General features: G+C 42.7%; 6 protein-coding genes, 1 non-coding gene and 1 pseudogene across 18 annotated transcripts; 5 read left to right on the top strand and 3 right to left on the bottom strand.

Annotated features, from left to right (window-relative positions):
* Positions 1–18,147: 18,147 nt before the first annotated feature.
* Positions 18,148–19,722, bottom strand: LOC120873498 (annotated as a pseudogene).
* Positions 19,723–23,295: 3,573 nt separating this feature from the next.
* HPS6 (HPS6 biogenesis of lysosomal organelles complex 2 subunit 3) lies at positions 23,296–26,506 on the bottom strand. The gene has a single exon (XM_040254249.1). It carries the CDS (start codon positions 26,313–26,315, stop codon positions 23,910–23,912), a length of 2,406 nt encoding a protein of 801 aa, XP_040110183.1. The 5' UTR covers positions 26,316–26,506; the 3' UTR covers positions 23,296–23,909.
* A 3,306-nt stretch (positions 26,507–29,812) lies between these two features.
* Positions 29,813–206,552, top strand: ARMH3 (armadillo like helical domain containing 3). Of its 3 annotated transcripts, none has more exons than XM_040254240.1 (27): positions 29,843–29,941; positions 42,544–42,608; positions 43,072–43,184; positions 44,333–44,389; positions 44,498–44,644; positions 46,534–46,641; positions 49,825–49,917; positions 50,668–50,742; positions 50,832–50,918; positions 56,199–56,255; positions 57,417–57,460; positions 58,524–58,584; positions 60,410–60,456; positions 61,955–62,030; positions 63,584–63,677; positions 68,722–68,823; positions 72,322–72,380; positions 73,883–73,948; positions 75,187–75,256; positions 76,326–76,386; positions 83,433–83,521; positions 110,522–110,604; positions 111,136–111,262; positions 117,787–117,862; positions 172,251–172,329; positions 202,678–202,794; positions 204,970–206,552. In XM_040254240.1, the coding sequence occupies exons 3-27, from the start codon at positions 43,083–43,085 to the stop codon at positions 205,060–205,062; spliced, it is 2,070 nt and encodes a 689-aa protein (XP_040110174.1). In that variant the 5' UTR covers positions 29,843–29,941; positions 42,544–42,608; positions 43,072–43,082; the 3' UTR covers positions 205,063–206,552. The 3 variants fall into 3 exon arrangements, with proteins under 3 accessions (XP_040110173.1, XP_040110174.1, XP_040110175.1); XM_040254241.1 differs by having other exon boundaries at positions 42,544–42,680; XM_040254239.1 differs by lacking the exon at positions 42,544–42,608 and having other exon boundaries at positions 29,813–29,941.
* TRNAS-GGA lies at positions 78,034–78,105 on the bottom strand. Its single transcript has one exon. It is a non-coding gene; the product is annotated as a tRNA-Ser (tRNA).
* A 99-nt stretch (positions 206,553–206,651) lies between the features above and the next one.
* KCNIP2 (potassium voltage-gated channel interacting protein 2) lies at positions 206,652–227,067 on the top strand. Of its 7 annotated transcripts, XM_040254246.1 has the most exons (10): positions 208,294–208,602; positions 222,210–222,305; positions 223,124–223,222; positions 223,880–224,004; positions 224,371–224,440; positions 224,586–224,656; positions 224,777–224,884; positions 225,076–225,180; positions 225,315–225,377; positions 225,673–227,067. In XM_040254246.1, the coding sequence occupies exons 1-10, from the start codon at positions 208,530–208,532 to the stop codon at positions 225,718–225,720; spliced, it is 858 nt and encodes a 285-aa protein (XP_040110180.1). In that variant the 5' UTR covers positions 208,294–208,529; the 3' UTR covers positions 225,721–227,067. The 7 variants fall into 7 exon arrangements, 6 of the variants coding, with proteins under 6 accessions (XP_040110178.1, XP_040110177.1, XP_040110180.1 ...); XM_040254244.1 differs by lacking the exons at positions 222,210–222,305; positions 223,124–223,222 and adding an exon at positions 209,576–212,502 and having other exon boundaries at positions 206,652–209,536; XR_005723492.1 differs by lacking the exons at positions 222,210–222,305; positions 223,124–223,222 and adding an exon at positions 209,576–212,502 and having other exon boundaries at positions 206,652–209,536; positions 225,076–225,377.
* Positions 227,068–231,389: 4,322 nt separating this feature from the next.
* On the top strand, positions 231,390–257,026 carry OGA (O-GlcNAcase). The gene is made up of 16 exons (XM_040254238.1): positions 231,390–232,025; positions 235,365–235,416; positions 235,846–235,943; positions 237,500–237,630; positions 240,313–240,484; positions 241,635–241,733; positions 242,599–242,883; positions 244,164–244,322; positions 244,767–245,380; positions 245,772–245,946; positions 249,310–249,395; positions 250,371–250,475; positions 251,283–251,368; positions 251,653–251,845; positions 253,449–253,608; positions 254,929–257,026. Exons 1-16 carry the CDS (start codon positions 231,827–231,829, stop codon positions 255,063–255,065), a joined length of 2,751 nt encoding a protein of 916 aa, XP_040110172.1. The 5' UTR covers positions 231,390–231,826; the 3' UTR covers positions 255,066–257,026.
* A 1,102-nt stretch (positions 257,027–258,128) lies between these two features.
* On the top strand, positions 258,129–260,377 carry NPM3 (nucleophosmin/nucleoplasmin 3). Its single transcript, XM_040254237.1, has 6 exons — positions 258,129–258,291; positions 258,600–258,685; positions 258,925–259,044; positions 259,162–259,255; positions 259,828–259,949; positions 260,028–260,377. Exons 1-5 carry the CDS (start codon positions 258,174–258,176, stop codon positions 259,938–259,940), a joined length of 531 nt encoding a protein of 176 aa, XP_040110171.1. The 5' UTR covers positions 258,129–258,173; the 3' UTR covers positions 259,941–259,949; positions 260,028–260,377.
* A 5,270-nt stretch (positions 260,378–265,647) lies between these two features.
* FGF8 (fibroblast growth factor 8) lies at positions 265,648–271,251 on the top strand. 4 transcript variants are annotated; one of them, XM_040254234.1, is made up of 6 exons: positions 265,648–265,679; positions 265,778–265,814; positions 266,345–266,431; positions 266,689–266,836; positions 270,028–270,134; positions 270,961–271,251. In XM_040254234.1, exons 1-6 carry the CDS (start codon positions 265,648–265,650, stop codon positions 271,249–271,251), a joined length of 702 nt encoding a protein of 233 aa, XP_040110168.1. The 4 variants fall into 4 exon arrangements, with proteins under 4 accessions (XP_040110168.1, XP_040110166.1, XP_040110170.1 ...); XM_040254232.1 differs by having other exon boundaries at positions 266,656–266,836; XM_040254236.1 differs by lacking the exon at positions 266,345–266,431.
* The last annotated feature ends 258 nt before the right edge of the window (positions 271,252–271,509 follow it).

Here is a 271,509-nt window from a genome sequence, read left to right as displayed (position 1 = left end):
AGGCAGGGTTCCTGGGATAGACGGCCTTGAGTTAGGGAGCTAGGGGTAGGGTGAGGGAAGGGGTCCTCACCTGGTAGGCAGCTTGGATTGGAGGAGCTTTGGACTGTTAGATTCGCTCTAATGGTCTAATGCTCAGGAGACTCAGGCCTGTTTTTGTCTGTAAGCTTTGTACCCCTACCTGGCCTCTAGCTTACCAGCCCAGCTGAGCTCTGCACTAGTCTTCCAGGATTGAGGACCCTGGGTGGGAAAGGAGGAGAGAGTAGAAGGATTGTCTCCTTGCCAACTTTGAGTGGAGGCACAGAGGGAGGAGGATGCCTCAGTGCTATTGCTCTGAATGGCCTGAAGCTCCACAGAGAGGAAGGAGGAGGAATAGTCTCAGACTCATTTCCAGGTGGTGATGATTCTCCCTATTCACTTCCTCCCCCACTGTTCCAGAAGATTGGCAAGATGGGCTGTTAGCACCTGCAAAGTCTACCCATTCTCCCTCATTTTTTGGGGGGTGGGGGGGCTGTGCCACTTAGTGTTCAAGATCAGCTTTTGGGATCTTAAGTTTCCTGACCAGGGATTGAACCCAGGGCATGACAGTGAAAGTGCCAGGGAATTCCCAGTTTTCCTCCTTTTCATCCAGACAGGGGAATCTGAGGCCTCACTGTTCCTCTGTTGTCTCTGGATCTGAAGTAAGGCCTCAATAGATGTGCACTTCTGCCCCCACCTCCAAGCTGGCAAGAAGAAACCAGAGCAAAGTACTGTCTGGCCCAGCCCCACCCTCCAGTCTGTGCAGTTAGCTTGGCCCTGCCCTGCGCCAGCCCAGCTCCGTGTTGCCCCGACACCTCAGAACTTCAAGGCCTGCATTTGTATATACACACATGTCCCACCCCTCTGCAGGACCGATCTGACTGAAGGACATTTACCAGCCATCTGTGACCGCCAATTCACCCTGGAAGTCCTAGGTGACACCTGTCTGCAGTGTATTTGTGTCAGGCACTAGGTAACATCCGGCTTTTTTGTGAGCTAGTGTATGTAGTAACTTCTGAAAGAGGGCTTGGATATGTGTATGTGAGGGAGTCTATGAATAGGTGTGTGGGCTTGTATATGTGTTTGTTTATGATGTATGTCTTAGTGGATTCATTGATTCAGCTATTACGCATTGAGCCCTCTCTGGGAGCCAGCCTCAACTCCAGGTGCTAGGGATGTGGTGCTGAACAAGGCAGAGAGGGCACGACCATTAGGTGTGATTGGCAGCTTCAAGTACATGAATGAGGATGTACTGTTGAATGCATGGCTTGGCAGTATGATCATGTTGGGTTGTGGGCCTGCCAGGGTGGGCCTATGACTGGGTTTCAGCACGTGCAGTTTCCCATTCTGTGTGTGTGTGTTTCTAAAAGGGAGGTGGGGGTCATGGGGAGAAGTAAATGGCTAGGCCTAGACTCTGCCCTGCTTGGGGGAAGGGAGTGGACCAGAAAGACAGGAGAACCCACTTTTTGAACTCGGGAAACAGTGACCAGCGACTTCCTCTGGACCCCCAGGTCTGGCTCCTCCCTGTTTGCCCCAGCGGCCCCTCTGGGGAAGGCCCTTGTTCAGGAGACGTTGCTGGGGAGTGGGGAAGTAAGAAGCCCTTCAAAGCCATCATGTCCTCTGTTCTCAGGTGCAGTTGAGGGCCTAGTCCCAGGCCCAGCATGATGCTGGAAAATTTGTTTCAGCCCAGCTGGGTATCCCAGCCTGGCCCTACTGCGGAAGCCCAGGCCCTTAACCCCAGACCCCAGCTCAGCCTGAACCCAGCTCCTTCCCCATGTTTCCTAACCCAGTCCCATCCAGCCTGATCTCCAGCCCCGATCTCAGGACTGCTAAGTTTAGTCCAGTACAATCTCCAGCCCCTTTTGTACCTTTTGCCCAGTCTAGCCTGACCTTTGACCCCTTTCCTAAAGGTAAGACTCAGGCCCAGTTCATTCTGACCTCCAGCTCCTTCCCCTAAGGTGAAAAGTTTGAAGCTGCCCTCCCAGGGTCTCCCTCGCATCCCTTTTTTCACAAAGTAGGGCCTCATTTTGGGGCTTGGTAAAAGTAGAGGTAAGAGAACAAGATTAGGAAATACAGCTGGGATGGAAAAAGCAAAGGGCAGGTAAGACGGTTGAGGGGCAGGGGGTACCAAAGATGGCACAGGCTGAAAAGAATGTAAAATGTGAGTCAGCAGCCCTGGAATTCCAAACTGAATTTTGAAGATGGTGGTTTTGGCCTCCACTGGACCCAGCTCCCCAGTATCCAGAATGCTACAACTCTACCATGTGGCCAAAGTCCCAGTCTCTTAGGACCACCTCTGAAGCTCCTTCTCACCCCATCCTGAGGTCTTCAGTGAAGCAAAACAGGAAATGAGTGGCAGACCACACACCCTGCAGTTCCTAGCCTAGAGAATGGGGGCAACAGAAGCTGACCCAGGTTCCTACTCCACCAATTCCAGGACCCTTTTTCTGAAGTAGCTAAAACCTGAATTACTCCCATTCCTGCTTCCCCACCTCTGTACCACCAGCTCACCTCTCCAGGAGAAAAACTTAGAGGCAGTCCCTTGAGGAAAGCCCCAGAGAGGCCTGGAAAGGAAGAATCTTTCCCCCACGACCCCCAAACCAGTGAGGCTACCTGGGGAAAGTAGGTGTAATTTGCTTGCCTCTAATGCATGTCAGGTGCACAGAATTAGATTAATCATACCCTTGTTTCATGATACACTCTTTTCATTGCCCTATGCACAGAACACATTTATTACAGTACTGTCGTTAAGAACTTATCACATGAAAGCTAAGATCTTGGTGATAACTCCATCCTTCTCCCAAAGTATCTGCCGTTCTTTTTTCCTTTTTATTTTTTCCAAACTTTAACCTTTCAGGTGAACAGCAAAGGACTCAGCCATACATATATATACATGTATCCATTCTCCAAATCCCTCTCCCATCCAGGCTGGCACATAACATGGAGCAGAGTCCCATGTGCTATACAATAGGTCCTTTTGGTTATCTAAAATAAAGCTGTGTATACATGACCTTCCCAAAGTCCCTAACTATCCCTTCCCCTTGGCAATGTAAGTTTGTTTTCTAAGTCTGTGAGCCTCTTCCTGTGTTGTAAGTTCGTTTGTATCATTTCTTTTTAGATTTCACATATAAGGGATGTTGTTCAATATTTCTCCCTCTTTGTCTGACTTTACTCAGTATGACACACTCTAGGTCCATCCATGTTGCTGCAAATGGTATTATTTCATTCTATTTAATGGCCAAGTAAGATTCAATTGTTTATATGTCCCACATCTTCTTTATCCATTCCTCTGCCAATGGACATCTAGGTTGCTTCCATGGCTTGGCTATTGTAAACAGTGCTGCAGTGAACATTGGGGTGCATGTATCCTTTCGGATCATGTTTTTCTCTGGATTCATGCCCAGGAGTGGGATTGCAGGGTCATATGGTGGCTCTGTTTTTAGTTTTTTAAGGAATCTCCACACTGTTCTTCATAGTGGCTGTACCAATTTACATTCCCGCCAACAGTGTAGGAGGGTTCCCTTCTCTCCACACTCTCTCCAGGATTTGTTGTTTGTGGATTTTTTTGATGATAGCCATTCTGACGAGTGTGAGGTGATATCCCATTGTAGTTTTGATTTGCATTTCTCCAATAACTAGCGATGTTGAACATCTTTTCATGTGCCTATTGGCCAACTGTATGTCCTTTTTGAAGAAATGTCTATTCAGGTCTTCTTCCCACATTCATTGAATAGGTTGTTTGTTTTGATGCTCTTCAGCCTCATAAGCTGATTGTAAATTTTGGAGACTAATCCATTATAAGTCACATCATTTGCAAATTTTTCTCCCAATCTGTGGGCTGTCTTTTCATTTTGTTTATTGTTTTCTTTGCTGTGAAAAAGCTTTTGAGTTTATGTAGGTCCCATTTTTCTTTTATTAGTTTATCTCAGCTTTATGTATTCCCAACTTTTTTCAGGCTTTTTAAAAAAAAGCTTTATTATAGAGTAATACTGAGTATATAGTTTTCAGCTTCTTATTATTTTTACTTAATATACTAAGATTCATATTGTTACATATTCCTGAGTTAATGCATTTTGATGGCTGTGTAGTATTCCATGTGTGACTAAACCACAATCTTTCATTCTCCTGTCTCTGGACATTCTATCATGATTTCTGCTATCATGAAGAGCTCTCCTAGGAAAATTTTTATTCCTTTCTCTTGTTGTACATGTTCAGAGTTTTTCTTGGTTATATATTTAGGTGTGATCTCTGCAAATTCATGTTCCCACCTCTGAAGCTCAAAACTGAGTGCTTTCACTATGACAGAGGATCTGGGGTTAACTTGAAATAAAGTTCAACATTTATTGAGCACCTGCTATGTAAGTTATTCTCACTATATTCATTCATTCAGCCAGTCATGCTACATTTAGTTAGCATATGCTAAGGACTAGAGATAGAACAAAAGACAAGAAAACAAGACTTACAGAGTTGGGTGGGGAAATAGATATTACACAAATGGTTGCATACATATGCAATTACAATTTATATATAACTGAATTGTGCAGGTTAGATGTATAATAGAGACCTAATTCATTATTTTTAATAAATGTTAAAATATTTGTTTTTCGGTGCGCTGGGCCTTCATTGCTACACAAAGGGCCTTCTCTAGTTGCGGAGAGTAGGGGCTTCTCATTGTAGTGTGCAGACTTACTGCGGCGGCTTCTCTTGTTGTGGAGTACGTGCCCTAGAGCACACAAGCTTCAGTACTTGCAGCTGGAAGGCTGAGTTGTTGTGGCTCTCAGGTTCTAGAGTGCTGACTCAGTAGTTGTGGTGCATGTCCCTAGTCAGCCCAAAGCATGTGGAATCTTCTGGAATCAGGAATCAAACCCACGTTCCCTTCATTGCCAGACGGATTCTTAACCCCTGGACCATCGTGGTAGTCCCTAGAGACACCTAGTTTAAACTCATGTGTTAAAGAAGGCCTCTCTAAGGAAGTGATCTATCACTATCAGCTAAGACTTGAGGAGGACTTGGCCAGGTGAAGAGCATGGGGAAGAGGATTTCAGGTGGAGGAAACGCCCTGATGCTGGGAAGTGTTAGGTGGTTTGGGAGAATAGAACACAAGTGGGTTCTGAGCCTGGTGAGTGAGGAGATGTGGTGGCAGGAGAGAGAGGCTGTGGCCAGATGGGACAATGCCATGGTGTCAATGACGATGATGATGATAGCAGTTAACACTTATTCTGCACACGTATTGTGAGAAATCCTTTGAAAGCTGAAAGAAAGAAATCTCTTTGAAAGCTGACCACTACTTGTGTTGTAGGGACTGTTGTTATCTCCCATTAACAGGAGGAAACTAAGGGCCAGAGAAGCCAAGCAATTTGCCTAAGCTGACAAAGATAGCAAGGATTTTGAATTTCATCCAGATGTAACAGACTGTCACTGCAGGGTCTAAGGCAGGTTACAGTTAAGACCTGGTCCCTGCCCTCCTGAAACTCCCTGAACAGGGGAAAATCAGACCTGACTGCGATCTGAGTAAAAGCACACCTCAGGGAGCAGGATTAGAAACCTGTGACATCCTTCAGACTAATAGGGAGAGAAATCTCTTTATATTGACCAAAGAGATCTGGGAAGACCTCTTGCTGAAGGTGAAATTGGTTGTAATTGTGAGAGGGAAGTAGACAGGTGACAGGTGATTTTGTCAAGAATCGACAGACATTCTAAGGGATGGCTTTAGGGAAGGTACTGAAATAGCATGGTCAAGGGAAGGAATGGTGGGTACTTTGCTGGATAGGAGAGAAGGAATCAGCAAAACTGCTCTTCATGGTCTTTCTAAATTGTACAGTTTCCAATGACAAGTTGAGAAATTTATTTTTTCTTATTGTATTTTCTTTTGGGGGGCAGTGTCCTAACTGCTAGGCCATCCGGGAATCCCCAACTTGAAAAGTTTATACTTAATTTTATAGGAGTGGGAAGCCACCAACAGGGCTGAACAGAGAAGTGACTTAGGTATTTTTTTTTAAAGTATAAGGTTGGTTTGGCCTGATATATAGAACTAGAAAAGGAGGACCAAGTAGGGGGCCATGAAGTCCCTACTCTAGCAACTTAAAAAACCCAAACAAAAAGATCCTAACATCATAAAATAAATTGAACAAGATTAAAGAATTAAATAGAAGCAAATAAAATTAGCAGGGAATACAATGAAATAGTATTCACCAACTTTCTAGAAGTATTTGTGCAAAGTATAAACTTGTAAGATTTTAAATACCATAGAAGAAATCAGAAAGGAAAAGAATGAATTAAAAAAGGAAAAGTGATCATTTTGACTGCAAATTTATAACTTTGGTATATGTGTGTATAAATAAAAAAATAGATCCTCACTCCCTACCCTCTATCACAGCCAAAAAAACAAATGGGTGTGCTGGGAAATATATTTGTAGCAAATATGATGATTTACAATCTTTTTATACAACTATTAATGCAAAATAGTTTTTAAAAAGAGGCTCCTCAATAGATAAAAGGGTAAAGGACAATTTCAGAGGAGGAAATATCAATACTAAGACTAAAACACATAGAACTATAGCAATTTAATTCTATTTAAATAGTATGGCCCTTTTTGTCTATTAAAGTAACAAAGTTTTTTTTTAGTAAATTAAAAAAATAATATAACAGCTTTATTGAGATATAATTTGCACAGCATACAATTCACTCAGTTAAAGTGTACACAATTCAATGGCTTTTAGTATATTCTTAAGTTGTGCAAACATCACCAAAACCTATTTTAAAACATTTTCATCATTCCCAAAAGAAAACCTATAGCCAATAACAATCACTCAGTATTTTCCCCCACTATCCCAGCCCCAGGAAACTATTAATTCACTTTGTGTCTTTTTAAGTTTACCTATTCTAGACATGTCATATAAATGGATTCATACAATATATGGTCTTTTGTGCCTCGCTTCTACCACTTACTAGAATATTTTCAAGGTTCATCCATGTTGTCTCATGTATCACTGTTTCATTTCTTTTTATTGCCAAATATAATTTTTCATTGTATGAATATACTACATCTTATTTATCCATTCGTCAGTTGAGGGAAATTTGGATATTTTTCTTCTTTTTGTCTGCTACGAGTAATGCTCTATGAACATTGGCATACACGTATTTGATTAGATACATATTTTGATTTCTCTAGGATATATACCTAGGAGTGGAATTGCTGGGTCAAATGGCAACTCTATGTTTAACCTTTTGAGCAACTGCCAGACTTGTTTCTAAAGTGACTGCCCCACTCTACAGTTCCACTAGTAATATATGAAGATTCTGATTTCTTTATATCCTCCCCAAAACTTGTTATTGTCTTTTTTTTTAACCATAACCATCCTGGAGTGTGCAAAGTAGCATCTCATGATGGTTTTGATTTACATTTCCCTGATAACTAATGACACTGAGCATCTTTTATTAGCCATTTGTGTATTTTCTTTGGAAAAATGTCTATTCAGGTCTTTTGCCCTTTTAAAATTCCTTGAGTTTTTTTTTTTTTTTTGAGTTATAGTTAATGTACAATGTTGTATTAATTTAAACTGTACAGCCAAATGTTTCAATTATATATATTCTTTTTCAGATTATTTTATTTAGTTGTAAGAATTATTTATATATTATAGACATAAGTCTTTTATCAGATATATGATTTGCAAATGTTGTCTCCCATTCTGTGGGTTGTCTTTTTGCTTTTTTGAGGTTGTTTTTAAAAAAATATTTATTTACTTGGCTGCACCGGGTCTTTGTTTCAGCATGCAGGATCTTTGATCTTTATTTGGCATGCAGGATTTTTAGTTGCACCAGGTGAGATCTATTTCCCTGACTAGGGATCAAACCTGGGACCCCACATTGGGAAGTCCCTGACGGTGTCTTTTGAAGCAGAAAAGTTTTAAACTTTGATGAAGTCCAAATTATTTATTTTTTATTTTGTTGCTTGTGCTTTTGTTGTACTTGGTAAACTTTGCATTGAAGTATAACATACAGAAAAGTACATCTATCATAAAAATACAACTTTATAAATTTCTCCATCTGAACACACAAACTGAACCAGCTGAACTGAGATCAAGAAGTAGAACATTACTAGCCACCTAAAGTCTTCCTCATGACCCTTCCCCATCATTTTCCCTCTCCAAGCATAACCACTGTCTTATTTTTTAATGCCATGATTGGTTTTATCTGTTTTTTGAAGTATATAAATGGAACCATACTAAAGAGGCAAAGATTTTCAATGATCCTACCCAATACTGGGCAGGATGTGAAGAGACTTAGAATCTCATATACTTTGAGTAAACTAATCTCTCAGAAAAGCAACTTGTATCATTGTCCACAACCTTTGACCCACTAATTTCGTTTCTGGGATTCACAGCATTAGCTATAGAAAGTTTGCAAACTCCAGAAATTGATGGATAGGAGAATGGCTTAGTTAATTGTGGGATATCCTAACAATGGAATGCTGTATAGCCATCAAAATGATGCTTACGAAGAGGTTAAAAGAATGAAAAATACATTTATGATCAGTGCTAACTGAAAAAGTCGGATGATAAATTATCATTCTATAAATGATAGTACAAAATGGCTGCAATTCTATAAAAGGTCTGTGCCTGGGGAAAAAAATACATGGGGAGAAGGCACAATGGTGACAATTAGATGATTGCATTCTATGTGGACTTTTCTTCTCTTTGCCATTTTTCGGAGTTTCTTTAACCTGCTCATGCTACCTTTATAACAACAAATACTAACCATAAAAGAGATGGAATCCTGGTGGGAAGTAGCAAAGACCTGAATTAAGGAGTATGTATGGGACTGGGAGACAAGCAAGAGAACAGATACAATCTGGCTGCCTACTGAATATGGGGAGGAAGTAGAGGGGAAGAATGGAAGGCAACATTAAGGTTTGGAGGAACTGAGAGGACACGTGTCATGAACAAAAATAGGGATCCCTGAAGTAATCACAGCACAGTGGTTCAGAGCACAGGCTCCTGCCAGAGACACCTCCTTTTTTGAATCCTGGGCCAACCACTGATGAGTAGATAATCCTGAACAAGTTATTTAATCTCTTTGAGATATTTCCTCATCTCTAAAATGGGGATAATGTTAGTACCTGTCTTAGAGGATTGTTAGGAGGAGTAAATGATACAGAGAGTTTGGAAAATGCCTGGCACAGAGTAAACTTTCAGTAAAGGTTACCTCTTGTGATATGCCCAGAGGCCCTGGGAGATGGGTGGGGGTAGGTGGAGTGGGGCTAAGACTTCTCAGTCCCCAGCCACCAGTCAGACCAGAAATGGTCCCTCCACCTCCCCTCTTTCAGCCTGCTCAGTGCCTGGAGGTCACCCTAGGAGATGCTCCAAAGCCCACAGGAGTGAGAATGGCTGGGATCCTGAGGTGGGAGGTGAGGAAGGATTGGTTTGAAGGAATGGGAGCATTAAGAGCTCAGGTCAGTTCAGTCACCCAGTTGTGTCTGACTCTTTGCTTCCCCAGGCACTGCCGCACGCCAGGCTTCCCTGTCCATCACCAACTCCCAGAGCTTGCTCAAACTCATGTCCATTGAGTCAGTGGTGTCATCCAACCATCTCATCCTCTGTTGTCCCCTTCTCCTCCTGCCCTCAATCTTTCCCAGCATCAGGGTCTTTTCTAATGAGTCAGTTCTTCACATCAGTGGCCAAAGTATTGGAGCTTCAGCTTCAGCATCAGTCCTTCCAATGAATATTCAGGACTGATTTCCTTTAGGGTTGACTGATTTGATCTCCTTGCTGTCCAAGGGACTCTCAAGAGTCTTCTCCAGCACCACACTTCAAAAGCATCAATTCTTCGGCACTCAGCTTTCTTCATGAGAAGGCAATGGCACCCCACTCCAGTACTCTTGCCTGAAAAATCCCATGGACGGAGGAGCCTGATGGGCTGCAGTCCATGGGTTCGCTAAGAGTCGGACACAACTGAGCGACTTCACTCTCACTTTTCACTTTCATGCATTGGAGAAGGCAATGGCACCCCACTCCAGTACTCTTGCCTGGAGAATCCCAGGGACAGCAGAGCGTGGTGGGCTGCCATCTATAGGGTCACACAGAGTCGGACACGACTGAAGTGACTTAGCAGCAGCAGCAGCAGTAGCAGCAGCAGCTTTCTTCATGGTCCAACTCTCATGTCCATACATGACTACTGGAAAAACCACAGCTTTGACTATCTGGACCTTTGTTGGAAAAGTATTGTCTCTGCTTTTTAATATGCTGTCTAGGTTTGTCATAGTTTTTCTTCCAAGGAAGAAAGCTTTTAATTTTATGGCTGCAGTCACCTAAGAAACTGTAAATAAATTGAGTAGGCCAGCCTAGCGGCAAAGCAGAGAGGCTCTGAAGCACCCTATCAGAGCCTTCCTGTCCCATGTTGGTACATCAGGATGCTTTCTGGTTGATCTAAGGAGGGCACGGGCTTCCCTTGTGGCTCAGCTGGTAAAGAATTTGCCTTCAATGCAGGAGACCTGGGTTCAATCCCTGGGTTGAGAAGATCCTCGGAGAAGGGAAAGGCTACCCACTCCAGTATTCTGGCCTGGAGAATTCTATGGATTGTATAGTCCATGGGGTTGCAAAGAGTCGGACACGACTGAGAGACTTTCACGTCACAAGGAGGGCACAGCAGAGGCTGTCTCCCATTGTCCAGGAGGTTCTGGCTAATTGGGTCCATTCTGTCTCACCACTCTGCCTCCTCTACCACTTAGACCCAGACTTGTGAGAGCTTAAAAAACAAGGACAGCCAGTGGGACATGATAGGAAGATAAGGGGAGCTCCATTTGCAAGTTTGGCCTCCAGAGGCCGCCCTGCCACCACCCCTCCCCTCCCCCCACAGGAAGTAGGATATGTGTATGGAGAGCCACCTGGATATCTGGCTGAAGCCGAAGACCACATTTCTTCCGGTCCCCCTCTCAGGTTTTGAGATATGAGGCTGGCTTCATAACTGTACCTGGTGCTTGCCTTCATCTTCGATCTTGTAACCTTCCTGTCCTGACTTCACCAGCTGCTTAGGTGACTTCTGCAGGTGCTGTTTGTTTCAACAGTCCAGTTTCCAGCACCACATATCTGCCTGCTTCCTGCTGGGCATGAGCACACTCCTCTTGTTTGTTACCCTTTCCCTACCCAGTACCCACTCCTCTCGTCTGAACGCTAGTCCCTCAGGAAGTTCCCATCATAGCCTGTAACCCCCTCCCTGCCTTGTGCAACTTGCTCCGCACTTTTGTTGCAGGAAGGGGGACCCCTTCCAGGGCCCGAAACTGGGCTCTTGTCTAAACTCGGAAATGAATTGTCCTAGGAGACACATGTGCTGACAAAGCAAAAGATTTTATTGGTAAAGGGCGGAGAGCTATATAGGGTAAGGGAACCCAGGAGAACTGCTCTGCCATGTGGCTTGCAGTCTCGGGTTTTACAGAGATGGGATTAGTTTCCCGATTGTCTTTGCCCAATCATTCTGACTCAGAGTCCTTCCTGGTGGCGCACGCATTGCTCAGCCAAGAAGGATGCTAGCAAGAGGGATCCTTCGAGGTGGACGGACACGTGGTGCCTCCTTTTGACCTTTTCTGAACTCTTCCAGTTGGTGGAGACTTATTAGTTCCATGTTCCTCACCTGGACCTCTTGTTGTAAAACAACTCACGCAAATGGTTACTAGGGAGCCTGGCCAGGATGGGCGGTTTCAGTCAGTGTGCTTCCCCGAACACTTTCACCTTCTGGGCCGCATCTCTCCAAGAAACATCCCCTTTCATTACATAGAACTCCCCAAACCCAGCCCCTGCCTGTACCCTGGTTCCTCTCATCTGCCTCTGATCCTTTTCCCATTTTTCTCTTTTATCCCGGACCCCTCACCTCCAGCCATCTTTTCCTAACTTCCACACCCCCAACTGCCCTCCACTGACCTTCTTGACCTTTCGGCACATTCTGACCTGCATTTGAGTTCTTGTCCCCTCTCCCTTCTGCCTGGTCTCCCCAGAGGCTGGAACATCCGCAGCTTATAAACAGTAAGCAGCTGCAGGAGACCATTTGCTACAGCAGCCATGCCCTCGGAAACAACATATACAAACTCCTCTCCTTCCTCAAGTCCATTCTTCAGGCCCAGAGGGGACTTAACCCTCCCTCCACCCCTGGGAATTTCTCTCTGAGTCCTGGACTCTGATCCCACCCCCCACTCCAGAATCCCAGCCTCCCAGAGAGCCTGAGTCATACATGGGAGTGTCAGATTCCAGGCATCACAGTCACAGATGTGAGACATCAGCCCACCCAGTCGCATCTCTCTGTCCCTTCTCCTGATTTTTCTGGACAGGAACACCCCCTTCCCCCCAAATTTTCCCTTACTCCTGGTATCCTGACCCTGCCCCCTTCAACTCCCAGGATACGGATATAAACACTGTCTCCTGGAAAGGAGACCATTAGAAAAATCCAATCCAACCTGCTGGGCAAGATGGAAGCAGCCTGCATGGAACCAGGAGGGGCTGGGAGAACTTGTGGCCAATTATCATCCTGTCTCCCCTGGATTTCAGGCCCTTGCTAGGGATCAGCATGTGGATCATCCTCCATGGGTATCTCCATTATGATTTTTTAACATCACCAAGCAATTCTTCCACACCAGCAGGGTGTCCTACACTATCTACCTGGAGATGGCATCTGATCCCACAAGTTAAGAGCTCAGTCCACTTTGGATGCCAATCATAAGTCCAGGTTGTGACCTGTGCTTCTGACTGACTGGTTATTGATTGGATGTTCCCATACCCCCCTCCTTGGTTTGATTAATTTGCTAGAGTGGCTCAGAGAACTTAGGGAATCAGTTTACTTACTAGATTACCAGTTTATTACAAAGGATATTAAAGGATATGAATGAACAGAAGGTGAAGAGATATATATAAAGTTCTGGGAGGGTCCTGAACTCAAGAGCTTCTCTTCCAGTGGAGTTTGGAGTACACCAGCTTTTTGTCCTGTGGATTCATTCTGGTTCACCAAGCTGGGAGCTCTCTGAATCCAGTCCCTTTGGAAGGTTTTTTGGAAACCTTATTACATGGACTTCAGTGGCTCAGATGGTAAAGAATCCACCTGCATTGCAGGAGACCTGGGTTTAATCCTTATGTTGGAGAGATTCCCTGGAGGAAAGTATGGCAACCCACTCCAGTATTCTTGCCTGGAGAATCCCTGTGGACAGAGGTACCTGGCATGCTACAGTCCACAGGGTCACAAAGAATCAGGCTGAGTGAATAAGTTTTTTTTTTTTAATTATTATTATATAGACATGACTGATTAAATCATTGGCTATTGGCAATGGATTCAACCTCCAGTCCCTCTCCCTTCCCTGGAGGTCAGGGGTAGAACTGGAAGTTCCAATCCTCTAATCACTAGGTTGGTTCCCCTGGCAACCAGCCCCAACCTTAAGGTACTTTCTGAAAGTCACTTCATTAACATAAACTCTGGAGTAGTTGAAAGGGGGTTTGTTATGAATATCAAAACACATTTCTTAGACAGATTTATCAATTAAGAAGCTCCAAGGATTTTAGGAGTTCTGTGCCAGAAATGGAGATGAAGACCAACTAAACATTTCTTATTATAAATCACAATATCTCAGCATCAAAAGCCCATGCTGGAATCCTTTTCTGAGCAGATTGAGAGTAAGAAAGATAGGTTTTGGGGGGTGACTATGGGCAGGTAGCCCAATCCAGGCTCAGCAAGAAGCAAGCCCACAGTGACAGCAGCTGGGCCCCCCTAGCTGGATGAACAAATGCTTGGGAGGCAACCATAAGGCTTGCCTCTTGCTTCCACTCTATGGAGCTAGATCGTAGACATATTTTAACTGAGGACCAGTATAGGCATCTACACTCAGCAAAGAACGATTCCATTTCGAACAACTGGCAGGTTGAGAAGAGAGATGGCATCTCAGTTATATTAAGTGTGCGTTCAATGATTCAAGCATTTTTCACACAACATGGACCTTATAAGCAAGCCAACTTCTAAACCTGGTGCTCAACCATTGAAACAGCAATCGGTTCCAAACTGGCTGAGTGGGACTTACTGAGAGGCCAGCTCTGCCTTATTTTCCAGATGATTGAAAGAATTTTCATGTTTTGACTATATGATTTAATTTTTGACCCATATGTTTATTTTTAAAAGTAATTTTATTTATTTATTTATTTTTGGCTGCACTGGGTCTTCATTGTTTTGTGTGGGCTTTCTTTTGAGTTGTGGTGAGCTCTTCATTACAGTGTGTGGACTGATTGCAGTGGCTTCTCTAGTTGTGGAGCACAGACTCCAGTTGTGAGGGCTTCAGAAGTTGCAGCATCTGGGCTCAGTTGTGATGTGCGGGCCCTGGAGCTCAGGCTCAGTAGTTGTGGCCAATGGGCTTAACTACTCCTCAGCATGTAGAATCTTCCTGGAGCAGTACTCAAACTGGTGTGCCCTGTATTGACAGGTGAATTCTTATCCATTGTGCCACCAGGGAAGTCGGCTATGTGTTTACTTTAAAATCGCATCCCCTGGTATAGTATAATTCTGTTGTAGTTACTTTGTGACCCTTTTCCCGTCATTTATCCTCTGAGCCTCCATTTTGTCCAGTGTAAAACAGAGGAACTGACCTTAGAGATTCCTAAGGTTCCTAACTATTAGGGCCCTCCAAATGACATGTATAGAATTTGCATCTCACAAGTAAGTTCTTCCACATTCATTCTCTCTTTTAATCCTCAAAATTGTTCTATAATGTAGATACTATTCCTTTTCCTCTTTTATGACTGAGTACATTGAGGCTCAGAGAGCTTGAGAAAGTTATTCAAGGTTGCACAGACAATAGGTGGTAAAGGCAGAATTAAATCCTTGTGAGTTCATTTCCAGTGTGTCTCCAGGTAACCTTCTAACAGTTGGGAGGAATGCCCCAACTGTTAGCAGGGCAGGCCGGCTCTCTTGAAGGGTTGGGGCTAGTTAAAATGGAAGGATGTTATATTTTCATATGTACCTCCTTTGCTTTGTAAGTTTCAGTGCTCTTCAGCCTTTGTTCACATGCCTGTGTTTCCTAAGTACTCAGTTAAATTCCTGCTGCTAAGGCAATCCACTCATGGCTGGGGGACCTATCCTGGAGCTGAGAGGGGTTTCCCAGGTCCACATGGGAGGGGAAGAGGTGCTAACCTAAGGCCTGTAGGCCTGTCTCTTTTCTAGTTCCAGGTCTTTCACCTGCTAGCCAAGGATCTAGCTTTCCTGTTTGCTGCTTAGTTTTCTCTGTAATATGGGCATCGTAACTGCTGCTCTGTGGGCTTCAGACGGTCAGAGGAAGTAACTGACAGAAAGGTGACAGGGAGGTACTTTGAGGTGTAAAGTGCTCTTTCAATGTGTGTGTGTGTATGTGTGTGTGTGTCTGTGTCTATTGAGGAGAGGTAGAAGTTATCCACAGTATCCAGGACTGTAGCCCCAGCTAGGCCTGGCAGAGCTGTTCCTCCCCAGACTGAGGTCAAAGCCAGGTCCTCTTCCCACTATCAATACCAGAGCTTGGGTCCTGTTTATTGTTCCCGGCTCCTCTCCTAGCAACCAAACTGTTGAAGGTTTTGCAAGCAATGGGGACCTTGCCTCTCAGCTCACTAGGAAGAGGAGCCAGAGCTTCAGTGCACGGAGCTCTGCCAGCAAGTGCAAGTTCATTGCCTGAGTCTTGACCTCAGCCTTAACCTGGTAAGGGGGCCTCCCATAACCTTTAGCCTTTTACTGCTACCCTGGGTTTGACCCAGAAAAGATAGCCTCCACCCAAGATATACATCCTGTCCTTAGGGAGACCTGATGAGGAAGACCCAACCTCATACTTTCCCTGTGTATTAGCATTCCAGGGCTGCAGTAACAAATTACCAGAAACTTGTCTTTAAACAACAGAAATGTGTTCTCTCACAGTTCTGGAGGTCAGAAGTTCAAAACCAGGATGTTCACAAGGCTGGTTTGTTCCAGAGGGCTCTGAGGAGAATCCATCCCATGCCTCTTTACTAGCTTCTGGTCGCAGGCAGCTATACTTGGTGCTCGTCCTGCTTCTGTCTTCACACAACATTCTCCTCCTGTGTCTTTGTGTTGTCTACTTTTCTGCCTTATGAGAATACTCATTCTTGGATTTAGGACCCACTCTAGTCTAGGACGATCTCCTTTTGAAATCCTTACCTTAATTAAATCTGCAAGGACCCTTCTTACAAATAAGGTCACATTCTGCTGGGAGAGATTGAGGGCAGGAGGAGAAGGGGACGACAGAGGATGAGATGGCTGGATGGCATCACTGACTTGATGGACGTGAGTCTGAGTGAACTCCGGGAGATGGTGATGGACAGGGAGGCCTGGCGTGCTGCGATTCATGGGGTCGCAAAGTCGGACACGACTGAATGACTGAACTGAACTGAACTGAACTGAACTGAACTGAGATTCTGGGTAGATGTAACTTTTGGGGGCCATGATTCAACCTCTTACATGTGCCTCCAGTTTGATGAGGGAAATCTAAGCCCATTCTTGGAGAGTCATTGACTCTGAAAGGAGAAATCTCTTCCTACTTAAAGAAGCCCCTCTTTTCTTGTTTCCTTTTGGCTGCACCCCGTGCAGTGGGATCTTAGTTTCCTGAACAGGGATTGAACCGACAGCCTCAACAGTGATGGAGTCCTAACCACTGGACCACCAGGGAATTCTTAAAGAAGCCTCTTTGTGATGGGGAATTTGATTCAAGCGTGATCACCAGAGCCTTTAAACTGAGAAAAGCACACAGATGCTGGTGGCAGGAAAGGGTCAGTCAGGTTATTGTTCTTTGTAGAATGAGGTGACGGTGTTGTGTCCATCGTGCAAGGATTTGGAGAAGGAGTAAGGGGGAGTTTCTGCCTTCACCAGGCAAGTGAGGCAAGGAAGGCCCAAGGTCTTAGCCTTTGCCCACCCGGTTTTTCTTCCTCTTGCTTCCAGATGTTAATTAACTGATGTCAGTGTTAAAAACTTTTTTGAAAATGAACTCCTATATGATCATTAACAAAGTAGGACTGTTCCTGACAACGGTAGGTGTCTTAATATACTGGGGGAACCATCAGGGTTAAAAAGATCCAGAAGGGTTTGTTTTGCCAAACCAGGCTAGCTCCCTGAACCCTGTTTCTTCCTTACTTCCTTATTTACAAGGCCCTAGCCATTCAGCTGGGTCTGTTTCTTTCCAGCTCTGGGGATTTGCTTCCTGAAGTGGGAGCCATATAAGCCTTGTAGTTGGTACTACCATGCCTCCTTTCTTCTTTTCCACAAATAGAAGAGCCTCAGGTTGCTTGCTACCCATTTAATCTCTGGGGATCCTCACATCTCTAGGCTGGATGCTGAAGGGGGCCACCAGCTCTCCTCACATCTCTTAGCCTCCCCTTAGTTACGATCTCCCTAAAGACAATTGCATGCCACCTTTTCCTTTCAAAGTTTTTACAGTTGATCACTGTATGGAAAGAGGGCCAAAGCCTGAGGAAGGTTTGAAAATTTCAGAAACTTGGAAAACTTCTGCCAACTCTGGTCCATGGAATGAAAGGTCTGATAGCCTCTCTTCTTGGGTCTGGCCTGAAGACACCAACTAGGGCAATCATTCATCTTCCCTTTAACTCTGTATGGCTGGCTGTATTTTGAGCATTTCCCAGTTAGTTTTTCTCACCTCTGTATTTCCTTGGCTGCATGCAGAAAAAGCCCCTTTATGGAGTGATTTTTTAGAAGAGTCATCAAAAAGGTCCCAGTAGGGTCAACTCCTAATCCCCCCCTTTCCTAAAATTGGTTGCATAGATTTTGAGTTAGTGAAACTTAGAACACCAGTAAGGGACCCACAGTCTCTTCATGGCATCCCAGAAAGAGGGGATAAGAAGGCACAGACATTGTGGCACATGTAGGGTGGGTACCCCCCCAAGCTCAGACCCTTCTTTTGTACTACCACTCCATTTCCACCACCCCACCCAGATGTGAACACCCAGGTGGAGAAGATTGAGTTGTCAACAGAGTTTATAATACAGAAGATTTGTTTCAGTGTACTGATAGACTCAGTGGATTTGATCATCAATATGCATAAGCTCAGAATCCATTACTTTGAGAGATGGGGTGTGAGAGATGTGAAGAATGAAAAGAGATGCCCAGGGCTTGACAGGATGGTAGTTGGGAACTGAAGCTGGGCACAGAGGTGGGAGAGGCAGGGCAGACTTGGGACAAAATGACAACTGTTTCGTCTTTTTTTTTTTTTTTGCCAAGTTTTAGGGTTTTATTAATACAAACAAAATGTGTGCACGAGGTGTCTACACAAGTCATTTTCTTGGCTATGCAGCCTGGCATTAGGCTTGGGGACTCTGATGGCCAGCTGGGCTGCTCTTTTCTCAGTGGTTCTCCGGTTCTTGGAGGAGATGTTGTGAGCAGTCTTGGCACAGGAAGATTTGTTGAACGTTAGCAGCACCTCAAGTTGCTTGAGGTTATAGACCAGGAACTTCTGGAAGCCACTGGGCAGCATATGCTTTGTTTTCTTGTTGGCCCGTAACCAATGTTAGGCATCAAGATGTGGCCCCTGAATCTCCTGTGCAGCCTACTATCAATGCCCCTGGATTTCCCCCAGTTTGCTTAATTTTGACATATCTATCTGACTGGTGCCAGATGAACTTCTTGGTCCTCTTTTTGATGATCTTGGGCTTCATGAGGGGTCTGAGGGTGGCCAGGATGCCAAGTAGGAGATGGCTGCCACCTTCATAGGCAGTACCCAGGAAGAAGAGCTCCCTCTTGCTTTCCTGATGGCTCCTCAGCTGTTCCCAAAATGTGAAATGAAGGTGAATCTTCCCAAGTATAAAACTTTTTGAGAAGCACAACTTCAAAACTGAGGCTCTAGGCTGCTCCTAGTGCCAGCCTCGTGTGGTTAAGGGTGGGACAATGCCCACTTTTCCTGGGTACAAAACAAAAATAATAGCGACTTGAGAAGACTGTGTATCACCTTGGAATCTGAGTGGTTGCTAAAGCCCGAGGACCTGAAACCTCTGAAAGACCTGGACAGTCTGCTTCCCCAGAACCTTTAGTTCAGGGAGGCCCAGATGAGGTGGACTGACCTCATTCTTGGTGAAGGCCACCCCCTGCTCACCCTTCCTCAGCTCTTCACAATTCCTTCCCTTTTCCTTTATTTCCCAGATAATGGAAACCTCTGGGAGACCAAATCTAGACTAGCTGTCCCACTGGCTCTGGCTATGATTCTGGTGAGAGGCCCTAAGGGACCCCTCTCTGCTCTGTCCTCCATCCTACAGCAGTCACTCTTGAGAGCATCTAGCATCTTCTGCCTTCCAGAGTGAGAGCCTTTCCCTGCCTCCGCCAGGTCCGTCTCCCCCTTCCTGTCTGTGTCTCCTCTCTCTCTTCTCCTGGTCCAAACTCATCCTCTTACTCATCGCTCTGCCTCTGTCCTTCTTCACCTTTGTTCTTGCTCCTGTGTAGCAACCTTTGGAGCAGGCCCAGGCTCCCCCTCTGGGAACTAGAGGAGAAAACACCCCAAGGCTTCCACCCACAACTGGTGAGGGACCCCAGTCACTCAGCCCTGACCTCACAGCCTGATTCAGCTTCCCTCTCCACCTGAATTTTTGTTTAACATCAGAAACGGGGATCCATGCAGTAATAGTATGGCAGTTTACAGTTCACACACATGGTCCATTAGCTTTGAAATTGTGAGTCTCAAAAAGTTTTATATTTGGGAAAATTTACCTTCATTTCACATTTTGAGCATAAAGTGGGACTTTATTGATTTTGAATAAAATCTGGCATCTTTTTCCTATATTTCAAATTCATATAAAATACAAACACCCTATGCCTTCCGAGAAAACTCTGCTGTGCCCTCAACTTCCTCTTTGGTTGGATCAAATTATCCAGGTCAGTCTGGTAGCTGGGGCAGTTTCCACCCTGGACAAGAAGCATCCTGGCAGCTCAGGTTCCTCCCTCTCCTGGAATAGTATCTACTAGGACACTGTCGTAATACAAGACCAGGATCCCTTCCCCTCTCCCCTATGATTTTGCTCCCTGAATTCTATCCTGACCCCCTCCTTTTCCCTTGCCCTCAAAAAAACCTTAGTTTACCACCTTCAGAGGCTTCCTCAGTCGTTAGTGCAGAAATGGGCAAGTGTGTGCATATTTGAGGCTTCCCAGGGGGCAAAGGTAATGGGTGGAGCTGGCAATGATGAGAATAACCACCAGGGGGAGCCTGTACCTAAGAAGAGACTGAGTGGGGCCCTGGGGAGCCACAGTGAGGATTTGTCTTCCCCTTTTTTCAGGGTAGTGCGGGTGCCAGCCATTCCAGCCTTAGGTGGCTCCCTCTGGAGCTGGGAGTCTACAGCTGCCTCCTCCCCACTGTCTGACTCCTTCTTTTTCCCTGACCATGCAGGGAAAGTGTGGCTGGGTCAGGATATGGGAGGAAAACTGAGTGGTTTGGATACTGCCTACTTTGGCCACCAATTTCTTACAGGCCACATGCAAAGAAAGCGGTGGGCTTTGGTCTCTGAACTTGACAGGTTGGAGAAGACTTGGGTTGCGGTAGTCCTGTGTTCCAGACACTGGGTGGCACAGAAGCTGTGGTCTGTGTCTAAACAGTGAACCCCCTGGTGAGGCAATGGAAAAGTGGGTGGGCAGTAGGGAGATGACAGAGGGCTCCGTGGGAGTATGTGCAGGTGGAGGAGCCTCAGGATTTGCTTCCTCTCCTTTGCCCAGACTGCATTCTGGTCTTGCCTAGCTTAGTTTCACCTTCAAGTTTTCCAGAGACTACAGCCAAGTGACCTTGAGATAGCTCCAGAGATGAGGCACACCTGTGGAAACATGACTACTCACTGGCCTGGGAGCCTCCTCTTCACCTCCCCAGGGGCCTCAGGCCTTCCTGCCACCTCCTGCCCGGGGGACCTTGTTGTTGTTGTTGTTTAGTCACTTAGTCAAGTCTGACTCTACTCTTTTGTGACCCCATGGATTTAGTCCGCCAGGCTCCTCTGTCCATGGGATTCTCCAGGCAAGAATACTGGACTGGGTTGCCATTTCCTTCTCTAGGGCATCTTCTTGACCCAGGGATTGAACCCATGTCTCTTGCTTGGCAGGGGGATTCTTAACTACTGAGCCACCTGTTTAAAACCTTCAGCCCCAGAATTTCCCCCTTTACCCAGGCACCCAAGATGAAGGACCTCAGCTCCTAAATCCTCTATTTCCCCAGTCCCAATATCCCTATCTAAGGACTCTACTTTTTTTTAAATTTGACTGCGCTGGGTCTTAGTTACAGCATATGGGATCTTCGATCTTGCTTGTGGCATGTGAGATCTTTAGTTGTGGCACGTGAAGTGTTGTAGCTTGTGAGATCCAGTTCCCTGACCAGGGATTGAATCCCGGCCCCCTGTATTGGGAGTGTGGAGTCCCAGTCACTGGTCTGCCAGGGAACTCCCCTCTCTCCACTCACCTACCTGTAGCCCTCTGACTCAGGGGCCAACTTTCTGATGGTCTTCTTGCACACTCCACCAGAACCCAGTCACACAATATTTGCATCCCTGAACTGTTCTCCAAAGTCCTGAGACAAGGTTGAGGGTTGCTTCACCCCACTCATTGGAGCTAGGGCATGAGCAAGGACAAGAGCAGTCAAGCAGCAAGTCTTTAAGAGCAGGTGGAAGTTCCCATCTAAGCCCAACTGCTCCCCTCAGAGCTGCCAGGCTGGGTGGCTCCCCTACTTGTGTGTGTACTAAATGCTAATTCGCTTCAGTCGTGTCTGACTCTTTACGCTCCTATGGGCTGTAGCCTGCCAGGTTCCTCTGTCCATCGGGATTCTCCTGGCAAGAATACTGGAGTGGGTTGCCATTTCCTCCTCTAGAGGATCTTCCTGACCCAAGGATTGAACTTGCATCTCCTGCACTGGCAGGAGGATTCTTTAACACTGAGCCACTGCAGGTACTAGCTGAGAACAAAGCCAAGTGGCAGTCCTTACCTTGGGCCCAAGCCATGGACAAGGGATACCTGGGGAGTCTGGGATGATGCTGAGTAGCAGCACCCAGAGTCCCACCCTAAGCCCAGAACCCAGCTGAGTCCCTTGGGTAGCAGCGGGTAGAGGGCCAAGGCCTCTTCAAAGGGGGTCCTGCTAACTAAATCCAGAGGCTCAGAAATCTGTGCTGGAGATGCTGTTTAGACAGTCAGCCTCCAAGCAACCCTGCTCCAGTGACTTTTGTTACTAAGCCAGAAGTCTCTGCAGATAGCTCTTCTGTTTGTGGTCAACCTTCCCCTTAACCAGGAATCCTAGGGAGGACTAGCATGGCCCCAGGGCCTAGCACAATTCCTACTTAGGAACAGAAGGGTCTTGGGGAAAGGAAGCTTGAACCTTGGCAAATCCCCCTCCTCACAACAGGCTAGAGGAAGAATGAGCCAGGAATGAGAAGTGCATTCAAGCCCAAGCCAGCATCAGCTGTAGGGCTATACAGTGAGAAAATGAGTGAGTGAGTGAGTGAGTGAAGTTGCTCCATCATGTCCGACTCTTTGTGTCCGACTGTAGGGCTATACAGTAAGGTGGTTCAAATCTTAGAGCTCCTACTTTCTAGTTGACTGACCCTGGTCAAATAGTCTTTCTAAATCTGTTTCCTCATCTGTAAAATGGGGATTAGTACTTTCCTGATGGGGTTATTAGAAACATTATAAAAGACAGACTATTTAAAGACTAGCAGAGTACTCATAAATGTTAATTATTAATATTTTCATTATTGGAAGTGGCCACTTTAGCCAAAAGTTCAGATTCAACCACTCCCTCTATGACCAACTCTATGAGGCCCTTAGCTGTTCAAAAACACACCAACTGTGTATGCATTTCTGGAGTGTTTTCTAACACCAACCATCAGTTCTCTGTGGACATCAACTGGGTGTCCTGCAAGTCAACTCAGTTCTGATACTAACTACATGGAGTTAGCATAGGCCCCACAGGTTAAGGGCTCAATTACACAAGACCACCTTCACTTCCAATGCCAGTCACAAGCCACTGATACTTCTGACTGGCTGGCTATAAATTGGGAGTTCCCATACTATAAATCAGGCTTCCCTGGTGGCTCAGCTGGTAAAGAATCCATCTGCAATGTGGGAGACCTGGGTTTGATCCCTGGGTTGGGAAGATCTGCTGGAGAAGGGAATGGCTACCTACTCCAGTGTTCTGACCTGGAGAATTGCGTGACTATTCCATGGGGTCGCAGAGTCAGACACAACTGAGCAACTTTTACTTTCAGTTTCATGCTATAAATTGGTTTGACAATTTGCTAGAATAGCTAACAAAACCCAGGAAAATACTTATGTTTACAGGTTTATTAAAGGATACAACTGCCGGATGGAAGAGATGCACAGGGCAAAGAATTGTGTGTGGGGTGTGCATGGGGCTTCCATACCCTCTCTGGGTGCATCACTGTTCCAGCACCTTAGTGTGTTCACCAAGCCAGTTCATCAAATGTCCCTGTTCAGGAGTTTTTATAGAGCTTAATCTCTAGTCCCATTCCCCTCCCAGGAGGCTGAGGATGGGCTGAAGCTTTCAACCCTTTCACCACTTAGTCTTTCTGCTGACCAGCCCTTATCCTGATGCTAGGGGTCCCCACTTTTAGTAGCAGTATAAATTTATCTTATTAGTATAAATGCAGGTTTGATATAAAGGAGTTTGCTATAACAAAGACACTTCTTTCACGCATACCACTCAGGAAATTCTACGAGTTTTAGAAGCTCTGTGCCAAGACGGAAACCTAAGGACAAAAACCAAACATGTTTATTATACCATTATATATATATATACACACACACATATACATATATATATAAACTGCTCGGAAGAGAGGTGTATTGCACACACAAGTCCCACTCTGGCTCCTCCAACTCCTAGGCACCTTTCCCTGATCACTGCGTCCTAGAGACAATTTTCAGCCTGTGTTAGTCACATAGAGACCCTGTCCAGATGGTGCCCAGGCCTCCAGGCCTGGGTGGTCTGATGCCTGGAGGGCTGACACCCGAGGTGGGGTCGGGGGTGGAGTGTCTGGGTCCCATAGAACGTCCTCATATAAGCTTAGAACTGGGCCAGAGGCTCGTCCTTGAGTCCCAGTCTGCTTCAGCAGGGCTCTGAGCAAGCCCACAGTGAGAGGGGGCTCTGCCCCAGGCTCAGGGAATGGGGCAGGGGGTTCCAACTCATCTGGGAGGTATGTCCGCAGTAGAAGCAGGAGTTCAGCTGGAGCTAGGTCTGGTGGGCACAGGCGGCAAAGGAGGGGGAGATGAGCGTCAAGCCGGCGATGCCGGGCAAATTCGGCCAACAGCAGTTTGAAGATCTCACTTCGAAGCAGGGGGCTAGAGGGGCTGAGGGCCAGGCCAGCCTCTAAAGCCCGTTCCCACTGTTCCTTTTGCACCAGCTGCCCCACAGCTTGGAGCACAGCTTTGGGCCGCCCACTGCCCAAGAGTAGGTCTAGCTCCAGTGCTTCAGGCCTAGTCCCCTCCTCACCTAGTACTGCCAGGGCTCGGCGATAGAGGGGCAGCCCTGGGCCTCCTGCCCCCCAGCCAGGGCCCCCCTGTTGCTGGGCCAGCTCCACAAAGGGCGGCAGCCATTGTGGCTCCAGCTGGCAGAGGCACTGGCACAGGAGTTCAAAGGGGGGCAGTATGCCATTGGGTGGTTCTTTTCCAGCTGCTGTAACCCCCAGTACCTTCTTCCACACATCCGGGGGAGCTTGGGACCTCAGATGGCCATTGCCATCTGGCTGGAGCTGCAGGGCCCTGAGGATGGCACCCCAGGCTGCTGTAGGGAGGGCTTGGAAAATGGTGTTGAGCTGGGCCAGCTGGTCTCCCATCAACTCAGTCCTCAGCAGCCGTGCCACTTCATGCTCTGCCAACTCAGTCCAGCCAGCCTCCTCCTCATCCCCAGCCACAAGCTGGGCTTTGAGCTGTTCTAAGCCCCGGTAATCCCGAAGCTCGGCCCTCAGTGTGGTCAACAGTGCTGATGGGGACACATGGCCCTGGAGGACGGATGCCAGGGCCTGAGGTGCTCGGAATGTGCTGTTGTGTCGCAGTTCCTCTGGGGTGAGCTGGGCACCCCGCAGGCTCCGTCGCTGGTAGTACTTGCAGGCTTCCTCAAACACCATATCTTCAGCTGAAGGCAGCTCAAGGCTTTGTGGGGTTTTCCAGCCTACTTGAAACAGACCCACAGCTGAAAGTAAACGAAGACCCCCTCGAGCTTCCAGCTCTTCCTGATCTTCCATGCCAGGGGTGGGGGTTTCCAGCAGATGTACTCGGTCTGTACTCAGGATCTTCCTCTCCAGCAGCTGCCCACTGCCCATGTCCAGCAGTTCCAATGTGGAGCCCAGCACACAGGCCAGAGTGCCATGAAATGTGCCCAGTGCTGCAGACCCTGCCAGGCTGGCAGGTGCCTCCTGCAGGGTGCCAACAGTCCGGGAGCCACCGTGGGGCTGTACCAGGCTCACAGTGCCCCTGAAGTCAAGCCACATCAGGCCCTGGGGAGTTGGGGCCCAGGTATGTACAGTCAATGGCTGCCTGGGGGCCAGCAGTCCAGGAAGGCCTCGGAGCAGGGTCCTGAAGTCCCAGGTGTCCCCTCTTCCAGAATTCAGGCTTTTACTGTGGGAGAGGCCAAGACCTGGGGCAGCCACCACTACCTTGCCCTTGCTTGGGCTCCAGATGAGTAGAATATGACCCAAGCCAGGCCAGGTGTTGGCAGTGGGCACAAGGAAGAGGTCCTTGCGGGAGGTCAGCAGCCCGAAAGCGGGGCAGTGGTGCAGCAGTATGTGTGTACTGCCCAGGTTGGTGCCGGCCTCACCGCTGGGCTCGAGGGTCCTAACGCACACACAGTGGCTGAAAGCCACAGCAGGAGGCCCTAACTGGCCCTCAGCGCCGGCCTGCCGCTCCTCGCACCACACCAGGCGGCCTCGGGGCGCCGCCACGGCCACCACACGGGCTCCATCTCCAGGACACAGCTCGGTGCTCTGCAGCAGCCGCCAGCCGGGCCCCACCCCCGAGCCCCACACCTCGACTAGGCCACTCTCCCACACTAGGACTAGCGCCGATCGCGCCGGCCACGGCAGGAGGAAGGCGTCTAGCGGTGAGGGCTGGCCAGGCGGCCAGGCACTTTCCAGCTCCGCACCGGGTCCACGCACCGCGACCAGCAGTTGCGGGGCTGGTGACCCCGGAGGTCGCAGCAACAATAGGTGGCGGCCGTCTGGGCTGCAGCGAACTCGGACGTCTGGGTCCCCGGCTAGCAACTCCCGGAGCCGGGCCGCGCCGCTGAAGTTGCTCAGATCTGAGAGCAGGCGCAGAGTCCCCGCACGCTTCATGGTGTTCTCCGCGCCGGAGCACGCCTAGGTCCGCCGCACTGTAGGGCAAAGCCCGTCTCTCAGTCCCGGGTTCCCGCGGGAAGTCGAGGATGGGGTTGAGACTTCCGTCCCGGGTCGACTAGGCGAGCCAAGGCTGGGCTAAGACTCAGCCCCGCCCAGCCCCGCCCCTCACGGCTAGCTCGAGACCTGCGCCTGTTTTACGCCCAGCCGGCAAAACACCGCCCATCAAGGGGCGGGAGTGCTACAGGGGCATAGGAGGAGCTAGGTCTGGTGGCCGACTGCCTCAGGCCCCAGGAAGCCGGGAAGTGGCCCAAAGAATCCAGATTCCAGCCCTTTCAGCATCCAACTCCCAACGCTTCCCTTCCCTCCAAGCCACGCTTTCTCATTCCAATTTATTCAGGAAATTTTTATTGAGCACCTACTAAGTGCCTGGCTCTGGGGAGACAACCCCGAACAAAAGAGAAAACCTCAGCTTCACGGAATGACAATCTAGTGGAAAAAACAATAGCTAGTACTTTCTTAGAACGTACTGTGACCCCCACCCCCTTTTAAAGATGAGGGAAATGAAACATAGAGAAGTACATTGACTAAGATCACACAGCTATTAAGCAGCAGAGATAGAGGTAGGATTTCAACCACACACAATCTGGGTTTAGGGTCATTGCACCAAACCATTTTATCAACAACCCATCCAAACTAACATTTTGCTAGAAAACAAAATTAAAACATACTTTAATGGTACTGAGTCTGTGTGTAATCTCTTCAGTTCAGTTCAGTTCAGTCGCTCAGTCATGTCCGACTCTTTGCGACCCCATGAATCGCAGCATGGCCAGGCCTCCCTGTCCATCACCAACTCCCAGAGTTTACCCAGACTCACATCCATCGAGTCAGTGATGCCATCCAGCCATCTCATCCTCCGTCGTCCCCTTCTCCTCCTGCCCCCAATCCCTCCCAGCATCAGAGTCTTTTCCAATGAGTCAACTTTTTGCATGAGGTGGCCAAAGTACTGGAGTTTGAGCTTTAACATCAGTCCTTCCAAAGAAATCCCAGGACTGATCTCCTTTAGAATGGACTGGTTGGATCTCCTTGCAGTCCAAGGGACTCTCAAGAGTCTTCTCCAACACCACAGTTCAAAAGCATCAATTCTTCACTTCAGTACCTACAAATTGACATGCAAGAGTTCTCTCCACCCCAGATTGCCTTCTCAGGTGTTGTAGGATTCTTCTGTCCTCCAAGTCCAGTCCCTCTTTCATGAGCCTTGCCCCTCCTTCCCTTTCTACACAACTTCCCTGAGAATTGCATCCATATATGTTTCATCAGCCTCATTTTGTCCTCTTGCTCTCAGCATGGAGAAGGAAATGGCAACCCACTCCAGTATTCTTGCCTAGAGAATCCTGTGGACAGAGGAGCCTGGTGGGCTGCTACCTATGGGGTCGCACAGAGTCGGAAATGACTGAAGCAACTTAGCAGCAGCAGCAGCTCTCAGCATAGAAACACTCCCCAGTTTGTCCTGTTTTGGAAGTCACTCTTTCATTCTTATCTCCTGAAACCATCACCTCGATTACTCCCTCTCCCTTCACAGTCAAGTTTCTTGCAGATTTAGCATTTGTTGTCTCTAATTTCTCCCCTTCATTTCTCAAACCACTACTTATCAGAAGCAGATTTTCCTGAGGTCTCCAAGGTATTTTAATTTCCTTTTCTCTTTGAGACATTTGACAACTTTCTTACTGACAGTCTCTCCTGTAGTTTCCACAGCAATTTTTTCCCACTCTAATTCCCCTCCTTTTTAGATAGTACTATCTTCAGAACTTTGTCATTGGTTCCTCTTTCTCCACCATCCTTTAATTGCTGGTTTAAAGTTCTGTTTGGGGTCCTTTTCTCTCTGCCTCATCCCCTCATTATTACTTTTTTAAAACCTTCTTCCTAGACCATTTCTTTCCTTCTTGTGGCTTGAACTGAAGAAGGAATTCACAGGGCCTGGACTCCATCTTAGGCCTGTTCATGCTGATCATGCTCAGCCACCTTTCCAATGGACTCTGAACTCTGTGCTTAGTGCCTATGAAAACAATAACAGAAGGATAAGACCCCCCTCCAGACCCGGGAACCTTGAAGATCATATCTAGGTTACTCATTGCCTAAGAGAAAACATACACTAATTACCTCTTCCTCCAGACAGGCCATTAATTTTTCTGTATCTATTGGAGTGTGACCTCAGGTTTATTGATTATTGGCTAACTGTTTGACTGTTTGAGCACATGAGCATATAGCACGTGAATCATGGGGTTATTGGGATTGTATTTTCCTTGGTTTATGTAAGTCTCAAGGAATTTGGAATGGTGGGTTCAGACACATACACATGGGATATAAAAGATTTTCACAAATGCTGGTCAGGGTCCTTGGCTAAGAGGAGACTCTACCTTGGGCCCGCTGGTGTAATAAACTGTACTCCACTATCTGCATTGTCCTTCTGAGTGAGTTTGTTTCCCAGAACGTGTGGCTACAACAGAACTGTTACCACTAGGACAATGGCTCCAAAATATTTATCTACAGCCAAGATATCTCTGCAGAGCACCAACAGAAGGTATCCAAATGTCTATTAAATACTTTTGCCTGGATATTTAGTAGACATTTCCTAAAACAGTGGAAACAGTGTCAGACTTTATTTTGGGGGGCTCCAAAATCACTGCAGATAGTGATTGCAGCCATGAAATTAAAAGACGCTTACTCTTTGGAAGGAAAGTTATGACCAACCTAGATTGCATATTCAAAAGCAGAGACATTACTTTGCCAACAAATGTCCTTCTAGTCAAGGCTATGGTTTTTCCAGGAGTCAAGTATGGATGTGAGAGTTGGACTATGAAGAAAGCTGAGCGCCGAAGAATTGATGCTTTTGAACTGTGGTGTTGGAGAAGACTCTTGAGAGTCCCTTGGACTGCAAGGAGATCCAACCAGTCCATTCTAAAGGAGATTAGCCCTGGGTGTTCTTTGGAAGGAATGATGCTAAAGCTGAAACTCCAGTACTTTGGCCACCTCACGCGAAGAGTTGACTCATTGGAAAAGACTCTGATGCTGGGAGGGATTGGGGGCAGGAGGAGAAGGGGACGACAGAGGATGAGATGGCTGGATGGCATCACCGACTCAATGGACATGAGTCTGGGTAAACTCTGGGAGTTGGTGATGGACAGGGAGGCCTGGCGTGCTGCGATTCATGGGGTCGCAAAGAGTCGGACACGACTGAGCGATTGAACTGAACTGAAACATCATCTTCCTCCCCAAATTTGCCGATTTCAGAATTTGCCATATTTAAAGAAACTGCTAATTCAACTTGTATCCAGTAGACTCCTGATACAGGTTCCTTTCGCTAATTTCTTTCTCGCGGTGCATTTCGGGAAACGTAGTCTGTGATGCTTGCTGGGAATCGTGGTCCGAGCCAGCCTCAGGCAGCGGACGCAGGCGAACCTCTTAGCAGCAGGCTTTAGGACCCAGGGGGACACGGCGGGCTGGGGGGAAGGGTCGGGGAAGGTCGGGAGCGCGTCCGTGAGCCCGGAGCGGCGGCGGTGTCGGTGGCGTCGGGAGCGAGCGGACCCGGGAGCGGCGCGGGTGGTGGAGGAGGAGCCAAGGGCTCGGTAAGCGTTGCCGGCCAGGGCAGGTTTCCGAACCTGGCCAACCTCTGCGGGTCTTGCCATACTAGGCCTTGGCCCTGAGGCGGCCCTGGGGGCGGGGCCAGCGCTCGCCGGGGGGACGACGCGGGGAGAGGGAGGGAGGCAGGGCAGCTGCTGAGGCGGGCGGAGGCTGCGTGCGGCGGGGAGGGTGGGCCCGGAACGGCGGAGCGGAGCGAGAAGCCGAGCGCTCCTCCAGCAGCCGGTCCCTCTAACTCTCCAGTGCCGCTTCGGGTCCCTGGTGGGCTCTCCTGGCAGCCGAGGTGCTGACCCCTGACCCCGGCACGAGGCTGACCCGGACTCCTCAGGCTATCTTGAGAGCTTTTCTCCCAGGTTGTTCTCACCGGAGTGGCGTTCAACCCATCCTAGCCCTGAGGTGAGGGCGCGGAGTAAGACCCCGGAGAAGGGCTAGAGGAAGCCCTTGTGTGCCGGAGTTCAGGTGTCCCGGAAGGGCTCCATCCTGTCCTTCTTTACAGCCTCTGACCGTCGAGCTTCAGCGCACCCCTCACAGAAAGCTCCCATGTTTTCTCTCGCTAATTAGGTGTGAACCTGGGAAACGAACCTGTTCCCAGTAAGGTGTAGGGAAGAAACAGGAAATAAAAGCTGGTTCCTTAGGGAAGGAGAACTATGGGAGGCTGAGAAGTGCTGCCTCTCGACGTGGAGAAGTAGAGGCTTGGGCAGGGCCCAGTAAGTGTGGATCATCTGACCCACCCCAATTCCTCCTCTCCAGGAAAAGTTTTGCGTGTAGTGAGAGCTGTTTCTTTGCTATTCTGTACTCTCACTGACTTTGTAAAGGAGGGCAAATAGGGTTTGTGTCTGCAGTTAATTTAGCTCAAGTTAATTGGAATTATTTTCGGTGTGCCTTCCGTTGGTCCTGTATGTACAATACCTCCTGTGTGAGGGCTTTTCCAGATACAGGATCAGCCTAGAAGAAAGGATGATTCTTCTTGTTAGGATTGTGAACGAGTTCTCTCATTCTTTCCTTAGCGAACAGGGGAGACTTTAAGGTATTTTCATAGGATGTTTAGGCATATATACTCGTTAGACATTTGAATAGTAATAATAAAACCTCTTGAAAACTCAAAGCAGTGTTAGGAAAGTTAGACTTTCATATAGAGTCAAGTTCAGAAATCCATAGAATTTGGGGAAACTAACCAAATACCAAATTGATCCAGGATATATGAAGGTGAACTCTATTCAACACACATTCATGGAGCACTTATGTAACTGGCTCTGGGGTTAGATATATGAGTATCAGGCCTCTTGCCTTCGGAGATGGCCCATATTGTCTGAGGAGTGTGTTTCTCAAGATAAATCCACTTCTTACTTTTTAAAAAAAGATGACTATCTTTCTTCAAGAACATCAGAGAGACATATTCACATGAAAGTTGTAGTGCTGCGTGTTACATATCCATTTAAAGGAATTTATTTGGTGTGAAGGAAATATTACCATTGCCTGGAGAGTCAGGGCAATCTGCCGGGAGGAAGTATTTGAGTTTCGTGTTGGAAAATGAGTAGAACTTGTGCAGGTAAGGAGAGGCATTCCAGCATGAGCAAAGACATGGTGACAGGAAAGAAAATAACATGATTTTAAGTGTCAGAAATTTGTCTGAAACGGGATGTGTGGTAGGGAAATTGCCTGGAGGTGAGACTGCAAAGAGAGCCTGGAGCCTTTGGAACTTTTTAATGTTAGGGAGTGACAGAAGTGCAGATTAAAGTAATGGAGAAATGAGGCAGTGAGACTAATTAGAGTTGTTGCAATTGACTGAGAGTCTCAATCACGTGTGGCAGTGGGAATGAAGAGGAGGGGGAACGGATTTTAGAAGTATTTCTGAGATAGCTGCAGTAGGACTTAGTGGCTGTTTTAGGGAGAGACAGTGGGCTAAGCTTTCTAATTTGAGAAATTGGGTAAATGGGAATTTCATTGACCAGGATATGGATTAGAAAAAGTAGAGCAGATTTTTTAAAGGGTTGGGTGACTTTGGGAAAGGTATAGTGGAGATAGTCTGGTATGTTGAGATCAAGTTGATTGTGGAATATACCCAAGGACATGTTAGTAGGCAGCTGGAAATAAGGAGGCCTGGTGAGCTTGATATTTTGGCAGTAGCTTGGAAGAAGGACATACATGAAAAAACTCCTGGGAAAATAATGTATTTCTTCATAAGGAATTATTTGAATAGGCACTTCTTTCACTTAATAGTAAGCATCTCAAGGCAGGGACCATACCTCTAATTTTGTGTCCTTTTCTGCTTAGACCATGCTCATGTTGTTATAAGGTCCTGGTAAGTGTTAGTTGTTGAGCTAACAGGAAATCAATTTACTTTGCTAGGTTGCTGTTACCTTTTGTGCTTTCCTTTAAGAAGATTATGGGAGTCTGTCTTATAATTTTCATTTTATGCTTAGGTGGTATTCATGAGGCTTGTATTGTTCAACAGGAAAGGAGATGAAGAAGGTGTGAGTGACGATGTACTGCTTGAGGAAGTTCAGGGCTTGAGCGGGAGATAGACAGTATTAATTTACAAGAGCTCCTGCTCTTGAGAAGAGGATCTTACAATGAATTCTCATTCTGGGAGCTGTCAGAAAAAGGTGATTTTCAATCACAGTTTCCTGAAGTCCTGTCAGTTTGAAGTTGGTTCCTCCTTCTAAAGGTACAAGTGCATTCCTTCTTATGTAAAATCATTTGAAAGGGAACCTGAGATAGTTGTTTGTTTAAACCTCTTCATCTCTATTATTAATTTGTGAAAATAGGAAGATTTAGCAGATTCTGATGGGACCAGATTGAATTCTCTTCTGTGGAGCTAGTTCACTTCTAGTAGGTACAGACTACGACCGATAACCCAGAGTAGAGATTGGGGAAATCGTGGTTTCGCCACTTGCTGCTTAGTCTTGGGCAAGTCCCTGAGTTAATTCCACTTTCAAGTGTAGGCTAGACACCCACTCTGAAGTAAACACTGTACAGAGCATAGGAACACACACAAGATAACGGATGCTGCCCCATAGTGGCTCATGTGCTTATTACTGAATCAGGCTGGTTCTGTCCTAGCGTCTAGAAAATAGGGGTGATGATTGTCAGATGTAACGTGGAAATGTGATATGAATATCATTTTGGAGTTTCCACAGAATTTTAACTGAATCTAGATTTTTGAATGTTCTACTAGTAAGCACTTGTTTGTTTTTTGTTTTTTGCACTAGCACAATATTCTCATAGAGCTACCAGAAAGATTTAGTGGCTTTACTACTTATTACTTGGGCAAAGTAAAGTCCTCACTGTAAAATTATGGTATTAGTACCTACTTCATGTCTTGTTGTAAGGATTAATACAGTATATTTAAATCATTTAGAACAGTGCCAAGTATATAGTGAGTACTCAGTAGTAGTATTTATTATTATATACCACCTTGAGTGGGAGGCTGTGCTCTGAAAGATATGGAGGAATGAATGATGGATTCCATCCCCAGTAATTAAAATAAAACAAATGATAGAACAAAAAGGTTGTGGCCTGTCGGGGAGCTCTCTATGAAGAGAATTTAGGGGGACTTCCCTGGAGATCCAGTGGTTAAGACTTTGCGCTCCCATTTCACGGTGGAAGGGTTGGATCCCTGGTTGGGGAACTAAGATCCCACATGCTGTGCGGTGTGGCAAAAAAAAAAAAAAAGACCACGTGAAGGGGATTTAGAGAGGCAGCTTCAAGAATGCAGGTCTCACTCTATTTTCATTTTGGGGGTATAAAAGACTTAGAGTGACTAGTAGTAAAAATCCATTAAAACAGAAAGGAGTTACATGCTGGTTTCAGACCCAGTCTAGGGGTAGAATTAGGGGAACCCGTGTCCCATGCTACTGAGAGAAGGTATGACAGGGAGTCATGTGGAACATGAGTATGTGAATCCAATTAGTGAGCTAAATCTTTGGGGCCTTCAGAAAGGAAGAGGTGATATAGGAGCTAGTTTGAGAAATTAAGGGTTGGGATTTGAAGGTAAAAACGCCTTGCATTATAGTTTTAGTGTTTACCTTGGGAGTGTGGGATGCCTTGCAGAAGGACATAGGGAGCAGAAACTTTTGCCTAAAAATTAAAAACACAAACCCTCACATCTAGAGGAACTAGGGAAATTTTTTAGGAGAGTCAGAAGACTGTTTCTGACTTGGTAAACCTAGTGTGTATTGGGTGAATGGCTCATGATCAGAGTGGAGTGGTGTTATCTGACATAGCCACAATTTCTGGGCAGACAGGATTTTCATCTCCTTCAGGAGGCACTGTGGACTACTATAGTCAGTGTGTTCCATAGTGATCTTTCACAGATGTGCAAACAGAGGCTAAGATCCTGAGAAAAGGGGATGGTGTTGGTGAGTAATATGGGGAGAATGAAGTGGAAGTAGGTGAGGATTGCTCCAGTGCCTTTCCTGGAGATGGCAGAAGTTTTATTCATCCTCTCAAAAATCTGTCCAGATGCTACTTTCTTTTGAAGGCTTGTTTTCAGGCTTAGATGAGTACTTCTCACACTTTAGTGACCATCAGAGTTATTTGGGGCAGGGTCTTTTAACCTCGACATTATTGATTTATTGGCCCAGATAATTCTGTGTGGTAACTGTCCTGTACACTTTAGGGTGTTTAGCATCATCCCTGGCCTCTACCCAGTAGATGCCAGTGGTACCTCCCCTCCCAGTTGTGATAACCCAAAATACCTCCAGGCATCAACAGATGTCCCTTGGGAGCCAGAATTACCCCAATTCAGAACCACTGACTAGGGTCATTATTAGAATGTAGACCTCTAATCCTTATCTTGAAAAGTCTGTTTCAGTAGTGGGGAGAGGGATTTAGAAGTCTACATTTCCAGGAGGCATGCCAGGAGATTCTGAAACATGTGATCACAGCTCTGCAGGGGTAAAGCATCTTCATCTTTCTGTCTTGTTTTATAGTATCTTCCATTCATAATCAAGTTTTGGTGGAGAATTACCCTCAGAGCACTGACTTAGCTCAGTTAAGTTGTGTTAGTCGCTCAGTTGTGTCCAACTCTTTGCAACCCCATGGACTGTAGCCTGCCAGGCTCCTCTGTCCATGGGATTCTCCAGGCAAGAATAGTGGAATGGGTTGCCATTCCTTTCTCCAGATCTTCCCACCCCAGGGATCGAACCTGGGTCTCCTGCATTGTAGGCAGATTCTTTACCATCAGAGCCACCAGGGAAGCCCTAAGTCAATTAAAATACAGTATCAATTAGATCCTGTAGTGGATATCAATGTATTTCAGCCTTTTCATTTATTATACTGAATACATCTATCAACTTGAGTAGACACTCAGGGTCTTCAATTTTTCCTTCTAAGTTTTCTACTATTTCATTGATTTGTCTATCTCTTTTTCACTTCACCATTATCCATATTTATATACATATGCATGCAGCAGATAGTTCTCTTTTACTTCTTAGGATGGCACAACTACCTACAGGCAAATAAGTGATGAAACTCAAGATATCTGGATACTCTACAGTTTGTTCATTAGGTGAGCAAGCCTGTACTCTTCCTCCTCACTCACCTGGAACCTCTTCAGTTTCTCTGCAGAGGCAGCTTTGTTTGTGTAGGTTACTCTACTTCTGTTCATCTCTGCTTAGTATAGTATAGGGGTTAAGGGCTGAACTCAAACATCAGGCTCTCTGGGTTTGAGTCTCTACTTTCACTTATCCTGGCAAGTTTTTTTTATTTTTGTTTTTTAACCACTTCATTCTTTAGTTTCCTTATTGTCAAGTTTCCTGGATCATAGGTTGTGAGGATAAAACAATGTGTATAAAGTGCTTAGGACAGTACTTGGTCTATAATAAGTGCCAAATAAGTGTCAACTCTTCAGTGGTTATTTTAGATCAGTGTCCTGTGTGTGCAAGTTGGAGTCCCTACTAGGCTTTGTTCTAATGTTCTGCATGGGTAGTATTAAATTTTCATATATATACACACACACACATATATGTATGGAGAAGGCAATGGCACCCCACTACAGTATTCTTGCCTGGAGAATCCCATGGATGGAGAAGCCTGGTAGGCTGCAGTCCATGGGGTCGCTGAGGGTCGGACACGACTGAGTGACTTCACTTTGACTTTTCACTTTTGTGCATTGGAGAAGGAAATGGCAACCCACTCCAGTGTTCTTGCCTGGAGAATCCCAGGGACGGGGGAGCCTGGTGGGCTGCCGTCTATGGGGTCTCACAGAGTCAGACATGACTGAAGTGACTTAGCAGCAGCAGCAGCACACACATATATGTATATATATGTGAACACATACATAGTTTTGGATTGAGACACAGTATACATAATGTGAAGTGTATGACTTGATAATTCTTTTACACATGTACATATTTATATGGCTTCCACTCAGGTCAAGATAGAGCACATTTCTGGTACCTCAGAAGGCTTCCTTATACTCCATCCCATTCATCTCCCTGCCCAGGGTAACAACGATTCTAATCTCTGTCCCCACAGACTAATTTTACCTTTTTGAGTTTCTTATAAATGAAATCATTAGTTTGTACTTGTTTCTTTCAGACATTTTTTATTCAGTATCTGTTAGTTTATCAACATTATTTCAATAGTTCTTTAAAATTTCTGTATAGTATTCTACTGTATATATTACAATATATATAATATAATTTTCCCATTCTACTGCTAATGGACATTTGAATTCTCTTCATATATTTTAAAAAACTCACACTCAGAAAGCTTTACAAAAACCTTTCAAAAAAGGAATATTTATACTCTGGGCACTCTGGCATTTCTTTCTTTATTGGCCGTGATGTGTGGCATCAGGTTCTTAGTTCCCCAACCAGGGATTGAACCTGGGCCCCCTGCAGTGGGGAGTGCGCAACACTAACCGCTGGACTGCCAAGGAATTCCCTGGCATTTCTGTTTCTTTAACATGCCAAGTGTGTTCAAGTCTTGGGGCCTTTCAGTTTGCTGTTGCCTCTATCTGGAACACTTTTCTCAAGATTTCCACATGGCTGTTTTCTTCCTGTTAGTCTGATCTTAGTCCTCCTATCACTTTTCTTAGAGTCCTTCTTTAATTTGCTATCTGTAGTCCCCCTAGACAATCTGTCTTCAAGATACTTATCATTGTCTCAAGTTGTTTGCTGCCTTTCTTCCTCTACTAGAATGAAAGCTCTGAAAGCAGGGATCTTGTTTGTCTTGTTCACTGCTGCACCTGAAAGGTGATCAGTATTAGTATTGTTGAATGAATGAATGCACGCCTGATCTGTGCATATTTTTTTCTTCCTGGATGGTAGGCACATTTATTTTTATTATTTTTCCTTATTTCCCTTTGTTCTTTTCTTTTACTTTTTGTTTTCTTCCACACTGGTTGGAATGTTTTGAGATGTATTTCTGAGCATCTACCTACACTAGTGTTTTGGAGCCTCATCAAGCAGTGAAGTGAGGGTGATACTTGCTACCAGTCCATCACAAGTATGAACCTAAAACTCCAGACCATTACCCTAAAAGCCTGTAGAGAGCCGTTCCATACCCTCTTCCTATTTTGTTGAGATATGATTTTCAGCTCAGACGGTAAAGAATCTGCTTACAGTGCGGGAAGCCTGTGTTCAATTCCCGGGTTGGGAAGATCCCCTGGCGAAGGGAATGGCAACCCACTCCAGTATTCTTGCCTTGAGGATCCCATGGACAGAGGAGCCTGGCAGGCTACAGTGAAAGGGGTCCTACACAGTCGGACACGACTGAGTGACTAACACACACACACACACACACACAGACAATTTATATTTAACATTGTATAACTTTAAGGTATACAATGTGATGATTTGATATACATATATATTATAAAATCATTACCAATGATAAAGTTAGTTAACACATCCATTACCTCACATGGTCACTGTTTTTCTTTTTTTGTGTGTGTGTGGTGAGAACATTTAAGATTTAATGTAGCAACTTTTAGATATATAATACAGTATTGTTAACTGTAGTCACCAGGTTTTATGTTAGATTCCCACAACTTACTTGTCTTATAATTAGAAGTTTGTACCCTTTGACCAGCATCTCTCCATTTGCCCCATTCCCCATCCCTTGTGCAACCACCAGTCTAATCTACTCAATTTCTATTTGTTTTGCTTTTTTAGATTCCACATGCAACAAACAATATTTGTCTTTATCTGACATTTTATTTAGCATACTGCCCTCAAGATTCATCTGTGTTGTTGCAAATGGCAAGATTTCCTTCTTTTTTATGGCTGAATGATATTCCACTGTATGTATATACCACCTTTTCTTTATCCATTTGTCCAGTAATGGACATTTAGGTTATTTCCATGTTTTTTTTAATTGTGAATAATGCTGCAGTGAACATGAGAGTGGATCTCTTCAAGATAGTGACTTTATTTTCTTCAGATATATATGGAAGTGGGAGTGCTGGGTCATATGGTAGTTTTATTTTTAGTATTTGAGGAACATCCATACTGTTTTCTGTAGTGGCTGTACCAATTTTCATCCCCACCAGCAGTGCACAAGGGTTCCCTTTTCTGCACATTCTTGCCATGGCTTCTTGCCATGGCTTTTGCTGTTTGTTGTTTAGTCACTAAGTCATGTCCAACTCTTTGCAACCACATGGACTGCAGCATGCCAGTCTTCCCTGTCTTTCACTGTCTCCCAGAGTTTGCTCAAATTCATGTCCATTGAGTCAGTGATGCTGGGCTTCCCAGGTGGTGCTAGTGGTGAAGAACCCACCTGCCAATGCAGGTAGACTTAAGAGATGCAGGTTCTATCCCTGGGTCTAGAAGATCTCCTAGATAAGGGCATGGGAACCCACTCCAGTATTCTTGCCTGGAGAATTCCATGGATAGAGGAGCCTGGCATGCTGTAGTCCATAGGGTTGTGCAGAGTCGAACATGACTGAAGTGACTGAGCATGCAGGCACATGCGAGTCGGTGATGCTATCTAAGCATCTCTTCTGCCACCCTCTTCTTCTTCCTTCAGTCTTTTCTAGCATCAGGGTCTTTTCCAGTGAGTTGGCTCTTTGCATCAGGTAGCCAAAATAGTGGATGGAGCTTCACCTTCAGCATTAGTCCTTCCAGTGAATATTCAGAGTTGATTAAGATTGACTGGTTTGATCTCCTTGTAGTTCAAGAGACTTTTCAAGAGTCTTCTCTAGCACCACAATTCGAAGGCATCAATTCTTTGGCTCTCAGCCTTCTTGCGGTCCAACACATATTGGCAAGTTGAAGCCAGGAAGAGAAAGGAAACTTATAGAATGAATGTATAATAGTTGGGACCAGGACCAAAGACTTTTTAAGATATTTTTCCCAGTTTTCTTGAGAAACAATTGACATACATCACTGTGTAAGTTTAAGGTGTACAGCATGATGGTTTGATTTATGTATATTGTGAAATGATTACCTCAATAGATATAGTTTTTTAATCTTCATCATCTCATATAGATACAATATCAAGACTTTAATAGATTAACTGATCACTCTGGAAATCAGAGTGAATTTCTATTAAGTTAATTTTCTGATACTAGAGTTGGCATATATTGTGCTTAAGAAGACAATAAAATAAATGAGTAACTTGTTAAGTGTAACTAACATTCCTTGCCTGTGATACACTGGAAGTATTTGACTTTAGGTTTTAAAATCTTGATATTTAATTATTTTATGCTGTAGGGATGTGAAGTGACATGCATTTAAGAAGTCTGTAGCTGGATTGCTTTAAGATATAGTTCTTATTGTATGACTTGGGTCTTTCAGAGAGAAGTTGTACGCAGGTCATGGGACCAGCAGTTCCTGAGGTTTAGGAATGAAAGACTTCATTGATTTACCATTGAGTTTGGGGGATTTGAAGCCATTCCTAAGTTTGGTGGTAGGTGAAATTAGCGTTGAAAAGTTGCCTGATTATTTTTTATTACTTTGTCTACTATATCTTGTTTCTCAGAAACTGGTTCATGCCTAAGATGACATTTCTGTGGGATTGCTGTGGCTTTGCTGTATTTGCTTCTTCATTAGAAGGATTTAAAAGCCCAGACCAACAGAGGTCATAGTGTAGTCATAGAATGCTTCTTTCTCTTCCTTGTAGTCCACAGCATTTTCTTTGTACTTTAACTCTGTTTCTCACGATTTGCCTTGTGCTATGGGTTCTGGTGGCTCAGATGGTAAAGAATCTGCCTGCAATATGAGACCCGGGTTGGGTCCCTGGGTCAGGAAGTTCCCCTGGAGAAGAGCATGGCAACCCACTCTGGTATTCGTGTCTGAAAATTCCATGGGCAGAGGAGCCTGGTGGGCCACAATCCATGGGTCACAAAGAGTCGGATGGGACTGAGTGACTTAACACTTCATGGGTTGTTCTGTGCCTGTCTCTGCTAATAGATTTGAGCTCCTAGAGGATCCAGTTTGGAGTTTCCTTTTTGTAACTCCTTAGTGCCTCAGTTGGAGAAGGCAATGGCACCCCATTCCAGTACTCTTGCCTGGAAAATCCCATGGATGGAGGAGCCTGGTGGGCTGCAGTCCGTGGGGTCTCGAAGAGTCGGACACAACTGAGCGACTTCACTTTCACTTTTCACTTTCATGCATTGGAGAAGGAAATGGCAACCCACTCCAGTGTTCTTGCCTCGAGAATCCCAGGGACAGGGGAGCCTGATGGGCTGCCATCTATGGGGTCGCACAGAGTTGGACACGACTGAAGCAATTTAGCAGCAGCAGCAGTGCCTCAGTTAGAGCTTTACAGTATTTAGGTGTTCCTTTTGTGCTGGTGGTATTTCAGGGATGCTGAGAGAATCATTAGATAATATGTCTAGTCCAATCCTCTAGCTTTACTTCTAAGGAAACTGAGAAGCACAATGATTTACTCAGTGTCATCTAGTTGGTTGGGAGAGCTGTGTTCTAGTCTCAGTTCTGCTGGTTATTCGTTCTGTTATGTCTGGCTGCTGCTCAGCTGCTACTGGTTCTCTCTACAATAGGGGAGGATTGTGAAAGAGGAAAGAAACACTGGGAGGATATAAACAGATTACACTTATATTACTGATGTACTGCAATTTACTGTTCTACCAGTCAGATATTTTACTTTCAAATTTGGGAGCACAGGCTTCATTTTCTGAGATCCCAGAAAGACTTTTTTTAAGAGTTCTACACTTCTTCTAGTTTGCATTCTAGATACCCTTCTTTGTTGTGCTCACTGGGTGGAGGTACTGGCAAAAGGAGGGGACTTTTATGTTGTCAGTTTCTAGTCACACTTCAGACAGCTTGGGTGGTAAATTCCAGGTGCCTGTGATGATGACAGAGAATAATGAGTTGAGGCCCTTCGTTGAATTTCCCCCTGCTCCAGATGGAAGGAGAGTGATGAAAAGAATTTAATCTCTTAGGAAATTTGGTACTTTCGGTTGAAATTGTTTTTCCTTCCTTTCCTATTCCCTTTTGCTTATTAGAAAGTATTGATTCTGAAATAGAGAAAGAGAGTTTATTAGACATTGATTAGCTGTAACCCAATTATAAATCCTCAGAAGGAGGTGTTTGTAAACATGTGCTTTTCACATCCAGGCACTTTGGTTCCCACTATTCTGTTAATCAACTGGTTGAAGCTGAGCACATGAAAGATCTATATCCACTAAGCTTAGAATTGCATTGCTTTTGATTTATTTTAATAGGATCCTCTTGATTTCCAATTTATTTTCTCCCGATAAGGACATCTTCCTCTTGACAACCTATTTAAAAGACACAGGAATATTTTGAATGGAGCCTCTATTTCATGCTTTGAGGCAAAGCGATGATCAATATAGTGTAAATTGCCTGAAAGAATCTTCTCTTTTTTTGTTGTTATGTTTTTCCCTCAGTTTTCTCTGGATCATAAAGGAATAAGAGGTCTTAGTGAGGCTTTGATAGAGATAGGTCTAATTAAAATTTTAGGTTAGACATAGGATTTCTCAGTGACAAGCATATACTGAGCATTTACTGCGAACCAAGTGCTTATGAAAAAGATACAAGAAACAGTCCCTGTTCTAAGAATGCATAACATCTAGTGAGGAAATTTTCTGTGCTTTTAGAGCTCAAAAATGCATCTCCTTTGGGGCTATATGTATTAGAGAAAGATGATATCTGAGACAGAGTCTTTTATGCTGTTGGATTCATCTCTTCCTTAAAGTTTTGATTTTGATTTGAAGCATAGTGTATATTTTCCAAATGTCATTGAGCAGGATTAATTTTCTGCTGCTTTGGATTTGTCTGAAAGTGTAATCAGTCTTCTCACTACCATCCATACTAGCCATTGGATAAAATTGTTTCATAACTAAAGCCTAATATGTAAGGGAAAGAGACGAATTTTGTCAACAGAAGAAAAAATTTGGAAAGTAAGAGAATGTGTGTAAATCCATGTGGAGACCTGTGGCATTTCAAGTTCTCACTTGGAAAAAATTGAGGAGTCCTTGAAGGAACGTGGGAAAATTTGGGCATGATTTGTGGAACTGCTTTTATAGAGAATTAAAAATACAGTGAAGTTATATATATATATAATTAAATTTGAAGGGAGTTATATTTGGTTATTTTGAAATTAATTTAATTTTTGGTCTTTTAACTACTGTTTTCTGCCTTGGGTTTCTTTGCAGAGGAATTTCTGAAGACAGTCAAGTCCAGTGTGATTTATGTGACAGTGAAGGCCAAGTACTTTGCAGTGATGAGGACCTACTTACTTTGGGGAAATCAATGGAGCACATCAGTCTGCAGCACACTTCCTGCCTTAATGGTCCTAAGCTCGATCAATACTTGAAATTTAACTTCACCATTAGTCTGTGGGCAGTGTGTGCTTTGCAGCCTTTCCTCCATCAACCTCAAATATATGACCAGACCTATTACAGATGGAGCTAGTTACACTTTCCTGCTTGGTTTTGGATCTTCTTTAAGTCTTGTCCACTGGCATGTTTTAAGGATGTAAAATGTGTTTTGCTGTAGACCAAGTTATGATTTAAACCTTGAAATTACCTGGTCAGAGGAGGGGATGTTGGACAAATGCACAAAATCTATAGCATGGTTATTTATCATTTCTTCTTCCTAAAAAATTTCCCATCAAGAGGTATTTCAATAGATTCTTCAACATCTTAGCATTTCTAGCACTAACTGTGGCTTTCTTTTCACAGATTCTCTCACCATGGCACAGGTAGAGAAACGAGGGGGTTTGCTCCGGAAATCTTCAGCCTCCAAAAAACCGTTGAAGGAAAAAGTGGTGCTGATGTATGATGAGATCTTCATGGTAAGGCCTGGAGCTCTGACATTTTTTACAGCTTGACTCCTTAGTTTCTTGTTCCAAAATGAGAATTAACCTCACCTCTGCCTGCTACTTTCTAGTTCTTCAGAGGGAAAAAGAGAACAAGGATGAGAGTAAGCTCTCTCATAGTAGAAATTATGATCATGTGTTAATTAGCGTAGATTGTTATTATGTTGTTCTTATAGATTGTTGCCTCTAGCTGGGTAAAACAATTGAAAGAGGATGGCTCTTTCTGAATATATTTAAGAGTTGTCTTCCTTATGATTTGACTTAAGGACCTTTCTATCCTAGATGTCCTTTGAAGTTCCCTTTGGCCCTAGAATTCTATGGTCCAGATATTTGAAAAAGATGCACTGTTACATTCTGTTTCAAGTTGTTAGATATTGGAGATTTCTTTGGGTCTTCAGAACTGTGTATTGACCGTGGTCTAGGCCTGTGTTTTAAAATATGGGGTTCAGGTTTGGGAATGCATGTACACCCGTGGTGGATTCATGCCAATGTATGGCAAAACCAATACAGAATTGTAAAGTAAAATAAAAAATAAATAAATTAAAAAAAATAAAAATAAAAAAATAAAATAAAATATAACCTATCATGGAAGTTTAGACACTGCTGCTACAGCTCTGAAATCTTGGTCATAAGTAGTACATGTAAACGTGTAAAACATGTTATTCTTGTAAAAGGAGTTGCATATCTTGTGTAATTCTGTGGACTCTCTTTCCTAAAAGGAGAACAGTGATAATATTTACCCTACCTGGCTCACTGGGCTGTTGTATTTCATGTATGTGAGTGGGCTTGAAAACTGAGCACCCATAAAAGTACAATGGGGATGTATCAGAATATGACTAACTGGTTCTTCACTTCTCGTTAAGAACAGGAAGATTTGAGGGAGATTCTTTGAGTTATTTAACTTCTGGTGCAGGGAATATGTATCCATGTACAATGTCTTCCATTTGGGGAACCCCCCAAAAATTGTTCCCCATTACAGCTGTTTGGAATGACCAAGCATTTTCAGAGTTAATTGTGAGAGGTAAGATTGACCCTATGAAAGACATGTAGTGACTCTTTCAAATGTGTTCTTAATGCTTTGGTGTTAGCTGGGTATACTGAATCTACTTATCTTCTGGTTTCAGACAGAGGACCCTAGTAAATGCAGTCCTCGGTTTTGGGAGGAGCTCTTCCTCATGAAGGTAAGATTTGGTGGCATCTGTGGATTTTCCTGGTAACTGAGATTGCGTCACATATGTTCTAGGCGCTACACTAAAAATGTACTCAGGCCCTTGTTGTTTCCGTGTTAGGTGAATTTAGAGTACCTGGAAGGCAAGTTGGAATCTCTTGATGGTGAGGAGTTAATGAAAATCAAGGACAATATTAATTGCTTATTTCAACACTGCATCCAGGCTCTGGGAGAGGAACATCCAATTCGAGTGGTTAATGCATTGCAGGTACATGGCTGGGAGACTGGGGAAGTCTTGTTTAAACTGTAATACATCTATTGGAACTTGAGGAACCTAAAATTACCCTTAGGCTTGAGGCTTTTTTCCCCTTTATTTCTTTAAGTAACCAAACATCTGTGCTTTGTTTGATTTAGCTATATTTCTGGTTAAACAAATGGACACCTATAGTAGTAATCTTGTCCATTTGTATAATTTGATTTAATGCAAAGGTGGATTGTTTGACAGAATTTTTATTATTACTTGAAGGAAAGTAAAAGATAGAGAAGAAACTCCAGAAAGGATGCTTAGTCTACAGCAAAAGTCATAAGACTTTCTTAATTAAATAAATAGTGTTTTCGTATATAAACAGTATTTTCTCACGAGATCAAGAGTTCTTATTCTGAGGTTTCAGAAGGTCCTTGACTCCTTGTAGTTTTATGTAATATTTTATGTGTATATGTACATTTTTTTGGAGAGAGGGCTTTCATCAGATTCTCAAAAGGGTCGGTAACTCTAAAAACATTAAGAATCATTGTTCTTAATGCTAAGTGGCATTATCATGCGGAAGATTCATGAATAATTATTTCTTGAATTACTGTTACGCCTAACATTGAGCTGGTGGAATACATTATAGTCTTCTTGAGGGTAAAGATGGTTTTATTCAATACTTTGTTCCTGGTGTGTAGATCAGTGCTTGGCAGGTAGCGTTCTAGAAGTAAATTTTTTTGAAAGAATGAGGGGCAAAATTTCTAAAGTTTATAGTTTAGTAGCTCCAGTGTAGCCTAGATTGAGCTGAGTACCTAGGGTAGTGATTGACAAGCTTAAAATATGAAGAAGTCATGACAGTGTAAAGAATTTTATTGGAACTTTTGATAGATCAGGTTTAAGTTTCTACTTACAAGTTGGGCAGATCAGTTTGTGAGCTCCAGTTTTCTCATTTGTAGAATGTAGAAATTACCTTTTGAGCTGATGCCCCAGAAAGAAGGACGATGTTTATCCTGTATCTTAACTTTTGGACAGTAAATTCTACATTTGGAGCATCACAGTTGGCAGGACCTCTTCATTGCAAATTGAAATGAAAGTTGGAAATTGTACTTCCTGTAATTACAGTGACTTGCTGTGCGGGCATGAATTGTAAACTTTTTGGTTCAGTGGAAATATATTGACATTAGTCATTTGGTGAACCATGGAATTATAGTACATTGTTGTAATAATTGATATTTATTGAGCTTTAACAAAGTTAAGTTCCAGGCTATTCCAGGAATTTTAACAAAGTTCCAAGGACTATTCTAAGTGCCTTACAGTATTAATTCACATAGTCTTCACATCATCCTTATGAGATTAATGCTATTATTATCCCATTGTATAGATGAGAAAAATGAGGCACTGAAAAGTTAACTGATTTGTCCAGGCTCACACAGTTAGTAAGTAGTGGATGGGGATTGTAATAAATTTTTAAGATTTAAATTGATAGTTGTTATCATACAGGGTCTTGTATAGTTATTAAAAATAATTACTAAAGATGATAAGCTATTATGTAAATTCTAAAATTAATTTTAAATAAGGGAAGGCTCTATCAACCCTATGATTCAAGCTCAAAAATGGTTTCTTAGTTTTGAAAATCACCTTCCAATCTTTGTCTGCAATGTTACTTTTTAAAAGAGGATGGCCAGAAAAGAATAAAAAAGATGACAGTTTTAGATGCTGTTCATCTTTTAATTTCTAGATTTTGCACATATTAAGACCCCGACTGCATTCTGGAGCTCAGAGCATAGAGCAGTTGATTGTCAGCTATATGAGGAGAAAGTTCTGAGGTTGTAGTGTGAGGCTACTGATCCAATGCCCCTCGCATTTTGAGACTTTCTTTCTAGAAAGAATTCTTTCTCTCATCTCTGCAGACCTTGTGTGCACTCATTCGAGGAGTCCATCAAAAGAATAAGTCTACCTCTGGGTTTGACATTATCAACATGCTGATGGGCTTTGACAAGGCGGAGCTGTGCATGAAGGTGAGGCATAAGCTGCAGATGTGCCTGTGGGTGTCTGCTTCTGACAGCTGTTGAGGAATACCATCTGCAGACAGTTAGATGTTCTAGACAATTAACTCAGATAGACATAGATGATTGAATTGGCCTTGAATTTGGATATTTTTACAGATTTGGTTTATCTTTTAATAAAGGAAAATTTGAAATTCAGATTTGTATTGAGGCATCCTTTCCCTGTAGGATAAAGACTGAGCAGCTTGTGATTTACATCATGATCATACATTCTTAAAAGCATGTAAGAATTTAAATAGAAGGTAACAGATTAATACACAAGGATACTTGAGTTCTAAAATTTTAAGTTTTCTTATTTAACACAGTGACTTTATCAGAATTTTCATTTCTACTGTTTGATGCTTTTTGAGAAATAGCATTATCAGTATGTAATTCACATATCATACAGTTCACCCTTTTATGGTGTATAACCAGTAGTTTTTAGTATATTCATGGAGTTGCATAACCATCACCACTGTTAATTCAGAACATTTTCATCACCCGAAAAAGAAAGCATGTGCCCATTATCAGTCATTCCCTAGTTTTTCTTCTCTCCAGCCTCTGGCAACCATTAATATGTTTTATATCTCGATAGGTTCACCTCTACTGTACATTTCATATAAATGGAATCATATCATATGTAGTCTTTTGTGTCTGGCTTCTTTCACTCAGCATAATGTTTTCAAGGTTCATCCATGTTGTAGCATGTACTTCATTCCCTTTTTTGGCTGCTTAGTATTCTACTGTATGAATGTATCATATTATGTTACTTATCCATTCATCAGTTGATAGACATTTGAGATATTTCAGCATTTTGGCTGCTATGAATAATGCTGCTATGAAGTGCATGTAAATGTGGACATATGTTTTTAATCCTCTTAGATATATACCTAGGAGTAGAATTGCTGGATCATATGGTAATTCTATGCTTAACATTTTGAGGAGATTCCAAACTGTTTACCTAAGTGGCTATACCATTTTACATTTTCCCCAGCAGTATGTATGTGTGTTTGTGTGTGTGTGTGAAATATCTATTCAGATTCTTTGTGCCTATTTGTAGGTTGAATTATTTGTCTTTTTATTGTTGAGTTGTAAGAGCTCTTTACATATTTTGGGTACAAATCCCTTATCAGATATCTAATTTGTAATACTGTCACTATCTTGAATGAATGTTGTTCACTTGAACTTTGAAGAACTCGTATTCTCTCATTCACTAAATTTAAAATAAAGAAATCTCTATGCCAAAGAATGGTCTTCCCTAGTGGCTCAGATGGTAAAGAATCCACCTGAAGCCTGGAAGACCTGGGTTTGATCCCTGGAGGATCAAACCTGGGAAAATCCCCTGGAGGAGGGCTTGGGAACCCACTCCAGTGTTTTTGCCTGGAGAATCCCCATGGATGGAGGAGCCTGGTGGACTACAGTCCCTGGGGTCACAAAGAGTCAGACACGTCTGAGCGACTAAGCACAGCACAGCACATGCAAAAGAATCCTTATAGTGAATAGGTTATTTTAAAAGAGTTATGAATATGCAATTAGTGCACAAAGATTTAGTACCTGGAGTAATTTTTTTTTTTTGGCCATACTGCATGGCATATGGGATCTTAGTGCCTTGTCTAGGGATTGAACCTTTTTGTCTCCTGCATTGGAAGTATGGAGTCTTAACCACTGGACTGCCAGGAAATTCCCTGCCTTCATTCTTTTGACAAACATTTATTAGGCTCTTGTGTGCCAGGCACTGGGGATACAGAGGCAAATTCGACATGGCAACCATCCTCAGAAAACTGTTAGATTAGTCTTCATTTTTCTCCCTTCCTCCAGATCTAACATCTTTAAATCTGTCATCCACACTGACACCAGAGTGATGTATCTTAACACTCAAATCTTGGTTAAAACCCTTTATTAGTTTCCTATCACTGAAAGGGTAAAGACCAAACTTCTCATTAGCCTTATTTAACTTTTGTGATCTTCTATTTATTTCTCAAATTGTATCTCTCATCACTGTGCCTCACCCTTCCATAATAACAAACTGCTTGTATTCCAGCTGCACACCCAGGACCGTTTTCATTCCTTGTGTGTCTTTGATCATGCTGATGTCTGTCTAGAATTCCTTTCCTCCTGAAGTTTTAATTAATTCCTACTAATTTTTCAAAGTACAACCTGTCCCTTAAGAGTCCTGGAATAGGTAACATCACAGCTAATTCCTTTCCTCCATATGTATATCTGTCATAGTAATCATTAAGTTAAAACTGTTTACTTATTTTTCTGTCCTATTAGACTAAAAATGCCTTGAGAGCAAAGGTCATTGTCTTATTTTTAAATTTTCTTTGAAAACACAAAATTTGGCACATAGAATCTACATATTTGTTGAATTGAAGTGGCTTATTTTGAATATTCACTCAACCTTCCAGCATGCTAAATCTGTATTCTCCATTAATTTTCCTATGTAAAAAATTTCTTTTTTTCTTCTATCTGTTGTAGTATCTAAGGGTTTTATCTTTTGACTATATTTTGTATGACAGCTGGTTGTTAGTACAAGTGATAAGCTCTAATCACTTTGTTAGTAGACTTGACCAGGATGAATATGCGCCAACTTTGTTGGATAGTGCACGTGGCCAGTGAATAGCTAGTAGTGATATTATCTCTTTGTTATTTGTTCAGTGTGCCTGCATCAAGTGATATGCTTTCTTTATCAAATAATGAAACATGCTTAGTTATTTAACTATTTTTATTAACCTTTAACTTAACTATTTGTTTAGTTTTTAAAATTTATTTAATAGAATTTCATTTTATTTAGGTTATATTTATTGTTTTTAATTTGTAAATATATTATTTAATCATTATTAATCTTTGAAAAATCTACTTCATTCTTATCTAAAGGTTTATATGAGGATGATAGGCTGCAAACATTCATTTGGTAGAATAGTGAATTCTTTATTATTATGTACAGTTGTACTAAAGCATTTTCCTCAAAATAGCTAGACTTAGAAGTCTTCCTTTTCTTCATCTAATCATGCAAGGCCTAGGCCTCAGGCAATGATATGGTTGCTTCATTTAACGTTACTCACTTTACCCTGTGTAACATAACCCAGAGTATGGCAAAGACACAGTGGAAATGTTATTTGTTATAGCTTAATACTTAATGGGTCTCTTTCTCAGAATCTCATGGAGAGTTTGGATTCATTGCTTTGTGCAGAAGGTTCTGAAAGTCTGAAGAGCTTATGTCTGAAACTTCTCCTCTGCTTAGTGACAGTAAGTGACCCATCCATATGTTTCTTTGTCAAGGGTATGAATCGACAGCAGGGACAAATTTGAACTCTTGAGCCCAAAGTTAGAAAGGAAAAGAGAAAAATCGTTACTGGGCCTTTACATCACTCGGCTGTGTTTGTGTAGAAGGAAGTTAGTTGTATGGACTTCTGCTTTCTAAAAGTTGCTTGTTGGAGAAACTGATGACATTTTTAACCTGTACCAGTCCTGGAGAAGTACTCTCTTCTGTATTGTCAGATTTTGCCCTTCTCATCAGGTCTCATTTGGAAATAATTTTTGTGATTCTGAATATTTTTATTTGTTCTGACCTTGATTTTATACCTGGAAGCTGTACTGTACCTTCTAGTGGGAAGCTGGACTGTACCTTCTAGGATGTTATTCATTAATTTCAAGTGGTTTCCTTTCCCTTCAATCTCTTGAAGACTTGTGGATCATAAAATACTTCTGTGCATTTGGGGAATGAAACCCGAGAAACTTAGGCAAATGCTTGTGTGAGGGTATAAGAGAAACAATGAGAAGGTCAAAAATTTAGGAAGTTTTAATTTGCTAATTTGTTACGCTTCTAGTGTCTTGTCTCTTTAGGCGCTGGTGGCTTTGGGGATGCTTATGAAAGATCTACTAAATATTTAGTAGAATGTTTTAACATTTCTGTTTGTCTTAGATACTAGGTGAGCAGATATACTTGAGATATCAGTGTCTTAGTATAGACTTTAAATAGCCTTTTATTGTATTCAGGTGACAGATAACATCAGCCAGAACACTATCTTGGAATATGTAATGATAAACAGCATATTTGAAGCAATTTTACAGGTAGGTCAGTTCCCTTGTTCTGTTACCTTTTTCTTTTTTGGATAAATTGCCTCACCAAGCACTCTCACTGTTGGTGGTTCTGGTTACAGATACTCTCCCACCCGCCAAGTCGTAGGGAACATGGGTATGATGCTGTCGTCCTCTTGGCTTTGCTAGTGAACTATAGAAAATACGAGGTGAGTCTCTTAATGGACAGCTGCTTCTATAATCTTCCTAAATGTGACCACTCCTAGTAATTTTGTTTAATGTAGAAGACATTTTCTTGGCAAATGGTATATAGATTAATTTTGATAAATTAAATTCTGAAAGTCCTATGTCAGACTCCTGAGGTAGAGGTTATAGCTGTTTAAAGGAATCCTGTGGTGTAACTTCCAATAAAGTGAGTAAATCTTTCTTAATGTAGTGATTCCCAAACCCAGCTTATCAGAATTACCAGGAATTTTTTTAAAAAAGATGTTTTGGGGTCATACTTTTTATTTATTTATTTGTCTAGCCATACTGTATGGCACACAGGCTGTTAGTTCCCTGACCAGGGATCAAACCCATGCCCCCACCCAGTGGAAGTGCAGAGTCTTAACCACTGGTCAGCCAGGGGAGTTCTGGGGCTTTACTCTTTGCATACCAAATCAGAATCTCTTAGGGGATGGGACCTGGGTATCTTTTTTTGAAGATCTCCTATTGAATGTGATGCTCAGGGGATTGCGAACCATTGACCTAATGCATCTATTTTGAAACATTCAACTTATATATTAGTTTTCCATAATGCACTCATGCCACTTGTATAAATATCACTGTTGGTTTGGGGACTGTTTGATTTTGATGGAAGTTGAAGACAGAGCCTTATCCATATTAATTCTGGAGTTCTTTTTGCCATTGAATTAGGGACAGATTTATAGGTTTTGAGATGAAGAGCTGAACTCAAAGATTTATGCTTGGGTTGGTCATTTACTTGATTCCCCTCAAAAGGCAGAATACACTGAAAAGAAAGGGGACCACTTAGGAAAGGCCAGAACCTCATTGGGGGTTGCTTTGCAGAAGCAGGGAGTACTTGGTACTGGGTCCTGGATACTAGGACTACTTTACTGAGGCCAGAAATCAAAAGCTATATTGAGGCAACTTGACTTTCTTTATTTAATAAGTAGCAATACTATGACTGCAGCCATGAAATTAAAAGACGCTTACTCCTTGGAAGAAAAGTTATGACCAACCTACTGCTGCTGCTAAGTCACTTCAGTCGTGTCTGACTCTGTGCGACCCCATAGACGGTGCCCACCAGGCTCCCCCATCCCTGGGATTCTCCAGGCAAGAACACTGAAGTGGGTTGCCATTTCCTTCTCCAATGTATGAAAGTGAAAAGTGAAAGGGAAGTCGCTCAGTCGTGTCTGACTCTTCGCAACCCCATGGACTGCAGCCTACCAGGCTCCTCCGTCCATGGTATTTTCCAGGCAAGAGTACTGGAGTGGGGTGCCGTCGCCTTCTCCGTGACCAACCTAGATAGCATATTCAAAAGCAGAGACATTACTTTGCCGACTAAGGTCCGTCTAGTCAAGGCTATGGTTTTTCCAGTAGTCATGTATGGATGTGAGAGTTGGGCTGTGAAGAAGGCTGAGCACTGAAGAATTGATGCTTTTGAACTGTGGTGTTGGAGAAGACTCTTGAGAGTCCCTTGGACTGCAAGGAGATCCAACCAGTCCATTCTAAAGGAGATCAGTCCTGAGTGTTCATTGGAGGGACTGATGTTGAAGCTGAAACTCCAATACTTTGGCTACCTGATGCGGAGAGTTTACTCATTCGAAAAGACCCTGATGCTGGGAAAGATTGAGGGCAGGAGGAGAAGGGGACGACAGAGGATCAGATGGCTGGATGGCATCACTGACTCAATGGACATGAATCTGAGTGAACTCTGGGTTGGTGATGGACAGGGAGGCCTGGCGTGCTGCGATTCATGGTGTCGCAGAGTCGGACACGACTGAGTGACTGAACTGAACTGAATACTATGACATTCTCATTCCCTGGTGGTTCAAAGGGTAACATGTCTGCCTTCAATGTGGGAGACCTGGGTTTGATCCCTGGGTGGGGAAGATCCCCTGGAGAAGGAAATGGCAACCCACTCCAGTATTCTTGCCTGGAAAATCCCATGGATGGAGAACGCTGGTGGGCTACAGTCCATGGAGTCACAAAGAGTCAGGCACGACTGAGCAACTTCACTTTCACTTTCTTTGAATACTATGACAAATGGGCCAACTGGAGGGAATATTTTCATTTTTGAGCTTCTGGATCTTCACTTAGTCATTTTTGATATGATTACTCGCTATGTTAAAAGTGATGGGTAACATAAAATATGGAGCTTATTCTTACAAAGAGGGATATGAAAGAAGGGATTCCATGAGAAAGGAATACTTAAAGAGGGACTGGAACATGGAGCAATGTTAATGTTTTATAAACTCCAGGAGCTGATTGTTTTCTTTGTCTCAGAGGAACTGATGAATGGTGTACGGAGCTACTAATAAATAAGTAATTTATCACCAACACCTGTTTTGCTGGTGATCTGGAAGGGCCAGCATGGTAGCCATTTTGATCTCTGTCATGTGTAATTGCCTCTGGGGCCTTATTACAACAGTAAGAAAAATAGCTTAGGAAAAATGCTGAAGGTAGTTAAAGAGAGAGTTGAGTTATGTGTGACATTAAAGCACCATCATCAGTAATGAATATTTTCAGAACATTCTGCTGGATGCAGGCCACTCTGAGACAGTGGTTTGGCTTCTCTGAATGTGAACAGAACCCTGGTTCAGCGCAGTAAGACTTTCTGAAATGTCAGCTTGAAAAATTGGACATGGCCATGGAGCTGGAGAAAATCATATTTCTAGAGTGAGGTATGCATCTCTGGTCTGTCAGAAACCCCAGAAGAATTAATACAGTAGGTGAGGGCAAGCTAGTAGGCATAATTTATCTGGGCTTTGCAGCTTTTGATGTAAGTCACTCACCAGAAACCATTAAGGAAACCCGGTGACCATGGAGCAGGAGTGTCTTTGACAGGAGTGTGAGGAATTTCCAGATGAGCACAGCAAAACCAAAAGCTGGAGAAGCTTTATACAAAATACAAGAGGGCATGCTTGGGAGAACAGCCACTTTAGTTACCAGCACATTTGGTCCCATGACTAATGGGGTAAGTTGTAACCTTTCCAGAAAGGTGCTGAGGGTGCCAGAGAGGCTCCGTGTCCAGCTAAACACAGAGAAGGCAAATTAGGTGTTGAACTTAAGGAATGAAAGTAGTTCTTCCTCACTTCATTTTAGTCATTTAATCTCAAGAGATTAGAAGATGCCGGGGTGGGGGGTGGAGGGGAAAGATCTAGGGAAGAGCAATGAAATTTGTTAAGTATGGTTTAGATCAAATAAATAAATGCTGGACTCTATTATAATAGAGTGATTCTGTGAAGTTTGTAATTCTGACTTGCTGATGAAAAGTAGATTGTCTTGAGTTTTAAAACATGACCAGCAGAACAGGTATATAGTGTTAAGGAAAATCAGTGTCTGCTGGGATAGAAATTTTCACAGCTTTAAGATCTTGGCCTTCTGGGTTGGCTAAGTCTTCTGAAATGAAGTGACTCAGCCCCCAACTGCTGCCCTGAACATGATGTTTCCTAGATATTACAAAATTGTTTATTATGTCTGGTTTTAAGTTGTTCTTTCTCTTTTTTCCTTACAGAGCTTGTTTTGAATGTGATAAAAATGTCAGGAGAAAAAATATAGCTACCAATAATTGAGCCCTTATTATATGCCAGATACTGTGCTGAGGATTTAACTAATTTAAATTTCATAGCAGCCCCAAGGAAGGAAATATTATTCTCCACTTTATAGATGAAAAAAATTGAGCTTAGGTTTATTAACATCACAATTAATAACTGGAGGAGCTGGAAGTTAAACCCTTGATTTTAGCCACCTTGCCTCTTTTCCTCAACAGTTGCTAATAGAATGGTTGTTTGGTAATATTTTGGTAATCTTGTCTTGGTAATCAGGTGGTCCTTATTAGTACCTGAGACAGTCTACTTTTGGGAAGGTGAATAAGTAGGAGTTTCAAAAATTGTGCCAAAAGTCAGTGGCCTGCTTCTTCTACTGTTGATCTCATCATGATGGCATCTCCAGGTCAGCCCACTGCTGATTTTCATTTCCAAGGATCTGCTTGCTTTTGATCTTATCTGAAGTCTGTCGCATCAGCATTGTTATTAGAGGAAGAAGCATTGAGAGCCTTATCTGTTAGATCAAGTAATGAATGGAGTGGGTTTTACCTCCTTGAATTGGGTTGTAGAAAACCTTATAAACATTTGGCTGTTAAAAAAAGCAAAGCTTCTCTTTCTCTATTCCCAACTGACATTAGAAAGATGACCTCAGGAACCTGATTAATAAAGTCTGAGAAGATGGGGGTTAGCCTTTTAGTTGGATTTCCAAGTTTCTCAGTAATGGGTTTTCTTGGTTGCTGTAAAAGCTGTTAATCTAAGAACTATTGTTCAAGCTTCTCTTGGGTTAGAATTTGTGCCTGAGCTGTAGAGGGTCTTTCCTCACATACCACGTGGGGGATGTTTTCAAGGTGAGCAGGTCATTGGTTCTCATCCCACCGGTAGGAGATGGCCCAGTTGCTTAATGAGTTTAAATATATGTCCATTTCCATATGCTACCCAGCTGAGATTGAATCTGGAAAAACTCAAGAAATCTTCCAGTGCTTTAAGTGATGGGACAATCATTAAATCCCAGTGTCCTGACCAGATTGTAGTTTGGGTAATTACATCTTTCTTTTCAGTTCCCCTGCAGTGTTATTTGGGTATTGGATCCATAAATGGCCTCTCTGGCTGTTAAGCAGCTGCCACTTTCCACCCCCAAGGTGGCTTTGTTTTACGGGTGGGTGAATCAGTCCTTGAATATAGTTTGTGGAATGGTTAGGGAGCCTTTGGAATGAGAGAATAAGTTAGCAACTTATAAATTTGTGCCTTATGTCAGGGGAGCTTTTATGTCCCCCAAATGACAGCTGTTCCTATGGACTCAGTAAATTATTGTCAGGATAGGACAAAGTGAGTGTTGTGGAGTGTTCACTTACTTCTAGAAAGAAGAGGGAAAAATGAGAGAAGAGGCAGACATAGGCCTGAGCTGATTCAGCCTAGAGGAAAATGCAGGTAGAATAGAATTGTGTGTGTGTGTGCGTGTGTGCATGTAAACATACACATGCTTGGGGTGTGTGTGTGTCTGTCTGTCTGTCTCTTTCTGTGTGCTTGGCGAATGCCCATGCACACTGAGAGATTTACTGGGAATGGAGGAAGTGAGCTGGCAAGATACTTGGGCATACGTATTAGGAACATCACTCTAGAGAGAGCGTCTTGGAAGGATTTTTGTTAAAACTTTGTTAAATAACTAATGGGTTCTTAACTAGGTCACACTCACCTGGAGTCTCTTCTTTTGTTTAATAGTCTGTGAATCCTTATATTGTGAAGCTGTCTATTGTGGATGATGAAGCCACTCTCAATGTGAGTATCTGGATTCTTGTGTTTTAAATACTTGCCTTTGTTGGCCTTACTTTAAGTGAATACTTAGAACCGAGAGTAGAAAACTATTGTGTTAATTTCATCTGGCTATAAAGAGGGAATAGGTATTTCTTTTTAGAACATTGTGCTGCTATCTGCTGTTTTCTATTTTCTCATCATGGAAGGAAGGTTTGAGAGGATATTTGCTTGCTAATTATGATGAAATGGTCAGTTATACTTCATGTTCTAGTATGCTGAGTTTGATTACCCTACAGAGTCAAGAAGTGACATTTCTAAGAGTAAGATTTAGATGGTATGTCAAATCACTTTAAATATCTTACAGTTATACCTCAATAAAACTAAAATTAAAAAAAAAAGGCTTAGATGACTAAATGTTGGGAGATGTCTTGTAGAACTAGTCAGATTATATTTACAGCCTGACTTGGTGAAGCTGAACTGTGGAGGATGATGTAATATCTGGTACATATATCCTTGGAGGTTTGGAAAATAAAACTTGATCTCTCAATATAGGGAGGAAGAAGATGACCAGGTGTCTGGTTTTATTCTCTTTCCGTCTGCCCTCTTTGTTCTTCTGATTTCTCTTATGAAGAAAAAAAAAAGCACACATGATTCATTCTTGTGGCCTTAATTGATCTTTGTGACATGCTTAGCAGGTTCTAGGGGGAAGGTTGATAAGTTACTTTAATATTTATTGGCTGCTTCTTTCTGTTACACTACTGTTCTCCTGTGTTCTGAAAGAGAGTAACTTGTTTGTATGTACCTTCATTTAAGGTGGAACTCATTGTCACTTTTATTGTGGGTTGTTTTTAGAGACATCTGAGAGCTTTTTGTTTAAAGATTCTAACTTAGTCTTCTCTTTTGAGGTAAAAATGACCCCAGTGAAATAATTGTCAGTGGTCTGAGCTGGTCTGTTTCATCTCTTGCTATTCTAACTAGAAACATTAAAAAATGTAATTAGATCAGAAAAATCTTTCCAGAGAAGTTCCTTTTCATCCTTTGACAAGTCTCTCAGAATTTCTGTCCTTGTTGCCTACTTTCAGGTAAAACTTGCTGGGTTTGGACCGTCATTAGTGTTTTCCGTGGTCTAGTCATAGCATCACCACCAGGCCCTTGTTTCACCTGTGCTGTCTTTTTTCTCTCTAGGGAATGGGGCTTGTGATTGCTCAAGCTTTATCTGAGTACAACAGGTAAGTCCATCTGCATTCAGTTTCATTTGAACTGGTTGGGTCAGGAACAGGTTTGTTAAGAGTTCTTGGGTGAATATCCCAGACCTATCCTAGAAGAGTATTCAGAGGTATAGCTGCTGGCAGATGCATTTGCTCTAGCTTGACTTGTTGGCTTTAGCAGGGGTGGGTTCTAACACTAGGAGAAAAGTAGCCACCACATTAGTGTCCATCTTTTGTTTAAGCAGCTCTTAACATTAAACATTCTTTTGCAACCTTTGACATTTTGTTGCAGACCATTTTAACAAATTTTCCAGCCACGGGCAGGCTATTCCATTTAGCTCGATCTATCATTTAAATACGTTTCTATGTAAAAAAAAGGTTGTGAAGTGCTGCTTTTTTGTATGCTTATAAAAAGGAAGAAAAGAGATAGTGCTGAATTCTTTTGACAGATATTTCTTTTTTATCAGTAATCAACTGCAGTTTCTCAGAGTCTGGTCTATTCTGGGGGCTCTTTTCTTTGATGCTTGCTTTCCCCCAACCCTTGCTGCAGATGGGGAGGATTTGGTATTCATTGAATGGAAACCAGAATTGTATCTAATCCTGGCAAGGGCCAGGCAGGATCTTTCTTATTCCTTTCCAGACTTTCCTCACATACAATTGGGTGTTGGAATTTCAAATCTGTCCCCATCTCCACAAATAGTTGAGCTCACAGATTCCCCTCCTTTTCCTTCAAAAACAAACAAAATTTTCACTGTTACAGCCTTAATTTTACTGTCACACTTTTCAAGTAATAGTCTGTTTGGGAAATAACTGGATCAGCCATATGTTAGAGCATTTCACACTTTTGCAGCTTGCTTTCTAAGTCTCTCCTGAAGTAGCTGGGCGTTTTGGTGTACGCTACCTCAAGAGCAGATGGGTGCCTCTTAGCTTGCAAGGCAAACTGCAGAGGCTCGGTTGTTAGAACGTTTTTGTTTTCTGGAGTCAGTGAATTCTGCCAGTGAGCTGCCCTGATTACCTAGTATGCCAAGGACAAAGACATATGTGATAAATAACACTAAAGTTGAATTTAGTTATTTTTGTTCAGGCAGTATAAAGACAAGGAAGAAGAACACCAGAGCGGTTTTTTCTCTGCTTTAACAAATATGGTAAGTCCTGCTTGTCTTTTTTTTTTCTCTCTCTCCCCTGCTCAGAAATATATGAGATCTATAGGGGTAGACAAGTCTGGACTCAGAAGTTTAGATATTTGAGATAATGGCGTGATGAGGGGAGAGAGGCTGCTCATAGCAGATTTTTTGGAGAGCTGTATCTCTTCTAGTGATTTCCAAACCCAAGTTAGGCAGGGCAAAGAAGAGCTCTGATTTCTCATGGGCTGTTTTTTTTTTTTTAAATTCAATTTTTTTAAGGCTACAAAAGAAGAGAAAGGTTCATATTAAGCCAGACTCTGCTTCCTGAAGACTGGCTCAGAAAAAAAAGAAAGACAGTTGGCTCTGTTTGAGGACAGGTATGGAACACAGCATAGAGGGTTTAGATCTGAGTCCAACCATAAGCAATCCTTGGCTGTTTGCTGTGATTCCTTCATCATTTGTCCTGGAGTTGAGGGATTGGTGCAGTCATCCGAGCCACTCATCTAAAGGTTTGGGATCTGGGCTGAAGGGTCCATGGTTTGGGAAGATTACTGGTTCAGTTTGCAAGACTCTTGAGCAAGGTATCTCAGCCTTAGCATGGTAGGCGTTTTAGGCCAGATAATCTGGGACTAATTTTTAAGAGGTAAATCTAAGGTCTCAGAATTTAGACAGATTCAGAAAGTCTGTGTTCTTGGGTATTAGTATTCAAGTAATCAGCCCTAGGGCAAGACAGATTTTGAGTTCATTGTAAGGAACAACAGGCCCTGCCCCATCCCCACCCCGCAAAAGGCAACTTTTCCCCTCTGCCTTTTTCATTCTCAGAACCAACTTTCAAGGAAAGGCCCGATAAGCTCTTTAATTCTGAAGCACAAATGGGTAGTCCCTCAGATGTCAAACAGTGTAAAGGCTGTATCAGCATTTGATTAGATGCATTAGATATAATCCTATTGCTTCCAGGGACCTTTGCCTTTTAGCCAACAAGAAAAAGTTTTGTACCAAATAAATGGAGTTCCGGCTGCATGGATTTGGGCATCAATAAATAGGTGGAAAAGGCAGTGTTAGAAGGATGGGCATCTATCTCTGCCTCTGATATCCCATATATCAGGGCAACCTATTCCATTTGCTCATTCAACTGCCCTGCCTAGGACACAAACAAAAGATTTCATGATGTGAAAGATGTGTAGTAGGTTTCATTTAGACCAGGGGTCCCCAGCTTCTGGGATCTAATGCCTAATGATCTGAGGTGGAGCTGATACAATAACAGAAATGTGCACAATAAATGTAATGCACTTGAATCATCCTGAAATCATCCCCCCATCCCCAGGTCTATGCAAAAATTGTCTTCCACGAAACTAGTCCCTGATGCTAAAAAGGTTGCTGACCGCTGATTTAATAGTTCTGGTGTGAAACCCAAATATTCCCCCAAAACGACTCTGTGCTGGATCAACAGCCTGCTTTCTGTAATGTTCTTTGTGAGTTAGTTTGTTTCAGTTAAGCAGCTTCCAGGACAGAGGCAAAGTGATGAGGATATTTAAGTTATCATTTACTTGCTGTCAGTGGTTACTGAACTAACACATAGGAGACCTGGACAGAAGTACTGGGATGGTTTCTTTTAAGTCCCTTTAAGCAAAGATAGTTTAGGAGAGTTTCATTACTTATTACTTATTGTTTCATTACTTATTCTTTTAAGATCTTCAAAGTGAGCTGGTTTTGTTGTGTGTGACTGGTGGGCCAGGGTTCCCTCATGCTGCAGCTTTTTTTTTTCACTGATTAAAGGCATTGTAGGGCCCAGAGCTCCTCTCACATTTCCCTGCTATAACTCTGCAATTCCCCTTTTCTTCCACAGGTGGGCAGCATGTTCATAGCAGATGCCCATGAGAAAATCTCAGTACAGTAAGTGCCTGACATTCTTGTGCGGTGACTTGAACTTCGGTGTGGACTCTCCTACTGGATATGAAAGTGTGAAACTTTATCTCTGCAGATTCAAACTTTTTTGATGATCTGTCAAATGTTTCTTGAGTTTTAAATAATAATGTAACTTGCATGTATTGAGCTCTAAGAAGTTGTAAAACTGTTCCCAGCTATCTCTGAAAGGAAATAAAGAGGACTTGGTGTCTGAGGCAGTTAAGGATTTAACTGGATTGGGGTGAAAAAGTGAAAAGGGGAAATAGTGAAGTAGGTAATACCAGACCACCTGACCTGCCTCTTGAGAATCCTATATGCAGGTCAGGAAGCAACAGTTAGAACTGGACATGGAACAACAGACTGGTTCCAAATAGGAAAAGGAGTATGTCAAGGCTGTATACTGTCACCCTGCTTATTTAACTTATATGCAGAGTACATCATGAGAAACGCTGGGCTGGAAGAAGCAGAAGCTGGAATCAAGATTTCCAGGAGAAATATCAATAACCTCAGATATGCAGATGATAGCACCCTCATGGCAGAAAGTGAAGAGGAACTAAAAAGCCTCCTGATGAAAGTAAAAGAGGAGAGTGAAAAAGTTGGCTTAATGCTCAACATTCAGAAAACGAAGATCATGGCATCTGGTCCCATCACTTCATGGGAAATAGATGGAGAAACAGTGGAAACAGTGTCAGACTTTATTTTTTTGGGCTCCAAAATCACTGCAGATGGTGACTGCAGCCATGAAATTAAAAGACGCTTACTCCTTGGAAGGAAAGTTATGACCAACCTAGATAGCATATTCAAAAGCAGAGACGTTACTTTGCCAACTAAGGTCCGTCTAGTCAAGGCTATGGTTTTTCCAGTGGTCATGTATGGATGTGAGACTTGGACTGTGAAGAAAGCTGAGTGCCAAAAAATTGATGCCTTTGAACTGTGGTATTGGAGAAGGCTCTTGAGAGTCCCTTGGACTGCAGGGAGATCCAACCAGTCCATTCTGAAGGAGATCAGTCCTGGGTGTTCTTTGGAAGGAATGATGCTAAAGCTGAAACTCCAATACTTTGGCCACCTCGTGTGAAGAGTTGACTCATTGGAAAAGACTCTGATGCTGGGAGGGATTGGGGGCAGGAGGAGAAGGGGATGACAGAGGATGAGATGGCTGGATGGCATCACTGACTCGATGGACGTGAGTCTGAGTGAACTCCGGGAGATGGTGATGGACAGGGAGGCTTGGCGTGCTGTGATTCATGGGGTCGCAAAGAGTCGGAAACGACTGAGCGACTGAACTGACTGACTGACTGAAGAACACATCTAAGGAATTAAAGTGCTGACTGTATTTCCTTCATATAAGCCCAGAAAGGAAATAATGGAGCATTAGAAACTCAAAGGGATTTATAATGAGGAGCTGGGGTGAAATCTTATTTTGATGATTATACTCTTTTACCTTCTTCATTATAAGAACTCTCCAATTTGTTCTCTTTTTCTTTAGAACCAATGAGGCCATCCTTCTGGCACTTTACGAAGCTGTTCATTTAAATCGCAACTTTATCACAGTGTTAGCCCAGGTTGGTTATATTAAAAATTTCAGTTCTTTTTCTCTCTGACTTTTATACAGATTCACTCCTTTGAAAATCCTATCTGGCGGTGCTCATGTAAACCCTCCTTTGCATTGGTGAGCCATAGTTAGTAACTAGAGAGTTGCATCAGTTGCCTTTGCTTCATGCTCTCCTCAAATATATATGTTTCCATCTGGTGCTAAAATGGAACTGGTAACATGCCAAGTCTTGACCCGTTGACTGGTTCTGCTAACCCAAATGAGTTGAGATTATTTCATTTTCCTCACTGGAAATCCCTTAGTATTATCTGCCCATACGGATTTTTTTTAACAGGCTTTCTGCTTCCTAAACCTCTGTAATTACAACCAGAGAAGAAATAGGCCACGTCACTTATGTTATTATCTCATCCATTTCCAGAGAAGAAAAGTACAAAATATCCTGTGTAGCATAAGGTTAGCTGTTAACCAAGAAAAAAAAAAGGTCAACAATATTGAAAGCAGAAAGTCATAGAATCCTGAGTACTGGGTCACTTGCCTAAGGGATGTCCTAAGTTGTTGGTACAGAAGGAACTTAAATCGGCTGAGAACTCATGTGCTGCCCATGAAAGCTGTCTTTAAAAATTGATGAGGTGTTTTTAAAGTCAGACTGTTTAAATTATGTATGAAGTTTTCTTTTAAGGGAAAGTGTGCTTATGCTTTTTTCTCAAAGGATAGTTATGTATGGGAGCCATTGAGTTTCAACAACAAAAAAAATAAAGTCAAAAAGCTGTGCTGGTTTTGGGGTCTGGTTTGCTGGTTTGCTGGTTCTCATTTTTCACTACTGATCACATGAGGCTTTATCCATGATTCTCATGATGTTCCTTGTTAGCTCTCCAAATTCTGTAATTGATTTTAAAGGAAAAAGTGAGGAGGGTAAAATCTGGTAAAACTATTGGGGAAGAGAAGGGAATAGCCATCACTAAGCCTGATTCTCAAGAGCTGATGTGGCAAGGATGGCTAAGGAAGGTAAGGGAAAGAGGAGTCATCTCTTTTGGTTCCTAGTGGATGTCTCCACCCATGTCTCTGCCTCCCCACCCCACACACTCTTGTTTGTGGTGGAACAAGGAGGGCTGCCCTCGGCATAGCCCTTCTTATAGTATCTGTTATCCCATTGGCTCACCTGCACTTACTAGTTGACTTAATGTGGTCATCAGAATAGTCTGTAGATATGTTTTAGGTTGATCAGATAAATGGTCTCTTCTCAGATTCAGATAGGACTGCAAGTGCCCTTTTTTTGTGTGTGGAATATTTCTGTGTATTTGTTTACCCCAGTTTTTTATTCATATGGTTCTGTAGGTAGACTTACATAATGGGAACTTAGTTACTTAAAGAAAACTAGCCTGCAGAGCTTATTAGAGTTTAGCAAGCATCAACAGTAATCAGGTACTAGTAGGAACTAAATGTAGAAGCAGTCTCTCTTCAGTGAGCTTTCTGTGTGTTTATGAGGCCAGGAATACCAGAAAGGTTAAGCAGAGGACACCCACAATCTTCTCTTTTCTTATCCTTGTCTGTGTTCTCTTTCAGAGTCATCCAGAAATGGGCTTGGTGACAACCCCTGTCAGTCCTGCTCCAACAACCCCAGCCACACCACTTGGGACCACCCCACCCTCCTCTGATGGTAAGTCCATCACCTCCTTTGTTTTCTTGATTAATACAATCTTGAATCTTTAGGGGTGAGTGTAGTTTTTTTTTTCCTGACGAAAAGCGTAATTGCTAGTTCTTTTGCTTAAGAAATTATCTTTAGGGTTCGTGAAACTCTAAAGAAAAGATAGTCAAGAAGCTACGAAACTCCAGCTTGTCCTCCTTAGGGAATGGTTGTAGAATCATGGAGATGCTAGATTTAAAAGGGACCTCAGAGATCAGTGATGCCTGTCTTGCCAAACTCAGGGTACTTGTGAGGCTCAGATGAGATATTTTATGAATATCTCACTGAAATAAATGTAAAATGGTAAAATCATCTAATGTTATCATTTGACAAATGAGGGAATTGAGGCCAGAGGAGTATGAGGTTTGCCTAAGATTAGTGAGAGTTGACACTAAGAACCTTGCATGGATCAGGGTTGGGACCATGCCTGTTTTGTGCACCACTAAATGTCCAGCATAGTGCCTGACATGGTTACTGCTTAGTAAATATTTGTTGACTAAATGAATGAGAAAGTGAACTTGGAATTTGCTCACTGTTATGTGTCTGCCAGGCACACCCAGTTAGAAAATGACAAGTGTGTAATAATTGGGAATTTGCTGGGTATTTAAGATTTCTCTCCTTTAAAAGATAACAACAACAACAGAATTCTACTGTATAAATCTTATCACTGGAGGAAAGGGTAATAGAAAAGGAGTTAAGAATTTTGCCCAACAAACTTTGTATCAACCTGAATTGGTTCTAATGTCAGCTGAGTGTGCTTGAGGGAATAATTTAACCTAAAAATAATCTTTATTAATACTTGATGTTTTGCCTCAAATGTTGAACTTATTTTGGGTAAAAAAAGTGTGCCCCTCTACTGTCTGTATTTGACATGACCATCTTTGCTCTGCTGTTTCTCCTTTAAACTTTGATATAACACCTGTGGCATTAGCACTTCAAGGTAGTACAAGCAATATTAGTACAAAAGTATTACTGGGAGGTGTCACTGATTTTCAAGTCTGTGGTAGCAAATTGGATCTGTTTTCAATTAATAGTCAAATTCCAAAATACAGATTTCCCCTGTTCTCTGAAAGCAGAGCTTTCCTACACAACCTTCTGTAAGCAGAAATTGCGTAAAGCAAAGGAGCAAATATCTTAGGTTGTATCTTGCTAATGGATGCACAGACTAAATTTAGATGAAGCACAGACGCTCACAGACACAGTTCAGAACTGGGTGGCTTGATTCTTACATGCTGTGTGTAGTTTGTGGGGAAGGAATTGAGTGGTATCACTCTCACTGCTGGGGATGCCAATGCCTCTGTTACAACTTGCTGCAAAACAAACGCTGAACACTGTTTTCATTTTTTGCCTTTTGTCTTTCTTTTGTCTCACCCCATCACTCTTGTTTCTTGTTACTTTCATTTCTAATTGTTGATAGGTGGTAGGATTTTTTTTTCTACTTTTCTTTGCCTGAATTTGAGAAAGTAAAGTTGAATGTGTATACTTAAAAAATTTTTTTTCAGCTTTATTGAGGTGAGTTGATACGCATATACATTGAGAAAATTCCCCCTATCTATTAACACATCCGTTACCTCATGTATTTTTCTTTTTCTTTTTTGTAGGGGATGAGAACATTTAAGTTCCACTCTCTTAGCAAATTCAGCTATACAACATAGTATTATCAACATGGTTACCTTTTTAATATATTACATTAGATCTTCAGATTTTGCTAATCTGAAAGTTTGTGTCCTTTTACCAACCTCTCCTTATTTCCTCCATCCCCTAACCCCTGACAACCACTTTTCTACTCTGTCTTTCTATGAGCTTGACTTGTTCTTTTAAGATTCCACATGTAAGTGATGCCATATAGTGTTTGTAGTATCTTGGCTACTGTGAGTAATGCTGTAATGAACATGGGAGTGAAAATATCTCTTTGATATCCTATTTTCATTTCCTTTGTATATATACCTACAAGTAGGATTGCTGGATCATATGGTAGTTCTGTTTTTAATTTTTTGAGGAACCTTTATACAGTTTTCTTCAGTGGTTACACTGATTTACAGTCTCATTAGCAGTATATAGGAGTTCCCTTTTCTCCACATCTGTACTAATACTTGTTATCACTTGTCTTTTTCTTTTTTGGCCACATGGCTTGTGAGATCTTAGTTCCCAATCAGGGATTGAACCTGGGCCCTCTGCTATGAAAGCCCAGAGTCCTAACCACTGGACCTTCAGGGAATTCCCTCGTCTTTTTAAAAAAATTTAATTAAAAAACTATGGTATAGTTGATTTACAATATTATATGTTTCAAGTATACAGCATAGTGGTTCACAAATTTTAAAGATTATACTCCATTTATATTGGAGAAGAAAATGGCAACCCACTCCAGTAATCTTGCCTAGAGAATCGCATGGGCAGAGGAGCCTGGATAGGCAACAGTCCATGGGGTCACAAAGAGTCAGACACAATTGAGTAACTAAACAACAAGTAGTTACTATAAAATATAGGCTATATTCTCTGTGATATGTGATATATTTTTGTAGCTTATTTAGTATATATAATGGTATGTATCTGTTAATTCCCTACGCCTATTCTGCCCTTCTCCATTTTGCCTTTTTTCTTTTTTTTTTTTTTAACATTTATTTATTTTGGCTGCACCAGGTCTTTGTTGCATCGTTTGAACTCTTATTTGGTGCATATGGGATCTAGTTCCCTGACCAGTAATTGAACCTGGGCCCTCTGCATTGAGAGCACAGTCTTACCCCCTGGACCACCAGGGAAGTCCCTGCCTTTTTTCTGAAAAGTGAAGCCCGTCTTTAGACTTGGCATTAGTGAAAACAAGTACTAAGATAGTTTTTTTTTGTGGAGGTGAAGTGGCTTTTGTAAAATGAGCTTTCGAAAAGCAGGGCCCACCTGTATCTTAATGAGAAGGAACATGTAGTAGGGTTGCCTGCTTGTTCTCTGCTTATTCTGGTCACCAAATAATATTCCAGCAGAAATAGTTTGTTTTTTTTTTTTTTTTTAATGATGAATCCTTCTTGGTTACCATGGATATCAAAAGGCGTGTGTGTGTGCGCGTGCATGTGCACACGTTTGGGTTCGCATAGGTATATCTACACACACACATATATCTTTGTCTGTATCTGTATGTCTGATTTCATGTGATGTTGGGGTTTGGCTGCTTCAGAGAACCGCCTTTCAAACTGTTCATTGTGAACACTTCCACCCACACACTTGATTATGCAACTTGATTTGTGCTTACTTACTTACAACCAGTGAGGTTTTACTTTTTCTAGTGGGAAGATTGGAGTCAGCCCACTTTCAAATGACTATCTTCCTTGACAAAGGCTGTTGGGAAGAATTACGAAGCCAGCGATCAAGGAATAACTCTTAGGAAGCAGATTTTGATTTGTGAGGGATTTTATTTTATTGATATTGCTTCTATTTTTTTTTTTTTCTTTTTCTTCTCTCCTAACTTATTTCCTTTTTGTAGGGGTCCTAAGTCTTATAACCCTATCCTCAAGTTTTGGTTTTTTAATTGGTTTTTAATATAACTGGTGCTCAGTGGCCTAGTTATATTTAAAGGTATGTCACTGTTGCCATTATTTTTAAAAAGTCAGCAGTTTAGCTATAACAACGTTTGTTCTCAGTTCAGACTTGACATTTGACAACTCAGCCTTGGCATGGGAGGATTTTCTTGTAAACTAAAAATACATATACTTCTATATTTCTAAGTATTATGTAAGACAGTTTTCTAGTTATCTCTGTGTTTGAGTCGGGGGAAAAAAGTCCCACTTACCAGACCAATGCCTCTTTGTATTGGACAAAGGAAAGATTATGGGCTCTGAGCTTCAGAATAGGCTGTAGTTTGAAATGACAGTCTCAAATCATTAATCCATAACATGAATTTTAAGATATATTAGTATTTCAACATAAAAATATATTTGTCTTTTATTAGTTCTTGGGGTCTGAACTGTGGGAAAATAGCCAAGGGTTGGGCATGTTAATTTCTTCTCATAAGGCTTTTTGCTGTGCTTGCTATGTATCATGGATCCATAATATGCAAATGATTCCCATTGTTAATAAATGTTCTCAGCATACATAGTAATAACTTCAAAGGGATTCATTATAGTTAAGAATACATATTCTGAATAATATCCCAAACTCAGCTGAGTTTTCATAGGTGAAAATATGACAGAAAACTATAGCTCCTCTAGTTTTTCTAGGCAATCATGAGTTTCCTTTTTTTGTATATTATGTCTTAGACAGTGTAAAAGTACTTAAGATGTCTAAATCCCATTTAAAATATTAGAAACTTGGGAATCTGTATTAAGACTATCCTGTGTGGGTCAGCCCTAGTCTGGTCCCTTGTTTATTGTTACTGTGGCACAGAGAATGTGAGCAGGGGTAGTTTCTCCAGCAAGCAACTAGGTGTATAAAACTCTATTCTTAGTCAGTAATGTCCACCTGTTTTCAGCCTGGTATTCCTTTAAGTTCCCTTCTGTGGGGAAGGGATTAAGAAGTAGAATTTGAATGTATTTCTGTCTTAACTTTTTTTCCTTCCATCTTGCGTATTTCCAGCCTAAAGGCTTATTCTCTGAGCAAGATTTTTCCATATTAGGAATGAATTGTCATTTATTTTAAGCAGTAGACTCATCAAAGCAAGGCTCATTTGTATTCAATACAGCTTTTTCACTTAGGTACAAATTAAAGTGCTTTTTAGAACGGCCTTGAACCTTTTTGGTTTGCTTGGAACTAGAAAGTGGAATCAAAATACCCTTCTTAGAACATTGGGAGAAAAGCACTCTTCTTTTAGACAGGCATTTTTAGATAGGAGAGAAGGACTTTGGGCTTAATCTTGAGGGTAGGAAGAGCTCTAGAGGCCTAGGAAGACTAGATGATAAGCACTCAGTCTCTCCTCTGTTTTGGAGAAAGATTCTTTTGTGATTTTCTTGCCCGCTGGCAAGTTGTCTGTATAGGTAGAAGTGTTAAATGGAATATGTTACAGGCTGAATGCATTTTATCTGTTCTATTCCAGTTATAAGTTCTGTGGAACTCCCACTGGATGCAGATGTACAGACCAGTAATCTACTGATAACCTTCTTAAAGTACAGCTCGATTGTCATGCAAGACACCAAAGGTAAGGCATTCTCTTTTGAGAGCTCAGGAAGCAGGAGGTGGTAGGTAGCTGCTTAGCATGATCAAGGAGCAGCATTAATACTTGCAAGCTTTGACGAGATGACCCATTGGGACCTCCTTGCAAAGTGATGGTCCTGATTACTGGAAAATTTCTCACTGCCAGATGGTGATTAGATGGTGTTGGGAAAACCTGGAGCTGGAGCGGGAGTGCTCCAAAATAGAATAGAGAAAATAAATTTATCTCTACAAAAACTAGCAAGTCTTCCTAATAGATTTTGGTAAGTAGATGCAAACTCTGTGTGTGGGAAGTGAGGGGATTAGCATGTTTCAGGAATTCCCTTTTGAGGACAAGAACTGAAAACATCATCTCATTGTGAGAATTAGAACTGTTGTACAGAGTACGGTAGGAAGAGGTGAGATTCAGAGGGACTGTGTTTTTTTAACACTTAAAATAGAAGTGTTAGTCCTCATCCGTGAAATGCAGAATGGAAGTGGGAGAGAAATAGGTATTAGAAAAGCTTGATGTTATTCTGTCGTTTTCCTCTTCTTCCTCTGTTGATGATTTTTCTATGATCTTTTAACTGGTGGGTAGGGTAGTGGAATAGTTGGGCTAGAAGAAGAAATTGGGAAGAAACCCAACGAATTTTGTTCAGTATGTATCTAAAGGTTTTTGTTTTTTTAAGCCTAGTTTTTTCTTTAAACTGGATCTATATGAATGTTTACAATTTTATTTATTTCTAGTATATATATCTATTGTAAAATACATACAACGTAAAATTTACCATTTTAACTATTTTTAAGTGGCACTAAGTGCAATCCCATTGTTATACATGCATCAGTGTTTCCTGAGGCCATTGCTTCTCCTTTTTGGAAATCAGTAACCTCTCCCTTTTTCTGGAAATACTGCAGCAACCACAGAAAGCAAAAAACTGCATAGATGTGACCCTGAAAATAGATTTCTAGCTTTGCTTGATATAACACAGTGAATTGAGGCCCTTGAAACTCACTTTTAGCTTTAATGGTTATATAATCCTCATTGTACTGGTCACTGTGCCATCCATAAAATAAATAGAAGGCAAAATTGAGGGTAGATTAATTGCAGCATGAGTGGTCTCAGGCGGTTTCTGTAAATTCTAGCTGGGTTAGATCTTTGCTAAAAGGAAGCCTTAATATGGTAGGATAAGGCAGCCTAAATATGGTTAAGTATGATGAAGAGTTAATTTCAAAACGATACCTGTGTGGCTTCATTGGCCCAGCTCCCTTCCTGATGATTAAGACCCTGACCTGGCTAACAGGATCTCATTATGTTTTTAGTGGCAGTAGAAGCAACTTTTTCTTGGCTCTGCTCCTCCTTCCTCTCTCCCCAGTACTATTTTGTCTTCTTTATTATATATCATTTGCTGCCTATAAAAATACTTTAAATATTTATTACTATTAGATTATAAAGTTTATAATAAGCATAATAAATAGCATAGGATAAAAAGTATAATAATAAAATGAATATATGTGAACTTATCAGTCAACTTAAGAAACTATGAATGCTGTTGAAGCTACCTGTGTGTCCCTTCCCCAGCTATTCCTCTCCTCTCCATGGTTCAGAATTTTGTGTTTTATTATCACCTTGATTTTGGCTGTGCTTTCAAAGTCTTTTTTTTTTTCCCTGAAGTTATTCTGTCTTGGGTATTGTCACCCTGAGGGAATATCTGCTCATGCTTTAAGATAGGCAAGAGATAAAAATACTAAAACTATATATCTATGCATACGTAGCCTAAAGTTGATAGAGCAATGTTTATGATGTTTGGTGTGATTAAACTTATTTTTTATTGTTCTTGCTTTTTGGGGCTTTTATGAATTTTAAAAATGAATAATAATGAAATATGCCTTAGTTTTGTAATCAGGAACAGTTTTTTTAAAGTGGAGAGATAGCTGCAGGCTTTTCTGCAAGAGTTGCTTATCAGCTTTTTGGGGAAAGGGAAGGATAGTGCCAGAGAACTCTGTGACCAGGAGAGGTAGAAGAGTCTTACAAATTTGGGGAAAGGGAAGGTTAGTACCAGAGAAGCTCTGCGGCCAGGGGTAGGTAGAAAAGTCTCACAAGTCTGGTTTTGCGTCAGCAAGGCATTTCTTTTCTGGCTGCTTAGGCGCTCTGCTGTAAGCTACCGGAATGTCAGATAGGATCATCGTCATTACTCTTTTGTACCGCCTATCGCTAAGGAGAGGTAAATGTATTTCTTTGACCACAACCCTCCTTATGCCTTCTAACTGTCAGGTTTTGGTTTATAGATTTCATCTTTGAGGAAGTAACAGGTTAATGTCAGGATGAGTACTGTTAGCTAACTTTCATAGCATGGTAATCTGTTAATAGATCTCTCCAGAATGGACTTTAGTCTGGGTCCTGTCAAAGCTAATTTGAAACAACATAAGCCATTTTTCTGTTTTGGGTATGCTGGTATAACCCTCTTTTTACCTCCACTTCACCACCTCACTCACAAACATCCTAGAAAGCAAAAAAGTTATAATGGTTCTGGTAATTGGCAGTGATGGGTTAGCTCTTTCTGGGTCCTTTGTGTGGGCTTAGAGCCCTGTTATTGAGGTTGCTTTCTTTTTTAATAACTAGAATGTGAGTTCTGGGAGGCCACAGACCTTTCTTTAGTCCAGTACTATATCTCTACTGCCTAGCATAGTGCCTGCCACATGTGTGTATGCTCAGTCATGTCCGACTCTTTGTTACCCTCATGGACTGTAGCCCTCCAAGCTCCTCTGTCTATGAAAATTTCCAGCCAAGAATACTGGAGCGGGTTGCCATTTCCTCCTCCGGGGAATCTTCCGAGCCAGGGATGGAACCCATGTCCCCTGCATTGACAGGCGGATTCTTTACCACTGAGCCACCAGGGAAGCCCTACCTACCACATAGTCATTAATAAATATTTGTAGAGTGAGTAGCTTTGGCAGGAAGAAAAATGATCAAGAGTTCCCAACTTTCCTGGTTGTAAGTAATGTTCACATTGTAAGGAGAGTGTGAGCTGGACCCTAGTTTCCAGTTAATTTTTTTCTGGTTCTGCTGCCAGTTTGCTATGAACAGTTATAAAAATGTTCTAGGTTTTGTGTTAGATGAGTAAAGATGGTGGTGCTTTAACTAGTGGATGAGGTGGACTTGAAAAGGAATGGATCTGATTGTCCGGAAGCAAACAGCTGATATGGAAACAAAGGGCATGGCCCTGATTTGGGCCACAGTTTTAAGGACTGTTACAGTAATTGAATGGTTCCCAGGAAGATGTTTAGCTGTCTGTCATACTACCAGAACACTTAAGAAAAAAAATTTTATGGGAGAATTCTTTTGCCTAGAAGAAAAGCAAGAATTACTTTAGTAAAACCTTGATTTTCATTCATGAATTTTGTAGGGAAAGAAAGTGTGAATGTTCTTTTTGATGATACACATCTTTATTCTCTATAGAAACATGGTCTGGATGATTTAGAGAAAACGATTTATTTTTCTTTTCAGATGAGCACCGGCTTCACAGTGGCAAACTCTGTCTGATTATCCTTACATGTATTGCAGAGGTAGGTCTCACCAGCCTTCTGCTATGAGCTAATCTCTTACAAAATGCTCTGTTTTCTACCCTTCTCTCCAGTTCCTGTCTAGTTTGGGAGAGAAAATCTTCCCCCTTTATATTATCTCCTCCACTGGAATGGAAGCACCAGTAGGTCCTTTGTCTTCTTCGCCAATGTTTTCTCAGTGTCTGGCACGTAGTAGAGGGTCAATTACTGTTTGCTGCATGACTTCATAATGAATTCATATGATAACTGCTATAATTGAGAACTGGAAGATTCTAGTTCTTGAGTTTGGAACTCTAAAGAGACTTACACCTCTTCAGAAAAAAAAAGTCCTGTCCCTTTAAAACTATTTATATTGAATCTTTTGCATTTAGCAAAATGAAAAAAGGAGCTCAGGTTTCTGTGGGGAGAGGTGAAGAGAAAAGCTAAGGGATGGGCATTGGAAACTGAGTAAAGTTGGATTGATTGTAGTTTGATGAAGAACAAGAACCAGAGGGTAAATAAAGAAGAGAAGATGCAACTTGGGCTTTGGAGAGTCACTTTTCGTTGAATTAATTAGCCTGAACTCACCTTATATCTTGTTGGCAACAGAGGTCTGGCAGAAATTGAGTCAATTTAGAGCTGAATTCGTAGTTTCAATCTCCTCCTTCACTTACTCCTTATTCGGATCTTTTCTCTCCCAAGAAAAATAGTTAAGGTGTGGTCCATGTGGAGCAGAGATCTCCCTCAGTCTTTCCATTTTTATGTTTGCTGTGGAAAGTTGACCTGCTTTTCACCAGGTTAGGAGTAGCTGTAGAAGAGCTGCTTATTAGCAGTGGGCCTTGTGTAATTGCTTTTCAAAAATCTTTCTAAGAAGATAATTAAAGGAGTTGTTTTTCAAATTGTAGCAGTTCCTAGGAATTGGAGTTTGTAGGCATGTCAGATCTTCAGAAAAGTTGTTGGGAAAGAGCCAAGGGATGTTTATTACTGATTCATGGTGAGAGTCTTTTGATTTTCCATCAGTCTTCAGCAAAGCCAGGAATATACGGGGTCTTGCCTATTGCCATGCTGCCTGAGTAAGCAGTTTTCTCTTGCTGTGCCAAGCCTGTTCACGGCAGAGTGCAGACCTTTCTTCTTAATCTCAGATCCTCATGTGTAGCCTGCACGTGTAATCGGCAGTCCTATGCTCCTTGGGCAGATGGGAAGGAAGAGAGAATAGGAAAACAGATTCCTCTCAGCATTTGTCTCAAGTGCCTGTGCCTTAATTTTTATTGTTTGTAATTTGCTTTGAGATTTTTGGCCAGTTAGAGACCCACTGGGAAATTACACTTAAGTGAAACCTCATGGCTTAAGTAGGGCTTGACATAAAGGCTGTAGTTTTCTCCCTTTAGCTCTCTAACTGGTCCTTGAAAGGAGTTCTTTTAAGACCTGTAAATCCTTGGACTATAATAAGAGTATAAATTATAGATAGATTATAAAAGGAGTTTATAGCTCCATTCCCTCCTTATCTGTGTTTTTATTTTTATTAGGATCAATATGCCAATGCATTTTTGCATGATGACAACATGAATTTTCGAGTAAACTTACATAGAATGGTAGGTATGACTTTTACTTCTTTTTTCTTCTTAGAGGAATTTTTTTATGTTGGCAGGATTGGAGACGATGACATTGATCCTACTAGAACAGATGTGGGTGGAAATTTATCCTAAAGGGCTCTTGCTTAACTGCTGTTCAGAAGACACATGCCTGTTGTTGGAATTTTTTGTGTGTGTCTTGGAGGTGTTACATACTCAATAGAGGGTGGAAAGATCCACAGTTGCATACCCATGGCAGTAATATTATTGTAGAATGTATCAGGGGACTTCTCTAGTGGTCCATTTGTTAAGATTCTGTACTTCCACTGCAGGAGGCATGAGTTTGATTTCTGGTCAGGGAACTAAGATCCCTCATGCCACCCAGCATGGCCAAAAACAAACAAACTAAAAATAAGCAAACAAACAAAAAACCCCAAAAAGGTATATCTTGACATTGAATGTATCAGTAATGTAGATTTCAACAAGGAGACGGGCCTAAGCCTTTTGTTTTCAGAATATACTGTTATCTTTGATTGGGTGATGCTAGATCCTGCTTATTAGATTTATTCGTCTGAGAGGTGGGGGAAATAGAGTATGAAGGATCAAGGAGTTTCCTAAAACTTGGAGGTATGTTCAGAAATATCACCTTGAGGTTTATATTTAAAACTTCCTTTAAAAAAAGCTTTTCCTTTTTTTTTGAACTGCTAACTATTGCTGCCTCTACACAGCCACATTCTCCCTTTTTCTTTTTTCCCTTTTTCTTACTTACTATTTTATCAAAGAAAACTACTAGTGTATCTCCTTTGTTGTCAGTAATGTCACTTGTATAGATAAAATCAAAGCAAAAAGAATAGCTTTCCCCTTGTAGTATGCTTCAGTGCCCTGTGGGGCTATGGTCTTGCTGTGAACTGTGTTTTTGTCTCAGGCCTGCATCCATAAGTGAGAAGCACTTATATGTCCTCCCTGCCTCACCCAACACCCACCACTTGAAGGAGAAAGGAAAGGTAGCTTCTCTGTAGTAGTGGTTTTATTTTATTATTATTGTTTCTTCTTTTGGCCAGGCCATGCATTTTATGGGATCCTAGTTCCCTGACCAGGGATTGAACCTGGGCCCCCAGCATTGGAAGCGCAGAATCCTAATCACCGGATCACCAGGGAATTCCCAGTAGTAGTGATGTTATTTGCATGAAAAAAAATGATGGTGAACCATTGGATGTTAGTTCAGATGTCTTATAATCTCATTTCTTATTTGTGTAAAGCCTATGAGACACAGGAAGAAGGCAGCAGACAAGAACCTTCCCTGCCGTCCTTTAGTATGTGCAGTACTGGGTGAGTATCATCAAAATGGGCATGTTTCTGAGCCAGTGATAGGTTTTCATGTTTAAGATAAGGGATAGATCCTGTTTGATGTGCTTCCTCCTCAGAGAAGAAGTTACTAGTTGTATTTCTTTCCTGGACTAAGAAACCATGTTTCTTGTTGAGTTTGATAAAGCAATCCCAATGAAATTAATGTTCAATTAAAGGGTGCCCTTGTTCAAAGAAAAAGTTCTTTCTAGGGAGACAAATATCTAAGCTTGATACATAAATTTGTAAACTTTCTTACACCTGATAAAGATCTCAAATTCTTCCCTCCATTTCTTGGTCCAAATTGATGTGTCAGTGGGCCAGGAGGCGAAAGTTCAAGGTTTAGACATACAAAACTTCCTCTGAGTAAGTTAAGCTGAGAGGAGGCTGACAGAGCTGACAGATAGGGGGCTGTATGGCAAGTAATTTTATCTGCCCAGAATTCTGCATTTTCCTCAGGGGAATGATCTGAACTCTTAATCCCATTTCACTATAATATTCAGCCCTACTTCCTAAATCTACTTGATTTTAAAAACAATGATTAAGACTATATAGTAAGCCTTTATTGACCTAAACCTCCCCAGACCATTTTGGTCAATATCTGTCAAGCTGAGTGTGATAGGAAGACAAGAAAGACTGACATAGCTTTAGAGTTTGAGTCTCTGGTTACACAGATGTGATCCATACTTTTTTCTCTGCTTGCCTCATCACTTGGTTCTCAGAATATGATTTCCCTCTGGGATTTTGCATTAGTGCCATGGTATGAAATATCTGTATAGTGAAATCTCCCTTGTATCTGAGTTTATTGGCAGGTCAAAGTATCCTTCTGAAGTGGGAGGGTAAACTAATTTTCTTGTTACTTTACAAGTGGCAGGTGGTGAAAGTGTTGCAAAAAGTGCCTTATAAATAGATTTAAATGCATGTTAATAAAGATGTGGTTAGTTGATGCCATTCAGCATGGGTGTAAGGTGTACTGATAAAGTTTTTCTCCCAACTCCAAAGGCAAGCAATGAATTTCATTCTGATTGATATGATTTTTCTTTTTCCCATTCAGACCTGATGGTGGAGTTTATTGTAACACACATGATGAAGGAGTTTCCTATGGATCTTTATGTGTAAGTACCATGGTTCATTTAATGTGTACAAATCTATTTTATAGAATTGAGTATAAGGAGTTTAATAGTCAAAAAATTTTTATGTATACTTCACTTCAGGAAAAGCACATATATATGCAGAGAAGTGTCAGGGAGTGTTTTATGGCCTGGGTTTATACATTTTTCCAGAAAGAGGAGAAAGCACAAACCACATATCTTCGTTAGCACTTTTAGGCACACTGCATGAAGAATAGGGCTGATATGTTGAAGCAGAGATCATGGGTGACTCTTGTATCCAAACATACGGAATACCAGCAACCCACTTAGTCATCCCTAGACCTTGGCATCAAAGGAGTCAGCAGCATTTAGAAGGTAGGGAAAGGCCAGAGAGAGAGATCTTTTGGTTCATTCTTACCTACATTGTACTAGCAACCTAGTCAGGATTCTGCTAGCTAGTTAGATTGTGTATATATAGCGGCCTGGCTGGGAGTCTCCTGCCTCCCGAGGAGATCTGATTGTCTGTCACAATTCTTTACAACCAGTATAACTAGAAACAACTGAAAGTCTTCATATTTTAATAAAGTTTAAGCCTTTAGGCTTTCTCGCTTCTTTGCTATTTTAGCATTCTTCTTTTCATTAATGCCTAGGAACAGCTGTGCCATATTAGTGTGATCTCAAGTATATGTATTTTCTTTATTCCTTAAAACACATCTGGATTCAGTCTGACAACAGAATTAGTACCTCCACTTTTTCAAGTAAGAGAGAAGTTTGGTGCACAGCAAGCTTAATGTACCTCATTCCAATGCTGAGCCTGGGATTTGGGGAGATATGAAGGATTTTACTCTGAACGGAAGATCTCTAGTTTTTAGACTGTTTGTAGGCTACGTATTCTTAATTTCCTAGGTATGAAATAAGATACAAATTTTACTTTTAGATAAGTAGTTTCTGGTTTGTATTTTTCTGTATCTTTTGGTTGTTTAAAATTAGTTTGATCCTTTATTTAATGCATTGCGGGCAGATTCCTTACCAACTGAGCTATCAGAGAAGCCCCTTACTGCAATTTAAAGACCATGAAAAGCTGCTTTTTTTTTAATAACACTTATCAGATGAATTTTCTGCTTATTTTAGATGGGATTGCTGAACATCAGTACCTCAAGGATTATATTTGTTTTGCTACAGGCTTTATTTTTACTTATTTATCTTATGTTCTAGTTCTAGTATATAGTTTTTTTTCTTTTTGTAATATATTATTATAGTCTTGGTTTACTCATTTTCCAAGGAAGGAAACTGAGGCTCTGATGGTTGGATTATTGTATTAGTAAGCACCAGTGTCTGGACTTGAACCCAAGTTTTCTTACAGTAAGTCCTAAGTTGTTCCCACCCCTTGTCAGGTGTATTATCTATTGCTGTATAACAAGCTACTTCAAAACATAGGGGTTTAAAGCAGGCATTTATCACTTAACAGTTTCTGTGGCTCAGCGATCCAGTAGCAGTTTTCAGTATAGGGTTTGATTAGGCCTCAGTCAGTATGTTAGCTGTGAGGTGAAGTTGCTCAGTCATGTCCGTCTCTTTGCGACCTCATGGACTGTAGCCTACCAGGCTCCTTCCTCCATGGGATTCTCCAGGCAAGAGTACTAGAGTGGGTTGCCATTTCCTTCTCCAGGGGATCTTCCTGACCAGGGATCGAACCCAGGTCTCCTGCATTCCAGGCAGACACTTTAACCTCTAAGCCACCAGGGAAGCCCATGTTAGCTTTACTGGGGCTCTACCGGGGCTGGAGAATTGTTTCAAAGCTCACTTACATGATTGTTGGTTCTCAGTTCCTAGCCATGTGGGTTGTTTGACATGACAGCTGACTTTCTCCAAAGCAAGTAATTCAAGAGAGAAAGTAAAGGAGAGTGAGAGCCCAAGATGGAAGCCTTACGGACTTTTATCACCTAATCTCAAACGACATACCATTTCTGTTGGTCTTACAGACCAAGCCTAAAGCAGTGTTGGAAGTGACTCCATAAGGATGTGAATCCCAGGAGGTGGGGTCCACTGGGGGCCATCTTGTGGGCTACCATAGTTGCATATATACATTGCATCACCAAGATTCAAGCTCAGGTCTGTCTTAGAGACTGTACTCTTTCTTAAGTATTACTATGATAAATGACAAAGAAAAGATTTGTACAGGGTGACTAATACTCACTGGGGCATCAGAGAAGGCTGTGCTTGACCTGAGTCATGGAAGAAATCGTAGGCAGGTTTTGTATGCAGAGGAGTGGGGAGCAACACCCCAAGCAGAGGATCGGCATGTTCAAAAGCCTGGGGACTTGATAGTGTGGCCTACTTTGGAGAATAGAAAGAAATTCAAGAGGATTAGAGTGTAGGGTACATGGGCGAAGGACAAGAGAGTAGAAAAAGTGTTACCTGAAATAAGTGGATGATGGGTAACAGTTGAAGGTGGGGATGACATAAGACTGTGTTCAGCACTTAGAGTTATGGATGCCTGTCTGTCTACCCAAACCCTCACATCCCAGCCAGTGAACCTGATCTTCCCTCTTCCCCCTGGTTCCTGCCTTTTTTTTTTTTTTTTTGGCTTTGCTTTGCTTTCTCAGTTCCTTTTCCACCTGCTTCCTAATTGAATGTCCTGAGGTTAGGGAAGATGGAGAAGATAATGAGGCATCAAGCTGACAGAGGCTAGGCAGAAGGTCCCACCCTCAGGCTGAATTCACTTTCTCCATTACTACCCCTGGGCATATTTCCATATCTGCCTCCCCCACTTCCAGCCCTCTTTCCAGTTTCTGGCATTTGGAGCGTCAAGTCCTTTTTAGGTGAACTTATCTGCTCCCAGCTGGGCACCAGGCCAAGGTGCTGCTCTCACTTCTCATTATATACTGCTTTTCAGCAACATACAGCACAATGAGAAATTGAAAGTAAAATGAATTTCTATCATTTCAGATAAGTTTGTAATCCTCCTGGTGAAATATGAAGCAATACGGAATATGGAAAGACTTAATACTCAAGCCAGAATCTGGGTCAGAAACAAAATAGTTTCATATCTGTGTGTGAATGCTGTAGGTAAAGTAATAATGGAGAAAGGTGCTTATACAGGAAAAAAAAAAAGAAAGTTTTGCCTGGAGCAGTAAGAGATAGGAAAACCCAACCAATTAATTTCCTTTTCTGGCTGCTACTCTTTGGTTCTTGCTGCCAACCCCTACTGCTGGCACAGGATTGGGAGTTAGGGGAAATGGTCTCTGAGGAGAGAAAACTCTCCTTTAAATTACTCCTATGTGGAAAACTTGGACTCTTTCTAAATCAGGAATTCTCAGACCTGTGGGTAGAGACTTCAGTAGACCCCACAAGAAGAGTTTCAAGTTGAAGTGGAACTGTCTTGTGTTGAAATAGGAAACTGCTATGTGCATAAAAGAAATGCCCTAAGCTGTCAGTTTGGAGTCATTCAGCCAGCATATCTTTAAGATCATAGCAGTTCTTAAAATTTGCATTCTGTTTGGTAAGTAATATAAGTTACTGAGACCACAAGGCAAATAATGTCCCTTGTTGGGTGGCTGCAGGAAAAGGAACGGAGCCTGGAGTGGATATAAAAAGCCTTTGAACCAGAGGGGGCTGGCACCAGAGTGTGGTAACATAGGTAGTGTCTCACTGCCGCTCCACAGTGGCTCAGTGCTGGGAGGATGTTGTCAACAGAGACAGGGTACAGCTGTCCAGATCTAGGACATGTGAAAAGTGCTGGTGTCCAGGAATGTTCTGTGTGTGGGTGGTCATGCATGGACAGTGGCCAGCCACCCTTGCTGGCTGCAGCACCAGTTTCAGCCCCAGGGAGGGACCTAATGACTATCAGTTTAATGGCAAATTGGTAGAATAGTTTGTATTTTCCTGAGTTAAATCATGGCTCAAACGAGGGCATCCTGTAGCTACTGACAGCTGTATCACATGGACGATCACACCACAATTTCTAAAAATCAGCAAACGTTTTGGAAAGTGTTAGGAAGATTTACACTACAATTTATATCACTTTATAAGTGGTTTTGATAACATTTATTTAGAGAATGTGTTAATTGCTCAGTCATGTCCGACTCTTTGTGACCCCATGGACTGTAGCCCATTGGGCTCCTCTATCCATGAAATTCTCCAGGCAAGAATACTGGAGGGGGTTGCCATTCATTTCCTTCTCTGGGGAATCTTCCCAACCCAGGGATCGAACCTGGGTCTCCTGCATTGTAGGCAGATTCTTTTCTGTCTGAGCCACCATTCTGTATTCTCTATACTCTGTTTAGAGAATAAAAGGGAATTATTTAAAAGTTTTGTTATATATATTTATATATTTATATTTGTCTGGTTTGTAAAATATTTTTAATATATACTGAAGTCTTTTAAGAGAGATCTCTGTCACTTAGTCCTCTTATAAAATTCTGTCTGAAAGTCTCCTGTAAGACCACTTAGAACTATGAGGAATGGAAAGAACAGAGAGATGTGAATAATGAGGCAAGTAGAATAGGCTAGTGAGGTAGCAGTGCGGGCCCATTCCATTATTGGAATTATTTTGAAAACTTGCTGGACTTTAACTTACAAATTTATTTCTCTTCATTTGTGTCTTTGATATGTTGTCAGGCACTTTAATGTCCTTGTGTCTCACTCCATAAAGGGAAGTTTGTCGTGCTTTTGTTGTTGCTGTTGGTGGTGGTGGTGGGGTTGTTTTTTTTTTTTTTTAACCCATTTTTCTTTTGCCCTCTGCTAAGAGGCTCAAAAAATTAGCTGTCACCATTTTTGCTTGATTTCATAAGCTGTCAGATTGACATTCTACATATTGATATGATGTCTGCTGAAGTTAGTAGGATCTCAGGATACTCTGTCTCATATTAAAACCCCAGAACCCAAGAGAGTCTTATTCTCACCTCTAAAAGTATTGTCTTTCAGCTGAATTTCAACTGTGGCATATTAGATGTGGAGAAGCCACTTTTTGCTGCACCCTTTTGCCTGGCTTATTTCTGTTTTCTTTGCTTAATTCTTCGGTGTCAGAAGAGTTTTGGGAGAAAGAGCCTCTTTATTTGCCTGAAACTAGCAGACTATCTAGATCTAATTTCCAGAACTTGACAGTTTAGTTTTGGTAAGGCTTAAGTGCTAGATCTTCATTTGGTTTGCAGTCAGTATTTATGCAATGAATGAAGATAGGTCTGACAATTTCCTGTGAATCTTTTGGTTTGTGTGATGAGCTTGGAGCTTCAGAGCAATATGTTGTAAGACTTGGGCCTATTTCCTCCCTCCCCCAGTCTACTTTTCTGTCTCTATATCTGCCTATTTTGGACATTTTTTGTAAATGAAATTATATATTATGTGATCTTTCATGACTGACCTTTTACTTAGCATATTTCCAGAATTTTATCCATGTTACAGTGTTCCTTTTTATGGCTGAGTAATATTCCATTGTTTGGGTGTACAACATCATTTCATTTATCCATTAATTAGTTGATAGACATTTGGGTTGTTCATACCTTTAGCTGTTAGCATTAAAATCTATATTAATTTGGTTTGCAAAAACAGAATCTTGTTGGAGAGTTCCCTGCCAGTCAGTGGTTAAGATTCTACACTTCCACTGCAGGGGGAACGGGCTCTAGCCCTGGTTGGGGAACTAAGAGCCTGCAGCCACAGGTGGCCCCCCCCCCCCAAAAAAAAAAAAACCACCACAAAATCTTGTTTTAATGTACCTTTTTTAGGTGAAATTTAACATTATAGGAAAATGTTAACTTTCCATATTTTTCTTCTTGTTGGGGATGGAGGGATTTGTTGTCCATTTCCTTTGCCCATCTTTCTTATTAGATGTATTGTTATTTTTTCTTATCAATTTATATAAAATCATATGTTTTAAGCATAATAACCATTTCTGTCATTTGTTACAAATAATTTCCCATAATTTGGCTTTTAATTTTAATCATTACAACTTTTTTAATTAAACAAGGTTTTTATTTTTTCAAACTTATTTTAAAGGCTTTTAAAAATATATATTTATTTTGGCTGCAGTTGGGTCTTAGTTGTGGTGCGTGGGATCTTTGTTGCATCATGCGAAACATTTCTGCAGGACCTTTTGTTGTGTTCCTGTCTAGTTGTGGTGTGTGGGCTCAGTAGTTGTGGCCCGTGGGCTTAGTTGTGCCACAGCATGTGGGATCTTAGTTCCCCAACCAGGGATCGAACCTACATCCCCTGCATTGGCAGGTGGATTCTTAACCACTGGACCACCAGGGAAGTCCCAAGATTTTTATTTTTAGGAAGTAAATTTTATCAATATTTTCCTTTATACATTCACTCATAGCTTTTTAAGCTTTCAGAATTCTTCCCCAGTAAGAGATGAAAAAACATTTTTTTTGTTGGGTTTACAATGTTTAAAAATGTCTTTCATTTTTCAGTTTATTTGGAAATATTCTCAAAAGCATTTTTGTTGTTGGGATGTGAATAATGTTTAATAGTCCAGTGATCTAGAATAGCACTGCCAGTATAATTTTTGTCAGTATAAAAATGTTCTGTTTTTCTGTGTTGTCCAATATGGTAGCCACTAGGCACACGTGACTTCTGAGTTCTTGATATGTGTGGTTAGTGCAACCGAAGAACTGAATTGTTAACCTTTAATGTAAATCAAATTTTAAATTTGATTTACATTAAAAACATATTTAAATAGATCTAAAGTCTTAAGTTCTTTAATTTTACATCTTTGCATCCCATGTTTGCAGTCTCGAATGTAGTCTCATTTTGGTTCATGGTGCATTCTTCCTCTGAGGAAAGATACTCAAGGGAATGGTAAAAGTAGTGCCTAATTGAATACTGAGTTAGATGTGGTTATAACTCCCTTTTTCTAGAGATAGGGGAATTAGCACAAGTAGCGTTGTGTGTGTTTGGGGGTGGGGCTTTTATCCACGAGAAAGTTGCAGAAGTTCCTTTCTTTCCCATGTGTACAGATTCATATCCAGTGTTGTTTGTGGTCTTAGCAAAAGTTGCCTTGTTAAAGAAAGGGTATCTGTGTTGAGTTGCACTGTAACTTTAGACTTATTCCGGTTTTTCTTTTTCTGTTCCAGGCGCTGCATTCAGGTAGTACATAAACTACTTTGCTATCAGAAGAAGTGTAGAGTACGCCTGCATTATACCTGGCGGGAGCTCTGGTCAGGTAACTTTCTCTTTTGAATTCATCATCTTTACCTATATCTTTTATGAGCCCCTATGCCTGGGCATAGATGAATTTAAAACAAACAAACAAACTGTTTAGGATGCTTGTATTTTCAACTCTTCTTTTTGTCATTTCAGCCTTGTTATAATCCAAACATGGGCATGTCACATATATATATTTTATACTTTCTCTCTTGTTCCTTCTCCCTGTATTTTTTTGTCAGCTGGCAGAAACAATTAAATATTTCTTGCGTTCCATTGATTCTTCCATTGAGGAGTCAGTACAAACTTGGATTCTCGGTTCCATTTGGTAACAGCATATGGACTATAGGGAGGCTTCTGTGTGTTTCCTGGGAATGAGTAATCTCAGGAGGAATGTCTTAGGGAGAGGGGGTGGGGAGGGCGTGGAGAGATGGGGGAAACCCTGTTCTTTGTGTTACATCTGGCATCATTACTGTTTACAGACAGTGTCAGTTTTACCACTCCCCCTGTGCCAGAGACAAAAACAGCAAATTACAGTGTTTACTTTTGTCTTTGTATCCATTTGGTAGCCCAGTAAAGTTACTGCCACCCCTGTAGGGGGAAAGAGTGGCTCTCTCTAAAGGTACAATTAATACTGGCTTGCCACCCCTTTCTTTTGTGCATCTAAATTGGAGGTTTCAGAAAAGCAGAGGAGACATGTTTCCTGAGGCATTTGCTTGCTGATAGGTCCTGTGGCTTTTGTGACCTGATAGTACAATAAAATCTTCTCCAGATGATTATAGTGGTAAATTGTTGCCCCACCCTTGGGAGAGCTTCTCTGTATTCTGAGCAGAGAAGTGTGTGTGAGTGTCAGAGGCTTTGTGAGAAAAGGGCCAGTAACCCCACCCCTGCCCATGGAATTCATCTCACTTGTTGTGACACATGGTTTCCTCCCAACCCAATTTGGCTTTCTAAATTTAGTCCTTCATAATGGGAAGTAGAGATCTTTAATTAATGGATTAGCAAATTTGCAGTTACTGCCTATGGTGGTGAAGGGGGAGTAGGATAATAACACTAAGTGGCAATAGTGGCATTTTGATATTTTAGAAGAGTATGATTATGTGAGAGTTCAAAATTGAGAGAATGTCAGAAAAGCTAAAGAGAGATCAAAAGATTGAAATGACTAAAGTTTGAATTTCTTAGGTTGGAACAATTCTTTTTAATATAAAGGACTATTTGGTTGCCTGTGCATTAGTTGTATGATTAATTAGTTGTATGGTTAATTTAAAAATTTAGAATTAAAGAGAAAACACAAAAATGATGCAAATCTCTGGACATTAGTGTAACAAGCACAAATGGTTTATGTCTATAACTGGGATGAAGTTACACATTGTAGTACTAAAGAGTTGATGGTAGTAGTTATTCCACCTGCCTTTGATCCTCTTCTGGTTTTGCTTTCTCTTTTATTCTATTGCCTCTACTTTCTCTCCTAGCTCTCCTTCCTCTTGCCCCGGGAGCTCTCTGGCTTTTCTCCTATCCTTGTCATCAGCTGTCCTCTTCCTCATTCTCTCCTCTTCTGCTGTCTTTTCCATTGCCTTCTCCTGTTCACCCTCATCTGTCTCCCTCTGTCCTAGGGTTCCATAACCTCTTACTCCCTTGCATTCTGTCCTTTGCACTGTTGTTGTCATACGTTTAACTTCTATGTATTTTATAAACCCCAAAATGCATTTCCATCATTTTGATTTAAAGAGGCAATTATCTTTTAAAGAGATTTTAAAAGTCTTTTATATTAATCTTTTCTGGATCTTAGCTTTCCCTATTCTGGTGTGTTATGCCCAGAGTCCAAGTCCCCAAAACTGAGAGAATAAGACGTCCACAGCAATGCAAAAACATAAAGGGGTTTATTGCTAACTCGAGTTAGGGCCCAGGTCTCGTCCAGCACAGTGGAATCCAAGAGCCCCCAGCTCTGAATCACATCTACTTTTATACAGACAGTTCTTTGTTTCTGTAGCAGCATAGCTGATTGGTTAAACCATACGCACGCGCATGGGGGACTTTTAAACCTCGCATCTCTATCTGGATTGGCTCAGGTCTGGCGAGGGCGTGGGGGCTATGGGGATTTTTCTGATTGGTCTAGCTACACTGCCTGCGGGAGTTCCCAGTGCCTCAGCTTTCCTAGAGACTAAACCTCAGGCCTAGCCTGCCCCTTAGAGCCTCTCCTGGCTCCAGTTTGGTCCTAACAGGTGAGAAACTGTGAAGCAAGAGACTATTTTTTATCCTGTATTGACTTTATTTCTTTGAGTACTTTATGTCATGTTTAGCTCTGTGTATAATTATTTGCTATCTCAGGACTGATTGGCATGCTAAGGCCCTTGATAGGTTGAGAGGACGTGTATATGAGTGTCATTCATGAGGCTTGGATGGCTGCTTGTTCCAGGCATAGGCATTTGTACTGGAGTTCTCTGCCAGGTGAGGTTAGCTCCTTTTCTAGGGAGACTGGGTGAGCCCTCCTGGAACCTGACTCCCTGTGTTCATACATGAGTATGTATAGTGAGATGCAGAGCAGCAGGTATTAAGGAAAGCTGCAAAATACTAGACTACATCTGATGCATCAGAGCCCGTAATAATGTATAATGCTGGAGTCCAGCCCCGGTGGATCCAGGGTGATTTGAGGGGAGACGGATAGGCGAGGAAAACTTATGTATTTAGAAATACAAGATTAGATTAGGAAGAAATATTATAGTAGGAAATTTAGGTGGAGAAAAAGAGGCTGAAAAACTTGGTTTACCGGGAAAACCAATAAAACCTCGAGACAAGAGGTTTGCACCATCTATGTTAGGCCACCGGCGCCCACTTGAATATCGAAGGGTGCCCCGCCTTAGGCTCCCTTTTGCGTGGGTCTTAGAAGCCAGGGCAAGTAAGTAGACGTGGTGAGCCTCCCCGCTCCAGATGGGAATTCAGCCAAAAAAAGGGGAGAAAAGAACGACATGGGGAAGCCCAGCATCGGTGCAAGACTCCAAAAATTTTATTTTTCAAAATCAGCTTATATACCCCAAGTTGTACATAAAGAAATAATGGAATATGCAGAGTTATGCAGGGGCAGCAGTCCTGACCCTCATTGAGACCAGGCTTTCTTTTTGCATACCCTCCCATATACAAAAGGTCTCAGGTGGTTTACATTATCTTCTGGCCAAGAGGCCTGTTAACATTTTTATGGCTCTCTTCCTGGATAATTGTCTATCAACCAGAATACTCCTCTTCCCTAGAAGTGTTTTTTCTTTAATCTGCATCACCCTCAGAGTACTAAATAAAGTTACATTCCTGTAGAACAAAGGTGCAGTGGGTTATAACAAAGAAAGCACTTAACTCAAAGATCTAATGTTGCTAATACCAGGTCTACTACCTGTTTTTCTATATATCAACTATATCTACAAAGAAAAGATATGAAAATTTGGCAGCAAGTATTGGCTCAACAAATGAAACCTTTAATCAGTCCTATTCTAATGATTTTGACTCCTCGGAAGCCCCTACATTCCTAGGATGTTTTAAGCTTCCTGTGCTTCCCGCAGTCGGGAGGCCTCAAACAATCACATGCAGGCAGGCTAGAAAGCCATCAGAGGGGTTTTTGGATTGAAACACCCTTTCAAATGCAGAAGACTAAAGCCTTGAGATGACTTTTTCCAGAGTGCATCAGAAGAGTGGAAAAGCAGAGTACAAAGGCTGGCAGACTTTGGTTTTTTGGGGTACATGCTCAGGAAATACCAGAGGGGGGAGGCCCTGAGATTTGACTCACCTTGCCCACACGGGTGGGATTCCTCTCGCTGGCTCCCGGCAGTATAATATTGTAATCAGTGAATATAAATGTGTCTATGGTGGATCCACCCACTCCTTGGCTGGTAATACCCCTCATATGTCAGTTTGCCCCTGTTTTCATTCTTTCTTTGCCTTCTAGATGTATAGATTTGAGGGAGGAATGTGAAACTCATCATGGCAAATACGCTTGTATATACAGAAGCTTGCCCATACATGTGCCGCAAACTTTAGTTGAATTTTACTTACACATAAAACTGGTAAGGCATGTGTTGTTAGGTCAGACACATGAGAGACCTCAGGTGCCCAGGAAGCATGGATGGCAAGTGCCTTTTATTATTTGGAATGAGAGTGTTTAGTCTCACTGCACTTTGAGTGGTTATTTTCATTCTTATACTGTTTGACTACCTCTTTCTTATTGGGGAAGTAGCCAGGGATCCCCCTCCAAATTCCTATATGGAGTTTTCAGGTTTGGTTTTATGATAAGGAAGAGCCAGCTATGTTATTTGGGGCTTTAATCCTGCCTGATATGTTGGTTTTACAGATGTAATCCCTGACCTACTCCCTGCTGCCATGATCTATTTATATGATGCCTGTCACCATGGTATCTGAGTATATGCGGAAATATATTTAGGCTAACCTCAACTTGAATATAGAAAGGAAAAAGTCTTTCTCATTACCCTATTTTCAGCAGTCACTGTTTTCGACCAAGTTATGGGAAGTTAAAAAGCTCTTCTCTGACCTCTAGGCTACGCAGACGTCCTATTTTGAGTAAAAGATTAGGTCTTAAAATGCTCAGATAGAAAACTGAGTTTTAAGGTGAGATCCTAGTGAAATAGTTCTTTGCTTTTGAGAACATAATGAAAGATATCTTTGCATCCAGAAAAATGTCCATTTGCACATAGATTTTGCATATAATTTCAGAGAGTTCATGGACCTTCTTCTGAAGCCCATCCATGATCCAATGTTAAGCATCTCAGTCTTTCTGTGACAGATTCATGTTGATATATGGCAGAAACCAGCACAACATTGTAAAAGAAATTATCCTCCAATTAAAAATAAATGTAAAAAATTAAAAAAAAATAATACAATACAAGCCAAAAAAAGTCTCAAGTTGGAATCCAGAGAGGGTGGGGGGAAGAATCGCTGTCTTAATTTTCGCAACTGGCCTCCCAATTCTGTCTTCAGAAACATCTTCATATTTGGTTAGATAGTTTTTCTTTATTTACTGATTGTATTGCATTTCTCCTGGGAACTTTAGTTTTATCTCTGAACTTGAAACTAAAGACCAGTGTTGGTCACTATGATTGGTTTCCTGTTATTCTCACAGAACTTTGGGCTTCTGTTTTAGCATATCACATTGTTATGCTGTGTTTGCACATGACTGTACAATGATTTGCTTAAATTATCTGTTTTTCCTCTTAAAAAAATTCCTGGAGGTCAGGGCCTGAGTTTTAATCATTGATTTATTCCCAGAGCACTGCTGCTGCTGCTAAGTCACTTCAGTCATGTCCGACTCTGTGTGACCCCATAGATGGCAGCCCACCAGGCTCCCCCGTCCCTGGGATTCTCCAGGCAAGAACACTGGAGTGGGTTGCCATTTCCTTCTCCAGTGCATGAAAGTGAAAAGTGAAAGTGAAGTCACTCAGTCGTGTCCAACTCTTCGCAACCCAATGGACTGCAGCCTACCAGGCTCCTCTGTCCATGGGGATTTTCCAGGCAAGAGTACTGGAGTGAGGTGCCATTGCCTTCTTGTAACAGGGGCTCAGAAAACATTTGAGTGAATAAATAAATGGATGAATGGGTATGTTGAATTTCCATTGATGATGAGTCAGCATTCTCTTAAGGCAGCACAATGTTGTGTTTGAACTTCAAAAAAAATAGTATTAGAATATTTGTTTTCATGTGTCCTTTGAGCTGACTTCATCACCTTTTTATTTGAATTGTTGGTATGAAAGGGAGTGGTGGATGATTTCTCTTTCCTTTGTCACTTTCTTCCTTACCTCCAGACACATGGATTGCTTTTAACCAAGTGAAAATGGAAACTTAGTTTCTAAGCCATTAAGCAAGGAATGGTCAGAATGTTTAGAGAGAAGCATATAGTTATTGGAGAGGGAAATACTTGAACAGAGAACTTCATGGAGTCAGCTTATTTTACTTCCACTGCAGGCAGAAGGGGCATTGGGGAGCCAGCCTGAGTTTAAATAGTGTAGCTTTCCACAGTCTAAAAACAGGTTGATTTAAAGACAGGTTTATGTTGGCATTTTATATTTGGCATATATCTGTGGATCACAGTCCTTCTTACCCTTTCACTCTGCCACATAACTGGGTGATAAATCATTATTTTTATCACCATTTGTTGGGGAGTGTATAGAAGGATAAGTGACTTGCTAAGGATCATGGAAACCAGACACTAAATAGTCATGATCAGAACTTAGAGTTCCTGACTCCTATGCTCAGAAGCAGATCACTAGGCAACATTTGCCTCTCTGCAGGAAGAGAGGCCCCCAAAGCCCCCAAAACAATCTGTTCAGCTTCACTGTGCTAAATAGCATCCAAAGCATTCACAGCTTTGTGAAAAAGAGAGAAATTGTACTTGGCCTGACCTTTCAGATACCTACTGGGAAAAATAGAAAACTCAGAGAGTGTCACAGCTTTCTGGATCCAGCTGGCACACTCATCACTGACAGAGGTTTGTGGCTTCATGGTTAGGTACACCTTGAGACTGGGAATTGAGAGCTTTCATTGCATGCTTATTATACTGTAGGTGTTATACAGGACTGGAAGTTTTCAGGAGAAAGACTGACCTGAGCTGTAGATACAGTTGGCAGTTCTTGTATGGGTATAGCTTTGACAGTTTGCTAGCCCCTCTTGATTTGGGGAAACTATCCTTTGAGTTTTTAATTGTCTGCTTCATTTAGTTTGGTTACTTTTTTAAACTTTGTATTTTGATATAATTATAGACTCACAGGAAGTTGCAAAAATAGTACAGAGAGTTTTTGTACCCTTCACCCAGATTCCTCCAATGGTGACATCTTACATAACTACGATATTGCTGCTTTAAGTTTGGAAGAGAGTATGCAGGTGGGGAAGAACATAGCAGTAAACAGCTAGAGTATATGGCAAGAGGAATTTTGGCAGCTGCTATTGCTATTTTGTTCTTAAAATTGCTTTTTAAATTGTTCTTCTTTTTTTCCCCAAATTTTCTCTGATTTAGGGGAATCTGTTACAAGATGTATTCTAGGCTTGATGTGCCTAATTAAGACTGCTCTAACTTCCATGTGCAAAAATATGGAGGCTTCTTTCTTCTGTGGATAATCAATTCTTCTTAAACTTAGAATGTTCTAATGTGGGAGCATTCGAAGGTGTTTCTCTCTTTTCATAATTTTGTTATGGAAGATCCTGTATAGTAGTGTCTTGAAGCCTCAGGGCAGACAAAGAATGCCAGGAAACCTTTTTTCCCTTCAAATCACCACATTTGGCTAAATCTAAAATTTATACTATTTTGAATCTTTCTCTTAGAATCTTGGCAGAAGCAAAAGATAAGAATTTCTAACAAGTTTAGCCTGTTAGAAGGAGAAAAAGATTCCCACCTAAAAGAGTGAGAAATCTCTGTTCTTTTCTCTGCACAAAAAGGCACTTCCCATCCAGAGAAATGTCAACTCTCGTAGGCCCATTAGCATCTTGTCAACTAAAAAAGGCAGAGGAAAGAGTAGTTGTGCTTTTGTTGTGCTGCCTGTACTGGTTGTGTAGGAAAGTGTCATTTGATTTCATAAGGTATCATCATTCCCTGGATCTTGAGTGACCAGGACAAGTCTCTTAGTGGTTTTTCCCTCATTTGAGCAGAAAGTAAAGTTCTTGGTTATACATCAGATGGCTCCACTGAGACATGGTCTCATTAACTGAGATTTCTTCAAGGGTGATTTTGACTCTTTTTCATTTGGGCAGTGCTGGAAAAAATCAGTAGGTGTCTAGGGCCCTAGAAGAAGATGGTGGCCTCTAAGCATGCTTAGTTAGAAGCAGCTACACAGAATGTGTATAGGATCTTGCATTGCTCCATATGGGAGCAATGGGAACTTTCACATAATAACTTGCTTTCATAGTAACGAGGGTGGGTGGTAACTGTGAGGACTGCAGTGTCCCCAAGTAAATGAGGAATTGGAGATAGTTGAGAATTTTATTTTCTTTTTTAGCAGATACACTTCAGTTGCAAGGAAAATGGTAAGACAGAATCTAACTTCCATTTAAAGAAAGGATTTGTTCTTTTCTCCAGTTCACCTAGGACATAGAGCCTTTAGACAGCACAGGTTGTTGACATACCAACTTTTTATGTGCTAAAATACAGATAACATAAAATCTACTATCTTAACCATTTTTAAGTGTATGTTCAGTGGTACTAAACGCATTCACACTGTAAATGTAGGCATCACCACTATCGTGCCCCATAACCTGTCATCTTCTAAAACTGAACCTCTTCCCTTTTCTCCTCAGTTCACTTCAGTTCAGTTCAGTTCAGTCGCTCAGTCGTGTCCGACTCTTTGCGACCCCATGAATCGCAGAGCGCCAGGCCTCCCTGTCCATCACCATCTCCCGGAGTTCACTCAGACTCATGTCCATCGAGTCCGTGATGCATCCAGCCATCTCATCCTCTGTTGTCCCCTTCTCCTCCTGCCCCCAATCCCTCCCAGCATCAGAGTCTTTTCCAATGAGTCAGCTCTTCGCATGAGGTGGCCAAAGTACTGGAGTTTCAGCTTTAGCATCATTCCTCCATGATGCCCAAAGAAGTCCCAGGGGTGATCTCCTTCAGAATGGACTGGTTGGATCTCCTTGCAGTCCAAGGGACTCTCAAGAGTCTTCTCCAACACCACAGTTCAAATGCATCAATTCTTTGGCGCTCAGCCTTCTTCACAGTCCAACTCTCACATCGATACATGACTACTGGAAAAATCATAGCCTAAGACGGACCTTAGTCGGCAAAGTAATGTCTCTGCTTTTGAATATGCTATCTAGGTTGGTCATAACTTTTCTTCCAAGGAGTAAGCGTCTTTTAATTTCATGGCTGCAGTCACCATCTGCAGTGATTTTGGAGCCCCCCCAAATAAAGTCTGACACGGTTTCCACTGTTTCCCCGTCTATTTCCCATGAAGTGATGGGACCAGATGCCATGATCCTTGTTTTCTGAATGTTGAGCATTAAGCCAACTTTTTCACTCTCCAAGAGGCTTTCATCAAGAGGCTTTTTAGTTCTTCTTCACTTTCTGCCATAAGGGTAGTGTCATCTGCATATCTGGGGTTATTGATATTTCTCCCGGCAGTCTTGATTCCAGCTGGTGTTTCTTCCAGTCCAGCATTTCTCATGATGTACTCTGCATAGAAGTTAAATAAGCAGGGTGACAGTATACAGTCTTGATGTACTCCTTTTCCTATTTAGAACCAATGTGTTGTTTCATGTCCAGTTCTAACTGTTGCTTCCTGACCTGCATACAGATTTCTCAAGAGGCAGGTCAGGTGGTCTGGTGTTCCCATCTTTCAGAATCTTCCACAGTTGATTGTGATCCACACAGTCAAAGGCTTTGGCATAGTCAATAAAGCAGAAATAGATGTTGTTCTGGGACTCTCTTGCTTTTTCCATGATCCGGCGGATGTTCGCAATTTGATCTCTGGTTCCTCTGCCTTTTCTAAAACCAGCTTAAACATCAGGAAGTTCACAGTTCATGTATTGCTAAAGCCTGGATTGGAGAATTTTGAGCATTACTTTACTAGCATGTGAGATGAGTGCAATTGTGCGGTAGTTTGAGCATTCTTTGGCATTGCCTTTCTTTGGGATTGGAATGAAAACTGACCTTTTCCAGTCCTGTGGCCCCTGCTGAGTTTTCCAAATTTGCTGGCATATTGAGTGCAGCTCTTTCACAGCATCATCCTTCAGGATTTGAAATAGCTCAAGTGGAATTCCATCACCTCCACTAGCTTTGTTCATAGTGATGCTTTCTAAGGCCCACTTGACTTCACATTCCAGGATGTCTCGCTCTAGAGGAGTGATCACACCATCGTGATTATCCGGGTCGTGAAGATCTTTTTTGTACAGTTCTTCTGTGTATTCTTGCCACCTCTTCTTAATATCTTCTGCTTCTGTTAGGTCCATACCATTTCTGTCCTTTCTCGAGCCCATCTTTGCATGAAATGTTCCCTTGGTATCTCTAATTTTCTTGAAGAGATCTCTAGTCTTTCCTATTCTATTGTTTTCCTCTATTTCTTTGCACTGATTGCTGAAGAAAGCTTTCCTATCTCTTCTTGCTATTCTTTGAAACTCTGCATTCAGATGCTTATATCTTTCCTTTTCTCCTTTGTTTTTCGCTTCTCTTCTTTTCACAGGTATTTGTAAGGCCTCCTCAGACAGCCATTTTGCTTTATTGCATTTCCTTTCCATGGGGATGGTCTTGATCCCTGTCTCCTGTACAATGTCATGAATCTCATTCCATAGTTCATCAGGCACTCTATCTATCAGATCTAGCCCCTTAAATCTATTTCTCACTTCCACTGTATAATTATAAGGGATTTGATTTAGGTCATACCTGAATGGTCTAGTGGTTTTCCCTACTTTCTTCAACTTAAGTCTGAATTTGGTAATAAGGAGCTCATGATCTGAGCCACAGTCACCTCCTGGTCTTGTTTTTGTTGACTGTATAGAGCTTCTCCATCTTTGGCTGCAAAGAATATAATCAGTCTGATTTCGGTGTTGACCATCTGGTGATGTCCATGTGTAGAGTCTTCTCTTGTGTTGTTGGAAGAGGGTGTTTGCTATGACCAGTGCATTTTCTTGGCAAAACTCTATTAGTCTTTGCCCTGCTTCTTTCCGTATTCCAAGGCCAAATTTGCCTGTTACTCCAAGTGTTTCTTGACTTCCTACTTTTGCATTCCAGTCCCCTATAATGAAAAGGACATCTTTTTTGGGTGTTAGTTCTAAAAGGTCTTGTAGGTCTTCATAGAACCGTTCAATTTCAGCTTCTTCAGCGTTACTGGTTGGGGCGTAGGCTTGGATTAGTGTGATATTGAATGGGTTGCCTTGGAAACAAACAGAGATCATTCTGTCGTTTTTGAGATTGCATACAAGTACTGCATTTCGGACTCTTTTGTTGACCATGATGGCTACTCCTTTTCTTCTGAGGGATTCCTGCCCGCAGTAGTAGATATAATGGTCATCTGAGTTAAATTCACCCATTCCAGTCCGTTTTAGTTCACTGATTCCTAGAATGTCAACGTTCACTCTTGGCATCTCTTGTTTGACCACTTCCAATTTGCCTTGATTCATGGACCTGACATTCCAGGTTCCTATGCAATATTGTCTTACAGCATTGGACCTTGCTTCTATCACCAGTCACGTCCACAGCTGGGTATTGTTTTTGCTTTGGCTCCCTCCCTTCATTCTTTCTGGAGTTATTTCTCCACTGATTTCCAGTAGCATATTGGGCACCTACTGACCTGGGGAGTTCCTCTTTCAGTATCCTATCTTTTTGCCTTTTCATATTGTTCATGGGGTTCTCAAGGCAAGAATACTGAAGTGGTTTGCCATTCCCTTCTCCAGTGGACCACATTCTGTCAGACCTCTCCACCATGATCCGCCCTTCCTGAGTTGCCCCACAGGCATGGCTTAGTTTCATTGAGTTAGACAAGGCTGTGGTCCTAGTGTGATTAGATTGACTAGTTTTCTGTGAGTATGGTTTCAGTGTATCTGCCCTCTGATGCCCCCTTGCAACACCTATTATCTTATTTGGGTTTCTCTTACCTTCAGTTCAGTTCAGTTCAGTCGCTTAGTTGTGTCCGACTCTTTGCAACCCCATGAATCGCAGCACGCCAGGCCTCCCTTTCCATCACCAACTCCCGGAGTTCACTCAGACTCATGTCCATCGAGTCCGTGATGCTATCCAGCCATCTCTTCCTCGGTCGTCCCTTTCTCCTCCTGTCCCCAATCCCTCCCAGCATCAGAGTCTTTTCCAATGAGTCAACTCTTCGCATGAGGTGGCCCAAGTACTGGAGTTTCAGCTTCAGCATCATTCCTTCCAAAGAAATCCCAGGGTTGATCTCCTTCAGAATGGACTGGTTGGATCTCCTTGCAGTCCAAGGGACTCTCAAGAGTCTTCTCCAACACCACAGTTCAAAAGCATCAATTCTTCGGCACTCAGCCTTCTTCACAGTCCAAGTCTCACATCCATACATGACCACAGGAAAAACCATAGCCTTGACTAGACGGACCTTAGTCGGCAAAGTAATGTCTCTGCTTTTGAATATGCTATCTAGGTTGGTCATAACTTTTCTTCCAAGGAGTAAGCGTCTTTTAATTTCATGGCTGCAGTCACCATCTGCAGTGATTTTGGAGCCCCCCCAAATAAAGTCTGACACGGTTTCCACTGTTTCCCCATCTATTTCCCATGAAGTGATGGGACCAGATGCCATGATCTTCGTTTTCTGAATGTTGAGCTTTAAGCCAACTTTTTCACTCTCCTCTTTCACTTTCATCAAGAGACTTTTTAGCTCCTCTTCACTTTCTGCCATAAGGGTGGTGTCATCTGCATATCTGAGGTTATTGATATTTCTCCCGGCAGTCTTGATTCCAGCTGGTGTTTCTTCCAGTCCAGCATTTCTCATGATGTACTCTGCATAGAAGTTAAATAAGCAGGGTGACAGTATACAGCCTTGACGTACTCCTCTTCCTATTTGGAACCAGTCTGTTGTTCCATGTACAGTTCTAACTGTTGCTTCCTGACCTGCATACAGATTTCTCAGGAGGCAGTTCAGGTGGTCTGGTATTCCCATCTCTTTGAGAATTTTCCACAGTTCGTGGTGATCCACAGTCAAAAGGCTTTGGCATAGTCAATAAAGCAGAAATAGATGTTTTTCTGGGACTCTCTTGCTTTTTCCATGATCCAGCGGATGTTGGCAATTTGATCTCTGGTTCCTCTGCCTTTTCTAAAACCAGCTTGAACATCAGGGAGTTCACGCTTCACGTATTGCTGAAGCCTGGCTTGGAGAATTTTGAGCATTACTTTACTAGCGTGTGAGATGAGTGCAATTGTGCGGTAGTTTGAGCATTCTTTGGCATTGCCTTTCTTTGCGATTGGAATGAAAACTGACCTTTTCCAGTCCTGTGGCCACTGCTGAGTTTTCCAAATTTGCTAGCATATTGAGTGCAACAGTTTCACAGCATCATCTTTCAGAATTTGAAATAGCTCAACTGGAATTCTATCACCTCCACTAGCTTTGTTCATAGTGATGCTTTCTAAGGCCCACTTGACTTCACATTCCAGAATGTCTGGCTCTAGGTGAGTGATCACACCATCATGATTATCTTGGTCGTGAAGATCTTTTTTGTACAGTTCTTCTGTGTATTCTTGCCACCTCTTCTTAATATCTTCTGCTTCTGTTAGGTCCATACCATTTCTGTCCTTTCTCGAGCCCATCTTTGCATGAAATGTTCCCTTGGTATCTCTAATTTTCTTGAAGAGATCTCTAGTCTTTCCCATTCTGTTGTTTTCTCTTACCTTGGGCATGGGGTATCTCTTCATGGATGCTTCAGCAAAGCGCAGCGCTGCTCCTTACCTTGGATGAGGGGTATCTCCTCACCGTTGCCCTTCCTAACCTTCGATGTGGGATAGCTCCTCTAGGCCCTCCTGCGCCCGTGCAGCCACTGCTCCTTGGACGTGGGGTGGCTCCTCCCGGCCGCGCCCCTGGCCTCGGAGGTGGGGTGGCTCCTTCCAGCCGCTGCCCCTGACCTCTGATATGGAGTAGCTCCTCTTGGCCGCCGCCATTCGGGCTTGTGCCCTCCCAGCTTCTGCCCCTGACCTCGGACGTGGGATAGCTCCTCTCGGTCGTGGTTCATGCACCAGTCGCAGCCGCCTGTGCTTAGTGCCTTTTTCCTGGCAACCACCAGTCTATCTTCTCTATGATTTTGGTTACTCTAAGTATTCCATGTAAGTGGAATGATTCAGTATTTGTCTTTTTGTGACTTGACTTATTTTACTTACAGTAACCTGAAGGTTCAGTAAATCAGATTCCCCCCTTCTTGCAGAGTTATCTATTTTTTGTTATTATTTTTGTTTATTTTTATTTATATATTTATTCTGGCTGCATTGCATGGCTGTGGGATGTTAGTTCCCTAACCAAGGTATGAGTCAGGACCCTCAACAGTGAAAGCCCAGAGTGCTAACTACTGGACCACCAGGGAATTCACTGTTATTTTTGTTTTTGACTGTAGGCTGTGTCTATGTTGAGGATCAGCCTGAGGTGTGAACTTAATCTTTTCTTAGATCTTTTCTGAGCTTTTTTCTTGGGCATGTCCGGTCACTCTCTAATTTTCCTTGAATATGAAGTCGTTTCTGAATGTCCTAGTTTTTTTTTGTTGTTGTTTGTTTGTGAATGCTCTTCTTGATTTATGTTTTTATTGTCCTAGTATTTACCTTTTCTCTTTAAATTGAAGCATAGTTGATTTACAGTGTTGTGTTAGATTCCGCTATACAGCAAAGTGACTCAATTATACATATGTATTTATTTTTTTCCATTATGGTTTATCTCAGTATATTGAATATAGTTTCCTGTGCTATACATTGGGATCTTCTTGTTTATCCATTCTGTATGAAATAGTTGGCACATGCTAACCCCAAACTCCCAATCTATCCCTCCCTCTCTCACCCTCCCTTAGCAACCACAACTCTGTTCTCTCAGTCTGTGAGTCTGTTTCTTAAATAATGTTCATTTGTGTTGAATGTCCTAGTTTTTACTGTCTGGCTCCTGGAAGAGGAAAAGCAAAAAATGAAGGTGGGGAAAAAGGGGGCACTGGTCCCTTAAGCCTAGATGTCACTTATCTGTGGGGGGGACTGACTTGTAACAATGAGGGGAAGTGCAACAAAAATGGCTGCCCACCTCTTTGTCTGCATCTCTGTGATCAGAAGCAGCAATCAGTGATCATAGCACAGATCCCCAATATTTGGAAAATACAGCCCTTATTGCCATATCTGGGAGCTGGTCCACCCCAGCTCCTGCAAGCTGTGTGCAAGCTGTTCTAGAAACAGGTGCACAGTTGCTTACCACAGGCCTGGGATTGGGGATAGGTAGCTACTAATGTATTGAGTTGAAATTGACCAAAGTGAACCAAATTTACCATCCAAATTTTCCTGTAGAAGTTTAAAACCTTCATCAGAGTCCAGAGTTCTAAACAGTTACGTCAGACAGATTCTGCCCGGGCAATTATTGTCCTGGCAGAGGATTCTGGGAGAGAGATTCCTGATGTTTCATGCCCTGCCATCTTCCCAGAATCCTCCCACTGGGTATACCGACTTTTGTGCTCTGTTCACCTGGAGAGGCTTGTAGCATATAACCAAAGCCATTTCATTTTCTTGTTGGATTCATTGGTCTCTGTTTCAGTAAGGCACTCGGGTTTAACAGCTAGCCAGATGCCTTTATTCTAAGAACCCATCTAGTGTATTTTTGAATTATTCTGCTGGTCAGTGTTGGTTTCTAAGTCCTTCCTGTGCCACTTTGCTGACTGACAGTGAGCCTGCTGATTGCTGGCAGTGTCCCTGAGTAGTTGGTGATTTTGTCCAGAGATGCTCAAATTGCTAGAGTTTATAGTGCCTCTGGGGTTTCAGAGGCATTGACTTGTCCAGTTCAGTTTAGTTGCTCAGTCTTGTCTGACTCTTTGCGACCCCATGGACTTCAGCATGCTAGGCTTCCTTGTCCATCACCAACTCCCAGAGCCTACTCAAACTCAACGTCCATTGCGTTGGTGATGCCATTCAACCATCTCATCCTCTGTTGTCCCCTTCTTCTCACGCCTTCAATCTTTCCCAGAATCAGGGTCTGTTCCAGTCAGTCAGTTCTTCACATCAGGTGGCCAAATTATTGGAGTTTCAGCTTTAGCATCAGTCCTTCCAGTGAATATTCAGAACTGATTTCCTTTAGGATGGACTGGTTGGATCTCCTTGCAGTCCAAGGGACTCTCGAGAGTCTTCTCCAACCACAGATCAAAAGTATCAATTCTTTGGCACTCACCTTTCTTTATAGTCCAACTCTCACATCCATACATGACTACTGGAAAACCATACCTTTGACTAGACAGATCTTTGTTGGTAAAGTAATGTCTCTGCTTTTTAATATGCTGTCTAGGTTGGTCATAACTTTCCTTCCAAGGAGCAAGCATCTTTTAGTTTCATGGCTGCAGTCACCATCTGCAGTGATTTTGGAGCCCCCCAAAATAGTCTGTTACTGTTTCCATTGTTTCCCCATCTATTTGCCATGAAGTGATGGGATTGGATGCCATGATCTTAGTTTTCTGAATGTTGAGTTTTAAGTCAACTTTTTGACTCTCCTCTTTCAGTTTCATCAAGAGGCTCTTTAGTTCTTCTTGATACTAGTGCTATGTGTAGCCTGTCCTTTGAGTTCTTCTACCTCTCTCCTAAGCTAGTGACGTTCTAAGTATTTCTCTTCTGTCAGTCACTGTGAAGTTACCCATTTTCGCTAATGATCAGGTTTTGACTTGGGATCTGTGGCCTCTCATCCTAACTCCATGCCAGGCCACAAAATAGGGCCTGGCTTAGTCTTGTCTTTGCTTTCTGTCTCTTTGTCTTCATAGCAGGTAAAAGCTGTTCAAAGAGACTGCTCTCTCTGACCTGATTCTTCAGAGAAATTAATTTGTGCTCTGCTCTCTGCCTCCTTCCTGTCTTTAATCTTATTTAAATGTCATTCACTTGGTTTTGTAATTAAACCTCCCCTCTGCTTGTCTGAGGCAGGCGCTGGGCTACCACTTATTTGTGTCTTCCCGTGGTTGGCTTGCTCCTCTCTGCACCTGGTTTACCTCAATGTGGGGAGAGGTTTTAGCTCTGGAGAAGTTCCCATATCCATTATTCACTCCACGCTCCTACACGACAACATGGTTTGCTGCTTACTACCTTTTTTTCCTCCACTTAAATTCAAACCAGAATAGAAAAAGTCTGGGAAAGTCCTCATTATGTCGGGTATATTAATTAATACTAGGAACAGCTCTGTGAACAAGGTTCCTTGTACAGTGAGGTGGCCTTGTGTCAGACAGCAGGATTCTCAGGTGGGTGGTATTGAACTCTTCACATTTAAAAAACAGATTGGCTGCTTTTGCCTCTGTGAATTCACTTGGGATGCAGGGAACTGTCAGGGTACCCATTTGTGGCTCAACTTTCCAGAACTTGTGCACTATCCTTTGTTCTACTTGTGTCTGCATACAGAAAAGTCAGAACTTCTGCATCCTGCTGCCATATTTGATGCACAAGACTCTCCAAGGAAAGAAACTTGGAGAGCTAAGTAGGAGACTGACACTTGCCTGTAGTACAAAGAGGCAACATCAAGGCCGGAATAATGGAGTGTGTAGCCTTTCCCTTCTCCAGAGGAATCTTCCCAAATCAGGGATCGAACCCAGGTCTCCCACATTGCAGGCGGATTCTTTACTAGCTAAGCTGCAAGGGAAGCCCAGGGATACTGGAGTGGGTAGCCTATCCCTTCTCCAGCTGATCTTCCTGGCCCAGGAGTCAAACTGGGTTCTCCTGCATTAGAGGCAGATTCTTTACCAACTGAGCCATCAGGGAAGTAAAGAGGCAGCAGTTACAGCTAGTTTGTAGTTCCTGAAAGTGAATCCAGAAACTTAAGTTTTCAAAGTGCCTGGTGGAAAAGACTTTCCAGTGAAGAAACAAGTGTGTATGGAGCACCCAGTTCCCTACAACTTAAACCTGTTGAATGTGTAATTGAATACCTCAGATGTTTCACTGACATATTTTTCACTCAGTGCATGTTAAGAGTATTTGAAGCCAGGGATCTGGATCCTCGTTTAGCAGGAATAAAAAAGATTTAGGAGTCAAACCCAGCATCCTCAAGGATTTCCTAGAATATTGTTGGAATAGTTGACCCTTAAAGAAGTTGAGGTTTTGGGGTGATTATACCCAACCCCCGACTCCAACCTTGTCAAAAATTCACCTATAACTTTACAGTCTGCACTTCCTGCCAACAGTCTTACATCTGGATTTGACAACCACAGATGATACAGTGACATATTATACATTTATTTTTAAAAATCTACGTATAAGTGGACTCACACAGTTCAAACCCACACTGTTCAAGGATCAACTGTACTTCAGTGTGTTGTTAGCTTTGACTATCAACTTTGATGATTATTCTGAAAACTGCCATGCTGCTAAGTCACTTCAGTCGTGTCCGACTCTGTGCGACCCCTAGACGGCAGCCCACCAGGCTCCCCCGTCCCTGGGATTCTCCAGGCAGGAACACTGGAGAGGGTTGCCATTTCCTTCTCCAGTTCATGAAAGTGTAAAGTGAAAGTGAAGTCGCTCAGTCCTGTCTGACTCTTAGCGACTCCATGGACCGTAGCCCACCAGGCTCTTCTGTCCATGGGATTTTTCAGGCAAGAGTACTGGAGTGGGTTGCCATTGCCTTCTCCAGAAAACTGCCATAGTATTGTCTTAACTGCTGTGCAGTGCTCATTTTGAATTTGTATTCTTGCTCAAGTGTTCATGACTCTCTGTTGATTGAGTATATTGGGTGCCTTTTATTTTCCCCATCAAAACACCTTTGAATGCTTGGCCCTGTACTTAGTACTGTGTACCATGATGTAAATTTCAGCCCATCAGTTATGCTGGGGTTACGGAAAGTTGGGATGGAGTATTTGGAGGGCTCGTGCTAATGTCTGTAGAAAGGAAAAATATTGACCTCTTATTTTTCAATTGGTAAAACATACATAAAATTTTATCATTTTAAGTGTAAGCTCAGTGGCATTAAGTACATTCACGTTGTTGGACAACCATTTCTTCCTTCCATCTCCAGAATTTTAAAAGTTTTTTTAGACTGAAATTGTATCCATTAAACAATAAGCCTGTATTCCTCCCTGTCTACACCTCTAGCAACCACCAATGTGCTTCCTGTCTCTATGAATTTGATTTCTCTACGTCCTGCATGTAAATTGAGTCATGTGGTATTTGTCCTTCTGTGACTGACTTTTCACTTAGAATATAGTGTCTTCATGTTTCACCTAGGTTTTAGCATGTGTCAGAATTTCCTTTTTGAGGCTGAGTAATGTTCTACTGTATACCACATATAAAAAAATATATTTTTAAATTGGAAAGTAATTGGGTTATAATATTGTATTGGTTTCTGCATACATCAACATGAATCAGCCATAGGTATACCTCCACCCTCTTGAACTCCGTCCCTCCTCTCACCCCATCCTGCCCCTCTAGGTTGTCATAGAGAACCAGGTTCAGCTTCCTGTGTCATACAGCAAATTCCCACTGGCTATCTGTTTTACATGTGGTAATGTTTATGTTTCAGTGCTACTCTCTCAGTTCACCCCAGCCTCTCCTTACTCACCTGTGTCCACAATTCTTTCTCTATGTCTGCATCTCTGTTGTTGCCCTACAGGTAGGTTCATTAGTATATTTTTTAAAATTCCATATATATGTGCTTGGTTGCTTAGTCATGTCCAACTCTTTGAGACCCCATGGACTGTAGCCCATCAGGCTTCTCTGTCCATGGGGATTCTCCAGGCTAGGGTACTAGAGTGTGTTGTCATGCCATCCTCCAGGGGATCTTCCCAACCCAGGGATGGAACTCAGGTCTCCTGCATTGCAGGCGAATTCTTTACCATCTGAGCCACCAGGGAAGCCCAAGAATACTGGAGTGGGTAGCCTATCCCTTCTCCAGGGTAACTTCCCAACCCAGAAATCAAACCAGGATCTCCTGCATTGCAGGTGGATTCTTCACCAGCTGAGTTACCTGGGGAGCCTTAGATTCCATATATGTGCATTAATATATGATATTTGTTTTTCTCTTTCTGACTTACTTCACTCTGTATAACAGGCCCAAGTTCATCCACCTCACTAGAACTGACTCAAATTCATTCCTTTTTATGGTTGAGTAATATTCCATTGTATATATGTACTACAACGTATTTATCTATTCATCTGTTAATGGACATCTAGGTTGTGTCCATGTCTTGGTTATTGTAAGTAGTGCTGCAGTGAATTAGGGTACATTTATCTTCAGGGTATATGCCTGGTAGTGGGATTGCTGGGTCATATGACCTTTTTCCCACATCCTCTCCAGCATTTATTGTTTGTAGATTTTTTGATGATAGCCAGTCTGACTGGTTTGAGGTGATACCTCATTGTAGTTTTGATTGCATTTCTCTAATAGTAAGTGATGTTGAGCACTTTTTCATGTGTTTATTAGCCATCTGTATGTCTTTTTGGAGAAATGTCTATTTAGGTCTGTTTAGGCCCATTTTGTTGATTGGGTTGTTTGCTTTTTTGATATTGAGCTGCTTATATATTTTGGAGATTACTCCTTTGTCAGCTGCTTCATTTGGAATTATTTTCTCTTATTCTGAGGGTTGTCTTTTCATCTTGTTTATAGTTTCCTTTGCTCTGCAAAAGCTTTTAAGTTTAATTAGATCCCATTTATTTTTGTTTTTGTTTCTGTTATGCTGTTAGGTGGGTCATAGAGGATCTTGCTGTGATTTATGTCAAAGAGTGTTCTGCCTATGTTTTCCTCTAAGAATTTTAGTTTTTGGTCTTACATTTAGGTCTTTAACCCATTTTGAGTTTATATTTGTGTATGGTGTTAGAAAGTGTTCAAATTTCATTCTTTTAGATGAAACTGTGTAATTTTCCAGCACCACTTATTGAAGAGACTGTGTTTTATCCTTTGTATATTCTTGCCTCCTTTGTCAAAGATAAGGCACCCATAGGTGCATGGATTTATCTCTGGGCTTTCTGTCTTGTTCCATTGGTCTATATTCTGTTTTTGTGCCATACTGTCTTGATGACTATAGCTTTGTAGTATAGTCTGAAGTCAAGAGGTTGATTCCTCCAGCTCCATTCTTTTTTCTCAAGAATGCTTTGGCTATTTGGGGTCTTTTGTATTTCCGTATGAATTGTGAAATTTTTGTTCTAGTTCTGTGAAAAATGCCATTGGTAATATGATAGAGATTGCATTGAATCTGTAGTTTGCTCTGGGTAGTATAGTCATTTCCACAATATTAATTCTTCCAATCTAGGAACATGGTACATCTCTCCATCTGTTATGTCATCTTTGATTTCTTTCATCAGAGTCTTATAGTTTTCTGTATACAGCTCTTCTGTCTCCTTAGGTAGATTTATTCCTAGGTATTTTAATTTTTTTTATTGCAATGGTGAAGGGAATTGGTTCCTTAATTTCTCTTTCTGATTTGTCACTGTTAGTGTATAGGAGTGCAAGGGATTTCTGTGTATTGATTTGGTATCCTGTAACTTTACTAAATTCACTGATTAGCTCAAGCAATTTTCTGACTGTATCTTTCACATTTTGTTTATCTGTTCATGTGTCAATGGATTCTTGTATTGCTTCCCCCTTTTTGGTATTGTAAATAATGCTGTTATAAACATGGGTGCAAAAATACTTGAGTCCTTGCTTTTCACTTCTTGTTTTTGAGAGTGTGCAGGTTAAAGTGTCTTTAGGTCAGTGGAGTAAAATTCTGAGATGCTTAAAAGAGAGATGAACTTGAACTCACAAGATTTTTCTTTTGATCATTTGGATGTGTGAGGTGCTGGTTAGTGGAACTCTGATTAAAGTTACAGTTTTGGGTGGCAAATACAGGTATTGGTCCTAGATAGCCTGTTGCTCAACCTGCAACAAATGTTTTAAGTAGTTTAGGAGGAACCAGTACAGTTTCATAGATCTTAGCAGGGGGAGTTCATCATCCTGGTATGTTGCTCTTAATGTAATTTATCTTCAATTAGCTATGTGATTTTGGATAACTTATTAAATCTTTCTGAATTTTAATTTGGTCATCTGTTAATTGGGACTGTTATTAGCTCCTTCATGGGATACTCAATAGGTTTCAGTGAGAGTGATATACTTTAAGTGCTTTACATAATGCCTAGCATCTAGCATATACCTAATAGATGTTACCTCCCTTGCCATTTATGACTTTTGTGTTTCTCCCTTTGAAAAGAGATGAATGCAGTTTGGGGGAGATGATTTCTGTAGTTAGGTATCTTTTTTTAAGCTGTCAAGTGGAGTGCAGTAGAGAAGAGGAAGATTTGAGATACAGTTTTCCCTCTATATCCATGGCTTCTGCATCCACGGATTCAGCCAACCACAGATCAAAAATATTTGGAAAGAAATTCCAGAAATTTCCAAAGAGCAGAACTTGAATTTGCTCTATGCCAGCAACTGTTTAATGGCTTTTACATTGTATTAGGTATTGTAAGCAACCTAGAGTTGGTTTAAACTATATGGGAAGATGTGTGTAGGTAACTATACCATTTTATTTAAAGGACTTGAGACTCTATGGAGTTGGGTATTTGGGGGGGAAGTCCTGGAACCAATCCTACCCCCCACCCCCACTGTGGATACTGAGGAACAACTGTACTTGATGTGAACTTCTGGCATAGTTAGTGACTTGTAGTAGGTGTCATTCAGCAGAAAGATATAATCCATTTCTTTCTACGATATATCTGTCTGGCATTGGTGTTTTGGGACAGCCTGTTCCTGGGGCTGTGAAGGATTGGGACCAGTGAGAATTGTCTGTTAAGTCCCAGAGGGTCTCAGCCACCAAACTTGTCCTCATCTGAAAAGATACTCTGCAGTAAACTGTGCGATTCTGTTTTGTGGGATGAGTAGACATTGCTCACCTAATGGGCAAAACTGTCTACACAGTATTCAGTTTCTATAACATAGGCCCTTTTTCTTTGGAAATCCCTCAGACTAAGGGTCATATTTTTATTGAGGAAGATATTGTGTTAGTCTTTTCTCCCCTGCTTCCTTTTAAAACTATTATCTAAAAATTAGAAACATGGTAACCAAAGTGTTAAATTAAAAAGGAAAAAAGTATACCCTTCTCCACCACTTATCTTCACAATGACTACAACATGTATCATGCTTGATACCAAACTCTTAACAGAGATATGACTAATTAACAATCTTATGTTTATACAACCAATACCTTATCTTTTTCAGTTATCTTAACTCTTCTCTCTATGTACTGTTACCTCTGTGACTGTCCTTGGAACAGTTTGGCTGGTCATGTGCCCAGATGGCACCAAGTAAACAAGTGGATCAAGGGCAGTTTTCTAAAAATGTGAGTGTGGAGAGTGGTGAGACAGGAATCGGCCAGCATGAGCTCTGTGCTACTTGTGTGTTGGCACCGAGATCCTGAGTACCATTTCTGTTCTGTCCTTAACCTGCCCCTGGCCCACGGCTATTCTCTGCCCTGCAGTTAAACCCTGTTCCTAGCACTGTATCATAATAGCTTATGAATAAACCTGAATATTAATTGTTTATACTCAGGTTTTTTTGTTTGTTTCAGTTCTGATTTTGTATAAAGAAAGGGAATCTTAGCTTCATTTGAGGAGAAGGAAATGGCAACCCATTCCAGTACTCTTGCCTGGAGAATCCCAGGGACAGAGGAGCCTGGTGGGCTGCCATCTATGGGGTCGCACAGAGTCGGACACGACTGAAGTGACTTAGCAGCAGCAGCAGCTCCATTTGAAGTTCAGATCTGATCATGGTCTATGTTCAGTACATAATTTTGAAGGACACACCCAGAGTGAGGGGAATAGAACAGTTTTAGTTGACATTTATTATTAGTAGCATTATTTTTTAAAGATCCTAGAAAGGAAACAGAGAAAGGGAGATAGAGGTGTGGGAAAGATGAGATTTAAAGAAGAGAGGTGAGGGGCTTCAGTGGCGGTCCAGTGGCTAAGACACTGAGCTCCCAGTGCAGGGGGCCCAGGTTCCATCCCTCGTCAGGGAACTAGATCCCACATACCGGAACTAAGAGTTTGCAGGCCATAACTAGGAAATCCCACATGCTGCAACTAAGAACTGGCATAGGCAAATAAATGTTTTTTTAAAAAACAATTAAAAATAAAAATAAAGAGGGGAGATGAAAGCTGATATAGAGGGCCTGCCGAGTTGGTTTTTGCTGAGAAAAGCTACTAGGAGTTTTTTAGTGTTGAGAATGAGTTTAGTGTTGAGAAGAAAGGTAATAATGAGGTGTTAAGCAGCTGTGCTATAATAAGTAGCTGAGGACCAAGAAAAGGAGAGCACCAAGTAGATGGAAATAACCTTGGAGCAGCCAATAGATGGAGAAAGTTATAAACCAGAGTCTTCTAGGAAAGTGTTGATAATAGTATAGTTAGCAAATCGTAAGCACACCATTTATACATAAGCTTCCTTCTGTTTTAATATTTGACTGCATCTAGCTCAGATGGTAAAGAGTCTGCCTGCAGTGTGGGAGACCCGGGTTTGTTTCCTGGGTCGGAAATATCCCCTGGAGAAGGAAATGGCAAACCACTCCAGTATTCTTGCCTGGAAAATCCCACGGATGGAGGAGACTGGTAGTCTATAGCCCATGGGGTACCAAAGGGTCGGACATAACTGAGAGACTTCACTTTCACTTTCAGCACCTTTGTCTGTTGTTGTTCAGTTGCTAAGCAGTGACTCCATGGACTCTTGCAACCCCGTGGACTGCAGGCTTTTATCTTAATGAAATGGAAGAAGGAACACTAAACAGGAGACCAGGTTCTAGTCCCTGCTTGGTCACTAACTAGTTGGGGTGGTGGTAGGGTGTTGTTTTTGAATCCAAAAATGTGGGAGTAGAATTAAATAACCTCTAAGGTTCTTTCTAGCTTTAAAAATTTTAAATCAACTATGTTGAAGCCTCACAGACTTTGGACTCCCATCACATCGGGTCAGAGGATAGAAGACCGTGTATTGTGTATAAGGACACTGAACAGTTGATAGAATGCTAAGTCAGAGAGATGTTGAAGGAAAAAAGTGTTATATTATGGGATATTTGGGGCATTCCTTCTTGAAGAATCGTGGTTCCTGATGTCAGAGGCTCGTGGGAGCCAATTTTAAGGTTACTTTGTTCATTTTAGCTGCCTTTTAAATTCCCTCTAGAGAATGATGACTTCCAGGTAAGAAAACCCTGCCTTTTTCAGAAGGTAGGGGGTCTGACCTGAATTGTCAGGGATAGAATGCAGGTTTCCCCAACACAGACTCTCAGAGTATTGCAGTGCTGGACTCTCCTTCTCAACACTATTTGACTCTGCTGACATCGGTGACAATTGAAACGCAGGCCACCTCTTGGCCTGTGCTAGAATTGCTCTCTTCCTCCCCTCATATTTATCACTTTGTCATCCCTGACTCTGAATCCCAGAGATCAAGGCTAGCTGTAGTACAGCAGAGGAGCAATAAATCATTGTGCTCACTTCCTTTTCTCCAGGTTTTCTACCCCTTAATTACCACATAACCACTGCTGAGGCTGCATCTTTGTGCTGCATGTGCCTGGGACAAAAGCCTTCTTTATTGGTTATGTACAAAAGCAACTTTGTCTCTAGCTAGCCATTATGTTTTGCAGAATGCCACATGTGTTACCCATCCTTTTTTCTTGTCTCTTGTAAATTTATAGAGTCGTACTGTCAGAAGATTTCTCTATTAACAGGGCTTGTCTAAGCTCTGGGGTTAGTGAGGGTGGCGTGGGAAGCCCCTACACATTAAGAAGAAAGATTTGGGCTGGGTTAGTCTTTTTCTTGGCCTTGCTGCAGCTTGCAGGATCTTAGTTACCCAATTGGAGATTGAACCCGGGCCACGGCAGTGAAAGTGCCGAGTTCTAACCACTGGACTGCCAGGGAATCCCCATGGGTTAGTCATTTTTATGTGGATTTTAGCTAGTCCCCTTCATTCTCTGAGCTCCTGGTAGGAGCTTAGTAGATTGTATGATCCAGAGTGGTCTCCCGTGGAGCTTTTTTGGGTCCAGTCCAATAGATCACTTGTTAACAGACAACATCAAAAAAGCCAGCTGCCTATCATTTGCCTTTCCATTAGGAAACCTCAGAGAACTTGAGTCAGGGTGAAGAGTTCATAAATGAGGATGCCTGCCTCCTTCAACCCTAGCGAGGCTTTTTTTTTTTTCCTATTTGAAGGGAAGAGTCAGGCTTTAGAAACAGAATGTAGACAAGCTCTTGTACTTTTCCTTGCCTGCTGTTTCTTTACTGTACCTGTGCTTTTAGAGGGTTGAGAGTGAGGGGTCTTGTATGGCAGGCAGCAAGTGTCTAGAGAGACTTACTCCTACTCAGCAATCCCTGCTATTTCAAATCTAAGCTCACATCTCTTTTCTAAGAGTAGTAAACTTCACACAAAGCTCAGACAAGAGAATGGACTTCTCTGCTGACAAAAAAGCAGGTATGGTCTTAGGAAAGGAGCGGTCAAGCCTTTTTTGTGTGTGTATATGTAGAAGTAGGACAGGTTGACGGGGAGAAGACAAAAGGAACATCAAATACTTGTAGCTGCTGAACCCCTCCTTTATATTCCCCATCACACAGGGGAGATAGGTACAGTGGCAGTGGCTATGGTGGGCACAGAAGCAGGACTGAGTTTATAGCCTTGGGTGAAAGAGTATAAGGCAGTGGTTAAATTATTTTATGCTTAATATTTATTGGCAAAAATGTCTTTAAAGCTGTACTGTTTAACTAGGGACTTAGCGGTCAGTCTCATGATTGAGATTGCTTGGGTTTTGTCACTCTCTCCACTCATTAAAGATTACAAGGCAAAAAGGGGACCTTTTCAGTAAATGTTTTCACAGTTAAGAGAGGACAGAGCATGTTGCACTCTTATTTGAATATTTAGAACAGTTAAGGGCTTTTTTTTTCTTCATGAGTTTTTTTTTTAAATCCAGAACTAAGCAGTAGGTTCTACAGTATGTCTGTTGATCATTTAGATTCGAAAGATGTCCTTCTTAGCAGTAATGTTTGAAACAGATATGTAGCTAAAACTTGGTGACTTGAAACACTAGCAACCTGGGGTGAGAAGGGATGCTCAATAAACTGAGGAAATTTGATGGGGAAATCAGCATACATGTGTAAATTTGGAACACTGAAATGTCCATTTTATAGTCAAATTTCTGAGCTTAATTGCTAAATAAGAAGTAAGAAGTAGATTTTTTAAAACTTTGTATGGACAGATAAGCAGACATGTGCTTGAGAAGGTCAGTGCTTTCTTCAACTACACCTTCTCTGCCTGCTTTTAAAAATTTCCTAGTAGCTGTGATATACTCGTTCTAGCCCTGTTTGGATTTCTTTAGATCTAGTCTACTTTCATTTAACTTTATTGATTATGCTTTGATTATCTTATCAATGCTTTTTTTTTTTCTTTTTTTAAAGCCTTGATAAATTTGTTGAAGTTCCTTATGTCAAATGAGACTGTACTTTTGGCAAAGCACAACATTTTTACGTTAGCTCTTATGGTGAGTAGTAAAAAAACACATTAATTTTTCTGAAGCTATACTCTAGGGCAGAAATGGGCTGGTTTGAGACAGGAGCTGGTGTTCTAAGGATTAAACTATAGGGGGATACCAGGCCTTTATTTTCCCTTTAGATCAGAATCTCTCTACTAGTGCTTCCACTTTCACCTGTGTCTTTGAAGAACCTTTGGTTCTTTCATGAAATGGTAACACACACTGTTATATAATATTCCCACCACACAGATATAAAAGGTGTAAATTAATTTCAAGGGGATTGATAATATGGAAAGGTAGAAAATAATTAGAAAGTGATGCGTTTTCAGTAATTATTACTTTATGTAATTTATTGAATGGTAAGTTTTATAGAAGTTAATTTTTAACAATGATTTTGTTTAAGAACCAACTAACAAAATTGCTGAAAATTTAACTGCCCTTGAAAGACAATAAGAACTGGCTATATAGCACACTACTGATAATACCCTTCTGAGTCTTCATAGTATGATGTCTATATATAGGCTTTTGCTTCTTTTTTAGATTGTGAACCTATTTAATATGTTTATCACATATGGAGATACATTCCTGCCCACCCCCAGCAGTTATGATGAACTCTACTATGAGATTATCCGCATGCACCAGAGCTTTGACAACCTCTACTCTATGGGTAAGCTGTCTTCTTTTTATTTTTCTCTTCCCATCAGCTGTGCTTTTTGGTCTATGAAAGGAAAAGACTGCAAAAGATTCTCCTCTAGTTGCTTGGTGCCCTTACTTGGCACAGAACTATAGTAGTCTCCTTTTCTCAGGCAATAAGAAAGTATGTGTGGACTTCCTTGCCTTCAGGAACTCAGAATTCATCTCAGTAGAAAGCTGGTTAGCGTCCCTGTAGCCCTTTCTTGATGTTTGTGAAAGAGAGAAAATAGGGAGGCTTGTAGATTTAGTGAATGCCAGTGAGATGGGTGTGAGAGTGGGTGTGAGTTGACAGCAGCAAATAGAAGAGCTTGGATCCCAAAGGAACATTGTGTGATTTGAAAAGGTACGAGGTTTTAAGGATTTTTAATGTACCTATGTATTTTTAGCATAACTTAGAAGAGGAAGTGGGCATTAGATAAAAATCTTTTTTGCAAAAACCTTTTGGCGATTGGCTCACCTAAAATTTACTCTGCAACCACATGAGTATTCCTTATTTCTGTAAGAGGTCATGTATCCCTATAAATTTGAGTGTAGAGTCTAATCAAACCTACCTAAGTTTAAAGGTCAAGAAAGATTTCTTTAGATTTCCTGGAAATAGTAAGCCACTCAATAAAGCTGTCTATTAAAAAGCTCCAGCTTATTAGCTTTATTTGGATGTAATTGATATATAATAAACTGCATTCTTTTTTTTTTTGGCCATGCTGAGGCATGTGGGATCTTCGTTCCCTGACCAGGGATGGAACCCATACCCTCTGCAGTGGAAGCATGCAGTCTTAACCACTGGACCCCCAGGGAAGTCCCAAACTGCACTTTTTTAAAGGATACAATTTTTGATAAGTTTTGGCATGTGTATATGTACATGAAGCTGTCATTAAATCAAGATAATGTACATATCTACCCCCGCTCCCCAAATTTCCTTGTGTCCCTTTATGTCACTTTTACCACCTCTGTCCCTTATTCCTAGGCAAACCCTGATCTGCTTTCTGTCACTGTTGATTAGTTTACTTTATCCTTATTGTTGGAACTATTTATGAAAAGTTCATCTTCTGCTTGGGACTCCTGTATGTATCATGAGTAAAGTAGAGGGGATTTGGAATACATGGAGAAGAGTAGAAGCAAAGAGTGGAAAGAAGGATTGCCTAGGAGGAAATTTTTTTTTTTTAATTTCCCTGCTCTCTCATTCTCAATATAATAGCTTTAGGATCAGGTCAGCTCCCCTCAGAATAAGAGGTTCCCATTGTCATATCAAGTCACATGTCTTTTTTTTTTTTTTTTTTTTTTTTTTAGCTAGGAAGTCTTCCATGAGAACCCTCTAGCAAATTTCCCATTGGCAGAATGTTCTCAGTGTATCCTGGTGTGGTTTGCATCTACCTGGCTTTTACCAGTGTCCTTGTTTTCAATAATACAGAATTTTCCAAGGGTGAAGAGCTGCCCCAGAGGCTTTAATACCCATTAATGGATGAATAAAAAGGTCTTTCAGTGAGGAAAGGAAGGAGAGTTGGAGTCGGGGAGGTATTTTACAGATGTCTGACTTACCTGCACAGTTAAGCCATGTACACAGTCAAATGAGATCAATGTTTACAGCTGTAGCAACAAAAGAAAGGATATGTGGGAATGCTCAGATGTACTAAGAAAGTACAAAGAGGTGGCATGTTTTAGTACTCTCCATTTTGTATAAAGTATGATGAAACTTCAGGTGGAAAAATGTATTTTTTAGTCAGGTTTTTTGAAGTATAATTTACATATATGATATAATTCACCATTTTTAATGTACTGTTCTGAATTTCAGCAAATGCATATAGAAGTATAATTATCACAGAAAATCAAGATTTAGAAGAGTTTTACCATCTCAAAAACTTCCCTCTTCTCTGTACCTCCGATAAGATCAACTCCTTCACCCACTCCTGTGAGATCAGCTCCTAGCCACTTTCTAGCAACCACTGATCTATTCCTTGTCCCCATGATTTTGCCTTTCCTTTTCTAAAAAAGTATATAGATGACATCATACCGTTTTTTGAGTCTGGCTTCTTATATATATTAATTTGTTTGAAGTTATCCATGTTGATGCAGGTATCAGTAGTTTGTTCCTTTTTATTACGGGGTAATATTCCATTATGGGAATACGCTAGTTTAACTTATCCATTTATCAGTGGAAGAACATTTAGAAAGTTTCCAGTTTTTAGGGATTGTAAATAAAACCTCTGTAAACATTTTTGTACACAGATTTATGTGAACACAAGTTTTCTTTTCACTTGGTACCTTCCTGAGCATGTGGAGCATATTTACAATAGCTGTTTTAATGTCCTTTCCCACTAACTTCATCATCTCTCTTCATGTCTAGGCCTGTTTTATTGACTGATTTTTCCCCTGTTTATGGGTTATGTTTTTCTGGCTTCTTTGGGTTTTTTAAATTAATTAATTAGGCTGCATTGGGTCTTAGTTGTGGCACGCAGGATCTTCGTTGCATCACGTGGGATCTTTGGTTGCAGCACATGGACTCTAGTGGGATCTGAGTTCTCTGACCTGGGATTGAACCTGTGTCCCCTGCACTGCAAGGTGGATTCTTTTTTTTTTTTTTGAAAAATTTTCATTGAAACAGTTGATTTACAATGTTGTATCAGTTTCAGGTATACAGCAAAGTGATGTGTGTGTGTGTGTGTGTGGGTGTGTATATATACATATGTGTATTCTTTTTTAGATTCTTTTCCACTATAGGTTATTACAAAATATTGAGTATAGTTCTGCAAGGTGTTTTCTTAACCACTGGACCACCAGGGAAGTCTCTTTTCTACTTCTTGAATGCTGGTAATTTTTAAATTGGATTTTGAACATTGTGATGTTAATGTTGTAAAGTTTGATTTTATTATGTTCCTTTATATAATGTTAGACTTTGTTCTGGAATGCAGTTATGTTGTGTGGAATCAGTTTCATCCTTTTAGGATTTGCTTTTAAAGGTTATTAAATTGGGTTAAGAGCAACTTTTATTATAGGCTAATTTGGCCAGATTACTAATGCAGTACCCATCTAAAGATTCTTCTTGATAATTCATATATTAGTAGGTTTTTCTACTCTTGCTGGTGGAAGTGCAAATTATTTTGCTTGTAGAGCCTTCCATGAGCTCCACAATTTCTTCTCTTTTCCAGTGGTTCTTTACCCCCAGCCTTGAGTAGTTTTCTCTTTCTTATGTGCAGATCAGTGCTCAGCAAAAGATGTAAGAGGACCCCTCTGCAAACTTATAGAATACCCTGTTTAACTCCCTCCTCTACAGTACTCTACGCCACAAATTCTAGGTGCCTTGGCCTGTCCAGTTGCTAAATCTCTGTGTCTTTGATTTGGCAAGCTTCTGGATTCTGTTTAAATTCCTCCTCTCTCTCCTGTAGGTTGGAAACTTTTTCACACAGTAAGCCGGGATAATTCTAGGGCTCACCTTGTTTGTTTTCCATCTTCAAGGATCACAGTTCTGTATACCCATTGTCCAATGTCTGAAAGCTATTGTTTCTTATATTTTGTTCAGTTTTTTATTGTTTAAGGTAGAAGGGTTAATTATGTCTTTTTACTTCATCATGGCTAGAAGAGAGAGACTCTTGATAAAGACACACATTTAATATTCTTATGGCATTTAAGTTACTGCAGTGATATCTACTGATGAGGAAGGACCTCGACACAAGCTACCCTGAACCATAAATGATACCATATTTTGAACTGTTTTTTTCCTTTTAGAAAAAGATAATTACCAGTACTAAAGAAAAAACAAGGTACAAATTTAATTTAATACAATCTCTCCTTTCTAGTATGACCACTAATTTTCATATGGGCTTCCCAGGTGGCGCTAGTGGTAAAGAATCCACCTGTTAATGCAGGAGGTGTAAGGGATGTGGGTTCGATCCCTGGGTTGAGAAAATCCCCTGGAGGAGGGCACGGCAACCTATTCAAGTATTCTTGCTTGGAGAATCCCATGGACAGAGAAGCTTGGTGGACTACGGTCCACAGGGGTCGCAAAGAGTCAGACACGACTGAAGCGACTCATCATGCATGCACGTATTAGTCTACTTTATGCATAGTTTTACATAATTGTGATCATGTTATCCTGTTTCTTTTTTTAAAAAAACTATTATAGAACTTTCTTCTTTTTTTGGTAGTTTTCTTAAGTTTCTTTCTCTTTCCCCCCTCTCTTTTTTTGCATAGTACGGATACTGTTTATTTAACCATTCTTTCCTTTCATGAAAATTATGGTTGTTTCCAGTTTTTGCTATTACTTAAGTAAATGGCTGCATGGTTTGCTGTTTTTATGTATCATACTTTGTACTACCTAAATGATAACCTTAGCTTTGAGGCGTTTGGGCATTTTGAGATAATTTTGTGTTTAAATTTGGGAACTTAGAAAAGAATGTAAAAGCCAATGTCTTGGAAAGCTTGTTTCCCTTGGAAATGCAGTGATAAGGTCATCTGGGTGCCTATTCACTAAGGAACAAAAGTGACAGGATGTTAACAGAGAAATAATCCATGAACAGAGTTGAATACCTCTCTTAGGTAAGGGGGGTAAAATTCGCTTAATTCCACAAATACTAGGTCCTCACCATCAGAGAATTTATGATTTAATGGAGGGTCTAGTAGAAAACATATATATCTAAACAGTTTTTGCAACTGAGTGGAAAAAAATATGTCTGACCTGCTTAAAACAGTTTTGTTCATTCATGAATAAATCTGTGCATACACTTAATGAAACCCTGAGTTGAGACTGAAAAGCTCTAACTTGAAACTGAGTTCCCCTGCACTACATCTTGTAAATTAGGAAAGCAGCACTCTGATAATGTTTTATTAAGGCTTCCATCTTCTCTTTCATAAAATTGCATGAATTTATAAAAATGAAATACTGCTGAAATAGATGCAGAGTAGCCAGATGAGTTTTCTTTCCCTATTACAGCTATATGCCCTCCCTCTAGTACAGCTGCTGCTACTGCTACTCTTGCTAGAGGAATACTGGTCAGGAGTTGGTAGTGATGGTACCTATGCAGATTGGTTATGTGTTTTTTAATGTTAGGCTCTGATTAACTAACTAAATAACTTTCTCCTCTGAGAAAGTCTTAAGTATATTCTTGCATTTGTTTGGAAGACAGTCTATTTAATGAATAATAGCTAATATTAATACTTATGTAACAATTACTATGTGCCAGGTACTGATCTAAGGCTATATATATATAAAACTTACTTGATTTTCATAATAATCCTTTCATGTAAGTATTGCTGTTTTTCTCTAGTAAGTGGCCAAGGCTAGACTTGGACACCAACAGTTGGCTTCAGAGTTCACACCCTTAACTACTCAGTGTATCAAGTACAGGCTGTAGGACCATTCCCTCCAGGTTTAAATTCTAGCCCCATTACTTACAGTTCTGTGGATAAGCTGGATTGATTAATTGTTTGTCCCCTCTGAGTCTCATATATGTGCTGTATTGTATATATTCTTTGTCCAGTTTCTGGCACATAGTAGACTCTCTGCATGTTTAGTTCATATTTGTTATTCACTCATTAAAAACATACACTTGGAGTGCCCACTGGTATGCTTGTTCTTTCAAGGAATGCTTGTGCTGGTTTGTCTCTTTTCTGAAGGAGTATAGGTACTATAATGTGTGGCCCTGAAGCTCATAGCTGATAGAGAATATGCATGTGTGTGTGCTAAATTGCTTCAGTCATGTCTGACTCTGTGACCCTGTGGGCCATAGCCCGCCTGGCTCCTCTGTTCTGGGATTCTCCAGGCAAGAATATTGGAGTGGGTTCCAGAGTATCTTCCTGACCCAGGGATCAAACCGAAGTCTCTTACGTCTCCTGCATTGGCAGGCGGCTTCTATACAACTAGCACCACCTGGGAGCTCTATTTCCATCATCCCTTCTGTGAGTAAGGGTGTAAGAGACTTTGGTCAGAGAAGGGAAGAATATTCCAGTTGATTCATGTTGCAGGTTACACAGTTAAGTCAAGGGAGCTAAAGCAGGTTACTCTTTGATTGAAACATGACCATCCTCTGTCTGACAAGATTATTTATCCTATTTGACCCAGTTCAGACCTTTAGGAGAAAGATATACTGTATGTGTAACAGGAAGGGACACTTACTCAGCTGGCCAATTCCACTAAATCGGCCCCAGCTATTAGGGAAATGATTAATGTGGCAATCAGGTTACCTTCACATCACCACCCCAGTGTAGATTTTAACTGGATGCAAAAACTAAGTATGGAAACATTTTAGAGGGGAGTGGAGAGAGGGAAACCCAAGGCAGAGGAGTAGAATATTTTGATAGAAAGTGAAAGAAAGGGGAAAAAAATTGCAGGAAAGATAGTTGAGAATAAGCCCTTATTTTTTTTTTCTCTAGATTAGGATGTCTTAAATAGAAGATTGGCACAGACTGCATTTGGTTTTTCCAATAGTGATATTCTGCATTGTGTCTTCACTCATATTTATTTAATACCAGTGGTCTGACACATCTTTGTTCTTTCCTTTTTTACAGTCCTGAGGCTTTCTACCAATGCAGGCCAGTGGAAAGAAGCAGCTAGCAAGGTGACTCACGCGTTGGTTAATATCAGGTAAGAAGTGAGGATTTATCTCTTTCAGAGTTCTGTGGTTAATCCTGAGGTTTATTGTACCTTTCTAAGTGAAATGTGTTGAACATCACTACTATTTTAAGCCCTTATGTCTGTAGGAGTGGAAGAAATTTTTGTATTTGATCAAGAAAAGCAGGAATGCATGTGACTTTCATTTTGTCATATTGAAATAGCTCACAGAATTTGCTCGTTTATGAATTTTCTTACCAGGAGATAGTTGCAAACCTTTTTCAGGCCTCTTTGTTGCCAAAGTGGTTTCTGTGTATAAGCCATCTGAAAGCACTTCTCTGGAAATTTTTTTCTGCCTTTCTCCATGAGTTGAATGAATGACTCATGGGATCTGGAACTTTTGACGTTTTGCTTTACATGGCTATTTCTATTTGTGGTAAACAGAGCCAAATGGAGCTCATGGGGCTAAGTCATTTTAGGTTCCTTATGAAACAGCATGGCAATTACAGAGTGCTATATGTATTGGATAAAATTGAGTCAGACATGGAGTTGGTTTAGGGTCTTGAGAAAACAGCACACACTCACAGGAGAAAGCTGTTTGTAAATGGAGAGAATGTGCTTTCAGTGTCTTGAAACCTAAAGCTGACTTTTGTTACATTTCTGGCTCGCTTTGTGCCTATCATTTTTTATTTTCTCAGCAGTTATTATATTGCTCTTGCAAACAACTGAAAAATTAACACTGAGTAGAAGAGGCAAACCCAGCAGATGGGGAAACTTGATTTAGCTCCAGATGTAAGTTTTGCCAGACATTCCCAGTAATAGTAATGCACATTTACAATTTGGTATAGATTCTGATTTGTGACAGAGCTGAGATTCAATATTTATTTCTATATCGTTCTTTTCTTCCCACCCCTTTCTTTTAAGGTAAAATGTCCTGTCCCTGCAGTGACTTACTAGTATTTGACAAGTCTGGGAACAAAAGAAAAAGTGTGAGATGTGTGTTTTGGGAGGGCAGGGGTGAGGGAGCAGGCAGGTGAGATGTGCTAACAAGATTGCATTGAGGGTATTGAAGGTGGATCTGCCTTACCTAACCCCCAGAGACATTTTGCAGCAAACATAGTTTTATAAATCTCACAACCTCATGTATATTTGCATCTAGCACATAAGCCAGATACTGTAGTAAATCCTTATGATAAATGTGACTCTCTATAGGAATCAGGAATTACAAACTGCCTTCTCCTAAAGAGCCCTTTGTGACTGAATGACAGTATGACAAATGTGGGTGTTTGAAAGAAACACCAGATTCTGGACTATAGAATGAAATGCAGTGGGTATAATTTATGTTGTATTTATTTATTCATGTATTTACTTAGGGTTTTCAGGCAGTGCCTTTTCATCTGGGGCTTGTTTCCTTGATCACAGTCTTTTATGCTTGCTTTATCTCCTGCATTGTTACTTTTCCATTTGGTGGCTTTTGGTTTGGCTGCTGTCCTTATTCTTCCCAGGGGCCATCAAACAGCTGATTTAAACTATTGATCTGTCCTTTTTCTGAATACCCCAGAAAGGACTGGCTTGGGCTTAGAGCAGATGCCTATAACCGTGACATGGTTCTCTTTGTAAGTCAGGCCTATACCTTCATTTTCATTCCTCAAACTTCTTGATGAACTTGCTGCAGACAGTAATTATATCATCTTCACTGTTGCTAATGAATTAGACTTGGAATATACATAGAAAATATCAAAGATCTAGTCAGTTTTTTCAAGAGATTACTGGAGAGATGTTTTAGAATATCACACTAACACCAGATCAGGGGAATATATTGGTGATGCTAAGCCTGCAGAAGTTTACTTTTTTCTTTTTTAAAATTTATTTTCATTTAGTAAGGGCTAAACTAAGTACTGTTCTTTCAAAAATTGCTGTCTTTTTCAGTTGTCAAACTCTAAGAGTATACTTTTTAACCAATGAGGAAACTAAATCTTGAAGATATTTGAATTGCAAAATGTCCCACAATTCTTGTGTGTCAATTCTGAGAATTAATCATAGTTCTTCTAATTCCAAATCTAGGGCTCTTTCTTTTATATTTTAATGCCTCCTTCTTTAGTGTTACTATGGAGGTAAACAGAAAACTCAGTATGATGTATTGAAAGGAGCTTGAGCATGGAAATTTGAGTTAGAGAAACTGGGTTTTTAATTTTTGTCTCTACTACTTAATGTGTGACCTTGAGCAACTTATTTAGCTTCTCTGGACCTTTCCTACTATCTATAAAATGGAGGTCATGAGGATATCAATTGTTTTATAGAGAAGCGGTTATGAGAATTATGTATGTTATAGTACTTAGAAAACTATAAAATCCTGGTCATTTCATTTAGCATAATATCTTTACAGTTCATTGCCAATGTAGCATTTGTCAGAATTTCCTTCCTTTTTAGGCTGAGGCTGAGTAATATTCCAAGTATATAGGTGCCACATTTTGTTTATCCATCATCGCACTGATGAAATCCCAAGTGAATTGCTTCCACCTTTTGGTTGTTGTGTTTTTGGCTATTTGTACATGGGTGTACAAATAGCTCTTCAGTTCCTGCTTTTGCAGATATACTCAGAAATATAATTGGTGGATTGCATGGTAAGCCTATGTTTAATGGATAGATGCGAAGAGCTGACTCACTGAAAAAGACCCTGATGCTGGGAAAGATTGAGGGCAGGAGGAGAAGGGGGCAACAGAGGACGAGATGGTTGAATGGCATCATCAACTCAATGAACATGAGTTTGAGCAAACTCTGGGAGTTGATGATGGACAAGGAAGGCTGGCATGCTGCAGTCCATGGGGTCATGAAGAGTTGGAAACGACTGAGCATCTGAACAATAAGCATATTTAATGGGGCTTCCCAGGTTGGGCTAGTGGTAAAGAATCCAAATGCCAGTGCAGGAGACACAAGAGATGCTGGTTGAATCCTTGCGTCTGGAAAGTCCCCTAGGGTAGGAAGTGGCAAGGACTACAGTATTCTTGCCTGGAAAATTCCATGGACGGAAGAGCCTGGTGGGCTAGAGTCCATGTGGCACCCAGAGTCAGATATGATTGAGCAACTGAGCACACCTCAGTTCAGTTGCTCAGTCATGTCTGAATCTTTGTGACCCCTTGGACTGCAGCACGCAGTCCAAGCACAGGTTTTCCTGTCCATCAGCAACACCTGGAGCTTATTCAAACTCATGTCCATCGAGTCAGTGATGGCATCCAACCATCTCATCCTCTGTCGTCCCCTTCTCCTCCTGCCTTCAGTCTTTCTCAGCATCGGTCTTTTCCAGTCAGTCAGTTCTTTGCATCAGGTAGACAAAGTATTGGAGCTTCAGCTTCAGCATCAGTCTTTCCAGTGAATATTCAGGACTGATTTCCTTTAGGATTGACTGGTTTGATCTTGTTGCAGTCCAAGGGACTCTTCAGGAGTCTTCTCCAACACCACGGTGCAAAAGCATCAATTCTTCAGCACTCAACTTTCTTTATGGTCCATCTTTCATATCTATACGTGACTGCTGGAAAAACCATAGCTTTGAGTCAACGGACCTATGTTGGCAAAGTAATGTCTCTGCTTTTTAATATGCTGTCTAGGTTGATCATAGCTTTTCTTCCAAGGAGCAAGCATCTTTTAATTTCATGGCTGCAGTCACCATCTGGAGTGATTTTGGAGCCCAAGTCTGTCACTGTTTCCACTGTTTCCCCATCTATTTGCCATGAAATGATGGGACTGGATGCCATGATCTCAGTTTTCTGAATGTTGAGTTTTAAGCCAGCTCCTTCTCTCTCCTCTTTAACTTTCATGAAGAGGCTCTTCAGTTACTCTCCACTTTCTGCCATAAGGGTGGTGTCACCTGCGTATCTGAGGTTATTAGTATTGCTCCCGACAATCTTGATTCCAGCTTGTGCTTCATCCAGCCTGGCATTTCACTTGATGTACTCTGCATATCAGTTTAATAAGCAGGGGGACAATATACATCCTTGTCATACTCCTTTCCCAGTTTGGACATTGTTCCATGTCCAGTTCTGACTGTTTTCTTCGTGACATGCATACAGATTTCTCAGGAGGCAGGTAAAGTGAAAGTGAAAGTCATACCCGACTCTTTGCCACCCCATGAACTATACTGTCCAGGATTCAAATTCTCCAGGCCATAATACTGGAGTGGGTAGCCTTTCCCTTCTCCAGGGGATCTTCCCAACCCAGGGATCGAACCCAGGTCTCCCACATTGCAGGTGGATTCTTTACGAGCTGAGCCACAAGGGAAGCCCAAGAACACTGGAGTGGGTAGCCTGTCCCTTCTCCAGTGGGTCTTCCCAACCCAGGAATCGAACCAAGGTCTCCTGCCTTGTGGGCAGATTCTGTACCAACTGAGCTATCAGGGAAGTCCTAGGTAAAGTAGACTGATATTCCCATCTCTTTAAGAATTTTTCACAGTTTGTTGTGATCCACACAGTCCAAGTCTTTGGCATAGTCAATAAAGCAGAAGTAGATGTTTTTCTGGAACTCTCTTGCTTTTCTTATGATCCAGCGGATGTTGGCAGTTTGATCTCTGGTTCCTCTGCCTTTTCTAAATCCAGCGTGAACATCTCAAAGTTCTCAGTTCACGTACTGTTGAAGCCTCACTTGGAGAATTTTCAACATTACTTTGCTAGCATGTGAGATGAGTGCAATTGTGCAGTAGTTTGAACATTCTTTGGCATTGCCTTTCTTTGGGATTGGAATGAAAACTGACGTTTTCCAGTCCTGTGGCCACTGCTGAGTTTTCCAAATTTGCTAGCATATTGAGTGTAGGACTTTCACAGCATCATCTTTTAGGATTTGAGATAGCTCAACTGGAATTCCATCACCTCCATTAGCCTTATTTGTAGTGATGCTCCCTAAGGCCCATTTGACTTCACACTCCAGGATGTCTGGTTCTAGGTGCGTGATCACACCATGGTGGTTATCTGGGTCATGAAGATCTTTTTTGTATAATTCTTCTGTGTATTCTTGCCACCTCTTCATAATATCTTCTGCTTCTGTTTTGTCCATACCGTTTCTGTCCTTTATTGTGCCCATCTTTGCATGAAATTTTCCCTTGGTAGCTCTAATTTTCTTGAAGAGATCTCTCTTTCTTATCTCTCCTTGCTATTCTTTGGAACTCTGCATTCAAATGGGTATATCTTTCCTTTTCTCCTTTGCCTTTAGCTTCTCTTCTTTTCTCAGCTATTTGTAAGGCCTTGTCAGACAACCATTTTGCCTTTTTGCATTTCTTTTTTTTTTTGAGGATGTTCTTTATCTTGGGGATGGTCTTGCAGGTCATCATAGAACCATTCAACTTCTTCAGCACTACTGGTTGGGGCATAGACTTGGATTACTGTGATACTGAATGGTTTGCCTTGGAAACAAACAGAGATCATTCTGTCATTTTTGAGAGTGCACCCAAGTATTGCATTTCAGACTCTTTTGTTGACTATGATGGCTACTCCATTTCTTCTAAGAGATTCTTGCCCACAGTAGTAGGTATAATGGTCATCTGAATTTAATTCGCCCATTCCAGTCCATTTTAGTTCACTGATGTCTAAAATGTCAATGTTCACTCTTGCCATCTCCTGTTTGACCACTTCCAATGTACCTTGATTCATGGACCTAACATTCCAGGTTCCTATGCAATATTGTTTTTTACAGCATTGGACTTTACTTCCATCATCAGTCACATTCACAGCTGGGCACTGTTTTGCTTTGGCCCGGCCTTTTCATTCTTTCTGGAGTTATTTCTCCACTCTTCTTCAGTAGTATATTGGACACCTATCGACCTGAGGAGTTCATCTTTTAGTATCATACCTTTTTGCCTTTTCATACTGTTCATGGAGTTCTCAAGGCAAGAATATTGAAGTGGTTTGCCATTCCCTTCTCTAGTAAACCATGTTTTGTCAGAACTCTCCACTATAACCTGTCCTTGGGTGGCCTTACCCAGCATGGTTCATAGTTTCATTGAGTTAGACAAGGCTGTGGTCCATGTGGTCAGTTTGGTTAGTTTTCTGTGACTGTGGTTTTCATTCTGTTGGCCTTCTGATTGATAAGGATAAGAGGCTTATGGAAGCGTCCAGATGAGAACGACTGACTGTTGGGGAAACTGGGTCTTGTTCTGATGGGCAGGACCATGCTTTGTAAATCTTTCATCCAACTTTCTGTTGATTGGTGGGGCTGTGTTCCCGTTCAGTTGTTTGGCCTAAGGCCAAACTGTGGTAGGGGTAATGAAGGTAATGGCACCTCCTTCAAAAGAACTTGTGCACACACTGTTTGTATTCAGTGCCCCTGGCCCTGCAGCAGGCCACTGTTGACACGTGCCTCCGCCAGAGAGTCTTGGACACTGACAATCACCTATGGTTCAGTCTTTTGTGAGGACACTATTCCTTTCTCCTGGCTCCTGGTGTGTACAAAGTTTTGTTCCTACCCTCCAAGAGTCTGTTTACCCAGTCCTGTGAAAGTTTTGTAATCAAATCCCACTGACCTCCAAAGTCAAATTCTGTGGGGGTTCTCAATCTCTTTGCTGGATCCCCAGATTGGGAAATCTGTTGTGGGTCCTGTAACTTTCTTAACAGTGCAAGACTTTCTTTGGGGTAATTGTTCTGCAGTCTGCTCAGCAGCTCTATGGTGGAACTAATGGCAACCTCCTCCAAGAGGGCTTATGCCGCTCGCTGCGTGACGCAGGTCTGCTGCAGTCAGAGCCCCTCTCCCCGTGGCAGGCCACTACTGACCCATGCCTTCGCAGAAGACACTCAAACACTCAAAGGCAGGTCTGGCTCAGTCTCTGTGGAGCCTCTGGGTCCTGGTGTGCACAAGGTTTTGTTTGAGCCCTCCGAGCATCTCTGGTGGGTGTGGAGCACACCTATGTTTAGTATTTTGAGGAATTGCCATGCTGTTTTTCAGGGTTAGTATTTTGAGTATTTAGAATGTTTCCTATGTGTGTCTTCATTTATCCCTTTTATATATGTTAATATGTTACCCTTAAAAGATGTTTTGTTTTTCTTTGGGTAGGCTTTGATGCTTTGAATAACAGTGGTCCAAGGAGTATTCTTTTCTCTGAGGGCAAAAATGTGGTATGCCTAAGTCTTCATTCCCACTGTTGTCATGTTCAGTCGCTCAGTCCTGTCTGGCTCTTTGTGATCCTATGGGCTGCAGCATGCCAGGTTTCCCTGTCCTTCACTGTCTCCCAGAATTTGTTCACACTTAATGTCCATTGAGTCAGTGATGCTATCCAACCATTTCATCCTCTGTCATCCCCTTCTCCTCCTGCCCTCAATCTTTCCCAGTATCAGGGTCTGTTATAGTGAGTCAGCTTTTCATATCAGGTGGCCAAAGAATTGGAGTTTCAGCATCAGTCCTTTACTGTACAATATTGTTCTTTACACTATCAGACTTTACTTTCATCACCAGACACAATCACAGCTGTGCATCATTTTTGCTTTGGCCCAGCCTCTTAATTCTTTATGGAGCTATTTTTCCACTCTCCCCTAGTACCATACTGAACATCTTCTCACCTGGGGAACTCCTCTTCCGGTGTTGTATCTTTTTGCCTTTTTATACTGTTCATGGGGTTCTTGAGGCAAGAATACTGGAGTGGTTCTTCATTCCCTCCTCCAGTGGACATTTTGTTAGAACTCTCTGTTATGACCTGTCCATCTTGGGAGGCCCTGCACAGCATGGCTCATAGCTTCTTTGAGGAAGGGGGGGATTATGCAGCACAGAGAGGCCAGAAACACAGGATATATGACGGTATTAGGCAGTGGCACCCCACTCCAGTACTCTTGCCTGGAAAATGCCATGGACGGGGGAGCCTGGTGGGCTGCAGTCCATGGGGTCACTAGGAGTTGGACACAACTGAGCGATTTCACTTTCACTTTTCACTTTGATGCATTGGAGAAGGAAATGGCAACCCACTCCAGTGTTCTTTCCTGGAGAATCCCAGGGACGGGGGAGCCTGGTGGGCTGCCGTCTCTGGGGTCGCACAGAGTCGAACACGACTGAAGTGACTTAGCAGCAGCAGCAACACCTGGAAAGGATCTTTTTTAAATTTGGCTGCACCTCAAGGCATGCAGAACTTCCCCAACCAGTGATTGAAGCCACAGAGTCTTAACTGCTAGAGCACTGGGGAAGCCCCTGAAAAGGATTCTAAGGCAGAGTGAACAAGCTTAGCCACCTCTTCTCTAGTATGTGGTCTTTTATAACCATGGGAAGGGATTAGGTTGCATGTGAAATTTTCAGACGCCTAACAGCTGGAAGAGCCTCCGAGACTGGTTTGCCAGTTGATGACAGATACAAGTTATGTCTTTGGGATCTTCTGGAATGTACTGCATGTAATGGCAACCCTAATAGTATCTCACCAGCAAATGAAAAGTTGCAGGAAGACTGCAGACCTTTTTTTTTGAGTTTAGATTGTGACTGAAAATTAAAAATACTTCCGCTTGCTTGGAGGCCTAAATTTGCTCAAGTGTCAGTCTGTTTGCTTTTCACTTGTCTTTTGTGGCTTAGTCATGCTAGTTCTTTAATTGTCAAAGTTATTTGTGTTTAAACAGTTTGTCTCTCTCTTCCTGTTTGATCCTTCAGAGAGATTCTTAAAATGCAGCTGCTTAGAAACTGCTATTTTTATTGAAACACCTGATATCATTAATATACAGGGCCTTATGTTTGTTCCTTCCCCTCTAGGGAATGTTGCATTGCTTTGCCACAAGGAAAATAAAATAGTATGTCTCCACCTTTAAAATTCCGTTTGGTATAATTGTTACTTTAGGTGCCTTCACAGATCTACTGATCCACAAAGGAAAAATACTCTCAGGGACTATGTGCAAGGCTAGAAGGAAAACATTTGAAACTTTTGCTTGGACACTTCTATGCTAAGTATTTCCTGCCACCACTGAGCAGGCTACCCCAGTGAGGCCTTATACTTTAGGGAAGATGTCTGCTGACTTAACCTAATTAGTCAAAAGAGAAGAAGAAAAATGTTAGACTGAAATCTGACCTTCATCTAACCAAACAACTTTCAAGGTAAGTAATTTGAAGCCCTTAATGAATCTCTTCATGTTAACATCTTAATGCTTTTCACTTAATGAGCATTTTATTAGCACCAAGTTCACATCCTATTCTCTGGTTGCTCACAGAAATAGAGACTGAATCACTGCAGATGGGCTTTTCTCCTGATCTGTGATTTTCTTAAGGTGGATAAAGTTTGAACTCTGTGATTAATATATTAATTTTCCCCTTTATTTGAAATTCATTAAGCCAAAGTTTAGTTCGTCTTTGAGAATGACTTTTTAGATATTGCTGGGGTTAGTGACAAGCTTGTGGTTTGGAATGAGAATTAAGTGCGTTTCTTTGTAAGTCTCCTTTAACTGTTCACCTGGTGAGTTTGCCTGCTGTCCTCTGTTTGCTCCAGTGGTCTTTTTGTTCTGATGCTGAGGTGTGCTCTCCCCTCCTGCTTAGTGCTTATGTAGCTGTGTTCTTTCATCCTAAAAAATTCTCCCTCAAAAAAAAAAAAAAAGAATGTATTAAATGTATACTCTGCTGGGGACTCTAAGGAACAGAAAAATTCTGCAGCCTCTGGCTAAGGGGGTTCATTGAGAATAATACCCTTTGGAGTGGGCTATGTAAAGAATTCTGAATGTCATAGAGAGGGAGGTGTGGAGCACCCTCAGGCAGTAATCAAGGAGGGTACATTCACTATTGATGGCCACAGAGTTAGGATTGGAAAGGGAATGGAAGGTCCCAGCCAGGCAAAATTCCCCCGAATCCCTTTGCTCATGCACTTTTTTGGGCTGCAAAATTTGCCTCTTAGTCACAGCTCTCTTATCAGAATGGATACTGATGAGTTGAGAGGAGGAGCAGTTTGACACCAAGCACTTCAACTGAAAGATGCAACCTAGTCTAGTGAATAGTAAATATAGACTAATATGATTAATGTTAGGAGCAGAAGTATTGGGCAGATGACTCTTGAGTAGCAAAGAGTACGTCCAGTTGTCTACTCCAAAGTGACAAGCAGGCTCAAATTATTCCTGGGACCAGAACTTATCAGTAATGACCTTTCTTCTGTTAATCAGACCCTGCAGATCTCACATTACAGAGGGTGAAAAGCATTATGCAGATTAAAACAAAGCACCATAATGAGGCTGCTGCAATATTGTTTCCCCAGTGGCTGTGAACATTACATATTATTCTAATAGTTGCTGTTCCCCAATCTCTTAAGACTGTAGCAGCTAGAAATGAAAAACCAAACACTGAATCCCATGTGGTTTATCATCTCTTTTGCCCTATCTTGGTTTATGCTGCAAGGAGAGGTTTTTGCATTAGGTCATATCTGAGCTTGGTCAACTGCAGTGCAGTGAAGACGTCTTGGTTTAGGAGATGCAGATATATATAATGAAATATTAAGATTTTTTAAAATTGGGGCTGCTGTGATTTTAAAGTGTTACTTTAGCATATAAAACCCTTCCTTACTGCAACCTGACTTCCACTTTGCTTTTTTAAAGAAAATTGTGAGCAAATATTTATAAAATAAAATTTACTGCTTTTAACCCTTAAGTCTGCAGTTCTGAGGCATTAAGTACATTCACACTGTTGTGCAACCATCACTTCCACCAACCATCTCCAGAGCATTTTCATCTTCCCCGACTTAAAGTGTACTCATTAAGCAATAATTTCTCATTCTGTCCTCTTCCCAAGTCCTGGCAATCACCATTCTACTTTCTGTCTACTCTAGAAACTTCATATAAGAGGAATTATACACTGTTTGTCCTTTTGTGACTGGCTATTTTACTTAGCATAATATCCACAAGGTTCTCCCATGTCATAGCATATATCAGAATTTCTTTCCTTATTTTAAAGACAAAATGCAGTATTCCATCGTGTGTATTTATTTATTTAATTTTCTTTATGCATTTATCCATTGTTAAATGGTTGCGTCCCCCACCTTTTGGCTATTGTAAATAGAGCTGCTGTGAACATGGGTGTACAATATTTGAGGATATGCTTTCACTTCTTTAGGGTATATACTGAGAAGTTGGGTTGTTGGACCATATGGTAATTCTATTTTTAATACTTTGGGGAACCATCATACCTTTTTCCACAGCAGCCACACCATTTTACATTTCCATCAATGATATACAAAGTTTCCAATTTCTCCACAGTCTTGCTAGCACTTGTTATTTTCTGTTTTTTAAAATCACAACCATCCCTATAAATGTGAAGTATATCTCACTGTGAATTTTGATTTGCAATTCCCTGATAACTAGTAGTGTTGAGTATCTTTTCATGTGCTTACTGGCCCAGATTTGTGTATCTTCCTTGGAGAAATGTCTACTCAAGTCCGTTGTGGGTTTTTTAATTGTGTTTTGTTGTTGTTGTTGAGTTTTAGAAATTCTTAATCTATTCTGGATACCAATATCCTGCCTTCAGTTCAGTTCAGTAGCTCAGTCATGTCCAGCTCTTGGCGACCCCATGAATTACAGCACGCCAGGCCTCCCTGTCCATCACCAACTCCCGGAGTTCACTCAGACTCATGTCCATCAAGTCGGTGATGCCATCCAGCCATCTCATCCTCTGTTGTCCCCTTCTCCTCCTGCCCCTAATCCCTCCCAGCATCAGAGTCTTTTCCAATGAGTCAACTCTTCGCATGAGGTGGCGAAAGTACTGGAGTTTCAGCTTCAGCATCATTCCTTCCAAAGAATACCCAGGACTGATCTCCTTTAGAATGGACTGGTTGGATCTCCTTGCAGTCCAAGGGACTCTCAAGAGTCTTCTCCAGCACCACAGTTCAAAAGTATCAATTCTTTGGCACTCAGCTTTCTTCACAGTCCAACTCTCACATCATACACGACCACTGGAAAAATCATAGCCTTGACTAGACGGACCTTACTTGGCAAAGTAACAGTTTGCAAATACTTTCACCCTTTCCACCTATTTTTTCTTTTGTTGTCAGTGCTTTTGGTGTTATATCCAAGAAATTGTTGTCAGTGCAAGTCATGAAGCTTTTCCCCTATGTTTCTTGAAGAGTATTATAGTTTCAGCTTTTACGTTTAGCTATTTGATCCATTTTGAGTGACGTTTTTAACATAGTGTAAAGATAGAGTCCAACTTCGTTCTTTTGGGGGTTGGAGATCCAGTTCGCCCAGCACCCACTTTGTTCTTTTTGAGATAACCACAACTCTAATTTCTAAATTTGAATCAGGCTGAGTTTGGAACTTAACTGATAAGGTATAAAAATGGAGACTCCACATTTTTTTCTGCATGTCTTCATTCCTTTTGGTTTTTAAGTTTGCTATTCCTCTGCTTTTTTAAGAACAGGGACTCTGGAGTTAGATTGTCTGACTTTAAGTCTGAGCTCTACTGCTTGCTTACTTTGAAGAAGTTATTTAACCACTTTTTGCTTGAGTTTCCACATCTGTAAGGTGAGGATAGTAATGGAACCTGTGTCATTGTTGAGATGATTAAATAACAGTATTGAAAAGCACTTAGACTAGTACCTGGTATATAGTCAGTGCTATGTAATTGTTCATTATTATTATCTTTTTAAAAAATTGCTGTCCTGAATGTGTACATCTGGGGTCTTACCAGCCTTGGTTCTGATGATCTGCACAAGACTTCATTCTAATCAAGTGAATACCTTCCATATGCAGCTTTGTTCATTTCCATTCACTCCCCTTCATGTGGACTTAAAAGGGACCAGAGATACAAAATGATATTATTTCAAACTTCCTGGTGGTCCAGTGGCTAAGATTCTGGGCTCTTGATGCAGGGGTCATTGGTTCGATCACTGGTCAGGTAACTAAGATCTATCTATCATGCCTCGAGGAGGGGCCAAAAAGAAAGAAAAAGAGAATATGAAAGGGAACTAACCAATGTGTTCACATCTCTGGTTGGAGAGATTATAGGTATTTAAAATTTTTTTCTTTCTAATATTTTATTAAAAACAGCTGTGGATTTTTTTTTTTTTTTTTTTTGATATATGCCCTTTCTTAGGCTAAGGAAGTTCCTTTCTATTTCTGTTAATAGTTTCTGATTTTGTTTTTTTTGTGTGTGTGTGTGTGTGTGTGTGTGTGTGTGTGTGTGTGCTTGTTTTGTTTTACCTTGGGAGGGTATTGGGTTTTTTTTTTAACTTTATAAACTTTTTGTTTTGATTGGGATATAGCTGATTAACAGTGTTGTGGTAGTTTCAGGTGAATAGCGAAGGGACTCAGCTATACATATACACGTATCCATTCTCCCTCAAACCTTCCTCCCGTCTCGGCTGGCACATAACATTGAGTAGAGTTCCATGTGCTATGTAGTAAGTCCTTGTTGGTTATCCATTTTGAATATCGCAGTATATACATAACCTTTCCAAACTCCCTAAATTCCCTTCCCCTGGCAAATATAAGTTCATTTTCTAAGTCTGTGAGTCTGTGTTTTGTAAGTTCATTTGTATCATTTCTTTTTAGATTTCACATGTCATACAATATTTCTCTTTATATGTCTGACTTAACTTCACTCAGTGTGACACTCTCCAGACCCATCCATGTTGCTACAAATGGCATTATTTCATTCTTTTTAATGGCTGAGTAATATTCCTGTGTGTGTGGGGGTGGGTGGGTGTGGGTGTGTGTGGGTGGGTCTGTGTGTGTGTGGGTCTGTGTATGTATACTACATCTTCTTATCCATTCCTCTGTCAGTAGACATTTAGGTTGCTTCCATGTCTTGGCTTCTGTAAACAGTGCTGCAATGAACATTGGGGTGTATGTATCCTTTCAGATCATGTGTTTCTCTGGAATGTATGCCCGGGAGTGGGATTGCAGGGTCGTATGACAGTTCTATTTTTAGTTTTTTAAGGAACCTCTGTACTGTTCTTCAGAGAAGGCAATGGTACCCCACTCCAGTACTCTTGCCTGGAAAATCCCATGGGTGGAGGAACCTGGTAGGCTGCAGTCCATGGGGTCGCAAAGAGTCGGACACGACTGAGTGACTTCACTTTCACTTTTCACATTCATGCATTGGAGAAGGAAATGGCAACCCACTCCAGTGTTCTTGCCTGGAGAATCCCAGGGATGAGGGGAGCCTGGTGGGCTGCCGTCTATGGGGTCGCACAGAGTTGGACACGACTGAAGTGACTTAGCGGTAGCATACTGTTCTTCATAGTGGCTGTACCAATTTACATTCCCACCGATAGTATAGGAGTGTTCCCTTTTCTCCTCAAGAGGATGTTGGGTCTTGTCACTCTTTGTCCATCTGTTGAGATGGTTGTGTGGTTTTTGCTTCTTATGCTATTGATATAGTTTAATTGATTTTTCAGATATCAAACCAATCTTGTATTCCTAGGATAAATCTCACTTACTTATGGCTTATGATTCCTTCTATATGTTGCTGTATTCAGATTGCTAATATTTTTCTGAAGAATTTTTGTGTCCATATTCATAAGAGAAGCTGCTCTGTAGTGTTCTTTTCTTGTGATGGCTTTGGGCTTTGGTGGGGGGTTATTTGTTTTTGTTTTAACTATTATCATATTTTTATTCATCTTACTTAGGGATGTCCCTTCATTGTGGTGGCAGTGAGGAGCAGGGGGAAAGAAACTTTAGTCATGCCTGCACAAAGGTTATGATATTGACTGAAGATGATGGTGAAAAGGTGTTTGCACTGGCTAAGGCCAGCCTGAGGTAAACTTTGGAAGCTTATTCTGGTGCTCAGAATTGTCCCCACATGTGTTCAGGAGGAATCTGTTCTCTCTTGGCAGTTTTACCTCATCCAGGGATGTTTGGGGGAAAAATGTTTCTGGGTCCGGTCTGCGGTCCATGGCCTGCAGCAGAGAAATGCACACCAGGAGGATTGGGTCGGGTAGCAAGTCCTTGCTGCCCAGGGATCCCTATGTATCTGCTTACTCGACTACTGGTTGTCCGGTGATGTCTTTGATTTTGATATCAGGGTAATGCTGGCCTCATAGAATGAGTTGAGGAAGTGATCCCATCTCGTTTTTTGAAGAATTTGTGAAAACTTAGTATAAATTCTTCTTTAAATCTTTCGTACAGTTAATCAGTGAAGCCACCAGGGCCTGGGCTCTTTTTCACAGGTGGTTTTTCTGAAGTTGTAATTCATTGTCTTTGTTATAGGTCTATTCAAATTGTCTATTTCTTGAGTCAGTTTTGGTAATTTTTGTCTTCCTAGGAATCTGTTCATTTTGTCCAAGTGGTCTAATTTATTGACATAGAGTTGTTCATAGTGTTTCTCTTTTTTTTGATCTGTAAGGTAAGTAGTAATGTGCTCTCCTTTATATCTGATTCTACTAATTTGAATTTCGTCTTTTTTCTTTGTTAGTCTAGCTAAAGATTTGTCTGTTTTGTTGCTCTTTCAAAGAATCAACATTTGGTTTTATTGATTTTTTTCTCTTTTGTTTTTCTATTCTGTATTTCACGCTTCCATTCTTGTTTTTTTAATTTTCTTCCTTCTTCTTGCATTAAGCTTAGTTTACTCTTCCATAAGACAAATCTCAATATGTTTTAAATGATAGAAATAATATGAAGTATATTCTCTGACCACAGTAGAATGAAATTAGAAATCAATAATAGAAAGAAACTTGGTCAGAGAACATACTTTGTATGATTTCTGTCATTTTAAATTTATTGAGGTTTATTTTATGGCCTGGCTTATGATGTATTCTGGAGAATGTTTCATATGCACTTGAAGAAAACATAGTTTATTATGGTTGTGGGTACTGTTCTATGTTAGATCTAATTGATGTATAATATTGTTCAAGTCTCCTATTTTGTGTTAATCTTCTGCCTAGTTGTTCTCTTCATTATTAAAGAAAGGGTATTGCAATCTCCAATTTTTATTATTGAATTTTCTCTGTTTTCATTTCTTTCACGACATATCTTTTTTGCTCTTTTTTTTTTTACTTTCAATCTGTTATACCTTAAAAATTTTTTTTTACATAAGATGAAATTTAATGTTTTAAAATATACAGTCCAGTAGCATTACAAACATGCACATGGTACCAACACCACCATTCGTGTCCAGAATTTCAACTTCTCAAACTGAACTCGCAACCCATTAGACAGTAACTTTCCATTCCCTGCCTCACATCCTTGGCAATAACCATTCTACCTTCTGTCTCTGTGAATCTGACTACTCTTGGTATCTCATACACATGGAATCCTACAGAATTTGTCCTTTGCCCCTGGATTATTGCACGTAGCTTAGTGTGTTCAAGATTCACTGACATTGTAGCCTGTTTCAGGATTTTTTTTTTAAAAGGCTAAATAATGTTCCATTGTACATACAGACCTAGAGCTTTGTAGTTTTCCCTCAGAGATCTTGTACATATTTTGTTAGATTTATACCTAAATATTTTGTTTCCTTTCTTCTTTCTTGGTGCTAATGTAAATGGTACTGGGTTTTTAATGTTATTATTATTTTTTCTTCTTTTTGTTTCTCAGTTTTTAATTCTAATTGATTACTGATCTATAAGAAAACTATTAGCCAGCCACTGTGCCCTTAATTTGATGCTGCACTTCCCCTCCCTATCCATCCTTGGCTCAAGGCAGCACCAAAGGAGTCCAACTCCCATAACCAAGAGCATCACGTCCCCCGCAAGAAGCCCCAGGCTCCCACACACCTGCGGGGGAGCAGACAGGCACTCTCAGTCTGAAGCAATCTCCCTTGTGCCAGGTTCATGCTGAAATGTGCAGAAACAGGTGAACACCTACCCAGTAACGAGAGAGGGAAGTTTAGGGGTCCTCACCTAACATGCTCAGATACTCAGTTGTGTCCGATTCTTTGCTACCCCATGTACTGTAGCCCACCAGACTCCTCTGTCCATGGGATTTTCCAGGCAAGGATACTGGAGTGGGTTACCATTTCCTTCTTCATATACCTTTAAATTTAAAATATGTCTCTAGTAGATGACATTTGTTGGATCTTATCTACTTTATCCAGTCTGATAATCTCTACCTTTTGATTGGATTGTTTATTACTTTCATATTAAATGCTGTTATTGATATAATTGGACTTACGTCTGCCATTTTATTTCTAGTTTTCTCTGTGTCTCGGGTCTTTTTTTTCCTTCTGTACCTTAACTGCATTCTTTTGCATGAAGTAGACATTTTCTAATATAGCACTTTAATTTCTTTAATGATTTTTTCACTGTTCTTTAGTGGTTGCTCTAGGACTTACCATATATATCCTATCAGAATTAGAAGTTGTTCAAGTTTATAATATAAATTTGTGTGATATATGAATATTACTTATGTAGCCCTTAAATAATGTATACATGCAATACTCCAGTAAACTTTATTTGCCAAAATAACACACTAAAGGGAAGAATTTCACGTATTTCCTGAGAAAGGAGGAATTAGAAACAGGACCCTAATTTTGTCCACTTTTTCATATCTGGAGTTAGGACTAGGTGATAGTGGGGAAATGTCTGTATTTAAACTTTATATGCATACATTTCCTTTGTGAGAGATTTTTTTCACATGTAGGTGGTAAATACAGCACTCTAGAACCTGCTCTATTCTTTGGTGAGCTAATAGCCCACAGCTATTTCGTTTTCTATACTGAAAATGTGAGCACTCAGAGCTTACTGGTTCTTAATACCTGCATGTTGAGCTTTATAACTAGAAGTAAAGGTACAAAAGTAATAGGACTAATTGGTGAAAACTTGTTTTGGAGGTATATAATTTTCTGAGAGAAGGACACAGTACTTTGATGTGGAGTGTGTGAAAGAATTCTTAGGTGTGTTCTTTTACATCTGAAGTCAGTGTTGGTTTGTGGAAAGTATTCTTGTCCTGTGCCCTGTCTTTTGCATCTCATTTTCTCCCAGCAAGGTAGGAACTGCTGATTGTGGCCTGTTTTTATTGGCTCAGATAACGAACAATCTATGGAGTATGACTCCTAGGGAAAAGGAGTCAACTTTGAGCCCAACCCTCTGTCCTGAATCTGGAATGTGAAATAGAAGGATCTCCTTGGTGGGTGCATGCTCTGGGAGTGTCAGTTAACGCCTCCTAGGTATGCGGTCTCATTCTTTGTAAAGGCTAGTATTTTACAGGAATGTGACAGCCAACTTGAGGAACCTCATAATTTTGAGTTAGTTGAGAGAGATCTTATATATATCAGATAGCCTTATTTTGAATGTTGTTTTGCGAAACGCTTAGACAATCTTTTTTCTTGTTAATTACATTGATATTTTTCTCTTTCTTAATGAATTATGCCAAGTACTTACTTGAGCCTTTTGGAGGTGGCTTGGAGGGACTGCCTTTGTGACTGAGCCAGTGATAATGGAGTAGCTGCTTTCTGGGGACTAAGGTAATTAAGAGTGCAAGTTCTTGAGGTGAGTTGGAAGGGCTTTCTTCTCAGCAGACAGTTGCAGATGAAATCGCTAAGAACACTGGACGAAGAATGTATTTTTGGCAGTTTGCTCTAGAATGTTCTAGCTGTTTGAGTGAATGGCCCCTATGTGGCAGGAGAACAAATTGTTTCACAACATTCTTTGTTTCTGTAAATATGTATTTACAAAGCAAAGGCCTTTGGTTTGTCCCTATCCCATTGGTTATTAGTTGGATCTTCTATGTATAATTTTATGGTGTGGTAAGAGACGTGAACCGTGAACTTCCAGATGTTCAAGCTGGTTTTAGAAAAGGCAGAGGAACCAGAGATCAAATTGCCAACATCTGCTGGATCATGGAAAAAGCAAGAGAGTTCCAGAAAAACATCTATTTCTGCTTTATTGACTATGCCAAAGCCTTTGACTGTGTGGATCACAATAAACTCCGGAAAATTCTGAAAGATGGGGATACCAGACCGCCTGATCTGCCTCTTGAGAAACCTATAGGCAGGTCAGGAAGCAACAGTTAGAACTGGACATGGAACAACAGACTGGTTCCAAATAGGAAAAGGAGTATGTCAAGGCTGTATATTGTCACCCTGCTTATTTAACTTCTGTGCAGGGTACATCATGAGAAACGCTGGGCTGGAGGAAGCACAGGCTGGAATCAAGATTGCCAGGAGAAATATCAATAACCTCAGATATGCAGATGACACCACCCTTATGGCAGAAAGTGAAGAAGAACTAAAGAGCCTCTTGATGAAAGTGAAAGAGGCAAGTGAAAAAGTTGACTTAAAGCTCAACATTCAAAAAGTGAAGATCATGGCATCTGGTCCCATCACTTCATGGGAAATAGATGGGGAAACAGTGGAAACAATGTCAGACTTTATTTTTGTGGGCTCCAAAGTCACTGCAGATGGTGACTACAGCCATGAAATTAAAAGATGCTACACCTTGGAAGGAAAGTTATGACCAACCTAGACAGCATATTAAAAGGCGGAGCCATTACTTTGTCAACAAAGTTCCATCTAGTCAAAGCTACTCACCGCCAGTGGTCATGTATGGATGTGAGAGTTGGACTATAAAGAAAGCTGAGCACCAAAGAATTGATGCTTTTGAACTGTGGTGTTGGAGAAGACTCTTGAGAGTCCCTTGGACTGCAAGGAGAGCCAACCAGTCCATCCTAAAAGAAATCAGTCCTAGGTGTTCATTGGAAGGACTGATGTTGAAGCTGAAACTCCAATATTTTGGCTACCTGATGCGAAGAGCTGACTCATTTGAAAAGACCCTGATGTTGGGAAAGATTGAAGGCAGGAGGAGAAGGGGATGACAGAGGCTGAGATGGTTGGGTGGCATCACCAACTCAATGGACATGAGTTTGGATAAACTCCGGGAGTTGGTGATGGACAGGGAGGCCTGGCGTGCTGCAGTTCATGGGGTCGGAAAGAGTCAGACGCAACTGAGCAACTAAACTGAACTGAAGAGGAGCCTGACAGGCTACAGTCCATGGGGTCACAAAGAGTCAGGACATGACTTAGCAACTAAACAACAATAAAGTTAACTTTAGATTTTAAACCTAACATTAACTTTTTTACGGGTATCTGAGATGAGCCATTATTGATAGATGTTCCTCATTTCCTCATTCTGGTAGTATTTGAATCAGCAGGATCAACCATATGGCATTTTTAGATAGGCATTTTTAGACTGTAGATAGGCATCAAAAACATGAGAGGAGAGACACTGAGAGATAGAAAGAGAATGAATGGAAGGAAATACGGTGTGTTTGTGTGAGATAGATTTGGGCTTCTTCCTTTAAGTGTGGTTTTAGGAACGTTTCTTTATTCTTGTCTTTCTGTCACTGCTTCCTTATCTTTATAGCTCTTTCCAAGTACTAGGAGTTGAAAACCAGAGGGGCAGTCAAGGTGACCTAGAATTGCTGCTCCATTTTAGCAGATCAGGAAGAAAGGTGTTTTCAGTTGACTCATTACAAAATGGAGTGGGAGGGGCTAGAGTGTACAGCAGTCCAAAACCTGCCATTCCTCAGCTGCACCAGCAAAAGCAGATGTAACTTGTTCCCTTTCCCAGCCAGTTTGCCTCATTCTCTGGCTCTCTGGAGACAGCCTGCTTTTGCTGGTGCAGCTGCCTCTGGTCCTTTAGGGATGGGCTGCTCCAAGACGGGGGTGGGGTGGTGGGAAATTTTTGTTTTCGTCGAGAAAAGGTCATTGTTTTCCAAAAAGGAATTCTTTTTTTTTTTTTTTACTGTATTGGGTCTTCGTTGCTGTACAGGCTTTTCTCTAGTTGTGGCAAGTGGGGGCTACTCTCTAGTTGCAGGCTTCTCATTGCGATGGCTTCTCTTGTTTCAGAGCACAGGCTGTAGGACTCACACATTCAGTAGTTGCGGCTCACGGGCTCAATAGGCGCATGGGCCTAATTGTTCCATAGCATGTGGGATCTTCCCAGATCAGGGGTTGAACCGTCTCTCTTGCATTGGCAGGTGGATTCTTTACCACTGAGCCACCAGGGAAGCCCCAGAAGGAATTCTTGCTAGGAAATGTAGACATTTAATCATGCCTTAATTCACAAAAGGCTGGCTTCTAACTGTAATTGATACAAAGCCTAGCTGCAAATAGGCATAGTTTTAAGTCCCTAATTCCTTTCCCTTTTCCATCCTATATCTAAGATACTTTAAAAAGTAGTCTTAAAATTGTGGGAAGTTCTTCATCCTTTCCCTTATTTTTCCCTTTCTATTTATGTTTTCCAAAAGTCGGAGTGGAACTGTGTTCATATTACTCAGGTATTTTATTTTATTTTATTTTTTCTCAACTTTTTATTTTGTGTTTTTTTAAATTTATTTATTTATTTTACTTTACAATATTGTATTGGTTTTGCCATACATTGACTTGAATCTGCCATGAGTGTACATGTGTTCCCCATCCTGGACCCCCCTACCACTTCCCTCCCCATCCCATCCCTCTGGATCATCCCAGTGTACCAGCCCCGAGCACCCTGTATCATGCATCGAACCTGGACTGGCGATTCGTTTCACATATGATATTTTACGTGTTTCAATGCCATTCTTCCATATCATCCTGCCCTTGCCCTCTCCCACAGAGTCCAAAAGACTGTTGAATACATTTATGTCTCTTTTGCTGTCTCGCATACAGGGTTATCGTTACCTTCTTTCTAAATTCCACATATATGCGTTAGTATACTGTATTGATATTTTTCTTTCTGGCTTACTTCATTCTGTATACTAGGCTCCAGTTTCATCCACCTCATTAGAACTGATTAACATGTATTCTTTTTAATGGCTGAGTAATATTCCATTGTGTATATGTACCGCAGCTTTCTTATCCATTCATCTGCTGATGGACATCTAGGTTGCTTCCATGTCCTGGCTATTATAAACAGTGCTGCGATGAACATTGGGGTACACGTGTCTCTTTAGATTCTTGTTTCCTCAGTGTGTATGCCCAGCAGTGGGATTGCTGGGTCATATGGCACTTCTATTTCCAGTTTTTTAAGGAATCTACACACTGTTCTCCTTAGTGGCTGTACTAGTTTGCATTCCCACCAACAGAGTAAGAGGGTTCCCTTTTCTCTACGCCCTCTCCAGCATTTATTGCTTGTAGACTTTTGGATTGCAGCCATTCTGACTGGTGTGAAATGGTACCTCGTTGTGGTTTTGATTTGCATTTCTCTGATAATGAGTGATATTGAGCATGTTTTCATGTGTTTGTTAGCCATCTGTATGTCTTCTTTGGAGAAATGTCTATTTAGTTCTTTGGCCCACTTTTTGATTGGATCTTTTATTTTTCTGGAATTGAGCTGCAGGAGTTGCTTGTATATTTTTGAGATTAATTCTTTGTCCATTGCTTCGTTTGCTATTGTTTTCTCCCATTCTGAAGGCTGTCTTTTCACCTTGCTTATAGTTTCCTTTGTTGTGCTCAGGTATTTAAAAATCTCCTGATGGGATGAAGAAGCAATTACTTTTGGGTCACAATATGTTTTCCTATCAGCAAACCCAAAGAGCCATTTCTTCTGCAAATGAAACTTTAGGTTTCTTTGGATTACTGTGAACAAAAAGAGAAGTGTTCTTGGCCATAGGAGCTTAATCATTTTAAATTCTTGATTATACCAGAATGGCCAAGGTCCCATACCTCCCAGTTTATATTTAACTTTTATCTTGCAGGTTAGCGGTGCTAGGTCACTTAACCTTAAAAGCTGAGAGAATTTAAGAGGCCATCTACCCTAGTCTCCTTGCCAAAGTATAAATCTCATTTGTTGAGGTAATCTCAGCCTGTGCTTGAAGACCTAGTGAAACAGTGCTTAATACTTCAGGCTGTATACACTATTCACTTTTTTAAATGATGAGAATCTCTTTCTCATGTCAACTCATCCTTTTTATAATCTGAACCTGTTGATTGTTTTTCTACCTTCAGATGCAACACCAAAACGTTTACTCTGACTTCTGTGTTGAATTCTTCAAAGTGCTAGCATGTATATTACTGCCATTCTGTAGGCAAAACATCCTTTCCTCCCTCAGTTGTTCTTCATATGACATGGTTTCAAAATCTCAGACATGCTATGATTTTCCTTTCGGTATATTCTCAGTTTACCTCCTAAAGTGTGGTGTTAGCATGTGCCTTGTACCAAATGAGCATTCAGTTAATGTTTTAGATTGAGTGACACCTAGAACTGGATCCAGATATGATCTTAGTAGTTTATAGATTGTAGAAATACTGTTAGTGCCCAAGGTAGAAACCTATTTCATTTGCAGCCTCCCATAGCATTAACTTTTCAGCAGCTGAATTTCATTGTTGATTCATAACAAGCTTAGGTCCCACTAAAACTTTCAAATCTGCTTAAAGTGACCTGCTGTCAAACTAACTCTTCCCAGTCCTGTAATTGTTCAGTTCGTGGTACTGTTTCGCTTTGTGGTGCTGGTTAATTTTTTTTTGGATGCTGTTTGCTTATTGTAGAAAATTTTAAAGCAGAAACTTGCAAAGAACAAAGTAAAATCAAGTCAAATCTCACAGAGATAGCTACTATGACTTTTGGTGAATCTCCTGAACATCTCTAGTTCATTTTTTCTTTTAAACTAACCTAAAGGAAACTCTTCATCCATATTAAATGTATCTTAGACATTGCAACTCATCAGTCTAATTTATCAGGATATGTTTTGAGTCCTAGTTATGTCATTCTGTGTGTTGGTTTTCCTTTGTAGCTTTGTATCTTTGAGATATTTGATAAATATGCTTTCTAAATTTTTGTCCAGGTGCTTTGGTATAATCCTGATTCTGCTACTGATTTGCTGGGTAATTTGGAAATAATCTCCCCTTTCTGGATTTTGACTTGCTACTATTATGTAAAATGGCCTTAAACACTGAAAATTTTTCTTAAGAATCAACCACAAAGCTCTTGATAAAGAATAAATATGTGCAGGAAAAACTGTGCATGGGGAATCATCAACCAGAGCCAGACTAGAAAAATAAAATACCTTTTATGGAAAAATCAGGGACCTCAACCTTCATAGAATGGTTCAGACCTTCCTCTATCTTCCTACTCTCTTAGCAGAGGGATTTACTAATTGAAATTTAAAAGGAAAAAGGGGAGGAAGGAAGGAAGAAGGAGAGAAAGGGAGAATAGGAAGGGAGGGAAGACAAAGATTGTAGTAAACATTACTTCTTGTATTGAGAAATTAGAGAGGACATACAGGTAAAGAAGATTAAAAAGGCAGTTTGGAGTGAGAGTAGGTGAGAGCTCTTCAGAGAAGGAAGATGCTCTTTACTGTTTTCTCTCTTAATAAGTAGTAAGCTTGGTGGTCACAATAAAGGCTCTTCTGAGCTGAGGTCTGTCGGGAGAGAAAAGTGAGAAACTCACAGCTGCCTGCTCTGTCTCCCCTAAACAAGCTTTGTCTGTGTGTTGCATTTCCCCTGGGCTCCTCACGAAGGTGTGTGATAATCTAAAACTGAAACAGAGGCACCATTTTAAGCAGGCAGTTAATGACGTCGTAAGAATTTTTTAGCTCCAGTAGATTAATTGTTAAATGAATTGTGTCTGAATTTTACTGTGATATCAGCCTAATTATAAATATAGTGTTATATAGTGGAAGACAGTAATAAGTAGAATTATGTACTCAGTGATCAGACTTTAGGAGTTTCTAACACTGAGGAAAGGTTTTCTTCTTAAACCGTCTCTTGCTGTTCTTTTTATGTAGGTTTTGATTAATTTTACCTTGATTACACATGTTTCCCTGGAGCCTAGATATTGTGCATGCTCTAGCAAAGAAGACCCCTGTTTTAAGAGATTTAATGAGATTTTTTTGTTCTAATTGATTTCTATATAATTTCTTGTAAAACCAGTAACACGTGAGATGTCAAACACAGAATATTCTAATACATTTTCTTATACACCAGAGAACATTAGTTTCTTTCTCATTTGACATTCCTATCATATAATGAAAGTCCTCAATCTCAAGAAAGCTGTAGAGACTGTTGATACTCACTGGTCTCTCCTCTCCTCCATTCATCTTGGTGACACCTCTCAAAAGGCAGCAGGAGTAGCCATCTGTAGTTGGAGCTCATTCTGAGTAGAAGGGGGTGGAAGATTTCTGACCAGGGTTTGACTGTACTTCATGTTTCTTATGGGATAATTTACTAGATGGAATGCAGATAGCGATGGATTAAAATCTGTTCCTTTTGCTCATTTAATCGGAACTAGTTTCCTATTTTGAAAATGTGAGCTATTTGACAAATTGTAAAGAGTGCTGTATTAATGTATATTTGTAATAAAGCTTGATCATAAAATGAACCTCTGTGAACCATTCACCTTAAATAGCATGTTACCAACTCACTGAAACCCTTTTTTTCCTTTTAATTGAGGTATGTGGTAAAATGTACAGAATCTTAGATGTGTAATAGAACTTTTTTATGTGTGTGTATACCCATCTAATCAACACATAGATCAAGATGTAGAGCATTTCTGTCAGCCCAGAAAATTCCTCATAACCCTCCTGTTCCCCAGAGAACTATGCAGTTTTCTGACTTCTTTCACAAGTTAAGTTTTGTCTTTTCTTGAACTTCATATGAACAAACTCATACAGTACATCCTCTTATGTTTGGCTTCTGGCCCTCAATATATTGTTTTTTAAATTCATCCACTTTGTGGTGTACATTAGTTTATTCCTTAAAAAAATAATGTAGACCTTAAAAAATAGTGGTGAAAAACATAAAATTTACCATCTTTACTATTTTTAGATATACAGTTCAGTAAGTAGTGTTACATATATTCACATTGTTCTGCAACAGATCTCCAGAACTTTTTCATCTAGCAGAACTGAAACTCTGTACCTATTAAGCAGCAGCTTTCCCCCATTTCCTCCTCCTCCCCAGCCTCTGGCAACCACCATTCTACTTTCTGCTCTATGAATTTGACTACTTTAGATACTTTATATAAGGTGATATGCAGCATTTGTCTTTTTCTGTGGCTGTTTTTTTTCACTTAGCATAATGTCCACAAGGTTCACTTATGTTGGAGTATGTGACAGGATTCCCTTCCTTTTTAAGGCTAAATAATATTCCATTGTATATATAAACTATATTTTGTTTACATATTCATCTGTTGATAGACATTGCAGTTGTTTCCACCTTTTGGCTATTATGAATAATGCTGCTATGAATGGGGATGTGCAAATATTTGATAGTTCTTTCCTTTTATTGCTAAAGTGCAGTGAAGTGAAGTCACTCAGTCGTGTCCGACTCTCTGCGACCCCATGGACTATAGCCTACCAGGCTCTGCTGTCCATGGGATTTTCCAGGCAAGAATACTGGAGTGGGTTGCCATTTCCTTCTCCATTTATTGCTGAGTAGTACTTTATTATTGTTTAAAATATACCACAATTAGTTTATTCATTCTCTGCATTTCTTTTTTAGTTGAGTTCTCTAAGCCTCTAACTGTACATGTCATCTTCACTGCCTCTTTCTTTTTCTCCTCCCTGTGCTTATCCCATCACCGGCTCCCTCAACCCCTAAAGAAAATAAATATTTAAGCTCTGCATGTATATATGTATACTCTGTCACTCAGTCATATCTGACTTTGTGATCCCATGGACTGTAGTGCACCAGGCTCCTCTGTCCATGGGATTTTCCTGGCAAGAAAACTGGAGTGAGTTGCTGTTTCCTTCTCCAGGGTATCTTCCTCACCCAGGGATCGAACCTGGGTCTCCTACGTTGAAGGCAGATTCTTTAACAACTGAGCCTCCAGAGAGGTTGGTAAGCTCTGTAGCATGGATACAATTCTGTTCTTAATATGCTTGCTGGAATCTGTCTTCATTGCAGCTGTGCTAGATCACCTAGAGTTCTCTGGACAAATGAGGCACGTTCTCTGGACAAACTGTTAACTGACCATATATATATATGTTAACAGTTTGTATATATACATATTATTCTTCCTTGTTATACTTGTTTTTCCTCTGTTTGTCAGTTTGCCTCCTGAAATAGTACATTTTCATCATTACTTCATTATTAAATACTACAGTAGTAACTATTTGCTTGTCTGTTTGTCTTCTTTACTAGGCTGTGAACTCATAAAGGCAGTCCAGATCCATGTCTTACTCATCTTAGTAACATTGTGCTAAGCAACATTCAATGAATGTTTGTTGAACATAAATCAACATAGAGTTTTGCTCTCTTAGGCAGGGATGCAGGGTCAAATTTCCAGATTTGCTGGTGTATTGAGGCAGGATGCAGGGTCTGGCCTAGCTGGGCTTGATCTGAAATAAGGTGGAAGTGATAGTACTTCAGTTATCATTGGCTGATGAAGGGAGCTCATAAAGACAGTTCAGAAAGCATCTCAGAGAATCACTGAACAAAAGATGCAAGGCAGACTCTCCAGAAGAGAAGTGAACTGAAGGAAGACTAAAAGAGCTCAGATACAATCATTGGTACAAACGGGAATGATAAGAGCAGAAGGTTTGAAGGAGAGAAGTATCAGTCAGTATCAATTCAGTTGCTCAGTCGTGTCCGACTCTGCGACCCCATGGCCTGCAACATGCCTGGCTTCCTTATCCGTCACCAACACCTGGAACTTGCTCAAACTTATGTCTGTTGAGTCAGTGATCCCATCCAACCATCTCATCCTCTGTCATCCCCTTCTTCTCCTGCCTTCAGTCTTTTTCAGCACCAGGGTCTTTTCTAATCAGTCAGTTCTTTGCATCAGGTAGACAAAATATTGGAGCTTCAGCTCCAGCATCAGTCGTTCCAGTGAATATTCAGGAATGATTTCCTTTAGGATGAACTGGTTGGATCTCCTTGCAATCCAAGGGACTCTCAGGAGTCTTCTCCAACACCACGGTGCAAAAGCATCAATTCTTCAGCGCTCAGCTTTCTTTATGGTCCAACTTTCACATCCATACGTGACTGCTGGGAAAACCATAGCTTTGACTAGACAGACCTTTGTTGGCAAAGTAATGTCTTGCTTTTTAATATGCTCTCTAGGTTGGTCATAGCTTTCCTTCCAAGGAGCAAGCATCTTTTTATTTCATGGCTGCAATCACCATCTGCAGTGGTGCCCAAGAAAATAAAGTCTGTCACTGTTTCCATTGTTTTCCCATCTATTTGCCATAAAGTGATGGGACCAGATGCCATGATCTTAGTTTCCTGAATGTTGAGTTTTAAGCCAGCTTTTTCACTCTCCTCTTTCACTTTCATGAAGAGGCTCTTCAGTTCCTCTTTGCTTTCTGCCATAAGGATGGTGTCATCTGCATATCTGAGGTTATTGGTATTTCTCCTGGCAATCTTGATTCCAGCTTTTGCTTCATCCATCCTAGCATTTCACATGATGTACTCTGTATATAAGTTAAATAAGCAGGGGGACAATATACATCTTTGATATACTCCTTTCCCAATTTGGAATCAGTCGGTTATTCCATGTCTAGTTCTAACTGTTGCTTCTTGACTTGCATACAGATTTGTCAGGAAGCCGGTAAGGTGGTCTGGTATTCCCATCTCTTTCAGAATTTTCCAGTTTATTGTGATCCACACAGTCTAAGGCTTTGGCGTAGTCAATAAAGCAGAAATAGATGTTTTTCTGGAACTCTCTTGCTTTTTCGATGATCCAGCAATGTTGGCAATTTGATTTCTGGTTCTTCTGCCTTTTCCAAATCCAGCTTGAACATCTGGAAGTTCTCTGTTCACATACTGTTGAAGCCTGGCTTGGAGAATTTTGAGCATCACTTTACTAGCGTGTGAGATGAGTGTAGTTGTGCAGTAGTTTGAACATTCTTTGGCATTGCCTTTCTTTAGGAGTGGAATGAAAACTGACCTTTTCCAGTCCTGTGGCTACTGCTGAGTTTTCCAGATTTGCTGGTGTATTGAGTGCAGCACTTTCACAGCATCATCTTATATGATTTGAGATAGCTCAACTGGAATTCCATCACCTCCATTAGACCTGTTCATAGTAATGCTTCCTAAGGCCCATTTGACATCACATTCCAGGATGTCTGGTTCTAGGTGAGTGATGACACCATCGTGATCGTGAAGATCTTTTCTGTATAGTTGTTCTATGTATTCTTGCCACCTCTTCTTAATATCTTCTGCTTTTGTTAGGTCCATACCATTTCTGTCCTTTATCATGTCCATCTTTGCATGAAATTTTCCTTTGGTAGCTCTAATTTTCTTGAAGAGATAAGTCTTTCCCATTCTGTTGTTTTCCTCTATATCTTTACACTGATCACTGAGGTATTCTTTGGAACTCTGCATTCAAATGCGTATATCTCCTTTTTTCCTTTGCCTTTAGCTTCTCTTCTTTTCTCGGCTATTTGTAAGGCCTCCTCAGACAACCGTTTTGCCTTTTTGCATTTCTTTTTCTTGGGGATGGTCTTGATCACCACCTTCTGTACAGTGTCATAAACCTCCCTCCATATTTCTTCAGGCACTCTATCAGATCTAAGCCCTTGAATATTTTTGTCATTTCCATTGTATAATTGTAAGAGATTTGATTTAGGTCAGACCTGAATAGTCTAGTGGTTTTCCCTACTTTCTTCAATTTAAGTCTGAATTTGGCAATAAGGAGTTTATGATCTGAGCCACAGTCAGCTCCCGGTCTTGCGTTTGCTAACTGTATAGAGCTTCTCCATCTTTGGCTGCAAAGAATATAATCAGTCTGATTTCAGTATTGACCATCTGGTGATGTCTATGTGTAGAGTCATCTCTTGTGTTGTTGGAAGAGGGTGTTTGCTATGACCAGTGTGTACTCTTGGCAAAACTCTGTTAGCCTTTGTCCTGTCTTGATTTGTACTCCAAAGCCAAACTTTCCTGTTACTCCAGGTGTCTCTTGACTTCCTACTTTGGCATTCCAGTCCCCTATAATGAAAAAGACATATTTTTTTGGTGTTATTTCTAGAAGGTCTTGTAGGTCATCATAACCGTTCAACTTCAGCTTCTTCAGCATTATGGTTGGGGCATAGACTTGGATTACTGTGATATCGAATGGAATATGAACGAACAGAGATCATTCTGTTATTTTTGAGAAGGCACCCAAGTATTGCATTTCGGACTCTTGTTGATTATGATAGCTACTCCATTTCTTCTAAGGGATTCTTGCCCACAGTACTAGGTATAATGATCATCTGAATTAAATTTGCTTATTCCAGTCCATTTTAGTTCACTGATTCCTAAAATGTTGATGTTCACTCTTGCCATGTCCTGTTTAACCACTTCCAATGTACCTTGATTCACGGACCTAACATTCCAGGTTCCTATGCAATAGTGTTCTTTACAGCATCAGACTTTACTTCCATCACCAGTCACATCCAAAACTGGGCTTTGTTTTCACTTTGGCTCCGTCTCTTTATTGTTTCTGGAGTTATTTCTCCACTCTTCTCCAGTAGTATATTGGGCATGTACCGACCTGCGGAGTTCATCTTTCAGTGTCATTTCTTTTTGCCTTTTCATACTGTTCATGGTGTTCTCAAGGCAAGAATACTGAAGTGATTTGCCATTCCCTTCTCCAGTGGATCACATTTTGTGAGAACTCCCCTCCATGAGAGGGTAAGGGTTAAAACCTAGAGGTAAATGCCTTGGGCTGAATAGGATACTTGCAACAGCTATTCTCAATTTGTGAACACAGGGTGAAAGTGTGAAAAGCATGACTTCCCCTGTACCATTGAATAAGTATTGAATGTTTCATGGGACCCAGCATTGAAGGTCAAGCTGGTCAATAAAAAGAAAACCACTTTGGTTGAGGCTAGCAGATGTCTGGGACTCTGCCAGGTGTTTCAATCTATAGGAGTTTGCTTTAAAAAGAGAGAGACTTAGACCTTTAAGACCAGTATATAGAGAACAATAGTTAGCAAGAAATGGGAATATTCAAAGAAAGGCTTGTAAGTGCCATGAGCTTCCTTGGCAAGAAAAAAAAAAAAAAGGACAATTCATGTAGTCTCAAATATAGCCAAGCGGGGAAGGTAGGTAGCTGGGAAGATGGATGTATATAGAGAGCCTCTTGAACCTTCTTAGCTAATGTGTGTCACTGTGTCTTTGAAACTTGAGGCCATTGAAAAAAACCAGCCTGTTGGTATTCTTCAAACTGGTGAAGTTATCAGGGCTCAGGGAAAATGGGTCATTGTTTAAAGAAGAAAGGAAGAGGAGAAGAAAAGAAGAGGAGAGGAAGAGTAAAAGAGATTTCTTTGACTTAAATTTCACTGCATTAATACGGGCCCCTCCCCCTTGTCCTGAAGATCAAAAGCACTGTTTCCTTCTGTCAGCTATTGAAGGTCCTTCCTTTGGGGTTTTGGTTATATCTGTGACCTATAATTGTTGCTCGTAATGCTAAGTGTTTTCTTACATGAGTCATTTAGCAATTACCTCCAGTTTTGACTAAAATGACCTTGATTTAAAACTCTTGAGGTTAGGCCCTCCATGCCTATTACCATGGACCTCTGCCCCATAATCCTTAGCTCTTGGATTCTCAGGGGCTGTAACTTGATTTGAAAAGCACAATATTCTTTTGTTTTGTTTTGTTTTGTTGTTTTTTTTACAAAAAGAAATCAGTGTTCTAAGAAAGCTGGCAATTCATTGTCTGCTGGACAGTTTTGAGTTGGGATAACAGAGTTTGGGATACATTACTGATGATAAATGTAACTTCCTTAAAGGGAAATCCATTTGTTTTGCTTAGTGTTTCTGTGATTAATTACTTGCCAGATTAAATTGCTCCATAAAAATGCATAGTATTTTGTTTAATTGCTCTTCATGGTGATTAATTAGGCCATACTGTTGCTTCGTATGTTAATTGTGCTGACTTTTTTTTTCTCTTCTAGTTTAATTAATACAGCATTTATTTGAAAGACTGTTTTTAGGACAAGACACTGTTTTAGGAGTAACAAAGCCCATTGTTGCTTTTAGGCTGGTGTTAGGGAGTAGCACCTCAAATTTTCTAAGTGTGCTCTGTGGGTCCTTGTCTGTCTAGGATTTGCAGAAAGTACACTGACTTGGAATAAGGGAAAGTACACTGACTTGGTTTTCTTGTAGCTATTAATGGTGATATATAAAGATTCTTTGCTTGATTGAAAATTAAGAATATAGAGGAAAAACTATCGATGCAACATGTGTTGTTAAACAAGTGTAAAATTTAAAGTGTATGTGTGTGTGAGAGAGACACTTGAAACAGAGTGTTTCCTAGGATTCTGCAGGGTGCTGATGAGGAAGTGAGGAATATTTAGCATTTTTATTAATGATCGAGGCATGAAAGTAAACAGAATGTTAATGAAGTTTGTAAGTGATACTGATTTGGAGATGTTTCCTATACCTAGGAGAGCGGAGAAATGATGTAGATGGAGCAGGAAGAAAAGCATCATGGAACTAGCATCATACCTATTCCATTGCAAAAATGCATGTCTGCTGTATAGAATCAGGCAGGTATTTTCAAAAGTAGATCTTTAGCAGTCCACTCCTAGCAATTTATCCAAGTGAAATGGAAACTTGGCTTGAAAAAATGTTTGTTATTGTTGTTTATTCACTGTGTTTTGTCTGACTCTTTTGTGACCCCATGAACTGCAGCCCACCTAGCTCCTCTGTCCATGGGATTTCCTAGGCAAGAATACTGGAGTGGGTTGCCAGTTCCTTGTCCAGGGGATCTTCCCAACCCAGGGATTGGATCTGTGTCTCCTGCATTGGTAGGCAGATTCTTTACCATTGAGCCCCCAGGGAGGCCCTGAATAAATGTTTATAGTGGCTTTACTCATGGCACCCCACTCCAGTATTCTTGCCTGGGATTAGAGGAGCCTGGCGGGCTATAGTCCATGGGGTTGCAAAGAGTCAGACACAACTAACTGACTGTTTATACTCATGCATTCTCTCAAAAGTGGAAATAACCCAAATGATCCTCAGCTGATGAGTGAATAAAACAAATTGTGGTACACTTGTATAATGAAATACTACTACTCACCAAAAGAAAGGAATGAATTCCTGATAACATGCCACAACATGGATGAATTCAATTATGTTATGCAGTATGAAGGAGGAGGCAGGAGGAGAAGGGGACAACAGGGGACGAGATGGTTGGATGGCATCACTGACACAGTGGACATGAGTTTGAGCAAGCTCTGGGAGATGGTGAAGGACAGGGAAGCCTGGTGTGCTGCAGTCCATGGAGTCGCAGAGTTGAGCAGGACTGAGCGAGTGAACAACAAAAATGCAGTATGAATCTGTACTCAACAGGCTATAGTCTAGGGTTTCATGTATATGATAGTCTGGAAATGGGAAAATTACTGACACAGAATTGAGATCAGCCAGGGGCTGGGTTTAGGAGGAGGGGCATGGGGGAATTTTTTGGGTGACATAACTGTTCTGTATTTTGATTGTGCTATTGATTAAATGACTATGCATTTTTCAAGACTTAGACTTGACTTCAGATCTTCAAGACTTTAAGACAAGACTAACAAGGGTAAATTTTACCATATGCAAATTATATCTTAATTTAAAAATTAGATCTTCACAGGTAAGGATAACACATTCAACTTTTGCTATACACTTTATATGTAGCAACTTTTTGAAACTGATTTGAGTAACAGGAACTAGAATTTGGATTTCCTTCATGTTGCTTCCAAATTCAAGGATTTTGTTTGTTTGTTTGTGTTTGAGTGGAAGCAGAGATGGAAGGGTGAGTTGCAGTGGTTTTCCTTAGGTGTCCTTATGTAAACCTCTATACTATGAAAGGGTTATTTTAAGAAGAAAATCACTGTTAAGGAGCTTTTAGGCCTTGTTGATAGCCATCAGAAAAAGACAAGTGGATTATTTCCCCAATTTATGAATTGAATCCAATTATTTGAAGTTCTGTGGATTTAGTTTTTTATTTAAAGCTATGTTTATTTGTTCTTTCTGGGCCCTTCCACAACTGAAGTGTTCTAAGACCCAGAATAGTGCCCAGGGTATTTCTGTCCCAGAACCAACCTCAGAATCAACTTATTTACCTCTGTACTATATTTGGACTGTAACAAGAAGCTTCATTACCCTCTGGGTTTGTGAGGCAGGTTTGCAGTATGTCAGGGACCCAGGGACAGGTGAACCACAAATGCTGAATCGTTGCTAAAAGCTGCCATGCCTTTTTCCTCCCACTCCCATGTCTCCAATGATCTGAACTGTATGTATAGCGCTTACTTTTCATGTCCAACTTGAAGCACCTCCCTGAATGCCAGACTCTTCAATATCTATTCAGTGTCTCTAAAAATAGCCCAGTGGGGGAAAATTATATGGTTGTAGTATTATTACACTACTTGCAGCAATAATACTTAATACGGCTCTATGGCTGCAGCTTAGTGTGCTAACTGCTGACTACCCTGAGCAGATGTGTGGCCCTCATTCTGGCCTAGCCAGGCAGATTACATTTAGCAAGATGATGCTGATTCCATGAGTGACTTGCCAAGCAAATATCTCTGGGTCTTCCAGGGTTTATAGCTGAATGATTTTCAGCACTGGACTTGAAGGGGCTGCTGTGCCCCCAACCAAGACCCCATCTGTTAAAATCTCATATTGATTTGTATCCCTAGTAATAAAAATCTGTCCTTCTCCTCCTAGTGTGATAAATAATGCAAATATGCTAGATGAAGTCTGCTGTTGGAGCAGAACTCTAATCATTTTGCTCCGTGTTGAACTAAAACTAATTTAATCAGAAACGGAATTGTCTCAAATATACATATCAAGTAGCCCATTGTTTTCTTATTCTGTTTTAGCATGCTCACCTATACTTGCAGGGTTTAGCAAGTAGTGATTTAAAAGATGTAATTAACTTTGTAAAAAAGAACGACAAGTTTTAGCAGGAAAAGAAATTATGAGATGACATTTAAAATTTTTGACTGGATAAATAGGTAATAATGAAACGCTGTGAGATAAAGGCTTATGTCAGCCACTCATCCTATCTTAATCCTGTATTTTTATGCCCCTTCCATCCAAAAGTGATCTAAAGTGCAATTTACTGACTATACATAGCACAGCACTTCATCCAACTGGGAAATGCGTATCCATCTTGGCTAAATCTTAATTAGTCTGTAATTACTTATTTTGTATTTCCTGTGTAACTCTGTGCCCTTAGCTCCTGACCTGCATCAGTAGTATCACATGGCAAGACTTCATAGGATAGAATACCACTGCAGTTAAGACTTTGGAAGGACATCTGAAGGCCAGGGTACAATCATGTTGTACCCAAGATAGAATGTGACCAAGATAGCTATAGCTCCTTTGAAAAGCTTCCGGAGATGACAGACTACTGCTTACCCCTGATTGCTTTCTGGAGAGTTTCTGAAGCGTTCCTTCCCTCCTGTGCTGTCATATACGTCACTCCCAGAATGGAGGAAGCAACTTGAAGCACTAAACTAGACAGGTCTGTTGAGGACATTTGCCTACCAGAGTCTGATTGCCTTTGACTTTCGTATCTATTGATTTAAAAATCTCACCATAGTACAAATATAAGAACTTCCTCTACTTGATAAAGGACGTCTATAAAAACCTTTAGCTATCATACTTTATGGTGAAAGATTGAACACTTTTCCTCTAAGCTCAGGAACAAAGTAGGGATTCTGCCCACCTCTGCTCAACATTGTGCTAGAGATTCTAGACAATGCAGTCAGGCAAGAAAAAGAAATGGATGGTGTCTAGATTGAAAAAAAAGACCAGCCATAGATATATATATGTCCCCTTTGTTGGACATTTAATTCTGATTTCAGACGATGTATTCTGTTGATTCATTTTTAATGTCAGGAATAAACTTCTTTATATTTGCTGACATTTGTTAGTGGTATTTATTATCTTGAAAAGTTGTTTTCACAACAAAAAGCCTTTTTGTTTTGCCTTGCTGAGGCAAATTACAGTTGCCGTTCGTTATGAGGCTGACAACATACCTTCTTCCAGTCTCTTTTTCTTTGGTGTTCTGAAGTAGTACTGTTATTTGCATCTCTATTCAATGATACATCAGTAGTATGCCTTCATTTTGAACTTAAAAATCTGTTCATATTTACCTTATAAACTAGAAACATAATTTAACTATAATTAAAAGCTAATAGGTACTTTAATTATCAATTCTGAGTTGTGTAGGTATTACTGTAACTCAGTAGTTCTCAATTAATGTAGCTTTGCCCCCCAGGGGACCTTTGGTATGTCTGGTCATCACAGCTTGTGGAGGTGGGGGAGTGCTGCGACATATAGTAAATATAGACCAGCTGCTGCTGCTGCTAAGTCGTTTCAGTTGTGTCCAACTCTGTGCGACCCCATAGATGGCAGCCCACCAGACTCCCCCGTCCCTGGGATTCTCCAGGCAAGAAAACTGGAGTGGGTTGCCATTTCCCTCTCCCATGCATGAAAGTGAAAAGTGAAAGTGAAGTCGCTCAGTCATGTCCAACTCTTAGTGACCCCATGGACTGCAGCCTGGGATTTTTCAGCCAAGAGTACTGGAGTGGGGTGCCATTGCCTTCTCCCAGTAGAGACCAGGGATGCTGCTAAACCCAAGACAGCCCCCGTAACACATTGCCTACCCCAAATGTCAGTAGTGCTGAGATTAGGGAGCCCTCCTGGGACTCCTGCTGTCTGCATAAAATATTTTTAAAATATATTACATTATTAAATCCATATGTAGAAAGTCATTTGACCTGAATCAATCCATTGGTATCAAGTAAGTTGGTGATAGGTTTATGGGTAGTACTAGAAATGACACACATGCCCAATGTACACTCTAATACTGCAGTAGTAGCTTGTGCAATACAATGATTAAAGTGTAATGAAGTCCTTCCAAAATGAAGTTGTATCTAATGGAATAATATTTCACACTGCTTTAGTGTTTTCATTTTAAATTAACTAAAATAAAATTCGGTTCCTCAGTTGCACTAACCACATTTCAAGTGGTCAGTATTCACATATGGCTAGTGGCCGCAGAAGAAATCTAGAAAATCAGACATGATAGATTGATTAACACCCATCCTCACACTATGGGGCAAGAGATGGGGACAGTTGACTCCTTACTCACCTTAGGGTTTGAAATGTTATGTTTTAGCCTGGTTTCTGTAGGCACTAGATAGCTCTACTTTCTTCCTAAAAATAGAGACCAACACAATTTTTTATTAGAATATTACTCCAAGTTCTTACCTGCATTTTTTCTAAGGTCAGTTACTACTGAAAAACAGGTCTGACACAGGTGGTACATTAGGTTCTCAGCTGTTCCTGTATCCCCATGAAACTGTTTGATCACAACTATTACCCCATTTCCTGAGCTTCTATTCACATTTTGTTGAAACTAGACAGAGAATGAAGAAGTATTCATCATAAGTGTCAGTATATACTTCCTTCTTGCTTAAAAAGCACCTTTTCGTATATCTGAAAACACAGCAAATTATAGAAATGCTTAAGGGTCCTTAAGTAAGACACACTCAGAAGCGCTAAGGCTTGTTTCCATTGTCAAACAGGATGTCAGTTCGTCTCCCCTTCAGTAATAATGTTTAAAGCACAGCTTAGTAGCTCTTTGAGGTCTACTGTAATAAAGCTGTCATCTTTCATCCCTGCTTGTTCTACCTTCAGCTGAAGGTTTTAGTGGAAATCCAGATATAGAGTTAGTTTTTTTTTTGGGGGGGGTACCTACTTTGTATCGTTGTATCATGGGGCATATAACTGACTTTTTCTTTCTAAAATGAGAAACTCATGTTAACTAGTAGAAAGTGCTATTCTATTTATTTATTTCTTAACTGTTTTTACCCTGAGTATCTGATTCTTTGTAGCTCCCTAGGTGAACAAGTTTCACAGTTTTCACTACCAACATGATCTTGCCTCTTGAACTTCATACCCTACTACAGACAGGTCCCACAAGTAATTCAAACTTGACATTCCAAAAAATATGCCTTACTGAATATACCAATTGAAGAACCATATAACTTTGTGTTTACTATCTCAATTAATGGTATCATTGTCTGTTCAGTTGCCTAAAGCAGAAATCTCAAGGTTGATTTAGAGCCTTCTCTCTCCTTTACTCAATCAGTCCGTAGGTTCTTTCAGCTTTACCTCTTCAATTTTTCTCAAGTTAATTCTCTGTTTCTACAACTACCATTTTAGTTCAATGTCTCATAATGTCTCACATTTATTCAGTCACTAGAGCTGAATTTCAGAAGTGCAGGCCATCAACACTGATGATGAGAGTATGTTGGAACCACGTTTGAGGGCAGTTCGGCAATATCTAATAAAGTCCATGTTGCCCAAACCTTACAGTACAGTAATTTCATTCCTAAGTATACATCTTTGACAAACTTTCCCAAATGATTCCAAGAATATATAAATAAGAACATGTGTTGGGACTTCTCTAGTGGTCCAGTGGTTTGGACCATGCTTCCAGTACAGGGGATAACGGTTTGATTCCTAGTTGGGGAACTAAGATCCTGCATGCCATAGGTGTAGCAAAAAAAAAAAAAAAAAAAAAAAAAAAAACCACCCTGTGTTAAGTATTGCTTTAAATACCAAGAGAGCTGAAAACCACCTACGTTTTCAGCAACAGAATATATTGTGTATTTACACACTGGAATATTTTGTAACACTGAAAATGGATTAGAACCATACAAATCAATAGAAATCTCACAAATATTGAATAAAATTTGCAGAATATAAGGTAATATGCCCATATTAAAAACAAAACAATAAATCTGTTATTTAGAGACATATTTAGCAAAAGAATAAAGCTGTTGTGTATAGGGATGATAAATGCCAAAATCAGGAGAGTGTTTACTTCTAGAAAGAGAGAGACAGGTATGCAATCCAGAAGAGGTACCTGGAGTGTTTGAAAGGTATTTGTAATACTTTCTTAAGTTGGATATTGAGTTAACAAACATTCAGTATATTCTTTTCTGTGCTCTTTTCTGTGTCTAAGCTATTTCATTAGAAAAATCATTAGATTTTAAACCTTGTGTGATTCCCTGTCATTGATGGGGATAGGATAATGTCCAAATTTCTTCATATGACATCTTTCTAACCATACTACCGCTCTCCCATCCGTCCTAAGATCTGGCTGAATCAGACTTGGCCACAGAGTACTAAATTTCATACCTTTGTGCCTTGTGCATGCTTTTTACCCAGAATGTCTTCCTATTCCTTTTTCATCTAGCAAAATCTTATTTAAGGCTTCAAAATCTAGCTCAGATGTCATCTTCCTGCAAAGTTTACTGGATTCTTTGAGGCAGACTGGTTCACACCTGCATTGCTATAGGACTCTGTATTGTACATTTCTGTCTTAGAACACTTAACACATTGAGGTATAGTTGTTTACATGTCTGTCCATCACTAGATAGTGAACATCTAAGGACAGAAACTATGTTTGTTTACTTCTAGAATCTCTGCCCCTCATACAGTGCAGTATAGTACAATAAATGTTTGTTGGATGCATGAATAGATGACTGGGATGGATGTTCTAAGGCTTTATACTACTACTGTGTCTTCTAGAATCATCAGCTGACCTGAGGTCCTAAAAAGCTAGGAAAGTGGATATTGAGTTGCCTAAGAAGTTCTTGTAGGGCTCCCCACTTTAATAGTACTTCCCAGATATGTCTCTGGAGCCCCATTATAAAAGTCTGCTTCACATCTTAATAGACAACAGTCTTGGCAGCTCCTGGGCTAACCTGGTATAGCCAGGAAGTAATGCTTTGGAATTGTTACCAGTGACTCCCTTATTTATGAGCTGGGTTATTTATCCCAACACAGTAGAGCTTACTAACTTCTGATTTCCTCCAGAATAACAAGAGCACAGCCAAAAGATTTTAATTATCTGAAATGGGGCTTTGAAACAGCTAAAGCCACTTTGAAATGAATTATTGATAGCATTATGCATTGTTTTTCTTCCCTTTTTTAAAGTAACAAGTTAAGGCAATTAATGCTATTTTTATCTTGCAGATTCACTGAATTTTAAGGATGATTTTAAGGATTCTTTTAAAAAACCCTCATTGAGTGATGGGTTGCTGTCATTTATGTAAGCTGAATGCTGAAGGAATCTGTGATTCTGATGCTGTTTATACACTCATGTTATAGCTGTTTTGATGCTTTACTGCTCTTAGCAATAAGATGTTTTTTCAGGCTCTTCATGAGGATAAAGGTTCTCTGTGTGCTTCTGAGGACCTTCCCAAATGTATATTGTCTTATAAGCCAAAGGGGAACCAAGGAACCTGTTAGAATTAACAGGCAGCTGCAGAGCAGAGCCATTTAGTCTCTTCAGTGTGGTTTGGTGGAGATCAGAGTCTAGAGGCTTGTCTAGCTTTAAGTGAAGCAGCTGCATTACCAGCTGGAGACTGACACACTGCAGAGGGCGGGCACAGCACAGCTGAGATCCATCCACTCCCATATGAGACTGAAAGGGCTGCCTTCAACTTTGATAGTTGCTTTGTGTCTACACTTAGTTTAGGGAAGAGGAGGCTCAGAACTTGCCATGAGCATCTTTATGTTAGCACTGAGCAAAAAGATGCAAACAGGACCCAGCGGGCAAAGGTTTCATGGCTTTCACTAAGATATCCTGATTCCCCTTAGCTGGAAAAGATTTAAAACAAGACCCTGGGAAAGGAAGCCATAACTTTTCTCTTTGCTCAGTTGCTCAGTTTTGTCCAACTCTTTTGCGACCCCCTGGACTGTAGCTCGTCAGGCACCTCTGTCCACAGGATTTTTCAGTCAAGAATACTGGATTGGGTTGCCGTTTCCTCCTCCAGGGGATCTTCCCTACCTTCAGATCAAACCCACATATCCTGTGCCTCCTGCATTGGCAGGTGGGTTCTTTACCAGTGAGCCGCCTGGGAATCCCAACTTTTCTCTTTGGTTTACTGGAAAACTTGGATGGCTGTGTTTTTTGTTGTTTTTTAGTTGCAATAACCTTAATTTAACTAATCTAGTAAGGTTTCTTTAGTCTGATTTAGTAAAAGTTGGGTAATAGTCTCCATTCCTATAAGAAAATGTGTCAAAACATTCTTCTCTACCCTTCCCTGATTAACTCATATTTCCATACTCTGCTCAAGTGCCATCTTCCTTCAGGGTGCCTTTCTTAAGTCCCCAGCTTGGTCTAATATCCCTCCTCTGTGCGCTCATGATACCTCTTGTTGACTCTTTGTCTGTCTAGCTCTTACAACATTATAATGAGATTGTCTGTCTGTGGCATGTCTGTTCCACTGATCTATAAGTTCCTTGTTACCTGGGATCAAATTTCATTCACCTCCCTATTGCCTTGCATAGTACCTACACATGGTAGGTATTCATGTGTTTGTCAAACAAACTGTCACGTCATGATCTGTGCTATCAAACCCTTAGCTTCAGACACCATAGGATCTTCTAGGACTTTGTAGGGACAGTGTTCCTTCACTAGGCGAAAAAGCAGTCAATTTGCAGAGTAGGGGAGGTAGAGAAGATAGAAGATTTCTTTCTATATTAAACAGGATAAACAAAGTTCTAGAATCACTTTAAAACTAAATCTGTCCTTTTGGCAACATCACTTTTTCAGGAGAGGAAAAGCTTACCACTATTTCTGGTATATTGGAGAGAAAGCAAATAATAACTTCTTTGTGAGCATAAAACAATTATACCCAGCCTCCTATAGAGACAGTTTGCCAGAGCCAACCACCTCGCCCTCCACATGGGCTTCATTTTCTTACTCCGGATTTCATAGACTCTCCCCCAAAGACCTTCATCTTGTTGCACTATTATGATGAATGTGTGGAGCTGGCTCTCACCCCCTGCTTTACTAGCTATTACTGGAGGTGCTGTCAAAGAATCAGGTCCCAAATTTATCCTCCCATTAAGTCCTCTCCTGGGCGGCTCTGCTTGGTTCTGAGTAGTAGTCATCTAGTCTCCTCTCCTTTTCCCACCTCCCCCTGCCTTTGAATGTAAGGAAACTGCAGGCTCTGTTGCAAACAAAGAGCTACAGTAGAAAGTAAGGCTGTAAATAATTTTTACCACAGCTATTTGTTTACACTTGTTCTAGGTCTAGAGAGAAGTTCAAATATGTGAGTGCCTGTGTGTGCATGTGCTCTAAGACCTCCAGTTTGGGTCATAAACCCATCCCATCTCATTTTCTCAGTAGCTGGTCATGTCTTCTCCCAGCAATGTCTTTGGGAATCTCCTCTCGATAATGAGTTAAAGATTTATAGATCTGTAAACGCAGAGGCCTTATCTCCTTGTCTGTATACTGTTCACTCCTCATCCGAGTAACAGACACATGGCCTTTGATGAGTTTTTAAAAATGTGTTATATGATTTTGTAATTTGTCCCCACAAGGACTCTTAAAGCCATCCTCTTGTGAGAGTTTCTGTTGAATAGAAGCTCTCTGGGTCTCTAACTTAGTAGACTACCATTTAGTCAGTTTGAGGCTAAGTGGGTTTTTTTTTTTTTGTTTTTTTTTTGACTCTTCTTTGCAGAAAAAAACAGGGCCAAATGTATATCAGGTACCATTTATAAATCTAGAATGATTGATAAAACACCAGTTTGCTTTAGCAAATAGTGAATTTTGTTCAACAATAGATAATGATTAGGTTGTTGAGAAAAATCTGACCCTTTAGATTTGGAGCTAACTCATTAATAAAGCAGATACTGAGGCTGCTATTAACAGTGAAAAAATAATATTCCTCAGTAGTATTTCTTTTCCTGTGGAGAAAGTGTATTGCATTATTGTTGTTGTTCAGTTGCTTAGTTGTGTCCCACTCTTTGCAACGCCAGGGAATGCAACACGCCAGGCTGCCATGTGCTTCACCATCTCCCAGAATTTACTCAAACTAATGTTCATTGAGTTGATGATGCTGTCCAACCATCTCATCCTTTGTCACCCCCTTCTCCTCTTGCCCTCAATCTTTGCAGTGAAGTTTTAACTTTTCCCCTTTTCAGTGAGAAGAGATACCATCAACTTCACCTAAGCAGAATGGTTCGAAACTTTGAGCAGCTTATTCTTCTTGATTTACCTGATTACTTCTTGATTTACTCAACTATCCTATTCTCCTTACTTTACTATCCAGCTCCCCTGCTTTTTCTTCAGCACCCATACTTTCTGCCTCTCAGGGCTTCTTTCTCTAGCCAACCCCACCACCTGCCTCTACTAGTTATATTCAGGCTTCTTAGCACTAAACCACTTGTACTAGGACTTTCTGCAGGCAACAGAACACAGCCAGAGCAGGTGAGAGAAGCCTGCTTCTTCAGAGCTGCAAAGAAAGGCAAAGCGCTCCACCACAGTGGGTGGGCCAGCAGTCAGGGCGCATAGCAAGGCATTTTGGTGGTTAGCACCTGCAGGTTAAGAGCTGACAGTGCGCTGTAATAAGATTCATCTCTGCTCACTTAACTGATGTGGGCTTTATGGTAAATGTTCTCTTGCTTAATTACTTTGGCAGAGTCGCTGATTGCCTTTCCTAAGGAGTTCTAAAAGATACCCCTGGGATGGAGCATAAACCCCTTTTCATGTCTTTTAATTTCATTCTTTACTTGGAGTGGTTGAAAACCAGTATGTGATCCATATGCCCACTTTCCTCTCTCTAATGACATGAACATCAGGCCCACACCTTGCTAGTGTGGTGTCCGTATGGCCCACCCTGGACTCACCCAGGAATCCGGTCAGCTGCCTTCCGTTTTTACCCACATGAGATCCCCATTCCTCCCTCTCCACCACTGCAGTATATGCACAGCTCTTCCCACTTAGTTTGGAATCCATGTGCCTGTTTTTCTCTAACTATAGCATGGGATCCACAGAATATTCCCTGCTCTCCCCAGCCTAGCATGTGATTCACTGAATTAATTTCCCTATTTTTGAAGTGATAGGAAAAGAAGCCTAAGTTAGTCAGTTACTTTTTTTTTTATTTTACCATCCTGTCCCCCATACTCAAAAATTTAAATGTCTTATAATAAGTTGATTAATTGTGCTGATGGGAATGAGATATAATTAAAATGTTTCAGGGTTTTTTGGCACATGTCAGTTTTTTTTTTTTTTTTTTTTTTTTAAGTTCTCAGGTCACATTCAAGGGTTTGGAATGTTTACTGTTAATTAAAAATAGATCACTTCTTGGGGTTTTGAGCTGATCTCCACTGCCTCAGAAGTCCTTGCAGGTATGTATTAGGATTTTCTTGTATCCTGAAATAAAGTAGAAAGTCTTTTAGACATTTTCACATGGCCCATTTTGTTCCTTTATAGTCACTAATTTCTGAGAATGTAGAGGGGCCTTGCTTCTGGAGACAAGAAATCCAGGGCTACACTTCTAATTGCAAAGGGTATCAAAGGTTTGCATCCTGCAGCCCTAGGAACTCTACCAGCAGCTGCTGGCCTGCCACTAGAACAAAGTAAGGGAATCTGTAGCACAGAATAATGGGATCTGAGCAGGGGGAGGCTTATTTTGTAGGTGTTTTGTCCTAGGAAAGTTTTGGAGCCTCTGTTCATTTATTGAGAGAAAGCTTTGATAAAAAGCAAGCATTTCTAAGGGGCATAGATTAAGTGATATCTTCTATGGAAATGTACATGGTCTGTTTGACTTTGTGGTTCCTTCGTCTCCTGTGGTTCATTTTTTTTTCATTTATTTTCATTATGATTGTGGAAAGAGTGAAACAAAGTCAGGCTGGTATCTAAAAAGCAAGAAGGAATTCTGTTTCCCTCTCTTGGCAGTGCTAGAAGAGATAATTTAGCCAAAATGTAAAGCCCATGGTATCTCACTTGGCATAAATCTATGATTTGGGGCCACAGTAACTAGAAATTAGCTCATTTTTCAAGCAAAGTAGCTATAACCAATTGCTTAATTTCCAGCAGGTGATGAGGCAGAAACCTACATTGGGCAAAATCATGCATCAAGGTAGAAATCTCAAACTGCCAAAATGCGTAGCCATGCACAGCTTCAGAAAATGAGGCAACTGCCCCTCAGGCCATGTACGTTTCATACACATTAACTCTTTCTTGTTTCCCTCCAGTTAATGAATTGTGAACTTTCATTTGTCTAATGCAGAGACTATAAAAATGTCCACTAGGTGAATAACTTGCCGAGTGTGACACATGTGCTTCTCACCTAGAAATCAAGAGAGATACTGACTGAAATTATTCCCCAAGTTAAAACCTGAGGGTTACCCTGGTGTAGTTTGAGACTACACCATTCACTGTTCCGTTTCCTTCAGTCAGTAAGTTTATGGTGGTTTAGTTGCTAAGTCGTGTCCGATTCTTGCAACCCAATGAGTTTATGTATACTAAGAAATCAAATTCTCTTGGCCAATTTACAGACTTTGGATCATTGAATAAAGCATGCAACTAGATGTATTGGCCAGTAGCACATCCTTCCTGATGGTTATCAAAATGTCTTCTATAGTAAGGGTCCATTTTTGCGTCTCTGGTCTTGAAAAGAATGGCCACAGAAACAGCAGTATAAAGAAGGGGATATTTGGCATGCAAGGGTTAAGAACTAGAACATAAAGGGTAAGTTAGAAGAAACAGGTCATTTGCTGAAGTTTTGACTAGATAGTTTCAAAGTGAAAAGGTTAAAAGGTATTCTTATTTGAGGTTTTATTTTGTTTAATGTTAATCAGCAGAATCTCTGAGGCTTGTAATACACTGCTGTTAACAGGCATCAAGGGAAATTGCTTTTTTTGTTGTTGTTGTTGAATTGGATGGGCTGAAGATTCATTGATTTCATGAAGAGGGAAGCTTATTACTGCATGAAATGGGAGTATATGAGGCAATTCTGAAGGTGAAAAGATATGTTAGTTTAAAGTTAACCCAGCCTCGGAGGAACCATTTTAATCACTGCCACATACCACTCAGTCAAACCTTCACCCTTTCTCAGAAGCCAGTCTTGTAACCTGTGTGTTTGAAGGTTTCCCAGGTTGAAGCAGGTATGAATATAATGGTTTTCTTATCCCTTTTTTTTTCCTTGTCTTTTTTTTTTTTTTTGGCCATGCCATATGGCCTGTGGGACCTTGGTTCCCCGACCAGGGATCAAAGTCATGTCCCCTGCAGTCCTGCACTGGAATCAAGGACTCCTGACCCCTGGACCATCAGGGAAATATCTTTAATTCCAGATATCTGGGAATATACTCTGTAGTACAGATCACTGGACTGCTCTTTTTGGGTCTAGGAAAACAGAAACTGCTTGAGGGGATAAGTTTTCTTTAGGGTAAGTTATGGTTATATAGGAAGACACAAAGAAAAGCTTTAGAAAGGAAACCCAACTAGATGAAGAATACTTCTCTGGTATTCAGAGAGGTTGGTGTCTTGCCCAAGGTCTTGCAGCCTAGAAGTAGAGAAATCAGAATTTTAACTCAGGTCTAATGCCTCTAAAGCTTTGTTTTTTACATTATGTGAATTATGTTGTGCAGGGAAATGATGGTGTTTTCACTGGGGCTTCCAAAAGGAAAACTGAGACTTTGGCTTTTGGTGATAAAGAAAAATAGTATTCCATGTCCAGGAGATGGTGGAGGACAGGGAAGCCTGGCATACTGCAGTCCGTGGGTCGCAAAAAGTCAGACACAACTTAGCAACTGAACAACAACAGTGTGAAGAAAACCATGTAAACAAAGCATGATATACAGGTGTACATGTTTAGCAAGTATTTGAGAATACAGGACTATAGCTTGATGAGACTGCGCTTGAAATCCAGATGTATCAGGCTTTAGGTATTCACCCATAATCAGACCCTTTAATGTAAATCTGTGGCCTTATAAGAATAGTGTTAGGGTGAAACTTTTAGAAATTTTCCTCATATGTACCTTGTTGCGTATACCAGTTATGTTCCCTCCTTCCTTGGAATCAGAGCTCTAGAATCTGCCTGTAAACAATCTTTGCCTGTTTTTCTCCTTTGTGCCTGAAGAATTTACATAGCAGCTTTTAGAGACAGTCTGCTTTCTCAGATGTCTTAGTAAGGAAACAGGCACCGTGTTCCGAGCTTCTGGATGAAACTATTATTTATTTATTGTTTTATAAAAGACCCTTAGAGACGTCTGTCTGTGAAAGATAGCTGGGATTGTGAAAAATTGCATGTTAGGAGGATTTACCTTAGATTTGCATTGGATATAAGGAAGAACCCACATTTTCTCCTAAGCTACATTGCCTGCCTTTTTAAGGTAACATTTCCATGCATTTCCTGGGTAAGTTGAGCATTAACTATGTGTCTCAGCCATCATCCATCCAGCACTGAGAAAAAGAAAGCCACTTTGCAGAGTCATGAGTCAGAGAGAATAAGTTAAAAATGGACCAAGAAGTCCCCAGCCAGTTTGTAGCTCAGCCTTGTTGTTCCATCTGTCCACTTCATTTTGCTTCAGGTTATATAAGTGACCCCTCTCTTCACCAGTAAGAAGTTGACAGTTGCATTGGAGGGTGGCCCAGATTCTTGCCCTTAAAGGTGCTTTGGGTGCAAATCCATCCCTTACTGTGACTGATTTCAGCAATTTCCCTTTCAAGTCAGTAGCATTTAGGAGACCCAGTACCAGAGTATAACACACTCCCCAGCACCTCTCCCATTCCCTACCCCTAAACAAACAAACAAAAATTCAGCCTTACTTTTAGAAGATACTAGGTTATTTTTATAAGAAATGCCAGAAAGCTTTTCCCTGACCTCCTCATATGACTTGAAAGGAAGAGGAAGCTTTACTGTCTTCAGTGACAACTTTTGTTCCTTCTTTTGGGGACAGCTGTTTATGTCTAAGTCACCTTTTCTTCCAGGTTGGGGATAAAGCATTTTTATTGTTATTTTCATGCTTTTGGAAGGTAGCTGGTGATCATGAACCTTCTTACTTGTGGTGAGATTGGACAAAAACCTTCGCAGACTTTAATTTATTCAGTTTTGCTAAAGGCTTGGGAATATATTGGTGAACAAAATTAATTTGGTCCCTGCTTTCATGGTGCATTTAGTTCCAGTGTGAGGAAAACTGATGGTTTGGTAAGAATTTATATTCCCTTTCCTCACTAAGTTCTACTTCGACTCCTTCCCCTTTCCTTAGGCCTTATTTCTTTAAATCCTATTCCTAGTCTTGGATGGATGGCTTTCTCCGAGTAATGTAGGCAGCTCCAGTCATTTCTCAAAAACAAAAAAGTAGTCAAGAGTGTTAAAACTAGGAGAACCTTCTTTCTCCCCCTTCTGTCTACCCGTAACATTTTATTCCAAGGACTTCTGTGTTCAACAGCCAGAAGCTGACGTGGTTTGACAAATGCAGACCTTTTCATCTGAAGATACCATGCATGTTGCCGGGAGTTGAACTTTTCTTATCTCCGGGCAGAGTTGTTCCTCCCTGCACATGTGGCTTGCAGTGTCAGTGCCCGTATCTCTGCTCCCTCTTATGGCACTGACCACAGAGGCTTCTCCAGAAGCTCCTTAGACTCTATCTGCTCTAATTTATGACAGAGTGGCCCAGTGAGCTTCTTTTCCTCTTGCCACCAGCATCATGGGCATACACAAGCTCTAGGAAATTATCTTGTTGAGTGAAGCACTCTGGGATCTGAGAATTCTATGTGCAATTGTTTACTAAGGAAAGCAGCTTGCTCAAGAACTGCTGGAGTCGAGGATGCCTTAAGCCAAGACTGGTGTGCTGCAGTCCGCAGGGTCACAAAGATTCAGACACAATTGGGCGACTGAACAACAATTCATATGTTATAACTTAGACATTTAACGTGTGCAACTCACTGTTGTTTAATATACTCACAAAGTAATACAACTATCACCACAATCTACTTTTAGAATGTTGTCCCCCAAGAAAGGTACTCCATATCCTTTAGCAGTCCATCCCCATTTCTCCTCTAACCCTTCCCTTAGCCCCAAGCAACCACTAATTTATTTTCTGTCTGTATAAATTTGCCTGTTCTAAACCTTTCCTGTAAATGGAATAGTATATTATGTGGCCTTTTGTGTCTGGTTTCTTTCACATAAACAACTTTTTCAAGATTCATTCATGTGTTAGCATTTATCGGTACTTCATTCCTTTTTGTGGGTGAATAATATTGAACTATAGCTATACCACATTTTATCCATGTGGATTGTTTCTACTTTTTGGATATTATGAATAATGCCACTGTGAACAATTATGTACAAGTTTTTGTGCAAACATAATGTTTTCATTCTTTTGGGCATGTAAGAGTAGAATTTCTGGGTCATAGGATAACTCTGTGTACTAACATTTGAGAAACTTCCAAACCACTTTCCAAAGTATCTGTACCATTTTACTATCCCACCAGCAATGTATAAGAGTTCTAATTTCTTCACGTCCTTGCCAACACTTGTTAACTGTCTTTTTGGTTATTATGATCCTAGTGGGTGTGAAGTGGTATCTCACGGAGGTTTTTCATCAGATACATGATTTGCAAGTATTTTCTCCCATTCTGTGGGTTGTCTTTTCACTTTCTTGATGGTTATCATTTGCAGCACAGAAGTTTTTAAACTTGACCTACTTTTTTTTTTTTTGGTCACTTGTGCTTTTGTTACCCTAAGGAATCATTGCCTCACCCAAGTTCATGAAGATGTATTCTCATGTGTTCTTCTAAAAGTTTTATGGTTTTTAGATCTTATACTAAATCTATGTTCCATTTTGAGTTAATTTTTGGGTATAGTATGTGGTTCAGCTTCATCCCTTTACATGTAGATATTTTCAGTTGTTCCAGCATAGTTTCTTGCAAAGATTCTTCTTTTCCAACTTGATTGTTTGCTACCTTTGTCAAAGAGAAACCTTAGTCAGTGCATAATGGTTGTTTTCTCATTCATTATCCACTTACACCTTCCTCTTCTTCCCTATTCCCCCTCTCCTTTCAAGTCTCCTTTTCAAATATACTTTGTAGCATGAGCGTTTTCCATTGGCAAAGGCTAGGTTTTGTTTGAATACCTGAAAGGCTGATATTAGATGAAAGCCAACCTCAGTATACAAAAGGAATTCCTTGGAAGTCTAGTGGTTAGGACTCTGTGCTTTCACTGCTGAAGGCCCTTTTTGAATGAAATAAGTCGGGAGGGAATTAAAATCATACTTTGATCACTCATCTTCTGATAGAAAAAAACTGCCATTTCCTGTCTGGAAACCTAAAATTTTAGACTTCAGCACGTGACAGTTGCTACCTGTTTTGACAGGTTTTGATCAATGAAAATGAGAGAGCTACAATTAGAATGACTTAGTAGTCTCCTCCTCTCCTCCCAGATGTTCAGAAGAAATGATGGTAGATCTTTTTAGAGGTGGTACCAGTGAGAAGGAAAGCCTGAAGAAAAGAGATTCCTCCTTAGGAAAGCCTGAAGAAAAGAGAGAGATTCCTCCTTCATCCATAAATCTCATATCTCATTGTTCTCCCACTGAGAGCTGGTCAGGCATGAGTTTAATTCTGGGGGCTACCCCAGGTGGGGCAGTGTGAAATCACAACCCAGGTGAGCCCTGGTAGCCTCCAGACTTCCTGGGGAAGGAGAAGCTAAGTATTTCAGTCACTGCAAAGGTATATGTCACTCAGTGTGGGCTGACTTAGCCTGATTTTAGTGTTTTGTCATCTCTTTGCTGCCTCAGAACATACTTCCATTTCAACAGTATGAAGTCCTGAGCACTTGAATAGGAAGCTTCCAAACCCTGTCTGAAATGCCTTGCTAAAGAGCATGGAGGGAGAATAGCCAGTGTCAGACTGTTTTTCTTCCCTCTTAGACCTAGCACCCTGCATCTGGTATCTCCAGAAAATCAGATTAGTACTCAGATTTTACAGATAACAGTCCCAAATAAACAGCAGGAAGAGTAAAGCAAAGGCGTATACTGTGTCTTGTGTGGGTCCTGAGTTAGAGATTATTAACTGGATTTACACTGTTCTACCTGTCTCAGGTTTCTAAACAGTCCCTTAAGTTGCCTGGTAGGAGACCTTCATCACTTGCAGAGATCTGAGGCTCTGGGAAGAGAATGTCACAGGTTAGGTTGGAGGATGATTTTATGTTCGTTCCAAAATATAAATTCTCAGACTGACAAATCTATCATACTCTTAGGATAAGTTTGCCTAAACAGCATCAGCATACATGCCCTGCAGTATCAAGCATAGGGCTTCCATAGACCCAGCCGATACTTGGCAGATGTAACAGTTAGAAGGGAAGAAAATAAGTGTACTTTCTTAAGATAGTACCTTCCAATATTTTTTTCTTTCTCTCCCCCATCTCCTCTCTCCTTTGTTTCTTGCTCTGAGCTCCTTCCCTGTCTTTATTTCTTCCCTCTCTTTCTTTCTCCTTTCTCTCTCATTTCTTTTTTGCTTCCTTGCTTGCTTTCTTGGCAAGAAAATTCCTCTGATAGGAAGGGAATAGAATTACAACATCCCTATCTGTTCCGTTCCCAGGGATTATTCCATTGTTCTCACCAGCTTCTCTGGATTGCCACCTGGGCCCCAGTGGCTGCTACCATCCCACCCAGACACACATTAGGGTGTTTTGGAGTTCTCTGTTCTCCAAACCTAGGCACATCAAAACAAAAATGCAATTCTAGTTCAGTTGAGTCAAGATTTTTTTCAAACACTTTTCAAAAAAATCTTTTACTAAGAAATTTAAAGAAAACCTTAAAAAAAAAAAAACCTACAAAAGCATGAAATAGATGTATTTATAGAAAGCAATTTCCGTTTTCCAAAATAACTGAGGTCTGATAGTAGATTGATTTATCTATTGTATTTCCTTTACTCACTGCCATCACTCTTGGGGGCTGAATTCTGTGACTCTGACTCTATCCTGGGTTAACTATAAGTTAGTGCTGCTGCTAGGGTTGGTGGGATTCTCAGTTCCCTATACCTGGCACCCCTGTCTTCTCATTGGGTTTAGCCTCCCGGTTTTTCTTTCTGTTCCTGGACTGTTGTCATTCTTGCCAATATCCTCAAACTTTGCTTTCTGAATGAGAAAAATATTTGACACCCCCCCAACTTGATTACAGTGGATATTTTGGATTTAGACCAAACCCCACAACCTTAACTTGCAGATAATAACATCTCCACCCTTCTTGACAGTCTCCTGGAAAATAAGTTACCAGAACTTGCCTCTTGTGCCTGACTCATTTCTGTCCTATTTGATTTAGTCATTCATTGAATATTTATTGAGTACCAGCTGTGTGCCAGGCATTGTGCTAGATATTTAACAGTGCTTTATATATAAATATTGCATGAATCCTCTTAAGATTTAGTTCCCTCTTTCAACAAACATTTATTGTATGCCTTCAATGTACTATTCCTAGTTACTGTGCTAAAACAGATATTATTATTCCCATTTTATCCCTCTGGCAAAATATACAGCTTCCAAAAATCATTCAGAAAAACATTGGTCAAACTGGGATTCCACACCATGATTTTCTTTTTAAATTTCTGGCTTATACTTCTGATATTTGGGTTAGATTAAATTCTTTACTATCAGTAAGTTATATTAAAAGAATATATTGATTTCTATTATGCTGTCATACACACATTTTAATAAACTTTCAGTTCAGTCGCTCAGTCATGTCCAACTCTTTGCGACCCCATGAATCACAGCACGCCAGGCCTCCCTGTCCATCACCAACTCCCAGAGTTTACCCAGACTCATGTTCATCGAGTCGGTGATGCCATCCAGCCATCTCATCCTCTGTCGCCCCTTCTCCTCCTGCCCCCAATCCCTCCCAGCATCAGGGTCTTTTCCAATGAGTCAACTCTTCGCATGAGGTGGCGAAAGTATTGGAGTTTCAGCTTCAGCATCAGTCCTTCCAATGAACACCCAGGGCTGATCTCCTTCAGAATGCACTGGTTGGATCTCCTTGCAGTCCAAGGGACTCTCAAGAGCCTTCTCCAACACCACAGTTCAAAAGCATCAATTTTGGAATAATTTTAAAATTACAGGAAAAAATGCAAAGATAATGCATAGAGTTTCTATATGCCTCTCAACCTAGTTTCTCCCCTCTTACATTACCATGGTATGTTTATCAACACTAAGAAACAGGCATTGATATGTTACTATTAACTAAATTCCATATTTTGTTTGTGTTTCAACAGTTTATCCTTTAATGTCCTCTTTCTGTTCCCAGATCCAATTCAGAGCATCAAGTTGCATTTAGTCATATCTCACCAGTGGGCTCTGGTCTATGACTCTTCCTCAAGTTTTGTTTTTCATGACCTTGACAATCTTGAGGAGTAACTGGCAAGGTATTCTCTAGAATGTACCCCAGTGTGGGTTTGTCTGATGTTTTTCTTGTTCTTAGATTGAGATCATGAATTTCTAAAAGTACACGACAGAGATGAAGTGCCCTTCTTACCAGACCATACCAGGGGTTACATGACATCACTGGTGATACTCATCTTCATTACTTGGTTGAAGTAGGTTTGCCAGGATTCTTTACTGTCAAGTTACTATTTTTCCCTTTTGGTACTCTATGGAGATAAATCTAGCTTACTCTCAGTGATAATGGGAACTAAACTCCACCTCATAAAGAGAAGAGTATCTACACATATTATTTGAAATTGTTGTGTTAGATTTTTCTCTTCTCCCCATTAACCTCTAGTCTAAAACCTGTGTTTTTTAATACTCTTCTTATTGTTCAGTTGCTAAGTCATGTCCATCTCTTTGCAACCCTGTGAACTGTAACACACCAGGCTTCTCTGTCCATCACTATCTCCTGGAGTTTGCTCAAACTCATGTCCATTGAGCCAGTGATACCATCCAACCATCTCATCCTCTGTCACCCCGTTCTCCTCTTACCCTCAGTTTTTTCCCAGCTTCGGGGTCTTTTCCAATAAGTAAGCTCTTCACATCAGGTGGCCAAAGTAATGGAGCTTTAGCTTCAGCATCAGTCCTTCCAATGAATATTCAGGGTTGATTTCCTTTAGGATTGTCTGATTTGATCTCCTTGCTGTCCAAGGGACTCTGAAGAGTCTTCTCCAGCACCACAGTTTGAAAGCATAAATTCTTTGGTGCTCAGCCTTCTTTATGGTCTAGCTCTCAAATCCATACTTGACTTATTGGTTTTCTACTCTATCAGACAAGAAATCACAAAGATCTATACTAAAGCACTGGTTTCAGGGAAATTTATTTCATTTTCAGAGGTTTTTAAGAGATAGATTTGATATGATTTGGTGACCCTGAAGAGAGAATGTTTGAAAACAACATTCAGATTTTGGTTTGTATGGCTGGAAATAAAATTTTGATTCAAAATATTAACTAACAAATGTGATGGTTGTAGGCTTTGGGAAATCTTAGGTTCTTCAGAGACTATATTCAGCCCACATGTTGGTCCAGCTTCACTGAATGCCTTGTTCTCCTGAGTAAGAGCAGAGCAAAGTTGTTGTTTTTTTTTTTTTTTTTTTTTTCTGAGTGAAACACAAGGGCTGCCTGGTGGACAGCCTGCTAAGCCCTGTTTCTCGTCTGAAGGATGCTAGGTTTTGACTTTTGTTTGGTTGTGAGATTTTCCCCTAGTTCATTTACAGAGCAGGCATACTTGGTTCTGTTCTCTGTCTAATAAATTATTAAACCTTTCCCATTTGAGAGTAATCACTTCACCCCATGTGATCTCATGTTCATAAGAGGACAGTTACCTTCTAAGAGTCACACCCATGGTCTCATACTCTAAATCAGAGGGTAGCTGATACTTGTTTTTAACTCATTTATCCTCTTATTCCATCTGGTACTGTATTAATGTTAATTCTCTGTTTCAGAGCCATCATCAACCACTTTAACCCCAAAATTGAATCCTACGCTGCTGTGAATCACATATCCCAACTGTCAGAGGAGCAGGTAAGCCACTACTTTCTTCAGAGTGGCCCTAGTTGGTGGCCAGCGTCAAGTCCTCTCAGATGGCAGAGGGATTCTGTGACTGAGCTTCTAGTGGGAGTGGCAAGAGCCAGGCTGCTTAAGAGGAATTAGTAAGGGATTTGTTGATAGTACTTTAATTAGAATTATGGCTTCTGCTTTTGTGCCATATGAAAGGTTCGTTTAATTATGTAAAAGTAATGTAGGTGAAATTTTGGTGAATTGTTATTTTAGTGTGGGTGATAAGGCATTTCTTTTTTTTTAATTTTAGGCAGAGAGTCATTTTGACTTTTGAAAATAAGCAATAAAAACTTAGAAATGGTTGAAACTGCCAGTTAGAAAAACCCTGAGTTCAGCTTAATTTGATGTTGTTTGACTCCTTAAAATATGAACCCTCCTTGGGGCAGATTTGCGTTAGAATTGAGTTCGGTGTGCCTTGAGCAATTCTTTCTGAGCAGGTTTTTCTGTGGTATGAACTGTGGCACATGCAGATAGTGTTGTGTGTTTGTTTTCCTTGAGTCTGGCCTGATTTCCTCTTTTCCCAAAGAAAAGAGCCCTCGGCTCTGCATTATATAAAAATAAGATGGGGCTTTAGTGTAGCGTGGTATCAAACTTGATGTTTCAGACAAGACTTTGAGTCTTGTTTTCAAAAGCACAAAATGAGACATAATATTCATATGGTCTCCCTTCCTTCTCACCCTACTCCCAAGTTGAAGGGCCTGGGTGTTCATGAGGTGAGAGTCCAGATATAGACTCCAAGCCAATTAAAAAAACAAAATCACCTATGCTCTGCTTTCCCTTTTTTGGCCTTTGCATCCGTGTAACCCTTCTATGAGCCTCTTGCTGGCAGGGCCAGCCAGCCAGCTGTGGTGTGATTGTATGTTCAGTGTTCCTAAAAGCTATTCCATTGGCCAGATGAGGCACCAAAGCAAGCCTTTGCCTAACAGACAGCTTCTCAGTATTCCCACCAGTGGCTCTTTCCTCAGCCAGATGGATAGGACTCAATTAGTCTATCAGTTTTCCCTTTGACATATTTATTCTCCTTTGTGAGGCCAGCTGTGGGAATCCATCCTCTTATTTAAACCACTTTGATAAATGGCTTTCATTTTCTTTTTTCCTCTTCTGCCTATGGAGCAACCCTAAGTCCTGTTCAGGACTTGGATGCCACTGCTCTCTGTGAGGTGCTTCAACATCCTACCTTTTTCCTGTTGAACCAGTTCAGATCAGTTTTGTTATATTGTTTTTATGCAAAAGAATTCAACATCTTGAGCTTTGTGTAGTGAAAGAAGGGGTGATTTTCCTATCACAGTGAGCTCTGTTTAGTCTAAAAGCTTTTTTTTTTTTTTTTTTTTTTTAAAAAGAGGAAAACACATTTTTTTCCCAGTCAGCCACGTGCAGTATTCATCCCCCAGCAGCTTGGGAAGGTCAGGCTGAAATCTTTCTACAGCAGTAGCAGCCACAGACCAATAATAAAAATCCATTCTGGCGCATGAGGCAATCTGGAAAAGGATGATTAGCAAGCACATGTCCTCACCCCCACTCCAACTTCTTTCAGAGTTAAATGAAGTGATGAAAGTGCCTCTCAGAAAGCATCCCCAAGCCAGAGATGAGGCGACTTCTGTAGAGTGGAAGAAAACACAGCCCTATTTGAAAATAAAGAAGGGGAAGTAGCTCTCAAAGATTTCTTTTCTTAATAAATAATATTGCATATCTGCTGTGTACAAAGAGTGGTGCTGGGTAGCAGGGATCAGTAGTGAATAATCTAAGTGTAATCCTTACTGTCATGGAGTTTGTATATACTCACCTCTTTTAACAATCCTTTTCACTTGGGTAGTGGAGGAAGGGTGATTCTATTCTGGGACCCTTTTCAAAACTGCCCTCAAAATAGTTGTTGCTTCTCTTCCCTAACTGACTCTGAAGGGCAATAGATGACAGCATTAGAGTACACTTGGTTTTATTCTCAGCACTATCAGGTTAGAAATATTTGACTCCTTGTTAATCTCTAGCATGTGTTGGAGCACTTCTCTCCCTTAATGATATCACTTAATGCTGATATCACGAATGTTAAGTGTATTCACAGCTTCCAGAAGAACTGGGTTTGGGATGCAATAGGCCCTGCAGGGACTTCCCTTTCAGTCATGTGGTTAAGACTCCACACTTCCAATGCAGGGGGCACGGGTTTGATTCCTTGTCAGGGAGCTACGATCCCACAGGCCACGTGCCCACCCCGCCTCAAAAAAAATAGGACCCACAGTTGTTAGCAGCAAACTAAGTAGAAAGAGCAAATTGGAAACTTAATCCCCAAGTAGATTCTGAAGTACTATTAAAGTAAACCTAAAGACCATGGGTAGGCATTAACTGGGGTTTATTAAAGCTTAGTAAGACAGCAGGTAAGAGAGGGCTCTTTGCTAGATCTACCTGCTCAGGCTGCCATTTTCTTCTGGCAAGAGATTTATGACTTTTTGAGTTCTGACAACCCCCAGACACATTCTAGCAGTCTGTTTGAGGCATTTCAAGATGATGCTTGTAAATCATTGCTTATCAAATAGAGGCCAATCTCTCACACTGGGTTTATTTTCAGGTGTCCAGATGATAGATGACATTTTTTGTTCTTTTCATTGGCTTCATGGAGAGCAAAGTTTTTTAATCAATTAATACCCTCAGTGTGACTGAATAGTCATGCATTTTCTAGTGTAATAAACTGCATGCATTTTTATATTGTACACACAGGAGTCATATTTGTCTGGGGTTGATTGTGAACCTTGTACATATTAACTCTTCTTGTATGCGTGTGGTATAATATACATAAACTTTATTTACCAATTGAACAGTTTTTAAGTATACAGTTCAGTGGTGTTAAGTACTTTCATATTGTTGTAACTGTCACTGCTATCCATCTCCAGAACTTTCTCATCATTGCATGCTGAAATGCTATACCCATTAAACAGTAACTCCTCATTTCCCCTCCCCCCAGCCCCTGGTAATCACTCTTCTACTGTTTGTCTCTATGTGGGAGCCTGGCAGGCTACAGTCCATGGAGTCGCAAAAGAGTTGGACACGGCTTAACAACAAAACTTACTGTTGTTAAACAACAATCTGACTACGCTAAGGGTCTCACAGAAAGTAGAATCATACAATATTTGTCCTTTCGTATATGGAGAAGGAAGTGGCAATCAATTCCAGTTTTCTTGCCTGGAGAATCACATGGAGAGAGGAACCTTGTAGGCTACAGTCTATAGAGTCGCAAAGAGTCAGACACAACTGAAGTGACTTAGCCTGCTCATATCTGGTTTATTTCTTTTAGCATAATGTCTTCAATGTTGTAGCATGTATCAGAATTTCATTCCTTTCAAAGGTGAATGATATTCCATTGATGTGTATAGCACATTTTGTTTATCCTTCTGTCCATCCGTGGACACTTGGGCTGCTTCCACCTTGTGGCTACTGTGAAGAATGCTGTGAAATTGGTGTTTGAGTCCCTGTTATCAGTTCTTTTGTGTATATACCCAGAAGTGGAACTGCTGGATCAAATGGGAATTAATTCTGTGTTTAATTTTTTGAAAAGCTATCATAGTGTTGCCCAAATTGGTCGTACCCAAAATATAAAATTATTCCAGTTTTTCCTATTTTTGGATAATAGCCATCCTAATGAGGGTGAAGTAGTATCTCATTGTGGCTTTAATTGTTATTTCCCTAATCATTATTAATGTTGAGCATCTTTTTATATTTTTATTGACCATTCTTTATCTTCTTTGGAGAAATTCTATTCAAGCCCCTTGCCCATTTTTTAATTGGATTGTTTGGATTTTTGTTGTTGAGTTTTAGGAATGTCTGTATACTCTATAGATATTTATCCTTCATCAGATGTGTGATTTGCAAACATTTTCTCCCATTCTGTGAGTTGCCTTTTATAGTTTTAGCTTTTACATTTAGGTCTTTGATTCATTTTAAATTAATTTTTGTATATGGTGTTTGGTAAGGGCACTTTGACCTCTTTTTGTATTTCACATATCTTTACGAATAAAGTCTAGAGAGAAGGTAAAACTTGCTTTTCCAAGAACTGTGAAACTGTTCTTAGTTATTCCATTCTGCATTGGCTTGTCTTTAGTACATCTTATAAAAATTGTCCTTCAAGGCCCTTGCCCACCATTAGCTGGGATTTAGCTCCTTTCTCTTCTCAGTATGGCTTGTTGGTAAGCATCTATCTCTAGCCAGTAGAATCATTTGTTATGATCCTGTCCCTAACATGGTGATTGTAGCCATGAAATTAAAAGACACTTACTCCTTGGAAGGAAAGTTATGACCAACCTAGACAGCATATTAAAAAGCAGAGACATTACTTTGCCAGCAAAGGTCCATCTAGTCAAGGCTGTGTTTTTTCCAGTGGTCATGTATGGGTGTGAGAGTTGGACTGTGAAGAAAGCTGAGTGCCAAAGAATTGATGCTTTTGAACTGTGGTGTTGGAGAAGACTCTTGAGAGTCCCTTGGACTGCAAGGAGATCCAACCAGTCCATTCTAAAGATCAGCCCTGGGTGTTCTTTGGAAGGGCTGATGCTAAAGCTGAAACTCCAATACTTTGGCCACCTCATGCGAAGAGTTGACTTATTGGAAAAGACTCTGATGCTGGGAGGGATTGAGGGCAGGAGGAGAAGGGGACAACAGAGGATGAGATGGCTGAATGGCATCACCGACTTCAATGGACATGAATTTGAGTGAACTCCGGGAGTTGGTGATGGACAGGGAGGCCTGGCGTGCTGCGATTCATGGTGTCGCAAAGAGTCGGACACGACTGAGCGACTGAACTGAACTGAACTGTCCTTACCAGTGACATCCACCCTGATTTTCATTTTCCCACGAGGACAACTGAGTCTTACTCTCAAAACCTGTGGGATTCTCATAGATAAATCCCAATTGCCGGGGTCCAGCCCCGATGGATCCAGTGTGATTTGAAGGTGGGGACGAAGTCGGCGTCCTTGGAAAAATACATATTTAATTACAGATATATAGAGAGATTAGAAACGGATAGTGTAGTAGGAAAATTAGTGGAGAAAAAGAGGCTGAATAACTTGGTTTACGTGGAATAGCATCCATGCTACAGATGGGAATTCAGCCAGAAAAATGGGGAGCAAGAAAGAAGCGACATGGGGGTATCAGTCTTTCCAGAAACTGATCCGATTTCTTTATTTTTGGGTTTGCTTATATACCTTTTGTTACACATAGGGATGAATACAGAGTCACACGGGGGTCAGCAGTCCTGACCTTTATCAAAATCAGGTGCTTCACATAAAAAGGTCTTAGGGATTTTACATCATCTGGCCATGAGACCTGCTGACATTTTATGATCCTTTCTTTCAGATAACCAAAAAACTTATTTTTCCAAGGGTGTTTTTTCTTAAACCAGGCACCACCCTCCAAATAAAGTTACATTCCTATAGGGTGACGTGTAGTGAGTTACAATCAAGAAAGAAATTTATTTAACCCAAGGTTAACATGATTAATCTTAAAGGTTAATACTTATTTCTCCTATATGCTTAAAGGTTAATACTTATTTCTCCTAAATGCTAGTTATATTCATTATAAGGGTAGGGAACATGGAGATTTAGCAGCAAACATCAACCCCACAAATGAAAATCCTTTCACCAATGCTCCCCTTAAGATCTATTTAGTCTTAAGATAGCGATAAAGTTACATTTTTACATAGCAAGGACACAGTGATTTATAACAAAGTACAGTGATCTATTACAAAAGAGAAAATTCATTAACTCAAAAAGTCTAGTATTGCTAACCTTAAAAACTACTCTATTTCCTTTTCTATATTCCAAATACATTGATTAATATATTCCCAGGTGCCTAAGAATATGGAGGCCTGGCGGCAATCATTGACTAAACAATGAGAAAAGCCCTATGCTAATTAAGACTTTAAAAATACTCCAAAACTCTCTGTGCTGTTTATGGTTGAGAGGTAGTAAACAATCATGTGCATAGTGGCAGGAGGATGGATAATCCTGTCACACAAGCTAGTCTGTCAGCAGAGAGGTTTGACATCCTTGTCCCACCCAAAGCAGGGAATTAGCAGCAATTATTGACACAACAAATGAAAAACCCTTCACCAATATAATTCCTAACCAACCCATTATACTAATAATTTCTAACTCCCCAAAAGAATTTGCCTTTAGTAAGTCTAAAACATCTCGTGCCTCTCAGATTGGGAGGCTGTAAATAATCACATGTAGCCGGATGAACCTATACAGGTGGGCTAGATAACCTTCAGAGGAGTCCGTAAGCTGAAACACTCTTGTCATGCCCAGGAATTTTTATTGCCTTGGAGCTGCACGTTTACTCCTTCTCCGAGAGAGACGGTTATGGGGGAGAGCATAAAACAGACTCTGGTTTTGGGGTAGATGCTCGGGAACAGGGGGTTTCCTGAGGCTTGATCACGCCTTTGCGTATGCCAAGCCTTCTTCCTCATGACCTTTGCCATGGGCGGAGTTCATAGATAAATCCCAATGACCCTTTTGTTTCTACTAAATAAATGTGGATGGGAGGGATTTAAGAGAAACTGTGGGCCCCAGCCTAAGTCTTGGGTTTGGATGCTTTGAGGAGATCTTGTCTTGATGAGTCAGTGCTCCCTTCATGTTGGAATAGAAGAGCTCTTCAGGGGGTTCTCCTCCCTATCTTGTCCTGTTGAAACTCTGATATACTTAGTCTCCTTCATTCCTGTTTCAAATTAAGAAAAGAATTTATCATTGCTGGCTACATCCTGCTAGAAATGGATCTATACACTAGCTCATCATTTGTTTTTTTTAACTCATTGTTTTTTTAATCCAAAGTCCAAGCATAGGCTTTAGAAAATTATCGAACACTCTGAAATTGTGCAAAATTATGCATCTGTCCTTTTTTTCCCCCCTTGAAAAGGGTCCATCTTTCTTAAAATTCTCAACCAGTCTTTGGCCCTTTCAACATACAAAGTTTTGTAGAAAATCACTGGCTTAGTTGTTGTGAATAGTACCTCATACTTTCCTTGACCCCAAAGCCATCAGACCTTTGAAAATGCCCTTTGAGGATCTTAAGCTCCTTTTAGACTATTTGCTATTTATTTTGGTTTGCAAATTCTATAACATTAACTTGTATAGCTCTAATTTCCTTATACCAAAGTTTCATAGCAGAACTTTACAGAAAGATTCTCTAGAGCCCTGAGTATCTAAAGAACATAGTGGCAATTTAGCATTCAAGACAAAACCTTAGCTGATCACCTGATTCCTTAAGCTTTCAGTTACATTCATGACCAGTTTTGTGCCATTGAAATATCCCATTGGAAAGCAAGTAAGTGATTGGCCCACTCTTAACTTTCTTCAATCTTCATTCAGTTCTCAGTATTTTAGCATTTAATGCTTTATGCTTCAGATCATCCTAGGCATTTAAGGAATACAGAAGTATGATAAAGAGCTTTTGTTCTCAAAGGATAAAATAAGTTCGAAAGATGGCTTAAGGCAGCTTATTATCAATAGCTGACCAGTACTAACAATAGGATCTGTAGGTTCCTGTTAGAGAAAGATCTCTGTGGGTTGTGGTGGTAGAAAGGCCATGTGGAAGAGAGAAGAATTGAGTTGGGCCTTGAAAGGGGAAGGATAGGAATTGGATAAATGGAGAGGCCATAGATTGTAAAATATCCTCAAAGCCAGGACCTGAAAAGGACAGAAAGAGTGGGAAGAGTCCCAGAGCATTTCTGCCTTGTCCTCGGGTCCCAGGGCGCCCAGAGACTGGATGACTTAGATGTATAATTCAGTCATTTAAATTGTTAGCACATCTTCCATAATCCCTAGTGTACCGACTCTCATCCCTGTCCTAATTATACCTCCTTTGATTCAGTTCACAAGCATTCATCAAAGGCCTGGTATGAGCCACCCTCAATGCTAGTAGGCATATTATTAGACCCACTAAGCAGACCTAGCTCTCTCTTTTTTCCTGGTATAACAAATATAGCAAACACATATAACAAAATTTACCATCTTAACCATTCTTAACTGTACACAGTAGTGTTAATATGTACATTGTTGTGCAGTTATCTCTAGAAATTTCTCATCTTTCAAAACTGAAACTGTTTATTGGACAACTTCCCTTCCCTCCCTTCTGCCTTGCAGAATTAAACAAAAAATGCTTCATATGTGATTGAGTGAAAGTTACATTGGAAGCTGAGTATTTATTTTCAACTATTAGCAATCTTTCTAACCCTTTTTGATTTTCTCCTGATCCTAAGATAAGAATCACTATAAATAACTTCTGGGTGTTTAGAAATCCTAACGAAATCTAGCTTTATTTTCCCAGAGAAGAGTGAGATACTAACAAGAGGAGAGTCCATGTTTGTCAGGCAAACACTGTTGGGGTGCCTGGGTGGCACCTGTTATTTGTGAACATCAATGGCACCCCACTCCAGTACTCTTGCCTGGAAAATCCCATGGATGGAGGAGCCTGGAAGGCTGCAGGCCATGAGGTCGCTAAGAGTTGGACACAACTGAGCGACTTCACTTTCACTTTTCACTTTCATGCATTGGAGAAGGAAATGGCAACCCACTCCAGTGTTCTTGCCTGGAGAATCCCAGGGTCAGGGGAGCCTGGTAGGAGGCCATCTATGGGGTCGCACAGAGTTGGACACGACTGAAGCGACTTAGCAGCAGCAGCAGGAGGAGGAAACACATAAAGATCTTCGGAAGATATCCTAAAAGCTTCAAGACTTATGAGGAAAGTCGAGCCTTGTACTTCAATTTTAGAGTTGTTGGCCCTTTGGGGTGTTAGGTAAATGTTTAACAGTGGTAGAGGGTAAGTGGTTGGAGGGGGCTGATTTGTAGTTCTGAGGACAAATACTCCCACCATAGCCACCAGTGTGAAGCCAAGTGGCTCTCACAGTGCTTAAAATTTTAACAGTTCACTCTCACAGGCCAAGCATGTGTCAGCCAGCTCCAGCACACCACTGGTTATTGACGAAGACTAGGAGAAGGGAGCTGTAAAGCTAAAAGGCAGAGCTTTCCATGCAGGAAGTGAGCATGAGTCACTTGCCCCATGGGAGCCACCTATATTGCCTCCCAAGGCAATCAAGACCTCTGAGCAGCCTACTTTGAGAGCCCTTGTGATATTTTCTCATCTTAAAACATGGCATTGGTCGTCAGGCAAGGCAGCCTTGGCAGAGACATATGCTAGAGCTGAGATTTAAGACTCATGATAGCCATAACTCAGTTTCCTGTACTTGGCATTGTTTTTGTACAACAGCCTAAAGTTTTGCAGTCTCTCTAAGCCTGAGTGATGGTTGCTGTGGGAACTCTTAGTGAGTATGAACATGTGACACAAGCATTGACTGTCTGACCCTGCCTCTCTTTTCTACCTTTGTTTAGATTCTGGCATTTCGAGTGACCTAATTGGCAGGAAAAAAAAGTTTGATATGAGTTATTTGTTAACTGGACTCACTAATGCAGGAAAGACAACAAAGTCAGAGGCAGAGGGATTTTCCTACAAGCTGCTTAACCTTGGAAATCAACTTTCTGTTACATAGGACATCTTGAGAAGGTCCATTTAGGAAGGTCAGCTGGTTATGTACTGCTAGGATATTTACTCTCTTACTTGGACCAAGAGGTAAGCTGCACTACCAGATCGGGGGGAAAAGGGTCTTGGATTTTAGCTCCTCTGAATAGGGAAGAAAGTATCTTGGATTTAAAAAGGACACAAATAGATAAAAGAAACAACTAGGAGTTTTTGAGCTAGGCACTTTTACTTAGGCTATTTACTTAATTTAATCAATTGTCTGAGGTAGATAGTTATCCTCATTTTATAGATGAGGATGCTGAAGAGACTAAGTAGTTGGTCCACGATCACACAGCTGCTAGTGATAAGGCCATAATGTGAACCTAGGTCAGTCTGACACCAAAGTCTGAGCTTTTTCATCTCTTGAAACATGCAAGACAACTAGAGTCTGTTAGGTATTCCAAAGGAAGAGCAAGTCAGGATAGGAAAGTGGAGGGAAAAGCAGAGAGAACAGAAGTAACAGGTCTCATTTCTAGGCAGTGGGGAAAGAATCCCAGTTTGGGAAAGGCCCATTCAGTTAAGGAAGGAAAGTACTGAACAGGGACCTGGAGAATTTGCCTTCCAGTTAGGCAGCAATGCCTCAGTAGAGGCTCCTGGCGCAGTATGATAACTTTATAAATGAGGGAAAAGTCTCTTTATCCCATCCAAGAATGTCAGCAAAATCACTATGAAAAATAAAGCTTTTCCACACACCCAAGGAAGATGATGAAATTTTTAAAAGTTTTTATGAACTTATTTCTTTTAAAGATGATATATATTTGTGGGTCAAAATCTAAAACAGCACACTGAATTTTAATTGTTTTTAAAGTGGTAGTTCCTTTTTTTTTTTTTTTTTTCAAGTAGCAAAGTGAAGATTCAAAATTAATGTCCCTCAGCCAAGCTAGATGAATGTAGAGGTTACTGGTGAAGAGCTTAACTTATTATTCCTGTCTGCCACTGTCAGTATTTCCTCCAATTAAGTATGAATTTTGAAATGCCCATCACATAAACTTCTGGTCTTCCTCAATCAGACTTCACTGTCGGTAAAGCTTCTTTGGCAGTGCATGGGAGAAATAGCATTGGAGCTTGTAGGAATTCCAGTAGTTATCAACTTTTCAAGAAGTTTCAGGATACAGCAGGCCTTATTTCTCCCAGTTATTAGATATAAAGATAGCAGGCACTTTCCTCCAGTTTTCTAGCCACCTCCTTCCTTCCAAATAGACCTTCTAGTACTTCTGTTTTATTTCCATTGCAATTTCTTTCCTAGAAGGTAGCTCAAAACTCTTTTAAGATATGCTTGGAAAAGCATGGTTTGCACTGTTATAGTACCTTTGGAGGCCAAAAGTGTTATTATGCAAGCTGTTTTCTCTGTTATAGGCTGTGTAATTGGAAATGTTTTTGCTAAGTACCATAACAGCACTTTGACCTTTCATAGTGATCCTGCTCAAAGGAAGTTACAATCTTAAAAATGACCCACCCAACTAGGAGGGAAACTGTGTTTAGCCCACAAATGGGATTTCTGGTGAAGAATTCTGTTAGGGAGGGACAGATAAGTGAGCCTTGGCAGGGAGGCAGAGACCCCATGTCAGACTGCTGGAGAATTAGGAGCAGAGATGGTGTTTTCTGTCTCCCTCCCTGAGATGTGATCTGTTTCCAAGGAAAGACCTCAAGTGGGGAGGACAGAGATCATCTGCCTCTTGGTTTGAGCTGGGTGGAGTGTCCTGCCTGCAGTAAGCCACAGAGAAGGAGAAGGCCTGATGTGATATTTGGTAAACATGTGTATCCTGTTCCCCTACCCAATTATCTTGGCTGCCTCTTGGTGTGATTGCATACCAAGCAAGCATCTGGGCATGTTGGATCTGTAATTAGTACAAAGAAAAGCTTCACAAAGAGTTTCTAGGGCTTCAACCAAATAACGTCAGGGAGGTGGGGCAACTGCCCAGGGAAATTAAAGAAAATCCACTGTCGCCTTTCCTTTAACCAAGTGATGACCTTTCATGAATCACCCACTGTGAGGCTTATTATCTGGTCCACCTTCCTGAAAGACAGAGCCAGCCTGTGAGATCAGTAAATTTCAGTGCAGGCTTGAAAGACATGTATGGACAGGAGAACTGGCCAGCTTAAATTGGTTCTGAAATTGAGTTTGGTCCTGAGTATGAAAATAGAAAGGGGGAAATAAACCTTCTGAATATTATATGCAAGTTAGCTGTATAGAAGAAAGAGTTATCTTTTAAAGAGCATCATCTTTTTCAGTCTATCCAGAGGCTTGTGTCCACCTTTTGGATCCTTTTTTTCCAAACAGTTATATTGGATGATTGTGCCCTGGTGAGCGATTCGGGTTATCTTGGATAGAAAGTCACTGTAAGCACCTAGTGGAGGGAGGGATGCTCACTCAAATGAAGCCTATGATTTTACATGTTCTATTTGTTCTAGCTCCTGTACTTTTCTTTTTAAGCCACTTTGAGCTAAAGTGTTCTGAAAAAGAACCAATTCTTGTCTACCAAGGAAGTTCTCAGAACCTGCTTTAGTCTAAGAATTCTCTGCTTCTTGGTGTCCTTGGTTAGTGCAGCAAGACAAGGAATGGATGTCCCAGCTTCACATTCCCCAGATTATTTCTTTTCTGTGTATAAGTACAGAGGTATCTGCTCTGTACCACACTAGGGGCTATAAAAATGCAAAAATCATATATACCCATAAGGACTAAGAGTAAGAATCAGGATCACTCACTTCTTGTTTAGGCCTTTGCCTGTGTGCTGGTCTATAGACCTCACTCCCCTGTTGTATTTGGTGTGCTTGCAACAGCACCCCACAACCCTTTATAAACCTAAGAAAGTTTAGCTTATAGGTACCCCAATGAAATGCCCCCTCATTATAAATAAATCCATAAATGGTTGGCTGATGACCCTTTTTAGAGTGAATTTCCACAAGGAGGGCGATGATCATCTCATATCTTTTACCTCTGCCTCAGTTTTATAAAAAAGGCAAAAGTAGAACCTTCATTAGGTGTCCTTGGTAAAGGTAGGACTCCAGTCTCTGAGCTTGGCAAATGATTGTTTGTCAAAAAAGTGACAGTGAACGTCAGCTCAGTTGTGTCTGACTATTTGTGACACCATGGACTGTAGCCTGCCAGGCTCCTCTGTCTGTGGAATTCTCTAGGCCAGAATACTGGAGTGGGTAGCTGTTCCCTTCTCCAGGGAATCTTCCCAACCCAGGGATCGAACCCAGGTCTCCCACATTGCAGGCAGATTGTTTATGACTGACTCACCAGGGAAGCCCTGGTACACCCAATTAAAAGTGACAGTGCACCCAATTTGAAAAATTTCATGTGACTACTGCCCAGCTGAAAATGATTGCAAACACTGTTGATTGCTACCCAGAGTCCATTTCGTCTGTCAGGGAGGATTGCTGTGGTGGAGAGGTGGCGAGAAGTAGCACAATGAGGGGAATCTTTGGAAAATACTAGGAACTGCTAGCTTATGGATACTGATATATCAGTCTGAATCATGCTTTTCCCAACCAAAAATGGAATGGCAAGACCAAAAAAGACTTAAGTTTACTGCCATAACCATGTTTTGTTGTTTTTTTTTTGCCTTGACATGAGTTACTGGACTTTTTATTTAACTTTATTGAGATGTAATTAACATATAAGATATATTTATGTAATCATCACCATCACAGGATACAGAACATTTTATTTCCATAACCCATTAAAATTCTTTCATACAATTAGTCTTATCTGCAAATTTGGGCCCTGATTAGGTAACCACTGATTAGTTATTAGGTAACCAAATTAGGTAACCACTGATCTAATTTCTATCACTATAGATTATTTGTCTTTTATGAATTTCACATAAACTCCCTTGTGTCTAAGATTCATCCATATTGTGACATTTCTAGCTATTTACCCAAGAGGAATGAAAATATATATCCACCCAAAGACTTGTATACAAATATTCATACTGCTATTATTCATTATAACTCAAAACTGGTATCTGTTGTTTAGTTGCTAAGTCGTGTCCAACTCTTTTGCAACCCCATGGACTATAGCTTGGCAGACTCCTCTGTCTATGGGATTTCCCTGGCAAGAATACTGTCCATGGGATTTCCCAGGGAAGAATACTGGAGTGGGTTGCTATGTCTTTCTCCAGAGGGTCTTCCCGACCCAAGGATTGAACCCACGTCTCCTGCCTTGGCAGGCGGATTCTTTACTACTGAGCCACAAGTAGTAAAACTAGAAACAACCAAAATGTCCATCAGCAACTAAATATATAAACAAAACGTGATGCATCCATACAATGGAATATTGTACAGCCATAAAAAGAAATGAAGTACTGATACCTGGTACAACATGGGTGATTCCTGAAAACACATGCTAAATGAAGGAAGCCAGTCACAGAGACCATATATTGTGTGATTCCATTTATTTTAAATGACCAGAATAAGCAAATCTATAGAGACAGAAAATAGGTTAATGGTTACCTACAGCTGGGTTGGGAGTAAGTTGGGGAATGACTGTTAATTGTTATGAAGTTTCTTTTGGGGATGGTGAAAAGAGATCATGGTGATAATTGTCAACTATGTGATATACTAAAAACATTGAATTATACACTTAAAAATGATTGAATTTTATGGTATGTAAATTATATCTCAATAAAGATGTTTTTCAAAAGAAAGAAACTGTCAAATTGTTTTCAAAAGTGGTTATACCATTTTTAATTCCAACCAGCGATGACTAAGTTGTAGCTACTCCATATCTTTGTCACACTTGGAATTGTCTTTTTAATTTTAGCCATTCTAGTGCATATAAAGTGCTCTAGTAATACTGCATACGTTATAGTTCTAAAAATTACTGTTAATTTATTTTGCATGATGACGAGTGTTGACCAGCTGATCATTTGCCTGTTTTTAAATTTGATTATTCATGAGTTTCTGTATATTCTAGATGCAGGTCCTTTTCATATATATTGTGAATATTTTCTCCTATTTTCAGTGGCTTGTGTTTGCAAATTATTTTTCAAAGTCCAGACATTTTAATAGAAACCAATTTTAAATTAATACCATGAAGATGAAGTTACTAATTTTTAAAACAATTTTTGCCCTTGTGTTTTATTTAGTAAATCTTGCTTCCTCCTAGTTGTGGAAATTTTCACCTGTATTTTCTTCTGGAAATTTTATGGTTCTGGCTTTTACATTTAGTTCTATGCTCTGTGTCAAGTTAATTTTTTTAATGGAATTATTGTTTCTTTCTTTTTTTAATTTATTTATTTACTTTTGGCTGCCCTGGATCTTCATTGCTGTGTACAGGCTTTCTCTAGTTGTGGTGAGCAGGGGCTAGTCTCTAGTTGCGGTGCCTGGGCTTTTCATCGTGCTAGCTTTTCTTGTTGTAGGGTATAGGCTCTGAAGTGAGGGTTTAGATAGTTGTGGCGCACAGGCCTAGGCTTAGTTGCCCAGAGGCATGTGGAATGTTTCTAGACCAAGGATCGAACCCATGTCCCCTTCACTGGCAGGCAGATTGTCAACCACTTAACCACCAAGGAAGTTCAAGTTAATTTTTTGTAAGGTGTTTGGTAATGGTAAACGTTCTTCCAGTTCCTATCCTGCAGTATCCTGTTGTTCCATTGTCATCTGTTGAAAAGACTATTTCTGTCCCCTATTGAAATCTTTGGCACATTTGTAAAAAATCAATTGACCATATATATGTGGGTCTATTTCTGAAGTATTAGTTCTGTTCGATTGGTCTCATGTATGTCGAAATTTATGCCCTACGCTGTCTTCATTATTATAGGTCTGTCATAAATCATGACATCAAGTAATGTAAGTCCTCTAATTTTGCTCTTTTTAAAAATTGTTTTGAATATTCTATGTCTTTTGCATTTCTGTTCAAAGTGTACAATCAGCTTGTCATTTCTACAAATAAAAACCTGCTAAGATTTTGATTGGAATTGCATTAACTCCGTAGATCAACTTGGGGGAGAATTAATACTTTAATAATATTGTTTTCACATCCACGACCATGATATACCTCTCCATTTATTTAGATCTTTAAAATTTTCTCAATATTTTGTAGTTTTTAGCATACTGTTTTGTACCTATTTTTTTCAGTCATTTTTTATGTTATCTAAATGGTATTTTTATTCTTTCCCATTACGGTTTATTATAAGATATTGAGTATAGTTCCCTGTTGTATACAACAGGATCTTGTTGTTTATCCATTCTGTATATAGTATCAGTAGTCTGCATCTGCTAATCTCAAACTCCCAATCCAGCCTGTCCCCCGCACACAGAATCACAAGTCTGTTCTCTATGTTTTTTATTCTGTTTCTGTCATAGATAAGGTCATTTGTGTCATATTTTAGATTCCATAGATGAGTGTATCATGTGGTATTTGTCTTTTTTTTCCTAAGTTGTTTCAAACTAGTTTATTTAGGGGTTCCATTTTCACACCTCAAGAGATTTTATGGATTTCTCATGCTGCTTCACTCATTAGTTCATCTAGTTCTGAAGGGTTACTGAGTGTCATTTTGATGAGCCAACCATCTTCGTAACAAGATTTGTTGACAAGTCCCGGGTTTTCTGCTAGAGTTTCATTAATTTCAGTTACTTCTGATAAACACAGTAGAGTTCACTAGCAGCTATACTTTACAGTGCACCAAACATAATTTAGGGCTTCCCTGATAGTTCAGTTGATAAAGAATCTGCCTGCAATGCAGGAGACCCCGGTTTGATTCCTGCATTGGGAAAATCTGCTGAGGAAAGGATAGCCTACCCACTCCAGTATTCTTGGGCTTCCCTTGTGGCTCAGCTGGTAAAGAATTCACCTGCAATGCGGGAGACCTGGGTTCAGTCTCTGTGTTGGAGAAGGGAAAGACTACCCACTCCAGTATTCTGGCCTGGAGAATTCCATGGACTGTATAGTCCATGGGGTCACAAAGAGTTGGACACGACTGAGTGACTTTCACTTTCAAACATAATTTACAGTGCACCAAATTCCTGTTTGTTCAATTTTGTCCCAACTTCTGACAGACTACAGCAAACAACATCTCCCAAATCTTCCTGTGCAAAATTGCTGATTGCCACTGTTCCAACACCATTATCTGTTGTTACCCATTCATGTTTGTCTGTGAATTTGTGCATGGACAGCAGAGTGGGGCAGGTGTTCAGTGCCTGGTAGGTGCCTGCCTACAGCCCCCAGAGCCCCGGTAGGCAGGGCTCAGTGGGTGCAGAGGTGGTGCGCAGGCTGTAGACCAAAACCTGCATGCTCCACACCACTCTCCTGTCTTTGTCTTTCTCATTTATTTCGCTTGGTATGATAATCTCCAGGTTCACCCATGTAGCTGCAAATGGCATTATTTCATTGTTTTTAATAACTGGATAGTATTCCATTATATCTATCTACCATATCTTCTTTAGCCACTCATCTGTCAGTGGACATTCAAGTTGCTTCCATGTCTTGACTGTTGTGAATAGTGCTGCTATGAACACTGAGGTGCATGTGCCTTCTCTAATTATAGTTTTGTTCAGATATATGCTCAGGAGTGGGATTGTGGGATCACATGACAATTCTATTTTCAGTTTTCTGAGGTATCACCATACTGCTTTCCATAATGTCTATACCAGTTTACATCCTCACCAACTGTGTATGCTGCTGCTGCTAAGTCACTTCAGTCGTGTCCGACTCTGTGTGACCCCATAGATGGCAGCCCACCAGGCTCCCCCGTCCCTGGGATTCTCCAGGGAAGAACACTGGAGTGGGTTGCCATTTCCTTCTTCAATGCATGAAAGTGAAAAGTGAAAGGGAAGTCGCTCAGTTGTGTCCAACCCTTAGCGACCCCACGGACTGCAGCCTACCAGGCTCCTCCATCCATGGGACTTTCCAGGCAAGAGTACTGGAGTGGGGTGCCATTGCCTTCTCCAAACTGTGCATGAGGGTCCCCTTTTCTTCACACCTTCTCCAGCAGTCATTATTTATAGACTATTTATAGATGGCCATTCTGACCAGTGTGAGGTGATAACCTCATTGTAGTTTCTTTTGTAATTTTGATGTTTATTTTTTGGCTGTGCAAGATCTTAGTTGCGCTGTGTGGTATCTTCGGTCTTCATTGCTGTATGCAGGATCTTTAGTTGTGGTGCATGAGATCTAGTTCCCTGATAGTGATCGAACCTGGGTTCCCTTCTTTAGAAGCATGGAGTCTTAGCCACTGGATCACCAGGGAGATTCCCTCATTGTAGTTCTGATTTGCATTTCTCTGATAATTAGCAATGTTGAACATCTTTTCATGTGCCTTCTTTGGCTATCTGTGTATCTTCCTTGTGTTATGCCCAGAGTCCGAGTCCCCAAAACTGAGAGAATAAGACATCCTCAGCAATGCAAACGCAAAAAGGGAATTTATTGCTAGCTCGAGCCAGGACCCAAGTTTCATCCAACGCAGTGGAGTGGGAACAAGGGCCCCAAGCCCTGAATCACAGCAGTATTTATAGGGTTAAGACAAAGACAGGGAGTTGGCAGGGGCGGATTGGTTGCAAGGGTTCCTTAGCATCTGCTAATTGGCTAGATTTTCGCGGGGGCGGGTGTTTTCGTCCTTGTCCTGATAAGCTTGGACCAGGCTACAGGGAGTATACTGATTGGTCCAGTCCTGGTGCCGGTGGAGGATGATCTCAGCTCCTCCTTGGCAATAACTCAGCCCCTTTGTAAAGGAGACTTAGGCCTACCTTGGCCCCCTGAAGCCTGTCATGGCGCCTGTTTGGTCCTAACACTTGGAGAAATGTCTATTTAGGGCTTTTGCCCATATTTTGATTGGGTTGTTTGTTTTTTTGATGTTGAGCTGTATGAGCTGTTCGTATATTTTGGAAATTAATCCCTTATTAGCCTCATGATTTGCAAATATGTTTTCTCTTGTTCCATAGGTTGTCTTTTTGTTTTGTTTATGGTTTCCATTGCTGTGCAAAAGCTTTTAAGTTTAATTAGGTTCTATTTGTTTATTTTTGTTTTTATGAAGTTTCACTCTTTGTTCCAGATAATATCCCTTGTTTGAAGTCTCCTTATCAGATTATTAATATAGCAATTCAATTTTGCTTTAATTAGTGTTGATACAACATATTTTTCCCATCTTTATAATTTCAGCCTATCTGTGTCTTTATATTTTAGGTGGATTTCTTTTAGACAAAACCTGTAGCTGTGCATTGATTTTCTACCCAGTCTGACAGCCTCTGTCTTTTAATTGAAATGTTACATTTAATTTATTTATTAATATGGTTGCATTAATATCTGCTATCTTGCCTTTTTTTCCCCTCTTTTTCTTCTGTTTATTTTTTCCTTTTTCTGCTTTTGTTTCGATTAACTGAGTATTTTTTATGATTCCATTTTATGTCCAATATTGACTTATCTCTATCCCTTAGTTTTATTATGTTAGTCATTGCTCTAGGTTTTCAAACATGCATTTTTAACTTATTACAGTATACCTTCAAAATTTGTTATGTGACTTCATGTAATGTGTAATAACCTTACAATAGTGTATTTCCATTTGCCCCACTCCTGGTCTTTGTACTACTATTGTCAAACATTTTTCTTCTAGGTTTCTTATAAATTTCACATTCCATTGTTACTATTTTTTGATTTGATGAGTCAATTATCTTTTTTCCTAGTTTTCAAATTTATGTGAAAATATTTTACACTTTATCCATGTATTTACCATTTCCACTGTGTTTTATTCCTGTTGAAAGATCCAGATAATGTAACTTTCCTTCTACCAGAGAGCTTTTGTTAACATCTCTTCTAATTGTAGAACTGTTAACAACACATTCTCTCAGATTGTTTGTTTGAAAAGGTCTTTATTTCACTGTCATTTCAGAAAGATGTTTTTGCTGGATATAGAATTCTAGGCTAACTTTTTTTTTTCTTTTGGCACAGATATCATTCCATTGTTTTCTGGCTTGTATAGTTTCTGACAAGTGCAAATATTTATCTTTGCTCTTTTGTACATGTTTTTCCCCTGTCAAGCTGCTTTTAATATTCTTTCTTTAACATTGTTTTTCAGCAATTTTATTGTGATGTGCTTATACCTTCCGTTTCGTTCCTTATAATGTTCCTGGTTGTCTTTAAGCACTTTGACTATATTTATAATACCTCTTTAAATGTCCTTGCTAATTTCATCATCTCTTTCATTTCTGGGTCTGTTTCTGTTCACTGATGTTTCTCTGGGTTATGAGTTAACATTTTCTTGCTTCTTGACATGTCTGATAATTTTTTACTGGATTTTGGGCATTGTGAATATTATATAGTTGAATGCTTGATTTTGTTGTCTTTCTTTATTAAATAGTGTCAGACTTCATTAAGGAACGTAGGGAAATTATTTGTGGAGCAGCAGTTTCCTTTTTGTAACATTGTACAGGGAGGCAGTGACCATAACCATCCCAAAGAAAAGGAAATGCAGGAAGGCAAAGTGGTTGTTTGAGGAGGCTTTACAAATAGCTGAGGAAAGAAGAGATGCAAAAGGCAGGGGAGAATGGGAAAGATATACCCAACTGAATCCAGAGTTCCAAGAATAGCAAGGAGAGATAAGAAGGCCTTATTAAATGAACAATGCAAAGAAATAGAGGAAAACAATAGAATGGGTAAAACTAGAGATCTCTTCAAGAAAATTGGAGGGGGACTTCCCTGGTGGTCCAGGGCTAGGACTCAGCTCCCAATGCAGGGGACCCTGGTATGATCCTTGGTCAGGGAATTATATCCCACATGTACAGCCAAACAAATTTTTTTTTTTTTTTAATGAAAATTGGAGATATCAAGGGAACATTTCATGCAAGGATGGGCATGATAAAAGAAATGGTAAGGACCTAACAGAAACAGAAGAGATTAAGAAGTTCTTTGTATAAGAACTATACAAAAAGGTTTTAATGACCCAGATAATCACTCACCAAGAGCCAGACAAATCAAGTGGGCCTTAGGAAGCATTACTACGAACAAAGCCAGCAGAGGTGACAGAATTCCAGCTGAACTATTTAAAATTCTAAAAGATGGTGCTGTTAAAGTGCTGCACTCAGTATGTCAGCAAATTTGGAAAACTCAGCTGTGGCTATAGAACTGGAAAAGGTCAGTTTTCATTCCAGTCCCAAAGAAGGGCAATGCCAAAGGATGTGTACACTACTGTACAGTTGTGCTCATTTCACATGCTAGCAAGGTTATGCTCAAAATCCTTCAAGATAGACTTCAACAGTATGTGAACCGAGAACTTCCAGATGTTACAAGCTGGGTTTTGAAGCAGCAGAGGAACCAGCATCAGATTGCCAACATTTGTTGAATCATGGAGAATACAATGGAGTTCCAGAAAAACATCTATTTCTGCTTCACTGACTATACTTTGACTGTGTGGATCACAACAAACTGTGAAAAATTCATAAAGAGATGGGAATACCAGACCACCTTACCTGCCTCCTGAGAAATCTGTTCATAGGTCAAGAAGCAACAGTTAGAACCTCACATGGAACAACTGACTGGTTCAAAATTGAGAAAAGAGTCCAACAAGGCTGTATATTGTCACCCTGTTTATTTAACATCTGTGCAGAGTACATCATGCAAAATGCTAGTCTGGATGAATCACAAGCTGGAAGCAAGACTGCTGGGAGAAATATCAACAACCTCAGATATGCAGATGACACCACTCTAATGGCAGAAAGTGAAGAGGAACTAAAGAACCTCATGATGAGGAAAGAGGAGAGTGAAAAAGCTGGCTTAAAACTCAACACTAAACAACCTAAGATTATCTGATCCCATCACTTCATGGAAAATAAAAGGGGAAAAAGTGGAAGCAGTGACAGACTTTATTTTCTTGTGCTCCAGAATCACAGCAGATGGTGACTGCAGCCATGAAATTAAAAGACTTGCTCCTTGGAAGGAAACCTATGACAAACCTTGGACAGCGTATTAAAAAGCAGTGATATCACTTTGCTGACAAAGGTTCGTATAGTTAAAACTATGGTTTTTCCAGGAGTCATGTACAGATGTGAGAGTTGGACCATAAACCATAAAGAAGGCTGAACACCAAAGAATTTATAATTTTGAATTTTGGTCCTGGAAGAGACTCTTGAGAGTCCCTTGAACTGCAGGGAGATCAAACCAGTCAGTCCTAAAGGAAATCAACCCTGAATATTCGTGGGAAGAACTGTTGCTGAAGCTGAAGCTCAGTACTTTGGCCACCTGATGTGAAGAGCCAGCTCATTGGAAAAGACCCAGATGCTGGGAAAGATTGAAGGCAAAAGGAGAAGGGGGCAACAGAGGATGAGATGGTTAGATAGCATCACCATCTCGATGGACATGAATTAGAGCAGGCTCTGGGAGATAGTGGAGGACAGGAGGAGCCTGGTGTGCTGCAGTCCATGGAGTCACAGCATTGAATACAACTTAGCAACAGAACAATATCCTTTTGAAACTTACTTTTTCATGGTAGTGATCTTTCTTTTCCAGTGTTATTGAGCTATAACTGACATATACCACTATTTAAGTTTACCACAGTAAGTCTAGTTAACATCAGTCATCTCCTATAGATGCAAAGGCAACAGGAGGGTGAGGTGGTCCTTGAGATGAGAACTCAGGATGTCTCAGTAACTTCTAAGTATACCATGTGTGCTGTACTAAGTCATTTCAGTTGTGTCCGACTCTTTGTGACCCTATGGATGGTAGCCCACCAGGCACCCGTGTCAATGGGATTCTCCTGGCAAGAATACTGGAGTGCATTGCTGTGCCCTCCTCCAGGGGATCTTCCTGACCCAGGATCAAACCTGTGTCTCTAAAGTCTCCTTCATTGGCAGGCAGGCTCTTTACCACTAGTGCTACCTGGGAAGCCCAAATATACTAAGGAGCAGTGTTAACTATAGTCATCGTGTAGTATGTTACACCCCCAGTACTTATTTATCTTATAATTGGAAATTTGTACCTTTTGACCACCATGTATGAAACTCCTTATCTTTATTAAGATAGGTTTAGAGTGACTTTTAATTGTGTGTGTGTGTATGTGTGTGAATCGCTCAGCCGTGTCTGACTCTGTGCAACCCCACGGACTCCTCTGTCCATGGGATTTCCCAGGCAAGAGTACTGGAGTGTCTTGCCATTCTCTTCTCCAGGGGATCTTCCAGGGATCGAACCCTGCGTGTCCTACACTGCAGGCAGGCTCTATCATCTGAGCCACCAGGGAAGCCCCCAAGTTGAGTTCTCCTGTTAAGGTGTTAGTGTTCTGGTGCCTCCTTTGAATGCCCTACACATTCAACAGGTACTTTTCATTCTGGTTGGTCAAAATTCATACACCTCTCAGTCCTGTGTGAGCTCTGGGAATTGTTCAGCTTACAGATCCTCAGTCATTTTTCTGTGGAAACTGGTTGAATTTTACGCTAAAAGTGTGATTCTTACTGTTCAGCAACAGATTCAGTGGGAACCGTACATAAATTTCTAAAACCTTTTTCTTTGCTGAACTCCTTCCTTTCTGATAACCTGCCTCACAAATGCCAGCCACCTCTGCCTTTCCAAACTTTAGTGTATCTCCTTAGCCCAGCAAGATTTTCATTCTGACCTTATATTTTCTTTCTCTCAGGATTCCTGTCCTGCACTGCATTTTATACAATGTATAAAAAGAATTATTTCTTCTCTAGCTTTCAGTTATTCCATTATAAATGAAAGTGGAAGTCTTGAGCTATTTCAAAATATTAGAGTATACCCTGAGTTAACCTACCCAGCTAAATTTTTAAAATTTCATTTACTTTTCAGAGAACCGCCACTTGAATTAACTATTCATATGCATTGTCCATTTTACTTCATTTTCTTTCTTCCTTCCTTCCTCTTTTTTTTCCGTTACGAGAGAAGAGTCTTGAATGGATTTTGGAAACAAGATGTTATAGTGAGCATTTTCATATATTTTTAAAGATAATACACTAAAAGATCTCTCTTCCCTTTCCCCATATTTTCCTTCTATTCTTGGGCCCAGGTCCAGCCTTTACATTGATCATTTACAAAGGTTCTATCCTCAAGTCTCTCAGAACAGCAAGAATTGAAACATGAGAGCTCTTGGATGGCTGATATTTTGTCTGATAGTTAACTACCATGAATCTTTTAGGCTATGTACATCTCAACATGAACCAAGCATTGCCCTGAATAAGAGGTTAAGTAGATGGCATCTGAAGGAAGCTAACAGTTTTCTCTGGGTACTAGTTAGCCTTGAAGTTCATGGATCTAATTGTTTCTTCTCCTTGTCTTCTGAGATGCAAACCTGTTAGTTACTTATGCAAATAAGTGCTAAATATAGTTCAGCAAGACTTTGAACTTGGCTATTCAAAGATCACTTTGTGTGTCTGCTTAGATTATTTTGGACAGTTATCTAATGAGTACACTGCACAGTTTAGCTGGATTGTGCAGCTGAAATTTGTTGCTAAATTGAACGCACCTCAAAGGGGCATCTCAGAATGAATCAAACCTGATTTCCAAAAAAATTGAAACTGTGGATTATGTGGAGAGTAAAGTGAAATCCTTTCCCGCCGTTTCAACCTTTTGCTCATCTTTTGTGCAGGATTTACTTTTTTCAGCATCTGGGCAGAGCCTACCCTTCAAATAATAGACCCTGAATGGAGCCTAAGCTGTCAGGGCCAGAGTCACAGACCTGTCAACTAATGGCCCTCCTGAGCTGCTGTCCCAGGGGCCCTGCCACACTGGTGAGAATTTTGCAGTCTGAATTAGCTGAGTAGGATTACGTGGTAGGCAAAAGAGAAGAGACTTTGGATTTCTTAATTTTCCCTGTCTTAAAAGGTATACTATTTCAATCAGACTGCCCATTCATTGATCAGTTAGTCAGCTGACTCCAAAACCACTTACAGTTCTGTTGGCTCAACTGCTTCTGTGCCTGTATATGTAAGTGTGCCCTTCAGTGGTGGTTTATCTTGATTCCTTATTGCTTGTTAGCTCCTTAAAGGTAGCACCTGGGCTTTAGAAGTATGTCAGAGCACTGTGAACAGTGCGCTGGCAGGGTGCACTGTCTAATTCTAATCTTATCACGTGACTTCCTCTTTTTTCTTTTTGCCAGACCTTGTGGCTAATGGGATCTAAGTTCCCTGACCAGGGATTGAATCCAGGCCACAGCAATGAAAGCTGAATCCTAACCACTAGACCACCAGGGAATTCCCCTATGATGTGACCTTGATGAGAGACCTGAGTGTTACTAAATTAGTCCACAAGCATGTTGAGTGTTTACTGTTCCTCAAGACTGTATTAGGGATTGTGGAAAATCTGTAATGTTGCACTGGGTCCCTTCCTTCAGGGTACTAAGAATCCAGCTATGATGCAGTTTCGGTGAGGAAACCAGTAGTAATGGTCCTTTCCTGCTTTACAGAAGAAATGGGACTGAAAAGTCATGTTCTCCAACCAATGAATAAACGTCTGAAGTAGAGCAAATGGCCAGAGTCCAGTGGAGAGATGGATGGAGATTATTATGAAAATCCTCTAAAAAGCCTTTATTTTCTTTCCTTCTTTTATCTACTTTATCCTTTCAAACTGTCCAGAGATTAATTTTTCTATGATTAGAGGTTCAGCAGAGTGAAAGCAGGACTGCATGAAAATGAAAACAGAGTGGTTACAGTCTTTTTGGAAGAATGGAAAATTGGTCTTAAAGTAGGATCATTCATTGTAGAGGGATTCACTGTATCGTTTTAACACCCCACTCCAAGCCTAGAAACCGTCTGGTGGCTGCAGCCAAAAAAGCCCAATTAAACTCTAGAGATCAGGAATTCCCTGGCAGTCTAGGGGTTAGGAGTTTGTACTCTCACTGCCAAGAGCCTGGGTTCAGTCCCTGGTTGGAGAACTAAGATCCCACAAGCCGTGCAGTACAGCAAACAATGAATAAAATGATAATAATAAAAAACATTGAAGACCTTTGAATTTTAAACTTCTAAGTGAGTATTGAGTAATTAGAATAGCAACCAAAGCCAGACTTTGCTAATAATGAATTTGGGGTAGTCTGTAAAGTTTTGTTGGTGGTTTACATTATCAACAGGGACTTCAGCTGTTGAGCAGGGTCTTCAGCTGCTGTGGGTGCAAACTGACAAGATGTGGAGCCCTGAGGACATGGCAGTCATTAAAGCTCAGACATCAAACCAGGCCTTCACCAGGTCACATTCCCAGCGCTGCACATGTCATGCTTCCCACTTCTTAGCAGTGAGTTTGAGATCCTTGAATCTTTATTCTCTGGAAAATCACTTAGCCTATAAACTCAACAACGTACCCCAGGCTAGACTAGCCTGCTAGTGCAGGAGGAGCACTGGATAGGAAGTCAGGAAACTTTGCTGTGTAATCCCAGCTTTGTGTCTTGGGGCATTGTACAGTCTTTCAAGACGTCTGTTTTCTTCATCTGTGACATGAGGGCCATGTACTCGGTAGTTGGGTGATTTCAAAGGTTCCTTCCAGAACTATTATTTTTATGATTTTCTCTCAATGGTAACACTTTGGTAGAAAGAGTTATGGTTGCCTTTCATGTCACAATCCTCAGGTATTCATGCAATTTCCAGACCCTCCTGGCCACCATTTAACCACCTGATTTATCTTAATATGAATATATCAGATACTTTCTTTTTCCAGTTTTCTTCTTTGTTTCCATCTCAGTAGCCTTCATTCATTTAGCACCCTCGCTAGATCCTATCACTTAAATATTTTAATGTTTATTTATATATTATCACTTATCTTCATAGTATTGTAAGAAAATACTGTAATGGTAACTATTTTACAGACAAAGAAACTAAAGCTCAGACAGGTCAAGGTTATATAACTAACTAGTAAATTAAGGTGTCAAGATTTGAACCCAGACTTTCCTGATTCCGTAGCCTCTTTGTGTTACACCCCACTGCAGTCTTGATAGGTTTCGTGTTTATTTCCTATTCTATAAGACTTCTCAGTAGGTTTCTCTACTGGTATCTTGCGGTGTCATCCTCATTTGGCGGCCTGGTCTCTAAGGAAGGCCATACATGTTGCCCTTGCTGGAGTGGGCTAGTGTCAGACTTCTGTACTTTCCCCAAATAGGTTATATACTTTAGATGTCATTTCAAATTGAGAAGAAGGTAATGAACACAAATTTGCTGTCAGGTCACATCCTATTACTTAGTTGTCCCCTCATTCTCATTCTCCCAGGAATTCAGTCCAGCACCGATTTGGACTGAATCTCTGGACTGTCTTCAGAGCCCAGGAAGTACCTACTCCTACTTCAAACTGTCCCACCAGAGACCAGGCAGTTTTTCAGGCACAAGGTAAAGCCCTCTAACATCAGGACTAGATAGCCATTGCCAGGAACTTTTCTAGCTTGGCAATCCTCCTTTGCTGCTATCTTCAGGTAAGACTTATTTCCCATTTCAAAGGTCTTGCTAAAAAATAAAAAGGTGGGGCACAGGGTACTGAATAGTCTTTCTGGAATACCTATTATGTGTGCTAGAGGAAGAGGGTGTTTGTATGTGTGTGTGTACCTGAAACCTCATCAACAATTTTGAACTAAATTTTTGCTCTGGGATCTTGTTGCTCCCTGATGTGGTCAAGAGTCTCCCAACTTGTATCATGCGAGGCCAGGCCTCTGCTCAACTGCTCTTTAGTATAACCTGTATCTGCCTGAACTACTAAGATTACTAAGGTTGGCGGTGGGTACTGGGCATTCTCTGACTTCTGGTTGATGCATTGTCAGTTATACTTAGGACATGGGGTCATTATGGGAAGCCTGCTTTTCTATTGTATAGAGAATACTCTTCACCAGTATGTGCCATAAGCTAACGAAGATGTTTAAGGTTCCAGCTCCTTGTTTATGGTTAGAACTACCTGGGGATAAGCAGAACTACCAAATGGCCTGTTGTCACCAGAGGAGGCTTTCATCATAAAATTAGTAACCTTTTATTGCTTGTTATTAATGTGCCAGGCATTGGACAATCTTATCTTATATCATCCTCACATCAGCTCTATGAGGAAGATGGTGTTATCCTTTTACAAATAAGAAAACTGAGGTTCAGAGATTAAGTAGTATGTATAAGTTTACAGAGCTACCTGTGGTTGATCTGGGTGTAAAATTCAGGTCTTTCTAACCTCAAAGCCTGTGTCTCCTCCAGAGACCTCAGGGAAGGAGTTTAGGTCCTCTCCCTCACTAATTTATTCTTCCCTCACCTGAGGCAGAGTGTTTCAAGATATCTAATGAGATCTTTGAAACTGAGGTCATTTGTGCCTTCCACTTAAATCCAGACGATGTTCCTTCATAATGAAGAATCATTTATGCACATAAGATCTTTGGGACAGTTTGAAATAGGAGTAGGTACTTCCTGGGCTCTGAAGCCAGTCCAGGAACTATCCAGGTTGCTATATAGCCATTGGGATGATAATGTTTCCATCAGTTGTATGTTACTTTCAGAAACTCAGAACTTTTATTCCCATGTCATGTTTGGAAGGTGAGTTCAACTTCCACCTTTCAGAGACAACCCCTCTTGAAGTTCTACCTCAAAGAGGTTAGGTGATTGTCTGAGTTTCCACAGTAAGAGTGAAATTCCCAATTCAGTTTTCTAGCCAGCACCCAGCTTCCCGTGGACTAAGCATCACAGGTGGGGGAATAAGGACTCTTTAGAGAGCATGTGACTGATAGGTGATTTACTGCCTTCAGAGCTCAGTTGAACTGAGGTGGTAGACAAGGTTCTAGGAGGCCCACAAGCCCAACAACTGGTGAACAAAGGTGGTAGCTCTGTTAGGGTATAGACTCCATCTAGGAAGGGCCTTTGAAGTTGCCAGGAAGCCAGAAATTGATTTTTTTTTAATGTTGAGATGGCAAATTATAATAAAGCCTAAGGCCTTTAGGCACAAGGGCTCTGGGAAATTGTCCTCTGTGTAACTACTGCCTTCGCCACATCTCAGGCCAGTGTTGAGGGTGAGGCCCAAATGGGACATGTTCCTAAAGTCTTGCCAAGGGGACCGACAAATAGAAGTGAAGAAATCAGTCTCTCCTAGGGTCTGTGGGACATAGTTTAGCAAAGTGACCTTGAAGACTGGGATGTCTGGAGGAAAAGAGCCTGAATCTGGACCAGAGCTCTGACCTGATTGTCCTTCCCAAACTCAGGAACACAAGCCTGTGTTATCCATCCCTCCCCTCCCCTCAGGGATTCTTGGCAGGCAGATACATTTGCCACCAGGTGCAGTCTGCCCTGAAATAAGACTGAATTGGTGAAGAGACCAGCCCAGAGGCACCTTTGTATCCCTCAGGAATGCATTCTCAGCCCCTCTGATCAGTCCTGACTCTAACTCACTCCCTTCAGCCCTGCCTTCTGTTAGAGCTCACCCTACCTTATCATACTCACGCCTCGCAAAACCCCCGGCTGAGCTGGGAGCTCTCCATGACATCATACACTTCCCTCTCAGGTCAGACTGAATTGCACAATAGCTATTGGCCAGATTGTCAGAGTGAAAATTTAGTCACTTTCCTGGTCTCTCCTTTCTACCCAGCTCACTTCTTTTAAGTTAATGGAGAAGATCTACATTTTCTGATGTAACTAATCATCGTATAACCCAAATATGATTATCTTCAAGCTGGCAAGCTAGTATTACACTCTCTAAATGCTAGTCTGCTCTTGCTAATAATGGACATGACATATCCAAAATAGTTTGTCTTACAGGAAGTAGCAGGGGCCTGGGCTTGGTCACGATGTAACTAACTGTCCTTGCCTTTGATTCACGGTCTGATAAGGCAGACTCACATCAGAACTGGCTTTGGTAATCCTTTCCTTCTGGAACCGCAGAGATCCAAGGTTCCTGGAGTTAGCAGAAGTCTGAGTTCACCACAGAGACACAGTAGGGGCGGACCCCTCCTCAGAACAGAAGAGGATGAGATTGACTGTAGCTTAGTCTAGAAATGTCTCCTACACTCCAAGGCTGGGATGCTCAAAAGTTCCATCCAGGCAATGGATAAGAAGACTGAGTTGGCATTGAGAGATGAAAACAAGTGGCAGATGGTGCTGAGGAACATCCCGGGACTAAAGAAATGTGGTTCCCAGAAAGGGAAGAGGAGAGAGATTGGCAAAGTCTTACTCAGCAACTGTGACAGCCTGGCCAGAGAAAGCTGCTCGATACAGCTGAGAATGCATCTGTGGTATCAGGGATACTGAGGGGCTCAGAAACTCACTGTTCTGTCACCTCTTCTCATCTCCTTTACCATACCCACAGTAAATGGCCCTGAAAACCAGGCTGGACCGGTCAGGAAAGGCAGGGGATGGAAGAAATTAGAAAGTGGTCCCAGCTACTGTATAGCATAGAGAACTCTACTTAGTATCTTATAATATCCTATAATGCAAGAGAATGTAAAAAAAAAATACACACACACACATATATATATATATATGTATGTATTTTGGCCATGCCACATGGCTTGTAGGATCTTAATTCCACACCAGGGATTGAACCCATGCCAACAGTGAAAGCGTGGAGTTCTAAACACTGGGCCACTGGGAAATTCCCTATATATTTTATGTATATGTATAACTGATTCACTGTGCTGTATACCTGAAAGTAACACATCACTGTAAATCAACCATATTTCAATACAAATTTTTTAAAAAGTCCCAGAAACCTGAGGAATTGCCATGGCCAGGCTTTTTTCAGTAATAAGTAGTGACAAGTCGTGACAGAGTCTCTTGGGTGTATTGTCCCAGACCGAATCCAGCCCAGTAGAGCAGCAGGAGAGGTGTGGGGGCCAAGTGACCTAGGGTTTGTGTGGCCTGAGCCCCACTGGTTCTTGCCTTCCCCAGGTGCTAGAGGTAGTGCGAGCCAACTATGACACACTCACACTGAAGCTGCAGGATGGCCTGGACCAGTACGAGCGCTACTCGGAGCAGCACAAGGAAGCCGCCTTCTTCAAAGAGCTGGTGAGTGAACCTTGCCTCTGTCTCTGCCTGTGTCTGTGGAGGGCCCTTGCCCGCCACTGGGTTCTACTGTTCAGGTGGGTACAGGCTGATGAAATAAGATTGGAGGGGCCTGATTAGATTGGGTTTGCCACTTCTGTCCCACAGCAGTCCAGGAAGGAACAGGTGGTGAGAGGCGAAGATACTCACCAGGGTACTGGTGCCAGGCTGGGAAGGGTGAGAAGCCTGAGGCAGCAGTGCCCACCCCTACTCTGCAGCCATGAAGATAGCCCTGTGCAGCTTCAGCTAGGCCTGAAGTTTGATGTGCATTCCCAGTGGCAGCTCTGGCTCATTACCCCTTATCCTGCCTGTCCTCAGAGCAACTAATGAGAGTAATTGATTCTTCTCCTCCTTATGTAACCACTTTCCTAAATTCCTAACTGGTTCCTGGTCTGAGTGCCCTTCCAATCTAGTTCTCCAGTCTTCACTCCCTACTGGCGTTCCCACTCTCCAGTTACTCAGCTTCCTGCAGCTCCTCCGTTGGCCATCTGAAGCCAGTGAACACTGTTCTGTCTCCCCGTCCACCTCCCGGTTGACATCTCCACAGAACTGGACTACCCTGTTAGTGGTCCCTTTCCTGCTCTGCACTTAGAAGTTGCCCTCAGGAAAAGCCCAGTCTCCCTGTATACCCTGGTCTGGGGTCTGAGACCTGGGCACACAGGCCTCTGTACCTACTTCCCATGTCCTCAGACCTCCCATTGCCAGGGCAGAATTTGCATCAGCCCAGCTTTTTACTTACCCATGCCTAGTCCGTGATGAAGGTGCTAGACTTTAGATCGTACGTCTTGTGCTAAACCCAGCCCAGCTCTGATTCCAACATGCTATTCCTGGGATTTGGGCCTTCCCCAGGGTAAGGCATATATACTCTGAGCTGAGATAGTGGGGAGCAGGGAAGCCACTAGTGTAAGGAGATAGCAGAATACAATACTTTCATGGGGTGGTCAGCAAGTCTTCAAGTTGATATAGGGGTCAGGTCTTAAGAGATTAAGTTACTGAGAGATGAAGAGGACTGAGGAGGAGAAACATCAAAAGCTGTCTTGAGGCTTTGGGGCACTAGTCTGCACCTTACTTGTGTCTTCACATAGCTGTACCACTGGCATAGGGGAGCTCAGAGAGTCTGGTTAGGTTTGGAGCTAATGAACTTGGGCTGCCTGCTGTTTGCCATGCTGGCCTTTCCTCTGCTCCCTCCCTGATGACTTCATTATGTTTCCCATAGCACAGCAGAGATGGAAGAAAAGCTCCCTGGGCTTTGGGGCCTAAGACAGATACATGTTCTTTGTCTCCTTCCTCCCCAGCTTTGTCTCTAGGTCAGTGTTCACATCTATTTCCAATGAATGAATCCATCTGCTGATTACTCTTAGAACCCACTCAGAGTAGGGAGTTCGGCCCTCCAACTCCTTTCCCCTGCTGACACAGACAGGACTTCCTGAAAGGTTTTCAGTCTCTGGGTAGAAAGCCATCAGTAGAGAGAACGTGGTGAGAATACAACCAGACTTTCCTCTAGAGTGGCCAGGCATCTTTGGGGTATGGAGAGTGCTGGCCTAGGAGCTAAGAAATCTAGGTCCTGCTCCCACAGCTGGGACTTGCTGGCTGTGTGACCTGTTCCTGGCTGTTGGCCTCTTTGGGTTGTACTCCTGCCATCCGTGCCAGACAAGGGCTGCATCTCCAAATGTCCTTTCCAACCAGAAAAGGAGATATATACAGAAGGAGGTTGAGGAGATGTGAAAAACGCCCATAGAGAGGGAGCTCCAGAGCAGTAGTTCTCTGGCCTCAGTTTCTCCTTCTCCATTACACCACTGACCGGACCAGTCCCCCTCAGCCTGGCCAAGGCAAGGCCAGAGGCTTGACCTTGGCACTCCTTTGCTGTCTCTGCTTGTCTCTGCCTCATCAGGTGCTCAGATGCTCTTCTCAACATCCACTCGAATTCTTTCTCTCAGCCTCTCTTTTCTTCCTGCCATCAGAACTGTTCGCTCATTTACCTGCAGGGATGATAGATGCTAAGAGTTCATTTCCTGAGAGAGAAATTTCTAGCACTGCATCTTGGCTTTGTGCTTCAGGCACTGCCTCTACTATTTGTAATGGACTTTCTCCTGTTTTTTCTCTGCCTGTGCCCTCCCACCTCTCCTCTCCTTTTCCCAGGTTCGATCCATTAGCACCAACGTCCGGAGGAACCTGGCCTTCCACACACTCAGCCAGGAAGTCCTGCTCAAGGAATTCTCTACTATCTCCTGAAGCTGCCATGCATACCTAAGCAGCCACTGACTGCTCTTACCCATGAGGCTTCTGGGCTGGAGGGCGGGCCAGGGGCAAGGGCCTGTTCCCAAGGTTGGAGAAAAACACAGACACAAGTTCTATCAGTGGAGGCTGCGCTTCAGTGGAGCTTGGACAGCAGGGGCCAGGATGGGCAAGCAGAGATAATCTTATTTGGGGAAGAGATGGGTGGGCACAGGGAGACACCTCCAGAAATGTGGGGATTTCTGGGGTGGGCTTTCTGTACAACCCCTCATATTTCCAATTGAGATTACAAGTTATGGCTACTAACTGTCAGGAGCTGTTGGACAAGCCTCAGGGTGATGCCCACATCCATGGGGTCAGTGGCTCACCTAGGCTTCTGAAAACAGACTAACTCTCAGATGTAAGTAGAGCCAGTTCTGCTTCCTTTGAGCTCAGGGCTGAGCCGGACCTGAAATCTGTGTCCCATGCCCCACCGGCACTTTGTCTAGTCATTAGGACCCTTAGCTCAGGCCTTGGGCGGGGTAGTTATGGGGTACCTTCTTTCTGTTTTCTGAATCCAGAGCTGACTCCTCTGCTGTCTGGCCACCACTTTCTGCATTTGATTCCTGCCTTCCAGTCCATTGACTCTTCAGCACTACAGGGTCACAATCTTAGCTTTTCATTTTCAATCTGGTTTAAACTGTCTTTAGGGTATGTGTGTGAAATAAACATTGACAGGTTTTTTGAAGCCCTCAGGTGCCTACTTTGCTGGTTCCCTTTCCAGCAGTTTCCCCACCTCCTTAGCCACCCCCTCCTCTGGGAGCGTCTCTTGCTTCTACTGAGCTCCCCTCCACGTGTTCCACCCCCTTACCCGGCTGTTGTTTACATCCAGCCTGCCTGAGAATTTCCTCTGGGGAGGAATCTGTTCCTGCGGTGGTCTGGTGCCTGCAAGGGAGAGAGCTTGCCAGGGCCAGGCTCTGGAACAAGCCAGGTGAGCATCATGGAGAGGCCGACCTTTGGAAAGCTGGCCTGTGTTTCCTCCTCTGGACAGCCTCCATGGGACTACTGCTGTAGGCTTTCCCTGCCCCACAGCTGCCTTTGAAGTAGCTGCTCCTCTGAGACCCTCCCTTTCTAAAGCACTTTTTAAAGCCGTCAGGGTGGTAGGGAGCAAGCAGCATAGGAAGAATCTGGAAGTAAACGCCAGAATCCAGCTGGGAGAGCAGGTCTGGGACCTCCCAGGCTACTCTTCCACTTCAGGTGTCTTTGGGATACTTGCCCTTCCTGGGAACCAGAGTTCCATCTCCAACACTGAGCAAGTTCCAGAGAATCCACATCATCCTGCCATGTATAATTGTAGATTCTTAAGATATCAGGGGCTGGGTCATCTCTGATGACTAGATGGATAGTTCAGCCTGGGGCATTTAGTATTTTCCACATTGATGAACCTCAGAGGAGCAGGACCTGGAAGATGGTGGCAAGTTGAAGTTATTAAAAATTGATTTGTATGGGACAGACTTTCTAGTGTCTTTTCTACTTCTCCTTAATCTCTGTTACTCAGAACTCCTTCCTCAATGACAGAGTTAAGGTAATCTCCCAGGTGCTGGTGTCATCTGGCTAGGGAGCCCCTTATAGGCTCTGTTCCTGTCTCCTAGTCTTAGTGGAAGCCAGTTCAGTTCAGAAGTTGTAGCCTCCCTTGCCTTTTGAGTGGAAGGAGGAAGAGAATCCCTCTACCTCCACATGTGGTGTTAAAGAGGTGAACCAGCCTATTTGGGCTGCTTCTGGATTCCTTTCAGGCTTCCCTGTGAAGTGAATAAAGGCAGATCCAGGGTATGGGGCAATAAACAGAGCACTTCTTGCCCTCCATTTTAAGGACCCATCTCTTGGCCCACTTAAATATGCCTATGCTCAGAACTCCACATAATAGTCCCATCTTTTCCTGGAATTTAACCCCCAAAGGAACTGCCCATGCCCTGTCCCTGCACCCATGTCTGTACCAGGTCTGTGGCAGACCCTCCAGAGCCAGGGGGAAGCCAGGAGTTGGGCATTGCTCCCAAAATAATCCTTCCTTCAGCTACTTGTCCCTTTCTCATGCCGGAACTCTCACCACAATTCCTGCTGGGTTAATTGAATCAAGTGCTTGGAAATTAATCCAATTGAAAAGATTAAATGTGCTGGGGTCACTTCAGCTGAAGCTTTCTGGCTCAGCAGGTTACTTCTCTGGGGAAGCAATTGGGTAGGCAGGATTACCTGGGACACTGCCACCATACCATGAAGACACATCAGACATTGCCTCCCACTAATTCTCATGGCATTTGGGGGGTTCATGGGGTTGGAGTCCAGGAAGCATTGTGGGAAAGGTCAGACAAGTAGGCTCAGCCAGTCACTCGCCATTACTGGGAGCTGGAGATAGCCCAGCCCTATGCCTGCCCCTTGCTTCAGAAAAGGAGCTAATCTAAGGGAAGGAGCCTCATAACAAGGACATTTCTCGCCACCTTTGCCTGCATCCTCAGACCCCTTAATTATTTCCCAGATCCTCTGGAAATCAGAGGGAATCTAGGACAGGGCAGGTGATGGAATAGAGCAGGGCAGGAAAGTTAAAAGAGAAAAAAGGAACAAAAGAGCAAGAAAGTCTTGAGAAACTGACCTGGTTCAGTCTTTATTTTCTTTTTCTTCCCAGTTGGCTAGCAGAGGTCATTAGATCATGGAAGAAGGCACCCTGAGAGCAAGTAGGGCCCAGAGACCGGGTTCTGCAGTGGGTTGAGGGTAGGGGTCCTTATGAGAGAAAACTATAGTCCACTGGCCTGAGATGAGCCTGCCTTAAAGGCTGGCTGACCTTTACATTCCCATTCATTCCCCTTTCAAGCGGGCTGGGCAGTGGTGGGGCCCACAGAGACTCACACATCGGCAGAAAACCACAGAGAAAATAGGGGCTGGCCAGTGCTGAGGGTAGGAGCAGGAGTGCTGAGAATCGGCCGGGGAATCCTCACAGTGGGGCCTTTCTGGCCCTGCACCCTCCTCCACCCCCAAGACCCGGGGGTTCAGGTTTAGGGGGTAGTGTTGCCAGAGAGCTGGTCTCCTTCCCCGCACTTCTCTGCTCACCCTTTCACCGGGTGCCTCCTCCGAGCTGCAAAGAGGAGGGGGCGGGGGTAGGGGGAACCAATCCCGGCAGCGCCAAAGGGGGGAGGTGGCGGTGACAGCCGCGAGGAGGGGGCGGGAAGAGAGGCGGCTCGGCTCCGGCTCCGCGCTCTTCTCCGCTCTGCCTCGGCTCTGCGCTCCCCTACTGCCCGAGCCTGCCGCTCCTGCCCCCCGAGGTGGGCCCTAGACACCGGAGATCCCCTGGCTCCTCGCCCCAGCCCGGACTCTCCGTACCCCAACCCCCGAGAGCGCACTACGCCGCCAGGGGGCGCCGTGTGAGCTCCCTATCCCGGCCACCCGGCGCCCCCTCCCACGGCCCAGGTGGGGACGGGAGAGGGGCGCCGGGGGCCATGCGGGGCCAGAGCCGTAAGGAGAGTTTGTCCGATTCACGAGACCTGGACGGATCCTATGACCAGCTCACGGGTGAGTTGGTGGCTTGGGGTCGGGGGCGGAGGAGGGTAGATTGCGTCTCCCCTAACCCTTAAGCTCCTGTGACCCCTGCCAGGCCCATACCCACACTCTGACCCATTACCAGGTACCCTCCCAGCAATTCTGGGCAACAGGACACTGAGGTTCAAAACCTTGGGTCCCACGGGGGATGGGGATTCAAGGGAGAGCAGGTGGGCAGAGGCAGCAGGTGTGGGAATGTGTTACACAAGGCTAGGAGGGGGTCTAGAGTGGGAGGTGTTATATGTGTGAGCTCCTGTCATTCTGTGTGTGTCTGTGTATATATGTGTGTGTGTGCCTCCCACAGCTGGTTGCCATGTGCCCTGGGCTTGGTGACAGCCAGAGTTACTGTGATTGCGTGTGACTGTGCAATTGTATGATCCTGTCAGATGTTTCAGTGAGGTTGTGTAGGACCCAGATTGTACTGATGAAGTTGTTTTGACCATGTATCTCTGTTCTGTGTGCAACTCTGCTTTGAGTGTGTGATTCTATATGAGATGCCATGTGACTACCAGTATGTGTCAGGTTTTCACTTTATGGTGGTATGCCTGTTTGTAAGACTTTGTGACTGTGAACCTCCTGGGACAAGCATGTGTTAAAGTGGGCTGTGTTGTGTTTTGTGACTGTGAGACTGGTTACATTGGTGTTTGATACTGATTGTGTACTTCATGTGGTGATGTCTGCAGTGGGGCTCTGTGTCTGTGACAGATTGTGACCCTTGCTGCCTCTCTGGCTTCTTGGTGCAAAAAGGGGTCCTTAGTGCACACCACTGCTTCTCCATGTTTTCCACAAACAGCCCAGTGGACCCGAGGAGGGACTTGCATCCATCTACCCAGCCTGGCTTCCAGGAGTGACACCCAGCTCCTGTGGGGAGGCTTTGGTTAATGCTGGGTCAGTGCCCCCACCCAAAGTATTTAGAGATCATTCTTAAAAACTGAAGCTCCTTCAGCCCCCAACAGCCCTCCCAAAACTTCACCCAAACCTGGAGGAAAACACACCCTCTTGCTTCCCCTCCAGACCCAGAGATAGAAGCTCTAGGCCTGGGAAGTGCCATGTGGCCTCTTCTTATAAGTATCTTCCAAACCACTTTGCTGCCCAGGCATCCTCTCTCTCCCACACTGGGGAGATATGTGAGACCAGTACATCTGTGCCTGTGCATATTCCTGGGTTTGGTAGGCAGATCCATGTGTTTGTGTGGGTGACTGTGTCACCTTGTGTACATTTCCATGTGTGTGTGTGTTTCTGTCTCATTGTGCAGCCAACCCAAGAACTCCAACAGAGAACAGGAGGAGGGAGACTGTCTCCCCTGTGTCTGAAGACAAGCTGAGAAGGTGAAGGGAGGCCAAGATCCATACCTGTCTTGAGTGAGGTTAAGACTTGGGGATGCCTAGAGGACTAGGTGTGACTCACGCACCCCGGAGAGGTTCTAGTCCCTAAGCCCAGACTCCCAGCAGAGGGAGCCCTTCCACTCAGGCAGGCTTCAGATGTGACCTAAATGAGCTTCAGACCCCGGTGGATTCCCAAGGTCCAGCTGACAAGCTCTGCTTTGAACTCTGTTCTCAGTAGCAAGGCCCCAGAGCCCTTAGCACCACATCAGTCAGTGTTTGCTTCCTGCTTTAACTGATCCTCTGCTTCACTTGGGCTTCCCTGGTAGCTCAGTTGGTAAAGAATCTGACTGCAGTGCAGGAGACCTGGGTTCGATCCCTGGGTTGGGAAGATGTGCTGAAGCAGGGATAGGCTACCCACTCCAGTATTCTTAGGCTTCCCTTGTGGCTCAGCTGGTAAAGAATCCACCTGCGATGAGGGAGACCTGGGTTCGCTCCCTGGGTTGGGATGATTCCCTGGAGAGGGAAAAGGCTACCCACTCCAGTATTCTGGCCTGGAGAATTCCATGGACTGTAGAGTCCATGGGGTCGCAAAGAGTCCGACAGGACTGAGGGACTTTCACTTTCAGTGGAATCATCCCGTCCCCACTTGGCTGTTTGAATCAGAGATTAGGTAGAAGTGGGGAAGCCCTTGTACTGGGAGATGAAGGAATGGAAATGTGAATGCCAGCTCTGTTTGACTTTTGCTCTCTGGGCCTCACTCGCTCATCTGTAAAATGGGAAATACTACTTTCTACTTCCCTGTCTCCCAAGGGAAATGGAAATTTCAAAAGTTGACAAGCATCAAAGAATTGTGTTCCACGTCAGCATCCACACGACTTGGAAAGTGGGAATAAAGACTACCAGGAGCTCTCCTTTCGAAGGAGGGCTTATCTTCAGCAGGAGACAAATGGCGTTGGGAAGCCAGTATTAATGCGTTGGGTGTCTGGAGACACTTGAGCTGAAGCCTGAGGGGAAGTCGTTGTCCGCGGTGCTGAAGCACGTGAAAAGCCGAAGTGCAGCACTGCTATTCAGGTTTCCAATGTTCTTGTGCAGGCGGGATTCCTTGGATCGAACCTGGGCGTGTTCTTCGATTTCAGCCATCCAAGCCTATCAGGCTGACAGGGAAGAGGGGGTGCTAAAATCATACCTCAGGGCATCCTGGGTTGCCCCAGCCGCGTTCCTTACTCCCACCTGAGGCTCAAAACAAATCTGAAAGAGATTTGAGGAGAAACCAGTCTGAGCCTCGCCTCACATTCATCCCCTCCAGTCTTCCCAGCCCGTCAGGACCGTTTGGCAGTGCGACGAGGTGAGAAAAGGCAGTAATCAACAGTCGTTCTGTCTAAGCTGGAATCAAGGAAAGAACTGAAGAAGATGGGAGAGTTGGGACCTGGCTGGCCAAGGCCTGAACTCGGTCCCGGTCTGAGATCTTCAGAGTCGCTTCTGTATGGCCATAAATATTGTTCCGAGATTGGGGCGCCCCCGTGTGGTCTTAGTGAAACCTTGCTTGCAGAGCTGATTCCAGATGGGGATGTGGCCAGATTTGATTCCACGAAGTTCAGAGGTGACTCTCACCTCCTAAATGTAGGATTTTCAGCCAAAAAATATGGAATCCTAGTCGGAGGAGTGGGATCCCCGTAAGCTCTGTTAGATGGTGTTAGTGGTTTTAGTGGGCCCTGGAAGGGTTTACTTTGGTTATAACCAGATAGGGGTGAGTCTAGGAAAGGGCTCAGGGCCAGGACTTTGAGTAGGGGGCCTTTTCCTTGATGCGTTTAGCTGACAATCAGCATATGATGGGAGAGTGTGAACCCGCTGAACCAAGACATAGCGACACAGAACAGTTCTGTGCCAGACATTCAGAGTCAGAAGCCAGAGATAGTAGGGGCACGTCCCTGCCATCCCTCTGCCACCCCAATACACTGGTCATTTTCTCCTCTTCCCTCCTACTCCCGCACCCATTGGTTCAGGAAGTATGGAAGTGTGGGGAGTTGCCATGACAACTAAGTCCTCTAACCCTTCCTTTCTCTGTCAAAAATGGGAAGAGGAGGGGGCGACGCGGCAATAAAAGATCTTTTCTCTCTCCGGATCCTTTTTCAAAAACCATGGGTGCTCACTTCCCCACCGGAAATTCAGAAAATGTTCCCAGAGAAGGCTCTGAGGGAGAGTCCGTGCTGCCCCTTTCCCGTCCCTCCTCAGTCTGAGAACTTCGGGAGCGGGTGCTTCAGACGATGGGGGCCAGGGTGAGTTCCCCTCTTATGACCTGGAAAGGACAGGAAGCGGAACACGACTCTACTGCCTGAGACTCCGGTCCTTGTGGGTTCGGCCCTCCCGCGCCGCCCGCACTGGGCCCACTCCTTGGGGGCGGAGATCAGAACGCCCCGAGCCTTGGGGGCGGAGCTTGGCCACTGTGCTCTCGGCAGGACCATGAACAGATGCCCCCGCAGGTGCCGGAGCCCGCTGGGGCAGGCAGCGCGATCCCTCTACCAGCTGGTGACTGGGTCACTGTCGCCAGGTATGAGGAAGGGAGGAAGGGGCTGGATCCCTGAAAAAGTAAGCGAAGAAGTAAAATAGGAGCCTTACAGAGATGGGGAGAAAAAGGGTCCCTCGCAGAGATGGAAGGGGCAAGATCCCTCAAAGAAAGGAGTTTAAAGGACAACACTCCAACAGAAGTAGAGCTTGGGATAGGGTCCCTTAAAATGAAAGTGGGGGACATAGTAGTCTTCAAAGGGGAAAGGACAAGAGGCATCACGGTTCCTCACAATGGTGGAGGAGGGGGCAAGGCTTCTCAATGAGAGCAGAGGTGGGGACCTCAAGCAGGTGGATGTGGGAGACAAAAGGAGGGGGATAGGGATAAAAGGAGGAAGCTTGCAGCAGGCGGGGAAAAGGCAAAACCCTTTACTGAACTGCTTAGTTTAATGGGATCTTAAGATGACTAGGGGCAGTGTGCAGGGAAAAAAAAAAAATTCTGAAGTAGGACTGGACCAACATGAACTCAGCTAGTGAGTTTATGCATGATGGCATGGATAGACATAAGAATTGCATGTCACTGTTTTGTCTATCTCTGGGAGTCTGAATTAAGGGGGTTTGTACATCACTGGGGTTGTGATCACTGGGGCCATGCATCCCTGGGGTTACATATCCCTGGGATTCTGTGACACTAAGACTGCGCATACTGGAAGTCTGTGCTTTAGAGTTGAGTTAAGGGTTCCTGAGTCACAGTAAGTTAGTTGTGTAGACTTTACAAGGTTGTACCTTGGTGTGGGATTTGTGGAATTAATATGGCATGTGGATTGTGGGTATCATATAAAGGCACTGCTGAGATTATGCACACTGTGGGTTTCCTTAGAGCTGCTTGGGTAGGGCCCAAAACACCCAGCATCCACCAAAACAACCTAGCCCATGGCATTCTGGGGTCTGTAGTTTGCTGGCTCTTGCCACAGTATCCCCTTGAGCCCCTGGAGTAAAAGCAGGCCTCTCCTTACCATGTGCTCCCAGAAGGAGGGGCCATGGGGCTGAGCCAGAGTCATACTTGGATGTCTCTTGGGGAGCATGTGTCCTCCGAGCCCCTGCTTGGGCCTGTCTCAAGTGACAGATGGCTGGAGCCAGGGAGAGCAAGCTCTCAATCATAGCAGGCATGACTTCCAGGCCCTAAAATAGCCCCAAGGCCTAGGGAGGTCATTAATCACCTGATGCAGCTGGGGGCTGCTGTGTCCTAGCCTGGCTGGGGATGGAGTGGGCCTGAGGGCTGAAAGAAGGGTCTTCACTGGCTGGGTCCTTCACTAAAGGGAGCAAGGGCAGATAGGAACGTGGTCTGGTTACCTAGTATGGACCCCCTTCAGAAAGCAGTGTTTCTCTGGATTTAAACTTCATAAAGTAAATGACTCAGTGATAGGGGTATTTCTGTGGTGAGATTTGAGGGACCTAAGGAAGAGTTCCGGAGAAGGCAATGGCAACCCACTCCAGTACTCTTGCCTGGAAAATCCCATGGACAGAGGAACCTGGTAGGCTGCAGTCCATGGGATCACTAAGAGTCAGACACGACTGAGTGACTTCACTTTCACTTTTCACTTTCATGCATTGGAGAAGGAAATGGCAACCCACTCCAGTGTTCTTGCCTGGAGAATCCCAGGGACGGGGGAACCTGGTGGGCTGCCATCTGTTGGGTCACACAGAATCGGACACAACTGAAGCGACTTAGCAGCAGCAGCAGGAAGAGTTCACCTAATGCTTCAAGATAATTTCCCTTCAGCCCTCACTCTGCCAGAAGAGCTTCCATTAAGACTTCACTCCTCTGGATGAACAGCCAAGTGAAGAGGGATACCTGGGGAGGGCAGACCTGGGCAAGTTTCTCACAAGGCTCAAAGCCTTGAGACTGGAAAGCAACTTGCTCTTTCATTTCTACTAGATCCTGCCACCAGAGGCATGGGTGATTTAGGACATGGGTCTCTGAAGGGTGAGGGTAAGGGTTAGAGGGAAGAGGAAGGTCCATGGAAAGGGCAACTGGCTGAATGGTTGTCCATCTGTCCATCTGTGAATCAGCAGCAGAGAGGAAGGAGATGCTGCTATGCTGCCTCTTTCAATTCAAATAGTCTGGCTTGGCATCAAAGGCTTCATGGAATTCGCCCCCTTTTTGGTCTTATCACTCATAGCTCCCGTAATACGAACTAAGCTGCAGTCACTCAGGATTCCTTAACCCCCATATACATTGGAGAGACAGACTGAAGGAGCTGGCAGATCACTGGTTCTGGTTCAAGTCTTGGTCGGTCTTTTATCATCTGTATTATCATGGGAAAGTCACTTCTCTTTGAGCTTCAGTTCCTTCATCTGCAAAATGGGTATAGTTCTACTCTATCTGACCATGTCAACTGTAATAATAGACTACTAATAGGTCTGTTATGAGAACTAAATGAGATAACATGTGCAGAGTATCAAAAATATAAAGCATGCTCAGTAAATGCTGGGCCCTTTGGTAAGGCAGACTGCTGATCTTTCAGCCATCCTCAAAGAACTAGCTCAAAAAATACCCTTTCCAAGTTTTTCCTGGGCTCCCAGTTAGAGCTCATTTCATGGCTGGTTCTTGAATAGTTCCTAGTGGACACACAACAAATATTTTTTGAATGAATAGTTGCCTTATAGTTCTGTCAATGGCTGTCTCTCCCTGCTCAGGAAGCCAGAACCCTGTTCAGTTCACCTTTGTTGCACTGGCTCAGAGCCTGGCATTCAATTTGTATAGGTCCAATATTTTTAATATCTTTGCCCTCTAGGAGCTGAGAATCTAATTGAGGAAACAAGATTGATCCAGAAAGACCTGAGTTCAAATTTGCAACATCTTTTCTTAGCTAGGTGACCTTGCGTGAGTTCCTTTACTTCTCTGGGCCTCATTTACCTCATCAGTGAAATGGGCACAATACTTTTCACCTGCCTACTTCATGAGGTTGTCATGAGAAGCCATGGAAGTAACAATGTTTGTAGAAATGCTTTATAAATTGTTAAGAGCTGTAGAAATGTAAGCAGGGGAATGTCTGTTATTAATAATAGCAGGAAACAATTATAAACAGTTACTCTGCTTGGAATTATTCTGACAGCTTTCCATGTATTAGTTCATTTGGTAGGAAACTGAGGCACAAAGAGATTAAGAACTTGCCCAGTTAATTGCAAGTGGCAGATCTAAACCCAAGGAGCCTGGCACCCTCACCCACACTATCTCCTACCATGCTATGCTGCCTCCTTTTACTGTTCCCACTAATAACATTACAGATTTAGGTTCTGAGTTTTGAGGGTCCAACAGTGAGTGGTAGAATTTCAGGTAGCTAGGAGCCTGCTGCGGAGAAGGCAATGGCATCCCACTCTAGTACTGTTGCCTGGAAAATCCCATGGACGGAGGAGCCTGGTAGGCTGCAGTCCATGGGGTCGCTGAGGGTCGGACAGGACTGAGCGACTTCACTTTCACTTTTCACTTTCATGCCTTGGAGAAGGAAATGGCAACCCACTCCAGTGTTGTTGCCTGGAGAATCCCAGTGGCGGGGGAGCCTGGTGGGCTGCCGTCTATGGGGTCGCACAGAGTCGGACACGACTGACTAGACTTAGCAGGAGCCTGCTGAGGGCTAGAGGTTCTGAAGAAAAGGGAATTGAAGCTGTCCCTAAAGGACAGGTAAAAATGTAGGACAGGAGAGCAGAGGGTGGGCATTCCAGGCAGAGGGACTGGCAGGAGCAGAGGTAAGAAACAGCACTGAGTTCTCTGTGTTTGGGGCACAGTCAGGAGGCCAAGCTGGCTCAAAAAAGAGATCTGCTGATGAGAGTAGGGGAAGGGTGTTAAAGCGCCACATATGGATTTTGGATGGTGAGAGGGAGATACTGAATATTTGCTCATTTTATTTGTAAACCCTTCAAAGGTATGAGAAACCAAAAACAGTCCCTGAGTTGACTTCTTCCTGGAGGAAGGAGCGGGGAGGGGCAAGCTCTTGCCCAGTCATTCCCACACCTTCCCAAGGATGTTGGGAGAAGGAAGGGGTAAGATACATGGTGTGAGATGAAGGTCTGACCCCCAGTGGTGGCCTTGTAGAACTGCAGATCCGTGAACCTCAAATGAAGCAGTAGGGACTGGCACCCATCCCCAAGTTGAGTTCAGTCGCTCAGTCCTGTCCAGCTCTGCAACCCCATGGACTGCAGCATGCCAGGCTTCCCTGTCCATCACTGACTCTCGGAGCTTACTCAAACTCATGTCCATCAAGTCAGTGATGCCATCCTCTGTCTTCTCCTCCCGCCTTCAATCTTTCCCAGCATCAGAGTCTTTTCAAATGAGTCAGTTCTTTGTATCAGGTGGCCAAAGCATTGGAGTTTCAGCTTCAGCATCAGTCCTTCCAATGAATATTCAGGACTGATTTCCTTTAGGATTGACTGGCTTGGTTTCCTTGCAGTCCAAGAGACTCTCAAGAGTCTTCTCCAGCACCACAGTTCAAAAGCAGCAGTTCTTCAGCACTAAGCCTTTATGGTCCAACTCTCACATCCATACATGACTACTGGAAAAACCATAGCTTTGACTAGATGGACCTTTGTTGGCAAAGTAGTGTCTCTGCTTTTTAATATGCTGCCTAGGTTGGTCATAACTTTTCTTCCAAGGAGTAAACGTCTTTTAATTTCATGGCTGCAGTCACCATCTGCATTGATTTTGGAGCCCCCCAAAATAAAGTCTGTCACTGTTTCAATTGTTTCCCCATCTATTTGCCATGAAGTGATGACCAGATGCTATGATCTTAGTTTTCTGAATGTTGAGTTTTAAGCCAACTTTTTTACTCTCCACGTTCACTTTGAGGCTGACACACAGTCATCTCAGAGCTGTAGGGAGGGAAGGGTCCTTCTGGGGTTAATCCTCCTAAACTGGGCCTCCTGTGTGGGCAAGCTGTCTATGAAGGGAGCCACTGTAGTGTAGTGTAGTGTAAAGTGCAGGCTCAGTCAGGATGGCTGAAAATTGAAGATCTGACACTTAACTGATCTTGGAGATTTGCTTAAACTCCTTTTGCCTAGTTTTCCCACCCATAACAGTACCTCATTCACAGGCTTATTGTGTAAATTCAGTGTGATGATGTCACACTGCACATTATCTACCACATACTGAGTGTTCAGTCCCTCACCAGATGTGGCAGTAGCCCAGAGGCTGGTGTCTTCTGGCTCCTTGGCTCAGCAAGCCTCTCTCCACCTGCTACCACACACCACCAGCTGGAGGGAGAGTGGAAGATGGGGGAGGAGCTCCAGGAATGCCCCCGAGCCGGGTGGCTCTCTTGGTAGGTTCAGGTTTCCCTCTAGCCCTGGGTTTCTCCTGTCAGCTCTGTGAAGATCCCCAAAGAGCAGGCAGGACTTTGGCAGCCCCAGAGTGAGGCCCCTGCCAGAAGGAAGGGAAGAGCACACCCTTCCTTTTCCGATCTTCCCAACCCAGGGATCGATCTTCCCAACCCAGGGATTGAACCCAGGTCCCCCGCATTGCAGCTGAATTCTTTACCAATTGAGCTATCAGGGAAGCCCTTCCTCTCCCAAGGTTGATTCTCTGGGTCCTAAAATCAGCTTCAATGAGTGGACCCTCCCCAGAGGGTCATGTTAGGGCTAAGCAGCCTTTTTCCCCTGCCCAGGCTATTGGAGCTAATCCTCCCTCCCCTGGACCTCAGTTTCCCTGTCTGTGGCCAGGGGGAAGAAGAGTGCTTCCCACCTCTTAGTCTCCATGGCAACCTCGATCAATGTAGGTGGTGTCCTCCTGACTGGAGAGGTCACTGCCTTCCTCCCTTATGCTTTCATACAGCTTCATGCAGATACAATTACACAACCACTGCAGACCCATACTCCTAACTAATTAGGAGCAGGATACTAATTAGGAGAGGACACATCCATATTACCAATCTTCAGACCCCCATGTCACAACCCTGCTAAAATATAGATACCTCACACACTATACACACTCAGAAATACTCCAATACACTCACACACACCACAGACACCCAGGTTACATACCCATATACACCACACACATCCTAAGACAGGTGCACAATCGTGTAAACACACACAGAGACATATATAAGAGGTATACTTCTCTGCACACAAACACAGGAATATACACACATGAAGACACCCAGACACCCATAACATTCTTATGCACATACAGTTCCTAGTTTCTGTCTTTGACACACACACACACATACACACACACTGCCCGCCCCTGACTTCTAAGCATAGGTCTTCCTTCTGCCCCTTTCTTTGGCACAGAATAGCCACAGGGTGTCTGAGGGAAGCTGTCCTCAGGGGCAGAGGCAAGTTACTGCTGCTCCTCTGGCCTGGCCTGGGCCATATCCTTCACACCAGAAGCTCCGGAGGAGATATCAGTCTATAGGCTGAAGTGGTCCCTGCGAAGAGGAAGAGGCTGTGGCTGGGAGGCCTGTGGCTGGGAGGCTGTGGGGAGGCGGGGTGAGGGGGGAGAGGGAGGAGATCCGGGGAAGGAGCAGGAAGGGAGACTGCAGGCGGTCCTGCTCAGTCTGGGGAGCCGAGGGGGAGGAAGTGTGAGTAGGGCAGGCCAGCCTCAGCCTGGGGGCCATGCCCCAGGCCCACCATGAACCTGGAAGGGCTGGAGATGGTCGCTGTGCTTGTGGTCCTCGCCCTGTTTGTCAAGGTCCTGGAGCAGTTTGGTCTCTTTGAGCCTGTCTCCTTGGAAGGTAACGCAGGTATCTGGGCATGTCTGGTCTGCTGGCTAGGGGGACAGTGCCTGCAGGGTTGGGGACTTTATGACTAAGGTGGGGGCTGCAGGGGTAAGCAGGTTAGTGATGGGATGGGGCATCTGGGGGAGGGGAATAGAGAAAGTGGGGGAGTAGGACATCATGGAGAGGTAAAGAGGGGGACTCAAGGGGTGCATCTGGGGAGAAAGAGAGGGAATCTGGAGGACTGGGCGTCTGAGGGAGGTGAGGAAAGAGGGCCAGGATGCAGGGAGGTGGTGAGGGGTACAGCATGGGGTACTGGGACTGGGGATAAGGAGAAACTGGAGGAATGAGAAGTCTGGAGACAGGCAGAGGTATCCAGAATAGAGGAAGGAGGTTCCGGGAATCCTGATATAACACCAGACTTCTGTGGGGGTGGTCCCCTTTTGGGGTCACAGACCCACAATGGCTCTGAAGATGTGTGTGACTCTCCACACCTCCATCCTTGCAGGTTTGGGTCACAGTATGTGTGGACTCAGTGTGTGAGAGATACAGGGGGTGGTGTGACTGGGTGTTCATGTGTGTAAGAAAGGACAAAATGTGTGACTCCTTGAACCTGTGTATGTGACAGGGATGTGATTGAGCGTGTCTGAGCGACAGTGTGTGTAGCTTTATGACATGGCAAAGATACCTGAGGAGCACAGAGTGTGGTTGAGTCTCTCAGGGTATCTGGTTGTGTGTGTGGCTATTCCCAGAGTTCCTGAGGATATGCCAGCTCCATACCCAAGGCAAAGGATGGGATGGGTTCTGGAGGGACAGGAGTTGGGGATACTGTGACTCGAACATTCATAGATCAACTCTGGTAGGAGGGTGAGGGTGGATCAGATCAGGGACCCTGCTTCCCAAGACCCCCTGCCTCTCCTAGGTCCTCTCAGAATCTGAGGGCAGAATGGGCTGCAGAGCCTAGACATTGTGGGTGGGAAGTCAGTTCTCCATCTGACCCCAAAGTCAAGTGGGAAGAGTGATACTGAAGGTAGAGAGGGGAACATGTTCTGCTTTCTCCAGGGATTTTTAGCCTCTCATTTTTCATACCAAGAACTGTGCAGCTTCATAGCATGGCTGTTCCCCAGTTCCATAATGGACAGGAAAACAGGCAAGAACCATGATAAGATGACTGCAGGGTAGACACGTGGGAGAACTGAAAAGATGTAAAGGGAGTTGAGGTCAAGAAGAAGGCTCATGAAGTGCCTGCTTTAGGGTTCAGTAAGAGCAGAAAAGTCTTAGTCTACCCTCCATCCACTGCTGCATTTATTGGAGTGGGGTGAGGTGCAGGGATTGGTGTTGGATGCATTGGGTTTCATTCAGTCCTGAAAAGATGCCATCCCCTTTAGACTGTTGGTGCAAGAGGGGGTGGACATCCAAGGAAACGCAGGCATCCTGTCTGCTGAAGGCACCCCCTTTCTTTCCCCAATTCAGAAGAGCCTAGAGGAGACTGAGTCCTTGAAGCAGGCAAGGGACCAGATGGGGGCATGTGTGAAGAGGGGGAGGCTGGGAAAGGCGCAGGAGCCATCCCCCAGTCCAGAGGCTACTATACCACCGGAGGCCCCCGGCACAATAGGCTTTGGGAAACCAAAGTCTGGGCTAATGGAGCCCTGGGCCAGGGGCCAAACCGCCATCGATCACCCACCCAGCTCACTGCCTTCCTCCCTCCACTCCATAGCTCCGGGAGAGAGAGGACAAATGGGAGAGAGAGGAGGTGCCAACTTCAAGCAATTCCCTCCTGGGAGCAGAGCATCTTCCTGAAGGCGGAGCCTGGCTTGGGAGGTGGGGCCTGTAAGGGAGCTGGGGTGTCAACCTACCACTAAAGGAAGTTGGGCCCCTCCAGGAATGGACTGAAGCCAACTTCACTCAGTGTGCCAGGTCCAGTGAGCTCTGGCCCTGGAGTCTGGAGGTGGGTGCAGCCAGGAGACAGACAACAGGGACTTGCAGGGTCTTCCTGGGATACAATTAGAGCCACAGGATATGTATGGAAGTAAGGGGAAGTGAGGAGAACTGTGATTTGTGGATTCTGGATAGCCCTACATGACAACAAAATACTCATCTCCAAGGTCTGTCATTGCCTCAAAGTTTGCTATCATTTCACCTTCAAAGAGTAAGTCATACTGGACAGGACTGGGAGGGGACACAATTTTAGGGTGGATGAATTAGCTGAGAACTCTATTCTGCTGGCATGAAGATTCTAGGTGCCTTGAAATGAGGGACTATAGGAAAGAAAGGTGGGTGTGCCCAGGGCAAATGTAGGTTCTGAGGGTAAGGTGCTTAGATATCTGGTGCCATGGGCACCTAGGTCACAATATGATATGAGCATGATGACCATACTGTGACATGATGCCCCAGGGTCATTGTGTGTTCTTTGTGTGGTTTGATCGATCATGCTCTGTGTAAGATGGCCTATATGGCCTACATGTCTGTCTGGCTTTTCCTGGGTCAGTCACATTTATGTATGTTTGTATTAAAGAGTAAGTACTAGGTCAAAGTAGGTGTGTCTGCGTCTGTGTGTGTGTGTGTGCATGTGTTGGGAGGCCACTGGGTTTGAGTGAGGTACTGGGTATCAAGCTGTCCCTGTGTGGCATCCATCACTCTGTAATTTATTGTTCTATGTATCCACACCTGTCACTGTATATGTGTGTGTGAGAGAGAGGTGTCCTTGGGTTGGACGTCATCCTCAGAGGTCCAGCTATGTAGCACTGGAGCCACGGACACTGGGTCAACAAAGACTGAGGCCAATATGCCATTTCTCCCCGCCCCCGCCATCTTGCTGTCCCCAGCTGTGTCCCTTTATACAAGGTGCCCCAGCCATCTTGGTGGACCTTCCGTGCTTCTGAAACCCACTGGACTCCCCTAACCGGCCCCAGCTACTCTGTCCAACCCCATCTTCCCCCAACACCCGCCCCCAGCCGGGGTTGATTTGTGATGATGGGGAGGGTACAGGGAATGGAGGGACAGCGGGGTTAATGTTCCCTCCTGGGGTCTTCTCTCTTCCCAGGCCACCCTCCAGGGCCCACTAAAAAAGCGCTGAAGCAGCGGTTCCTCAAGCTGCTGCCATGCTGCGGGCCCCAAGCCCTGCCCTCAGTCAGTGAAAGCAAGTGCCTCTCCTGTGCTTCCGGGGGTGGGGCCCGTGTGTGTCTGGGTGTAAGGAGTGTGAGAGCGCGTGTGGGCGTGACCAACTTGGCAGAGGGGCTGGGTGCTGGCTGACCAAAGTGTGAGGGGGCGTGATTACCCAGGGAATGTGTGGGCGTGGTCAGCGTGGAGGCGGGGCCTGAGTGTCTGTGGGCCGTCTGGGTTTGGGAAATGGGCGGGATCTGGATTTGGGGGCGTAGTCAGTGTGACTGGCTGAGGTCTGAGGTGTCTCTGATTCTGTGTGTGTGGCCACGGTGGCAGAGGTGGGACCAGGTGGTTGTGAGGGTCTGTGCATGGGGTTGTTGTCTGGCCGCCCTTCCTGTCCTTGAGCATGTTTTGGACTTTGAGAGGTAGGTCACCAGTGCCTTGACTAGACGGATACAAGTGTAAGGGCCGAGTCCACCTTCCTTCAGATACCAAGATACGGGAGTTTTCTAGGACCAGCCTGGTCCCCAGTTGAGTGACCTCGCTTTGTCTGTAGGCCTCAGTTTCCTCGTTTGGGCCTTGTCCACCTCACAGGATTATACATACTGCATTTTGCAAGCTATAAAGACCCGGTTTGTAGTCATTACTTGAGAATGTCATTGTGTTTGATTCTGCTGGGTCTCACATGGGGGTAGATTCCGAAAAAGGATAGGTGTGATATGCGTAAGGTCCGATTTGTGTGTGTCTGCTCATTCGTTATGCGTGCCTTTGCGTGCGCGAGGAGATGTGGAGTGTGCTTTGTAACAAGCAGCTCTGTGAGATTTGCTGTGAGTGTGAGGGGCGAGATGTGTGCAGTTGGCCGGGTCTTCCGCTTTCTCGGTGACAGTTCGCTCCCTTCAGCATTAGCCGCCCCAGCCTCCCTCCGCCCCCACAGACCCCGCCTGCTGGACCCAGGTGACTTATTCTCCCGGTGGGGGCGGGTGCGGGGAACTTTGGGAGCCTGGGTTGGGGGCATCTGCCTGGGGACTGGATGTTGGGAACGGGGGAGGGGCTGAGATGGGGCTGGGGTGGTGGCCTTCTCTAAGGCACATAGGGGTGTGGCAGGAGTTGGGCTATGGATGGGGCTTGGCTGGAGCTGGGCGGGGCATGGCTCCGGCATGGCTGGGATAGGCGGGGCTTGGCTGGAGGGCTGGGTCTGGGAGGGACTAGGGTAAGACTGGGAGGATCTGAGTTTGGTAAGGGAAGGCCCAGAGTTCCCACCCTCAGAAGCCCCTTCTCCAACCCAGTTTTCCTGTTCCTGTCCTGGGATGAAGATGGGACTGGAGGCCTTCCCCTCCAACCAGGGATCAAGGGTCCAGGGGCCAGCGCTGACTCAGACCGCTGGCTCTGGGGCTAGGCCTGGCCCGCTGATTAACTTCGAAGCTGACTTGGTGTCTTCTTTCCTTGCCTTGAAGTCCTTGGCTCTGGATCAGGGGAACTGGCAGGCTGGTCCCCTGCGTCGGAGATGGGGGGGGGGGTTGGATAGTTAAGTGATTTTGAAGAGGGGTCATGGGGGACAGGCCTGAGGCGCGGCTGTCCCCCCCCCTCCGCCCAACCACCCCCGCCCCGCAGACAGCGTGGAGGATGAGTTTGAATTGTCCACCGTGTGTCACCGGCCCGAGGGTCTGGAGCAGTTGCAGGAGCAAACCAAATTCACGCGCAAGGAGCTGCAGGTCCTGTACCGGGGTTTCAAAAACGTGAGTGCAAAGCTCAGTCTAACTGGGGAGGGGCGGGGTCTGTGCAGGACTTTTCTTGCTTCCGGGAGTGAGAGCGATGGGGAGGGGAAGGGACAGCTCCTAGATAGGGGTGCCTGCCCGTTTAAGAAGGGAGCCTGTAGACTGGTCTGTCTGCTCTGTACTTTTTATCTGTGCGCTTGGGAGAAGTCTTCCCTCCAGTAGAAGTGCTACATGGTGAGCCCCCAAGAGACGCAAAGACATCCCCCCTCTCTGGGAGTCTCTGACCACCGAGGGTGGGGTGGGAATGTGAGTGAGCAGACGGGTGGTGAGTAGAAGAGCGTTTCCTCTCTTCCTTAAGTCTGCTTTCCCTCCCCATCCTACCCACAGGAATGTCCCAGTGGAATTGTCAATGAGGAAAACTTCAAGCAGATTTACTCCCAGTTCTTTCCTCAAGGAGGTAAGGAGACAAATCCTTGGGGAGAGGTTCTGGAGGGGTTGGAAATGCCAAGTGAATGGGGTTGGCAGAGCCCCACAGAGGTAAGGAGGTAGGAAGTCTGCTCCTGTCTGGAAGCCAAGCTTGCTCACCCACACTTATCCTACAGACTCGAGCACATACGCCACTTTTCTCTTCAATGCCTTTGACACCAACCATGATGGCTCAGTCAGTTTTGAGGTGAGCTGGAGGAGGTGGGCCAGGGAAGCATGTTTCCTGGGACTTCAGGGCCAGGCCAAACCCAGAGAGAGAGTTGAGTGAAGGTACCTAAGGACTCATTTTCCCCTGCCTCCTTCCTAGGACTTTGTGGCTGGTTTGTCCGTGATTCTTCGGGGAACCACAGATGATAGGCTGAACTGGGCCTTCAACCTGTATGATCTCAACAAGGATGGCTGTATTACCAAGGAGGTAGGGAGGCAACTGAAGAGCTGGGGGTGGGGGGTTATTTGTGTATGGGGACGGGCACAGGGCCCCTAGAGGGGGACTGTGACCCACATATGCATCATCAGCAAGGGCTGAGGTCTGCCCCAGGCCCCAGGCCTTCTAGTTAGGAGGCTGGAGGCTCTGAGGAGGGATCCTCTTCTCTCTTGGTCTAACAGGAAATGCTTGATATCATGAAGTCCATCTATGACATGATGGGCAAGTACACATATCCTGCACTCCGGGAGGAGGCTCCAAGGGAGCACGTGGAGAGCTTTTTCCAGGTGCCTGGGACTGGGCAGGCTGGGTTTTGGAGTGAAAGGAAGGAGGCAAGGTCCCACCAAGGAACTTACCTGAGTTCTGCCTGCCTCTCTTCTGTCATCCCTCCTGTTTTCTCTACCTGACTACCTTTTTGCAGAAGATGGACAGGAACAAGGATGGCGTGGTGACTATTGAGGAATTCATTGAGTCTTGTCAAAAGGTACAGGGCCCTGCCCTCTACATTTCCCTGATCTGGACTGAGGGCCTGATTCAATGATGTAGGAGAAAGCTCCTTTGGGCAAAGTACCATCTCTCTAACTACCCCCAGTTCTGAATCCTTTTCCTTCATAACTTGGGGAGGCCTGTCCCTTCCCCACCTCTCTGATTGTCTCCTTCTTCACTGCCTCTCTCTGTCTCTGAACGTCCCTATTTCTGAATCAGTGTTCTTCTCCCTTTCTCTGATAAGCTCTTTTTCTTTCTTTCTCTCCAATCTGCCTCTCCCACCATGGCTACAGGACGAAAACATCATGAGGTCCATGCAACTCTTTGACAATGTCATCTAGCTCCCCAGGAAAGGGGGTCAGTTGCCCTGGGGGGACCATGCTCTAGCCCTAGTCCAGGTGGACCTCACCCTTCTCTTCCCAGGTCTGTCCTCATCCTAGCTCTACCCTGGGGGCTATAGGAACCCAAGAGCCTGGGGATTTGGTGGTCCATACTGCTGGAGCTGAGGGGGGTAGGGAGTGGGCAGAGTGTATCTGTGGGGGTGTTCTCAACTCCCAACAGCTCCCCCTTCCTGCCTGAAACTCAGTGCCGAGGTTGCCCTGTTATGGGAATTGAGTGGTCCTTCCCCTTCCACCCCCCAACTAAGAAACCACAACACTAGGCAAAATGTCTCCTGCTATGGTGCTTCCCCCATCCCTGATCTCATAAACATTTCCCCTAAGATTCCCTTATAAAAAGGCTGTTCTGTCCTTGCCACTGACTGGCCTTTTAGGCTAGGGCCTTTGACAGTGCTGTAGGAGGGAGTCAAGAATGTGGAGGGAGTAACCTTGGGCCTAAGCCAGTGGGTAGGCCCTAGGAGGCAATTGCGGTAGAGAGCAGAAAGGCCTGGGGATTGTCAATGACAGCATACCAGGCTATCGCTTTGAGCTCTACAGGTCTGCCACCCCAAGCCATCAGAATATGTGTTTCCAGGCTCTTCAGAAAACCTTGGAAATATCCCCAGAAAATTTCCATATACTCCTCAGTATCCCAGGAGAACTTGGGATCCAGGTTTTGGCAGATCCCTGGAATTTCTTCCTCTCCTTCCTTCCTGTTTGGGTAGTGGTGTTGGCAGCAGGGGGAAGATGGGTGGGAGCTGTCTTGACTGATACCTGCCAAAGTTTCAGCCTACCTTCTCTGATGACTACAACTTAAGTTTTCATTTGCCATTTCCTCTAGACCTGGAGGCATGGTGTAAGTCAGGGACCACCCTGTGGATGCCTTAGGAGAAAAAGGAAGGAAGGAGGCAGACATAGCATTTGAACCCAGTGTGGGGGCATTTTTGAGAATTTTTGATATACCCAGGCTCTATTCCTGCTTCCCCACATAGCCTCCTCATAGCCTCCTCAGAGTTTCCTTTTGCTCTAGTCAATCTACCCAGATATGCCCCTGAGCACACCTTGAAGGCAGGGACCATAGGATCCAGGTCCCACCTCACTGTCAGCAGCCCTGCCACACTGCTACCCTTTAATATATCTGCTTGTCCCATTTAGTTCACTTTACCAGTCAGCTGTGAATTGAGGCGGAGGGCCCCCAAGGAGCCCCCTTCCCCATAAGAATACTGTTGACTACTTTGCATTTTTCGTTCCTCTGTAATTTTTGTAAAATAAGAAATCACCAGATCCAATAAAACACAATGGCTATGCACAGGTTGCTGTCTCTGCCTTTTTGTCCCTCCTAACCCACACATAAACTCACAACCCCTAACTCAAACAGCCTTTTAGATCCCAAAGACAATGCCTCCTTTCCTAGAGTATGGCCAACCCTTGGCGGGAGATCAAGTCACATGTTCTGGAAGCGTTGGAAACCTCCTGGACCTTAGAGAGGCTCCTGAATCTCCCTCATCCTTGGAGGAGACAAGGAAGAGAAAGATGATTGATGTCCCAAAGACTATGCCAAGCCAGCTGTCTTTTGGCTAAACATTCTTTCAAATCAAATCAATAATTTCTAATTTACATATTAATACATCTTAGTCAATGTCAAAATGCTTTTAAGAGGGGAATTCCCTTTAGGTTCTAATGAAAGTTCCTTTGTGTAAACATTACAGCTAGTATAGATGTACATTTGTGTCTGTACTCTAGCCAAGAATGATGGGGGAGCAGATGAAGTGGACCAAGGACAGGTCACCATGGAGCAGTTGACACAAAGGGTAATAGAAGCTTCCTGTGTGGGGTAGGAACCTTTATTTGTTCTGCTCCTGGAGAGGGGCTGCCAATGCTAAGTTCCTCCCATCCTTTCTCTAGGGCAGTGTTATGTGGTAACTAAGCTTTACAGTCCATATAAGGGGGATCAGGCCTTCTCTTCCAACATTGTACATGCACACATTGACAAGATCAAGGGAGGGGTATGGTGTCTAAGAAACAAAACCTTACTTCCAGAGTCCTTCATTTTGTCATCTGTTTTTGCTGCTCACATCATCACATAGCTGTCTGCTCCTTAGGTCCTTGGGTTTCTTTGGGTCACAACCCCTCTGTAGGATCTAATTAAATTTGTGGACCTGCTGTCTAGAGGAAAAAAAAATAGCACAGTTTTCCATATATTTTTGTATCCCTGAAGCCCATCCATGGGCCCTAATTAAGAACCTGTAATCTAGTCCACCTCTCAGTCTTCCATTGTACAGAAGAGGAAACAGGCCCAAAGAGCAGAGAGGACTTGCTCAACATCAACCGATGAGTTTATAGGAGGGTTGATACTAGACTCAGTCCCCCAAATCTCTGTCCCGGGTGGCCTTGGAGCACAGTAAAAATTTGTGTGTGAAAGATGGATGCTATGCATGTCATGTATAATCGAGACAATGTAACACTGTGACAGGCTGTCATGTTGCCCTATACTTTTCCTTCCAGGCACTTATCAGTTTGTAACTGTATATTCAGGTGTATTTATTTGAGTGATTATTTGTCTTTTTTGTTACATTGTAAGCTCCTAAGGACTCCTTGAGTGCCTGGACTAGGTTTTTTCCCCCCTTACCATCCTATCCTGGGGCCTGGCAAGTAATAGGTATTTCATAATTGTATGAATAACTGTATGGTTTGGATAAATGGGCATGGTAAGTGTATGTATATAATTGTCTTAAATATGGAGACGGTCTCTATATTTTAGGGTACATTCAAGCTTAAGGGAAGTTGAAGTCTGAAGCCAAGAATTTCTAGGAACTGAGAAGTACCCCAGAGCTAGGGCAGACAAATGGGAACCAGGGGGAAAAAGAAAAAAGAAAAGACAGGAGGTTGGGATCTGATCATTATTTTCTGGCCACTGATTAGATTCTGAATGTTGTTAGCTGCTCCATCTCAAAACATTCTTCTTTATTGTTTTTCTTTTGCCTTTCTGGCCATCCCTTCTCAGTCCTCCCTTGATAACTCATCCTTCTCATTTGGAATATTAAACATTGGTCCCCACAGCTCAGACCGGAGCCTCTTTTCCATAACACATCCAATCCCATGGCTTTAAACATTATCTATTAGGGAGACTCCTAAGTTTTTATCCCCAGAATTCTCCTCTGAGCTCCAAGACCCACATATTCAATTGCCTATTTGACATATTCATGTTGATCTATAATGGTCATACTTAACATGTTCAAAATGGAATTTTGACTCACACCTTCCTAATCTTCCCCATCTCAATAAATGACATCATCTACCTAGATGCTCAGGTCAAAATTTAGGAGTCTTCTTTTCTTCTTCCACACTTTCCCTCTGCTGCTGCTGCTGCTGCTAAGTCACTTCAGTCGTGTCTGACTCTGTGTGACCCCATAGACAGCAGCCCACCAGGCTCCCCCGTCCCTGGGATTCTCCAGGGAAGAACACTAGAGTGAGTTGCCATTTCCTTCTCCAATGCATGAAAGTGAAAAGTGAAAGTGAAGTCGCTCAGTCGTGTTGGACCCTCAGCGACCCCATGGACGGCAGCCTTCCAGGCTCTGCCGTCCATGGGATTTTCCAGGCAAGAGTACTAGAGTGGGGTGCCATTGCCTTCTCCAACTCTCCCTCTACTCTCCCTTAATTCATCACCAATCCTGGGAATTCCCTGGCGGTCTAGTGGTTAGGACCAGGCTCAATCCCTGGATCTCTAGGGGACTAAGATCTCCACAAGCCATGCAGCACAGCCAAAAAAAAAAAAATCACCAATTCCACCATCAAAGGTTCACCGTCTCTCTCCACTGCTGTTCCTTAGTCTAAATCACTATCATTGCTTAACTGTATTACTTTTCTTCCATCTGAAGTAGACCTTCCTTACTGTGATTACTTTTCATCATATCACTAGATTTCCTCCCTTCATAGAACTTATCACAAACTGAGTTCCTGTGTGTATAACTGAATCTCTTTCTCCAACCAGAATGTAAGCCCTCTGAGAGCAGGACCCTAACTTGTTCATTCCTCAGCTGTTTATCACAGGCCTACTAGGCTATGATTCCTACTGTAGGCACTGGGGGGCAGAGGTGTGTTATGGAGAGAAAGAGTGTGGCAAGAATTGCCCTTTAAGCTTGAGAAGTACAGATATGGAAGGTGGATCTTGCCTGGGTCACAGAGTCGAAGTGTTGACTATGGAGAGTAGATGAAATTATGGCTGATGACTTGCTACCAGGTGCCACAGTGTAAAGTGTGAAGCAAAGAGGAAAGTGTCATGAGACTGGGGGCTGGGGTGACCTGGAATGCCAGCTCCAAAATCCCCAAAGGACCACAATATCCAGTGAAGCTGCTATGGCCCCCTACTGTCATCACAGGAAGTCCCCTAAGAAAATACTTGCTCCTAATCCCCATCTTAACACTCCAGGACTAAAAAGAGGGACTATAAGAGTCTGTGAAGCTACAAGTTGGTCTACCGTCGGAGTCGTCTGAGACTGAAGTATAAGATGGACAATGTTAAGTGTTAATAATCAGAATGAGATGTTTATTTCCCATTTAAATCACCTGTTAACCACAGATTTCTCAACCACCAAGTGCATTATGACAGGACCAAAGGGAGCCCTGGGAACAAATAGCAAGGAGATGAAGTCCATCTAGGGCTCAGGGAAGGCTTCGCAAGAGGAAATGTTTGTGCTGAGGCTCAAAGAGTCTCACTTCTCCCTTATACACACTTCACACTCCCCATTCCCAAACAGGCCGGGCCTTTTCACCTCTTCCTATATTTGTACTCCCTTCCACTTGCCTAGCGTGTTCTCTTCTCTCTCCCCAACTCAATTTGGCTGATTCCTATTTATCCTTTATGACCCAGCTCGAAAGGGAAGACATTAAAAAAAAAAAAAAGGAAAAAAGAAAGTGAAGCCATGGCCGCCGCCTCTACTCAAAGGAAGATGAAGTCAGTCCCTCCTCTGAGCTCCCACAACACTTGGGTACTCCGTGTGGGGATTGTGTGTGTATTCGTTAGTCTGAACCTCCTTGCTGTGAGCTCATAGTGGCCCAAAAGGTAAGCAGGAGGCAAGCTCAATAGGTGTCTGCTGAAAGAAGGAATGACTTAGTTTTTAAAGAGGGCTAGCACCAAACTGGAGGTAGGGGGAAATGTTTCAGGGCAGAGGAGTGAGCTGAGCTTCTTGGAGTGTTGTCTTCACAGAACCGAGCCTGGGTCAGGCTGATGTAATGAACCAACCTGTCAGAAGAATCTCAATAGAAAGTAGGTCAGTTTCTTCCCAGCTCTTTAAGAACCAGAGGCTTGGTTTCCGCGCCTGCGCATTAAGAGAGTAAACACCTTTTTTTTCACCCACTCGCGCCAGCCGGTCCTATCCACATGCCTATTGCCCCAACCCGCTCCAGCCTCCTCCCATTCTCCCCTTCTCGGGGTTGGTTAATGGTCTGTTCTTGGGAGTATGGCTCGTTCTGGAGGGTGGCGAGCATAAATGGTACATTCCACTGCCTTCGTTACCTTCCGCTTTTCGCTTCTTTTCTGTTCTGCTTCCCCCTACCGAATGAAACTCAATAGACTGGCTCAAAAGAAGGAGGGGGAGCCGGGCTGAAGGGACCGGTCTGAGCCGGTCTCCGGCGCAGGCGCAGTGCGGATAAACAGGAAGCGGGCGGTAGAGGCAGCAGCAGAGGAGACCCAGGGGCTTCGGGAGGAGGCAGTGGGAGAACTAGGATTATCGGAAGGTCAACAGAAGCTAACTGAGAAGGAGAAAAAGAGCCGTGGCCATCTGCCTCCGGAGAACGATACGTCGCGGACTCGATCTCAGCTTAGGCTTCCGGCATCCCCCAGCTTAGGCTGAGGCAGCGGCTGACAAAGGGCTCGCGCCGGTGCCGCCGCCCTTCTCATCCGGGCATTCGGGTCCCGGCGGAGCGGGAGGGGGAAGGGCAGAGGGGGAAGGGAAGGAGCAGGAAGGGCGCGCGCTAGGAGCCGAGGCCCTCTCCAGGGCTCCGGGCCGGCGGCCCAACGGACGGAGGCCGAGGAGGACCTGCAGAGGTGGCGGCGGCCGGGGGCAGGAGGATGGTGCAGAAGGAGAGCCAGGCGGCGCTGGAGGAGCGGGAGAGCGAGCTCAACTCCAACCCTGCCGCCTCCGCGGGGGCATCGTTGGAGCCGCAGGCATCTCCAGCCCCGGGAGAAGACAACCCAACCGGGGCCGGAGGAGCAGCGGTCGCCGGGGCGGCAGGAGGGGCTCGGAGGTTCCTGTGTGGCGTGGTGGAAGGTGAGAGCTGTGGCGCGGGCTGGGCAGGAGTGTCCTCCCCCCGCCCCACCCCAGTAGTAATCTGTTCTTTCCTGGTTAGGCGGATGGCGGCGGAGCCTGGGCTGCGGCGGTGGCGGGCACGGGGGAAGGGGGGGAAGCTCTAAAAGGGGATTATTCCTGTGGGTCTGAAATTTGACCCTGCTGGAACGAGGGAAGAGACGAGAGGGTGGGCAAGTCTTCTCTCGCGTTCTGGAACGGCGTCGAATTCCCCTCTGGCTATTAACGTGCCTGACCCCACCCGCCTTGGGCTCGGAGCCAGGCGTGCTCCAGTGGAGGCGTTGCAGGGAGTCTGGTCTTGGGCTCTGAGTTTTACGTCTTTGTACTTTGGGATCTTGTTTCCTAGGGTGGTTTGGGTTCACAAACGGAAAGGCGTGTATAGTGCTGCTGCCCCTACCCTTTGGGAAAAAGACTACCCATCAGATGTGCTAGTTGTATTCCTGGAGTGAAGAGAAGCACTGTGGGCCTATAGTTTTACTAATTCCTTTTTGCTTAGAGGTGGTGGTGTTGGTTTTTTGTTTTTTGTGGGGTTTTTTTTGGTTTATTTCTTGTTTTGTTTATTCAGTCCCCAACCTCCCACCCTTTGAATTAAGTTTTTTTCTGCAGCCTGGAAAATTGCCCTTTGCTAACTACTATGCCTTGCCTTGAGGGATGAAGCTTTGATTTTAATAGTATCTGAGATATGGAGTTTCTAGTTTAGTTATTGCAGAAGAGGTTTAAAAATTCCTTTTCACCTTCTCCTTTCCCATTACCATTTAGGAATGATGGACTTTCTTTGGTGGTTGGAGAAAATGAGTAGAAGATTGTATCACAGTTTATGAATGTAATGGACTAATGTTCCACAGATGTGCATTCTGTGAAAGTATAAATCAATTTCATTATTGCTCTTACCTGAAGTACAGCATGTATTCGAACTTTTTAAAGTATTTTGGCTGACCCAGGGTTTCCTAGCTTGTATACTTCATTAGTTTTCTTTTATATGTAATGGTGTGTGTAGGAGTAACGGTTAAATACTGGTCTTTATAAAAAACCAGAAAGACATGGAAAAGGAAAGAAGGATTGTCCTCTTGGTTGAGAACTTCCGAACATATGGAGTATTCATTTGAAAGATGGGTGGTGATTATGGTATTTTAGGTAAAGTTTAATTGTAGGGGAAAACAAGACCAGTTGGCAGCTAGGGTTAGGAATGAACCGGTTCAGTGAAGTTAACTGTTGCACAATTTAGGGAAAAACAGAATGGAAAAATTACCTATGTGTTAGGCTGGAGTCGATGTTTATGAAAACATGATTGCTTTGCTTGACTTATCCATCGATGTATTTATAGGACTAGAATCTGCAGGGAGATACTAGGAAAATAATCTGTTTTGTGACCTAAGATCTTGGGATGGAGGGTGGGAGAGAAGTGCTGGACGATTGGAAATTTTAGAGCTAGACTACAGTGGGTCTAAGGAAGCTTGCCTGTGGATTACACTGTCAATAATTATAGAAAAAGTTAGTTGTGGTTAAGATCAATTGATTTGTTTTTCAGAATAGTATTAAAAGGGAACTAGTCTACTTAGAATTATGTTACCTATTGTCTTTTTTCCTTCCCATTCCCTAGAATATTTCCTTGGTGACTAAGCACCTGATTTTATTTTTTTGGTGTTTGTTTTGTTTTTCTTTCCCTCACAAACCTTTGTTGATTTTATTTATTTACATACTTATGAGGTTAATTTGTGCTTTTATTTGCAAGTATTTAACTACAGAGGCCCACAAAATTTGTTGATTTTAAAAGTACATTTTACATCACAAACCAACATACACATATGTATACATATATAAAAGTGAAACAAAAGTTTTGCCAAAAAGGTCTACCCTGAGTGTTGTTTTGGGGTTTTTTTTTTTTTACGAGTTTTTTTGTTTTTAAAGCAAGGATGAACTGCACTGGCCATCACCAAAGTTCCCAGTTGTTCTTAAGGTTCACTTTAATGATGTGAATAATGTTGCAAGTTCTGTGGAGGAATCTGTGTTGATTTTAACTCGTATAACAGCCCTGCTTCCTCTTTGTGGTGCCAATTAACTAAAACCATGAACCTTACTCTCAAAGAGCAAAGTTAGGGTTTCTGAAGATTAAAATGTTAGATCCTTGAAAAACATTTTTTTTTAATGTTGAGACAGCTGTAAAGGAAAGTTTAATGCCTACTCCTGTAAGAGGTAATGATAATGCAAACTGTTGAAGGAAAGCTATAAAGACTGGTAAAATTCACTTAACATTTTAAATCACTTGTAAGAGAGTAACCATGGAATTGTCCAGATTCCAAGTGCTACAGTTTCATGCATTAGTACCTAATGAATTTTTCATTTTTATTTTTTGGTCTGTCTCATTGTCTCTGTGCAGAGTAACTATTCTGTTTAGAGTGGAGGTTATTACAGTTCAGAAGTTTTGGTTTTGAGTTTGTTAAATTGTGTGTGTAAGGAGCATTTTGTGTTCAAAACAGAATTTGAACCATCTTCATAATACTCTTGAGAGGTTGTCCTTATCTCTGGCAGATGATTAGATTGAGACTGGTGGAAAATAAAGGTTAGGCAAGCTGTAATACCAGTTTGGTACTTATATCACTAACATCATCCATCTGCAGGTTTGTTTCTTGCATTACTAGTGCTGTGGCCCCACATGGGATACTGGAGTGAGTCACATTCTTGAATTTTCAGTTGTTCAAACATTTGCTCTGGAATTGAGATTGCTTGAGTTTCCTGTTTGGGCCAGTTCCGACGTTGAATTTGTTGTGAATGTAGTTTAAGGCACTTTTTGGGTCTCTTTTACAATGTAATTTTGGGAAACAAAATCATAAAATTGGGTCAGTCAGATTCTTTACTAGTTCTGTTCCTGATTTTTTTTTTCCTACCTTTTCTACCTCTAAAAGTGGTTAAACTCCCCTCCTAGATAGTACTTGTTATTAATAGCAGCTTGGGGTTACTAGGCTTCCCCTCTCCTCACTGTAAGATTGAGATAATCTTTTTAAAAAGTTAGATTTAAATATATTTGGTCTTTTATGACAGTGAAAAGAGATGACATTTACCTCTTTTTAGATAAGTTTATCACATAAGTAATTAGTGTTCATGGTAGAAAAACCAGAAAATTTGCCTAAGCAAAAAGGGAATTAAAGTCACTTTATAATATCACTCCAAAACATGTTAATGTTTTACTAAACATCCTTCAAATTTTTGTATTGTTTACAAACTGACGTCATTTGTATTGTAATCTGCTTTTCTCAGTACACAGTTTATCACATTCTTACAATTTCATTCTTACTTTGAATCTAGGATTTTATGGAAGACCATGGGTTATGGAACAGAGAAAAGAACTCTTTAGAAGGTAACTTTTTATTATGTAAAGGAGAGTCTTCATTAATATTTCCTTTTGTTTGAGGAAACACTAGCACTGAATAGGCCGAGTATAGTTTGATGATTTCTCAGTTGCAGAAGTTATTTTAACCTTGGTCTTCTTCCTCTTCACCTAGGCCAGTCAGTGGTTCTCAGACTTTCCTGGGAAAGCTGAATAGGTTTTGGGCTTCACTTGCTTCGCTCAGAGCTGTTGTATTTTTATTTAAGACTGTTGGATATGTTAACATTCCTTATTTATTTTTTTTTACAACTCCACTGAACTTGAAAAAGGTTAAAAGCTACTGCCCCAGAATATTAACTTTTTAAGAAATGGAGCTGCTCCAAGAAAAGGGAAAAAATTGAGATGTATTGGTTATGCATATTGCCTGTTTATATACATGTAATTTTCTTTTCTCTTAAGGCTCCAGAAATGGGAATTAAATACATATTTGTATGCTCCAAAAGATGACTACAAACATAGAATGTTTTGGCGAGAGATGTATTCAGTGGAGGAAGCCGGTAATCTTTTTCTTTTCAATCTGTAGAGTATGTGAAGAAAACAGGTATATTTTAAGTGTAGTTGTACAAGAATTACGTATTCCACTTTCACTTTGTAGGTAGTTTTCTTTTATGTAGTAACTCTGTTATGCAGATTGAAAGAATAGCAGTAAATTGTGTAGCCATAGTGTGATTTATGGGTTTGCCAGTCTGACTCCACCTGTTTTGTGGTCATAATTTTACTTTTAACTTCTGCCAGTAAACAGTAGGCCATTGGACAAAGAGGTGCTGAAGCAAGGCTAGGCCTCGGGCAAGGCAAGTGAGGTGCCTGCCTTGAGTACAAGTTTTAAAGTACTCCAAAAAATCAGTAATAAAGATAAAAAGTATTATCTATTTTTTAAACCAGAACTAATGCAAAAGAATCCATGAACAAAATACCAAAATGTAAAATAAAGACAAGGCTAGTATTACTGGTTGTTTTGCTTCAGGTTCAATCAGGTATAGCTTGGTCTTAACCACTTGATTACTAGTACTGGTCAACGACCTTACCCTGGTTCAGGCCTATACTGAAGTGAAAGCCATCTCAAACTGTCCTTTCTGCATGTATTTTTATGTCGAGTTAGCTACATAAAATTCATAAATACAAGTAACTAAGACAAATGGTGAAGTGCTTTTCTTTGTGTACTTGAGTGAATGGGGGAATATTTGGGGGAATATTTTCATACCTGGAATTAAATGATAACTAACAAGTAATTTACGTGTTACAAGTAAGTTAGTTAGAAATACACTAACAAGTAATTTACTTGATACTTGGTTACAGAGCCCAGCCAAGACAGTGAAGGCAGAAGGTTTTCTTAAATTACGAAAAAAGCAATTAAAACTCCCATCTAGTTTGTTGTTTACTACTCTATATAACTTAAGTGTTTCTTCAACTTGATTATTTTCTGGTGATGCTGGTAATGAAATTTAATGTGCTCAAAATATAGTTAATGACTATCTTAAGATATTACTGAAAGTTATTTAAAGATATATCCTGTGGTATGGAATAGTATTTCAGTTTACTTAGGAAAATTGTCTTGTCACATTTTAGAAACTTAAAGCTGTGATAGATTTTTTTGTTTTAGTTACAGAGATGTCAAGATTATTAAGGCCATCACTTAACCCTGGTTCTTAACACATTTTTCTTTTATTCTAAATTATAGTTATATGTAGAGTTATTTATTTAGGAATTCCAGTTGTACAGAGACAGCAAAAACAAAAACATAACTCTCAAACACTTGAGAAATAAAATTGGTTTGCATTCAATAAGAGGATTGATGCCTTAATTGAGTATTTTTGAGAAATGGCAGTGGAAGGAAGAGAATGCTTTTATTGAATTCAGGGTGATATTAAATTGTATCAAGTTTGTGCCATTATGTAAGGCCTGTTGTCACATTGGGCATGACAATTTTGTAAAATTGAAGGGACTTTTTTTTCTTCACTTATTGAAAATTGGAGAAAAATAACCTTCAGTTTAAAGGTGAAGGCTCTTTTAGTTTTCTGTGCTGCTTTCTAAAGTCATGGACTCTGTTCTTTAGAGCAACTTATGACTCTCATCTCTGCTGCACGGGAATATGAGATAGAGTTCATCTATGCTATCTCACCTGGATTGGATATTACTTTTTCTAACCCCAAGGAAGTGTCCACATTGAAACGCAAACTGGACCAGGTAATTTCCTTGCTTTTTCATTATTTTTTCCTGAGTCAGAACGTGAAACTGAAAAGTTTCTGAGTTGCTTTTATGATACAAAAAGGAAACCAGATTCATAGTACTTCTTTGTTCCTGTACAGATTTTTACTTTCTGTACAAACTTTTTACTTTTGATAGGAATATTTTCTAAAGGGAGTGAAAAGAGCTTTATTGGAGGTACCAATGCTTTACAAACTTCACTTTGCATAAGAACTGCCTTAAAAGAATGCTTAGAAGTAATGCTTAAAAGAATGCTCATTAGCTCCATTCCCATAGATTCTTAATGAAGATTTGAGGTGGAGACTTAACCTCACATTCGAGCTGATTCTGAGTCTTCCAGAGTCACATTTCCAGAAACTGTATATGCTGTTGGGTGCTTGCTTGACTGAACTGGGTGAGGTTATAGAAGTAAGATTAACTCGGTTTTATGGTTAAAAGACATAATTCAGTCTGGAAATGACTGGCTAGTTTCCCAAAATGAGAAGAAAAACTAGGTAAACATGTAAGCTGTTGTTGAACCTGATTGGAATCTACATTCTACTTAACATAAAAGCTGCACATCTGTTTTTGGTAAAGTGTAATATGTTTATTAAAACAAAAGTTTATATTGGACTTCCCTAGCAGTCCAGTGGCTAAGACTTCATGCTTCTACTGCCAGGGGTGTGGGTTCTATTCCTGGTCAAGGAACTAAGATCCCACTTGCCTTGTGGTGCACCTTTTAAAAAGAAAAAATAAAATCTGTATATTATTGGTGGTATTGGAATGGCTGGTAAAGAATTTAAAGTTATTAGGTTGTTGCAGAAGTAATTGTGGTTTTGCAGTGTTGACATTTGCCATTTGATGTTGGAATACATTCTTAAACGTGGATATATTATACATCATTTTAATATTCATTTCTCACTTTGTTTTTTTGCTAATGACTTATTACTTGCTGTATATTTTATATGTATTTGAAACTATGAAAATAATGTTAGACAAAAAAGCAAATTCAAGCAGTTTTCTTACTCAAGTTAAAAAATGGGTCATAAGACAGTGGAGACACAACATCAACAATGCCATTTGGCCCAGGAAGTCCTAATGAACTCACAGTGCAATGGTGGTTCAAGAAGTTTTGCAAGGGGGACAAGAGCCTTGAATATGAGCACAGTGGCTGGCCGTCAGAAGTTGCCAGCGACCAACTGAGAGCCATTATTGAAGCTGCTCCTCTTACAACTGGACAGGAAGTTTAAGAGGAGCCATTCATCGTCAGCCATTCTATGGTTGTTCAGCATTTGAAGCAAATTGGAAAAGTGAAAAGGCTCGATAAAAGGGTGCCTCATGAGCTGACTGAAAACCAAAAAAATAATTGTTTTGAAGTGTTGTCTTATTCTATGCAACAACGAACTATTTATCAATTGGATGGTGTCATGCAACAAAAAGTGGATTTCATACTACAACCAGTGATGCCCAGCTCAGTGGTTGGACCAAGCAGAAGCTCTAAAACATTTTATTAAAGCCACACTTGCACCAGAAAAGGTCCTGGTCACTTTGGTGGTCTGCTGCCAGTCTGATCCACTGGAGCTTTCTGAATTCCAGCAAAACCATAACATCCGAGAAGTATGCTCATGTCACAGAAGTGTGCTCCCGATGAGATGGCCCTGTCTGCAACATCTGCAGACAGCATTGGTCAAGTCCTGATCTCCATGACAACGACTGACCACACCTGCACAACCAATGCTTCAAAAGTTGAATGAATTGGGCTACAGAGTTTTGTCTTATCCTCCATATTCACCTGACCTCTAGCCAATCGACTACCACTTTTTTAAGCATTTCAACAGCAGGGAAAACGCTTCCAAAACCAGCAGGATGCAGGAAATGTTTTCCAAGAGTTTGTTAAATCCCGAAGCATAGATTTTTATGTTAGAGATAAACTTAACTCTTGTTGGCAAAAACGTATTGACTGTAATGGTTCCTATTTTAATTAATAAAAGATGTGTTTGAACCTAATTATAATGATTTAAAATCAGCAGTCTGAAATTGCAGTTAACATTTGTACCAATCTAAAAGTTTGGGATTTCCCTGGCTCTTCAAGGGTTAGGACTTGGTGCCTTCACTGCCAGGACTGGGTTTAGTCCCTGGTTGGGAAACTAAGATCCCACAATCTGTGTGCTGTGGCCAGGAAAAAAAACAAACAAGTAGTTAAATTTCTTTGAATAAGCTCCTAGGAGGTTATTTCCCCGCTTGATCATATTCTGCTGTTTTGGTCTTTCTGATTGATGACTTAGGTTTATGTGCAAAGAAATTAGTTAGCATCAGTGCATCTTGACTAGAGCAAATGACTTGGATTTTTAGTGTCTTGGAGTTTATCTTTCATTTTTTTTTCCACTGGTAGGTATCTTTTGTACTGAAAGATATAGAAGGATAAGCCACGTTATAGAAGCTTTGTTAGACAATTTGCTTAGTGCATTCAAACCCAAATGAAAATATGGGTACAGAAACTGTGTAGCTTTTTAACATAGAAAATAGAAAGGGAGTGGTTTGGCATTGAACATTCTACTAAGGAAAATATTTGACTTTTAAGTATAACTATTAACTATATACTTGAATATTTTAAAGCCTGTATTTTTTACTCTTTAAGATGAGCTGGTAAAGCATCTTGTTTTGTTTTTTTCCCTTTCCTAGGTTTCTCAGTTTGGATGCAGGTCATTTGCCTTGCTTTTTGATGATATTGACCATAATATGTGTGCAGCTGACAAAGAGGTATTCAGTTCTTTTGCTCATGCCCAGGTCTCCATCACAAATGAGATTTATCAATACCTAGGAGAGCCAGAAACTTTCCTCTTCTGTCCCACAGGTATTGTATATAATAGCTTTCTATTTAACTAGTCTTGAAATAAATAACTTTCAAAAGACCATGTATGAATTGTATTGTTTTTCCCTGTTCCGTTGGTATGTAAAGGTAGGAGTTCTTTTTCTAGAAGATGTTTCTCCAGATCTTAAGTTGGAGAAATTTTAGGGATTAATAAATGACAACTGAATAGGCGAAAGATTTTATGTATTTTTTGGTACTAAAAGTATATGAACATTATTCTGAATTAGAGGAAGGGAATAGTATTATCAAAGTGAAAACTAGAAAAAAGCAAATTTACATTGCATTTAACTAAGTCACTTCTCATTTTCCTCCTACTTGTTCCTGTTTCTGCCCTTGCCTATCTGTATCCCTTTTCATTCCTCCCACTCCCATCTGGGCTTTTACTTCAGGTAGTCAGAATAGAAAGCTTAATAATTTTTCCCCCTTTTCCTTTTTTTCCCCTCTTCTCCCTGGTTCCTTGCACTGAAAATATTTTTTCTCTTTTTTTTTCCTCTCAAAATTCAGCCTATAAGAAAACTTTTCCAGGCTTGATTTCTTGTTCAGAAAGAGTTTAAATAAGTTCTGAGAAATTTTAGACTGTATTGATTTAACCATGTGTTTGTCTGTCTTGTTAAGAGTATTATGAACTGTGAACCTTATCTCTTCTGATGCTACATGAATATTCAAGTAATGTTTAATAAGATCATACTTGGTAGTTACTTAATTGATTGTAAATTATAATCAGTTATAATTGAGTTCTAAGCCAGGGGCATAATTTTGCTTTATTTTTATTATATCAATCCAGTCTGTTTGGCCTCTTGATTGAAATTGAGAAATGTAGGCAATTCACAGTTTGTAGAAAATGCTAAAAATTCCAATTATTTATCTTTAGTAAACTTAAATTTCTAGTGACCATAGGATCATAAGGGTTGATCTGTCCTACTTTTGGAGGAGGAATATCAGGTTTTATGAATTGATTTTTTTTTTAATACATAAATGAGCTAGTTTGTTGACTTCTTTTGGAACATAAGATAGAGGCCTTTTATCATTTGGATGAAAATAGTTTAAAATTGATAGACATTTTTATCCCCATTGAAATACTCATGACTGTTTCATTCCTATTTTACTGATTAATTTTTCCCCCTACATTCAGAATATTGTGGCACTTTCTGTTATCCAAATGTGTCTCAGTCTCCTTATTTAAGGACTGTGGGTGAAAAGCTTCTACCTGGAATTGAGGTGCTTTGGACAGGTAAGTCTTAAAGATTTATACAGTAAAAGTTTTAATTAACTAGGATCTAGAGAAATTGGTTGTATACTTTCAAAAAGCTGAGCCTTAATGAGATTCTCTTCCTTTTACAAAGTATACATTCTTCACTTAGTATTAAGAATACTTTTTAGGATTTTGCAGTGAGTCTGAATATCAAAATAATTTATTAATTTTTATTTTTGTTCTAGTTGCACTGCATCTTTGTTGGTGCCCACAGGCTTTCTCTAGTTGCACCTGCGGTGCACAGGCTTCTCCTTACAGTGGCTTCTCTTGTTGCAGAGCCCAGGCTCTAGGGAACATGGGCTTAGCTGCCCTGCAGCCTGTGGAATCTTTCCAGACCAGGGATGTCTCCTGCATTGGCAGGTGGATTCTTATCTACTATATCACCAGGAAAGTCAAGAATGTTGTATTTTATGAAATGAAAGCCTTAATGCTAGATTGACAGCTAGTAATTAGTAAACTAATAAGTTGTATTAGTTTTCATTCTAAGAATTAAGGGAAGAAACCCTCCAAGGATTTAGGTTAATGACAGTTTGTCTAATTGAGGATATATTATATTGGAAAAAAATTGTTTACATGGAAAATTTGTTTCTTACTAATGTATCATTTTGAGGAAACTTGCCCAAACCTTTAATATTTGTGCCTTCTAACCACTAGTTCTAGGAATCTACTCTGAGGAAATATTGAGTGAGGGGAATAAAGCTGAGTAGAAGCACATGTTGCTGTGTTGTTTTAAAAAGAAAAATTGTTTAAAAATATAACAAAACAAAAAGTTACATGCAGTATATTACTATTTTGAAAAACCATGTATGAGAGCCTTTTAATAAATGATGGCCTTTATTTTTAGGTCCTAAAGTTGTTTCTAAAGAAATTCCAGTAGAGTCCATTGAAGAGGTTTCAAAGATAATTAAGAGAGCTCCAGTAATCTGGGATAACATTCATGCTAATGATTATGATCAGAAGAGACTGTTTCTGGGCCCATACAAAGGAAGATCCACAGAACTCATCCCGCGATTAAAAGGAGTCTTGACTAATCCAAATTGTGAATTTGAAGCCAACTATGTTGCTATCCACACCCTTGCCACCTGGTACAAATCAAACATGAATGGAGTAAGGAAAGATGTAGTGATGAGTAAGTAAATGACTTAATTCTTGACCTTGGGAAGAGATTGGGGTTAACTAGAACCATTGGTGAGTATATGTTTTTTTGTCATCAAGAATTCTTTTTTTAAAGTATTGTTTAGTCCTGTGAATGAGATGTAAATGATAGGAAAAGGGCTCCCTGGAGTGGCTTTGGGCAAGTTACTTAATAACTTTTTGGCCTCAGTTCTTTGTTTTTAAAATGTGACTTGGCCTTTGGAACCTGAGGAACTAGACAAAGTAGTCTTAATGTTCCTGTTACCCTTTGAGTAATTTTGATTAAATTTATGTTTTCAGGTGATTATATTTAAATGGTGTATTTTAGATAGCTAGAGTTGCGTACTGTGTAATTTCAGTTTAGCTTACATTTATGAAACATTTCTTATTTTAGAAATTGGCTTACTGATTTTTATTTGTGAAAAATTCTTAATTGAATTCCAGGTAAGAGAATGTTGACTAGTTGTTTATTCATTAACATTTAGACATCTATTTATCAGACACTAAAGGTTCAAAGAATAAAATAGTCCCTACTTTGAAAGAATTAGTCTGGTGTTGATAAAGCAGGCAAGGAACTGTACTATAGAATGAGGAGTACTGAGAATAATTATCTACGGAGTCCTAGGGAGAAGGCAAGGGCACCCCACTCCAGTACTCTTGCCTGGAAAATCCCATGGACGGAAGAGCCTGGTAGGCTGCAGTCCATGGGGTCGCTCAGAGTGGGACACGACTGAGCAACTTCACTTTCACTTTTCACTTTCATGCATTGGAGAAGGAAATGGCGACCCACTCCAGTGTCCTTGCCTGGAGAATTCCAGGGATGGGGGAGCCTGGTGGGCTGCCGTCTATGGGGGTCGCACAGTCGGACACGACTGAAGCAACTTGCAGCAGGGAGAACACAGAGGAGGGAGTGATTGATTACCTCTCTTAAGCAAAAGTGGGTAAATGACTTCATGGAGAAAGAGATACTTAACACTGGGTGAATATATAAGTAAAGCCTGTTGGGCATTAAATGATTGGTGGGCTAGAGATGAAAACACTATCAGTGGACATTTATCAATGATTTGTCTACTGATTCTGAAATTAGTGTTTATTTCATTTGGGATTTTCCATTTGGCAATGCATTTAGATGACTATTCTAGGTGAAGTGGTTCAGTGAAGGGTCTTGGTTGTGTTTGCATTATTGTGCTTAAAGTTCTTCGCCTCTCCAGTTTAACTATAAGAATTAGTGTTTTGTAATCAAAACTGTTTTTGTGCTGTTTCTCTGTTTTGCAGCTGATAGTGAAGACAGTACTGTATCAATCCAGATAAAGTTAGAAAATGAAGGCAGTGATGAAGATATTGAAACTGATGTACTCTATAGTCCACAGATGGCTCTGAAGTTAGCTTTAACGGAATGGTTGCAGGAGTTTGGTGTACCTCATCAATACAGCAGTGAGTTTGGCCTTTCTTTGTAAGAGGGTTGGATTACATTGTTTGAGACATAAGAACATTTGTGATGTTTTATTACAGGCCCACCAAGCAAAGTGAAATTTAGGAATCTAGAGAATAAGGTTTTTTTAATTTTACTTTTGGCCTTAAATAGGTTTTATCTTCTTGGAATGCTAATTTGTTTAAAAAAATTTTGTTAATGGTTCTTCAGAAATACAGATCTTCAAAAGAGAAGAAAATAATAGGTGTTGCCATATTTATGATCTGTGTTTTCCCCTCTCTTCCCTTCCTCACCTCCCCGGTGGTTTAGAGAAGTGGCACTTTTTTCTATTTGGAATCTCAAATTGAGGCTTATAGTTAGAGACACAATAAGTAGAAGACATTAATCTGGATCTTACTTGTTCTGTTTCTCATTCTGATTATCTTTCTGGCAATTTGTTTTTATAGGTAGACAGGTCGCACACAGTGGAGCTAAAGCAAGTGTAGTTGATGGGGCTCCTCTAGTTGCAGCACCCTCTTTAAATGCCACAACTGTAGTTACAACTGTTTACCAGGAGCCCATTATGAGCCAGGGAGCAGCCTTGAGTGGTGAGCCTACAGCCCTGACCAAGGAAGAAGAAAAGAAGCAGCCAGATGAGGAACCCATGGACATGGTAGTGGAAAAACAGGAAGAAACAGACCACAAGAATGACAGTCAAATACTAACTGAAATTGTTGAAGCTAAAATGGCAGAGGAATTGAAACCAATGGACACTGATAAAGAAAGCATAGCTGAATCAAAATCCCCAGAGATGTCTATGCAGGAAGATTGCATCAGTGACATTGCCCCTATGCAGACTGATGAACAGACAAACAAGGAGCAGTTTGTGCCTGGCCCAAATGAAAAGCCTTTGTACACTGCAGAACCAGTAACTCTGGAGGATTTGCAGTTACTTGCTGACCTATTCTACCTTCCTTATGAGCATGGACCCAAAGGAGCGCAGATGTTACGAGAGTTCCAGTGGCTTCGAGCAAATAGTAGTGTTGTCAGTGTCAATTGCAAAGGAAAAGACTCAGAAAAAGTGAGTACACTTAATATACTTGCTTCTCTGGCCTGGATGGATCCCCATGCTGATGATATGGAGGAGATGTTAAATGAGAATTGGCCACATCTTAGAGTGTGTTTTGTAAAGTAGGTACAGACTCTGCTGAATCATGTGTTTCCATAGTTTGACCTTACAGTACTTAGGAATGAAGGAAGGTCAAAGTTGATTAATATTTTAGGAATATTTGTCAGTTTGGCGAGACACAGACTTTTATTGCTTATCTTTAAATGTTTAAGCCCTGTGATTCTTTAATGTTGAGGATAAATTTGCAGGTACTCGATAACATAAACAGCTTAGTTTATAACTGTGCTTTAGATTATGTTTTTAAACTTCCAATTTTTTGAGTGTCGTTATTGATCCTCAATAGATTGAAGAATGGCGGTCACGAGCAGCCAAGTTTGAAGAGATGTGCGGACTAGTGATGGGAATGTTCACTCGGCTCTCCAATTGTGCGAACAGGACAATCCTTTATGACATGTACTCCTATGTTTGGGATATCAAGAGTATAATGTCTATGGTGAAGTCTTTTGTACAGTGGTTAGGTAGGTGCACCAGGAATAATCTCTTCTCAGATATATTGTCCCTTAAAAGAAAAAAAAAATTATCCCACAGGGAGAAAAACATTTATGGAATTGGTAAATTTCCAACTGTGTTTAAATTCCTTGCCTAGATTTCAAAGGTGTAGCTGTTACAGACTTGAGGTGCAAGCCTCAGTAAACACATCGAGCACATTGATTTTTCTCCCTTGGGCTAATTCAGCATAAATATCTTGAAAATGTGTTAGAAAGTACTGACTTTAACTTGCTCTGACTGAATGCTTCCTGGATGGAACCATGTATACCACTTTTATCTGATTTGGAGATGAGACTCTATGAATTGCGACTATGTGAGCTCTCTGCTGCTTGCTGTGTCTTGATAACATTAATGCTGTGTTTAACAGAACAATTGCTGAAATGACCTAAGGGGCCTGGAAAGAGGAAGCCATCCTCCCAGCCCTGTGCGCATGCGAGCTTTAGTGGTAGGCTATTCTGGTGCTACCTGGTATTATTTCATAGGACTTTTTCTTTATCCCTCTACCAAGTAATTGGTTTAGCAGGGGATAGAAATTGCACACCCCTGAAAATACTTCATTAAATGGAAGTTCTCCAACAGTGAAAAAAAAATTTTTTTTTTAAAGTTCTCAAGCTTGGTAAAAAGCACCAGCATGGCCAAGTTTCTCCAGGGAATCTCATTTCATTTCCAGGTTTTCAATCCAGGTATAAGGAATATGTAATGGACTTATGCATAGTACACAGCAGGCAGCAAGGCTAACCAACATGTCAATTTTCATAGTAGTCACAAACACTATGATGGGTTACATAGTCTTGATTGTGAAATAGAAATACGAAACACTGTGAGCTTACAGTTACTCAGGAGTGGGAGCAAAGAGATTTCTCACTTTCTGTGTATATACTTTCAGATTCTTAAATATATGAAAAATTTTTTCCTTTGATACAACTAATTAGCAGTTTAAAATAGAGGCTGATTGTTAATTTGAAAATAGAGGGAATTCCCTGGCTGTCCAGTGGTTAGCACTCCACACTTCCATTGCAAGAGGTATGGGTTCAATCCCTGGTTAGGGCACTCCCCGCAGGGCATGGGCAAAGATAAAAAATAAAAAAATAAATTGGGAGGAAAAGAATATAGAGAACTTTGGGTTCCTGTATATATCACACAACAGGTAGAAGAGAGAACTGTGACCTGTTCCTGTTAAAAGGCTCCAGAATACCTCTTCTGTGTGATACTTGTCTGCTTTTAGGCTTAGGAAAAACTTCTCTCATTGTTTGTTGGATGGTGGCATTTGCCTTCCAGGGGATATATTAATCTTTATAGGGATTGAAGTCTTAAATTTTCAACCTATAATTCAGTTTATTGGGTTTGAGAAAGTGTTGCTTAAAACATTGACTACTTAGCTTTCAAGTAAAAAATTATTAAAATCTCTTGATTATATACGTATTGCTGCTTTTTCCTCTCAGGCTTTTACCTCTGAACTGTGCAGTTCCGGGGGCAGCTTGCCCTAATTGTATATAGCTGTCGTACAGTCTCAAGGTCAGAGTATTTTAGAAGTTTTAAGTAATCATCTTGGCATCCACATAGCTTCCACAACAGCTCACGACAAAATATTTTCATGGTTCTGTAGTAATTTCAGGGAGTTACTGATTAGAACCCTTTGTTTTCCTCCAGTCTCCAGTCCAGCTGGCATTCAGTCCTTTAAAGAATGTGGCTATGCAGTACTTTTGATTACTAACGACTTCTATTATCTTCTTCCCCATTGTGTACAGATGGGAGAATCCTCAGCACAAGTTCTACTACTATTGGATGGACAGCGGCAGATGTTCACAGCGCGTCATGATTAATTAGTTTAAATTAAAAGGTTCTGTGAGGTAGCTCAGGTAGATTTAAGGGCAGTAGGCATGAACTGAAGTCACGTTTGCGCAGCGACTGAGGCATTAACCATGTTTTCATTTATACAGCTCTTCGTACATGCAACTTTTTATTGTAATAGTTGGAAGTGCTAGTTATGTTGTAGTCTCAAAGTGGGGGGTAGGGGAATTGGCCGTTCCTTAAAGTTTGAGAGGTATAGTATTTTTCCTGCAGTGTAAATTTACACTGAGCTATGGAATGGGGCAGATTCTCTTCATAACCAAAATTTTTACCCTATTTCATATTTATTTAACAAATACTATTTTTTATATATATTTATTTATTTATTTAAGTACCCCTACCCCTGAGAAATGACAACCCTGGATATAATCTCTTAATGGGTCCGAATTGTCAGCAAAAAAAATTGGTTTGCTTTGGGACTGTCTGACTAGCACACTGTATATTGTACTGATGAGATTGTTAACTTGAACAGGATGTAGAATGCTGTCTTCAGTTGGAAAAGAACTATATTGCGCTGCTTTATCTTGTCAGAAGACTAGGCAGGTGATTGTGATTTGGCCTCCAAAGTATCTTTTAATTTTCTCTTATTACTAGCTTCCTTAATTGTCTATGGAAGGCAATTATAATTTGCTTTTAATTCTTTCTCATTATTAGCTTCCTTAATTGCCTGTGGAGTTGGTTAAGTGCTGACCTTAAATGCAGATTTTTGGACCTCAAAGCCTGCTACTCCATGTATGAGCTAAGTGCACCACAAAGATTATAATGGTTGCTCAGAGGAGCCAGATACTGTCATACTTTTAAGAAAAGTATGTTAGTTCTGGACAAATTAGGAGCATCAGTTGGCTCTCTTTAGTTCTCAGAATCTGTCAGACTGGTGTTGTTAACAATTGAGCCAAGTCTGAATTTGGATTGTCCTTGTCAGGAAAAGTACTCACTGTGTTTCATTGTCAACTTACTGAATAATTTCTTTTATTCTGCTGACCTTAGTTTTCTGACAAGATTAACCCCTTTCCTCCCATTTTTCCCTTCCCTGTACCCTTCCTCAAAATGTAAAATGTGACTTCAGACAAGTTTAATTCCTTGGGCTGTGATAATAAAATGTGTCATCAATTTCACTTTATTTCACTTTAAAGTTACTGTACATTTGGTAGAGAGGAAGCAGCTGCCTTGATTTTTATAGCTGTCCCTAGGGAATATATAAATGTGACTTAGACAAACTTGACACTTTCCTTCCAATAATTTAATAAAGGGTAGAACTCTTTCAGTAGAACAGTGATTATTCATTAATCAGAGGAAGGAATGTCAGTATTGAAATTCCATTACAAGTTAAAAAAAAAATTATTATCACAGCCTTGTCCTGAAACCCTGGATTATTATTGTTAGAGAGCTGTTTCCACAGTGTTTGTTAGTTTGTTGGACGTTTGAGACCCCAGGAAATCCCCTTTCTCGTAACGTTCTCCGCTTGGATCTGATCTCAACAGGGTGTCGTAGTCATTCTTCAGCACAGTTCTTAATTGGAGACCAAGAACCCTGGGCCTTTAGAGGTGGTCTAGCAGGAGAGTTCCAGGTATCAATATGAATTCACAACTGAATTGACATTTTCTTTGTTTTATGAGAAACCTTATATTGCGCATCAGATGGCTGGAAGGATTGGTCTGCCGAAGGCTTTCTAGTCCCAAATTCAATTTAGTTACATAGCTGGATTTTAAATCAAATTTTCCTCCTCTTTCGCAGTAATTTCTGAAGGAGATGCTGCCAATTCCCCCCCGCGCCTGCGAAGCGCAGCGGCTCTAGGTATACACTTCACATTGTTTCTTTGCAGGTCGCACAGCATTTTAATCTGCGCCCGCAATGCACAATGCGCGCATGCTTGTCTGCCAGTGGAAACTCCATGAGCAAAAAGAATAAATAATCATGCAAGTGAATGGTGAAGGGGCTTTGGGATATTTTCTCAATTATTTTATAAGTAAATTTTGTACTTGAAAGAACAGTCCAGGAATGAAAATTTAAACAAAATGCAACTTTTTTTGGTGTTGGAATTTTGTTCATGGACTTTTCAGGTGCTCTACTTTTCTCCCCCCAACAGGTGCTCTGCTGCGCGCAGCAAACTGAAGCGCATTGCTTTGGGGATAAAGCGTCTCCTGGACAGATAACCCTCTTCAGACCAAACCTCTCCTCCTGACATTCTGTTCTGCCATCTTTTAGTAGAGAGATGGTCTATATAAGATTGGTTTAAAAAAATAGATTTGTCATAATTGGAATAGATTTTTTTTTTTTTTTTTTTTTTTTTTTACTGTAAATTTAAATCCCCAGTAGTATGCCACTAAAGCTATGTAACTCAGTTTGGGTAATTTCAATTCAGAAGCATTCCCCTCCCTCAGCAAAGAGGTGTTTATGTTAGTAAAGCGTAGTACACCCCTCTTCTTTAGGTCTGCCTGCAGTAGCCAGTTAATGTTAAGTTGGTAATCTGCAGTGCACACTCATTAAAAGAAGTAAATGTCTTCCCAGCACTAATCTGTCTCCCTTTTTTTTCTTCCTACAGCGTTTGCTGCCAATTGATGGGGCAAATGACCTCTTTTTTCAGCCACCCCCACTGACTCCTACCTCCAAAGTTTATACTATCAGACCATATTTTCCTAAAGATGAGGTAATTGTCTACCTGCCAACTTGGAGTGTGGTTATGGTGAACACTTAATACTTTCTTTTGAACTCCCTGATTAAAAAAAATCATTTTTGTGTCTTAAAATACAAACACGGGTAGTTTAAGGAAGAGCCTAAGGGGTTTAGACCCAACATCTTGTGCTTAGTTTTTTAATTATTTATTTGTTTGGCTACTCTGGGTCTTAGTTGTGGTATGTGGTATCTTTAGTTGTAGCATGTGGGATCTAGTTCCCTGGCCAGGAATTGAACCTGGGCCCCCTGCATTGGGAGGGTGAAGCGTTAGCCACTGGACCACCAGGGAAGTCCTGTGCTTAGTTTTTATCAGATGAAATGTATTCAGAGTTGGAATCCTGAACAATATCTGTGTGATACGTTGTTTTAGCCTGATGTTCTCCAATACATTTTTTGCAGTTTGTAAAGTGCTTCCAGGCTGTTGATAATCAGCTACAGAAAAAGGCAAGCTTGCTTAAAGAAAATCACGTTTTAAATATTTTGGATGTATAGAAAGCTGAGAGAGAGCCTCATAGTTTGATGAATTTTGAATCCACTACTTACTGCCTAAAACTATCCCCTGCAAGGCAGTTCTCACTGTGTACTACAACTGTGCTGTTTTCTACTGATTTTACAAATATGACTCAATAAATAAATATTTAACAAAGCAGAGGTGGTGTTTATGACAAGTCAAACATTTTGTTATTCCCTCTTCTAGAAGTCCTTTATGACTTATGAGTCATATTGTCAGATTCTGTTGCCATTTTTCTTGATGTGTTGCTTAATTAGATTGTATTTTCAGGCTTCCGTGTACAAGATTTGCAGAGAAATGTATGACGATGGAGTTGGTTTACCTTTTCAAAGTCAGCCTGACCTTATTGGAGACAAGTATGTGACGCAGTGTTTGTTGGATTTGGGAATAGACATTTCAAAGGCAGGATTATCTGGTTGTGGGGAGATGAAGACTAGAAATACAGATACAGGTTTTAGAAGTCCTACTTTAGTTGTAATAAAGTCTGAGTTATTAATATGTATAAATTTCCAATTTTTATTTATGTCAAATGTAGTTTCCACACGTTGTCAATTGAGTGTATTGGGCTTTATTATATCACTGATTTCTGAAGTTTTATGTTAGTAACTTAACTCATTCTGGTTTTTTTTCTTCTGAGCAGGTTAGTAGGAGGGCTGCTTTCCCTTAGCCTGGATTACTGTTTTGTCCTAGAAGATGAAGATGGCATATGTGGTTATGCCCTGGGCACTGTAGATGTGACCCCCTTCATTAAAAAATGTAAAATTTCCTGGATTCCCTTCATGCAGGAGAAGTATACCAAACCAAATGGTGATAAAGAACTCTCTGAGGCTGAGGTAATACACAGATTTAGAATTAAACAGTAAAAGAAGTAAAGTGTTTATTAAAATAAAAAAGCAAGCAGATATATCTTAAAATCCCAGTGCTTTCTAAATTTTTTACAGAGAAGAATTCTTAGGGCTTATTCTTACTAGCATGGCATTTTCCACTGTTCCCAACATCTTTTGACTTGGAGCTGTTGTATTACTTTCTCAAGTGAAAGCACAGTGTTGACTTTGAAAGAACCTTCTTTTTTCCCTTTCTGTTTTGCAGCACCAAACTTGTATGTTATAGTTTCTTCTTTGGGTACTCAGGGCAAGTTTAGTAATTAAAAATCTCATTTGCTTGCTGATGAAGCTAACTTGCTCTCTCAATAATGCATTTCACATGGTAATATGAGTGAAAGTCGCTCAGTTGACTCTTTGCGACCCCATGGACTGTACAGTCCATGGAATTCTCTAGGCCAGAATACTGGCGTGGGTAGCCTTTCCCTTCTCCAGGGGATCTTTCCAACCCAGGGATGGAACCCAGGTCTCCTGCATTGCAGGCAGATTCTTTACCAGCTGAGCCACCAGGGAAGCCCAAGAATACTGGCGTGAGTAGCCTGTCCCTTCTCCAGCGGGTCTTCCTGACCCAGGAATCGCAGTGGGATCTCCTGCATTGCAGGCAGATTCTTTACAACTAAGCTATCAGGGAAGCCCTCACATGGTAATAGGAATGACAAAAAGTTTCTTCTGGAGGATAATCTTTACTTACACTCAATAAATACTATCAGAGAATATACTTGGACTTACATTTGTGACATTGTCTTTTTTCTTCTGTATTGCTTCTCCCCCTTTTCTGAAATTCTCTACCCCTCTTCCCCACACCAGTGCACTCAAACTCTTATTACTGTTTTTTACCTTTTGCTTCTAGCTAGATGGCAGTGTGATAAGAGGCTGGTTTGGAGTAGGCTTCTTTACTTAGAATACATCAGCGTGACTGCAGCATGCTGGTGATTGAGCTGTTGATGTGTTGCTTTTCCATATCCGACGGTTCTCAGCCTAGGAACATATGGAGAATAACCAGTGTGTCTATTACAAACTTTTTTTGTAAAGATTGTAAAGTATACATAAAATTTACTATTTTAACCATATTCTAGGGTATAGTTCAGTCGTGTTAAGTACATTCACATTTTTGTGCAAGCAGTACAAACTTTAAAAACATTGTTTTATTTTGAATTATTTAGTTTTTATTTTGAATAATTTTAGATGTACAGAAGTTACAAAGATAATAGAGTTTAGATATACCCTTCACCCACTTTCTACATTTGTCCTTGTCTAAGAAACCAGCTTCAGTGCATTATTGTAAACTCTTCTCCTTACTTACAGTTTTTCCATTAATGTCCTTAATCTGTTCAGGATCCAATCCAGTATACTACATTACATTTAAACAAACTTAAAAAATGAAAACATGTCAGCCAGAATTATAAGCTAATTGATTTTGCATGTGGTAATTTTCCCATTACCGGAAGAGTTACTATTGAATATTGCTTTCCTTTTCCTAAGTTCTGTAGTTGGAATATGTAGATTAATAATGAGTAGCTACTGAAAGTCAAGAGATTCATCCTAATTTTTACAGAAAATAATGTTGAGTTTCCATGAAGAGCAGGAAGTACTGCCAGAAACTTTCCTTGCCAATTTCCCTTCTCTGATAAAGATGGATATTCACAAAAAAGTAACTGATCCAAGTGTAGCCAAAAGCATGATGGCTTGCCTTCTCTCTTCACTGAAAGCCAATGGTGAGTAGATATTGTGAAGTTGCTGGTATTTGGGCAAGGTGAGGGCAGGACTCTTATTTTAGGATACAAAAAGAAGTAAATTTACATTCCCTTCTCCACCACTTAACGGTTTTGCTTCTGAATTAGTGCTGCAAGAACTGCATGTGTATTAACCATTGAAAAATGCTGTTCTTTCTGTTCTTTTATACTATGAATGCCTGTATTAAGCCCCAATTAAATGAGAAGTGAACACATGAATTTATGTTTATTTTGCCAGGAGATTTATAAATGATAGTTGAAAATTAAATGAACCTTGGGAAGACTTCATTTAGGAATGCAGAATTGCTGATACTTTCTCTTCTTTGAGTTTGTTAACTTAAATCTTTAAAAATACTTTGCCATATATTCAGATCAGTCCAGAAACTTAGTACTAACTCTTTGCAACCCCATGGACTGCAGCATGCCAGGCTTCCCTGTTCATTACCAATTCTTGGGGCTTGGTCAAATTCATGTCCATCTAATCCAACAGCCTTTAAAAACTTGTTAGCCTTTGGGCAAGACAAAAATGAACATAGAGAAGCTGAGCACTCACTAGAGAATTGTTGATGAATGAGAATGCACTTTGTTGCATCTTTGTATCATTTGATTCAATGGTGTCCCCTTTGTGGGATAATTGAAACAACTCTGAGGAAAGTATAATTCTCAGAAGTGTTGTGCTTGGAACTGAATCGTACAGGTGTGAGGTATGTCTTAATATAAAAAACATTCTGGTTGTGTTGACTTGTGGCATAGGTTGGAATATAGGCTGTGCTCTGTGGGTCTTTCAAAGGTACTTTGTGTGTGTGTGTGTGTATGTATAATATTCATATATTCATGTATACATATTATAATTATACATTCAGCAGAGCTTCCGAGATAAGACAGAATTGGGCGAGATCAGGGTGGTATGGCTGTAGACACTTGGAGGGTTTTGGACAACTTCTTTGCTAAAAGATACTCTTTCTGGGGTATGTAATTTGACAAGGATTGTCTGTATTTAAAGTGTACAATTAAAAAAAAAAAAATAAAGTGTACAATTTGATGCCTTGAAATACATTGTGAAATAATCACCATATTCAAGCCAGTTAACATACGCATTACTTTAAGATAGTTATTGCAATATTGATGAATATTAATATCCATTGACTTTATATAAATTTTAAAAATTATGTGAGATTTAGGGACTGGTATAGATAATCTCCACTGTGATCTATTTGAAATATATAAAGATTAATCACAAGTTCATAATTCTACTAATTCAGTAACATTTATATTGTGAATGTTTTGGTTTTTTTCCCCTAGGGTCCCGAGGGGCTTTCTGTGAAGTGAGACCTGATGATAAAAGAATTTTGGAATTTTACAGCAAGTTGGGCTGTTTTGAAATTGCAAAAATGGAAGGATTTCCAAAGGATGTGGTTATACTTGGTCGGAGCCTGTGACATTTGGTGGCACTATGTACTGTCGGAAAGTCTTAACTTCACCTGGTGGGTGGTGGTTGGGGTCTTCATACAGCTCAGCCTCTGGAGCGGCAATGAATCAGCCCATTCTGATTGGAAACAAAGAGGACTGTGTAAAACTCACTCATCATACTTAGAGACTACTTACTCACTGGTTGGAAGAAGATAATACTGCTGCGAATCCTGTAGGAAAGAGATTTGGGCCTCCTTGTTGGGTTTTGTTATACGTGCCAGGACCTCTTACGTGGGCTTATAGGGCAGGGGTCCTCAATAAATGTAGTCAGCACTGTTTTCTGCATCCAGTGTGGTTGCATTTCTCACCTAAGAGTAATCAATCATTTGTCATCCTCCTTGGCTTATTGGCTGAAATGCATCTCATGCTTTAGAGACGTGGCAAAGATGAGACAGATTTGGGTTCAGAGGCTTCAGGGTGAAGAGTCCAAGTGGGATGGTTATGGCATAGTTTAAGCTGAGGAAAGGATTTCAGTTTGGGCGGTTTTTCTGCTTTTTGTAAAGCCTTGGTTGTCTCCTAGTGACCATTGGTTCAGGCAAGTTGTGATTTGTAGGGACAGATGTGCAGTTGTTTGTGGCAAAAGCCTAAAAGTGATAAACCTGTAAAAAAATTTTTGTATATAAACTAGCTGTAACCTGACTATTCTTTGTTTTTGTAATTTTCCTTTTGAAAATGAAAGGGTGCGGTTCAGGATGGCACTTTGAATAATTAATGTAAATCAATGGATTTTCTTTTGTCTTTGGTTTTGTTTTTAAAAGAAGTTTTATTATTTTCAAAGTGCCTCCCACCTAGGGCTAGGCCATGACCACTTTGGGTACAAGAGCCTGACTTCAGATTCACAGTCTGTTGCAAAGTGCAGTCATTTCTGGAAATTAACCTCAATGCAGGTCAGCATGTGAAATGTTAGTTTTGACATCTGGCAACTAGGGTTTGGGGACTGATCCCATTATGCCCACAGGTCAGTTGTCCTTTAATATTACTACTGGTTTTATTAAATCAGTCTTTAGTTCTTGCATGTTTGTATCTAATTTTTAAAAGAATGAGTACACTTTAACCAATGACTTATGGTTACCCTTTTCTCTTTCCTTTAACTGCAGGTTCTGAAAGCTTCAAGTATTTTAATTTAGATTTGGTGTTTTTAAGGGTTCTGAGCAAATGCTCTTGCATTGAATTTTGCTCTGCAGGATTCATTTTCTTTTTTATCATGGCTTGCTGGCTTCTCTGTAACAATGTTTTGTTACCTTGCTTCCCAGCAGTTTTGTATCAGCAGTTTTAAGTTTGAGCTAAGAAGGAAGAAGGTCAAGAAGAACATTTAAAACATTTTCTTTCATAGATTTCCATCAGTGTGGGCTTCGAAAAAAGTCTTTTAAGGGATTGTACCTAGTGACTCACCCAAAGCCTGTGAGTGTGCACTGAATGGGTGAGATGAATGAAGGAGGGTTACATCCAAGGTTAGAAACCTGCAGCTGGTAGCAGGATAAGGAAGGTATGTTGTACAGCTGGAACCAAGTTTGCATTTTCAAAGGCTGAGATGAAGGGAGGGTCTCTACCGGCTTAATGTCACTTGGTTTTTCTCTTTTAAGTACATTTTATACATTAGTGGACAGTTCTAGCATTTTATCTGGTGGATTCCATGGTCATCCTCCAGTGGAATCAGGATTTTCAGCAAGTTTGCTTGCAGCTTTATCTTTGCTTTTAATAATCAATTTGGCTGGTATTCTGATCACAGAGCTAACTATGAAACAGATGTCCAGGCCTCTAGGATCGTAAAATGCTGTGCTGTCTTATCTTCTAACGGTTGTGGCTATTTATTATGGTTGGGATGATATTTCATTGATTGTTTAGATCACAGCTCAGTTCCTGTAGAAAATGAACTGTAAAACTATCTGAAGACCATACAAGAGGCAAAATAAAACTTGAAGTGAATGTGTGTGGTCGTGTATTGTGTAAACCTCCTTGTTTCTGCCTCCTGCCTTTTTTCTCCCACTCTTGCATTCCCAAGCAAGTATTCCTCCTCTCCAAAGCTGTTTCAGCCTAGGGACTGAGTCTTAAAGGTGATTTTCTCCCACTTGTATCTCTAGTAAAAGAATGCCTTCCATATTTTCCTCAAGGCAAGGCAAGATAAAAATAGACTCGTTTTGGCCTGGCCACCTTCTTGACACAGTTATAACCTGGGGGTAAATGAAGGCAGCTAGCTCCAGTGAGTTCATGCCACCGAATAGAATAAGGAAAATTGCCTGATTCTTTGGTCAAAAGGTGAAAGTTGAAGGCAGATCCCGAATTATGAGACAGGACTCTAAGGCGTCAATGTTAGGCTGGACTAGCCTGCCTCTTGACAGGAGCAGCAAGTTAGCCCCACGCTTTAGCTATCTCTGCTAGCAAGCGCCAGCATCTGAAGTTCAGTGTAGGTATACAACCATGTGGATAGTGAGCCGCAGGGTCCTTAGAGCAGGAAGCATATCCGGAAGTGGACAGTGGTTTGGGTACTAAGTAACAGGAGCTCAAAGTCTTCATGCTCCGTTCCTTTGGACGGACGGTATATCTGAGTGTATTAACTTTTTTAAGAAAAACGATGCACTATATCTCGCCTTTGCTGGGAGAATTGGGAAGGTTGCATTTTCATGTATTTAATGAAAGCTTAGCTTGGGGTGGGTGAGGTGATCACTTGGAGTACAGGACTAGAGGAAATGGAGGCAGGAGACACCCTCAGAAAGTCTTGGTTTTTGAAGTGAGCAAGGACGTTAACATTAATGCCAGGCTGATGCTTTGCACTCTGCAAAGATATGCAAAGCAGACGCGACATAATGCGAGGACTGCTTAAGAAGATGGTTGGATGGCATCACCGACGCGATGGACAGGAGTTTGAGTAGGCTCCGGGAGTTGGTGATGGACAGGGAAGCCTGGCTTGCTGCAGTCCATGGGGTCGCGAAGACACGACTGAACTGAAGGAGATAGGGCGATGAAGCCCTGGACTCAGGGTGCCTCGCCAGCGTCTCCTTTAAGAGGCGGGGCCGGAGCCGCGGCGAGTCCCAGGCTTTGTACGTGTCGGAGGCGGAGCCGCAGAAGGCCCTAGCAGCATGGCAGCTGGCGCAGCGGCCGCCTTGACGTTTTTGGATCAGGAGAGCCGAGTCCGAGCTGGGGGGGTTGGCAGTCTGCAAGTCCCGGCCCCGGTCACTATGGACAGTTTCTTCTTCGGTATTGAAGAAAGGAGAGGCTGAGGGTGGTGCTGGGGCAGAAGCAGGGCTGAGGAACGGGAATGCAGACGTGTGCACGACGTGGGTGGGGGCGGAGGGGGCCTCGCACGCGGCAGCCGGAGCCGGAGGGGAGAGTCAAGCCCCTGCCCTAGTTGTACGGGGTGGGCCCGGGCCGAGCGCTCCAGTTGTTCCTGACACGTGGGCGTGTGAATGGACGGTTAGTCATGGCTGCAGGTGAACGGGATTTGGTGAAATGCCCTCCCCCACCACCCCGCACACTGACGCATACTCACAGTTAACCTCTTCCAGGCTGTGAGCTCTCAGGCCACACCCGCTCTTTCACCTTCAAGGTAGAGGAAGAGGATGGCGCGGAGCATGTGCTGGCTTTGACCATGGTAAGGGGCTGGGTAGGGGGAGTGGAGGTTAATTGGTTGACCTAAAGAGACTCTACTCGCTTGTCTATCCTCCTTCCCCGCTCTACTGGGAGGCATCTACTCTGCTTAATCCCCACATGGGGCTCCCCTGGCCAGGCGATCCAAGGACCTCGGAGGCTGGGCAGGTTGTAGGGTAGATGCTTCCACTTGTGGTGTCCACCCTTATTGGGGAGACTTCGAGGTCCCGTGTACCTTCCCAGCTCTGCCTCACCGAGGGGGCCAAAGATGAGTGTAATGTGGTAGAAGTCGTGGCTCGGAACCATGACCACCAGGAGATCGCAGTCCCTGTGGCCAACCTCAAGTTGTCCTGCCAACCCATGGTGAGTTCCCTGGCCATACCTTGGGAGGCTGGGAGGTAGGAATTGAGGACTTACGACTTCTCACAAGGTGGGGAGGGCTAGGAGTGGGCCAGGCCTTCATCCTTGTCTTCCTCCCAGCTCAGTTTGGATGACTTCCAGCTCCAACCACCTGTAACCTTCCGCTTGAAGTCAGGTTCTGGCCCTGTGCGCATCACTGGGCGGCACCAGATTGGTGAGAATTTTCTCCTTTGCTTCCAGTAGACTCTTCATCTGGACTCCTACCCCACCCCAGACATATCTCCCAGTGCAATTCCCATACAGACCCTGGATGCATTGCCCTCCACTTTACTACTCTAGCTGTTCTTCACGGAACTTACCCCAGCTTATCCAGCTCCACTAATGTGGACTCCCTTGAAAGTGAAAGTGAAAGTCACTCAGTCCTGTCCGACTCTTTGTGACCCCATGGACTGTAGCCCACCAGGCTCCTCTGTCCATGGAATTCTTCAGGCAGGAATACTGGAGTGGGTTGCCATTTCCTTCTCCAGGGGATCTTCCCGACCCAGTGATCAAACCCAGGTCTCCTGCATCGCAGGCAGACTCTTTACTGGCTGAGCCACCAGGGAAGCCCTTTGACTGTTTGTTATCTAGTTTAGTATCTGAGGTTTTTCCCACCTAGGCCATAAGCTTTGGGAGGTCAGAGTCCCTGCAAGCCTAGAGCCACAGGGCATTAATAAACGACATGTATGAAGTATGAAGGGGGTATGGCTTTAACTTCTCTTCCTCCCTTGACTGCTTGTGTACCAGTTACTATAAGCAATGATCTTTCTGGGGAAGAGAGTGAAGAAGACGGGAGTGAGGAGGAGGAAGCTGAGTTGTGTCCTATCCTTCCTGCCAAGAAGCTGGGGCGCAGGCTCTAACCCTCTCTGGTGAGTCGGAGGGGCCTGGGAGGCGACAGGAGGAACATGTTTGGACCTCGATGCTGACCCCTTGTTTGCTCTCTTCAGGTCAGCTAGCTGCCTGCCACATACACCAGGTTCCTGGACAAGTTTCAAGAACTTTGTATCTCTCCATTGAAGAGGGTTGGGGTGGCGATGGGGGTCTTGGTCTGGTGCAAGGAGAACGGGGGTCCCATCCCATTCTCCAAAGGACCCTGGTGTTCTAATCCTGTACCTCACCCCAAGCTTCCCTTTTCTCCAGGAGTGGGAGGAACTCTGAACTTCTATCCTGACCTTCTCTCCCCACTTGCCTATGAGGTTGGAGGTCAGCATCTGAAGCTCAGTACTACACATTTTTAATGTTTTTTACATTTTTGGATAAAGGTTGAAATAAAATGTGGATGAGGGTTTTTTTGTAACTCATTTGTGCGGCTTCTTTCCCTCCTGGGGTGGCCTTCCCCTAGGGACCACCAGGTGGCACTGTGGCAGCACAGAGGGTGGCCCTGGACCTGGGGAAGGGTGAGGAAAGGTGGGCTCCTGCTGCTGCCAGAGCACTGGGACTAGCCCAGCTCTGGGCCCCAGCTGCCTTCCTAGATGAGGACCTCCCAGCACCAAGCCCCTTGCCAGTCCCTTGGTAGGGGAGGGCCATCCCAGGAGGTTATCAACATCTAAACAAGGGGTCTGGGCCTCTGTCACCACTCAGGCTGATGGGCAGGGGGGCAGATAAGGGGGCTTAAGCAGCCTGAGGAATGTGCATCCCTGGCCCCATGAAGGGGGCTCAGGCCCCAAGAGGACCTGTGAGGGGTAAGGTAGAGGCCAGTCTTTGCTCCTCCTACCAGTCATGCAGGACATCTCTGAGCCAGCCTGGACCCTTAGAAACCTGATTCCAGGGGCCAGATGGAGGGGGTTGGCCAGATTGGGTGACAGGGAAACCAGAATCCGGGTGGCCTGGCATATGGGGGCAGAGAGGAGCCCCTGGGATTCAGCCTTCTGGGCTAAAGGGTTCCAGCCCCCTAGCCCTCCACCTGGTCTGGGGGCTGGGGGGCGTGGGTAGTTCTCTGGTGCCTGAAATCAGGTGGTTCTAGGTATTGGCCGCTGCTGTAACAGGAAGAGAAAGGGGTGTACCTGGTGTGAGCATGAGTGTGTATATGACCAAGTCTGAGGTCAGTAGTTCAGCAGCTGTGTTGATGGGGCAGGGGGTCTCAGTGCCCTACAAACAAACAAACAAAAGGTTACCTCCTGAGACAGCCTGGGGCCAGACGTGCTGAGGAAGGACACAGAAGAGTGCCTGGTGGGGCCAGGCCCACTCCCTCCCACACTGGCTTCTGGGCAAATGAGTGAACAAGTGGGAGGGGTCCCTGGATAACCAGAAGAGGTTGGCATTGGAGCAGGTGTTTGGAAAGAGTGTTTCCACAACCCAGCGCATCTCCGAACCCTGTGGTGAGGAGCAAACAGGTCCAGTGTTTAACCTCCCTTTTTCCTAGTGGAGGATAAAGGAAGATGATCCCTCTCTGCGTCGCAGTGATCAGGGTCGGAGGCCTCTCTTTGCTGCAGGACTTTCCTGAAGTGCTTCCGCCAGGAACACTGGGATGGAGAGGGCTGCCAGAATGGGACCATTCACCAACCACAGGCAAGGGGTCGGGAGATAGAGGAGAAGGTGGAGTTGGCGCCCTCTGGTGGGCGAGGTTGAAACCGCTTGTGGCGGAGCAGCTTCCCGCGCCGCCTCTGTAGCGGCTCTAGGCGAGCGCCGCGATGCAGGGGCCTACATGCCCCTCCAGCGGTCTGAGCGACTAAGGCAGACTTCATTCGTTTGGTCGTTCATTCATTCACTGGAAGGGTTCCTGTTAGAACCCTTCCCTTCCTCCTCTCGTCTATCGCCTCCAAAGTCCTCGGCACGAGTTCGGTTGAAGGCACGGTAGCCTGGCTGAGTGTAGGAAAAAGTTGGGGAATCCTTCCCAGCCGACACTTCTACCCCCTGCAAGAGGCCCCGCCCCAATATTTACCCCCCTCGACGCCACTGATCGCTCATTGTGAGCCTTTCTAGTTTCTTGTCGGGTCTGCCCGCGGCCCTGGCCGGCGCCAAGCGTGTTCCAACCCGCGGTGGGGGCCCAATCCACATCCGCCTCGTCCCGGAGTTTCTCGACCCGACAGGGCGCCCGCGGACTGAGCCGGGAATTGTTTTTTCTCCCTCCCCTCCCTCGCCTCTCCTCGATCCCCTTTTCTGCCCTCTTAGCGCACAGTAGGAGCGTTGCCCATTCATTTAGGTCTCTGAGCGCTGAGGGCTTACGCTGAGGTTTGCAGACTGCTGGAGGAGGGGCAAGACTGTATTTGGGGGGCGAAGGGGGACGACCAGACGGGGCCTAAAGTGCTTAACCCAGTCTCTGCGATTTACATTTGAACAGTCGGCGGAGGGTCTGCGGCGCTTTGAACGCCTGGCGCAGGCTGCGCGTGTTGGAGCTCAGGCGGCCCCCGCCGGTTGGTGTGGATTTGAGGGGCCCAGGGTGGGCCACGGGAGGTGGGTGGGGGGCGACCGATGCATTTGGAAAGAGGCTGAACGTGTGTGTTTGGGCCCTTGCAACGGTGTATTTGCAGAGAGGGGCTATTTGTGTTGGCGAGAGGTGTGTGTTTGTGTTTGCAGAAGGCGAGTGACTCTGCGTGTGTGTATTTGTGTTTGAGGAGTGTGGGGACGGCCGGGAAAGGTGGCCGGGCTGTCACTCAGCGATCAGGTTGACAGGCGCTCCCTCATCAGGGCCAGGGAGCTCTGATTGCAGATTCGAGGAAACAAAATAGCAATTGTAATTACGGGGCTTTGATAAGATAAAGGAAGGCGCAAGCCCGCCGGGAGGCGAGTAAGAGCAAGGGAGGAGAGAACGGCCTGCTGGGGCCCCGACGGAGTATTTACATCTGTCATTCACGGGGGTGTGTCCTCGCCGTACCCGGCGCCTGATGCGGGGGTGTCCCTATTGACACCCCTCCCCCATCTAGAGACAGGGACTTTTGGGGATATGAGAAGAATCTCCTCAAATGGAAGAAGACCCAGCTGGGGGAAGTTCTCAAAATGTAGAGGAATTCTGGTCTGTATAGGCTCCCGGGGGTAGAGGTGGTTAGGGTGTGGGACTCAAACCCTGATTGATGGTCCACACGTTTAGGCCCGGGGTGGCCCATCTCTGGGGGAGAGTGAGGAAGATAGATTAAGATCATTGAGGTTCAGCCCAGCATCTTCAGAACCTTCTGGGGGCTCCAAACCAGGGTCTGAGCCAGGTGCTATAGTCTCCACCCCCCACTCTGGGGAAAGGCAGGTGCCCAGAGTGACTCAGGTTGTGACTCCAGGACTACTCACGCTAAGGATGGGCTGGATGATGCCCTGACCCCTGCTTGGGTCCTGCTCCTTGCTGTTCTCATCAGACTGTTTTCAGAGGGCTGGTCCCTGGTGAGAAGGCCCTTTTCATCCTCTGCCTCTCATCTCTCCACTTATTTATTAATGCATACAAATAATAAACATATTCAAGGGCCTCCTATGTGCAGGGCATGAGGTTGAGATGGTAAATATTTTGCCTGCTTGAATTAGTGTACTTGGGAATGTAGACACCCAACAACTTCTTGACAGAGGAGCTCAAATGAAGGAGAAATGCTGGTCTAGGCTGTGGGTACTGGAGCCCACTTCACTTGTCTTCCTCCAGTGCCCACCTCCCAGTGGGGTTGAGAGGAGATGGTGCAGACAGCCTTTAGCAAATATAAGTGCTCAATAAATGGTGGTGCTTATCTGTTGGGAGGGTGGTGAAGGCAAGTAAGTCTCCCTGGGGAGGCCCCACCTGCACTGAGGTCTAAATGCTCAGTCAGTTTCCCCATTATTCATTCATTAAATACAGAATTGCAGAACCCTGCCCTGCTCTCCTGAGCTAGTAAGATATGGTCCTTGCCTGGAGGTCTGGTGGAGGGAAAGAGCCACTTGAGGGAACAGAGTCAAGTGGGTAACAGGTGAGCTCAGGGAGTCTGCTTCTCTGGGGAGGGATGAGATCTTGGGACAAGTCTTCCGATTCTGTTTCCCCACCTAGACCTTGCTCAGTATTAGCACTATGCTGGGAGTGGGAAAGGCAGGCCACAGAGAAAGGGGAAGAACTTGGCTGTGCTGCCTCTGGTCTCATGGTTTCCTGAGGCCACCCCAGCCCCTCCAGCCCAATCCCCAAGGACATGGGGGCTGGCAGTAGGGCAGGGGAGGTCTTGGGCAAGGGCAGCAGCTGGGCAAAGCATCAGTGGCTCCACCTGCTCCCCAGAATTTTCTGTCTCAGGGCATCTCTGCCCACCCAAGCTGCTCTCAAAGAAAGCACCACACCTCAGGGGCCCCTGAAGCCCCTGGAGGAAGCAATGGGGTGGCTGGGAAAGGCTTAGACAGCTCACTACCTTCTTTGATACTTCCCCCTCCCCCAGGGTTGACAAAGCACCAGTCCAAGTTTAGCACACAGTAGGTGCGTAAATACCTATTCAGTGCACAAATAATGGGAGTCTGAGTGAAAAAGACTAGGCAACCTGGATCTAAGTCTCTTTCCTGGAAAAGCAGCTGAGGTTATTTTTGTGCCCACTGCCTGCCGCTTTGGGGAGGGCATGGTGGTGGCAGTGACTGGGGTTTTCCCTATGGGTGGGCTCTCTCCTTTTTGGGTGGTATAGTCAGGCTTCAGTCTAGCATGTTGGGGGCAGGAGGGACAGGAGCAGGGGTGAAGGTGATAATGAGGGCAGGAAGCAGGAAAGGAGATGTTTCTTGATCTCAGGGCCTTCTTGGTGACTGAGTGATGCAGGAGAGACCGGCAAGGCAGGGTACTCAGCAGAAAGATGGGGGTGGTTATCGGCTCCCGGTCGCACAGGCACGCACTGCCAGAGGAAAGCGCACAAGCGTTCACCCCAGTGTTAGAGGCTACTTGCAGGCGGCAGCCCCAGATAGACAAAGCACACAGTAGGTGGCTCAGAGAACCGCTGTCTAGCTTGAGGCTTAAGCGAACCGGGTCCCACGATGGAGACTGGGCGCCTTCCCACTCGGGCGCCCGGGGGGTCCAGGAAGCCCCAGCAGAGGGTCTCGGGACTCCACGGGGTGGGCGGCCCGATGCACCCCCCATCCCCGCGCGCCTGGACCCCAAGAACGCGCAAGGGGACAAGTCCGGGATGCGGAGAGGCGCCCAGACGGGCCACCCCCGCCCCTTGCAGCGGGTCCCCAGACCCCTCCCCTCACCCAGACCCCCAATCCCCGACCCTCCGACCGCCCCGCCCCGCCCCGGTCCGCCCCGCCCCCGCCCCGGGCTGCGTCCGGGCCCCCGCTCCCAGCCGGGGGCTGCGGGCTCCGGCCGCCCGCCCCGCGCTCCCCCCTCGCGCCCGGTGCGGCGCCCCCCGCCCCCACCCCTCCCCCTCCCTTCCCACTTACCCACCCCCCCTGCCGGCCCGTTACCCTCCCTCCTGCTCCGGCTCCTCAGCAGCCAGCGGCCAACGGCTCCGGCTGCGGCGCAGAGGCACTCGGCGCGGCGCGGCGAGCTCGACATTCCCTGGGACCCGCGGAGCCGCGTCCCGATCGCCCGGGCTCCCGGCCTCGAGCCACCCTCGAGCCCCCCGCCGCCGCCGCCGCCGCCCTCGGCTCGTCGGTCCGCTGCCTCCCGCGAGCCGGCGAGATCCCGCCGGGGCTGTGCGTGCTCCCCGGCCGCGCGCCATGGGCAGCCCCCGCTCGGCGCTGAGCTGCCTGTGAGTACCGCCGCCCCGCGCCCCCGGCCGCGCGCCCGCCGGCCCGCCCGCCACTCACCCCGCGCCCCTCTCTCCCCGCCCGCTTTTGTCTCCCACAGGCTGTTGCACTTGCTGGTTCTCTGCCTCCAAGCCCAGGTAAGGCGCACTGCGCCGGGGCCGGCGGGGCACGCCGTGGGGCGAGGTCGGGCAGGCGGGGGCAAGAGGACTGACCTCGCGGCCGCGCGGCGGGCTGGAAGGGCTGGGAAGCATCTTAGAACTGCAACCCCTAACTATCCCGAGGAGGGGTTAAGGACCAGAGAGGTAGCGCCGGCCTCAGGTCACACAGCCTGTGAGCCGCGCGAGGCTAGAACCAGAGGTTTCGGAGTCCGGAGCTGTCTCCCACGCCTCCCAGCCAGGTGGGGGTGGTTGGGGAACTCGGCGGCAGCCACTCCTGGCCGCGCCGAGGAAGGGGGCATTCGGGGCCAGGGGGCGTTCGATGTCAGAGGTCCGGTGACTGCCTCAGGACCCTCTCCGCGGCTCTCTGGGGAGACTTGCGGCGGGTCTGGCCGAAAGATCAGGTGCCCGGGTCTTCTGCGGTCTCCACATTTGCTCCGTGAATTTGTCTTTATAAATGTCAGGGGTCGGGCCGCGCTGCCTCCCGACTTAAAAGCGCCCTGCTCTTCTAGGAAGGCCCGGGCGGGGGGCCTGCGTTGGGCAGGGAGCTCGCTTCCCTGTTCCGAGCTGGCCGGCAGTCCCAGGGTGTTTCCCAACAGGTGGGTCCAGATCCTTTCCCATCCCGGGCGCATCCATGCGAGACTGGGTCTGTCCGACTTTCCTGGGTAGGGTGGGGGTGGTCCGAACTGGCATGTTGGGGGGACCCCAGCCCCTGCCGGCTGCCTGGGGCAGTGGAGGGAGGTGCCGGGTGATGGGGGCCACTCGGGCCCCTGGGCAGGGTAGCATTATAATGGCGTGTTGTGTATTTTTCAATTTCCTAAAGGTAACTGTTCAGTCCTCACCTAATTTTACACAGCATGTGAGGGAGCAGAGCCTGGTGACAGATCAGCTCAGCCGGCGTCTCATCCGGACCTACCAACTCTACAGCCGCACCAGCGGGAAGCACGTGCAGGTCCTGGCCAACAAGCGCATCAACGCCATGGCAGAAGACGGGGACCCCTTCGGTAAGGAGCTGCACTGCGCTGGGGTTAAGGTAGCCTGCAGAGCACGCCCCTCCTCCCCAGGCTGGCCTGCTGTGAGGGGACCCAGCAGTCGCATCTGCATGCTGAGCTGAGGCCTGCAGGCTCCCCAGCTCAGAAGGGAAGGAGTTAAGCCGACAAACATCTTGGGGGTCAGCTGGAGAAGAGAGGGCTGGGGAAGGGACCCTGGGGAGTACTTGGCCCATAGGTGCCCTTTCCCTGCCCAGCAGATGAATGAATCCAGGAATCTCCCTTTCCACCTCCCCCTCTCATACCCCTCCCCACTGCAGGTGGAGGCAGAGGGTTCAGGGGGAGGGGGCCCAGGTTTAAGGGAAGCTCTTGAAAGAGGATATGTCACCAGGGCCCGCAAAAGGAGAGTGGGAAAGAGAAGGGAGAGAAATCCCCTCAACTCTCCCAGGTTGGGGTGGGGGGGCGGTGTACTGCGAACCTTAAATACTTTGATCAGGAGGGTCAATTACACATGGGGACTAGGCTAGGAAAGGGGCCTTCCCCACTTCACTTGTCCAGGAACCCAGGCAGTCGGTCAGAGCGGGGCTCCTGGCTCCCGGTGGGGTGGTGAGTACAGGGAGCTACTGTGGGGTGGAGAGGCTGAGGACTGATTGATTTCTAAAACATTCAATATTCCTGCCTTGAAACAAGGCCAATTTCCAGAGTCCTGGATGTACCAAGAGAAAAGCAAGTCCTCTGGGCGGCTGGTGTTGTTTTTAGAGAGCGATTATTGTGAGTTTAAAAACCTTTAAATAATGACCAAGTTAAACAAGCATGAAAGGAGAGGGGAAGACTCTATTAAAATGTAATAAAAAGGTGAAGCATTTTAAGAGCTAAGAAGAAAAATGAAGAATGATATAAAACAGAAAAAGAACGAGCCTTTTTTTCAGATGTGGAGTTTGAAAGGAGTTGCAAGTCTGTAAATGTTAAAAAAGAGGTTCAAGATTGTTCTCTATGAATCTCTGGAGAGACCCCCGCGTCTGGCAGAGCGATTAAAACTCTTCTTACTTTCACCTTTTTTAACATTTCCTGAATACTTTCTCCTCTTCTCGAGCCAGTTTGGGGGATCGAGTATGTCTCGCTGCATTTTTTCTGCATCGACGTAGCTGACTTCCCTTCAAAGCTGGAGAAGGAGACATAATTTTCCTGGGATAAATCTGTCACTGGGGTGGAAGAATAGGTTTGAAAATGTTAAGCTTTCCAAAAGCCCGGTCGGGAAAGCCGCTGTAAACTGCCGCCCCAGCTCCCCAGCTCCATCCAGGAGGGAGAGTGGGGGCTTTCTGCAGTGGGGGTGGGGGTGGCCTGCCCGGTGGCCGAGCTCCCCTGCTGGGCTGACAGGGCCAGCCTGCCGCCCCTTTGTCCCTTCAAACTGGCTGCTCGTTGCCCTTCTCAGCTTCCAAGGAAAGGGAATGAATGCCTGGCTCCTCCTGGGTTTGCTCCATTGGAGCAAATGGTCCAGCATCCTCGGGGTTTGGGGAGCGAAGAAGACACTAAGCTGGTCATGGGGGCATTCATTTTCAGACATCAGAGGTCTGATGCCCACTTCTCTTACAATTATAGGAGGCTTCCCAGGTTCCCTGGTCCCTGACCGGTGGGCAGGAGCAGGAGCTGGAGGGCCAAAGAGCAGAGGCTTAGGGTGTATAGCCAGGACAGGTAGAATCTGCGGGAGAATGGCAGAGAAGTCCCAGCGGCTTCCTTATGGGTCCCAGGAAGGGACAGAGGGTTCCATTCCTGTCTGCCTTGTTTGGCAGACCCCCCTCTTCTCCAGTTGATGTCCTTCTTGGCCCTTAAAAAACAGCTGCTCCTTGCCCTGAAAAGCAGAACAGGAAAGGGATGGGCAGACTGGCTGGATCCAAGAGGAACTGGGTGGGAGAGGAGGTGGCAGCTGCATTTCCCTGGCTGACTTGGAGCCAGACTGGGGGCTTGGCTACTGGGACCCAGCTCTATGCTTCTGCAAAGGGAGGCAGGCAGTCACAGGCTGGGCTGTGAGGGCTGCCTTGCTGACCTGTGCCCATCACCTCCCATTAGTTTCAGGGTCAGAGAAGGTGCCACCTTGTCAGAATAAGCTGGGAGGTAGCCCTGGGAGTCCCCAGACTTCTTTCTCAAGGAGGGAGAAGGCTAAAGGAGGGAGGGCAGGAGACCCAGCCCCTTTGGTACCATCCCAAACAGCTAAGTTGGTCCCCACTCTCAAAGGGAGGAGTTGTACAGAGTGGGCAGGGGCCAGGGCTTCTGTGGCAAGCTGGCTGTCTAAGGGAAGGGGTAAGAAGGCACAGCATTCAGCACCCTGTCTCCTGGCTCTTGAGTGAGAATCAAGCACACATGATTTTCTCTTCTCCTCCGCTACAGAAAGTGTTTGGTCACTGGGGTAAGAAGCCCAGTGCTGCTTGAGAGGGCACAAGCGAAAAGACTATTGAATTACTGATTTCTGAACACTGGGGCTGGGGTCTGGAGTGACTGGGAAGTATGGCAAAGAGATAGTATCCTCCTAGCTGGCGTCTGAGTTTCTAGGAAAGCAGCCGGCCATGGGCTGTGTGTGGAGGGGGAGCTGCCCTCATCCCTGTCACCTTCTCAGCAGAGCCGGGGTGGAGGGCGGGAGATATGGGGTGGGGCGGAGTGGGTTGGGGTGGAGGGTGTCGTGGGGGTGGCCAAGGCTGTGGGTTGGAACCCGAGGTATCAGAAGCAAGAGAGAGTGCTTTTATGTTTGACCTCAGGAGTGGAGGTCACCACTGCACCTGGATGTTTGTAATAACCTGTGAGGCACGTGCATATAATATTTTGAGTTGGAAGAATCCTCATAGATCTTTTGACTGGTAGTGGAATTCTAGTCAAATTTTACTTGATGCCTCAACACAAAAGTCATTACTGTCTGGTTATAAAAGAGGGTCTTCAGTTTGATGGCTCTAAGACCCCTCTGCATAAACCAGTTCAGACACCATGATCTCATCCATTCTCCCTCTGTACGCCCAGGCGAGGGGCCTGAAGCCCAGAAAGGGGACTTGAGCTTTCCAGGGTTGCACAGCATATTAGTGTCTGGAGCCCACAGCCTGAGCATCTGGCCCTTGGAGCATCTACTTCTGGGGTGGGCCAGCTGGGGTGGGGACATGGAGCATTGGAGGTCAGGAAGCTGCCAATAACCACCCCCACCCCACCCCAACCTTTCCTGACAGCAAAGCTCATCGTGGAGACAGACACCTTCGGGAGCAGGGTTCGAGTTCGAGGAGCTGAGACAGGCCTCTACATCTGCATGAACAAGAAGGGGAAATTGATTGCCAAGGTGAGGTCCTAGAAAGAAGGGAAATACTGGCTGGGGCCGGAGGAGCAGGCTGGGCTGGCTGAACTCCTCCAGGATCCCAACAAGGTGGGCAGAGAGGCAGAGGGCCACCTTGGGGTTACCTAATGATTGGGGGGGCGGTGGAGGAGGTGAGGGAGGAGGTAACTGAGAGATGAAAAGCTATAAAGGCAAAGGAGGAAGAAGGAAGGCTAGGGAAGGGGCTGGGGAGGGGGTGTCGGTAAATTCCATATATCTTTTTAACAAATCGCCAAATTGCTTTGCTATTATGTCCAATTACATGGTACCAGCATTTGGAATGTTCAGTAAGCCGAGGGCCCAGCCCCTCAGCCGAGCTCTGAAATGGCCCCATTAGTCACGGCTCCTCTCCAGCCTCTAGCTCCCCGCTTCCCTGGCTTCTGGGTCCTGGGGCTCCACATCTCCTCACCAGCCTTCCCTCCCGCACAGGGTGATGGCCCTGGGGCTGCAGGTTAGCATCCTGAGATGGCTGAGGGGGGCAGCTGGGGAAACGGGTGCTAGCAGCTTGGGCCAGACTGGTGGGCAGGAGGCCAGGGTGGGCAGGGGCTGGGCCCCCTCTCAGCCCCTCTGTGTTGGGGCCCAGCCCCTCTGTAGACAGCCATGTGTCACTGCTACCCAGGAGGACAGGAAGTTGCCGGGTGGGCTGTGAGTTGTGAGGGATTAGAGAGCGGGTGCCCACCCTGCCATCTGCTGGGGTGCCCACCTGCTGTCTGGGGCCGCCTGCCCTCTGCCTAGGATGGGAGGGGGCTCCGGACAGAGCCGGGTGACACCGTGTCCGCCCCCCACCCTGCAGAGCAACGGCAAAGGCAAGGATTGCGTGTTCACGGAGATCGTGCTGGAGAACAATTACACGGCCCTGCAGAACGCCAAGTACGAGGGCTGGTACATGGCCTTCACGCGCAAGGGCCGACCCCGCAAGGGTTCCAAGACCCGGCAGCACCAGCGCGAAGTCCACTTCATGAAGCGGCTGCCCCGCGGCCACCACACCACCGAGCAGAGCCTGCGCTTCGAGTTCCTCAACTACCCGCCTTTCACGCGCAGCCTGCGCGGCAGCCAGAGGACTTGGGCCCCCGAGCCCCGATAGGCCCTGCCGGCCCCTCCCCGCCGCTCCCCGCCCAGGTTTCCTCTTTGCAGGACGAGGTCTGCGCTACTGAAGGCTGGGGAGGAGCCGGGAGAGCCTCGGGCTCTAGTTGTGGATAATTGTTTGCTGTTGGGTTTTTTCTGTTGTTTTGTTTTGTTTTTTTTTTTAAACAAAAGAGAGGCTCTATTTTTGTATTCCACTCAGCTGTGGTGTCTGACTTCTTCACTCTCACCTAGGCTGGTGAGTGGCCTAGACTGGGAT

Source organism: Oryx dammah, unplaced genomic scaffold (assembly GCF_014754425.2).
Source record: "Oryx dammah isolate SB20612 unplaced genomic scaffold, SCBI_Odam_1.1 HiC_scaffold_14, whole genome shotgun sequence".
In the NCBI taxonomy this organism is placed as follows: domain Eukaryota; kingdom Metazoa; phylum Chordata; class Mammalia; order Artiodactyla; family Bovidae; genus Oryx; species Oryx dammah.
This window is presented reverse-complemented; position numbering and strand designations above follow the sequence as displayed.

Coding starts and splice junctions, on each gene's coding strand:
- HPS6 (XM_040254249.1), bottom strand. CDS start 26,315: ATGAAGCGTGCGGGGACTCTGCGCCTGCTCTCAGATCTGAGCAACTTC.
- ARMH3 (XM_040254241.1), top strand. CDS start 42,641: ATGGAGCACATCAGTCTGCAGCACACTTCCTGCCTTAATG. Junction 50,743..50,831: donor TATTTGAAGCAATTTTACAG/GTAGGTCAGTTC, acceptor TTCTGGTTACAG/ATACTCTCCCACCCGCCAAG. Junction 62,031..63,583: donor TTATCACAGTGTTAGCCCAG/GTTGGTTATATT, acceptor GTTCTCTTTCAG/AGTCATCCAGAAATGGGCTT.
- KCNIP2 (XM_040254246.1), top strand. CDS start 208,530: ATGCGGGGCCAGAGCCGTAAGGAGAGTTTGTCCGATTCACGAGACCTG. Junction 224,441..224,585: donor CCAGTTCTTTCCTCAAGGAG/GTAAGGAGACAA, acceptor CTTATCCTACAG/ACTCGAGCACATACGCCACT. Junction 224,657..224,776: donor ATGGCTCAGTCAGTTTTGAG/GTGAGCTGGAGG, acceptor CCTCCTTCCTAG/GACTTTGTGGCTGGTTTGTC.
- OGA (XM_040254238.1), top strand. CDS start 231,827: ATGGTGCAGAAGGAGAGCCAGGCGGCGCTGGAGGAGCGGGAGAGCGAG. Junction 241,734..242,598: donor AATTGAGGTGCTTTGGACAG/GTAAGTCTTAAA, acceptor CTTTATTTTTAG/GTCCTAAAGTTGTTTCTAAA. Junction 244,323..244,766: donor TGTACCTCATCAATACAGCA/GTGAGTTTGGCC, acceptor TTGTTTTTATAG/GTAGACAGGTCGCACACAGT.
- NPM3 (XM_040254237.1), top strand. CDS start 258,174: ATGGCAGCTGGCGCAGCGGCCGCCTTGACGTTTTTGGATCAGGAGAGC. Junction 258,292..258,599: donor TATGGACAGTTTCTTCTTCG/GTATTGAAGAAA, acceptor AACCTCTTCCAG/GCTGTGAGCTCTCAGGCCAC. Junction 259,045..259,161: donor AGTTGTCCTGCCAACCCATG/GTGAGTTCCCTG, acceptor TCTTCCTCCCAG/CTCAGTTTGGATGACTTCCA.
- FGF8 (XM_040254232.1), top strand. CDS start 265,648: ATGGGCAGCCCCCGCTCGGCGCTGAGCTGCCT. Junction 265,680..265,777: donor CGCTCGGCGCTGAGCTGCCT/GTGAGTACCGCC, acceptor TGTCTCCCACAG/GCTGTTGCACTTGCTGGTTC. Junction 266,432..266,655: donor CCCAGGGTGTTTCCCAACAG/GTGGGTCCAGAT, acceptor AATTTCCTAAAG/GTAACTGTTCAGTCCTCACC.